This window comes from Psilocybe cubensis, chromosome 12 (genome assembly GCF_017499595.1).
Source record: "Psilocybe cubensis strain MGC-MH-2018 chromosome 12, whole genome shotgun sequence".
Lineage (NCBI taxonomy): Eukaryota > Fungi > Basidiomycota > Agaricomycetes > Agaricales > Agrocybaceae > Psilocybe > Psilocybe cubensis.
The window spans coordinates 2,330,293-2,561,213 of NC_063010.1; the positions used below are offsets into that span (position 1 = coordinate 2,330,293).

The window sequence follows — 230,921 nt, forward strand, 5'->3', positions numbered from 1 at the left end:
AAAACCATCACTGTTCCTTATTTTAGACCCTTTGCATAGCCTTGACGGAATCCCGGGTGTATGATTGCCACGTCATTTGTCAGATTTTCTCTCATGCTTTCTTTTCCATTGGCCAACTGTACTCTAAATTTTATCTATTATCTATGTTCGAACTAGGGCAAAGTTGATTCTCTGGCCCTTAGAGCATGCACATACTCAAACAGTCAAATGTGGTGTTACATTTTAACTTATCGCAAACCTCTAAGCGCGTGTTCCCAAATCTAGATCATTTTTAAATTGCTCAATCGAGAACCTGACTCAGTTGTATCGTCGAGTTCTACAATCCGGTGTTACCCAGCACAAAACGGAAAATGGGGGGAGATGTGTGTCCCTTGCCTGAAAACAAAGCTCTGGCGCTACTATGCAGATAGCACTCCGCCGTTATTCCAGAATTGGCCAGGTTTCAGCTCAAGAGCGCTTCTCAACGATTAACATCGGAGTATGTTTCTGCGGATCGCAAATGCAGATTCCATACATAAGCAGTGGTCCTTATTGAATCAGCTATAAAATAGAGGTTTTTCTGTCTCTGCCGTATTCATTCTCCTTCGTTTTTTATCTTCCCTATCCAGCAAACGCGCTCTCTTTTAATTATGTATTCGAATAACCCATACGCTCAAGCTGGATGGCATAACCCTCAAAATCCTCACTCCATCAATGGAGGTCCGTGGCGACCCAAGACATCCCTTCCGCCTACCTTTGGAGCATTACCGCCCTTGGACCACAAGCCAAGCTCTGTCGTAGAATTCTACTTCACTTCGTTCAGTCCCGATATTTTCAATTGCGTGGTCTGGGGGCCAAATCAACGCAAATTTTTTGAAATAAGGACACCGTCGAATATAACCGTGATATCCAAACCGGATGAGCAATTTGCTCTTATCAAATGGTCACAACATCCCTCCGTTGAAGCAAAAGGCTGCCTGTCACTTCAGCGCACAGGTGATTTTCTGAAGTTGTCCCCGGACTCGTCGTGAGTGGTTACTTATATTTGAATCCGTTGGACAATTTGTGCTTACTGTCCACGTAGTTATCGAACTATGAAAATTGCAAGCAAAACGTACATTTGGGTTCCCAGAGATAATGGAATATACGTTCGTAAAAGTTTTCTGCCTTGTTTCATACGTGTACTCATTATATTTTCCACTTCAGTTGTATAGTGGTGGACCGAATCCTCCGGAACAATTTGCTCGGATCAGACTATCAAGCGATACCACCAAGGTAGTCCTGGAAATCACGAGCGAAGCATTCCAAGCTGGCCTATTCGAGCCTTGCATTATCTCGACATTACTTCTCTTCAGCTCAAGAAACATAGATTAACCTGGATTTTTCCTTCTAATTTGGCGGTTTATTAAGCAGTAGGGGTGATTGCTCGGAGGCTCCGAGCAATCACCCCACGCGCGTCAACTCACCATTAGACGTCATGTCAATTTTCTGTATCAACTAGTGGTTACGTCGTTATGTATTTATATCGATTCGTTTATAGTCCTGTATCAGTAGATATTTATCAATGATTTAGTTCCCAATCAAATGCTTGTCGGGTGGATCGGCCTCACCACACAACATCACAAAGAAAGGAGGTTGAGATATGGCCCTCTGCCTCTAAAAACAGTATTGAATCAACTTGCCACCATGAAGAGCTTTCACAGCTTTTTGGTTTGTGGAAGTATCTTTAGCATAACACCTGTCAGCTTGCTTCCATGTTTACCATCTACAGATGGTACTAGGGTTAACCTGAAACTATCATGAGTGGTAACATTGATTGTTTTCGGGAGTTTGAGGATGGGGAATAATATAGCATTATTCGTAGTAACAATTCAAAATTTTGAGGCACTCCGGACTGTGAGATTGTATAGTGCCAAGTCAAGTTGGGTACTTGGCGATTGGATGTACTTGACAGATGGATAGTATTGGTATGCTACGGGTATGAGGCGCTCAAAAAATCTGCCACAGACAATATTGTGGTTCATCTGAACGTAGTATACTCTTTCCACATAAAAAGACATACATATTTATCACCGCTTGTGCATTAAGGGGGAATCGAACCCCCGGCGGGTCGAGTTCAAGCGCCTCGAATGGCAACGACCCAGGTTACCACTACCCCATTAATGCTGTGCATGGTTTTCTTTCATCATATTATGTAGTAAATTGCAGAGTTAAGAGAAGATTGGGTTCGTTGCCATCTCTATGAGCGCCTGTTCGAAATCTTGGCACTGCGCTAAAAATAGTCAGGACAACACCCGTCATATATTTAGCCCCCACGTGGAACTTACAAACAACGGCCAACAACGGGCCTTGATAATGTGCCTTACCTTGCCAACCGCACGGCATGTTGAAACAGATAAATCATGGCCAAGAGCTGAGCCGTCGTGTGTAGATCGTTTTTACAAGTATGTTACTTTAGTCAAATATCATCTAATTTCTAAAGTCTTGAGTCAAGTTACTGTTTAATGTCATCTACGAGCATTCATCTAAGCCTGCACTCTAGGCGATGCATTACACCTTTTCTATCGCTGTTTGGTTGATGTCTATTTGATTTGTGTCCGAGATATCTGGACCTGTTGGGACGAATGCCCATACACTAACCATCACCACCATCATGGAGACGACACTAGACACGATAAGCAGTCATGCGGTGGCAATGCAGAAAATGGAGCAGACATACAGCGGTTGCACCGATTTTATACCAAACGATGATGACAATAGGCCAGTAATAAGGGGGAAAGCCGCCGAGCCAGTGATTCCAATGCCTGTAACAATACCCACAGTTTCAATAACCAGAGTCGATGGAAGAATATGAGCTATGTGTGTAAGCAGAAGTGGAAACATTGGACCGAGGACGAGGCCAATTATGGACGCCTAAAAATACGTTCAGGAATATTTCAGGTCTGGTAGCATAAGACCAAATACGTACAGCTATTCCATTCTCAATGATCGACGGAATAAACCAGACTGTGAGCTCCAGTCTGACAATTGGCTTAATCCCGGGCATCAGAATTCAAAACGTCACTCACCCTATAGCAATGATGGAATACAGATAGATGACGCGATGTTCTCCAACCATTGCGTTAAGCCACATTAAGCATACCCTCCCTAACGTTAACCCTAAGAAAATATTAAATTTCAACCGGGCCATGCCTCAACCTTGTATGTACCTCCAAAAAACGCGGACGATATGTATCCAGAATTACCACCTCCCTTTCTCTCTTGAAGAATAAATGAGACAATCCACCCTAAGCACAGAGCCAGTGAGAATGTACGATGATAAATAAAGAAGAGTCAACTACCTCCTATGGTCACTTCAACGCCGATGTATATCAAAGCAAAAGACGCGAAGAGAAGAACACTCCTATGGGCCAGAATCTGACGATACTTGCTTGGGCATACAGAAATCAGCGTGGCTGCTCGCGTGCGTGCGTTTTTGCGTGTGCTTGCGTGACACGCATTTTTGCGCAAGAACTATGTTCTGCACGCATATTGATGTGTGCTGCACGCATTGTCACAGCTGTGTCACACGTAGGATTTTAATGTAAAAGTGCTCGTTAGCGTTTATTTATAATTATTTGGTGCGTAATAATTGTACTATGCCGGCCACCACCATGGGTATCAAGCAGTTAGGATGTAGGTTATTACATTGTTTATGCTGTATTTGAACTAATTAGCATAATATATGCCTTTAAAAGTCTATAATACATTGTACGTGTAGGTGTTTGAGGCTCGGAACCGGTAGAACTTCAATTTGTTGTTACAGGGCCATACAAACAATGAACTCAAGTGACAAGGGATGGTTTGGTATGCCGTGTCCCTCGGCGTGGCCTCGCAACAATCTCCGACTCCGCAACCAAGAGTGGGCAATAAGATCGGCAAAGGTTTATGATCGGTAATATCCGATCAAACGTTGAACTTGGAGAAACACGACAATTTTGTCTATTTGACATGCAACTTATGTTGTTGAACGACCACCAGCGTGACACCACAGCACGCTAGGTGCACTCAAAGGCACGCATTTGCCACGCAAGCAGCACGCGACCCACTTTCCCACGTTAACGCGATGGCACGCGACGGCACGCGATAGCACGCGACCCAATTAAGTGCGTGTAATTGGCACGCAAACAGTTGTGATCTGCACGCGATGGCCCCGCGAGCACTTTAAGCTTGCACGCTAGTACGAGATAATGCGTTTTGTATTATTCTACTGCAAAATATGTTTGGATGTACCATTAGATATATTGAATTTTGACCTTGGCATTGATATTGAATGTTTCAAAGATTCAAATAAATTAAAAAGTGAAACTCAAAGTATCCAATGAAGACTGCATGGAGATTGATGACGCTAAGTCCGACACTGGAGAGTCAGAGCGTCCTGACACGCCTATAGTAGAGGACCATCTTGATAAAGAGGAAGATCCACCGAGTTTGCTGGATGGTGCTAAATGTGAGGTTGAAGGGGAAGAACCACCGAATTTGCTGGATGGTAAACAAATGGAAGAATAGGTCCCACCTAATGGTTCAGATTCTGGCAGAGAATCCTCGCTCCCCCATTCTCAAGTTTCATCTATGCCAGATCCACTCTTCTCCACTAATTGTCGCTGTGGTGCCACCGGCAACGGAAAAATACTATATCGTGATGATCTTGAAGGTGCAGTCATACAGTGCAACTCCTGCCAAGAGTTGTCGCATAGAGCTTGTCAGCGTCATGGCAGAGCGTGTAGGCTTCACATAAAGGATACATTCACATGCCATCATTGCAATCTCAATGTTTTGGAGAAGTTTGATTGCAGACAAGTCTCTGAGTGCAGGTATTAACTCCACTCTAAGTTTGTTTTACACTATTAAATGTCAATTCTTTTTGTTTCAGGGAGATGGAAGATCGCACTCTCTCAAAGAAGCCCTTACACGAACGACTTCGACGAGGAAGAGGAGTTTTGGCAAAGCACGGATCATTCTGGTATCCCGCTCGTTTAATTCATCTGAAGAACAACGAAGGTTTATTTGGCGTACGCTGGTGGCGAGGTTGCCAATTTCAGGATCCTGGAGTAAAACCTGATACTGTGAGCTTTGTGGGTCAATTAGATATCGTTGACTCTTTGTGGGGTGATAGATACGGACATCGTCAGATCCAGGTCAGTTCATCTATGTGGCTGAAACAATCCTACATATACTCATAGATATTTTGCTCGGAAAATGGGAACAAGCATGTCAGATGAGTCCCCACGGACGATGATATACTGTCCGATCCATAATCAACTCCTTATTCATGTGAAGTAGACGAGGCTCTCACACCGGCAAAGAAGATACTGTAGGACCTTCTTTGCGAAAAGGTTGATTCAAACCTTGTTCCTGCAAAAGCTTGGCTGGAAAGCAAGAATAAGGACGTCTTCAAAACCATCATTCCCTGGATGACAATTAGTTGTTTAGTACAACTGAATGCGTAGCATACTACATTCCTTGCAGAAAATAGTGTAATATACATTGATTTTCATGCGAATATTATACAGAACTTTGCACGCAAATAGCACGGTACTTCAACAACGCTGCACGCGTTTCAACATCATGTACACGCAAGACATAGCATTTCGCACGCAAAGTCATGTGAAAGACACGCAAATTTGCTGATTCGCATTTATGCGTGGCACGCAAAAATAGGTCGCACGCGGGCTAACCACGCTGATTTCCTGGTGCCCTACTTGCTTTCGTGTTGCGCTGGAAACGACCCTGAGCTAGATTTGATGGTTGTACTTTCAACACCAGAGTCGCGGAGCACCTCTTTCAAGTATAGATAAGATTAAGATTAACCCTCTAGCTTCTAAGAATGTGAAAACCTTACCGTCCTGGTGTTTGAATCGGAAAATGTATATCAAAAAAATGACGTTGAGGAAACAAAATGATGCAGAAAGTATGAAGTGGTACGACCACCGATGACCTGACAACTTGGCAAAATGTGTCGAAGATAACGGAGAACTGAACGCTCCAAGTCCTACGGTTATGTTTAGATCTTTTAGTTAGAGAATGAGATTTGAAGAAGGTCACCATATGATCCTTGTATAATCCCTAGTTTGAGTTTCATATTTCCACGCAAGGTCGCGACAAATCCATTTGCCTGTGCGTTCTATACAAATACAAATATGAGTTCGATTTGTTGGGTAATTATATAATGAGCTGACCTGTAGTGATATCCCAAAACCAAGGACTACATACGCACAGACCATAACAGGAAAGGGTGGTGTTGGGATGATAATAATATATCCGCATAATTGACAGAATGCGCCTAAGACAAGAACCTGGTTTCAGGGTTATTTTGAGTTATTCGTGTCAATATGCATTGGTAAATGTTGCACCTTGCCAAATCCTAGCCGATCAGACAACCAAATATTCAGAACTGCACCCCCTATAAATCCCTACCATGTAGTCAGTGAGATATATCTGGGAGTTTTCAATACCTCTGGAAACTAATCACCACACAGCTCCCAACGAAAATTGTAGATACAACCGAGTATCCAATCTAATTTGAGTAGAAATGTTGAATTATGTATCATATAGATGGGAGAAAGCCAAGTGCACCTTGTAATGCTCTTGAAGCCTAGGTAGCAATGGACCCGCAGTTCCATCATTCCAACCCCCCATCCAAACACACCAGCAAAGCGAGATAAATTGTATAGTAGCTATTCGATTCCATGACTGTGTTTCTTTTGTCGTATTCGGGACTTGGAGGCTTTCATTCGTATTTGAGTTGCAGCCATCTGAATATTCTGGGAGCCCCTCTTGGACTTCATCGATGGTAACATTCGCCGAATAAGCTTTGATGGCTATTACTGGGGTTTCAGGGGAAATTGAATGAGACGAAGGTGATGGAGGAGTTAGCTGCTCGCTGTTTACTCTCAAGGGACAAACGTCCAAAGTTCCTGGTGTTTCATGGACTTTGTGAGGGGTGTTGTGATCCATTATGCGCCCGTGTGCTGGAAGTCTAATACGACTGCCGTCTGAGTTCTGATGACCTGAATATTTCAGAAAAGGAAGCCTATGAGATGGAGATCGAGTGACATTTGGGTTCTTATTTGTAGTTTTTTCTTATCTATGATATGTTGACCGTGATCCCACGAGATCCATAATCTCAAATAAACTTAAAGTGCCACTGAAGAACATTAAGCCGTGGAGTTTACGTAGGAATTGCGGACTAGGAATCATGATGAGATCCCTTCAACTCGTTGTATAATTTGCATGTGTGATTCTCCCGTGAGATCGACATGGCATTTTTTTGTATTTTCATGCCCTACACGATAGTTTCTTGCCTTAAAAGAGCCTTCTATCCTATGATATTTCCCTCCGAGCGACATGTATTTAACAGTATGTCCTACTCCGCTGACTGGAAGTTAAATCCAAAACATCGTCGAGGGTTTGTATGGACAAAATCAATTTTCTTACTACTAGTACTCAGACACTCCGTGGTACCTTTGCTCTTAACGTAAGCGCTTTGAGAGGATTCTTGGAAATAATTTTGTTCACAAACATATCAAGCGGAACATGGTGAGGTCACGGCGCGACCGAAAAGCCCTTGTCGTTCCTTTCAACCATATCTGCGTGTATTTTTACAAGTTTTCTTCACAGAGTACATCTCTGCATACATCTCTGCAGAAAGGTACATAATTACTAATATGAATAGACTTAAATGGCCGATGTATGAATCGCCCATCCAGATTTTCTAATTTTTCGGGGTACAAGAAGCCAACCTCGACTTCCTGTCAAAAATGACTGATTTTCCGAAGGATAACCATCAATGATTTCCTGCGGATGTAACAGATAGTGGGACGCTTAAACCAAAAATAACAACAAGTAGTGAAAATTTCTGAAGATTCCGTATCCTTTTAACCGAATTGACGCACTGCTAATTACTATGCAGTCAGAATGTAATTCATTAGTGATATTAGTTTCCCTTTCTTTATGAATTTTGCTTGAGTCAGTAGTGTTGCATGCATAGCATAGTACGGAGTCGCACGAGCTGAAGCTCGGATTAATTATCATATCGGATATGTCGACACAATACGCCGTACCAATAACGCATTCACACATGATACGCGCCCGCAGTACGCGCCCACGCACCCACAGTGTGTGCTCTCGCTACAAGGTGTGGGTAAATTATGGATGTTTAGGACGCCGACTCGGCCGAACAAATGGTAGTGTTCGAGGTGAGCGCTCTATGTTTAGGCTTCTTACATGTTGTATAATAGGATATTGTAAGCACGACCACTAACTCTTACACTCTTTACCTTTATATTATGCTCCCTCGTTCCTCCTTCTCTTTTGTTTTTATCTCACCCTGTCAGTTTCTCTCCCAGAGGCAGAATCAAGTAATTTTCTCTCCTCTGTCATAGTAACGGTGCTTTCGCTGCATCCATAGCAGGTTTCAGGAGATAATTGATCTTGAAATCATTCCGCACAGAAGAAACTGTGCCCATAGGCCCATTGGTGACACTCCAATTATCTTTATAAAAGATGTTCAAGTTATCTGGAGCCTGCGCTACTCTAAACTTCTCGTATCATTTTACAGGTTATCCCAGGCAATGGCAGACTGTCTCAATTTCAAGCTGTTACGTTGGTGCGCCATTGGTCAAGCTGGATAGGAAATAAATTGCACACCAACTGTGCAACATAATGGAAATATGATGGTGACACTTTTCAAGTATATGAACAATCTGAAGCCGTACCGAATGGTGCATCGACCTGTGAGCAACCTATAAGTCGAAGATTATTCCAAGCTTCAAGCTTCAAGCTTCAGGACTTCGTGTTGCATCTGAGTCTTTCCAGGTCACGAGGACATGGTCCGTGCGCAAATCAAACCGCCAAACGATATCAAATGCACAACAAAGTTGCCAGGTACTTGAGTCTTGTATTCAGTATCAATGTTCATCAATCCACAGCGATAGTATTACTGTATAAGCAAAGGTCATGTCACGGGTATCATGACCAACTCAACGTATAGGTTTTGCGTCTGCACAACGTGCAGGTGTCATCGCTTGATACTATGGGATGAGTAGATGATTAGCACGATCATTAGCTGATTGGTGTCTGTGCATATGCTCCAAATTGTCTAGTTCGTGATGACCGAGCTTGCTTCATTACCAGGATACAAGGGTGTGCCCGAATGGCATGCCCGCTTGAGACGGGCAGATAGACGTCAGTTAGCAAAGGCGGGACAATCTTCTTGCTGCGCCGAGGCCGGCATGTCAAACGAGCACCTCAGTGACTCCTCTTCGGCGTAACTTTACTGACTTTTATGTGGATAATAAAAAAGTATTAAGAGCTGCACTGCTATTTAACCATTAACCTAAGACTTTTATACATATGTGCGTCCGAATATCAAAAACGAACTTCAACAAAGCTACATACACACTGACACAGACCAAAGCAACGCCCTCGACTGAAGATCACAGTTTAATTATAAACCCAACTTACGTTACTTACGTAGCTGCAGGCTCACTTTATCCCTAGAACCGGGTAAGGATCAAGTAAGAGATATTTTTAAACCACCCACTAAATGCAGACTGTTTTGTATAAAGACAGTCTCGGCGTATTTGAATGTAAAACCACCCTCCAGCTCCTACATTCGTCTGCTGAAGCTTTGGTCTTTTGATAGAGACCTTAAATTCACCTAATCTCCCAAGCCTGAAGCTTGCGATGCGGGACTCGGAAGCGGTCTTTAAAGAGCCGAAATACGCACTGTCAAATGCGTCTACAGTGGGAGATATACCGCAAGGGGAGATCCCCTTACCACAGGGTCTACCAATACCCGAGGGTGGTTTCAAGATTCTGCAACAACCAAAGTTTGCGTTATCGAACGCATCAACGGTGGGGAGTCCGTTCCCGGGAAGTGGTTTCAAAGTTGAGGTTGAACCTGCGGTACCTCTGCCACCTAAACCTGTCACCGAACTCCCCTTTCCTGAGGGAGGGCTTGCTGGTTGGGCGACAGCTCTTGGGGCGTAAGTGCGATTTATTCGAAGCAAAACTTCATAATGTCTCATCATCAACATCATTAGATTTCTTATTCAGTTCTGTGGCTTTGGGTATGTGTTTTCTTTCCGAGCCTTCCCCGAAATGTATTGGTTATTTATGGACTCGCAGATACTCGACTTCTTACGGCGTGTTTCAAGGTCTAGCAATTGTCACAATATGATTATTAAGTACTGATCAACGTGAACTCGAACAGATTTCTACGTCCGTGAATATCTTACAAAGGAAAGCTCATCTGCTATTGCGTAAGTGCTCGGAAAAATACAGGATATCGATTCCTCTCATTCCTCGTGTGTAGATGGATTGGAAGCATCAATGCATTCCTCGTTATCTCTGGTGGACTGCTGGCCGGTCGAATTTACGACAGAGGGCACTTGTAAGCTTACACTGCCGATACTCGATGTATATTTTCTAAATATCGTGATCGACAGTTATGCGCTCCTGTGGGGAGGATCTACATTGATCTCGTTTTCCTTGTTCATGCTGTCTCTTACCAAAGAGAACCACTACTATCAGATTTTGTTATCCCAAGGATTCGGAGTTGGTATTGGAATCGGAATGATATACGTTCCCTCCGTGGCCATACTCTCGCATTACTTTCGACGGAGACGGAATTTGGTAATGACTGTTGTTGCCGCTGGATCATCACTTGGAGCTGTTGTGCATCCTATTATGCTTAATAACACAATCCCCAAAATTGGATTCGCCAAAGCGACCCGCGCAAATGCTGGCTTAGTCTCTGGACTACTTTTCGTGGCGTGCTTGATCATGAGGACAAGGCTTCCTCCTCCGTCAAGCACCCCAGATCTACGAAAATCTCTCATCAAATTTTCGAAGGACAAAGCATATATATGCTGTACTTTAGGGTACGTCCGTATGCTTGGCAAATGTGCGAACAACTTACCTATCCTACCACAGGTTCTTTTTCTTCATAATTGGATTCTATTACCCAATATTCTATCTGCAGTTGGATTCAATAACGCATCATTTAAGCCCCAACTTCGCGTTCTATTCAGTGAGAAATATCCTCACACTCTCCAATGCGAGACTTAATCGGTTTTTAGCTTGTGGTAATGAATGGATCGTCCTTTATGGGCAGAATTTTTGCCGGCTTTACTGGCGGTGCAATCGGCATCGGAAATCTTGTTGTTATATCCACAGCAATCTGCAGTATTTTGATCTTCTGTATGATCTTCATCTCCAGTGTGGCGAGTGTCGTTATCATCGCCATTATCTACGGCTTTTCGTCGGGTGCATGTAAGATGATTTTATGATTCATTAAAAGATCTCATTATCAGTCCGTTGACCGTGCAACTCAGATGTCGCTCTGATGGCACCTATGGTGGCCAATCTTGCGGATGACTTTTCCGAAATTGGACTGCGCATGGGAATAGGTTTTACACTGGCTGGTTCGTCTTCTCAAAGTATCACAGTGGATATCGGTACATGAGAGCTTTTTCCAGGTTTTGGAGGCCTAGTCGGCACACCTATTGAAGGAGCTTTGCTTACCTCACGCTACATCTGGTGGAGACCAACCGTATTTAGCGGAGTAGGTTTTTTTATGACACACTGGTAACCTTTACTCAAGCTTTTATCTGCAGGTAATGGCAACAACTGGATGTATAATGTACATTGGGATGGTCCTGTTTCTGAAGCAAAAGAAGAAACGACAGGCGGCGGCGAAAGATATTGTCCTTGGGAGTATCAAGGCAGCAGCGTAGTCGTGAAGGGATCGTGAACGCGGAGGCTTTGATTGGACAATGGACATGTTTGAACATACATTTCTCTAGAGTGCAATATTTGTATCTGTTAAGCTTGTACATTAGTAAAGCAGGTCCGGCACCGCAATCGTAATATTGTAAATTATGTGCTATTTGGGTGATACTGGATGTGACGATATCATGCCATGACTCCAAAAGGAGAAAAAGACAACGTATCGGCCCATGTTTACTTTTCCAAAATCGGCACGCCACTCAAATGTGTGCATGGACCACCATGAGCGCTTATTGTGTTTATTCGATCACAAGTGCAACCAGGTCCATGCGTAACATCTTTCGCCACTCCATACCATGCGGTATAAAATAACCAAGAATCTGAAGCAATGTCTCGCCACTACTCCTAGATACGAACATGTCTGTCATTCCAAACTCGCCGTATGCTCTCCGTCGTGCGGAATACCGTTATACGACTCCGCCTCGCACACAGCGCTCAGAATTGATCTGTCCCCCAGCTCCGCGTAAGCCCCGAAAGCGCCCAGTGCTCACCCCAGACATGGTTCGTGATATTCCCGAATTTCATTTCACACCTGTCAAGAGATTCCAGACGCCGCCGCCACCGACCGGTACCAATTTCATATGCCCCCCTGCTCCCAGAAAGAAGGTTAGAGACGAGCGCTTTTCGACAGCACTTCATGGTCATGAAAGTCCCATCGCAGCTTTGCAAGCGACGTCCTATTACTGGCTCAGATCAAGAAAGGTTCCAAACACCAGAGGTATAGGAACAGCTTTACCAGCTCGACGCTCTAACAGAAGTGAAAGAATGTATATGGAAACTATGCGCACCCGTAAATTCCGCCAACCTAGCCGTACCAACAAGCCCTCTCCTGTCTGCTAGTCAGTGAAACTGGGGCGAAATTTCAATATATATACCGTTTTAGTACACAAACAATTTCGATACAATGCCAACATTTTCTGCGCCCACCTGTAGTGACTACTATTATGTATCATACCCTGGCAGTTTCCCAAGTGCCATGATATATCCTGGTGGGGAGTGTCCCAACTGCCCAAGATGATGTATCAGAGGGCCTGTGGGCTACAGAATGGGTGCCGGGCATAGTGATGGGTGCCGGGCCATCAAAAAGCCAAACAACGCAGCAAATGGCCCCGCAGGGAGAATTTTTCAGTTTTACACTCTCTCATGGGTGTTTTGGCCACGAAAAACTGATAATTTTATCTATAAATAAAGCTACTATCTAATGCCACCGTTTGCGCACAAATATGTGGGGAGGACGGGGTGGATGGCTCTGGGGTCGCTCGGATGACGAGTTTTAAAATAGATGGGTGCCAACATGATGTCATTCTGATACCATCAATTATGATCGCATCTGTCGATGTCCTATAAATAATTAACGACTATTATTGGATGACTAAAGTGAAATTACATGGGTAAAACTACAGGGGCTCTTCTGTCTCGTTCTCAAATTCATCTTCCTCGTCTTCATCTAGAGGTACATCCTCTACCTCCTCTACCTCGTCCTCATCTTCGTCGACATCCTCCTCAACATTCTCACTGAAAGGTGCCGCCCATAGCTTTCGAAAGTGGTTCGCGAGGGATGTTTGGATCTCAGCCTGGGATATTGCAAATGCAGATATTCCTTCCACCAAATCCTTTGGAGCACCTGGAAGTGCCGACTGTCGCTCTACCCACCAGTCTGATTTGTACTTCAGAAACGCTAATGTTCTCCGCATTTCCTCTTTTAAAAGCAACACCTCCTCCTTGGCACGCATAACCCGAGCACGACTCTTCGCCCACTCCACTCGCAGAATGTCGTCGTGGTCCTCCTCCGTTCGAACGCCCATTGTGACTGTCCATATCCATGATAGGGTTCTTCTGGTCTGTCCTGTTCCATCTCTCCTATTTCTCAGCTGATTCACAAGGTTTATACCGTCATCTTCATCAACCTCAACATTCAAAGATGGCTCATGCCCGTCTTCGTATATGCCTTGACGTCCTACACGAGGTCGTAATCGGTCTGGATCCTGATAACCCCTCACATCCTTATCCTCCAACACCCGGTACGTGTTTTCCCAATCACCATCTCCTGCTAACGCCAAATGTGCAGCTCGTGCAGACCGATACTTTGAGGCCGCAAAACGTGCTCGCTCGTGGACGCGATCGATTACTGTAGTCGATCGTGTACCGTCTCGCTGTCCTCGAATGTTTTTATTTTTGAAATCAATCATTCTCGATTTGATGATGAGAATTTGCCGAATCGACGCCAGCGAGTCTGACATCTGGGCAAACCGCAGCTCCTTCTCAATATTGGCAAGTCCGGGGGTACAGATTCGTGATCGACAGGGTTCTGGAATTGATGAGGGCAGATAGAGAACGGCGTCTTCAGCGTAGCTAGTCTTGGTCGTAATCGGATGGTCTTTTTGATACTGGACAATTCCTGGTATGTAGACCGGCAAGAGCTGCTCCCATGCCCGAATACGAGTTGAGAGAATGTTTCGTTGTTCGGTCAAAGACCCTGCCTGCCGGATTGTTGAATGAGGTCCTACCCCCTTTGCCAGACGTCTGACACGTCGTCTATCCAATATTGTAAGTCTATGCTATTAGGAGTCTGTATAAAAACTTACTGGGCTTCTTCAAGCTCCAATCCAAGGGATATAAACATCGAAGATGTTGTGGCATGCTGGAATGAGCCACCCTGTGCCAGAAATTTGGCTTCCTTCTCTGCAAGGTCTTTCTTCACCTGAGCTTCGCTTAACGCTGAGCCAGTCATGATTACTGTGAAGTCATTGAGCTTTGAAAATGTGGAGAACTCACTTATACTTGGCATATAGTAAGGGTTTTTCTTCTTGTCCTTCGGAAACTTGTCCAATTCCCACTCAATGCACATTTTCTCCCAAACATCGATCAGCTGCGGATTTTCCTTTTTGACAGATTCGGTCAGACCACGATGTCCTTCAACCTGAGCATTTCGATCCGCGACTGCCTGTCGATATCTCTTAAGTAGAGTGATACCCATAGACGTGTACTTTAACCAATTCCAGAAGCCAAAATGGTCGTCGAGAGTGTCTTGTCTGGCACCAGGGCCCATGGTTTTTGTGGCATTTCCAACAGGGTTGTGCGGGCCCCACACACGTTCAGGGCATTCTCCATCAGATTGACCAGCCCCAGGAATGAGGTTCAACGAGTAGACATCGTGGTTAGCATGAGACTGTTTGTGCATAGAAGCATGAAGTTTCGGGATTGCGGGAGTAAACCTCATGTCCGACGATGGTTTGATTTCAGGCGGCCAGTCTTCCTGCATTCTCCTAAGAAGGTTGAGGAACCATTGGCAGGCAATGTCATAACTGGCAAGAACGGAGACGACAGCGAGGGCCTTTAAAATCGTCCCAAAAATATAGTCCATGTTGGCATAGCTATCATTATAGATAAGTCAGGTAATCTGTAGTCGTTAAAGGTTTTAACTCACCGTTCACCCTTATGAAGATTTCCAACTCCTAAAATCATTTCTGATCTGCCGCACACACCCATTCCCACTCCGGTATATCTCAGGCCCTTCGAAAACTTGCTGTTTGCCTTAGCAAGTGCCTGAAAACCTACGCAGGTGCTTATCTACCTCCACCTATCAGTTTTGACTTGAAAAGGGGTAACAAACAAATTTCACATACATCGTTTTCGTTTGCTTTACTTTTGACGTACGCCTCATACTTTGTTCGGTGGATCATGTACGCCAGACCCAAGCCCAGCCCTGGATCCTGGGAGTAATTTGAAACCATTTGATTTTTTAATCTGAAGTTTGCATCTAGGCAAATCATGACCGCATACAAAAACCTATCTGAAGTCAGTAATAGCATTGATTATAGACTAGTCCGCTTACTTCATATTATCAGGAGCATCCCGCCAGTTATCTGGCAGATTGATGCCAGGGTGCGGACAAGATGGACATTTGACCATTAATTCTCCAGGTAAAGTACCTGCCGCTCCCCGTTCATCGTGTCCTCGGCCTGCCCACTTCAGCATCTGTAAATGCCGCCACTGGAGAACCATCCTCATGAGAGCCCGGTATCGTGACTTTGGTACATCAATACCAAGGTTTGTAGTCGACTTTTCAAGACATCGATAGAAGTCGTAGGTAGAGGCCTTTGTTGTGAGGGCAAGTCGATGTAAATGTCGAAGGAGTTCAAATGTTGCACAACTCTTCATAGCTAGCTGGGTTGCTGGGTATATACGCCGACGAAGAAGCTGGAGGTGTGGAGGAATAGCCCTTGAGCAGCCGCAGTACTGAATGTTGCACGAATGGATGCCGTTCGTATGCAGAATCAACATTTTTGAATGACACGGAATTGGGTTATCGCAGTAAGCACCAGCATGGTTCAACTGGATGATCAGACCTAGCTCCTTCAGCGTAACGTCTACAAAACTTGAGCCGTTCCATTGCTAAAACAATTTAAGTCAAAATCAGAAATTGGGCCGTTAAACCTGAGTACATACCTCAATACGATGAAACGGGTGAAGTCTATGTCTTTTAACACAACAACTGTTACACGTCAGGTCTGGAGAGAAGCATTCCCTACACCTATACTCTGCTCGGCCTAAAGTTTCCACCCCTCGAGCAACGCAATCGGGACAAGATTGAAGATGTCGAAAATCGCCCCGGCCAGACCACCGAATAAGTTCCTCTAGGTATGTCTGTCGATACAATGAGCACCAGACAACATTCGGGCGTTTCTAAAGTAGCGTGAAACGGTAAGTAATAATCCAAAAAAATTATAATGTATTGTTCGACTCACTGATACCAAACTTCGTTTTGCCTTGACACCGGGCACAGCGGGTGTTATTGGTATGGACTGGATTTCGTCTTGTTGTTGTTCGCCCTCTGCATTAGGCACCACAATGTCATCGTCCTCTCCATCCATAAAGTCGCCTTCTACAGCAAGGTCGAAACCAGTACTATCCGGCATCAAGGAATACATATTGTCGTCTTGAGGTATCCAAGATGTAGCCTCGTCCCACGCTCCAGCGGAAAGAATAGTAGAATAATTGACTCTACCCTCCGCCGTGCCTTCACTGGAACGGATTGTTGCAAAACTGTCGGGCAAAGGAATAGCATCCCTATATGTCTCTGTTGAGCTTGAGGCCCCAATTCGGCGTCTTTTCAGTGCATTTGTCATGTATAAGTATTAATGAGAGTTGTCGAGAAGCTGGGCGATTTGCGTGATTTTGTCAACGAGACGATTAAAAGCACCTTTAAGCTTTTTGACTTCGAAGTAATTAAGCAAATCAAATGGGCCAAGCAGGACATTCGCAGAAAGACGAATAAGTCACGTGGTTGAACGCGTAAACGCGTGCCCCAAATCAACAATTTGAATATGGACCCTAAATCAATGGCACTTCAACTTACCTGTCAACCAAACACAAGCTATAAAACTCAACTAAGTACGCACTCCGCTTCCTAACCCCCACCATCCTATCACTATTCAATATTCACCACTCGGTGGCTTAGGAATATTCGAGCCCGGACATACACTGAGCCACCAGTGGTAACTCGCCATCCCATCTATTGCCCGTTTGCCTGCCCATTGCTAATATCATTGCTTTGTCTTCAAAAAGAACGACTTTCTTTCTCGAAATGCCGCCCACGTTGCGCACCGATTTCTCCATCGACGTAGCTTTGGAAGAATGGACTGATCTGTGTGGTCAGACTGATGGTCTGTTCAGTTTATCACCGCTCACATCCCCAGAGCCATCTCCTCCTGCATCTCCTGTCATTTCAGCCAAGATCTCACTCCCAGAACACGGTACCCCCTCGCTCAAGTGTCAGGATCCGTCTCCTACTCACGATCATGCACACGACATGCTGCTTCCACCTCCAATTTTTCCCCTGCATATCTCGACATCGTATTCATCAAGCCCGCCGTTTTCGCAGTGCACCATTCCTTCTGAAGAGATGGTGTTGGCCCCATCTCTCCACATGGTCACCACAACGGCGGACCCGAAGCTGAAGCCCCGCAAAAAAGCAAAGCCGCCTTATCGAGCTGCCCGACAACATGCCTCCGCAAATGCAGCACGAGCTCATCGACGTGAGCAAACTAAAGGCTCAGTCGTTGACTCAGTGCCTCGCGAATCTTCCCATCGGAAGTATGTCAAAAGTGCGCAACGAATCAGCAGCACATTTGTTACGGAGAAAGGACGTGCTGCTCGTACCGGGTTTATTGGCATTAACGACCGTTCCAAGTCGTCGAGGATGTATACTCTGGAGGAGCTTACGGGTCCTACTTCAGAGCATAAGTTCAAACTTGTGAAGTGGGATGGAAAGTATGTACATGTACAATCTCACTTTTTCATGCACTAAACTCGCGTTTCGTATCATAGGAAGCCAATGTTTGTCTCCGACTCATCTGGCCGCGCCATTCTTATTCTTGCAGGACACCCAGACGACGGACAATGGCATAATCTGATGGGTCTTGCTGTAGATGCCCTTGAAATAGCACGAACGCGCTTTATCCCGCCGAAGAAACCAAATCGTCGTGGATCTTTCGATTCCCTTCACTGCGGTGTTTCTTTTGGCGGTGGACAAACCTCGCCATCAAATCTTCGCAACAACAAGGTGAACCAGGTGTTGCTGGACTGGCTCAATGGCTTGGAGCCGTTCAAAAGGTTGGCCGGCTTTGCCTCAGGTGCGTATCCGTCCTCTACAGTAAAAACACTGCTAACCAATTATCATGATTCCACAGGTGCTATGCACACCTGGGCTAAAGATTTATTTGACGCCTACGCATCCAACTTGAAGGAACTTCACAAAGACCCCGGCTTGAAACATGTCTTCCCTTCCAGCATTTTTTCAGCCGCCACCTACAACCTGGGACCTTGTACAGTCTGCCATAGACACAAGGACTTCTCTAATCTTCCCTACGGATACTGTGCTGTCACCGCGCTTGGCAATTTCGATCCAACACAAGGGGGGCATCTCATTCTCTGGGAATTAGGACTAGTCATCGAGTTCCCCCCCGGCTCTACCATTCTGCTTCCCTCCGTCCTCATTTCCCACTCCAACGTCCCCATTTCTTCCAACGAGAGACGATATTCGTTTACTCAATACACTGCGGGCGGGATTTTTCGTTGGGTTGCCCACAAATGCCAGACAAAGGCAAAATACCTCGCAACCCTCAGTCCTGACGGCTTAGCTGCGTATGCTCAAGAAGAGTCTTTAAGGTGGATTAAAGGTGTGAACTTGATACCAGTTGTTCTCCGGGAGTAGTCGATACAATGTCTTGGTAGTTATTTGATATGCTGTTTAAAATATGTACAATATTCATGTTCTTGATTTCAATTGCAGTGATTCTCGCCAATCATGCCATGATGCAAAGCTAATAGGACACTGAAAATTGTGTTTTTCTATACAATAACTTGACAAATAGATAGAGCTGGTCATCTACTATATGTATATCACAAAAATTTTGTATCGATGCCCGTATTTTGCGAGTGTTACATGAAAAGGTCTGATATTGTGCGGTGATTCTCGGAAAAGCCCGTGCCACTCATGCAACAAAGATTAGTCGATAGAAAGACCAATTTGAAACCTGTCGGCATAATAAAGACATATATTTGAAGGTATAATTAGCCTGAATGATATATTGTCAAACTTTTTGGACTGCTCATATGTGTTAAGTTGATGTACTCAAATGTCGCCATAAACTGACCCATCAATATGCATCAATACTGTGTTGGTCTTCCGCCCAAAAACGTGCAACAATCCCACTTTTAACCAGAGACCTCTGGTACTAATTTCAATGACATTTCAGCTCTATAGACCTTCTAGGTCATGTATCTACATTTATATATAGATGGTACCCTCTGTTGCACTATATATTGCAACCTCAAAATTCGAAAACTCGAGTCCCAATGCCTATTTCCATTCTTGTCTTCCCGTCTATATTTAGAAACCAATAATATTCCGCATTTTCTACCTTGGCAAATTTTCAATCAGCCTTTGTCGATCATTACTGGTTCTATCCTTCACCTCATCATGGCACCCCGAAAACATCTTTACTTCAAATCCAATCCTGACCGTGACTATCAGTTAAATAGACGCAAAAATCTTTATTATCTGTATGTATTCACCTCACTTGACCGCTACTAAACTTCACCGTTCTCGACAACAGAAACCACGAAGAAGAAAAGAGAAAAGGGCGTGAAAGGAAGAGACGACAGAGGTAAGCGTCTAAAAATATATGTTAAAAGTCAATCTAATCAATGATTCAAGAGATCGGATGTCTAAAGAAGAACTTTCCGTGGCTAGAGAGAAACACCGTGAAGCTCAGAAGCGTTATCGTGAAAAACATCGAAACAGAATCAATAATAGGGCTCGATTCCTCCGGTAGGCAATACTTTGTGGATACCTTGAGATTATGCTTAACCTCCGACTTTATAGCTTCTTTCGCAAGAATAAATTAGAGAAAGATAAAAAATTAGAGGAAAGAATAAAGGTATTTGAACGACACTTATTCAAGTTGTTCTCTACCAACTGAACTTCCACGATGGTATCTAGAAGCTCAACATGTAGCTTGTTTAATATAGTAGTTGCAACATTTTTCAATTTTATTACACCTTTTAAACTAACTGCACATAATCTTATAATGAGCAAAAGAGAGAAGTTAAATTTTAAGAAACTGTACTACCACATTGTAGCTAAATACGTAGATATTTAATGCCGATGGGCCTTCTTCCCCTTGCAATTAGGGCACGATGAAACCAACCTTAGATTTTCAAGGCGTTGGGATCTTCGGGTGTCTGAGGTAGCTGACGTAGATGCTGTCGTAGATGCTGTCGTAGACGCTTTGAGACGTGCAGAAGCTCGGCGAGGCTGAACACTGATTGATTCACGCAGATCTGAGGAATCACTGCTAGTGTTGCCAATGTCGTTGTCGTTGTCGGAGTTGAGAGCAGCGTTGGCGTGTTGTCCATGGGTAGATGAGCGGACAATGGCAACACCGTCAGCGTCAATGCTCCCTGCAGCTTGTTGCCGTGGATTTCGTCCTACACGAATTCTTGTTGATGCAGCTGAAAGCCTCCCAAAATAAGGCCATCGGACGTAAACGGTGTCGGGAAGGCGTCGAAGGCGGGTTGAAGGCGCAGATTCATAGTCTGCAGACCAAGACTGTGCGGGCACAAGCTGCAGTGCACCTGTCTTTCGATGTTCATCAAGAAAATTGTTGAGAACATCCTTTGGCACACTGAGGACGTGTTCAACCATGAAATCACTAAGAAAGCAAGCATAAGAAAAAGATACAGGGCATGAAAATGTCTGAGACTCACGTAGACCTCCTCAACATATTATCAATTGGGCCTCGAACAACCACTAGAACAGGAGTAATGCGCCTTGGAGGCCCAGGAAGATCAGGATGAGGGGGGTGAATGAAATGCACATCCCCCGAATCTTGGCGGGATAGCAAGAACTCTTCAAGGTCTCTTTCCGCAAGAGGTAGAAGGCTGTCAACGCCAATGGAACTGTATTCCAACAGAAAATTTAGCTACATACAACAATAACAAACAATAAAACTTACCGATATTCGTTGATAATGACATGCAGCGGAGCTCTTACAATGAAAATAAAGACATTTGGCAGGTCATTGAGAAACTGAAGATATCCAGGATTGTGAGACTGCCTGTGAAAGGCCAGTTCTGGATTCATTCTAGAAGCGAAGGTGGATGAACAAGGAAAGGACACAATGACTGTCCAGAACACGTTGACTTCCGGAGTCGGGGGTTAAAAAAGGATGGACATCGGAAGAGTTCTTGTCGCTGATAGGCTGGTAATAGCGGGTATTGTGCTTCATACTTTTGCCGCTGCAAAGGCCAAGATAATAATGAACATACATTTGAGATTGAAATTATAAGGTTACACCGGCGTAACACTATCATACTTTCTGACGATTCGACAGCAGGTAAGAGACTTAAAAATTCATTCAACCTGCATAAAGAACTCACCAGATTACCATTGTAGACTTCAATGCCCAATCCTGGTGGTTTTCAAGGCCTTCGAAAGGCTTTTCTACTAGAACAAAAGCCGCTATATGCAAGGGCTGTCGAACAACAGCTAGTTTCCGAAACACTAGCTGATATAAGTCGACGATTTTTGAAGAGATTTCCTCTGGATAAGCCAGAGAGCTGGGAACCTACTGAAGATGAGTTAGCTGCTGTTAAAGACGATGAAGCAGAGGAAGAAATTCCGGAATGCGATCCTGAAACCCTTTCACCGGAAGAACAGGTGATCTTAGGCAAGCAGAAGAAAGAGAGACAACATCGTCTCCAGACCTTTCGTGGCGTGAGTGCCTGGCCATTTTGGGATTGACAGGCTGACGTCACAACACGTCTTTTCATTTACAGAAAATTAAGCGTTGGTTTAAATATCAATATAAACATGATCACAAGACTCCCAAAGCGTCATCGGCAAACAACGATGCCCAAAATCTCTTCACACTTCTCCTCCAACAACTAGTGGGAAAAGAACCTAATCGCCCACGGTTGAAGACCCCGGTGAACACGTGGAGAAAGGAAAAGGCCAATCGCGATGCCATTGAGGCAGAAATTGAATCGATGGACCCACCTGTTCCAGTGAAGTTGCTAGCCAAGACCCGGGACGAGATTGCAAGGCGACTTTTCCAGGAGTTGACTTCCGAAGAGAAGAGAAAATGGACAAAGATAGCATCAGATGAGCATAGTGATGCAATGGCAAAATACAACGCCGACATAGATATTAGTGGGGAATCATTGACTCCGGAACAACGTCAACGGTGCGGCTATTTTGTTTTTCTTTTTTGAATTCCTATGGTTTCTAACGGTATACTAATTCTTAATTAGTGCTATTGAAGGAATTGGACCTTTTATGACCACTATCCTTGATTCGCTCTGCCATATTACAGGGTGGAAGTGCACATTTGTGGCCGGTGGGCCTGAACCTGCAAATGGGGGGATGTTGGGCACTATCAGGTTCGTGATTTTTGTTATACTAGTCCGTGTTCTTATTTCTTCCATTCAACGTGAATAGCGTTCATTCAGGAGTTACTTGTGGAGATATTCAGATGAATTTTGGTCGTGCAGAGCGATTCAGGTACAAGACCATTATTATTCCGATCTTCGGTGATTTTCTTCGCAAATGCTACTGTAAGTTATATGTTGTATTTTATTTTCAACACTGCTGAAGTATTTTAAAGCAAAAACTCAATGTAAAGAGTGGGCATTGCCACAAGATCAAGAGCACCTTCCGATGGCTAGATCCGAAGCCTTCAGAAATGAAGACGAATCAATTCAGGCCATTCCAATTATTGGATCTGAAAACATGCCTGTGTCTGAATCAGTAGCTCGCACCCAAAAAAAGAAATCTAGAAAACGAAGGAATGCGGTTCCTACTTTACGTCAGGTTTCTCCAGCCCAACTGTCTCCTACAGCTGAAAATGAAGATTTGGTTGACGTGGACTCACAAAGCCATTTGAAGGGGCATAATCCCTTTCCGGAAGACTGGCCGTATACGTTGGAAGCCGACGACGACAATGTTTCCGGAAATGAAGGCAGTAATGGAGAAAACTCACCACAACCTTCACCACCACCGTCTCCAGCTGCTCCTCCCTCAGTGCCACCATCTCCGTCCATTCCTCGTTCTGTGCCACCATCTCCTTCTGCTTGTGTTTCCGCAACACAGTCTCCTAAAGCAAATCTGGAACACAGGACTAACCGCCCTATGGTTGAAAAAGTGGTATCCCCATTGGAGAATACCTCTACCCCGACATCGATAAGTCCACCTGTTGGTTTGCCGCCTCGTACCAACCACCCATCTGTCGCAGTAACAAACCCAACAAACGCCGCCTCTACACCTACGTTGGTAACAAACACGCCAAATACAATTTCGAGAAACACAATGGGAGTAACCACAGCGATTGAGGCTGTCTCGAAAACGTCTTCAAAGCGTAAAAGGGATTCAAAATCAAAGATTTCCTCCAAAAAGCGAAAGGCCAATACTAGGTGAGTACACATTATTAAAAACCAACTTGAATTTCTAACTGACCATATTACTGCTACGGTTGTACTCAATCAAGTTCAACTACTGATAGAAGTACGACTCAAACATCTGCACCTCCACCGACATCTGCACCTCAACCAACATCTGCACCACCACCGACATCTGCACCTCCTCAAACCCAACGACTGACACGAAGCACCGCTCCTACTGCTGCTCCTGCGCAAGCAAAGTAAGTCTTTACATTGAAATTTTTAGACTTTTGCTTATATTTGTTTATCACCTTTCGAAAAAGATTGCCGCCGATGCCAACAACTTCGGTTGTCCTCACCCGAAACGGTAAACCTGTCAAGAGTTCGAAGTTCTGGGTATATGCGGAAGATGATAGCTAAAATGCTGCGCAGCCAAAATCATATAGCGGCCGGGTAGTATACTTCTATTAGCTGCTCTATTTTACAAATGTCATCTTTATAATACAATCATACAAATTCTATTTAAGGTTCTTTGAATTTACATGAAGGACAGTATCATAAGAATTTACAATACGGACTCCGAAACATCAAGTTAGCGTCGAAACTAAACCCACGCGGCAGAAAAATATGAACGTTGGGGAGTCGATCTCTCACCTTGCCAACTTCATACAACGATACATGACACGATACCCACTCGACTAAACGACTGTACAATATGTGATTCTTGCGAGTACCCAAGAGGTTTTCAGGATCCAGTATTAATCAGTTAAAAATTGAACGTCCCGGCGCTGTCTCGAACGCGGGGTGTACGCTGATACAGAAATTAATCAGGCAAAAAACGACCGTCCCGGCGCTGTCTCGAACGCGGGGTGTACGCTTATACAGAAGTAGACACATTCCAACCACACTATACTGGACTGGATACACAGATCATAAGGAGGGTACAGGTCAATCTTATACCTTCATTCACCGAGCCGGCGCCATCAATGCATCGCCTAATCTCGTTATGATGTCAGTGAGCCTATTTTTAAATCGTCATCCAACCAGCCTCAAATGCATCCACCCCGCCACCCCCACATTGATGTGCGCAAACGGCGGTTTTAGATGTAGACATATTAATAGATTATTTCGGCGTCCTTTTCTCGCCAAAACGCCTACAGAACAGTGCAAAATCCCCAAAATTTCCCCGGCGGGGCCGCCTGGTGCATTGTTTGGTTGGGATCAACCGGCAAGGCTTCGGCAGTGATTATACCGCCCACAGACCCTCTGATACATCACCTTGGGCAGTTGGGACTCTCCCCACCAGGATGTATCATGGCACTTGGGGAACTGCCGGGGTATGATACATAAATATAGCTTACATGGCTGCTGCGCCTACGAATTTGAAAGAAATTTTAAGTATATTTCGGTCCAAAACATTTTCTATGTACCCGTTGGAAGGGTCTGGTTAATGTTTTGAGGTAAAGAGTATGAACAATGCAGAGTGATTTTTCAAAGCTGGGACTTTTTGCCCTGAAAATGTAAACCTGTTCATTAGAGATCACAATATAAGAGATTCCTTTTACTCGTTTTGAGAGCTTTCGGACGCAAAGTTCTGTACAACAAACCGAACACCATCATGGAAGTGGCCTGGTCATAGGTGTCTACTGTGCGCTTGAGAACGCAGTTCTTGTAACTGTAAGTGGGCACAGCCAGCGTATGGCAAATACGTGCCCCATGGCTGCCTGTTTCAAGTTATTTTCATTTGATTGGTTTGGCTTATATCTACGCACTTCGCACTTCGACGTCCCAGTTTATAACTTGACATTGGAAGTCTTGTATCGGAACGGAATTGCGCTTCCATGAGGCTAAATATTTGTTGATGTCTGGGCCTCGCCCTATTGGTAGGCTTGGACCCAGCCGTTTCTGACTCATCACTTTTTCGAAGTCCGAATAAGGTTTCGTTGGAAAAGTCACTCAGTCATTTGGAGGTCCGGTTAGAATCCGCGTGATGTTTGCCGTCCAAATACGACCACCAAAACTGCATCAGTAGGACTAAGAGAGTGGCTTAGACACACCGTCACAGAGGGCCTAGCGAGTCCATGGCTTTCCCCAAGCGAGCATTAAATTCGGAGCTTGAATTCATGACTGCCAACTGGGCTGCGCAGCATACATCAACAAACATAAATTGAACAAAGCGGAGGCGCTTAGGAACCACTCGTGATGGTGGTGGTAATCAATTTAGCTTATAAACCATTTAAAAACCCCTATTACTAGAAATCATCGAGACCGGATATCATGCAAACAGGTCTACACTTCCTCGCAATATTTGGCTACGCCAGGTCCTGTTTATCATTATCTCCGTTTTCACCACTAGAGTCACGATTACTGAATGTCAGGTAAAGCTCGGAGTTGAAGTTCCGCTCCCCCATTGTAGAACCGTTAGATTTGTGGAACTCTAGTTGTGACAACTTGGGCAATATGGATCGGGAATGCTCTTCCTGAGATGATGCCTCAGCCACACGGGCTGCCATAACTGTGGGAGCTATACCCTTGGTATGATTTAGGATAAAAATGTCACGAATGGAAAATGTAGGAAATAACTAACCGCAGCCGGGGCCAATAAGGCAGACGAATAATTTGCCAATGCAAATACCGCAGTAGTTGGCCAGCTGTCTCCGTCAGGAATGGCACCGGAAACTGCAGCCACCAGGAGAACTGCTGAGTATACCGCTGCTGACTGAATTATGATTTCGAGGATGTGCAAGAATCGCTTTCGAGTACCATTGATATTTCGCGAGGATGCGTATATTTGGTATGCGATGAGACCTGTCGTTGATACACTCGTCGCAAATGACATAAAAAACGTAGCGGACTGAATATCGTTTGAGATGTTAATTTTGTTTTGAGTTGCATCCGAGTCGACGACCAAAAAGTAAACTATTGAAGCAGTAACCAAACCTAATAATAACACCGAGTTATACTGAGAAAAGATCACTTTGCTGCACTCCTTACCAATTTCAAGACTCAGTAATAATAATGGCAATGCAATGACCCGCCAGCGTCCACCATATACATGAAAGCATCTCCATATCTAGCCGACTTATGAGCTCGAAATGGAACATTGATTTTTGACAGTCACTTACCAGCAACCCGTCTGCCACTATATACATTGCATACGACGTTACATTAAGGGCGACGTGGGTCCATATGGGGATTTGAAACAGCTCAACATACGCGGTGCGAAGATTGCTGTTAGTTTGAGGAAGGCTGACATTGCCAATGTACAACTGAACAACGAACTGAACAGCCGCTATTAAAAAAAGGACGGTGATTGCTCCCAGAACAATTAACCGCTGTGGAGCCTGTTTCCGTATTACTGGATAAGACAGAGAATTGACAAATGATTTTTGCTAAAGGCTGAATGTATGACTTACAATAAAGGTGAAACGTATGTATGTATACAACAGCATAGCTTCCTATATATTAGTTAAGCAACGTGTTTTTTTAGTTTTAGGGAAGTATAACTTTACATACCCATCAAAAAGGTGAATATTATGGAAGAGTTGGTAGAGGAGCGTATCTCAGACAATTGAACGGAGGCGGAGGGGAGCGACATACCGGATGTCGACTTTACGCGATGGAAAGCACGTTTGCACAGATGTCGAGGAAAGAAACTTATATAATGAAAGAGCTCTGGATGGTGAGAAGTACAAGATTAAATTAGATGGTTCATCTTTGCGCGCAAAATACAAGTTTGACACTGACTTGACTTAAGGCATGCGTGTGAGATAGATAGATAGGATACGCACTTGGGGAAACAAGGGATTCACACCGTGTGTATTACTCTATCCTAATGTTTTGTTGGGCAGGATTTATGAGGTACGAGATAGGTACTTCTTTCGTCATGTCAGTTGAAAGCGGAACTTTGTAAACAATCAATCTATGTGCATGAACGGCGTTCCAAAGAAATGACTTTCTTACACTGGAAATATTAGTTACATTTCAACTTTGTACTTATCCGATTTAGAACCCGGTATCAGTTGTTATTTTGAGTGAACAGGGCGTCAACCTCTCAGTCGTAGGTATAACCGATTGACCAAGCCCTTGCCGGGCATTCCTCCAATGCGTACTCACCAACGTAGCCAGGGCAAAGACACACTGCCTTTAGGTTGCCCACACAGAAATTAACATATGATGAAACCTGTAGAAGAGGCTCTTTACAGCCATGACAGTGATATTATCAGTGCATCTTCCATTCCGTCTAGACAGATTTCCTGACACTGAGCGCGTGAGTTTTCATCAATGTTTTGTCGCCATTCTAGCCCTTCGTTCTGATATTAGGTATTGATATGCACATAGATCTAATACGTAGGCCACTGACACCGGTACATGCTGATTCTGAAGAGATCCATATCATTGTTGATTCAATACCGCCAGCAACCGCAAAGTGATTACTTGGCTGTTGGTCATTATCAGGCGGAGTTTATATTTCAATCACTTGCGTGTAGGCGGCGTCCTACGGCATGGTTAGCCGAATGATACCGTGATGGACTTCCGGTGATCGCCGAGCATCATTTGACGCGTGCCAAGAACTCCACTTAAAAAATAAATTGAGTTTTATCAACGTTTCAATCAAACCATTGGTACTGATAACAATTCTTGCAGAATCATCGTAGGGGACATCTAAGTAGTCTGAAAGACTCATAAAGATAAGTTAAAAAAAAATTTAGTTGTAATTAATTGTTTAGAAGGGATATTGATTTGATAACGACTTTCGACATAAAACTAGCACTATGGACTTATGATACTGAGAATACCCCATTAACCCTTGAAAGTAAATAATTGTCGAGGAACGAATAAATTGCTACATAGTGGGTTTGAACCATCTGATGCGTTGGATGCATTGAACATATTAATGCGGCTAGCTTGCAGGATCTAAAACACACTTACGCATCGCCGTTGTTATTAAAATCTGTAAGATTTCAATTAACGTTGATTACTAGAGAAATACAATAGGATAGGTCACCTCGTGTGTCATCGTCTTCGATACAGGCACATCTATCCAATTTGGGGCACTCGTAGGCCCACCCTTGATGCTGATACCTGCCAAAAGTAAATTTGACAATATGCTCGGAGCTTGAGAGGCCATACCCTAGATCGTCAAATTGAACTATTTGATCTTTCCTTAGGGACATTGCCAGCCCGTACGAGTGTACAGGAGAGTCGCCCCATCTCTCATAAAAAAATCCTAGCACAAGAAGGTCACATGAAATTCATTAAATCAGATAGCCCGCGTACCTCCAGCCTTCTCTAGATGATCGAAGAACTTCGTATATAGGCTACTCTCCCATACACTGCGATGCGATATTTCAAAGTTGTTCTACAAAATAGTCAGAAGAGTAAAGTGTTGGTCAGTTTTACAACCTACTCACATACATGCAGGCCCCGGTCCAGTCGTCGTTCCCTGCAGTGCCGGCCATAGCTTTGGCTACTCCGGCATCACCCTTCCATACAAAATGCTGATTCGCATCCGCAGGAATCAGATGTCTATTGTTGCTCAAGAACTGCGATACGTTCGAGGCAAGACTCGGCTGGACCCATGAAACATCATAATTAACTTGCACAAACCCTGAAAATATTGTCAAGTTGAGCCAAGCATAGATCTGGGGTGCTACACAGACCATATAACGCTTTCTTGGATATTAGAACTTCTATGGGGTCATAGGGCTGTTGATTATGAGAGGTCTAGCACTTCCCACATTGTGCATGAGAAGACACGAACCACATCACAATGGAACTGTATATCTGTATCAAGGCGCCATAACCACTCGTAAGAGACGAGCGCTGGATTCTTCCAAAAGAATCCTTCACATGCTTTATTAGCCTCGACCATGAGGTACTCGGTGGAACGCTTACCTGAGTAGTATCGGCACATTGCCCGATAACCAGTAGAGAACCTGTAAACGCCTCAGACCATAATTCTTAAGTATGCATGTGAACGCACCCTATGGTTTCCAAAGAACTATTGACACGCTTCTCATCCATCCATGCCGGTATATCCCAGGATTCCTTCGTCGCTGTGGCTATCTAACTGTTAGTCAATCATTGGACAGGCTGCAGCAAGATGACCCACCGAAAGATGCACGCCCATTTGTTATATGGCTGGCTTTCGCTTTGATGTCTTCAGTTATAAAGTGTGCCTCGTCCTCTGCCGTGAAGAGGATAATGGGATACTTGAGTCGTCTGTTGAATCTGTCCTCGACGTTTTGTAGGGCAACTAGGGCTTGTGTGATGCGGTTGGGCGCCAATAAGATGAAAATTGCAGCGTTTGGTTTTGAGGATTTTAAAATCGGAAGATATGAGCTTCCTGAACTTTCTGAAAGCTTCCAAAACGACAACAGTACAACTAAGAGAGCACCACCGAGCAGGAGACGAGCGCGGGGAGACGACAGAAAGGAAGGCATGGAATCTGTGTGGTGGTTGACAACACAAACTGACGGTAACCAATTCAGGCTTTGTTCATTGCTCTTTGAAAGTAGCACGGCCTTGTCAAAGGCACCTTGAATGATAATCGAAGAAAGAGGGGGGTTAAAGATGGCAGGGGTAATTTGGCTGCTTCGATCAACGGGTTACGGGCCAAGATTGGCTAAGCCTCCGGTTCTAAAAGTAGCACTGTCGAAATGACAAATGGTTGCTGGGAGCGATTCACACAGCTCGGGGTTAGTTCGTTTGGCAAATTAAACATGATTTGCTCAGATGAGAGAAGTTTACATGATTAAATGAAGATATATATCACCCAACCCACCACGACGGAGCTCGATCCCACGCTTCTTCTCTCCGAGTTCGATTGTAGCTCTAGGCATTGCTCTCGGTGCGACTCAGAAAATGGCAGTGTCTATACAGGTTGTTGCGGTTATTACGTTTTATATGGTGGCAGCGTTGGTGGTGCGTTGCATTATACCTATCCTTTACAACGCCATGAGTGACTGACTAGAGACGGGGATTGTTAGATGGTATTCGTGAACAAGGTCGTGCTCAGAACCGCACCGAATCTACCCACCATTTTGTGTGCTTTTCAGTCTATCGCCACCGTCCTTCTTCTGAGCATTACTTCGCTCTTTACATCGCAAGTGCAGCTTCCGACATTGGATTACACTACCGCCCGAAGGCTGGCCCCCCTCATGTTGATAGATGCTTCTGGATTTCTTTTCAATACTCTATGCTTGCGCGATGTCGAAGCTGCCTATTACAACATCGCACGGGGCCTCGTTCTCCCTCTCACAATCCTCGTAGTTTCCATGCACAGTTTCACTAGGCCGTCATTATCGGTAGTTGGATGTGCCTGTATTGTCACCGGAGGATTCCTCGTTGGTGTATCATTCGAAAAGGGTCTCCCATCTCAAGCCGTCCCCGGACCATTGGCCCTGTTCTACGGGTTTCTATCATCGCTATCTATCGCTATGCACGCCGTACTGATCAAGTCATCTCTCCCCCACGTGAACGGAAGCGCTACAAAATTGTCCTATTGGTCTAATCTAGGCACAGCAGTACTTCTCAGTTTCACCGCCCTGATCAACGGAGAAGTCCTGTCTTTCTTGCAGATGACACAGGACAGTAACTGGGACTGGACTACGTTTGCATGGGGAAACATAGTTACCGGAGTCTTTGGTTTTCTCATCAGTATTGCAGGCATACTGAGCGTCAAAATTACGAGTCCCATCACACACATGTTTTCAAGTGTAAGCTATATTTTTTACGTATCGTATAAAACCTTACACACTATTAAACTGACAACTGGAACATACAGGCTTCTCGAACAGTTCTGCAAATGGCTTTGGGTGTCAAAATATTCGGAGATATCCTGACGACGTTAGTCAAGCGTTTGGATCTGGGATCAATACGTCTTATTCAAACTGACTTTTTTTGACGTCCAGGCGGCGCATCATGTCTGCGTCAATGATACTACTCGGAACATTACTCTATACCTATGTCAAGGCAAATGAGCCGAAACCACAAGTGGGTGAGGTAATGGCAATACCGAAAGTAAAAGATGTAGAGTCACAAGCGGCGCCTCGAGAAAAAATATGAATGATTGAGTTTGTAAGACAAAGGACTTCAATATTTACATAAGTTATAATATCTGGACTATTCTATAGCTTACAATACATTGCATGTGATATCTTTCATTCACTAAACAATTAACAACATACTCGGGATCGACTTCTTGCCGTGTCTTCTCACTGTTCCTCGTTTTCTCTATTTATACTATCACTCAGTGAGGCACCGGCTGATGATAAATAGCTTCAATCGGACCTTCAAGAGCAATGCTTACCCACACTAGTTTGAAGTAAGTATAAAATGACAAGTATTCATAGAGGCCCTTGGGGATCACAAGGGATAGACGAACCGAATGGAAGGCGGAATATCCGGGCGAAGGATTTAGATCATTAAAGCCATGTTCCATGATGGTTTTCAGGCTCTGTGTTAATCAACTTGGTACATAAAGACGTCCTGGACCAGAAACTACCATTACTCGTTAAACACTTAAGTTACGTATGAAAATACAAAAGTCCCATTAAAAAGTCCAGTAGAAAGGCATCGCGAGTATATCTGAACGCCAATCAGAAACCAGAAGGCGAACCAGCTCCAGTCAATAAAAACCACATAATTAGTAACATCATGGCCACACCCAGCCACCTCCACCAAGCTGATTCTTTGTACCAATACCGTGTCTTCTCACTGAGCTGTGTCGCACCAACATCGGAGGACCATGAGGAATAGTGGTGAAGAGTTGGTCTGGTGATCTGCTGTGCTTGGCCTTGCACCAGGGAACGAAGGATCCTTTTATCCACTTTTCCGTTAGATGTCAAAGGAAAGTCTTCAAGTGCATAGTAATGTTTTGGCACCGCATATGAAGGCTGACTTCGTGCAACTGCCGCTCGAAGAAGATCAAGGTCAACAGTGGCAGGCGTAACGAACCCCCAGAGCTCTGATTCGATAAGAAGCGTAACCGCACTTTTGACAGTGGGGAGCGTCTATGCGACCATCAATATGGATTAATTTCAATGTAAAATATTGACACGTACACGCATTGACGCAGAGACGCCATCAAGTTCGACTCGAAAGCCCTTAACTTTCACCTGGTCATCTTGACGTCCCATATGGTCCAATTGACCGTCCCGCCTCCAGCGTCCCAGGTCACCCGTGTTGAACATCATCCCTGTTCCACCTCCCACAAATGGATCTATACGCCAGCGCTCAGCGGTTTTATCGGGAAGATTGAGATAGCCTTTAGAGACGCCGATTCCCCCAACCCACATGCATCCAACATCTCCGATTGGAACAGGGGTCGTGCTAGTCGGATCCCGTGAGAGGATGTATACATTGGTGTTTGGAATGGGGGTTCCAATGGAAAGTGGGTATCCTGGAGTATGACGCTGTACTGTGTTACAGATCGAAATTTCCGTTGGGCCGCAGCAGTTGTTAAAATTGGTGTATTGAGCCCATTTATCAGCCAGCGCTAAACAAATGTAATATTTCTTAATTGAACAAGATTCTGTGCTATATAAAAGGCGTACCTTGAGGACATGGCTCTCCGCCAACAATAACGTGACGGATAGTAGGGTAATTCTCTGGCTCGTGAGGAGCAAGCATGCTTGGAGTAGCAATTACGACATGAACAGTTTTCAAAAGAGCCGCCCATTCTTTCGATGTATTTCCTCGTAAACATAGGGTGCATCCATTGTAAAGTGAGCCAAGAATTTCCCAGGCACCCATATCGAATGCGATATTGAGCAGCTGAGCAACTCGCATCCCGGGCTCCATGCCTACGTTTCCCGGGGGTCCACTAATGACTGGGACAATGTTAGTTTATACAAATAGACGAGATGATATTCAACGCACCATTCGTTACCCCTCTATGCCTCACATCAACACCTTTTGGACGTCCTGACAGCGAAGCTCGTTAGTGAAATCAAATAGATGTTTTCGAAGCAGCGTCTACCTGTTGTTCCTGAGGTGTATATTATATACGCTCCATCGTCTGGTGAGGATAAATCTTCGACCGGGTCCACTTCTTCGTACAACAAACGGTAAGGTCGAAAAATGGATTCCAGGATGATTGATGATGTGCCATGGACGCGGTGAGAATAGTCTGCCATAACCAGCACAATGCTGGGCTTGGAGTCCTCAAGAACGAATCTCAAGGTTTCGTCCGTAATGGTTTGTGCATCGAGCGGAACGTACTGTGCGCCGCTTTTCAAAATTCCAACAATCCCAACGATCAGCTCTAAAGACCTTCTTGCTAATATACATACGCGTCTCCCTGGCCCTACTCCCTGAGAGCGCAAGGCATGTGCTAGTCGATTAGAGTGTGCCTCCAATTCTCGGAATGTGAGGGTCTCTTTGCAAGAAAGGTGTTCGACAGCGATGGCATCCGGTTGCTGACGAGCATGCTTCTCAATTGCATGGTGAATTATAGGTATGATAGTGGAGCGGGGACGACCAACACCGTACGAATAGAAAAGTGACTGGTCAACCGGCGACAGTCTTGACAAGGGAGAGAGGGAGGCCATCAAGCAAGGCGTCCGAGCCGCAAATCATATTTATGTGGGTAAATGGATCTAGGGTGATCTTATGTGATGTTCGAATAGGTAACAGAAGGTGCTTTCCATCAGGTACAACATTGTGCAGAGATATTAATAAACCAGATCAGGAGCGTGAGGAGGAAAAATATTCCCACGATATTAACGAGAGTCAAACCCAAATTTGGTTGCACTCGGTTAGATTCCGGATGGGATCTATTCAAAACGCGCACTTGTGACAAGGAATGGACGAAATTTCTGTACTAATTCGATGTCTTGAATTTTAGTAGGTTGAAAATCATTTATTCACCTTTACTAAGGTTCTAATATACGGCCAGAATAGTCAGTTACTAAATAAGTAATTTATTGACGTCAAAGAACATCATACCGCAATCCAATGAAGATGGAGAAAGTCCAAAATTTCTGTATCTAAACAGTGCAGTACATTGTCAAGACCATGAGCACATTGACGACGATCTGTCTGTATAACACTGCACTTGATGAGAATCAGTAACTGCGTCACAACCGACTTCGGCCTCAACGTAAGCATAATAAATCAGATATGTCTTCCGCCCTCTAAGCATCATGTCAACTCATATGTATTTATGTACGTCCGTCAGCAAGGCTCCACAACTTATTATAGATCTCCTTATCGACATTGCAATAATATACGCCAGATTTGAGTGCGCTTCGCTTCGCATTTGTTCAATAGTTGGACTTCATATATTATCCTGTCACTATAATTATAATGAATTCACTCGCACTTCTAAGATCTATTCAATGTAGCCATCAGATGATGCCGACCCCAGAATTGTCCAAACATTGAAATCGGAAACCTCAAGGGTGCATCACGAGAAGGCATGTCATTCCACAATGCCGCTGATCCGGAAAAGATAGGAGTGCGAAATCAAACGCATTGTCGCCGACGGAGCTTCGGCACGTTAAATCGTGGAAAAGTTCCCTGACTTAAATCGGCCACGGGGTATCGGAATCCAATCATTCGAAATTTGTTCAAAACCCCATCGAGTTTTCATTTCGTCGTTACTACCAAGTACCAACTCTTACAGCTGATGACGATGAACTCTCATACTATCTCTCCTCATTGGGTTGCAGTCGGGACAGGCTACGAGCGTCCTTTCGGGGACAGTGAGGCTGCCTTCTATCCTGCATCCAAAGCAGGACTCGGAGACATGTGAGTGCACTTTATACTAAATTTACAACGAGGAGGACAGTCCAGCAAATAAATTCACAGGTTCCTGCACCTCTCATTCCGCGCCCCGGTGAATATTTTACTTGAAGAACGAGTCTCTATCGCATGGGCAGTAATTCGCAGAAGACATCCACTGCTTATGTGTGAAGTGAAATACAATGAAGCTATCGGAACTCCATTTTTTTCGTGGGTTATTTGTATCACAGGTATTAGATACGCATAATCGAAGTGTTTGTCTAGGTTTACGCCACCATTATCGGTTGCCGAGTCGCTCGAGGCTTCAAAGACTACTATATCATTCAATCACCGAAGTAAATCTGGTAAATTGGTTTCCCCTCAAATTGAGGGATTTATTTATCACGCTTCATTAAACAGATCTTATCCATGACTACATGAACGGCCCTCGGGTCCTTTCCGATGAACATCTATGCCATCTTGTCCTATCTACGGCAATACCTACGGCAGCGGCGCCTCCTGGACATGCCGAGTATGACTTATTCATGTGTGCTCCACATTTTCTCGGTGACGGTACATCTCTCCATCTGGCCACCCATGATTTACTCGAGATTCTGGCATCAACGAGCACTGATGACCAGCTGAAGTATGAATTAAACCTGGATGTCAATTGGGTACGTTGCCTCTAAGAAAACTTAATAGTATTTAATTTGGTTTAAGATAATGGCACTTCCCCCGGCTTATGAAGCTCGGATAGATGTCCCAAAGGCTGCGTTGGCAAGGGCAGTATCTAAAGTTGATTTTGCCAAAAGCCTTGACAGGGAAATTGTAAGTCACATCTTTCATTTCACCTTTCAAAGCGATAAATGTCGTTATCGACTAATTTATGGTTACAATCGGAAAAGGGGGGACATACTTTACCTCGACAGCAGCACGGACCACAGAAAACAGTTGTCCAAGAAACAGCCTTTTCTGAGGCAGAGACATCGGAAATTCTTCGCAAATGCAAGGCCAATAATGTAACTGTCAATCATGTCATTGTAGCTTTGTGCAACATCGCCTGGGCGAGGAACGTCAGCGATGCAAGTCTTATGCGGAACCCGTTGTGAGTGCATTATGTACTTATCTGATACACTCTTAATACTAATCCGGTTTGCTATCCATCAGAATGATGTATACAGCTGTGACTCTACGACCGTACCTATCTGTCATAAGCGCAACCAGTACCTATTGGTTTGTGGCTTTGACTTACTTCAACATCGTTCTTCCCGCATTCCTGCCGGAGAATGAGAAGGTGTTCTGGCACCGGGCGCGTATGGTGAAGTCTCAAATTCGTCAAATGGTTCAGTCACCGTTTTTGAGATCCAGAGCTCTGGAAATGGGAAAAATCCGTGTGGCACGCTCCCGGGGACAGACAACTCATTTACCCTCTTTCTCTGATATTGTGAAAGGCACAGAGGTAACGACACAATCACTCCCACCTGCCCCGAGCGCTGCGCTCCTTGGCCTATCTCTTATTGGAAATCTTGACGCTACTTATATCCGCTCATCATATCCCTCCTTCCATCTCCATACCGTGACAACCGCAAGCAGACAAAAAGCCGGTGGTATACTTCTTTTAGAGCATACATTTGCAAACAAACTCTGGCTTCATCTCTGTTGGGACGAGAATGGATTTCAGCCAGGGCTTATTCAAAGGTTTTGGAGCACGCTTCATGACGTTGTACGCGAGTTCCTGCTGCAGTGAATCTATTTATATCCGAGCCTCAATTATGGACGTATGCCGTTGGATCGTCGCTTAATTAGCAGGTTTCAGGGTATTTCAAGTGATCTGCAACTATGCTCCTATATATTCTACACAATACTACAGAAATAACTGGACTGAAACTTTCAACGACTGGGAGGATGGCCTAGAAGATTAATATCTCAACATCAACCCCGAATTACAAGCCTTTGAACTTTGCTTATAATCGATCTCTGTATTCGTTGTAACTTCAGTGTTTGTAGAGTCGTTGGAAGTAAGCGTTGGCGAAATAACCGGTAAAGTAATTCAGTCGTTACCTTATTGTAGAATTGCTCTACAAAGCCTGATGGATATTGGAGTGTGGACACGCCGCTGACCAGAGTAGATAAATATATTTCTCTACGAAATTTCAGTATATTTAGAAGCGACTCCCTCCATCAATTCCCTGCAAGTTCTGCACAGCCCACCAGCAGCATCATAAGTTTTCATAATCCATCTCATCGCACAAATCTTTAGGAAGCACGACGTTTAGACATCTTTGATACTTCCATGATTTTGGGCTATCAACTAGTAGACCAAGGTTTGGTCGTTGCGAAATCGATCGACTAATACGTATAATTTTATCGTGAGACTACTCACGGCTCAGGACATGTGTATATTAAGTCAACCAGAAGAGCTGTCACTACCACCATTCGTGAAGTGAAGAAAAGATAATAAACGAATGATTGTTGTCTGACATCATGGATTTTTTCTTCTGCAAGGGGATTAATCTTGCTGCGCATGAGCATTTCTCGTGCAAGTCATACGAGAAGACATGTTAGTTTAAACGTCAAGCGGTTACAGGTTTTCGTATAAAACTACTATCCTTTGAGACTCATGCCCATTTACTACCGATACATACTTTGAAAATTAGTCATGCATTTTCGATTTCCCATCCTGATTGCTAGTTGTGCTTTTGCCTTTACCACTGGTGAGCATTCTCGTATCATACCTTTGAACATATGGCTTATCAAATAATCTAAAGGGCGAGTGTGCAACAACAAGCAAATTATTGATACTAAACCTTTTACCCTGGGGTCCGGGGATGTAATCCAAATACAAAGATTCAACTGTTCTTCGGATGGGCTTTCGCCCCCGGTTCACTCAAAGAATGTGGCCAAGCGAGATACATTCGATTTGAACATTCGTGCAGCATCTGAATGTACTCAGCCTAATTGCTTCTGTGGTGTACCTTGTCAGTCACCTCACATTGTCCCACCAAGCCAAAGGTTGACGAAGTCTACTTAGGCTTCTTCCAAGCATGCCGAGCAGTGACCCAGCCTATACAAAGCGCTCATTGTACCCAATTGGCTGCACAACTCTCGAATACACGTGAGTCATTCCTTCATCCAAGGATCAATCAGGCAAACTGCATTTTTTAGAGGGAACAATTGCTATCCCAGCCAACGAAGGAGTTGGATTTATCCTTCAAAGCTGTGAATACACGGCTTTTGGCTCCGAGACTGAAAATACACAGTATTGCTTTGATGATATGGTAAGTTGCGAAAAAGCTGCTCGGAAATTTTCATTTTACACCACAATTGACAGGGCGTGGCGGCGACCGAGCTTTTTGCGGTGTGTGGTACCCAGCAGGCTGATTGCAAAGCAACTTCTGGTGGCCAGAACCTTTTCGTGGAGTGCGTTCTGAACCATTATAATCAAGTGATATGTACTCACGATGCGTTAGCCAAATCTCACTCTGATTTCGGGTGCAAGTCATGTAGTACCTTGCCTTTACACCAATGATCATCACCTCCTCAATATATATACAAAAAGCTCTTATTTGGCAAGATCTAAACAGTTCACCAATAGGCCGACCGCATGGTGCTCAAACAGGCACCATTTCCATCAACCGATATCAATCAAAAATAATGTTTTCATGCATCTCCGAGTTTCTTGCTGTATTCAGCCTTGGGGAAAAGAACCCAAACCCAAAGCACGCAGCGGCATATCTATTCATTGATGACTATTACTAAGCTGTGAGCAAGAACATCAGTCCAATTATTTCCCGACTAGAAATGTGCATGAATGCGTAAACCCATAGAAGAACGTAATAAGCTTATATTGTGTATAGTTGTCTCGTCTTTAAAGTCAAATAACCTCTCACATGTTGTTATTTTTAACGATTTGCAGACATGACCTATTCCCATGGTGAGATGCATACCATAAAACGGGTCGTATGACCAGAATATATAGTAGTCCTATACAAATTATGTCTGTTAACATTTCCAATTTCGAACGTTACATGCAGATGTTAGCAAGCGACGGCGGTTATGGACACCATGTTTCGTAATTGATTTTTTTAAATATAAAGGTGTGAAAAGTTCCTCTATTTACATTGTAACTCATCCACCAATTTCTTCGGTTAATAATGCGTTTTCCAGCAGCCTTAATGTTACTCTTGTCCTCAGCAAGCTTTGCTTCAGGTATTTTCTTCGTAGACGTATCTTTACCGATTCGACAATCATTTTGCATCTTTGTCAGAGAAACCATCTACATGTTGGGGATCCTCCCTTGGTGTCAATGCAAGTTGGGGCCACCTAACTGATCTGTGAGTCTGATCAACGTTTAATTATATATTAAACTTAATATTAATCTCGTACACTGGCTAGGCAATTCGATGCAATCGACCTCTGTAGCAAGGTCACAACTCCCCCTTTGGCACTCGTACCGGCAGGGTCTATTGTCTTCGGGTTTCAATCAGCATTATGGATTGGTAACTTTAGCAGCCTCATATCTTGTGAAAATACCTTCAACCAAATCCTAAATGATTGCTATGGCTCTGCGAATCCCAACATTCCAGTTACCCTTGGAGGAAATAACACAGATGTCGGAGGCGCTGTTCTGGCAATTTCATTCGGTACCGCTGGACAATTGTAGAAATTTTGTAACATAGTGGATACGGTGTTATATACGTATTTGAAATCTCTAAATAACGCTATGTAACAAGCTATAGTTTCCAAATGACGCACCCATCCTTCTATTGATTCAAGGCTCATGATGTAATATTGTTAGTTAAATTTGGAACATATCCAAAATTGGACTGTGGTGTGTGAATCGCCTCGCTTTATAAAACCAGAGTCAAAGACATCACTTCACCTTCACTCACATGTCTTTCATTCCAGATACCGTGTACAATCTCGTTCATGGAAACGAAACAGTCACAGCCGCCTTGGCCAAAGACCCCACAAGTTCTGTCGACACCATCGCCTGGAAACTGTTCGCGAAGCACCCAAAGAGAGCTGCAAACATCAAGGTGGGGCAACACCACCCTACACCGAAGGACCTCGATCGCGTGGCAGAGTGTGGAACCTTTATTAGTAGACCAAGTGACCTTTTTCTCCAGGTAAGCATCGTCCTAAAAGTTGCCGATATACTTTAACTTTCATGTGAACAAGATATACGGCGAGGTATTGCGAACATACGAGTACGATCCGTTGGCCAATTTGGTCTCTCCGTCCCTTAGCGCCTCCACTGGGGTGATGCCTCTATCCATAATAAGCGTGTAAGGTTTTTTTATCAGCATGTCCTTATCCTTTGTAATATGCCTCCAGTATACCAGACATTATGCGCCATTACGCAGACTGCATCGTCCGGGCAGAAAAGGAGGTTTTTTTCGCAACAAGTATGTATTACATTTTACTACGGACAATGCAAATTACTGAAAATTACCAGATTAGTGAGAATTTCTGTGTCCTCTTAATGGCCTGCATCTTTAGTTGATATTCCAGTTGGGAGGCCTCAACAGCAGCAACTGTCGTCACAGATGCACTGCGGGAACTATCTCACCGTGCAGGTGCTCGAGGGAATCGAGTTGGTGCGTGTCTAAATATTTAAGCTCAGCAGTATATTAATTGATTTTTCAGTTGTAAAAATCATGTATGATAGGGGTAACGTGAAACAGGTACGATAAAAATTTATACACCAGAAAATGGGCCTTTCATTGGAATTGCGGAATGATAGATCTATAACCCTCATCAAATTGTACCTGTAGCAGAATACACTGGTGAGTTCTTTTTGCCTTTCTAACTGCCATCAAAAATTCTGATTCCTCTTGCACTTTTTTTTAACAACTTCAGGCGACGCTGTGAAGCTCCCCCATCCCGATGAGATTCCTCACATAGATTTAGAAGTATGTAATTACCATCAACCTCTTCTCGGTGAGTATTTTGTGTTCCTCCAGGTCGCTGAGTAATATATTCATACAGCCTTTGGACTCAAGGCACATTTCACGCTAAATATATGGTGGTATGTCTCTGGATTCTCGCTGATAGAAACTACCCACAGCTATTGACACAGGTCGATCGGAAAATAGCAATAATAAACAGTAATAACACACAGGACAGGTATGCTGCTTTGCATCGCGTTAAATCTACATACTGATCCAGAGAAGGGTCAACATGGAGATGATGTCACATATTGAGGTAAGCTATACGTTGCCATGAAGGCACTAGACGTCGATCAAAGTTCAACTCAGGGGCCCATTGTCGAAGCATTCTATGACATGGCCTTAATGTCCTGGAGCACCGTTATGAAACCGCCATTGCCGCTCCTTACTATCCCCCCTGTGAAACCCAATGTGTACAAATTCCGGAACGATCATCCTCATGTCGCAGCCAAGGACACCGAAGTGGCAAAGCTGAATGCCCGAGATACGCTCAGAACGCATGAGTTTCCCGACTCCATGAAGCATATCAGTCAACAGGACTTGTATGATGCTGACGACGCCGCCGAGAAGCAGCATAACGAAGAAGGGTTACATGAAGGGGCGTGGCGTACGAGGTTGTCTAAAATAACGAAACATTTGAGTGGGTGTCATTTGACAACTTTTTCCGACAAAGAAATCAGGGCATTGACTTATTGTCAGATACAACCCTCCAGCCTGACACCCAGGCTACCTTACCTGAAGGAGTTGACTTGGAAGATTTCACGCCTCATATCATCCATGCTCCACACGACCCCTTTCCAATTGCTATGGTCAACCGAAGGCCTCGGGGTGCAATCGAATACACTGACGTGAATAACCCCCAGGATATAGCCTGGTTGGCAGGATTCCATTATGCTAAACAAAAGGTTTTTATGTGAGTTTTTGAACGTTATTGGTAGGCGAACAAGCATCACGCTGATGTTGCCTCCGAATTCCAAGTCAAACGCCTACATTCAATGCCGCAGCAGTAGTAGAGGCTACTCTCGCTGCCGTCCGAAGAGGTATCGAAGTCATTTTGTATATCAACCTGGGATATAACGACGGTGTGAGTATTATATTGGCAAGGGCAGCTAACACTTACCGGTTTCGGAACCACCAGGGCGAATCCTTACCATTTCAAGGTGGAACTAACGAGGTCGTCGTAGCGAAGATGTACACGGAATTGGAAGAGAAAGAAAAAGACTTACTGAAAGTGTACTGGTACACAGGTCGGTTCTAGCCTTAATGAATAGTAGACTATAACCTCTTACAGTACAATTTATACTAGCGAAAGACATGTGTCGACCCGTCAACGCTAGGAAAAAGCAGAGAAACTGCCATATAAAGCTTATGATTGTGGACGACCATGTCGGGATCATGGGAAACGGGAACCAGGGTGCGTTGTCGCTATATTTTTTGAAAATTAATTGCTGAGAACGTCTTGAAGATTCTCAGTCTTGGTACCACTCACAAGAAGCAAATATCCTTATTGATTCCGCTGATGTGTGCAAAGAGTGGGCAGATGGCATCAGAGGTAGATTTGAATTCACTTATTGACAAAAGAAATTATACTGACGTGCTTATGCAGCTAACCAGAACACGCACATATACGGTCGTGTTGATAAAGATGGTATATGGAGAGATCCTAAAGATGGTAGCGTTCTTGAAGACATGGGAACTACGAAGGGTGGATCGATAGGCGCTGTAGCTAAAGGTCTGGTAGACGCCGTTAAACGAGTCCAGTAAGCCGTTTGGTAGCCACATTCATCGGATGATTATACACTAATTACACTTTGTAGGGGAAAAGGAGGCTTTTAAGCGGTGCTTACGAGCTGAGGCAAACGTTTATGAGGGTGTTAGAGTGTTTAAGAGCTTGTAATTTGTCAAATGAGGTTTGCTATTGCATTAGGAGATTGAAGAATTAGTCCAACATCAATGTAATCAACGAATTTCGGCTTCTGACCTTGTTCTCGGATCCATGGACTGTGGTATTTGATATGTTGACCATGACGTGGTTGGACATGAGCAGACAGCTGTATTTAATTAACAACAGCTCTATCACGTCAGATGTTTATCAAACCGTCGGACACACTTCCTGACTGCTTGCGAGGAATTTCAAAGGAAACCCAAAGTAATAGAAAACAATGAGAATAGGAAAATTTCATATTAAATACCTCCCGAGGGTCGAAGTTCATTTTGTTTAAAAATTCTTTGGGAATTTCTTGCCAGCATAACGATACACTCTTCCATGAATTGCCAAGGAGCTTCAACGTCAAAGAGCCTCTCATAGCATGACAAATGTGTTAACTTTTATCATTATCACTCTATATGTGTGACTGTACCGAGGCACATTGCCCATCTGACACGAGCCCGATGCTAAACTCGCGGTAGGACACCTGAACCCCAGATATCTCTACGGGAACATTCCAGGGACAATACATTGGTATTGTACAGGAAAACCGGGTTTACGGTGGTTCTCGAGCCTTGAGGATTATAAAAAGTGCGGTTCTGTTTGGTTCCTCTTTCTATTCCTCTGTATCGACAGCTCAGAATTAGTGTTCATTCTAGACGAACTTTTTATTCAACACTATGCTTTCTGCTGTCTCGCTGATCTTAACCATCCCTATTCTTGCTGCCGCCAGTGGGATACCCCGCCAGGCAAATCAATGTAACACCGGCATTCCGCTTTGTTGTAATCAAGTTGTAGACGTTAGTTGTGCCAGCATCCATCTTCCTGATATGTTTGATCCCGAGAAATGATACAACAGGCAAACAGTAGCATCGGTGCCTCAATCCTGACGATCTTTCACATTGTTCCAGGCTCCGTCACTGGATCAATCGGATGTGAGTGAGCTATCATTCTCCCGCTTGACCAGATAGTCTGACCCGCCTGCAAACGAAGTGACATGTACACCAATATCAAACCCTGGGGTCGGTGGTAACAGTTGTTCTGCCCAACCCGTATGCTGCACGGATAATTCGCATGTTAGTCAAATGAGAATGAATAAATGTTCGTTAATACTGACATATCAACGTCTACCAGAACGGTGTTATAGCATTGGGATGCACACCCATCAATCTTAATCTCTAATTGTAGAAACACAATACAGTCAATGATGGTCAGCTGTAGGCGATTGTAGCGAGAACAGGCTTGTTATGGGGTGATTCACAGTCCAGTCATGCAAATAATATAAGAGTCTATTCATCCGCGAGCTCACCGTTTCAATTAAGCGGAAGTTAGAATTGAAAAGATTGGAGGCCATAGAAGTTCATAGGCTCTTATTCCATAGACACCACGATGTCACAACAACTTGATGCACACTGTCCATACCTTGTCGATGAGGGCCCTTTACGTCCTAAGTCCATCTAGAAAACCCTCCAAGATCGCACAGACACCCCATGCGCCAGGATCTGGAGGCAATTCCACAGCACCAGCTGAGGTAGATGTTGAAGAACTTGCAGAAGCAACGTATGCTGCTCGTCCCAAATGAGCAGCCATCCCCCTAGTCTTCTCAGCTCCTATACGCGCCTGCTTTGTTGCTTCCACTAGCATAGCTATCAAGCTTTTCCATGTGTTGTCCTTGCTGTTAGTATCTTCCACGGTCGCACTGGAGTCATTTGCTCCAGCAACGATGGTATGTGCCATGGTCGCACAGAACGGGCCCAAAGCATCGACGATTGTGCGATCTCCTACCTCAGCTGGTGTGTATCGTGATAAAGTGTCCTTGGCGTATTGCAACGCGTACCCCCATCGAACCTCCGAGTTTGGATGTTCTACACGGTCTTGCGTCACTGACACAGCAAGAGCCTGGAGAAAAATAGCAAGCACTGCGATGTTACGCCAGAGGACAGGTAAACGTGCATACTTATTTGTTCCCGAGGTGAATGAGAAAAACTCACAAGCACCAATGGTCCCTCCCATCACATCTTCTATAATTTCAGCAATTCCATAGATGACCGAATCCATATATTTCTGGATCTTGAGTGAACCATTGTCGAGAGCGTTCATGATAGCTTGATTGGTGATAACATAAACATATGAGCAGGCCGACTTTCAAAGGTAGGGGTACTCGGAGAAATATATGATACCGTACTCACCGAGTGCACCAGCCTTGAACGTGTCCCCACAGTCACCATCACCGACAACGGTATCGAATTCCGTCAGCTGTTCGTGGATCTCTATGACCCTCAAACAAGCGCCCCGTATCGCATTCTGAATCCTATCATTTCTTCCAGCAGGACTCTCCTCGATATCGACGACATCTGTAGGGCGAATGGGTATACTAGAGTCATTAGTGCTCGATAAATTTGTCGTAGATCCCAAATGATCAGAATGGGAGGTCCCCAAACCGTCAGTCCCATGCGCTGGCCAACTGTTACGAGCCCCCACCCACGCGTATGCATCGGTTGGCATGTCAAGTAGTTCTTCGACGGTAATTTCGCTCTCCTCTGACGAAATCCGACCGCCAAGATTCGATCGAAAGGCGTTTGAAGTACCGGGAAGGTTGAGGATGGAGATAGAAAACCCGGGAGCGTTAAGCGAAGTCATATACGACGAACAGTACAGTCTTTTCGGTCGAATTGAATATAGTGCTATAAAGTTCAGTACAAGGTAACTAGAGAAAGGGGCTGACGTGCTCACCAAGTCTTTGGAGGACATCATCCACCACAGCACCCATCTCTAACTGCGACATCCCACCAAGGTTGTTGATGAAAAGCACAGTTCCTTCTTTACACTCTGCCTGTAACTTCATTTCGTCAGTTCCTTTCATGATTCCACCCTCCTTTCCCCGTGCTCCCGACCGGAACAGCATCTCGAACATCTCCCCTATCAATTCTGCCGGTGACCCTATCTCCCTCCTACGTACTCCGGGTTCATTGTGTAGCCCTAATCCGACTTCGCATTCCCCCTTTCCCAGGGCGCGATTTTTCTCGGTTAAATGTCCTGGGACATGACAATGCTCCAGTCCGACTCCGATACTGTATAAATTTCCAACCACTGCATCCCCCATGGCTTTCACAACATCAAGAGACGCACCACGCTCAGCTAAAGCACCGAGAATCTTGCAGACGAGGATATTAGCACCGAGTCCGCGAGGCCCGACAAGCTTGTTCGTTGTGCCAGAACCACTATCCTGAAGGGCGTGTTGACGGTTTTGAGGGAGAAGGGAGACGTCATCTGCCACAACGACGCTTTCAATTCTCGTTCCCGGCATGGTGCCGCGGGCCTTTTCGATTGCCAGTCCGAAATTGAGAATATCTCCAGTATAATTGTTGATGATTGCGAGGACGTCCAGCTGAGGTTTCAAGCTCCCTTCAGGGGCGGAACTATCTGATAGATCTTTGGCGGGAGGCTTTTGGGATTGGGGGAAAGAGTTTGGAGAAGACGCGAGTCCAATTCCTTTCAAAATCTGCTTTGCACTGGGACTGGCAAAGATGTCGCCTGCGATGCATGCAGCCAGCATGCCCTTGCCGGTGTAGCCAGCATGTGCAGGCTCATGACCGGATCCACCACCTGATATAACTGCAACTTGCTTGTGAGGAGAATGGATAGGGGTATACACTGTTTTCGAAGGTTCGTGACTGGATTAAATGAGTATTAAATCACATTCTGGTTATTGCGTCGGGGAACGGCACACACACACAGGCACGGTATCGTTATGTACTTACAGGATTACGTTTGGGTTCAGAGCTACAGCACCGCGCAGAGACTTGAGGACGAGGCCTTCAGCGGAATTGTATAGATGTTTCGTGTTCATGGTTGGAAGTGGATGAAGTTTGGCGTTTGCAGAGGCCTTTATGGCTTTCCTCGTGGGTATGAGAGTGAAGAAAGAGCTCCTGAGATGGAGGAAGAAAGGTATGTAGTCATAGGACGCAAGGATGGGAGAATAGACCTTACCCCATGACCAATCCTATGTTTTATATATGTCGTCCTAATTTTAGGACTAGCCAAGATGACGATGCATTTCTGAATAGGCCAGTATCTGCTAATGATCGTCTGGACAGAGGATCAATGAATTTGTTGAGCGAGGTTGGCCAAACGTGTAGGCTACTACTTATAGGAGAAGATGTACTTTATCCAGGACGATTGGGTACTGGAGAGGTTTGGTCAAGTCGGATAGGTAGCGAGTTATAAATAAGAGAATAGTGGACTGACAATTTCATGGATGATAAGTGTGGCTCGCCGGTCGAAATCATACACGCTCTCCCTTCGTCCCTGGTTTAGCTTTCCGCAGGGTACGGTAAATGGCAGGGAGAAAGGCGTGCCTGACATATTTGTCGACCACTGTTGTAAGACTTGTTTGAGTGACGTCGTACCAAGGTCAACGCAGAAATAATTGACGACACGTGCAGAGGTCGAGAGGACAATGTATATCTTAGATGGCTTCATTATGATCAAATCGATGTCTACAAGTTACAGGATCGACTGTGCTTGAAGAAATGGTAAGCACTACTAGCAGTCATTCATAGCCACTCACCTATACCGTACAAAATCTCTACAACCACCCTACGTTGTCCCATGAGGGTAGATCGACACGTATATGAATACCTTTCGACTCAGCACGAGCCTCTCCTTTCATGTTCGTTATCCCGACGCGTTCCCGGGTCTCTGAGATGCAGATGAGCCTCAGGACGGATACACAGCGTCGCTGCTATGCATTATTATTATGGAATTGTACTCACCTAGTATGATCTGTCAACACACTAATCCGACTCGAGTCGAGCAACGTTAATCAGGTTTCTCCAGACTGCTCCCAGAATAACATATCTCTCGCAAAGTGCACTCCAGGACGATAGGATAATTCAAGTTTGTTGGCGAAAAAAAGTAGCACCGACATTTCCCGGCCTCTTTCGACCACGTGATATGTGCAAAATTCAGGTTAGGTTAAGGTTAGGTTTAAGTTTGCTTATCCCAAACGTAGAGTCCTTGCTATTCCTCAACCGTTTGCGCTATGGATTCAAAATTTGTGTTTTGAGGAGTGTATACACTGTACTAACAATGTAGAAGATTTGAAGACAGTCGAGTGAGTGTGCATATTGGAATTTATGAGTTTTACACATATTTGAATCTCCATGATCGTGATAGTCTAAGTATTAGTACTCACTGGAGAATTAGCATTGCACTGCGGTTGAACGCACATACAATTTACCTTGCCGTGTGGACGAGGGAAGCGAATGATGTGAGTGGATGTGCGGGATGTGGTCGTCACGATTGGTCGCTTTACTCAAAGTTACATATTATAAATTTACAATCCCCATCAGAAAATAACGTTCTAAAGTCCAAGAAAATTGATGAAGTTCGTTATTTCCGCGCTCCATCACACCGACTTACTAGGTCGGTGGTTCGAGCCGTGGTAGTACCTTGCGCGTCCTCCAGCATTCGCGTATGTCTCCTTAGCCTCCGTTAAGAGGTGAGATGTCTTTGCCGTACGTGTGTACCAGATGAGTAGCATGTGCACTTGCTCCGACTCGTCATAAAGAAGGGGGGATCAATCAGGTGAAACCCAAAATAGTCTACCGAGGTCGATAAATCATAAAGTTTCCTCCTCGTCATGATGGTTCTCGCTGAGATAATAGGAAAATATGATCGAACCATATTTCCATCTCCAATGCGGCCTTTGAGCGAAAGTGGTCCTATCAAGGCATATTTTCATATATACGTTGTACGGCTTGGGGAAGGCTCATATACTAGCCATTAAACGAGATTTGCTACTTCTGCACACCTTGTTCGCTCAGGTACACACGCTGAAAGTACATACGGTTAATAGAGAGACGACATTTTAATGAGTTTAAGAATACGTGAATCTATTTTAAGATACTATCCCAGGAAACTTCAATGATAACGCACCGCCTCAAAACCTGATTTCTGATGAGCATATCAAAAGTGCCGGTGCATTAGCTCATATAAGATAGCTCTTAACAAGTTAGACTATTCCTATATCTTAAGGAACGCCTCTGAATATTTGCTCGACCAACTTTAGTATTATCTGCCACCATGTCTATTATCACATCGATCTTGACACACACCGTCGGCGCTTACACCGTTGGGACTTTTGTTTCTGCAATGTAAGTGCTATGTTTGTGCAGGTCACCCTTGTCTGATTTAATTTCTATAGACTCCTTGGAGTTACTTGCTCCCAGGTACAGCTCATATTCATTTTCTCCTGAAAGCATTGAATAATTACCTGATGACTTCGGGGAAAGGCATGGTACTACTTTAACACATACACCGACCCCCCGATTGTTCGATACACTGTAAGCATGTTGAATATGTTTGTTTTCTATCTAACCAATTACGCGAATGCATACCGTTAGGTTGGAGCCCTCGTGTTAGTATCACAATTTTCATCAATTAAGCGTCCTGTTTACCCGTTTTATATGCCTAGAGTATGTGAGATGCTGCATGTCGCTGTCAGCATTCATGCTCTGTACTTTTACTTGGTAATAAACTACCTGAATCCGGTGGCCCTGCTTAAGAGTGTCTGGTGAGTCATTCTCTCTTGAATATTCAAGGCCTGAGATCACTAAAACTGTTGTGGATTTATTAGGTCGATTAATGTAAGATTTGGACAGCTGAACGGAACCTACAGCTTGATAACAAGTTTCTTTGATTAGGTTATCTTTGGTATTATTGTATGTCGCATTTGAAAGCAACTTCTTGTGGCTGACATAAATATTTCTAGGGTGTAAGCGTCTTGCTCGTACATCTGAATTATGCGATGAGAATATACCATGGTAGTATTGCCTGTTATAAAAAAGCTATATTAGACGAAGCTAATGCATATTGACGCCCAAATTAGTGAGCGGGAGGAAGAAACTAATCCCTTTTGCTATCGTGAGTCTAGAATGTGATGATATGATCTACGGTAATATTCATACACTCTTCCTCTTAGGTTGTGGTGTCCTCTGCTCACTGCGGTAGGTATTTAAAGTATATATACATGTGAAAAATTCTTAAACCTTTCATAGTCCTTGGGTGGTGTACGTCGTTGTGTTTATACTGGGACACGCTGTTTACTTAAATTCAACACTCAAGTCCTCGTTGCCGTCCTGTACTGATCTTTTTAAACCAGTTGAGATATATTTGATAACCTTGTTTTAGATTCCGACAGCCACTTGTATCTCAGCTACCAGGGCTGCCAGAGGTGAAAGTTAATTTATTATGTTGATGCATACTTACTTTCTTGAACATTTTTATTGGTAGTCCATTGCGAAGGCAGTTCTATCTTCAGCCGTTGCTATTGACCTGGTGATAGCTTTCACTCTGAGCTACTACCTCAACGCTGGTCGATCTGGATTGGTCCAGTAGGAATATTTTTTCCATGACGTATCTCTCTGGTTCTCATTGCATTAGGACTGACAAATTGATAAACCGCTTAATGGTTATTACAATTAACAATGGAATGCTAACAAGGTGTGCCTATCGCTTTCCATATGCAGAAGGAAATTCTCGCTAAACTTAACTCAGTCTTCTTGATATCGTCACATTGATATTGGTGCGTTCTTAACTATTTCAGTATCAAATATAAATCAAATACACTGAATGTCTTATTTGCTACCCCTAGGTGTTTACACACCCAAATGACCTTCTTTTCTTTGCCGTATCTCAAGTTCTAGCAACAGGTGTGTTTGATGCTGTAATTATTTCTCAAACGTGCTGCATCTGATGGTCTGAATCATGGCCAGTTTACAGCAATTCTCTTCTAGCCACATTAAATTCTCGTAAGAGAGCGAGTTCTGCACTTCGGCAGCCAACAGAAGTCCGGTCCCCTAATGTGGCGTCTTTTAATTTCGCACCAACCTTTCCCAGTACCATATCTCGAAATGACAGTGAAGCTTAGTAATTTAAATCTGTAGCTCTTATCAGCAGCGAGGACCCAAACTGAAGTTTAGTAATTTAAATCTGTAGATCTTATCAGCAGCAAGCCAAAGTCACAGAGATTCAAATATTTCGTCACACCCATTTCAAGCTCAAACGGCACACGTACGATCAGAACTAACACGTCGGGGATTTCCGAATATAAGACGCACTTTTATGTAGAAACCCAATGTTAGTCGTGAATATTGAATACCGTACAAAGATGGATGAATTTCTTTTCCTTAAACTGTGAATAAATGTGTATGAATATTTCTTATGCCACATACGGGATCAAACTGTAAGAAAATATGCAAGAAATGCTTGACCAACATGTAAGATTAACTTTTATCTATTTGTCTATGTCGAGTGGCAGAATCGCTGCAAAATAATTTTTCATTTGGGCAAAAAGTTTATCATACATGGATATTTACAGGTAAAATAAAAAAAAAAGTTGAAGAAATTCCTACAGATTAACTAGAAATCAACATGGAGGAAAATCTTACGATCAATGTTTGACGACATAAATAAAGACAACATTTGTACAAACATATCACTCGGTACCTGCCTTATCTAGAAAAGAGACGAGATACACTAGACTCGCTAGCCAGTCGGTCTGAGCTACTGATGCCTTTGTTTGCGCATTGTTGTGGTTGTGTTTGGTCGGCAAATATCACGCGGACTTTAATCGGACCTCCAAATGCAGTGTGGAAAAAGTGATTAGTCAGAAATGGCGAGTAGCATTTTCGCCACCCCACAAAAGCTGGAGTAACAATTTTTGGAAGACACATTGAGGTAAAACTCAACCTCGAGGCAAAATGGAAACATTGAATCTGACAGTTATAGAACAAGGCAAACGAACAACGTGTGGATGGAAGCCGTATAGCTCCTGCGCTAGCCTCCAGTTCACTTCTACTCGGAAAGTGTGGTGTATGAATTTGTATTCGATCTCTATCATTCTCAGGGTCAAAAATTGGAACGGACCAAACGACAAACAACTTTGAGGAGATATTCATTTGCGCTTAAAACTTCCACCAAGACCGAAATCTATAAAGGACAGACTTATAACAACTTTTCAAATAACTCCAGGCATTCATAGCGTCCCTCATAGCTTGTATATTCTCTGACATTGCATTCTTATACACTCCAGGTATTATTTCGCATCATAGAGTTGCCATTAGACCTTGCTAAGCAGCCTCTCATACGTCAGAAATGTATCCAAGACGGTTCCGCTTCACTTCCAACAATCTTGGTCGAGACGTCACTCTTGCACTTATGTTCGATTCTCCAGCAGGAGGTTCCTTGGACCAAAAGTTCTTCCCTGTTTGCTGGAGTACGTATGGCTACACTATCAGGTTGCGCAGTCAGTTACTCACATTTTTATTAGAGGTTCTTACATTTGCGGCCCATGGTATTTCCTCTGCAGCCTTTGAATACGAGGGTCGCACTGGCTTTTTTGAGGCAGAGGTGTGCTCAACCGCACTCCAACGTGATCAATCACTTCAACCCTATCCTCTAGATATCTGACAGACACGTCATTCCTCAGAGAGCAGCCTCATGCGAGGTACACCATTTTTATATCATTATATTCTTTCATATTTAATGTGCATCGATAGCCTGGACAACGCGTCATCATAACCAATGAACATGACATAGTTGTCGGCAGCGGCGTCCCAGGAGTCATTCAGTGCGTTAACCAAACAGATGCTCCCATCCACATAGGCGTTGTAAATATTGGTTTAGTATGCACTCTAGTAGAGCGCTGACTGGAGCTATGCAGGGATTGTTTTCGGACGGGGGGAGTCGTCATGTTCAGCCTATATACCTTTGGAGGGATATACAGTGGGTTATATCACAGTATTCCTTTCCCGAACATATTACTGACCTTGACAAGAGTCCGCACAACCGTTTCTGTCGAGTTTACCCCTATACTCAGTATATATGCAACCAGAGACTACGGAGGTAAGACTTGATTTTGAGCGTCCTTGATTCTCAGTAGCTGACACCAAGCTTTCGCAGAAAGGGAGATGATCAAGCTTCCCATCGAATTGCCAGTTATTTACAAGCAAAACATATTGGACTTGGACTCCAGGGAAATTGAGTACACTGTATCTTTCAACCATGCCACTGGTCTGGTAGAAATATCGAGAGAGAATTAGATTAGATAGGTGATAGCGCTTGGCAATTTTGATGACCTAACACCACAAACCAATCAAGAGATCGCAATCGATGTCATTAACCCTTCAAAGTCGAGCGCGCTGATAATGATAGCATGTCCATTTCACTGAATAGCGCCGAATTCCGAGATTTTACACACGACGGGCCAGTAGATGAATACTGCAAGTAGACATATGAGTCCACAACGGCAAGTAAAATCCATTTGGCGGCGCTTATTTTTGAGTTGCGCGACTACAAGGGTCAGGTATGCCCGTTATTTCGCACGACGGGCAGGTAGATCAATGCTGCAAGTAAACATACGAGGCCACAACGGCAAGTAAGTCCTTCTTTGGTGACATATTAGAAGAAAGTCTCTTCAAACTTGGATAGTGGCCACTCTCAATAGAATCAAATCGCTGTCGGCGTCCGACCAAGGCCTGCCGCACCAATCATGGTCAGCATTGGCTTAACCGACAAGAGCATGCTTACGACGCTCTAGTCAGACGTACGTAAAACAACGAGCAGAATTTGAATAAACCTGTTCACATGGCATACTATCGCATCTGTCCTTCTCACGCACGGCTGCATTGCACCGGCCACCTGCGCATGCCGTAGCCAGGTGGTGGTAACGACGGTGTCGTCTTGGAGCCCTGAGCCTTTGAAAATATGCACATAGGCATCTAGTGGCGGCGGGATACCAAAATTGAGCTAATACGCAGCGCTCTCCGGAGTTGATTCCCCTTCTTATGGTTATTTTAGTGTCCACACCCTACTCCGGATGTAGGATTTTAGACTGGCGGCCATGCTGAAGTTTGATCTGTGATGAAAATAGACATTCTTCTGGCACTGAACTTGCTCCATGACATTACCTCAAATGCGACGATTCATCCATCTCACAACGACTGTCGTATGTCGTATGTCACGACGGTCCAATAATATCACTTGTAAGTCATAGATACACTTGAAGGACTGAATAGAATCGAGGTATGTTGGAGACAGATATGCGAATGAGAGTGTCGACATGGCGAACTTCCTACCATCCAATCCCAGAACATACCAATACACGCCTTTTGTACGCATTCATCTCTTCCCTTCATCCCATCACGCGACTTGGACATGGATGAAGGTAAACGTGAGCTAGACCCATTGACAAGGACAATAGTGCGATGCTTGTGACAGGAGATACGCCGCCGGATCCAATCCCAACCATGTTCCCACGAAGCATGATGATTTCCCAGAGCGAATGAATCGATGTAAGATCAGACTTGAAGCACTCTGAAAACGTTGCACAGGGCTCGTTCACTGATCCCTCGAGGACAGCCTTATGATTTGAGTAGCGGTCGTGAACTGACCGCAACTTTATTGGCATCTCGCATTTAAAGCATCGTTGCGCAAATTATACCTCGGGTGGATTGACATGACAGGCCCGCAGTCGCTCATGAAATCACCATCAAACGTTGACCAACTACGAAGGGATCGAAGTAAGCGTGCGTTCAACGGCAACCTTTGCCACACGCCTTGTTACTCACTCAACTGGATAATAATATCAGACAACTTTTCATATTCTTACACAGAACCGTGGGACCGTTCTCATAGCCTGGATATTCATATCTCCAAATCGATCATCCACGTTATCAGTGATTAGGCGAGGAGGAGTGCAGTGGGTACAGAAGACCCGGTTATGGTCTGTCGCGAGGATAATTTTACATTGATGGATAAGTTTGGATACGTCTTCCCTTCTTTGTCAAGACTCTCTAATGAAAAGCGCCATCAAAATGTTGCTTTTTGCTTACCAGCGGGGTTTTTGTGGACGGGAATGAATGGATGTCAACTGGATCTCGATTCTCACATCGCACCTTGACGACACCAACAAAATTTGGGTCAAATAGCGCGTGTGGTTCGATCGTCGTTCACCCACCTCCTTGGAATTTCTCTCCAGTCACCCCAGCGACCTTGGCAGACTTGTCTTGTCCACAAAAACAAAGATACTAACGAAACCTAGCTTACAATAATCATGTTATTCACGGCCAGCTTCTTGTCTCTCGCTGCTGCCGCTGTCGCACAGACGGTGGTGAACGTAACTGTTGGCTTCACTGCGTCGGACCCTGGAGGGATTTTCCAGTTCAAGCCCAACAACTTCAACGCCACCAACGGCACCGTCATCAACTTCCAGTTTACTGGCGCGTGAGTGGTTGTGCTGTCTTCAATATTCATTCCTCATCGTGGATATAGTCCTGGAAACCACTCTGTGACCCAGGCGGCCTTTAATGATCCATGCAACCCTCTCAAGGGCGGCTTTGACTCTGGTTGGGTTTTCGTCCCCAGCGCACCCTCCCCCGTGCCCCAGTGGAACCTGACTATCACCGATGCCTCGAAGCGTGAGTATATCTCTGGCACATTGCGTGCGTGTGTTGATTGTCCGACCCGATAGCCATCTGGTTCTTCTGCAAGCAGCTGCTTCCTAGCCCCCACTGTGGTGCCGGTGAGTTGTCCACTCGTTTAAACTTGTCAAATTACTTATGTGTACAGGTATGGTTGGAGCGATTAACGCACCAACTACTGGGAACACCTTTGCTGCGTTCCAGAAAGCTGCACAGAGTGCTGGCCAAAATGCTGCTTCTGTTGGTGTACGTATATTTTAATTGCCTATCCATTATATGTAGCTCATTGTGTATTGTGTATACAGCAAGGCATAAATGGCCTCGTTGGAGTCGGTGCATCTGCCTCTGCCGATGTTGGCCCCGTGGCGAGTGGTGTGACCGTCATCGCTCTCTCGACCACAATTGCCGGATCTGCCCCCGCCGGCACTCAGACTGCGCCTGCCCCATCTGGGAGTGCCGGTGGAAAGAGTGGAGCAACTAACGTTGCAGCAAACTCGCTCCTTGCTCTCGGTGCTGCTGCTCTCGGCTTTGTCCTCGTTTAGATTGTAGGAGTGGATTAAATTGGACTTGGACTTTTTCATTCGAATGCAGTCGTTACCCAGTCGTTACTACTAGGGCCTAATACCTTGCGCACTTCTTCTACAAAAGTCTATAGCCATTAATTCATTTATATTTTTGGGTGATCGTTACTACTAACGTGATTTGCCAAACAATTTTATCAAACTGTTAGATGCCTGTATACAAAGTCTCATCCCGTAAAATTAGTTTTCTGGGCTTCCAGATGCCAAACAATGAAGATAATGATTCCTAATGAGTTTAAACACCGTCTCAAACGCGAAGCGTCCCTCTAGCGTTTACTGGCGTTGAACGTTGAACACTTATAAGTAATCATTGCCCGACATTAAATTATAAGTCATTGGTATTAAGCCTTTGCATTGGAATGCGAAGCTCTCACGAATGCCTCTTCCTATGGACTCAGGAGTCCTTATTATTATCTGTGTTGCGAAGTGACTCGGAGATCGGGAGCGTCTGTGTACCTGACATTCTTTCCAAAGGTGCGGTATCAAAAAATTGATGCTCAGAATGGGTTGATTCTTGTTTTTTGTACCAACACTATATAAAATATATTCCCTAATATTCCGTAAAATTATCTGCGATTGACATGGCTTATAATTTGTTAAATTATGGGAATAAAGTAGATTCCAAATGTTAAAAAGTGTCAAGAAGAGTCCAGTGGGCCTATATTATCGTGACACGTTTCAAAGTCCGCATGTTATATAATCATTTTCTTCGGTTTGGGGGCTACAAGAACAGGACCATTATGAACAGTATCACTATGCGTAAAAATCTTGGAACCTTTAGATACTTTACTTTTACCCATTATTTCTAGTATTCAATACTAGAAAGTAGATAAGCGCTGCATTCGGGAAAATATGACGATACAAAACCGACCGGGGGCTTCGTTCGGCCTCGTTGCCTCGAGTCGGATCATTCTGGGTACGCGCCGTCAAAATTGAATTTTAAGATTTAAAACGCGGAGATGAATCGGAGTTTAATCTCATCATTCACGTGAGCGGAATGTTTCGCGTCTTGCTCGTCGTTGGCATCGTTCTCCTCGCTTTTGCACGCTGTTCTGCAACATGGTTGCACGTTCTATTCTCCTTCGGCACCTTAGAACCAATAATTTACCCACTACTGCAACCTTAAGGTACCTAAGCACCTCCAAACCCAGTCTAAAAGCGCTTCCGACAACTCCGATACCTGAAAATGAAGTCGCCAACAAGAGCTGGTTGACACGAAAAGTTGAAACGTCGCCAGCGGCGAGGAACATGTTCATGACAATATCAAAGATATTGGGTTATGGAAGTCCGACACAGGTAGCTGGGAGGCGGGCAATGTTCATGTATAGGGATGTATGCGCGGTCAGACCGGACGAGGATAGGGAATTCTGGCAAAACGGCGAGTATTGCGGTTTTGGTCTCTTTTCTACCGCTGAAACGCGTGGTATATAGAGTGCTACCTGCCCCCGACGTTCCAGTCATGGTTCACCATCACAAACCTTCACATTTGGATGCTTACCGTTCGCTTCCGTGCACTACCACCCGAGTTTGGAAAAGCCTACCAGCAAGCGCTCGTAGATCACTTCTTCCTCGATACTGAAGATCGCATCCGAACCGTGCTTCAGCCACCACCCGAGCCAACCAAGCCATACACATTCGCCACATCATTCTACACCAACCCAAATGCGCCCGATCCGAACGCCGTAGGCAAAGATGGCAAGAAAAAGCCGCGAACTCGCGCCCCAGATCGCATATTGAAAACTCAGATGAAGATTTTCAAGGAACAGTGGACGGGAATGGGTCTGTCGCTTGATCTTGGGCTTGTGCGGTCTGACATGGAGCTCGCGGGGGCGGTGTGGCGGAATATCCTTGGTGGGCGCGGTGCCCAGGGGATCGCTTACGAGCAACCTTCCACTTCCAAGCCCACGTTTAGGCGTGCGGTGAACCTTGTAGGTGGGGAGGTCGTGAACGTTGCGAAAATTGACTTGGAGAAAGAGGAGACAAAAGACGATGGATCGGGCGTACATGATTTCACACCGGCCGAGATGGATAAGTACCTTACCTACCCGCAGGTCATGCTCGATGTTGTGGGCTATATCCGGCGGGAACTTTCCAGGCTTGACGCAGTAACCGATGAAGATATTATCAAGGGAGACTGGACAAAGCTGACATTTGGAAGGGTGAAAGAGGTGAAGGAGTGATTCGGATTTTGAAAAGTATTCGCCTGTTTTACTGTATGTTTTTTTTATCAACCGTGCATTCCCTAATACTGTTTTTCTGTCGTTATGGTTATTGCAACTCTTCCAGCTCTACGCACGCTGCATACACCCTCATGCTCATAAATTACTGTGCTGCTAACTCTGATTAGACATTCATCTGCATGCATGACAATGCTGTTGGTTTGTTTCACCCTCTTTCAATGCTCCTTCGGATTTGCTGATTGCCATAGTTCACACACAATTTGGACTCCCTGGTGCGTACCCTCAGCTCTTCATTTTGTTCGACACTGGATAACCACTTTTACCGCGGACGAAAACATTTTGATCACAGTCGCTCTAAATTCCCGGTTTACCTGTCACGATCGTCTTGAAGGGACTTACAGTGCCCTTTCGATAGGCGCCTGTCCTTTCGCCCATGTGCCTAGCAAATTTGCTCTCAGCTATGTGTTTATGGCTGTGATCCATCGGGATGTGTGCATAACGCATATGAGGCGGGGTTTCATACTATGACTCGCTCCCGGTTCCAGCCGGCCCCTTAGCTGGTGTGGTGCTGGGTGACTTTCTCCTTCCCTGCGCCATGATCTAGTCCTGCCTTTGCATCAACATTCTAGTGTAATAGAATATTACGGCGAGTATCACCTTACCTTGGAACAAAGAAGGGTTAAAGATATCTTCGACTGCAAATCACGAATGATCGACGGATGGCCATTCTTAGGCCGGCCATTTAGACGTGATTAGGACTTTGACTTCTGTGACCCCAAGGCTACTTGTGTTTTCTCTGGGTCTGTACTGCACTAAACTATCGAGCTGAACAACATATTTTTGTGAGGGAGAACTGCGTTGGAATCCACGCTCCCTCGCATCACTGAGTAACCTGACTGTTTACATTACTTGCTGGGCAAAATTCTCATCATAGTATAAATTATACCCTCTCTACACATCAACATCTTGGATCTGACTTCCAATACGCTCAACATCGTCTTTCAGATGATGATCAATGTCTGCCGCCATGGAGCTGTTCAACTGGTTCAAGTTTGTGGCGACTAAACCTGCAATATCCATATCGTGGGTTTTCCGACTAGAATTGAAATGCAAGTTGGAGATGCCCATCATTTGGCCCTCGGATAGCATGGGTTTTTCAGTGTTTGTCCACGCTAGTCGCGCAACAAGTACAGTAGGTGCCAACCCCTGCTAAATATGTTCTGTCAATTAGGTGTCAACTTTTCCTCTTGAGATTACCGCAGTGACGTTCAATACTTGCTCCAGGTAAAAACCAGCCTCGATAAGGGGAGATGCCAATATGGTTTGTGATGGTAGAATGTCGAGAATAGCATAAAAAAGCAGGACAATTGAATATGGTGCAGCAGACTCGATTATCATTATAGAAACACGGTTGAATAACCTTTTACGAGGCGATTGGCTTAGTTGAAACGAAATGTGGATTTTGTAGGCAATAAGTGATGTCGAGATGAGTGTAGACCCCAGAGAAAGAAAAATCACAGTACTTGTAATGTTATTTGCTAATGCAGCCTGAGAAGCGGATGCTATTGGGCCAAATAGACCGTTGATTGTCACCGATGCTATTCCAAACCCTATAATGCATGTCAATTAATGCTGACGAATAAGTATCTGAATAGGTGGCATTCACCAAATTCCCCGGCCCAAAGAATAAATGGAATTATGATCATCCTCCGCGACCTCCCCCAAACGTGATAGCACCTCCAGATCTGAAGTGGGGTTAGCACGAAGTTTCACCTTTAGAAAAAAAGATATTTACCAGTAATCCGTCAGATATAACCAGCAAAGAGTTGGTGAACAAATCTTCCACCACGACAATCCATGTCGGAACGTTTTCCAAGGTGTTCACGAAAATGGATTCCCTTGTCTGTCCGTGTAGAACAAATGCCCAGTCCGTGAAGTACCAAGTCACCATAAAATTGGAAAGCGAGAGAAGATATAGCGCTGAAACAGCTAAAAGAACAACACAATTGGTCTCCTACGCACTGTGAACAGAGTAAATATTATACAGCATCACCAATGACAAAGTGCGGACAATAAAGATGCAAAGTGACTCCATAAGTCAATGAATAAACCCCTGGAACAATATGTTAGATATTTCCAGCAATTTAACAGTATTTATTTACCCATTAGGAAGTTGAGAAGTAATGAACTGTTGAGGTTTCCGCGGATGACATGCTCTTCGATGCTTGTTGGAAATGCGGCGCTAGAATCTGACATTCTTAGACGCTATGGTGAGTCACAATTAGTGGTCCCTTATATACACCAGAGAATAGGCGAGGATAATACACTGTACATACAGAGATGAAAATATACATCATTTAACGTTTTGATGAACTCTCATAGCAGAAGCTTTCGACCCTTGTCAAACTATCATACTCAACACGACAGGTGATTGAGCAATATTAGAGAGCCTGATCGTAGAAAATCACACGAGTTTGCACGGTGGGATTCCGATATGTGGCTCATATACAGCACAAACTCCAGTCAAACATCATAATCGGGAGAATTGTGTCAGTGACCTGTCATTGAAGCACCTTAGTTCTCCTTAGTTTCTGGCATCTATCAAATCGAAACACGTTTTTCGGGTACCTTTCTTTAAGATACCGTTGGAGTTGAAACCTTATGAGGCGTTCAACTTATATGAAAAGTTGTAATCTATAGCCAGTCACAGAGTCGTACGAAGAAATGATACGAATGTCTACTATTCTATGCTAATTTACTCATGTATTTCAGGAGATAAGTTGAGTCATGATGCTTGTACCTAGCTTGCATTTATTTATTATGAAATGAGAGTTCCCTTCCACCACAATTTCTGTCGTTAGGGTTGGCAAAGTTCTGCCAGGGTTTGGCCAAGATAGTGTTCATTGCCCGTTACCAATGCAAAACTAGTCATCATGATTACTAATATGAATTTATAGGTACCGTGTGCCGATATTGACTCCGATCATCCCCGCCAATTTTGCATCCAAGGGATAGTACTTATAAGATTCAACAGCCTTATACATACGGATAGGATACCAATGGCCGACGATAGCATCAAATCCTTTCCACCCCTGGTTCTTGATGTCTTTGGACAGGTACCTGGCTTGAGCAATCTGTACACACAGCTCGCTTTTATATTCTCATTAGACACCCAAATCCAACATGATCAGATCATAGGCAACCTGAGCAGAGGCCTCCAGTATCTGTCAATCGCTTTCCCATGGCTCGCAGGAGAGGTTGTGAAGGACTCCAGTACAGGTGTTTATTCCATTGTTCCACGATATCCAAATCCAGAACTTGTAGTTGCTGACCTACAAGGAAACCCCAATATGGATATTGATGCCCTTCGAACAGCCAGATTCCCATTTTCTCTCCTTCACGAATCCGCCATATGCCCTCGAACGACGCTCCATTTATCGACATCCTCCCCTGAGTCTTCCCCAGTGCTAGTACTACAGGCCACTTTTGTCAAGGGTGGGATGCTGTTGACCTTTGTGGCGCAACATAATGTCATGGATATGACTTCCCAGGCTCATTTCATCAGGATATTTGACAAAGTATGCAGAGGCAAAGACATCGACGATGGAGATATCAAAGGTGGAAGCGTAGACCGAACATGTGCAATTCCTCTATTGGATGAACAGGTACCAGGGCCTATTCCATTCAACCCCTCTCCCGAGGCGTTTACGCCAACGTGTACTTGGGAATACTTTTCTTTCTCTGGTGAATCACTTTCCTCCCTGAAAAAGCTTGCACAATCAACTTTACCTGCGACTCGCGGATTTGTGTCGACAGACGATGTGCTTACTGCTTTCGTCTGGCAGCGCATTACTCATGCTCGACTTTCTCGCCTCTCCCGCACCACATCCGTCAGTACTATCGGCAGGGCAATAGATCCCCGTCGCTTCATTGGCTTATCCGAGACTTACCCAGGCGTTGTCCAGAATATGTCCTACCATTCATTTTCCGCAAGCGAGCTTGTGGATTTACCATTAGGAGTCGTGGCCTCAGACCTCCGCGGAGGGCTAACGAAGACTGTCAGCCCATTTTCTTCCGAACTCGACATATCACACTCGACGAAAGCATTTGCGACTCGGATAGCATTTGCGCAAGACAAGAGCACAGTTCCGTCCGTGACGTCTTCCCTCGACCTGGCCGGATACGATCTAATGCTAAGTTCATGGGCTAATCAGGGATCATTACATGATCTCACCTTTGGACTCCCGCAGGGCACTCGGTTGGAGGCTATTCGAAGACCCTCGTTTACGCCTGTCGAGTCTCTTCTATATTTTATGCCACGTGAGACAGATGGAGAAGTGCTTGTTGGTGCATGTCTGCGTGTGGAGGATATGGAAAGACTGAGGGGCGATTCTGTGTTTACTAAATTCGGTGAATGGATCGGGTAGTTAAAGTATTCTACAGCGTAGGGATACGATTGCACCTTCACTACCACTTGTTCACCTTTTCGACCTTTATGGCATGGCTGTTATGGTCCACAGAGACCTTAAACTCTGATTGCGGAGGAAGATGGAAAATATTTTGCTCGATCAATGCGTCATTTTGGAGGTCAGACGTTACCACCCGCGTACCTGTGAATTCAATTCAGAAGCTGCCCTATCTAATGTTGCATCTGCACATACTTTTGTAGTCACTCAATGCATATATCTTGAGAGTTGGATCGACCTTAATGGATAGATTATTCCCTTTACTGACACCATGATATTAGCAATATTAATGTCGAGAGTTCTACTCAATTCGACATACGCGACATCTTTCCATGTGCAGAATGGGTCGAGCTTCGTTCCCTCCGTGTTAAAGATACCCTGTGCACATGAATCAGCGATGATTAGATTGGTAATGAGTGTACATACAAATGCAACCGATGCAGGGTATTCAGTGTCCACTTTACACTGTATCACATCCTTCGTTCCTTTTCCAGCAGCTTCAAGGTAGTTATCGCCGTGTTCGTCAGTCTTTAGCTCGCAGCGCTCTCCTGTCTATTCACCAATTTGTTACATTATGACACTAATGTAAGTTTTCTCATACCTGACACCGACGGGCGATTCCAGAAGATATCACGCTCCCACTATCGACCTACCCAGGTTGAGATTGTAATATTTACAAGGCTGATTTCGCTAAGCATTCTCATACTACTCACCTGTGGTACCAATAGTCCAGTATCTGCAGTGTACACAACTTTTGCGTTCTGGTTTTCCCCGGCTGTTATCCCAGCTTTTAATTTCAACACTTCTATGACGGATAGTGAGCAAAAAAAAAAAGCTGAGGGTGGATTACGGGCCTTACTCCAACAGTTAGGTAACATATCTTTTGACAACTCTCCTTCTGCTATTGGAGTGAACATCAAACACAAGGAAACATCTTTCGGCAAGTCCTTTGCAGCAAAGTTCATTGTCCTGGAATCTCCATGTTTGACACGATTTTCAGACATGACAATAAAAGTGACTTCCGCTAAGCTCGCTCTGAATCAATGGGGGAGGTTTCAACGAAACGAACACATTTGGTTCTTGTGCTTTAACATTATATAAGCGATTCCGTTATTGTGTGGCGGTGACACGGAGATTTTTTAACGCCTGCATTGAGACGTTTGACGTATGTCGTTGTACCACCGCATCAATTCTCACGCCGTGGCTACTATGCAAAGGTCCCCTAAAATTTCCTATTTGTACACAGTATGTGCACACAGTGGCATGATACCCAAGCATATTAGAAATGGAACTTGTCCAACATCATCAACTTTGACAGCCACTAGCTAGCATGTACCTAGCCGTCTGAGCCTATATAAACTTGAATGTCAGGAGGAAATCAGCTGGGTTCAAATAAAGATGTTGCGAACAAATTCAGGTACCGAAACCCGAAGGACTGGCATCGGGATATAGGAGTGCCGGTGCGGAAATCTAAGTACGTTAGACGCTCAAATCACATTGCTTGTACACAATACATCAACATGTTTCAGGGGAAACGAGATGGAAGGAACATCACGGATTTGGAAGGTTTGGATGTAACCAAAGTTTAACATAGAGTGACTATTCGATGATGCGAAGAAGCCGCTGATTAGTCTTAGAGACAAAGTCAAAATATATAACCAGTGTCCAATTATCCACCGACCTATTAGCTTGCTCAAGCCTCAAGGCAAATTCAAAAATTACACACCAGAGAGTAGCGTAAAGTAAACAGATGGAATTGGCAACCAACTATGCACACACTATTTAGATAGACAATCATATTTGCACAAGGTAATCTTTGGTTAAAGGTTTAACGACGTTTATAACCCGCGTCGAAGAAGTTTGTGAATTAGTTAGATGCCTCAATCTTGATTTCACCAGTTCCTTCATCAATGAATACTTTCCATGTGGTACTGGCAGGAAGAGCGATAAGGTTCCTCTCAAAGAGCAGAGGAGATTCGATGTCTCCCCTAATCAATTCGGTCGCTGAGTCATGCGTCGTCAGCTTAGTACATCTTGCTGAAGTTTTGAGTAAGACTGTCAGTACCTTTATAATCTCTGACAGCATATATTTTTAGCCTGGGGGTAAGCTGGATAGAAAGAATCGAATTGTTCCTAATCACGTAAAGCGTAAATGTGAATAAAATAGAGCGAAAATACGATATCCACAGACGCACGCAACGTTGTCCCACAAGAGTGCAGGTTCCATTTTCGTACCTGTAGTGTTGAAAAATCCCTAATAAAGCGGATAAGACTGGGATCTCTGAATTGTACACCATAGTTGCTACACACCATCCCAATACTGGCCGGGCGACCAGTTGTGTTAAGACATTGCATGGATCCACCGACGCCTGGGACAGGGGCAGTAATAGAGTTTCCATTACCGTTATCATTGATTCTGAGAGTGCACCGCTGCCCAGTCTTGATTTTGATTGTGTGCTGAGAATTCATACAAGCCCAAAATATTAAGAGTATTAATTACCTCACAAGGTTGCGAGTTTGAAGCGAAAACACGATTTCCTGATTCGACCTAAATTTTTCCGGTTCAATATATATACCGACATCGATTGTTAGAGACAACCTGCGGAACAAAGAATCCACTTGCAGCAGTGTACTCGACACTTGCTGTGCTTAAGCCACCAGCGCTCAAAGAGAGGACCTCTGGTAACCTGTTAGCATTCCATAAAATTGAATATTGATCCCAAAAGACTCACTCCAGCATACAGGGAAAAGGTCTACGTATAAACGTCCAGCAGCCGGAGGCTCAAACATAAGGAGAAGGTCAATATCTTGGCCAAGATCTCTGGAGAAGAAGGAGAGGGCTCTGTTATTCCCAGCCACAGCACCGTCAACGAATTTATTGACGGAAATGCTGGCCGTAACAAACAATGGTCAGTATCTTTGTACCACCAGCTAATCGTGAAATTATGTGCTAACCTTGCAGCGTCAGAATGCTCATGGGGTGTAGCAGTAGCAGCCATGCTGAGGGCCTTGAATATCTTCCAATGAGGATAAATAATCTACGCACAAAAGGCCTGCTTTTATAGTGTTCTACCCTAGTGTTGCTTTCAAGCAATCATATTTTTGAGATTTTATCTTGGGATTAATGTGTACTGTTTGTTACCCACTGAATGCTTTGCGGCTCTACAAATAGACTTCCATCATAAGAAAGACAAATGTAGATGTATGCGGGTCTTTATTTTACGCTTCCTCAACATACGAGAAGGTGCACTCCCCAGGTTGCGGATGTAAACCCGGGTTTTTCTATTGAAGTTATAAGTAGAATCGGCGTCAATTGCAGTTGTGTATTCCTGCCTTCCTAAAATGTATATTCATGGCTACTTAATATACAAATGTCTTCCAACCACTTTTTTACTTGTTCTTTTTTCGGTGCGTCAGCCATACCACATCACTAAAAACGTTCAATCACCACCGTGTATCACGGTCCTACCTCAGGACCTGCAGACGTCCAATTTTCCAACTGAGGGTCAGCTGATTAGATTGTGTTGAGAACAAATAATATCCTTCAGGTCTGAATGTACGTTCGTTCCTTCAACAAATCACATTGATATATTGTTTATCTCTACACGTCCAAGTCATACTTTCTCCAGGGTGACCTTCCTATTCTCCGGATTTGTTGATACATTCCATGTCGTACATTGTCGCAATTCCGAAATATTCCCTTCCCATACAATCTCAGCTTCCACTGCGGTTCTGATTAACTGTTTCTCTGTGGATTATTCATCAAACAATAGGCTGTACTTCGAGTAACAGTCACATACGTCGATATCGGCGCTGGGCATAAATCTTTAGCACCGGATTGAATATAGTTGTTATTATACTGCCATGACTTCACGGCCATACGGTCATCAAAAGCAAGATTGAGTCAATGGAAAAATAAGTACTCAATGTCTTTCCAGCAGAACAAGGGATCTGCGCTAGATCCATCATCACTACACAGTCCCTATAGCAACATAATGAACGATCTTAAGGTTGTAGCAGCAATGTTAGACTCCTACCAGTGCAACTTGACCCATGTCTCCGGTATCGTTAAGGCATTGGATAACCCCCTTTTTACCGAGAATAGGCTCAGAAATGTAGTACTCAAAATTTGGGTTCACTTTGAGCGAACAACGCTGACCGATCTAAACGAAAAACGTCGTACCGTTTCACTCATCGTTGGGAAACAAACATACATCACATTGTTGGAATCGATGACCTTCAACTAGATCGTTATCGTCTACCTGTAGTTACGATTCACGTCCTTCAGTACGGATTCTGGAATAAGAGGTGGATTGAGCAAACCTGGGGAGCAATCCAAGCCGTTTTTCCAGAGTATTCAATGGTCGCATTACATATCCCAGTTCCGAAAAATGTAATTATTTCTGTGCAAAAAATTGTCAATGGGGATCAAGGAAAATGTATTTTGGCACAAATACTCCAGTATATAGGAAATAAATCAACATAAGCCTCCCCTGGCTTCTTGGGAAGCTCGAATACCAATAAAAGATCAATATCGACTCCGAGGTCCTTGCTTAAGAATTCTAGAGTCCTGGAGTCTCCAATAGCGGATTTTGGATCTACAAAAACATTTATGGGTCTAAATCACTCAAGGTCAGCATGTTGCTCAATGATTAAGAGTTGTACCCGTTTACGTCGGCGACCTCATCTGCGGCGTTACAGATAGTATCCTAAATATAGCCCCAGCGAGGGAAGGTGGATAGGGGGGACCCAGCGGTCAACCTAAGTCCTTTATATAGGGATTCAATTCAGGCATATTACACTACCGGCACATGTTCACATAGTGGCCAATCATAGTCCGCTATGGATTATGTATAGGTTCAACATTGACAACTTAATGACAGCCAAAATGCTTGGGTTGCGGGGTGGTAATGTGCGCACGGGCCAAGCGCATAATCCGTCAGGTGCATGAAGTTTCCATTCAGGAGTTTTGGTTATTCATTGTTCTATAACAGAATCGAATTGATAAAATTACGGCTGCAGATATTCAGCTAAGAATACCCAATACGCTTCTGAACAATGGATTTAATGTGTTCAATTCCAGGTAATGTCTTTGCTATAGGTATTTAACGATGTTTACAGCTTGCATCGGGTTTGTGGGTACTCTCTAGGCTTCCTCAATGACGACTTTTCCAGTCCCTTCATCAATCGACACCTTCCATTCTGTCGAATTGGGAAGGGAAATAAGATTCTTTTCGAAAAGAAGTGGCGACTCGATGTCACCCCTGATTAGTTGGGTTTCTATGTGGATATGGAGAATAAATCAATTGTCGAGGACCGCGTCGATATATTACAATTATCACCTTTGTAATCACTGACGGCATATATCTTCAGCTTTGGTGTAAGCTCCGTGGAGAGAGTGCTGTCCTTTCTGTATCGATATCAGAGAGCAGTAGATAAGGGATGATGATGGGAAGAAAATACGCAATATTGTTCCAAACAAGCGCTGGTTCCATTTTTGTTCCTGCTTCATTCATGAATCCCTAAGCAACGACATGAATTAAAACGCTTTTTTGATGTGAAGTTTAAGCAACGCACAATCCCGATACTTGCGGGACGCTCCGTTTCATTGACGCATTGTAAGGCTTTAGGAGCTTTACTGGGGACAGCTTTGGTGATGTAACTCCCATTCTTGTTCGCATTTGTGCGAAGAGCGCATTTCTCTCCAGACTATTGTCACATTGTAAGAGAGCGCCAGTTATTGCATGAGATCCGTTAACTGACCTGGCAACGCTGAGCATTTGATGCCGAGACACGGTTTCCCGACCTGTTCTACAATCCCATAGCTTGAAATCACGTAACGAATAGAAAGTTGCTGAACATACTTGCGGAACGAAGAACCCAGTGTCCGCTGTGTACTGCACACTTGCTGAGCCGAGTCCGGTAGCGCCAAACGAGATGACCTCTGATAATTAATGTCAAATCTTACTTAGGAATAATCTTGGTGCTACTTACTCCAACAAACTGGGAACAGGTCAACATATAATTTTCCCACCTGCGGAGGCTCAAACATGAGGAGCAGGTCTAACTCCTTGCCGAGGTCATTTGATAAAAATTCGAGTTCTCTAGTGTTTCCGCCAGTGGTAACAAATGAATTAAGGGTGCTGGATGCACTCTTGTAAGCAAATTTTTCAACGATATCTCTAGTGATTTCTGTCAGAGATACACTTCTGCATACAGTATGTGTAGAATCATGCACTGACGTTGGGGAGTTAGAAGCAGAAATATTTCCGGAATCTTTGTCCGCCATGTTGAAGTAGAAAAGTCAGTGGAAGTGATGTTCTTGTGTACGAATGATGAGAGTGGGTAACTCAGTCCACTTTTTATACTCGAGATTTGTTGTTTTATTATTTGCGGAAGCAAATAGAAAATCCTCAGTATGATGTCAGAGCACCGCGGGAGCGGTAGTCTTTTGCCTTTAGAACCTGTAAAAACTAATTGGTTTCGGTCTAAAAGACAAGATAGCGTACTCAAGAGCACGATAGTGTGATTTGGGACGCTAGCATCACTCCAACGTAATCTATTGTAGAGAAGTGGAGCTTAAATGATATCAATGTCTTCTCTCGTAGTATATGTTCAAGGTATATTGTTGCTATCGCATTATCTGGTACCTCAGCAAGGTGATGTGGAGTGAACCTAAGCCATCTACCTATGGAAGCAGTTACAAATTCTCACGAAAAGGTATAACAACGAGTGAACTTCTTGATTCTATGTCATTTAAACTAATTTAGCAGACAAGCTCGAGCACAGGTCCCACTTTTTCCATGGGTCCTGCTGGCGTAAGTGTATATAGTGCTGTCAGACTTTCTTCGATTTCGCTATTGTACAACAATTACCATGATCAGTTCTCCTAGAACAGAAAATTTATACGAAAGCGATTTGGACATTGCACATACAGCAGGTAAACAATAGTAGGAACATTGAATGACTCGTTGAAAAGCGAGAGGTGTTTGTTTCCTTTACAAATATACTACACCCAGAACATGTTCAAAGTTGGTGTACACCGATTTATGCATACACGGAGGCACAGCGCATCAGCCAAAATGTCAAAGGTTAGTATGCGGGGAGAAATGAGTGCATATCCGAACACTATAATCAATAGCGGTGTGTGCATCATTTTCGGCAGTTTGAGTCGTTGAAACCAATTGCAAGAGGTGAAAACGATGGCCAACAAAATTTGGGAAGACACATGGCCTTAGACGAAACCTATAGACCGGGAACAGGCTCAAAGCGGATAGGAAACAAAACATACCATGCACCTGTCCAACGCGGATGCAAAATAATACCACCATGTGCGAAATATGTGGAAGTTAGCGGGAAATATTGAAGAGGGACGCGCAGGCAGAGCGTTTAACCCCATAAATGGCGGTTATTGAGAGGTCAAGATACTGACGCACGGGTACTATGAGTGATAGTGTCTTGTTTCCGACGTCGGCTATGCCCAAATACATTGAGCCTGATGAGGAGTGCATACGCTTGAAGCTGTTTAACGGTCAGACAGGACCATATATATAGTAGAACTCACACTCAATTTCGTATCTTCATTTACGTAGCATTCAGCGCTCAGCTTCCGGACTTCCCTTTCCAACTTCAAGCTTCACAGTCCAAGCCAGATACACATGCGTTGAAGATCGATGGCAAAGCAATATTAGGGGGTGAAAGACAGGGTATTTAATGAGTGTAGTTATTGATAACCAGCTAGAATATCAGGGTGTGTCGATGGTAGGAAACAAGAGGATGGAAAGGTTTTGTGGCCTTGCTGTGAAACAGTAAGGTTCCCCACTGTCGAAATTCACCGTTTTAGGAAGGAGCCAAATAAAAGCACATACAGTTCTGCTGTAATGAAACTCTCGAAAGTTGAGTCTTTTGACATATTTGCTATCACTGCTTCGGCCAAATAGATGCATATACCGTTCTGCTAAAATTGAACCTCTCGAAAGTCTTTTGAGAGGTTCGACTTTCGATGAAAGTTATGTCTTTTGACATGCTTACCTTTATAATGCTTCAACTAAATATAGGTACATGCAGATCTGATGTAAGAATCCGTTCCCATATTATCTTATCTTCACAGCTCTACTCTAATTTAATATATTCACTTCTTCCATTTCTTTCTCTATTATTTCGAGTGGCATTAGCCCAGTCTATGATGCTTGATTCGCAATATAATTATTTTGGGTGCATCAACAAGTTTTGTTCCACTTATCCTAAGTTCAAGAAGGTCACCATTCTAAAACCGCCCCCACTAAAGACTCCCAATCCTTTCAAATGATCGCCTAAGACACACATTCTTGTAAACTAGGTAACACCATCCTTTCATCCCTGGAGTTTACCCTCCAGAGCAATCTGATTTGGTATGTGAGTACTCATTCACAATTTATTTTGACAGTACAATGTTCAGATTACAATACTTGCCAGAAACCGTTAATGAGGAGATTGCTACTTCAGTAAACCGAGGGGCAATAACTCAAGATGAACTTTTGTCATTTTGTCATCAATATTAATATGCTCACACCGCTACTAACTTAAATTTCCAGAGACCAATCTGATATTATAAAAGGCAGCCCGACTAAGAGCGCAAGAAGACATTAAATACAGTAGTTGAGATTAGTTATGTTATTGGTTGGGGAAATCAAATGAACCCTTTGGCTGTTAAATCATTTTCAGTAACGAAAAGTTGGCATTGCGTGATGATAAACTTTTCCACAGCAAGGCCCTATCGCCAGCGGCGATGCTTGATCTACTAAGCGTTGACAAAACGTTAGAAAATGGATGCGGGCTGTTGGAGATGCCAAAAATAGCAACTAAATCTCCGATTAAAATAATTGATCCGGAATCTCACGACCGTAAAACATCTCGACTAACACGAGTTAAGATTTAATATTAACAACCATGCCGGTTCAAGGGTTGAACGTAAAACCTTGAACAATAATATATCGTTGTGTAGGATAAGGTGACATATATTGGTTGGTTTCCCAACTAACATCCCTCATTGACATGACACGTACGATAAATCATCACGCATCACTGGCAGGGTCATTCTTGTGTAGGGATCCACGCTTCAGTTACATGAGTGTTAGAACAAATCGAACATGAAGATCATGTGTCACGAGGGACGGAAGGAATCTCTACGGCCTTGTTCCATCGAAGCAAATAAAAATCAGAAGCTCTAGGACCCTGGAAGAGGACACGGAATTTTACCAATGTCCGACAACACCACTTGTGATCTTTTCCCATAATATTGAAGGCCAGGACTGGGCCATATTCCAGGATCCTGGAGGGACAGCTCCAAAGTCGCTTCAAACCTGATTAATATGATTATCCTGACCGGCAGAATGAGTAGGAATACTTCTACCCCAGGAAAGCATTGCCACAGAAGCTCTCAGTGCTGCAACCAGTAATCATGATGCAATCGATCCGAAGATTTTCTTCCTTTTGATAGCAAGTATTTTGGGTATAACCCCACAAAGCATGTAAAGATGTTAACCGTGTTACAAAGAAGCTTTGTAGCACTCGCAAAGGATCGGAGGGTGATTACGCCCGCGCTGTATATTTGGAAACATCAAGCTGCAATGTAATGATTTGTTGATAACTGTGGAAATCAAACTTTTATGTTTTTGTAGTCACGCTCGTGGTACAGTGGCATTGCTTGATAGTAGGTCAATCTTATATAATGAGTTACTATAAAGCTATCTGCTACGACTACGTGTGAGTAAATGGGACAGGTATTGCGGTACAAACGAAAGTCTTCTAGGTTAATCCCAGTTCAAATGAATACGTCAAGGGTGTAGTAGGACCCTGGGTATCGATAACGGGTCTATTTCAAGGGTTTGTGGTCATAATTCTGCCTTGTTCGGTTCGGGAAATTTTATTTTCAACTTTACTGCAAGTAATATGAACATCTAAAACGAACAAGTGAATAATTTCACACATTTTTATAGCTGAACGAACGTATAAAATCCAAACGTCGTTTCTGTATACATACCAGCCCAACATTTGTACTTCAAAATCCTAGTAAGCCTCCACCATCGCATTGGAAGATTTCCCGAGATTCATCTTCAAATTTATATCTTACCACAGCACGCAAATTCGATGTTGAACTTTGTCAGTCTCGCTTCGCTCGCTTTGGCAGCATTGTACTTGGTATCCCCAGTTATAGGCCACGGTCATGTAACCGTCCCCCCCAGTCGCCAAGAACGTTGCCGCGCTGGAGAAGTACCGAACTGCGGTGGCGCCCAATGGGAACCACAGAGTGTCGAAGGTTTAGCGGGGTCATTTGCCTGTAACGGGGATGGAGCACGTTTTCAAGAACTCAACGACAATTCCTTATTCCAGAACGCCTATTTCACTGTCCCAGAAGGCACCGAAGAACTCGCCTTTACTTGGGTATTAACCGCACCGCACAGGACCCTGGTTTGGGAATACTTCGTACTCACCCAGGACAACACCCTTTTGCTTTCGGAGCCAGGATTTAACGTCACCCCTCCGGCAATCGTGACCCACCCGGTTCCATTGAATGGAATTAAAGGGAGGCAGACAGTCCTTGCGCGATGGACCATTGGCGATACCCAGAACGCTTTCTATTCCTGTGTCGATCTCTTGATCGGAGCTGCTGAGACAGCCACTGCCGTTGCTGGAGCAGTCGCTACACCAATGCCCGTTGCGATGCCCTACGGATTCCATGATTCACTCGGCCATGAGAATTCCGCCAACCGCTCGGACTCTTCCAGTGCTGAATCGAGTCGCGCGGGTGCACACAAGGCCATCCAAAACTTCCTGTACATTCAGGGACCACAGTCCTGAAGCATCGACTCCTTCCCTTCCCCCGCGGAGCAACGGAGAGTGTTTCCATAATCATTTTCATCGACTGATTATACATAGTTGGTCGTTAAATTTCCATAGTTTGAGTTAGTCATTAAAAATGCACTAAAAAGAAATTTTTGTACTTTCCAAATAGCCAAATGTAAAATTGAATTCGGAATCATCAAATCGACACAAGTGAGTTGGATCTATTGATGAGCAATTATTAATTAAGTATTGCTCCTTACATTCAAGGCCCATCATTATCACCGTTTTTTAACAAGCAAGCAGGTACACGGCCCAACCATCGTTGGACCATACGCTTATACAATCAAATTCAATTCCGTTCAATCTGCTCCATGTTCGACATACCGGGCACCCCGTATACCACAGACTGGAAGATGATTGGTGAATCAGTACGTTCGGAGTGATTATGTTGAGACGGAGATCAAATGTTGTCTGGGAAACTCGGTGGCAATGCAAATGGAGCTGACGTAATCCTGAGACAAGTGCCAAACGTTCGAATGAATCCATAAAAGTCGTACATCGTATAAGTGAGTATGCAATGATTCAGGGCAAGGAAAGATCGGTATCAAACAGCAATATACCGACTATGTATACCAGTTCTTTGGATCCTAGCAACGACCAACCTGCTAGTCATCGGCCAGAAAGAAATTGACAGTCTACATTCCGTTGGTCGCAATATGAGGTTTTGGTATGAGATGCAATGTCTGAATCAGGAGTACAGGGAATGAGCCCTCGGGAAAAGTCGTCACTGTAAATTGGTCGGTTTTGCTACCTAGCTGTGAGTGATCATTTCCCCTCTTCATGCCGGAACTCCTTCATTGAGAATTGGTGTCTTCCCAGACATTCCCCGTTGTGCTTACCACTCACATGTACAATCAAATCTATGTTCAACATGGCTCGCTCTCGTAAAATGGAGAAAGAACAGCGAGTTGAATATAGATTCGAATGTACTTGTGAGAGGAACAGGGGTTAACGTATAAAGGAAGACTCGAGGATTGAGGAATGTATGGATTTGGACAAAGCAGAGGGCACGTTTCCTTTAGTAATGAAGGAATATGGTACGTTATATTCAATCCATGAGCCAGATTTGATGTTTAAGCGGACACTAGAGAACGTGAGTCTAAAAGATCAAGGAAAGGAACTTATACTGCTTCCACTAGTGCTGAGGTCAAAGAGATGGGGTGTACTATGGGGAAAGCCTGATAAACTATCCGGATATTTATGCCTTTCATGTAATCATTCCAGCTTATTGTGTGCTCAACTTGCATATTTCCAGAAACGACTTGAAAGTTTATGGGCCCATCTTTCATACAAAGTTATAGCCTGGGCCACTCGGACTGCATTTCTGACGCCTTGGCCTCATGTCCCAAACAGCGATATCAATTGAGGAAGTCGTCGGTGTCTGTGGGCCACTGCGCTGCCTGTAACATCACAAAGACACCCATTGGCACATTCACTCCTGAGTCATCAGAGACGTACAATCCTGAGCGGTGATAAGCCGTGTCGCGCTACGAGCGCGTTCCCACGACTGCGCGTTCCCACGATATGCCGCGCGCGGCATCAATCATCGGCCTTTACCCACGAACTTCGACATCCACGACATCCTCCTCCCCTCGTCAACCAGATCGCCCTCCACCGACATTATTACTGTTAGGCGCCTTCAGCTTTACCCCCTATTGCGCGCGACACGCCCCCGATCAAGCCTCGTGGAGTAGTCAACATGTTTCCCACGTTTCGGCGCGTTCCCACGCTTAGGCCGTCGCGATCGACTTAGTGAAAATGCGCAAATTAGAGCGCTTCCTCCCGCCTCATGTCTCGAAAACAACTCCTATTCCACTTATTCTCGCACATTCGATAGCTTTCTATTCCCCCTATTCTACATTATGTGCAGAAGAATCTTGGTTCACAGATACTAGACAAATAGAGTAACTTTTGGCCCCTTAGAATACCATTCTCCCCAAGTATCTCTCATTTTTGCGAAATACCATCAATTTTCTGTGTTTCTCTGCGTCGTCTCGAGTTGCGTTTAAGTATACATCGTACTGCGTCTACCAGCGTCGTTTCCCATTGTCACCTTGCATTTTTGCGCATTGGACGCTGCCACTCGGTTTCCTGCTTGAAATTAATCAGTTATGTGGGTCAGTAGTGTACAAATGGTGTATCTAAACTATGGCTGACTTGAGGTGCAAAAAATCCCGAATTGGCCGTGAAGTCAACTGTGGCTGAACTCATCCCAACAGCACTAAAAGACAGAAGCTCTTACAATTAGTGAAGGGCACAGGAAATTTACCTTGCAGGAGAAGCGAGGGAAGTGCAAGGGAAGTGCAGTGCAGGAAGTGCGGGCAGTGCGACGTGCGCTAGTGGCTTAGGGACGTGGACGATTGGCTGAGGGACGTGCGGAAGTGGCTGATGGACGTGCATGTGCGTGCGTGGGTTCGAACCGTGTTGAAGCAGGTCGGGGTGATGGAGCGTGGTATAAATTGACTTCAAACAAACTTGTGTCGTCTTTCTTGGTCGTCACTGTTCCTCTGCATTGAATGAGGCTTGTACCACTAAATAAAGTCATATTATGATAGATAGTAGTGTACCAACTGAATAGAAGTGAATTTATAAGTTATTTAATCAATGAACGTGTGTTGAGCTAAGAATTGAGGCCCGGGCTAGTTTGCAATTGGTGAGCGACTATCCTTGTATGAATGAAATATTAAACCACATACCTCGAGTTCGATGTCATCCCATTCTCAACCACCAAAGTTGAAGTATTCTGGTGCGTCGCCGTGGGTAAAAATTTGCGATGATTATGGTATTATTGTTGACAAACTCCGCACAAGCTCGCCACTACGGCATTTATACCAAACACTTTGTGAGATTTCGCTTCCGAATCCTTCAGCCGTGCCATCATAATAAGGCATCAGGCAAAATCAGGGATATGATGTACTTTGGATGTACTCTGAAATTCATCAAATATAGGAAGTAAAACCATCCGTCGACTCAGCATTTGGACGTCATTAGGTCAATGATTTGGGGACCTTTATATTACTTTAATGAATGTGGTATTCCATAATATAGGGGAAACACGCTTATCTGATTTTCCATGCCCGCCTGATATTTTATTTGACATTGCCTGCTTTCTTGGTAGTTAAATGCATACACCCAGATTTGTTTCCTTATCAATAGTATTTTTAACACTATTTTAAGTACTTAACTGTGTTCTAAACATATCAATTGCTTTTGTATTTATTTTGCTTTGCTAGCAGCTCTTAAAAAATATATCTATAGAATGAAAGCCAATCTCAATTTTAAATAAGGTCCTGATGAATCTCGTTTCCAGTGACGTGGCTGGCTCTTTCAACATGATCTCGTCTGGGTCGCTGGTAAAGAGATATAAAATCCGTCTTCAGGGATTTCCAGACCGGCTTTCCGGCTTGCATCTGTTTCCTTGTATAGTATATCCCAAGGACTCCTATAACCAATCCCAAGACTCCCAAAGGGATTGAAGAAGCTAAACTAGCGATATCGCCATTGGATAGACCATTGGATTGCTCTCCAGTGGATGGTGCTGTTGCTGTGGGTGTCGCCGGTACATTTGTTATGGATGTGCTTGCAAAGAAGGGAGCTGCTGTTGTCGATGTTGCAGTGTTGGTATCATAAATGGTAGTACTGCTCTGCGATATGATGTGACCAGCGTTTGAAGTAGATAAAAATGTGGTCGAAGATCCAGTGCTCTTACTTGATGTCCCCTGGATGGTAGCTACAGGACGGAGGAAAAATATATCCCACCCATCGCTGTCCAAGATTATCTGCCCAATATTAGCGTAAATAAATATTTGACGAACACAATTACACACCGACTCAGGTAAGCCAGAGGATGGATTAATTCCAACTACCCACCAAGGTCCTGCATCATTGCTATTTGCAGAGAACCTGGAATAAGATAGTTTGTTAGCATCATGGTCAACCGCATGTAAGACTTCTTGGGACACAACTTGTACCATCCTAGTCCAAATGTCGATGGGGACAGATACCACAGAATGGGTGTTGGCTCTGTCAATGTATTATTTATGTCCACCGCTGAGCGGCCTATGCACATTCCTGAGCTGACACTGCATACAGATCTCAGGCTCGAGCTTTGGTCTCCAGATACATTCCATTGCTGGCTGGTCGCTCCTGGAAGAAAAACCGAGATTGTGGGCTGGAACTGTGAAGTAGGATTAAGGGTTATATAGTACTCTACATTCTGTGGTTGATAAAAGAGATTGAATACTCCAACTGGTATAGCCATGGATCCCATTTAGGTCATAAATAATGGGTTAATGACTATTAGTCGAAGTAAAACTGAGTGAACTCAGTGACAGATGAATGAGAACAAAGAAAAGCACACCACTCTTCGTGTCCCAATTGAGTGGGCTGCGGGATCATCCTGTTTGTGATGACTTTTCAATTGACCTATAAAAACCGTCTCTGCCACCTTGCCTCCACTCATCCAATGAAATGCTATGTTGCTATTAATAGTCGTGTTTAGATTCTTTACCTTTGCTCAACAGTCATTGGTTGATAAATGTCTTTGAGAGAACTATTGGGTTTGAATACATACAGCACTATTGTTCACATAGATACATCAATACCTCCCAACGCTACTATTTTATTTAGAAGTACTTGGATTTGCGGGAATACTGTTAAACGCTTGAACGGAAAGGAGCAGGGTATTGTTCTGGGTAAAAACAAAGTATTCCCAAGACTGGGTGCGGTGCGCTGTTGTAAGAACGCACGAGCCTTTTATGAGTCTGAAGCGTTATTTATGTAACGTAAACAAGTAATTAATTGCTGTCCTTGTGGATATCTGCAGATCCGAACCTGGGATTGGCAGACGCCGAAGGCTACTTCGAACCATCGGAGTTTATATATTTGATCATCAGCCGGGGTTTGAATGACGGGGCGTAACAGGCAAAACCTAGCCGATTGATGGCGGATCAGAATCGGCATTACTATTACTTCGAGGCCTATCAACGTGTAAGAAACGAGCCCTCTTGACTTGCTCTTAACTATTCCTTTGATCTCAATATGATACCAACAACTAGTTCAAATGTATTGACTACTTATATATAAATCTACGCTACATCATAATTTCAGTTGTTAGACCATTGACAGTACTCGATAATTAGTCGCAGAGCGCCCTGATTTCGCTCATGCCAGATAAGGTGCGTAAACATGTCGCCAAAATACTCTTTAATGTATCTGTCCTTAATTTTAGTCCAAGGTTTCTCGGTATATAATGACATATTCAGGAAAGGGAGTTACATCAAGCCAAATGAACTTGTTATGGCCAACACAACATTCATCTAAACGGGACAAGCATTGCTTCAATTCATTGAATTTACGGTAAACGCTACAGCTACGAGACATCCTAGAAAGTTGCCTTCAATAGAATTTCAATCACCATACTCCATCAATACATGAACGCGCAGTCTAAACAAAGATATAGTGAGGGCACCAGGAAATCAGCGTGGTTAGCCCGCGTGCGACATATTTTTGCGTGCCACGCGTAAATGTCAATCAATAAATTTGCGTGTCCTTCATATGACTTTGCGTGCAAAATGCTAGATGTCGCGTGTGCATGATATGTAAATGCGTGCAGCATCGTTGAGGTACCGTGCTATTTGCGTGCAACTTTCTGTATAAAATTCACATGAAGAGCAGTGTACATTACGCTGTTTTCTGCAAGGAATGCAGTATGCTAGCCATCCAGTTGTACCTAAATGATTCATTCTCAACCAGATAAAACTACTTAATTGAGGGTCTAATAATGGTTTAGCGAGCCTTGATCCATTGTTTTGGAATAAGGGCTCAGCCTACTAAGCCGAGGCTAGATATTTCTGCCTTTAATATCTATGGATTAGGGGCCACATGTGTTATTGGATGAACTATCAATGGGGATACGGGGTTGGGAGAACGTTTTGATATTTACATCTATGCAGGAAGTTAGAGGGAAAGGGTAGTTGGAATGTTACTTTAATATATCCGAATTGTGTTTCAAAATACCCATTCCCATTACGATGTCTAATGTTGTCACCAAGCGCCTCTTAGAGGAACAGGATTATAATCCCTTTTATCCTCCATTATTCACTGACTTCTTGCATTAGTAACCGACGGGGTTAGTCACAACAAACTGGAGTGAAAACACGGGACCGTCGGGGGAGAGACGCCGTTCGTTGTATAAATCGAGGAGATTCAAACCAGAAATTCCGATAAAACGACGCACTCACACGGCGTTCATCTTGCTCGGACGACTAAGAAGACCCGGTACTACGAGTGCTCCGCCGCGCGCACTTCGGTTTGCATCGTGCATGGCTTGGATACGGAATCCTTGTCACAGTAGCTTGGTTTACTGTCGGACTTGGGAAAGATTTTATTTGTTGCCTTAACAAGCAATCTTCCCAGACGGTGAGGTATTTGCATGGCATAATTTGTAATTGCTTCTTTGAAACAGTGCAATCTTTAGTTTCACTTTTTGCTTTCTTTAAGAGCTTTGAAACATATATTTAATGGCACATCCAGATATATTTTGCAGAGGAATATTCCAAAACGCAATATTTCATACTCGCGTGCACGGTAAAACTGTTTGCGGGGTCGTCGCGTGCAGATCACAACTGTCTGCGTGTCGATTGCACGCATTTAGTTGGGTCGCGTGCCGTCGCGGGCCATCGCGTTTCATCGCGTGTACGTGGGAAAATGGGTTGCGTGCTGCTTGCGTGGCAAGTGCGTGAAAACGAGTGCACCTAGCGTGCTGTGGTGTCACGCTGGTGGTTGTTCAACGATATAAATGCATGTCAAAAAAGCAAAATTGTGGTTTTTCTTTCAAGTTGACGAGGTGATCGGATGTTACCGATCATAAACGGCTGCCGTTTGCAATGCCGACGCTTGGTTGCTGCGTCGGAGATTGATGCGAGGCACATGCCGAGGGCCACGGCATACGAAAGTCGTGCCTCGAGTTCGTGTATACTAGATGGGTTTTGTAAGAATGATTCTCCGTTGAAGTTCTACTGGAGCCAGAACCTCAAACACACAAAATTTTCATGTATTATAGACCTGTAAAGGCATTATATAAATAAAATACAACATCAACCATGCAACCATCTGCATCCTGTTAGCACTGTTTGATACCCGTGTGGTGGCTACGCATGAACTGGTATAGCACAAGAGGATACTGTCATTGGCACATACCAATATACATAAATGAACGCTGACGAGAACCATTATATTACAGCCTTACGTGTGACACAACTGTGACATTGCGTGCAGAACACATCAATATGCGTGCAGAACATAGTTGTTGCGCAAAAATGCGTGTCACGCAGGCACACGCAAAAACGCACGCACGCGAGCAGCCACGCTGATTTCTGTATGCCCATATAGTGAGCTTGTAAATCTAATCAGATGTGTAAAACATACGTTTCAATGGAAGTACGTGAGCAAAGATGCCTTCATCAACCCACCCAGATCCCACTGCGAGCATAGCATCCCTCTCCCTCTCAAAGATCGTGTACCAGTGGTCGCCAACGCTTGGCTTGGAAAGCTCGTACAATGGAACAGTTCCACACTCCTTCCTCTCCTTGGCATACATATATGCCCTAATACCGTTGTTCGCAAGTCCACTCGGCGCGGGGACAGAGCCGTCTGCCGAGAGGACGTACTGATAGTCGGTCGTAGATGGGTTAAAAAAAAAGATAAACCGGGACAGTGGAGTTTTGTGGGGTCGCCCACGCGCAGAAATTGTCTCCCTGGAAGGTCCACTCTGCAGCACTGGCTGGTACATCGTTGTTGACAAAGAGCCAGCGCTGGTCGACATTGTGGGTGGTGCGACCTGCATCCCACATGGTCACGTATCGCGCAGTGAGCTTGGGGTCTGCACATTTATCTTTGTTTGAAGACTTTAGAAGGAATTAATGGAGACGTTTTTCAACATCACAATAAAATGACGAACTGGTGATTTTTCTGGGGTGGTGGAGGCAGCCTCAGCACCCAGGCTGAAGAAGCACAGGATGACTGAGAGTCCGCTTGTCAAGACAGTTTTTAATAACATTGCAGGTAAGTTGTTTCTTGCGTATGTGCACTGAGGATTGGTGTATTGGGTGAATTGGATGGATGTGCGTCGTTAAATAACAATCTTTGTAATGAGCTAAATTTATTGTGTGAGCTATTTGAGGTTTAGAAGCCTTCTCAACTTGGCTACTCTGTCCTAATACGCGTCCTAGTGTCATGTATTCAATTCTTCAACTTCCCTAGTGGAACAAATATGACGACCATCCAACATCCAGCATTAGCCCGTGAATTAATGACCGGGGATTGTAGTTTGCCTGTTCTAATTGATTATTGCATTCACGTTATGCAGCTTCAAGTCTGAAGTAGACGAAATAGAATGAACTAGTCAATACCTGCACACAATATCATAGCATCCTTCAATTTACAGCTCATACTAAACAGTTCTAGAAACAGTTACGTACTTTTCCCAATATCAAAAATACCTCAAAATGCTACTGTGTTACTCTGAGGCTCTAAGATTCCAAATCAATAACATTGTTTTTAGCTTAATCATCTAAACTTATTCTACGATCAAAATAGAATTTAACTTTAAAACATGGAAGACCAAAGTCAAGGCTAAATGGGTTCATGGATTACCATACCAGCGAAACTTTGGAGAAAGACAAGGTGGCGTAAATCTAGGGGGTCCTGGGATCGACGGAGGCGTGTTTCTAGGGGGATCTAGGGTCGAAGTGGAGGTTGAAGTTGAAGTTGAGGTGAAAGTTGAAGTTGAAGTTGAAGTTGAAGTTGAAATAGAAGTCGGTTTCCCTTCAACAAACAGATCTATACAAGCGTAAAACGCATTCTCGGTATCCCCAATGCTCCAACGTGCAAGGATGGTGTGTTTTCCCTTGATGCCTTTCAAAGGAACGAGTTGGGTGGTAGGGTTGGCGGGAATAGTATTAAACGCCTGAACGGAAAGGAGTAAGGTATTGTTCTGGGTGAGAACAAAGTATTCCCAAGACTGGGTGCGGTGCGCTGTTGTGAGAACCCAGGTCATGTTGAGAGAGTCGACGCCGGGGGGAACGACGAGGAAATGATCTGCCCATAATGCCTCATCGGCAAGCTCGTGAAATCGGTCTCCACCGCCGTCGCAGCGGAAGGATCCTTTCTTGGCCTCCACGCTCTGAGGCTCCCATTGAATGTTTCCGCATCCAGGAACCTCACGCTTCTGGCAGCGCTCCTGTCGACTGGGCGGTATGGTAACATGACCGTGGCCCATTGCGGGAACCACCGCATTCATCGCCGCAACGACAAGGAACGCAACACTAATGACTTTGAACATGAGGTTCTTCCAGATCGTGGTTAGTATGAGCTGTTTGCAAAGCTATACGAGAGACTGCACACCTGTGGATATCGGCAGAGGGAAATATGAAAGTAGAAAATGCTGCCCAGACCTCCAGTTTATGTATTTTCTACAACCAGAAAAGAGGAACAACGTCGTTGTATCCGACACATTCATATGTTTTAGTAAAGTCTCTGAGGCAGGGCGACTTGTAGACGCTGAAACTCTGTGCCCTATCTGTTAGCCAGTGTGGTAGAAATGTGAATTGACATCGCTTTTACGACAAGCGTGGACGGAAGATATCGTAGTGATGTATCTGGTTTCTTATTCAAATCAATGGGAGTGAATTAAGCCCCACAGACTATTAAACCTTTGGACGTTTGCCTTACCGTCACACGGTGAAACATTCATATGAATGCAACACATTAGTGCAATAAAATCTGATGAAGGCAGTTTGACTACCACCTCCTCACGCATGAAAACCACTTCCCAGCTCACGCCCTCATGCAACTACTATCAATGCCGCTTCGTTTTTGGTCGAGGCATAACTTGCTTACCCATGGACGGAACATGCTGTATGTCTACGCCTGCTGCCCCTTGATGGATATCACCGTCTCCCTGAGGCAGGGTGATCTCGATTGATGTCTGGTTGTGGGATGATGATCAATGTTTGACTTGGGTGCATGCTTAATTGTTCAACACAATCTCTTATATCCGAACGCTACGTAAGTGTAGGTCCCGACGATTGATGCAACACCGGAACGAATAAGTACCGGAGACAAAGCTGGGAAACATAACACATAATGGGCGTTAATGGTGTTTGGATTGATTTCACTTGCATAGGTTTCGAATAACAGTACTAAGTCTGTAGTTGCTGAAAGGTCTTGAAACCCATTTTCGACAACAAGGATAGGCGTTTGTACACACAATACCCTCATGTAATATTTTATCCTTTGACTCGATTTCCGTACACTGCGGGACCGGAATGTGAACCCTCCGTACATTTCAGGTACTCAGGCAACGCTCCTGTAATTAACTCTCGTAGTTCAGTTTTTCTATATGAATTCAGAAAAGATTCTAAAAAAAAACATGATACTGCAATACAATCATGTCACTGACGTACAAGTAGGCCAGTCTAGACAGGGCCAATCTTGTCCTATGTACTCCCAGGCCTCTAGATATCCATCCCCATGCAATATTTACTTGCGTTTCATCAGACTAAATTTCCGTTCTGTCAATTATTTCTCTTAGTCATGGCAACACCAAAGGCCTATAAAATGTGCACGACATTTTTTATCTCCTCCTTACCTTCACTACCAAGCTCCAACACTCTAGTGTCCTTCTTGTAATTGCAACAATATGACCGCCGACTCCAGCACCGACCAAGAAAGGAGGATTTCATTCTATTACGATGAACTGGACAAAGAAGTCGAGTTGGTATTAGCGTTCGGCTCCGCTCAAGATTCCTACGGAGACACGGAATCTCTCTGCTGGAGCAAGTGATGCGCATCTTGGAATATTCAACAAATGCTGACTTCATTTACACAGGGGTAGTAAAATGGAGAGCCCATTGCGGCCCCGGTGTAGCGACTTTCACGTACACTGGAAAAACAGGCTTTGCTATCCCAAGTGTCAGTTTTAACCTGGCGATCATACAGCTTTGAAAGTAGCTTATGTATAGCGTGTCTGTAGGCTGATACCGGACGCGTTGTAGATGGATCGCCCACGGTTCTTTGCCAGGTATAATTAAACATCATTTGGCGCATTTGCGATACCAATTGATATTTTTATCTAGGCTGGCCAGCGATGCACAATGGCGACGAATGATGAAGGCAAAAACTATTTCACGCCTGCAGTTGATGATGATAATCTCCGAGCTATTTCATGCCACATTAAAACTGCGTCCCCGGCTGATATCGCTTTTGTATGTCAATTGTTTACATTCCTCACTTGGTATACCGTGTTGCTTAAACCTTTGATTTGTAGGGAACAACGAATGGGCTTAACGACAAAGAAATACTACCCATAATGAGGTACAGAAACCTTGGGTACGTTAGAGCGGTCTAATCATTCTGTTCCCACATTGATTCCCTAACTGCGCTACCTAGGCCGGATTGTACCCTTTCCGTGAAATTAACTCCTATCTTGCGCGTCTATGCCGTTAAGGGGTACCATGGTGAGCCAGTCCTCTGTGAACTGCGTTTATACGTGACTCTGAACATATCCTGTTGATTAATAAATAGGTCAAGATGTTATCACTCCAGACTTAGACTCGAACGTAGTACTTAGTGTGGACCTTACCTCACTTCCTCAATTTACGCAATGGGGTGTTTCCTTTGACAAGGATAGCGACCGCGTCATAATTACGCGTCAAACTGATTAATAATTTCCATTTCATAATGTCTACGTACTTTGACGCTAGTACCAACTTCGTCGTTAAACATTTTCATATAGCATACAATTTTTGTGTCGCGCGTTGAGAAATTGGATGCATGTTGACGCCTATGCCTGATCACCGGTGTGTCCATAGAAATCTAAATATATTCAAGTCGATTTGTGGGAAACGGCGTCTAGGGAAAGTGTGAGCGTTGAACATCAACAGATTGGCATTTGATAGGTCAAAGGAATAGCTACCCCTCCTGTTTTATCTTTCACAATGATATTCCTGCACCCATCTTTCCACGCCCCTATCCCGTACGTAAGAGATACTGTGAATGCTTGAATATGGGTCCTCGGGGATCGGGCCAGCACACCATGATCGATATATGCGGATCTCCCTTGTGAATTACAAGCATCAAGGGGCTGGTTTGGCTGACGCGACCAGATGACGATGTATGCGTGTACTTGGTGGTTTGTATTGATGAGAAGATCGGCTATCAGAGAGGCCAGGTGCATCCCAGGCAGATGTATCGAATGCGCGGGCTGTTGTCTGATGAGAACGAGGAGGAACTGTAGTCGAGAACGTGGGAGGAACCATACTCGATCGCGGATTGAGATACGGAAGCGGAGGCTCGTATGAGTGAGGAGGGGGGGAGCTCATGATACTCATCCACACTCGCCACTTTGAGGACAAAGCAGGGTGGTAAATGAGCGAAGAAGGGAAAGGGGGTGTTATGTATAGAGAAAATGGGATGATGAACGGACATACTGCTTAGGAAACGGATTACCCTCTCAATACCGAGTGGCCAAAGGCCAATAGCATCTCTACACAGGTTCTGCTCACACAGCGCGGTTTGACCGGTCGGGGTGCAGTTCGAACCTTTTCGCAATGGACCACGGGGGAGTGTGAAGGGAGGTGCTGAGTTTGGTTGACACGCGTGGTGTTTTTCCGCGCCTTGGGTAATTAGTGAGACAAGTATACGTCTGTGTAGGCACTCTACCACTTCAAACTCCAAGAAAGCGATAATAAGAGTATGAAAAACGATGACGGACTTGTCAAGATGAAGTCTGAATGCACATCTTAGCTGAAAGACGTCACTAATCGACATAAGACATGACATCAGGGAGTAGGGTTATGAGATAGTCGTACACGATACTCAAGCAGTGAGTGCCTTGAATTGTTATATCGTCCAAGCGTTTCCTGGGATCCATGTTGAATTTGCATTTTCGCCACTAAGTTTCCCACAGTTTATTCTCCACTTGAATGTCTGGACTCAGATTGATCAAGACAGGCGGACTCCGACTTCTGCAACCATACAAAGTCAACAATGTGCTTTTAGGACACTTATAATTGACTACAGGATCATAGCGGCTATAAATTTGCAGTAAGTGGCGAGTAGATAAGCAAATAGTATGGGATTTATTGAATAAAATATTTAACGACGGGGCATAGACCAGCGTCAGGTACACAAACTACGCGCGGACAATCTTGATCTCCTTGCTGACTGGGTCACGGATGACATTCCAGTTAGTCTCGTGAGGAAGCGTCATCAGATCTACCTCAAACTTGACTTCAGAATGCACATCGCCTTTGATGATTTCACTCGCTGTGGATTGAAATTCAGTAACTGAGACGGCTTGGGTCAAGCGAATATTTACCTTGGTAGTCGCTAACAGCGTATATCTTAAGGATGGGTGTAAGCCTGACAGCCAATGTGCTTCCTATTCTGAAAACGAAGATCGGATATGAGCCCAATCTGCCCTGGAAGGTAAAGCGATACATACCCCAGGCCAGTCCACTTGAATACAGGGTTGACAGTAGTTTTGTCTGCATTAAACAGACCCTGAGAGGATATTTCAGAGTCCAGTATTTTGAAGAACGATTACTCGACGTACAAATGCAACCTCGGCCGGTGTGGATGTTTGAACTTTACATTGAACAACGCCCTTGGATCCGACTGCCGCCTTTGTAAGGTAATTGTTTCCCTTGTCGTTGGTCATTAATGCACATAGTTCCCCAGTCTGTGGAAGATGAGTGTCAAAAACAGAATATGACCTGCAGCAATAAACATGTACCTCGCAACTCTCTACATTATATGCAGAGACAATGTTGTCAGTATCTTTCTGTGAGGATGATTTAGATTTCATTCGGCAATGTGACCGATATTAATTGACTTACTTGAGGAGCCACGAATGCAGTGCTGGCGCTGTAGTGAACCGTGGCTGCACTGACACCGGATGAGTGAAACTGTAGGACCTCTGTGTTATATGTTAGCTGCGAAGTTGAAATTTACAATGAAACAACTTACTCCAGCAAACGGGGTACAAGTCTGAGTACAGCTTTCCCTCAGCTGGCGGGGTGAACATAAGCATCAAGTCGATCTCCTTTCCGAGGTTGTTTGCCCTGAAGGTGAGCTGTCTGGCATTTCCAGTGATAGGCATTGCGAATGAGGGAGAATTGACGAAAAGAGTCGTTGCAATTTGAGATGGAAATGTCTCCTGGAGCGACTTTCCAATTTATACCATTCAGGCGCTCATGTACGCTTGGTGTAAGATTCCAGATCTGTGTTTGTTCGAGCATCTTTAGTGTAACACAAGACTCTCGGCGATAGAGGAGTGCCGGACCAACGTCTTTTTAAACGATGTCGATACAATTTGACTTGCCATACGCTCCCCTGGTTTGATATAAAGTAAGCCGATTGATAAACGCCTGCACCTACATGATAGGTGTTCCTTGATCTCGAGGGCTACTTACCGCATGTCGATCAATTTCCCCATAATGATGAAGGAGCACAAACATTACCGGAACCGCGTAGCCACTTAGGCACCAATGTAATGGTACAGGAACAAACACCAAGTTTATTTTACACTTTCAAAAACTTAAGACCCTTGCACGTAAACATGTCCCATCATTTTGGTATTACTTAACACAATTGTCACCACCTCGTGTGTAGTACAGGAGTACCGGACCATCAAATCTCCGAGTCTTTACGAGAAATCCGGATTCCATATTGGTGACAGAGAGTGGGAAAGTCAGTCATGCCCTGACCTGATCGCTCTAATATCCCAGAATGGATACCCCCGTATGGATGTGGGCGTTAAATTCTGCGGGAGAGCAGGTGTGTGTCCTGGGTTCGAGGCATACTGCGGTCAATGAATAACATCGGAATACATGTGTCTTCAGACAATGTTTCGACGTCCACTACACCATATTTTTATTAATTTTGCTGCTGTCGTCGTTTATTTTGTGCCTTAATGCTCTTTAGTTCACGTTGCTGTACCAAAATGTCTGCATTATGTGCCTCTTACCCTGGTATCTTCCATGCTCACTTCAGTATGAATGGTTTTCGGTTTTGTAATTACGTGCTCACAGATAAACACTGACGCTGCGACGATGAATCGGAGACCCCTAATGTTTACATCATATCCGCATTAAAAAATAGCATTTCCAATGTTGAGCATGTACCATAAGAATTATGGGAAACGGAGAAGGCATTGGTTTTCGCAATCAGTTCAAATTGCACATTTTGGAAAACTGGAAAGACTTATGTCTCCATTAAAATTGATGAAAAGCGCTATGAATAGGGTACTAGGAAACTATTTAACGACGAGACATAGGTCAACGTCCGCCTAATATACGTGACTACTTGGCGCGCACAATCTTCAACTGCAAGCTGCTAGGATCACGGACAACATTCCAGGTAGTTTCGTGAGGGAGTTGAGTAAGGTCTTGCCTAAACAACTCGTCCGTGTTGACATTTGCTGTCAAGATTTCGCTAGCTGTATCATCCACATATTGTCAGCCAAATCTTGTACGGTGATAGATATGAATTAATGCTGTACTTACAATGATAGTCGCTGACCCCATAGATTCTCAATACGGGGGTGAGTTTTACAGCCAGAGTGGAATCGACACTGAAAAACGGGCACTGTGAATGAAGACGTTCTGGGGGGTAAAGCCTCAAGTAGTAGCTTACCCAAGTCCGGTCCATTTAAAGATGGGTGCAACCGACTGATCCTTGCCCATGATACCCTAATAAAATGTTCAAAACTCATTCTTCAAGTAGTGACATACTCAAGACTTACGAATGCAAGATCCGCTGGCTTTGCAGATTGGATTTTGCACTGAATGATTCCAGGAGTACCTACTCCTGGATGGGTAAGGTAATTATTTCCCTTGTTGTTGGTCATCAACGAGCAGACTTGGCCACCCTTTATAATAACATTTAGAGTGTTGTTAGAAAAGCAATATTCCTTCATACCTGGCATCTCTCAACGTTCAGGGCAGAGACTATGTTGGAATCATCGTCTTTCTGATATAGATGTTAGATTACGTTGAGTAAATAGGATTAAATTTTCCACTTGCCTGCGGAACGATAAACGCGGTGTCTGCAGTATATACCACGACTGCGGTGCTGATGTTAGAAGCACTGAATTGAAGGACCTCTGCCGAGATCAGGTTAGCATTAAAGCTAGTAAGTAGTGCGGGAACGCTTACTCCAGCAAACGGGGTACAAATCTGTAAAAAGTGTACCCTCTTTTGGGGGGTCGAACATAAGCATCAAGTCGATATCCTTTCCCAAGTTTTTGGAGACAAAAGTGAGCTTTCTGGCATTTCCTGTGATAGACATTTTGAAAGAGGAATTATATGGATAGTGGAGGTGTTTAGGATGATGTTTGTGGAAATATTCTCCTCAATTTATAGGCGTTCGTGTCGTGCCGCCTTTCTGCAGCGTGAGAGTCAGTGTCAGCAACTCAGGAGGGCCATCCGAAGGAGTAAACGCCCACACCCATACGGAGATATGTAACATGGCATCACGAATGATCGAATCAGGGGATCATTCATATTGCGTCGCGGAGTTGAAATGAAACTGCCCTGATCATTTAAGGAGAACATCGGTGATATGAAACGCCGAGTGTACGCCTGTAGGTGCGTTTGCGCTGTACTTGAGTAGTGGTAAATTGATTGCAGAGTACTAGCCTTGACTCCTGCGTTCGTCGATGGTACATCAGTGTCAATCTAGATCATCTGTCTTGAATGATAACTTTGAAAATTCTCCGACGAGGACCACTCAGATTAGTCATGTAACTTATCAACTATGTCAAGTCAACAACTTCAACCTTATGCGACATATGCGCTTCCGCAAATCCTGGACAATGTTGTGATGCCATTTTGGTGATATTTATTGTTGTAAATGGTGTTGGAAGAACAGATTCGCTTAGTCTCTGAACGGTGGCAATTTGTGCTTATCATAGCATGGTACAAGTGGGAGGGTCCTCGGAATCCAAATTTGCAGGTACATATTGTTCCTGGAGGAACCTCGGGCGATATACAATCTCCGAGGCATCGTCTGCTTACTATTAGAATCCACATGGAGTGTGTTAAAGGTAAAGTATAAAAGAGGAGAACATGACTGTGAAATCAATACCCCAACTCTCCAGAGTCATAAATCGCATTTATAAACATGTCTGGAAACAATCGAAGACTCGAATTCGAATACTCAGACCTCCCAAAGTCATACCAGCTGATGCTTATGTTTGAGCCTATGGCAGAAGGCAAAGTATACACCGAGATGTTCCCTACATGTTGGAGTAAGATATCTCTATATTGATATTGAAAATATTGCTGATGATACTTACAGAGGTTCTCAGGCTGATCAAAGAAGTTTCTGGGGTAGCCAAAGCAATTTATACATCGGATACTGGGTTCATGGTACCACAGGTAGCCCTATAGATATATTATGGTAAGAATAACGCCTTTCTGACATTTTTGTATAGACCGATTGCGGAAATATCATTTGCGCTGGTACTGCGCGCCCATGTGAGGTCCGTCTTTCATCAGATTTCTATAACCACCTGAACTAATTGAACTACCCAAGATGGGCCAATTATGTACTGTGATGACCGACAATGATGGAGACAACTACCTCGAGCAAGCTACAACCGGCGCAAAGGGAATCATCCAGTGCAAAGTCGACAGCTCACTCCCTGCCACCGTTGCATTTGTGTGTCACCGTCACTTTTGAAACAGCATTTTATTGTGACTAACACATAATATAGGGAATCTTTAACACAGAAAAGACGGCCTTCGAGCCGTTGTTTACCTGGAGAGACATACCGTAAGCCAGTCTACACATCAACTTTTATTGATCAATTGCTGACATACTGCAACATGTAGGAAGGGAGACAAACTTTCGATCAAGGTTACCCCAGTTCTCAAGATCTACGCAGTCAGCAATTACCAAGGTTGGATAATGTATACTCTCGTAAATTAAACACAATTCTGACAACATCCCGCATAGAGACCGAGGTGGTCAGATCCGATGTTGTCAGCAACCTATTGTTTAGAGAGGACATACTCAATCTTCCCGCTGTATCAAGGTGGACCGTCTCAGTGGACAGTAATACCAAGTCCATTCAGATCGCTCGGGCCTTACAATGATTGTTTGACATTCCTATTACGTTGGATTATTACTTGTGGTTAAATAATCCCGAACAAATTACTTTTTATACACTATTTTACTCGAGTCATTTAATCTGCATGACTCTGCGAATTGATGTCTGAAAAGAAAGCTCGGTTCTTTTGTAGACTAATCTGCACCACGGTGGCATTCACAGATTGTCATTAAATTGACATTCCATATTACACTGACTTCGACATCAATTCAATGATGAAAACTATCGGGACCGATGGATCTAGAGAAATCACCTCCGTCCTATACAATGGAACGTCAACTTGATGCATCGGCACAGAGAACGTTCTGGTGAAAAGCTATCTGTCATAATCAATAGCTTCCACGTTTCAAAGGCCATCAGAGATGGCACCATTACCCGAAACTTTCGAACTCAGCAGTGTCGCGTTGACGTTGACGTTGAAGTCATCCCGACAGCGGAAGCACGTGTATCTTAGGCATTAGTGTATCTCCGTGCATACAAAAATTTGATCTGTAAAGGTTCTCCAATGTCAAGATCCCAATCTCGTATGACGGCAGTACAAGTATGCTATAAAACAAGCACATTCATGAAAGTGTTTTAACATTTTTCAGAACAACACCAATGCCTCTGCGCTCTCATACAAAAACCTGCATATTTTTTTTGAACAATGTCTGCACCTGGCACAGTACGAAACACGAAAAAGCTCAACTTCATGAGCAACCAGCTGTCTCGAGACGTGACTTTGGTGTTCATGTTCGCACCCATGTCAAATTTGGGCACGATGTTCTCAGACCTTTTCCCAATCTGCTGGAGTAAGCGATGTTATTTTTTCATTGGTTCAAGTAATAACTTTGGTGGCGACTGTACTTAGAGGTCATGAAGTTCAGGAAGGGGTCGATTGATAAAGGTCTTGCGGTGTACACGGCAGACACAGGTATTGTGTATTTTTCCTTGAATTGTACTCGATGGCGTGCTGATCGATATCGACGAACGGTTTACACCAGGTTGAAAACGGAAATATTGTGCTTCCCAGCGGTGTTCGTCGCTGTCATGTAATTGCCATCTTCTTTGTATCGAGTAATATTACACTGAAAATGGACGTGTAGAACGGCCAGCGCTGCGAACTTCTAACTAATGAGGGAGAAAACTACCTCGAGGGGCCTGCAAAAGCTCCTAATCCACACAATATGATAGAATGTAATGTCAAGACCGCTTTTCCTTCTACACTTGGATTTGTGCGTAAGCTGTGACTGCATTCTGAGTGCGTCTTAGAGTTGACGTGTATGTGGATTGTAGGGCTTGTTTGACGAGTCTGGGACAAAGATGGAACCGATTTTACATGGAAGGATCTTCCGTACGTCATCCTCTATTGTGATCAGCCGTGATGCGCTAACTGGTGCGATATTTTATCAGAAAAAGGCAAATTCTTTCGCTGGCGCTTACACCTCTTATCAGAGTATATGCTGTTACCGACATGACAGGTTTGTTCTTCAATATAAATCCCACTTGTACACGTATTCAGATCTTCGTAGTAAACGAAGTGGTCAAAGCTGAAATGGAAAGCCCGGCGCTCCTCGACGCATATCTCGTGGCGCTTCCTACGACGTCAGGGTGGCTGGTGTATATTGAGGAAAACACGAACGCCGTAAAGATCAAAAGGATTGAAAGCTCTTAGCTAGTAGTCGTTACCTCCAGTTGTTGACGTGGCACCATGTCCGTCGTTTAAGCGTAATATATATCAGTTTCAACCTCCGCAATTCCTGGTTGGAGTTTGAGTGAATGACGTGCACGGAATTGGCAGGATGAAGTGGAGTGCCTTTTCTTGTCTGCTGTGATGAGTCGATATGGAAATGTCTTTTTATCTCGTGCCGGGAAGTGGTTAATTTCACACTGGCAGTCCAGTCGGTGTGACAATAATGCGTTTTCTGGACCGATATATTTTTGTTTACACAGATCTGGGGTACATTGAATTTATGAAAGAATGGAGCCATAATGAGGTATACACGGGGGCCAAAGTCCAGCACGGTAGAATTTCAACCGTGCCCGTCGCGGTTGAGATTCGAGTGAACAAAGGCGGGCCAGATTTCCGTCGGAGATTTAAATATTTAATCAGCGTAAGACTTGTTATTCTCGACATGACTTCACCTCATATTTTGCTGTTCAAAAGAGTCATGGTGAATATTATGCAAAACTCCAAAGCTTAACAGATAAATATGGAGCTAATACATATACTTAAGTTTGTCTCATGCTTCCTATTAGTATGTAGATAGCTTAATTTGGAGGCCTATTACGCAATAACTACCTTAATTACACATACTGCTCTGCGACAACTATCTGTGAGCCGAAAGCTTGATCATATCCTGTGAAACTATATGATATTAGTTAGGCAGCTTGTGTCATAGTTTAAATGTATTTTGGAACTTTATTATGCTTTGAAATGGCACCGACAATTATACTGAAAAATATGATAAAATAAAATCAATTGAGGATCAATTGCTCTAGCAGTATTTTTGCCAGTAAAATAATTATATAGAGTGTGTTTAGAATATTATCAAGGTGTACTACAGTTGGAATTGAGGTTACTGAGATACATCCACTCCTAATTACTTTTAAATGCAGAAGCAATAATATGCCACTGCTAATTGGAACACTATCACCAATCCATTGGCACTGTGGGCTTTAAAACTCAAATCAAACTCTTAGAGCATATTTATACTAAAATTTACATGAAGAAAATTAAGGTGTACATTGTTGCTACATCTAGAAAATATAATACACACAATTTTGTTGGCAAAGTGTGCTTGTGGAATGACATCAACTTGATTACGTGGTCCCAAAATCTCAACCGTGACGGGCATGGTTGAATTTTGACCGTGCTGGACTTTGCCTCCTGTGATATGGGAACAAATTGAAAAGCTTCTGATGGCATCGGACAAACCTGCAAATGGTTGGGAGTCATAAGCATCATCCCTCTACATCCAAAAGTATAACAATGTGGGGGCAAGTGATGCAGAAACCTGATAACATGAAAGATAAAAGGAGAATTTAAACACCCTGACGACGTAAGGCTAGATTGAAACCTAACAAGAGCTCCCATTGCAGGTAATACTTAAAGTATGTGACAGTATATACTTGTTTGTATAGTGGACTCAGTGCAGGGTGTCGGAAGTCATTCATCCATAGCAAGATTGTTTTCTACACAGCCGTCCGGTTGTCGAGGTCTGAACTAAGTCACGGGGACTGCAGTCAAACCGGAGGCAAACTAGGGACAAACCCAGGAATGCTACCCATTGGAAATTCCAAGTCTGGGTGACTTGGTGTTGACCCATGTGGTCATGGGTTTATTGCATGTCCTATGTGGCAGACTTCGGTTTTAAACACGGAATTTTTGGAGTCTGCAAAGACTTGGAAACACCGCTGGCGCTCATACATATTTTTAAAGAAAATAAGACCCAATAATTATGTTTTCTACATTTTTTTGATGTATTTTATTGGAATATAGACTTCGGGCTTCCCTAATTGGGTAACCCCAAACTCTATATACGAGAAAAATACGTCAAAAACCAACAGGAAACATAATTACCAATACATATTTTTCTATCAAATATGTATCAGCGCCAGCAGTGAAATACCGTATTGTTTTGCATGTGGTGTGTTGCCTAGCAATCACTCGGCATACCTGCCGGACGATGTCTGCATAACGCCTCGTGATGTCACATTGGTTCGTGCGTGGGAATAATAAACGGTCTAGCCCTCTCCAGGCCTCAAGAAATCACACGATGGGCACCTAACTGTCATGTGGCTATCTAACATGTTAGCTAGGTTGTTGCCATAATATTGTGCTATGTTAATTGTCATGTAATTGTCATGTTAACTGTTGGTTAACTGTCATGTTTTTTGAGTCACACTCTGTCTTGTCACTCAAGACCATGGGGTCCAGTAGATACATATCCGGTTGACTTGGGGGAAAAATGAAAGGACATGTAGAGTGTATATATTAACACTGCACCACCTGGCCAATATTAAACACTAGGGGCATTGGCTTAAGAAAACAGTAATTTGTCTGAATTTTTTTGATTGATCAAGTTGCAATTAAATTTCAAGATTTATTGACAATAAAATTCATGTGGTGCACATCATGGCGGTATTTGAATCCATCAATACCCATGCCAAACGGCCGTTCTCAAAGGTATTAATCATGCTCGCTAGAATCCCCCTATTCATATCAATTTCTTCCAATATGGCGCGTACTCGCGCGTTAGAGAGACAGCATGCACCTACTAGATATCAGCAAAATAAGGACAAGAATCTCACTTCCTGGGAAAAAATGGCAATTTTCCTCATTAACGATGCAAAAACGGTCGACGAGCAAATAGTCGCAACCATGTTCTCACATCTCGCAAACTAAGATTGGAAATCACGTCGATTACAGGCTGAGAGGCTTTCTATAGATGGGTGTGATCGTTGACAGAATGCGCACCTTGCCATGCATTGGAAAACATAGCTGAAAACGCGCGCAAAGAGGAGACGCGCCGCGAAATAAAGACGCGTTTCGACGCGTCAAAGCTCCTTGACTACGCCGTTGCTGCGGTCGGCATGTTGGCCGCTTTTAAGCTCATTCAAACTCAGAAAAGCACACCAACAGTATATACCACATGAATTTTACTACCAAGAACGTCAGCTAAACTGTTCCACATGGTTTTAAAAATTAAACAACATCGTAAAAAAGAGAATTGAGTAGCACTATTGTCCCCAAGTTGACCGGTTATGTAACTGCCAGTTTGGGACTTGAAGACTATTCACGGTTCACAGAGACTTACTGGGTCTTGAGTGACAAGGTAGAGTGTGACCCAAAAAACATGACAGTTAACATGACAATTACATGACAATTAACATAGTACAATATTATGGCAACAACCTAGCTAACATGTTAGATAGCCACATGACAGTTAGGTGCCCATCGTGTCAGTCATGAATGCATGACTTGCCCTGCGAGCGCCGACCGCTGTAAGTTAAACATAGAGCAGAAAACTTACATGTCTTATGTAAGTTTCGCTGTAAGTTCGACATACAGCAGACGTGTATGAAAAACAAACACTCAGCAAAGACATATTGTGTTTGGTGGCTGTATGCCGACCAAACACAATTGCTGTAAGTAGACTGTAAATAGAATAAACACCTAAATTACACAAACTGTGTTTGTCCGGTGTTAGTAAAACATACACATTTTCTGTAAATGACACAAACAGCACTTTCTGTAAGTAAAATTTACACACAAAAATTTACACACAAAGAACACTATTTGTGTATGTCAGACTTACACCATTAAATGAATTGAAAAACTTGTGTAAGTATAACATACACAAATTGTTTTCTTTCTGTGTAATTTTTACTTATAGTAAGTGCTGTTTGTATTACTTACAGAAAATGTGTATGTTTTACTAACACCGGACAAACACAATTTGTGTAATTTAGGTGTTTATTCTATTTACAGGCTACTTACAGTAATTGTGTTTGGTCGGCATACAGCCACCAAACACAATATGTCTTTGTTAAATTTTTGTTTTCCCGACACATATGCTGTAAGTTGAACATACACCTAAACTTACATAAGACATGTAAGTTTACTGCTGTATGTTTAACTTACAGCAGTCGGCGCCCGCAGTGCTGGTACTTACACATACAGGAGTAATTTTAGTCTATTTTCCAATGTTCCAATGTGACCTCGTGCATTGATTACGCATACATTTGATGCCAATTGAGCAACATCCACTGTAATTTGAATCTCGTGTGATGGTAATCAATATAATATTTCTGACAGGTGCAAATAGAAGGCAATTTTTAATATAATTACATGGCTACAGTGTACGTATGTAGGTCCTAGTGTCTGATAAACACCGGAACCTAAAAGTACCGGAGGTTTAACCCATCACCTCACTTGGGGCTCGGAATATGAGCTTTCCGAGATATACATTCCAGGTACTCAGGCAACATCATGTAGTTTGTTAGTTTCAGCTAGGTACAGATATTATTAGCTCTTGTGGTTTACTCCATCTAGACTCGTAAGGAGCTAAAAAATAGTCCATTGAATTGAATACATAAATTAACAGTGTCATGATGTTGCTTCATGTCAGACAAGACGGATGCATCTTGCACTTTGCACTCATAGGCCTCGGGTACGCATAGCTGTACATTGTTAACGTACACTTTACACGAGAGTTTATTTGAATGGTAAACCCACAAGAACTATGACTACAAAGCGTATAAAATGGACGAGGATTCTGTTGCTCTTCCTCACCTTCTCCTGCCATAACCACAATGTCCACCAACGCTAGATCTGAAGAAGAAAGACAACTTTCTTTTGTTTTCAATGATCTGAAAAGGGATATCAACTTAGTACTCATACTCTCTTCACCTGGAAATTTTAAGGACATAGACCCTCTCTGTTGGAGTTCGTGATTGCTTGTTTACGGTTTTGAATGAGTGCTCACCATACAAATCTCTATAGAAGTTGTGAACCTCCCTGCTGGAATGATAGGCCTAGCAAAAGTTACGTACAGCGGCGTAACCGCTTTTTCTATTCCCAATGCAAGTTTAAAGTCACAACTTGACAGCATGAACATGTGCTTACATATACTCTTTACCGCCAATTCCATTGACAGGACGATACAGGACTTGTTGATGCTGAATCCCCCACGGTTTCTTGCCAGGTGTGCACGGGATAGTTCTTAATATATGAGCGGTTCTCATTACCATTTTTATCCAGGTTGGCCAGCGGTGCACCATCAAGACGGATGACCAACGAAAAAACTATCTTGTGCCTGCTGTTTACGGTCAACCTAAAGTCATCACATGCCACTTCGACACAAGTTCCCCAGCTGACGTCGTATTTGTATGTCTCTCTCCTTTCCATTTATGTCATGTATTCAGCTTGGGGTAACCATGTTTCATTACAGGGGCTAATTGACAGTGGCGGACAGTCGCCTTTGAGCCCGATTTCAAAGTAGAAATCTATCATGTGTGTACTAATGTCCAATAGACATTTTTGAAGAACAACCAATATTCTGACCTTCCATTCGTAGGCCAGGAAATGATCTGTCTCTGAGATTCACTCCAATCTTAAGTATTTATGCCGTTGATGGTTATAATGGTGAGCCAATTTTGTACAATACCATACACACATGACTCAAAGAGGAGCCACTGGTGTCGACAACCAACAGCTGGAGATGTAATCACCTCAAATGTAAGGGACTCGGAATTGTTACTCCATCAAGATCTTGGATATCTTCCTCCAAAGACAAAATGGGAGGTCCTTTTTGACGAGAACAGCGGCGCTATCAAAATTGAACGTCAAAGGAACTAATAGCGCCCGTGCGCTGTCTATGCAGACCGACATTATGGCATTTACCCTCGTCGTTAAACATTTTATAAATCCGGTTTTCTTTTGTGTCTCAATTAAATAATGATAGCAACCTATCCTGAATCACACAACAACTGTAAGATCTCCTCACTCCAGGCAAATGTGTGAAAAGTAAAACATATATGTTGTAATATTGAGACAAAATACACGAGGTACAGGTTTAACGACGAGGTGTAGAACAACTGCGTCCTTTGAACAACTCCGTTTATGAACGGTTAATCTTGATTGCGTTGCTCGCTGGGTCAATAGACACAATCCATTCGGTAAAGTTTGGAAGAGCGATGAGATTCTCTTCGAAGAGAAGAGGTGAGCGGATTTCTCCTCGCACAAGCTCGGTTTCTGTAATGCAAACACTGTTTAAGAATATGACAAAAATAATTGAAGAGACCAACCTTGATAATCTGTCATGCCGTAGATCCTCAATTTAGGGGTGAGCTGTACGGCAAGGGTGCTTCCCACACTGAAGTGTAATGTCAATAGAAGACACCAATTTTGGTCGGATAGAGTGCATACCCGACTCCATCCCATTTCATGACGGGTTCAATTTTGTTCCCTGCCTTGTTAAAGAGTCCCTACTCAAGACGGCTTAGAATTGACAGTAGCATTAGCAGTACAGTATAGCGGGTGACGTACAAAGGCAACCTCAGACGGGCGATGAGTCTTAAATTCGCAAAGTATAACACCGGGATCTCCAGCAACAGCGGGATTGAGGAAGTTATCGCCTTCGTCGTTGGTCTCCATGACACACATTTGGCCAGTCTGATATTAGACTCGTAAGAAGGGTGTGTTGAAGGAGTGGTGTAGACCATACCTGGCATCGTTGTGCGTTGGAGGCGGCAACAAGGTTCCCGGTGTCCCTCTTTGTGATTATTCAAAATGAAGCGCTTCAAGCAAGGAAATGAGGCATATATCAACACACCTGGGGAACCAAGAGCCCGCTGTCCGCGGTGTACTCAACTCTAGCTGCACTGATTCCACTAGGGGTGAATTTGAGAACCTCTGTAAAGGTGATGAGGTTCTGATACACCTATATGTGAGCGACCGCGACGTACTCCAGCAGACAGGGAACAAGTCCTTGTATAAAGTGCCATTCTTTGGTGGTTCGAACATGAGCAGCAGGTTGACGTCCCTGCCCAAGTCACTGGAGGTGAAGTTGAGGCTTCTTGAATTTCCAGACATGTTGATGTTAACGATGTTGAATATGTGAGAGAGAAGTACTGGGGTTGTATTTACTCGCTGATCCTGGTCTTGTTTTATAGGTGAATTGAGGGTCAGGTGCGTTCAACATTTCGCTTCGATCCCCATGCTCAGGGCTACATTACACAGCGTTTTCGAAGATGGTCCATGCTTCAATAGGTCTGTTCAAGACCGTGGAAAGGCCCAGTGTAGGTATCTTGTTGGTTACGGAAGACCAGTATGTCAATGATCGAATAGAATCAAATAGAACCATTATACAAGCTGTTCTATCCGATGCCAGTTGTCACTTATCCCCACTTACATAACATACCCTTACAATGGCTGCACCCCGCACTACACCATCCAAATTGATTCTGTTATTGTACCTACCAAAAAGAAAACGTCACCGGTGACCATCCAATGTTCATTACTGGCTATGCACTCTTGATGCAGGGTTTTGAGCCACGCCGCAGTGACTCATGTCTAACATCTTTTCATTTCTACGTAGTTCTATTTCTTGCATTGAGATTGTATACACGATGGGATTTTATCAATGATTGAACTTGAAACTGTTGAACTCTTTGATACTGATGATCCTGATGTGGTCCGTGCGCGCAGAGCTCACTATCCTCACCTGAAATAACTGCCTGTGCACATTTCAGTAACTTAGGCATTTTCTGACTACACTGTGGTAACGCACCCTGTTCTTGATTGTAAGCGAATGTGTCCATTCATTCGAATGCCTGACAAGAATCTTACCCAGAAGCACGGAATAGAGAAATGGAAGGAGTGCGACCGAATAACAGCGAATAACAAAGGCATAGAGAACAATTCATCCTGACTTCTTTACGTGAATTTTTGTAACCTCGTTTTTCAAGATAGCAAATGTGGGACAATACATAAACATGATCTGGCTCTATGAAGAGCCTAATTCGCTTCACTGCTTCGGAGGCTTCGGAGGAGAAAATTCGTCTTTTGTTGCAAAATATACTGTTTTCAACCCCCGATAGAGAACTTCGTTGATTAGCCGTTTGTATTTCCACGTTCCTTGATTACTGAGATGTAATATTAATGAAATCGGTTCCACAACTGGTAACATGCGGAACTCGGGGACAAAGATCCCTCTGACCCGTTGATAAGACAGTAGATCACGATTCCAAGCGCAGAACAATGCCGTCACATGGCATTGTATGTGGGGTTCGAAGAATAGCCTACAGGGAATCGACGCCTACCCCCCGAATAGTGAGCGAATATCATAGGTACACGTGTCGAGAGCTTTCATGGAGGCGTTCTTAAGCTGAGGTTGCACCAGTATTCAGCAATCGCGACACATGAAGAAATCAAAATTTAAATCATAAGTTGATAAAGAAACCTTGTTAAGAGGAAAGGAGGCCAGCAATGTCCACCGACTCGAAACACATTCCCTGAGACTTCTAAATATAAGCGCTCGGCTTTATGACACCGCCGAGATTTAGATTTACTTTATAATGTATTTCTGCGAATTCATATACGTTATAAGCCACCGAATACAAAAGATAAGGAGCCTTGTCCCATCATCCCTTGGCTATCTACCATGACAGAAATCACCTTTGCTAGCATCGATATTGCCAGCGACTTCAGAGCGCTCAATTTTATATCCAGTGATCTTGGAGAACACGTCTATCTTCTGCTCGTTTTTGATGCACCAAACGGTGGAACCCTATATAAAGATTTATTCCCTGTTTGTTGGAGTAAGACGTCGCCCTCTAACTCACTCTGAACGATGGCACTGATGTAGTACATTAGAGGTACTGTCCTTTAGCCAATCTGGTATAAACGCAGCCACTGTAGAGTATACAGCCGATACCGGATTTCTTGTGCCACAAGTTGCGTCATTGTTGTGTTGTGCAGCCTGTTTCTCACCCACTTTCCCTCTAGACGAGCACAGGAAACCTGGTCTCCGCCTCAAACGCACAAAGATGCCAGGTAGTGTACAACCAATCTTTCGTCATCGGGATGGTGTTCACATCATCTATAAATGTTTAGATCGGACAAATATGCACGCTTAAGACCAATGATTCCAATGGTCAAAACTACCTTACCTCACCAGAGGAGGGTGATCCAGACGTCATACAGTGCCGCATGATGACCGCTACCGCAGCAGATCTCGGTGTGGTAGGTAGAAGCCATTGATTATCCTGATATCCATTAAATCACTAACCATCCGGAGTAGGGGCTTATTACGAAGGCTGGCACGAAGATTGAACCCCTTTTTCTGTGGAATGATATAGGGTACGGTTTTTTAAAAATCTGAAAGCTTCTCTAACTTAATGCTCCACACAATAGGAGGACCAGCACCCTTGCCATCAAGCTGAAACCGATGCTCAAGATATATGCTGTATCCGACGCCACAGGTATAGCAGTTGCCTTCAATTTTTGTTGTCTTTCTCTGATGTTAAGCGTTATGCAGATTTCGTTGGAGGAAAACTGATTAAAAGCGCCTTCCGCACAGCCCCGGTACTCGAAATAAATTTAATCTCCCTCACGACTTTCACAGAGTGGCAGGTCTATATTAATCCCAGTACAAAAGCGATAGAGATAAAGCAGATCGACTAGTCCGCATCGAACGCCCCGTTTGTACGGATCCTACCCAACACAATAGTAGGATTACATGTGCACAGGCACAATACTTTACTAAAAATGAGGTGGACCTTAGCACAAAGTATATACAATGGTTTTCGAAACCGAGATTGTGAAATCAAAACCAGCCGTTTACAAGTGAAGTCCATAAAACTGTTAGTTTTGACCCTGTGGAATATTGAGAGTCATGGACGAGGTTCAAGACGCGTGAATAATATATGATAATCGAAGATGTAGAGGGAGAATACTTTGTATAGGAGGGTAGTTCTATGACAGGAGAATGACCACAAAACCTGTAATTGAAAGATGCGCCCGAGAAGTTTGGGAGCGATGGAGATTAAATGTTGCATTGTATCCGCGGTCGGCCAAGGCCGCCGTGGTGAGATAGAGGGTCACATGCAAAAAAATGCCTCAGATGGCGATAGTGAAAGAACAGTGTAAACATGTGTAACGTCCATGTGTCCACTGGGGATAGAGCAATGCACACGAGAGATACAGCAGCTGAAGGAGGCATGGAGTCCCAGAAAACCAGTTGCACAGCATATTCATGATCTGCATGGAGTGCTGCGCGTTCATAACATATTCCAAAAGTCCATAATAGCCCTTTGTAGTCCATATATGAGATGGGGAACGAGCACGGTATGTCTCAATGGATGGAGATGGTCGAAATGGGCGGCAGAAATTCCATCTCCAGTATTGACAAGGTGTAAAAGATGTTCAAAGACAGAAACTCGGAGGGATACCTATGCCCTAGATCACGATGCGAGGAAATATGTTGCTTCAATCTGTAGGGTTGCATTTGAGGCTTTCTAAGAAGAACACCGCGAATTGTCGACTCGCGTTGATAGAGGCTCCTAACTTCTTCAAATTCGTGACGAGAATGGCGAATGCCATAGCTAGGGCTTTGTCGTCGTCATAATCATCGTAGAAGGGGCCCTCGTTGTGAGTCTGACAGAACACGGATGGGTGAATGACACCGTTTGGTCGTGTAAAATGGTGACGCAGACTGCGCTCGGTGAATTTTGCATGTCTAGGGGTTAGATGCGTACTGAACGATACATTGACTCTCTCACTGCAGGGAAAAAGTCTTCCTTTTTATCCATTAATTTCCCCTCATAGTTTCTCGTAGTATGTGCGTGAAGAGGCAGAAGAAGAAGAAGAAGAAGTGGTGGTGGTGGTTATCAAGTTATCAACGAAAATGTTCGGACCTGACCGGGAGCGCAGTCAATTAGGTAATCAATCGGCAATTAAAAGTTTGACACTCCGAAGGTCTCTGCCGACCGCCAATCTGGCTCTCACCTCCAATGGAAATGTTCTGACGGGTGACTACTTCTAAGTTAATTCCATTTTTTCCAAGATTCTAAAAGATTTTATTTGGTATTACAAAGCACTGTTGTGAGTGTTAAGCTTGACAAGCGGTTACCTCTCAAGTTCTATTATTCGGACGCGGAGAAAGGTTTAGATAATCCAACGGTCGCATTCGATTGCTGCATCGCAGCGTGCGGTTAGTAATCCTAATCGACAGCGAGTTAGCTTGTTTTCATCAAGTAGACATTCATTTTCGATGCGAGCACCGCCCCCCAACGCGTGTGAGAGCTGATTAACACCTATCATTAAAAATAGACTCTTTGTCTCCGGAGTTTTCAAGTTGCGGTGGGGGTGGTGCTACAAAATTACCACATTCAGTGATGACACCAGAATTAACGCTTAGATGTTTTTCTGTCTGAAATCTAGTGTCCCAAGCATCCCCTGTGCTGGATATCGCCCATAAAGCGCATCTATGATGCATATTATGGTTTTGTGCTGATTCGGTGACTGCACAACATGCACAAGCCGTTACCATGGTTTGAAATCACTCTTAAGTCTTACCTGTACCACATTTTACATACATAACCATTTAACGGAACTTGAATAGACCCTATGGACGCTGTGGGGTAAACATCGGAGACGGGAAAATGACACCACCGAGAAGAAATCATTATCCAAAGCGTGCCTATTCATTCCTAAATCAGTATGCCGAGGACATGCCGTTGCCAATTAAGCCACCCCTCAGGATCTTCCCAAAGTCGAATCTAAAAGTAACCTCCGCATCTCATAAAACGCCGTGTACAAATAATGCGTAAATCTGAATATACTGAATGCCACAATGTCTAGTTTTCAATGTGGTGGGAAACGTGCACAATCAGCGCGTGGGTAACAGTAGACATGACTTTGGTATTGCAATGAATCCGATGCATGTACCAATAGAAACTGAACAGTTGCTTATCTACCACAAGATCCACAACTACAGCTTGTAGAAGTATATAAAGGCTATCTAGCAGCCACATATACCAGACTCGCAACAACTGCTTGATTCTCCAGTTACCCAAAGCTCAGTTTTATCGCACTTCCTACAATGTCAGCACCTACTAGCCTTGTTCCCGGAAACTACGTCATCTTTGCAGAGGACCCCAGCAACACCGTTAAAACAGGAACACTCGTCAATGGGCGATCCAACTTTGCAGTTACATGCCCCTTGTCCAGCGGAGGAAACTGCACCATCACCACCCTCGCTACAACATCTAGCGCCTCCCCCACTCAGATCGTCAGTCTACCCACTGTCCATCTCTAAGTAGAATGTGCTACAGTATGATCTCACACTTCTCACACTATCACAGTGGCTCGTCACCGGAGATGGTATGATCCTCTCCAAATCCTCATCCACCGGCCAACTTGCGCAAAGCCCGACATTCTACATGAGCTACAGCAACAATTCACCCAACATCGTCACTACAAGTGCACCAGCATCACCAGCACCCACCACAAAATTCGTGGCTCAAGTCTCTCAGTGTGTATCGTCTTCTCAGCCTGTTGCTCATGCAGAATTGTGCGGCGAGGTCTAACATATGTTTCCCCTTTTCTCCTCTGTTACATAGGATGGCTGCATCAAATAAAGGGGATACGACCACCTACCTCGCAACTCTTATGACAACCGATCTCACTGACCAGTTCTGGACTGTTGATGACTTGGTAAGGCTTTTCTCCATCATAAATTTCAAGGATACAAAAGCTCATACCACATCTTTCCGAATTTCAGCAAAACAATGACATCGTGCGTCTTTTCTATGCCATTTCACCCATGCAGGGAGCATATCAGGCTAACACGCCACATTCCAGGTCAAAGCCAACACCGCACGCAGCGCCAAGAACTGGGTATTCGTACCTGTCTAAACTGGCGCAAATTTCACATAGGATGATTCCTCTGCGTTTTGTTTGGAGATTTTGAAAAAATTAAAGAAACATATCTCGCGTACTTCGAATATATTACCAAATAAAAGTCAAAGTTGGGAATACATTTATTATTGCTTGACATTGGCAAAATACGGTCATGTAAACATGCGGTAGGTGTGCAGGGACATCAATTACACACGCCGCGATCCTACTCTTAATTAAGAGCAACAAGGAGGTGCGTATCGGCGCTCCTTGAAAATTCACTAGTGATTTCTTACCAATTAGAAGACGACGCCACTGTGCATCAAGGTGCGTTGGTATCAGATTTTGCGTCGTTATCAACTGTATCCAAAACATGTCAATTCAATAAACTCAAAAATGTCCTTCGGAAATGTGTGGCTGAGTAGGAAATGGTACAATCAAACAGATTCAAATCATTTTCTAAACTATACTGGGTCCGAGTGAGCATGGAAAACAATGAGCAAGTTTGATGTCAGAAATTGAGCGTGTGTAAATTTCGACATTGACGAGATACATGGTACAGGTTTAACGAGGAGGTCAATTTCAAACTCCCTCGAGCAATATACGTCTATCCGCGAGCAATTTCAACAGCCTTGCTCGCGGGGTTGATAGACACAATCCACTCTGAGAAATTGGGAAGGGCGATGAGGTTCTCCTCGAACAGAAGTGGTGAACGGATTTCTCCACGGACAAGTTCGGTTTCTATGGCACATAAAAATACACCGTTAACGGACGAATGATATCATCAAATCATAGAAAACAAACCTTGATAGTCTGATATAGCGTATATCTTCAACTTCGGGGTTAGCTGGACGGCGAGGGTGCTCCCAACACTGTAAGTAAGCAACAATGCAAAATCTGTTAGTGCACGTTGGGCGGTCTGAAGAAATGTATTCGCACCCAACACCGTCCCATTTCAATACAGGCTCAATCTTATTTCCGGTCTTGTTAAAGAATCCCTGTAGGATCGTGTGGATAAGAATCTGACATTATATCTGTACAGCACGCTTTATGAACTTACAAAGGCGACATCTGCTGGGCGATTAGTCTGGAAATCGCAGAGAATAACACCAGGGTCTCCATTTACGGCGGGGTTGAGGTAGTTATCTCCTGCATCGTTAGTATTCATAACGCATAGTTGGCCAGTCTGATAATCCATTGATGAGCTGCACAACCCTCTGTAAAATTGTAACTGGCGTACTTGGCAACGTTGGGCATTGGAAGCGGCAACAAGGTTTCCTGTGTCCCTCTTGATATAATCATTAACACTGTGACTATATAATACACAGAATCTAAACGTACCTGGGGAACCAGAAGACCGGTGTCGGCAGTGTATTCCACTCTGGCTGCGCTGATTCCGGAGGGGGTGAACTTAAGAACCTCTGTACAAATAATGAGCCATGACGTATTCATTGACAAGAAAGGACGTACTCCAGCAGACAGGGAACAAGTCCTTGTACAATGTACCATTGCTGGGAGGCTCGAACATGAGCATAAGATTAACGTCTTTGCCCAGATCACTGGATGTGAAGTTGAGGCTTCTGGAGTTTCCGGACATTGGTGTTTTCGAATTTGTGGATGGTGAGTTTGGATGATGTTTCTAGTCATTGAATTTGATCTGTCTTTATAGACGGTTGAACGTGACACGCGTTGAATCTGTAGCAATGGTTCTTGAAGTCCTTTACCCGCGGTTACATAACAGAACAAAACGTTTGCTGCGCCTCACAATCCACGTTCATGCTCATCCTACCGGTTTATCTCTGCTACCGAACAAGAAAGAACAGTATATCCACACAGTACGTCCACCTATTCAAATATCCGCAATGCATTTCCGATGAATGGTTTTCAATTGTACGAAACGAAACAAGTAACAATGGTTGTACCTATCCATAGACACTTCTTTTTCGGGACGCAAATTTAGACAAGGTCACCTTGATACGGTCCGCGCCCAGTTCCCCGCTTGGAAACTGAGAGCGGCCACGCAGTGCGCGCTCACCCATTCTGTCAATCTTCTGGAACACATGTGACTAATATCTGATCCAGAAGCATAAGATTACAATAGAACGACTCCAGGGGCCGAATAATATCGAACAAAAAAGATGTGCAGGTGTAGACATCGACCACTGCATAATTACTTACGTCGGTTCCGGGGGCATCTACAGTAGATATTGTGAGAATAATATTGCTTAAAGACCTTCATCTCACTCAATCATGGGGAATATATGCTCTAGAGTTTAACTATATCTTTATCTATACCTTTTTTTCTCCACACGGGGTATTACAGAAATATTTCGTAAACACGTTCGAATTAATTAAATGAACACTCATGTTTCGTAAATGAGGCATGTTCTGGGGTGAGAAGCCTCTATAATGATTCCCTGACTACTGTCATCTTTGAACTAAAATGGACTTCACATTCTTGCTCAGGGACACTGGATGATTGACATAATAAGACTGTGCCCTGACCAATGTGTATAGGATCCTGCAAAAATCTGATCAATTCAAAAGAGCGGTGAAGTATGTCAACCGACATGAGAATTATGCACTGAACCGACTAAGCACAGCTCCTCGTCATATACATTGGTCAACGCGGCTGAAAAAGCGCATTTTTCCATTCATCACTACGATGTTTGGTCTGCACTCAGGCTCGCTGTTTAGATCCCACCTTGAATACTACCAGACCGTTTTCAACCTTTCGAATATGATCGGAGTCATTGGAGCGCTTTCAAACCTTCAAGCGCCTCGTACAGACTGATGAGAGCTATATTGATGCTTTGGGGATCATAGAGACGACTTACAACGTAAAATGAATGATTAGCATTTATCCAGCGCATCCCTTTGGAATGAGGTCCGCAACTCCGAAATTATGAAGCTACAAGAAATGACTATGAGAACTTCAATTTGAACGTTATCCTAGTTATAGGATAGATACCTTTCGAATTCTCAGAACATAGATGATAGTTGAATCATCATCACAAGGTTTTGAGCGGTGTGTCCTATCAAGTGCTTCCTGGCCCGAGCGCGACCTGTTCGTAAGCGGTCGGCTGACAAATCAATAAAACGTGACCGATCAGTTACCTGGCAACGTTCTGGACTCATCCATCTCTTCCCGCATGGCATATTCAACTTCACAAATTGAAATTTTCACTAATTAAAAGTGCTCCCTGTACTCCACATCCATTGACGCATGCCTGAGGTCATCACCGCCAGAATTATCACGCTGGATTCTTGGAGGTTCATCGAACACACTTGAATGTATACATTGTACCACCACAAACCACATCCATATCTGCGTTACACCAACCCAAATATTCTCCTGTCATCTCCGGTATGCGCGCGCATTCTGCTAACAATGATGCTCACTGCACCAGGTGATGCGATCACACAACGGACTTTTAACTGACTAGTCGGCCCGGATTTCAAGCTGCCCTCGGTAACTTCCTGGTTATTCTCAATTAGCCTGCTTGTTTCACTTTTCTGTCTAGCTGCATACCTTTGGCCATAAGTGAGTCCCCTCAGTAGTTGAATCACGCGGTGCAACTATCGGCTTGCACAAGAGAAGATACGGTGAGAATAGCGGTTTTGTGATTTTCATTGTTAAACAGTAGTGTTTTGATTCTTCTGTCAAGCGGATATGAAGAGAAGCTGGCTGGTCCAAAACAATGCTCAAGGATGCAGTATTTATACCCCCAAAACCGCCATTTTTTGAGAGTTTGGACATAACCGGACTTTTTATTCTGAGACAGACTCTATGGATAATTATCAGTGCTAAGTCTGTCGAGACTTCCATTTTCAGTCACTCATTGGCTTTATAAATTCCACTGTAGTAATTTGGATAGATGAACAATCATACTTAAACTGAACATCAATCAAACCCTTTTATTCTTGCAACCAAACATGAAGCAAACCGACCTCAGAAAGAGGGGAAGAGTCTCGGACATTATGGTAATGAATTGTCTGTGAAAGAACATTTACTAGTCGTTTATAGGATGGTAAAATGGCGACGGAGAGGTATTCTGTAGGTAAAGACGGTAGCTGGCCGATGCCGCGTGGCGAACCGTGGGAAGCGTGGCTTGTCGCCTGCACGAGCTCATAGCGCAAAAGCGCTTATAGAGCGACAATGATCATGAAGCCTGTTGTCAAACCGGTGTGTTACATACATTGTGTGTAAATCCATCGTAGAAGGTTTGGTCCCGCAGCCATTTCATTTAGATCATGAGCTTTTACATTCAGTTGTTATTGATACTCTGCTTAGAAGACTCTTTACTGGTCCTTTCTGATCGAATGTTGACTTACAGTTCGAAAGCTTGGTGCATTGAGGCTTTTAGAACAGGCAAACCACAATCCCCGGTGATTAATGCCTGTATTATAGAAAATATCTTTGATTTCCGTCAGGCTTGTGCCACTAGGGGAGTCGAAGAATAGAGTAAAGAGTGCTAGTCCACACATTAGGACAGTGTGGTCAAGTACAGAACGCTTCTAAGTTTCAGTAGCTTATACGATAAATTTAGTTCATCAAAGTGTTCACCTATATAATAGGGATACATCCAATCATTTCATCCATTCCAGCATTCATCTGTTTTAGTACCGTGCTGAACATTCACAAGCAACAACATACCGGCCATGTTATTGAACACTATCTTGAAGAGTGGACTCACACTCGTATTGTGCTTCTTGAGCTTCGGCGCCGAAGCTGCATCCACCGCTCCCGGGACATCTCCGGTTTGTTATTCCTCTTGGGATAGATACAGTGTTACTAATTCAATTTTTCAGTCTGCACCGAAATCCAAATGTGCAGACCCCAAGCTAACTGCTAGATATGTGACCTTCTGGGATGCCGGTCGCACCACGCACGTAGTCGACCAACGCTGGCAATTCGTCAACAACGTTGTACCGGCCAATGCTGGGGAATGGACTTTCCAAGGGGACAATTTTTGCGCCTGGCCATCGGCGGAGGACTCCACAGTCCCAGTGTATTTATTTATCAACCCTTCTACATTGGACTATCAGTATGTTCTCTCCACGGACGGCTCTGTCCCCGCGCCAAGTGGACTTGCGAACAATGGTATTAGGGCATACATGTACGCAAAGGAGAAAAAGGACTGTGGAACTGTCCCACTGTACGAACTTTCAAATCCTAACGTCGGTGATCACTGGTACACTATTTTTGAGCGGGAGAGGGATTCCCTCCTTGCTTTGGGATCTGGGTGGGTTGATGAAGGCATCTTTGCTCATGTGCTTCCTTTGAAGCGTAGGTGATCTACACATACATTTATTTACATACTAACCAAATATCTGTCCAGACTGCAACTCCAGGTATTAACACAGTATGGTAAATATGGTAGTGTTGAAAGGGAGAATATCAGGCCGTCTCATGTTCTGAATTTGTTTGTGTTGCACTCAATGAAGTTGATGTGCGAAATATAGACCCTTTTCTTCCATTTCAAGTGGATATTATTATCTAAAACTTGAATTAAATTTCAAGGTTCTGTAAGAAGTAAGGCTTAAATGTCTTAGAAAGTCTTCATATGTCGCCTCATTGCCTGAAGAGTCTCGGTTTCCGTACGCTGGCCCGAGCGCGCGAATGACCTTCCAAATCCGTTCACAGCAATTCTCGGCTGATTAAGTAAGCCTCAAGGCTCAAACCACGTTTCTGATTCTTGACTCGTTCATCAGGCCCCGGGAAGCTCCCCTACAGGCGTATCCCCGCCGGACCCAAAATATTTGTCTGAAATCCGCGAGATTTTGGGTCTCCAATCCGCGAAACCGGACGGTCATTTTGCCAAGACCTTCCTATTTAGGTAATTCCTCTCACCCTCGGACGGAGTCAAAGGAGCAAAAAAAAAGGCGCAAAAAATTCTACAGCTTTTTTCAAGCAGTCTTTTTCACTGTTCTTCTGTTTTTGGCAGTCAGAAAGCGTTTATGTCCTCACAAGGAAACTAATTTTTGTCCATATTTGGCAGCGCGCCCTATTTGCCGGCCAGACCAGCCGCCCATGCAGATTCTTCTCCTCAAATCCGCAGTGCCCCGGTCAAAGGTAGGCCTCCGGACCTCTCAAATCCGCGAAAAACGGACAGTAAAATGCTATTTTCTCAGGTCTCAAATCCGCGAAAAGTCGATACGCCCCTAGGGGAGCTTCCCGGGGCCTCGTTCATCTCTCAGTCTCGCTTTTAGCTTTCATCTCTACTAGTTGTCCAAGGTGTCTCAAACCGACATTCCCTGCTGACGGATGTCTTTTGTTTGTATGCCTCCATGCTATTAAGAGAAATTTCTGCTCTACATCCCCTTTCCTCAACGGTGGCCTCAACGTTGTGCTACGACCTGCCTACGTTCTTCGCAAGTCACCAACCATAAGCACATCAAAATCTCTGCAATATAATACTCTCACGCCCATTCTCTGAGTCGACATCCAAACCTGCAATTTACTGCGTGACGTGTCACGTTGACGGAACTTACATCAACGGAATGTACACCGGTGTATGGGCTTGATGGGGACTGGGTATGAAGGATCATTGTTTATCTTAAGAAATTGGATCATTTCAACAAAACGTTTGATTGACTGTGAGCAAGTGCGTGAGTGGTTGTGATCTGGCCGTCGCTCGCTCGCTTGCCATTGTACTCGCTATCTCTATGGATCCTTCAGCCCCAGGATCCCTCAGTCAGAACCCAGTCATTTGTATTCGTGGTTAGTGAGACTCATGGACACAGAGCATCCCATGGTTAGACTCCATAACAGATTGAGATGGTTACAACAGACACTGTTATTTCATTACAAGAAAGAGGGTTTTGGTAATATGCAGACCCGTACCAACATCGACGACAAGGTCAAAGCTACTCATTGACAAATTTCTCTCCCATGATATACGTCTATGCACGCTCAATAGTGACTTCTCCGGTCCCACTGTCAATGGACACAACCCACTGAGAGGAGCTAGGGAGATCGTCGAGGTCCTGTTCAAGGATAACAGTCGATCCTATTTTTCCTCGAATTATTTGTTTCTCTATACATGCGTTCATGAAAGGTGTGAATTAGATGTTCCATAGCAGCATATTGTAATATACTGACCGTGATAATCGTGCTCTGCGAATACCTTCAACTTGGGCGTAAATTTAAGGGAAACTGTATTGCTAACGCTATAATTCAGGTTCGAAACAAGGACCGTCAGTGGTTTAATAAACTATGGGTTTGTAGTAATCATACCCGACTTTATTCCAAAACATGAGTGGTTCAACCGTGCTTCGGGTTCCACTGAGAGTGCCCTTGCGTAAACATGCTAAGCCTACATATCATGAGTCTGTAGCAATCTTGAAACGTACAAAGCCGACGCTCGACGGCTGACTGGTATTAATCTCGCATTGCATCGAATTTGGATTTCCCTCAACCGCTGGGTTGAGAAAGTTCATGCCTTCATCGTCAGTCTCCATAACGCACTTTCCCCCAATCTAAAAAAGACCATAAGTGTTACAGATAACCAAAGAGTTTAATTTTTAAAATTTGCACATCAATGCGTTTGTAGTCGATAGAAAAAACATTATCCCCGCCAGCTGTCTTTTATGCCTATGTCAATACTACAGATAAAAGATTGCAACAGATTTTAACACACCTGAGGGACAAAAAATGCGCCTTCTGCGGTATAACGGACAGAGGCTTGGCTAGCTCCAGCTGCACTGAAAGTGAGAACCTCTGCAGGACAGAGATATGAATAGTTATCTGGATCGATATAAGATAAACGAACGTACTCCAGGCCACTGGAAATAAGGACTGGTACAGGGAACCATCGTTGTGTGGTTCGAAAACGAGTACCAAGGTGACATCTCTGCCTAATTCGTTGGAGGAGAAGTCGAGAGTTTTGGACATGTTGGCTGATGTTAAGAAGAGTTCTACGCCTGATTTTACTCGTTCAACTTGGCATTGTTTTATAGGCAATTGGAAGTCACAGCCTCGGGAACTTTCAACGCTCCATTATCTAGATAATCTGATGTTTAGGAATAACAAGAGACTTATTCGGTTCCTGCATCCTGTTTCCTCATGAAAGCGTACTAAATGTTAATTAATGCTAATCACACTATTGTCTCTGGGACAATGAGGCGCACCTGTGGAAAGATATTTTCTATATGTAGAACAGAAGCCACCAGTAACATTCGAGATTCGCCGAAGCATTGCTTGGGAAGCAAAAAGGCTCTAATGGAAGCCTATCATTTGAGAGGTTTGGAAAACCGGAGTTTGACCAGTATCGATGGATATTTATAATTATTCTCGCATGATATCTCAAGAAAAAGTCGAATGGATCCTATTTGATAGTTTCCGTGCTATTTTAATGTATGTGGCACTGACCCAGTGGAGCTTGCTTTCATGCATAAGAAGCAGTTACGAGGGACTAGAAGTACAATGTCGGGTTCTTAATGATGCAAATTGATATCGTAAAAGTTGGTACAGACTATCTGAGAGTGGACTGATTGTTTGTCCTGGCCGATAATCTAGACATGTGCAATTATGTGTATAAAGCTTTCATCCGTATACTGCAACAGCATCATTGATAATCTGAATGATAAGAAAGAAAGCTGTATCGATAGCTAGCCTTATTAACTTACAGACAGAATGGACAAGGTTCTCAACTCTCACACCATTTCCAATCATTGCTTCGGGAAAAACTATCACACAAATGGGGGTTTCTGCTTCCATTTAAATATGACTCTCTGCCACTCGAGAAGGTTGAGTGTTGATAAGGAGGCGTATATCACTGATGTCTCACGATAAACACCGGAGGTGTATGCACGAAGAAAAAGCCGAGCTCATATAGCTCTTGAAACAGAAAAAAGGTGACGGTTTTGTCAAAATACATATCCATATTACTGGGATTCTTACAGAGCATCTCTGCTTGTCACGAATTCCTCAATTTCTTAGTAGTATTGGGTGCCAGGGTATTGCGATTCTGCGATAGCCGCTAGCGCAACTAAAGCATGCCAAGAGTAATACGTAAGCGGTCTGGATGCGGAGCTTAAATCTTGTCATTCCTGGCATCCCGATCTATCCCGATACTTGTGATTCCTACGTCTTCCTCCTGCATCAACTAATTCTTATTCCTAAATGGACCCATATGATGCCCTATATCTTTTCTCTACTTCCTCACTCTCCATATAAGGAGACAGTCATATGAATACCCCAGAGCGGGAAGCGAGTCAGGGAGTTTTGAACAGGAGAGAGGAGGAAGTGCCGACGCAGTCAGGTCAAAGGTGAGTCCTGTATTCCATATACGACCGCTTTCATTGGACAACATCTCGAAATATAATATCTACTCTCGTCGTATAGAACATGGCAGTAACCGTCCAGTGTCGAGCCTGGCTTTATGATTCACCATACCCCAGACGATTCTCAAATACCCAATGCCTTTCAAATTGCTCAGATATATCACCGAAAAACATTAACTCAAGCATGTAAGACAAAACACGGCATTTATTACACCCGCTGAGTATTGGCTGGCTCAATATCGAGACGATAAACATTGAGGAAACGCTTGCGAGCAATGAGAGAGTGCGTGGAAACGGTCAGATCAAGGTAAGCATTTTACGTATCCGCATCGCACTCACAGCGTTTCTTCAGGCTGTCCAATTCCACGTCGTACCACGCTATCAGTATTGCATATAATCAGGCTCAGAGCTACGCATTCGAGCGGGATGGAGTGCTTCAGGAGACTTGCACAGTCTAGGGTCCCGTGCTTTCCGTCCTTCTCTGTTATCAAGTGAGCCATACTGCGAGTATCCACATTCTTGAGCTATCATATGCAGGATGTCTGCGGCATATATGACTTGAAGGTACCGCTACTCGCGATTGATTGATAACTCGACCCCTATGCCGTTCCGCCTCCTGCACCTCTTATGCCTATGAGATTGCTCATTCTCGTTTCGCTTGCTTTCATCTATATCAGAGACTCTCGAGCGGCCGTGATATGCTGCTTCAACTCGCCCTCAGGATGTCTAGTCGACATGGAACTCAGAACGCTCCTGTGTTTATGTGTGCTGTCTGGCCATATACTGTTGCCTTTGGTTTCCTACTATCACCGCCCCCCTTCCTTCGCCTCTATTCAAACTCGTTTTAAAGCTCGATTGTGAATTGCTGGTCAGAGTGGCTTGCTCGATGTCATCCCGTATGATTGCCCATTTGTCCATTCAACGTGGGCCTGAGAATTCTTCCGTCTATTTGTGAGTTAGGATTTCAATTGGCGTGCGTTGGTATTCAAGCCGAAGTCTCCGTTCAAATACATGCCTGTTCCCTTTTCTTTGTTTCTATTGGTCATGATTCGTTTTTCACTGTCGTTGATCGTTGAGGCTCATATCCTAATCTGTTTTCCCTCGATTTCGTGCTCGATTCCGATCAAATCCTCGATTCCCGGTCTGCTCACATCAATATGTGCGGCCATATTCAACATTCAATCATAAACGCGTACAAACTTGTATCCTTTCAAACAACGAAACGGATATGTTTCTTGAAATAGGCACACCATTACATCCCAGTACCAACACTAATGTCCACTGCTGTTGAGAATTATGGAGTAATATTTTCAGTTTCTAGACAGATTCTGGCAAGGGCCGGCGATGGACATACCTTATGTTATTCCATATCATGATTGGATCAACATCTTCCCCATCCCCTTTGTATAACCCCTTGATAACAGAGTCAGAACCCGGCATAATCTTCAAACAAAAACCGTCAAGAAACACTTACGAACGCAACGTCTGCCTCTTCCGAAACGTCAAACTTGCAGCTGATTATATCAGCATTTGCACCCACGCTGGGTGCGCTGAGGACGTTCCCGCCACTTTCGCTAGTGGTCATAACACACGTTTGACCAGTCTAACAAATCTACTGTGAGCTGTAAAGGGGGGATATACAAGACTGGCAAGTTTGTACCTTGATGCGCTGTGCGTTGACAGAAGAAATCAGGTTCTTGTCGCTTTTCTGTAATGATTGTATCAACGACAATCCCCTTTCAAACATGCTGGCTAATGGAGACAAACCTTCGGGATGATGAGCACGCCGATGTTGCTGAATTGTACTGTATGGTGAACTTTTCCAGTTGGTTCAAACTTGAGAACCTCTGCAAAGAATTTATAGGTCTTATGCGCGTCAAAATAAGGTAGATGACATACTCCAGCAGATAGGGGTTGGGGGATTGTGCAGTGTGTCGTAGTCAGCTAGGTCTACCATGAGCAATAATGTGATATCTTTCCCAAGATCATTGCTGCAGATGGAGAAAGACTCCATTACGGCGGGCAACAAGAAATGTCAGTGCATGTCAGTGCATGTAAGTGCAAGTCGGCAGTGACATGCACTGACAATATAATGTATATGCACTGACATGCACTGACATCACTTAGGATTTGTGAAAAAAATGAAGTCTGTACTTATATAAAATGAAACTGTGTTCAGTGCAGGATTACTTAGACGGATTTTGAATGTATTATAAGTGTCTAGAAATCTACTATCCTCCTAGAATTATCTTTACACTGACTACCAAGAGTTGATGCACTGACACATGCACTGACCGCCAAGCAATTGCACTGACTTTGCACTGACATGCACTGACGGTGCACTTACATGCACTGACGGTGCACTCACATGCACTGACATACACTGACCTTCATTAATGGTGCACTGACGATGCACTGACATTGTTTTTACCTTATAATCATGTTATCTTTTATTTCAAACGAAGAACACAATGGTAGGTAAGTAGACTGACTTAACTCCCACAACAATAGAGATGATTGCTTAGATATACAAACATCGATAACTAATATTTAGTAGTCGCGTATGGCGGATAAGATAAATCACTCACATGTGATTGATTAATTATCTCGGATCATGCACTGATCATGCTCGGACTAATCCATGCTGTCCTCGAATCCGATGCTACTGGAATACCCTCGAGATGGTGTTGATACGCTCAATCTACTGCCCAAGACTTGTTCTGCATTGAAATGCTCTTATTTAATTGCCAATGATGTAATTTCTGTAATTTTTGGTAGATTACTACTTTCCAACTCTTAATTCAAGTTCTTCCAGACAACTTTCTTTGCAAATATCATTATATTACTGTTGATGTCGAGCTCTAAGATACTTTATTATTTCTGAACAAGTCCTCACCTTTCCCACGATTGATCGGAGATAAGACTCCGAGAAAGGTTTGGAAAAAGTGAATACTTGTCCTCATCGTCGTCCCAAGCACCCTCGGCCCCCACGTCCCCTCGATCCACAGGCTATTTCTTCAGTCTGCGGACCCTACCTTTACCACATCCCTTCTGAGTATTTCGAGTTTGTTGAATGGCCTGTGTACCTGGCCCATGGCTGAGATTGTTTAAAGGTCAGTCTGGTTTGTTTCTAATTTGTCAAGCATAAAATCAAATCTCACTTTTCGAATACTCGTTCCCTCGTCGTTCCGGACGACGATGCGCCGGAACTCGACGCCCCTTCCCCCCCTCCAACAATGCCGTCCACCGGCGGCCGCCCTCCATTACCACAGCCTGTGGTTTGACATCCCCACTCCGCAGGCTGTTTGGCACCCTCGTCATGGAATATGCTGGATTCACAGCACTCTTATAACGTGGGTAGTCGGTTGCGCGGCTCCCCCTGCTCGTCGGTACACGCCCGCCAGCGTACTCCTGCATGGCTAGCTCTGAGGGCGTGTCCTGTCCTGCGCCCGCATCGCCTCTGGGTTCTTCGTCCGATCCACTTCTGCATTTTTTTCAGTAAATCATGGTCTAACACAAATCTTCGGAACTGCTTACCTTGAATCCGATGCTTCACTTACCCTGATATATCTCAAGTCAGAAATCGTTTAGTAACAAATATTCCATAATGTGACATACCTCTGCACCTCTGCGGCGTCTCCGAGGCGCATGCGGCACTCCCATCTGGTTCAAATATTTTTGACATTAGTTCTCTTCAATCGAGAGGCGGCACTACAACATACCCTCCATTGATAGTCTGGTCACGGCCGTACATTGCCTCGACGGGGCCCGTAAGGGACCCGGAGGCAAGGTTGCGATCCGGTTCAATGGATCTGTTAGTGTGTTTATGTTCCGCCTCTCTGTATGAGGAAAACATGTTGCACGACTGCGAGGAGCCTTCGCCCGTCTCGACATAGCGAGGTACAGCCAGCGGTCGAAATGGCTCCGTAATGGAACTATGACATCAATATCAGTTTTTGTGCTGTATCATATCTATAGCCTCATGAACATATTACCTATGGCTTTGGTTTCCTGAGGAACCTTCAGAGAACAAGGCCTCCGTATAAGGGCAAAAGAGTTCTGGTGCAGGCACCATTGTATTCCTGTAACGAGCGAAATAAGCATCACGGAATAGTGTGTAAAAATGGAAAACACGTACTTTTCGTTTACGGATGCCCAATCCGACTGGTACAGGTTGACCTGAGCACTATCCGCCGCTTTTGTTGCAACTAAGTTGAATGGGCTGTGGTGACTACTGTATATTGGCTCAGGTAACCGGTCCCACTCGTCAACGCTTTGTTGAAACAAGTCGCCGGCCGCATACTCATCCACTGGCGGTGCGGCGAGATCGCTGAGTGGATCGAAATACGGATTGGGGGCAGGCTCCGTCGCAAGATGGATGTTGTCGGGTGTGGTAGAATGGGGTAGATAATGAGGGATGGGTACATCTAATGTGCTCGTGGAGCCCTCCCATTCCCCAGCAGGCGTCCCGCAGGGCTGTTGTACGTCTCTAGACATAGCAATCAGCCATCTTGTGGTGTCCTGTATTTGCCGCGTCGACATGTATGCTGATCGCAGAGGTGGTTGATATTGGTCATACTCATAATTTGCTGTTGTATTGTAGCACTCACGAATCATATCGTGTAGACATTGTAGCATTTCCGACATTTCAAGGCCTTGGCTTGAGGGTACGGACGATTGAACATTATTGGAGTTCATGGATGCAGGACGTTAGAGTGTCTAATCGGTAATAGATGGGATGAAAGGAAGGAGACGTGAGTGTACACACATAGCAAGGATTATATCCAATCAATGCTCTCACTCAAGGCTTTTGCCGTAATCGGAGCGAGTGGCGCGACTGACTCGAGGTTGCTGGTCTGTCAGAAGATGCGACTTATCAATCAAATCTCAGGCATGTTTCTCCCACAGCGATCAGGGTGCTTCTACCTCGCGTTCTACTGCAGGCAGCTTGTGCTGCTATGCTATAGCGTATCAGAGTGTGGTACCATATAACAGTACAGTCCGCCTAGGATATGTTTTTTCAATCCGTAGAATTAGTACGGTTGGGGGAAAGAGGACCCTGTATCGTTGACTTCGAATTTACACGCCTCAAACTGCTTCCGATTGTTCCTCCAGCCGTGTTCGAGAACACGCAGACTCGGCTCTGTATTAGTTGACGTCTACATTTCTTCCGTTCCTCCAGTGTGAAGATCTAACCTGCTTTATCCACAAACTGATCCTATCGTAGAGCTTCCAGTGGCTCAAAAATCTCCATTAGGACTCCTGGCTCAACATTCCGCAAATTCTGTCCCGGTGATCCTAGATTTTCCCTCGATTGTGTGTGTGTGTACGTCGGAGATTAAAATTATTGTGTGTATGTGTACGTCGGAGTTGAAATGATTGTGTGTATGTGTGGACCCGAGGTTCAACTTCGTGGCAAGCTCGTGGTCATGATCCAGTATGCTCCACGGGATATATAGCCTGTTGAATTTGACTGCTGCAGTATTCAAGTTTCGATTCACTGCGAAGGCTTATCATCACTGTATTAAATCGAAATCCGATTGTCGTTTGAAAGGTCACCAGCTCAGTCTGAAGATACATTCCCACGGTCAGCATCCGAATATGATCTTCGTCGTCAATTCGTCCGTCGTACATATGAAGGTGAAGATGTTTCCTACTTTATCCAGGAAGTTATGAACTTGTATGGTTTAGTTGTCCGCGCGTTCAATTCCGAGTGATATTTAATTTACCTTGGCGCGCTATGCAATCGTCGGGATCCGTCAGGTAATCAATGAAGTTCTCAAATCTCCCATATAAAATTTAACGACGCAGCATTTCACATATCTTAACCTTTAGGAAATACATACATTTGTCGAGGAGTATTACATATATATCAATCGATAGAACAAATTGTTTAAAGATCAATTTTTGATAAATGGCGCTGAGAACAGACTTGGACATACGGTTAGTCGTGTCATGATGTCATGATGTCAAATGTGGGATTCTGTGACTTTTCTCGACGTTTAATTCCGTGTAGGGGTGAATATTAGAGTTCAATAGTCCCCTGACCCGTATACCATCGCTCCCTTCCGTGCAACACTGTTATCGTCGCCTATGACGAGCGAATCAGCCTCGCGTAGGTTAAGGATAATGCGACTACACAATGAGCATTGAATGGCAACTGAGAATCCAATGGGGGTTTCGATGAGGCCGTTCTATATACCATTGTTGATGTTGTTGCCGTTGTGGATGTTCGAGTGGTTATGTAAAGTTTTCGGTGTTTTATCTGATCAGTGATATGCAGAATTAGGGAGTAAGCGGGCAACAAGAAATGTCAGTGCATGTCAGTGCATGTAAGTGCACGTCTGCACTGACATACACTGGCAATATAATGTCCATGCACTGACATGCACTGACATGCACTGATGTGCACTGACATCACTTAGGACTCATGAAACTGTGTTTGAGCAGGATATTACATTACGGTGCCATTTTAACCTCATAGATTTTAATTTTTCTTTCTATTTAGATGCTTATATAGTAGGTTGTTGTACTAAGAGAACCACGGAGTTGTAATTGCTATGTGTTTGATACAAACAAAATTTGACGAAGTGTCACACCATGTGCCTTTACATTTTAGGTGGTTGTGTCCTCAGTAAAATGTACACACCAGTTGGGGCATCTACCTTTAGGATGGATGCTACATACAATTCAAATGATATTATAAATGTGCACAAAATGATATAGTTTGCTCATGCCACAGGGGCCAGGCTATTATTTGTAGAGAAATTTGTCATTGAGTAATATATTCCGTGTAATATTGAAGTCTGTACTTATATACAATAAAAGGATGTTGAGTGCCCAACTGCTTAGACAGATTTTGATTGTATTACAAGTGTCTAGAAAGCAATTTAGTCGCATAAATTATCTTTACACTAACTGCCAAGAGTTGATGCACTGACACATGCACTGACCGCCAAGCAATTGCACTGACAACGCACTGACATGCACTGACGACGCACTGACATGCACTGACAACGCACTGACATACACTGACATACACTGACATACACTGACCTTCAGTGATAATGCACTGACAATGCACTGACATTGATTTTACCTCTTAATCATGTTATCTTTGATTTTAAATGAGGAATACAATAGTAGGTAGGTAGACTGTATCAATTCCCTCCAGTCTATCAGCTGTTCCCAAGACCCGCTTAAATAGGGTGCTCCAATGGGACTTTTTAACTCCCTTGCCCTTTCAGCTGTGACATGATAACATTGAATCCCTACCAGCAAACCACACCCCAATACAAGGCCAATACCAAAGCATTGTTGCACCTTCAGCAAAAGATGATCCCAAAGCATTGTCAAATGAGCATGTTTGATTAGTTATACAAAGGGATACTCTGAAGCGCCTATCTAATAATTCCTACACAATTCATTCATTTTCCCAACATCTATGCTTGATTTAGTACACCGGATTGTTACTTGAAAATGTAGAGAATATATGTCTACTTCTATATCTTGGTATTTAGCCATTCCTGACCCATAAATTCCGAGACTGTATGCTTTAATCCTCCCCAAGTTAACTTTCTCACGGCCCACAACTTTCAATTAACAAGTACAAATTTTGCCACCACACGATGAGCTAACCAATGCACTAACATACTTGTTTTAGTGGGCCACCGCGGAGCGTGGCATGACGAGTCTTTACGATTCAGCGTCACGCTTTGTAATAATATAATATATATATAATATAATATAAATATGTCCAACTTTGACGTGGATATCGGTGCAATGGACGAAGTGATATTCAGACTCCAAGGCATAGTTAGCGACAAGATGCTACCACCAATGGCAAAGCCTGCTTCGTACGTCCACTCCATTGAGGTGAATTAATTACAAATGAGGACTGTTACAGCCACGACAGAACGGTCAAGCAACAACCATATTTACGTACCGCCATTGCTATCACGGGACTCGGAGACATTGTGTTCAATAAGGTGATGGAAAAGCTAGAAGAAGTTTTCCTCCGTTTTGCAAACAATTTTCCCGCGGACAGCGTCAGCGGCTATGACCCAGTTCTTCACAAAGACACGGGTTTCAATGTTTTCTATGCGCATAGCCAATATTTCACGAAGGTATCCGCATATCAAGACAAATCTGACAACATAGGTTTTCATCCCCTGGTCAACCCTGATAACGTGTTGGCGTCCATGGTAGGGGACAGTTTCATCCACGCAATCGATAACAAGGTACAGTTTCTTCGTCAGGAGATACTTCCTGACGGAACAGCCAGGTATGTTTAGAAAATACCAACAACACATCACAACCAAACTAATATCATGTTGCAACAGATATTATTCTTATAATCCTGCCTCCATACGAATTGGAGACATTGTCGAGATCAGTGTTGCCTTTGTCGCATTTCCTGCCCAAGGAAACAAGTACAAATTTGTTGTCGCTCTTTGCGGAATACTTGTCTTGGACCAGGAGGCAAGAGAGGTAAGCAATGTTACATTGAACAGTCTCATAGCCATTCATAACTTCCAACAGAAAGCTGATATTCTCAGAATGCGGTCGCGCTATACTCCAGCGAAAAGACAGGTTGCTGTTTTGTGTAGGACAAAGAGGCAGCTGTACAAAGGTCAGATTGACATTGAAGACACGCAACAGAGGATGGCACGTATGCGTTTAAATGAGGATACAGTCCACAATAGCAATACTATGTCCCAAGATTAATACATATGTACATAGAAAGACAAGGATATCATAAATGTGCTGAACGAACAATCAATCCATTTGCGTGAACATTGTAAATAACAAGGAATAATTTGTCAAGTCATTTTCATGACAGAAATTATCTGAAGGTGTTAGTTGGCACCCCATGGGAGAATCCTGCGTACACTGTACGCAGAATATTCCCACACTCGGCTGAATATTGGCGAGGAAGTCCGTGGGAGAATTCTGCGTACACTGTACGCAGAATATTCCCACACTCGGCTGAATATCGGGAGAGGTTGACCGTGGGAATATTCTGCGTACACTGTACGCAGGATATTCCCACGCTCATCCACAAGTCAAACTTACAAATTAAGACAAAAAAAATGAGGACGAGAACACAAGTTTATTTCGAACAAAAATTTGACTAAGGATGGAAGAAATTACAAATATCCATTCCACAAGAGGCTTTGTGGTTGAGGGCGATGCAACCAAAAAATATCTGCCTTTCTGGATAGCAAATACAAAACAGTTGCATGTACACGGTCATCTTTTTGCCTACATTACAGGAATTAAATCGACAAATACTAAAACTAAAGAGCACACACCTTATACCCCTTTCCCAGGATTTGATAGCTTTTTTGACACGCTTGTGTAATTGGTAAACATCTGCCGCTGTATAGTGAAAATCTAATGCAATACCACTGATGCGACGGACACCAAAATGCAAACAATCAAATTCATTGAGCAACAATGCCCACGAATTGGCTTCAACAAAGGAAGTCTGATTTGCTTTGGGTAAAAGAGGCAAAGAATAAACCCAACAATGCCTGTCGCCAACCCGTCTAATCCCAGGAGAGAACAACTCTGAATAAGGATCGTAATCCAGCACAATGAGAACATGACCACGAGATGAACTATACCCAACATTTACGTTGTCCCTGATAGACTATATCCTGTTTTGGATATGGCGGTCCATTTTCAAAGTTTGCGATGGAATGGAAAGAACAAATTTCAAGCCACGGGAATGATATTTTGCAAGAAATTTTTGCGCGCGCTTGAGGTCGGCAGAAGGTTGCAACAGAGAGACTTGATGTCCAAAGGTAGCATTTGGATACAAGCTGTACACCTTCTCAAAGGTAACAAAATTCATGACGCCGGCTGCAGTAGAACAAAATTGAAGTTAACATTGTTTTGACACATGACATTGGGGACATACTGCTATGATACCCCAAAATGCACTCTACCACCGATTGACAAGTTGTAATCAGTTGGACAAAAGAACCTTGGCACCATAGGTTAACGACCACTCCAGTGGTATTGTAATGTCGATGAAGAGGATGTTTCTGAAGGACGATTTTTTCCATTTTCAAAATTTTTTCTGCTGTGGTGTTGTCCGGATATTTGGGATGCGGCATGATAGTAAATCCAATGGACATCATCCAGGAAAGAACGGGAAGAGCATATCTGTGCTCGACATACATGTCCATGTCACCTGGAATCCATATATTAGCACGATTGATTACGAAACTTTATGTAAGTAAAGCGAGTTCTTTTATCCCCACAACCCACTGTACAAAAATATGTCCTTGCCAATTGTCCCCATCAGTAAATCATTGATGCCATCAAAATTGCGTGATTAATACCGGTTTTTTACTTAACCGGTATGCTTGACTTAATAATCGGTTACTATCATAGAATTTCTGTTAGTTTTTGTTCCTACCAAGGGGATATGGAAATTAAAATACTAGATATTAGCTAGGTAGATAGGTTAGCTGCCATATGGTAGAAAACAAAATTAGATACCATTACATTATGACTTTTTAATTGCAAGTTAAACATTTTGACACAGATAATCATCGCTCATAACCAAAAATTTTATAATAATGACCTCATTCAATTGATTTAAGGCCATTAATTAGTCACAATCAATTACATACCAACTGTTTTGCATGCTTTATACACCTCTAATGGCAAGTAGAGGTAAATAGAATGCTTTATTGTTATCAAAAAAAATTTAGCATGAATGACTAGCAGACTGTGGTGGCATAGAATAAAGAATAATAAACATTATGTATCTAGCTATTATCTTTAATGCCACTTCAAATAACTTGTCATATTAAACTTGTTGTGCTGTTCATACTGGCCATGAATTAATAAGCAGACTGTGGGAATAACTTGCATATAGTGTATGCAAGTTATTCTCACGGTTGCTGCACTTTGCATTGAGCAACTTGAACTTCTCTGGTAATTCCTAAAATATTACTGAGATGCATTGCATATACTTTAGGTAAAATACAAGTATTTTTGGCAATAATAATTATTTTCAGTCCTAGTTTAGATGATCTTATTATATTTTACTTGCTGTGGTGTTTGTACTGGCCGTGAATTAATAAGCAGGTCGTGGGAATATCCTGCGCACACTGTACGCAGGATATTCCCACGGTCACTACACTCAATTTGCATTGAGCACTGGCCACTTTGGTCAAGAGATGATCAATTTGAATAATGTTTTCCATGCATTGAATGTATTTTGGGGAAGAAATAATGTACTAATACTTGCAAATTATGCTTGAAATATGTTTCCACACAGCCAATTGTGTTCACAGCAACATCAAACTATGCCAAAAAGAAATATGCGCACCAAACAAATGTTTTTGCACACAATATTGTTTCACTCTTGATGCACTTTTCAAAAATAAGAAAATTATATTTATGGGAAATATGTTCCCACTTGGGCAGCCATACACATGAGCATTCTTCCATCAGTTTTCCATACGGGATTCTCCCAGCAGATCTGGAATTCTTCAATATTTAGCAGGTATGAAAATTATAATAGACAAGTTCTTCCTTACAATTAGGCCTTATAACCTGTGCAGCTATTTTTTGTGTCTGACACAACTAAGCTTGTAGTAGACCTAAGTCATAGTAATTAATCATAACCTTGCCCAGTATCTGGCTGTGCATTCAGAACATATTAATATATATTAACTATGTTATATAAATCTAGATTAAAAAATATTTTATACAATTGTGAGATGTAAAGTCTTGTCATGCCACGCTTTGCGTTGGACCACTAAAACAAGTAAAATGCAAAACGGTGGAACCTGAAATAACCAGGCCAGTCTTGAACTGGAGAAGACAAAACAGCAAATGTTCATTGGGTTTGAAGATAGGAGCAAATAAATTTTTGGGACGGAAGGCGCGGCGCATATAGCCCAAAACGCGATCGTTTAGCTCCTTGCAAGTCCAAGAGAAATGGTAGAGGGTTTTCAGATCCATCTGATCCATGTACACATCGTCCATGGGAGGCGGAAAGACTCTAAAAAATAAGTAATAACCAAATGAGATAAAACAGTGAACATACTGTTGGAAACGGGGGGATAACGCGGAAGCCATGGGTAAAACAGTGCGGAGAAAAGTGCATTGTCTATACTACGTCAATAAATATATTAACCGTAAGCCGATAGACGCCCGACGTAGGGGAAGAACAAATTGGTATGTGTGAGAAACGATCATGAATCAGAAAATCAAATTCAAATAGTACAGAACGCCCAGAACCCAAGAACGCGTAATTATTTCTATTTGAACTCTGATTGATGAAGCTACCGATATCAAGGAACGTGTGTGCCTGCACAGTTCTATTTCCAACCTTTCAGACCCATAGTTCAAAGAGTGCATTTGTTCCATCTCTAAGTATTAGTACAATATATAAGCATGTTGGCTAGACGGTTCCACATGGTTTTAAAAATTAAACAACAACGCAAAAAAGTGAATTGAGTAGGACTATTGTTGTTGGGTATAATTAATTTTATGGAAACGCACATTCACATTGCGATCAAAACAAATCAAAAACAACCTTTAAAGTAACCAATGGTAAAAAGAAGTCGTAGAATGAATTGGAAAGGGGTTGCTTAGGGGGTCCGGTGACCGCTTAAGGAAAATACCGATAGCGGTAACAACATTGATCACATCAATAATATTTTGATGGGGACAATTGGCGAGGACATTTTTGCTCGCTGGGTTGTGGGGATAAAAGAACTCATCTTTACTTACGTAAAGACTCGTAAACCCTGAACGCACTGACACACCCTGACCAATTTATAGATCATTGGAAACATGCACTGACATTGCACTGACATCACTGCAGTTTGCACTGACATTACTGCGGTATGTACTGACATGCACTGACCGCACTGACGTTGCACTGACATTTTCCAGTGCCCCCATTACGGCGGCTATGTTGATATTTGTGAGTACGTTTGGCGTTGTAAAAAGAGTTATGGTGTTGTTGCTCAGTAAATTCGTTCTTGTTATATAGACAATTATGCCTTACATAAATTGACATAAATGTATCTACGCTCAAGCTCATCGGCTTCCATCACCATCAGATAATCAAAGCACATTGCCTGCTAAGACTCATTGCAAGAAGTCAGAAGTCAGATATCATATTGCCCATGCGTTTTTTATCTCTGCAGGAAGACTAAAAGCGCGCCAGAAGGTTATTTGTGCTTTACTCTCGGATATGCGATTGGTTTACAAGCAAACCGGAACTTAATAACATTATGTTCAATATGGTCTTACATACCCACACCGTACCGAATAGTCGCTTCCATATTTGATTATCTTTCTTTTCACCGGCTTCCTTGAGAATGGTAAGACCTCGAGCGCGGCCGAATAGCAACTAGAAATGTACAATCCATGCGCAGCCGAATAGCAGCTAGACAATCATACTTTATCAGTGGCGAAGTATTACCCTTTATGGCAATTATAGTCTTGTATCACACGCAGGGGCTACAGTCTCACTCCCATGTCGTGGCAGCTGTGTGACGTGTAGAGATGTCAGCCGTGCAGGAGTCCTGGGCCGTGAGCCTTGTCACATTGGGATGGAATCCACATCTGGAAAGTTGAAAGCTATTTGAGGGTACGTTAGAGAGGCAGGAATTCAACCAGTCTCACCAGCAAAGAGAGAAACGTAGTGTCAATAACTATCTAAAGCATAGTCGGCAGCACGACCTTTACCTATACTGAATCATTTTGAAGATATCTTCTCACACCTCCCTTTACCCAAACCACAGCTCTAATGCGTATGGATATCATGCATGACAAGCGGCTCTATATATCCTTACCCTACTCCTTTTTATCCCTCCCATTTTTCATATTTGTTGTCCTGTTCTCCCCTTGTGTCATTATTTGTGGTATACTGCCTTCAATATCATCAAGAGACAAGCCACAAGAGTTTAGTAAGCCCCGGTGTCTGTAATCCAAAATGATTGAGTTGAAGTGCACATTTGAATTGAAAGGCGATAAAAACAATCAATTTATATTTTTTAATCTTTTATGTAAACAAGACGATACGAAACAAAAGTGATATTTATGAAATTAGTTGAATGCATTTTTAACGACGCCACCTTAAGCGTCGGAACTGAACGAGTTTAATTAGCAGGATCGATCCTGACTTCTCCGGTGGCAACGTCAATGCTGACAATCCAGTCGGAATTGGGCTGAAGACCGATGAGATTTTCATCGAACAAGACGGGGGATTCAATGTCAGCCCTTATTACATCAGTGGCTATGATTGCAAAATTAGCATGAACTTGATCAATCTATACAGTAAAGTAGGCCAACTTTTGTAGCCGGAAACCGCATATATCTTCAATTTGGGGGTAAGCTGAACTGAAAGTGTATAGTTATTTCTGTGCGATCCGTTAGATGGAGGAGCAATATACAGGTAAATTGACGTACGCAACGTTGTCCCACAAAAGAGCAGGCTCTATCTTGAACCCGGTGTCATTAAAAAAACCCTTGAGGAAGTAAATTAGCATTCATTAGTTAAACATAAATAAGTCATACAATTCCCAAGCTTGCAGGCCGCTCGGTGAGATTTGTGCATTGCAAAACACCTTTAACTCCAGGAACCGGGGAAGTAATGTATCTGTGAGTGTCTTCAACCTTGAGGGTACATTTTTCTCCAGTCTGCATGCATGGAGCTAGTCGGATATTTGGGGATACTTTGAAATTGTACATTACATACCTGACAGTGCTGAGCGTTAGAGGCAGATACACGATTCCCCCCTTGGAACTAGTATTTACGGCTTTAGACGGTTAGTCAAATTCCCAATTCAAAGGGTACTAACCGAAGGTACAAAGAATCCGGTGTCTGCACTGTATGTGACTGAGGCGTTGCATGTCCCCGTTCCAGAGAATGATATAACCTCTGTAACTTGATCAGTATTGTAATTTATATTCCATTCTGCAGCAGGGGCTCACTCCAAGCGAGAGGAAACAAGTCGACATAGACACGGCGGGCAAAAGTGCTGACTAGTCAGCCTGGGAGTTGGTCTGACCAGTCACCTGACCAGCGTGCTGACTAGTCACCTGACTAGTCATGTAGCTGTCACGCATTTATTGTCACGCTGGTAAGTTTCTGTAATTCCGCTCATTGATTGTAGAACAGAAGATCTCTTTTCTATGCCCCAGACTTACATTATTTGCTTCTTTCATGAATCTTGTTAAAGATATCTAGCATGCATCGACACAATTTTGGTACAGCATCTATTAATTGTCCATTTGTTTGAATAATGACCGAATTTCAACCAAACACAAGAAATGTCCAATTCATTCATTGCTTTTCTTCAGTGAGATTGCTTCAGAAGACAATGGTTTATTCCCATTTAATCTTATGTTACTGAACTCATTTACCAATACTAACCAGCGTGACAACATTTGTGTGACCTCTCCTGACTGGTCAGTTGATTCGTCACGGAACGCGTCACGATATGGTCAGGTGACTGGTCAGACCAACTCCCAGGCTGACTAGTCAGCACTTTTGCCCGCCGTGAGAGCTTGCCGACCTTAGGAGGTTCAAACATGAGGAGGAGGTCGATTTGCGTGCCAAGATCTTTGGCATAGAATTCAAGTGTCCTTGTGTTGCCACAGGTGGCTTCGCGGTCAACGAATTGGTTAAGAGTCCTAGAGCACTTTAACAACACCGCCTTTCTTTGGGAATGAATGTCACTTACGGGGTGGATGCCGATTCTACGTAAACCTCTGCCATATTATTGAACTGGGTAAGGATTTGCTTCAAGTTGGAGATATAAGAGAGCAAGGTCAAGTTTCTGATGAACAGCACTTGTCATTTACACAAGCTTTATATACGATTTCCTGCGTGATTATTTGGAGTAGTGCGGTTACTTTTAGAGCAGGTTTCGAACGCATCATTATCAACACAACACTGGTACAATAGGGGAGGTCAGAGTGGACAATTCGGAGGCGATTCGCGAACGATTCAGGTCAGGATTCAAGACCGATTCTGACGCAGAAATTTGCTTCCGAAGCGCGATTCACTCTGACCCCCCCATTTCAAAACTTCGATTCACCTTCGATTCAGTAGGCGATTCACGGATGGTCTTTGTGCCAACTGATAATAAAAGTTGTTTAAAAGCAGTTTGAGAGAAATTTTTGTACGCACTCAATTGAGCATTTGGATAGATCCTCTCCTTCTGCCTCGTTCTCTATCTCAGAACAATCCGATTCTCCATCCGATGACTCTACAAGCATCTCAGCCTCCTTCTGTTTGGCCCGCCGTGTAGATTTTGCTTTTTTGGCCTGTGTTTTGGTAGGTTTCTTGGGTAACGTGGTCTTGCTGAGCGATTTTGACGATGCTGAACGAGTTGTACGGCTCGAATTTTTGGCGGCCATAGTGAGAGCCTCACAGAAAGAGTCTGTGTATCACACCAGCCCTCACGATGATGTATATAATTAGGTAAATTGAAAATAATTAATAAATTAAATACTGCTCGATTCTGCTGAGTAGAATCAAGCTGTTGAATCGTCTCTGAATTGTTGAAGCGGCTCCAGAGCCGCTTCAACGATTCAGAGACGATTCAGCGATTCGGCGATTCACGTTCTGAGGCGATTCAGCGTCTTCCCACGCTTTTGATGACCAGAATCGTCTCTGAATCGTGTCGCTGAATCGCCTCCGAATCGTCCACTCTGACCTCCCCTAATACCGAATGTCAGTTTATAAAAATGCTATCCCAAAGTGTACCAGAATAATCTTCAACAATGCGTTTTCATTATAATTGCCATTGTATTCTCGCTAGAAGTTAGTCAAGTGGGTGTTGCTATGTATTTATTTAGTAAAACATTCTGTGGCCTTACACATTGCCTACAGTTTATTTCAAGTAAAACTAGAACAGCACACGAGGAAAAGCAAACCATGGGTCGGTATTTCCATCTTTGCACATTTTGTTCCTTGGACGTACACTGTGTCTCACCTGCTAGCGAAGAAGAAATTTAATATCACCAAAATTTCCTCAGTAATTCCACGGACACATTATATCACCGATGGCGAATGTGGTTAAACGATTTTGGCTATAGAATGTTTTACAATCAATTTTCTACAGTTAAATTCAACACCTTTGCCCTAATCTGTCAAGCATGCTGGGTACAAGTGTTCAAAGCAAGTCCTGGAATTACTTTATATCTCATTAAGCCAATGCAATAAAGGACTATCCTCTATATCTTAGCGTTATTGTCACCGGTATCCATACTAGAAGGAAAATATAATGATATGCACAAATTAACAAAGAATAGTAAAGAAATTCAGGGTTACATGTATTGCTTTTGTCAGATAACACGGATAGCGTACCGGGCCTATTTGAATGCTGGGAGTTCCTTGTCATGATCTTTATTGCATGAACTTACAAGGCAATCTGTTTCCTCTTGTCAAGGACAACAATACACAGTCCAAACACTATTGCGCCGATTGATCTCAGAGGTTTGAGGAAAGGTATTGAACCTTCCCCATGTGATTGCCGACGTTAGCAACGAGCGGAAGGGGCATATTAAAAAGGATTTATGTTCGCATGAAACGATTAATTGTATGCCTACTTACTTCTAATCTTGCAATCTTCATTACACAGTCACTAAATTCGCAGGTTTAACGCCGTGAGTAATCATCGGTCTGTTCGTGTGATGGGTTTGCTCCGGGCACTGGAAAATGTCAGTGCAACGTCAGTGCGGTCAGTGCATGTCAGTACATACCGCAGTAATGTCAGTGCAAACTGCAGTGATGTCAGTGCAATGTCAGTGCATGTTTCCAATGATCTATAAATTGGTCAGGGTGTGTCAGTGCGTTCAGGGTTATGTTAGTGCATTGGTTAGCTCATCGTGTGGTGGCAAAATTTGTACTTGTTAATTGAAAGTTGTGGGCCGTGAGAAAGTTAACTTGGGGAGGATTAAAGCATACAGTCTCGGAATTTATGGGTCAGGAATGGCTAAATACCAAGATATAGAAGTAGACATATATTCTCTACATTTTCAAGTAACAATCCGGTGTACTAAATCAAGCATAGATGTTGGGAAAATGAATGAATTGTGTAGGAATTATTAGATAGGCGCTTCAGAGTATCCCTTTGTATAACTAATCAAACATGCTCATTTGACAATGCTTTGGGATCATCTTTTGCTGAAGGTGCAACAATGCTTTGGTATTGGCCTTGTATTGGGGTGTGGTTTGCTGGTAGGGATTCAATGTTATCATGTCACAGCTGAAAGGGCAAGGGAGTTAAAAAGTCCCATTGGAGCACCCTATTTAAGCGGGTCTTGGGAACAGCTGATAGACTGGAGGGAATTGATACAGTCTACCTACCTACTATTGTATTCCTCATTTAAAATCAAAGATAACATGATTAAGAGGTAAAATCAATGTCAGTGCATTGTCAGTGCATTATCACTGAAGGTCAGTGTATGTCAGTGTATGTCAGTGTATGTCAGTGCGTTGTCAGTGCATGTCAGTGCGTCGTCAGTGCATGTCAGTGCGTTGTCAGTGCAATTGCTTGGCGGTCAGTGCATGTGTCAGTGCATCAACTCTTGGCAGTTAGTGTAAAGATAATTTATGCGACTAAATTGCTTTCTAGACACTTGTAATACAATCAAAATCTGTCTAAGCAGTTGGGCACTCAACATCCTTTTATTGTATATAAGTACAGACTTCAATATTACACGGAATATATTACTCAATGACAAATTTCTCTACAAATAATAGCCTGGCCCCTGTGGCATGAGCAAACTATATCATTTTGTGCACATTTATAATATCATTTGAATTGTATGTAGCATCCATCCTAAAGGTAGATGCCCCAACTGGTGTGTACATTTTACTGAGGACACAACCACCTAAAATGTAAAGGCACATGGTGTGACACTTCGTCAAATTTTGTTTGTATCAAACACATAGCAATTACAACTCCGTGGTTCTCTTAGTACAACAACCTACTATATAAGCATCTAAATAGAAAGAAAAATTAAAATCTATGAGGTTAAAATGGCACCGTAATGTAATATCCTGCTCAAACACAGTTTCATGAGTCCTAAGTGATGTCAGTGCACATCAGTGCATGTCAGTGCATGTCAGTGCATGGACATTATATTGCCAGTGTATGTCAGTGCAGACGTGCACTTACATGCACTGACATGCACTGACATTTCTTGTTGCCCGTTTGCTCCTCCATTCACTTTACTAAAAAAATATTGATTGCTTGACGGTGAACATTGGTAGAAGCACAATGAAGAAAACCCTGAATATGAGGCCCTATCGGGCGGTGTCCCTTCAGAGCAAAAATATTTGACGTTTCATCCCACCATTCAGTCCGCTCACACCAGAATTAAGTTTTATCGTTACAGCAAAGACTGCAAAATAGTGATTTTCTAAGGGAGAACCGTGACCCCGAGGCTTTATCGCAAATATAAAGTTCAATAAAACGGTGTTCTTGGGCGCAAGCGAATAAGCAGGTCTGGGATATCTTGGTATGGATGTTGGATAACACAAGGCTTCCCGCGCTTCTGTTCGGAAGCTGTGCTTATGGACTATGTTATGCTCTATCTAACGTTCATGAAATGCAAAGTGCTGCGAGAAAGTTGTAAAGTTGTATTTTTACGCTGCAGATATGGTTTGTAGGTTTAGTCGTAAATTTATCGGCTGAAAAAACAAAGTCTTCGTTATCTGAGTAGATTGGTCACATATCGTCAGATTTTAGCACTAAGAATAGAAAAATAGATCAACACTGGGTCAAGAGGTGCGGTGATGAAGGTCAGCGTGGTAGTTTTAGAGCACAAAAAACTAACAATTACATTGTTTGCCTAACTAAACCCGGTTCGACATGAATTATGCGCTACCATTCTACGCCCGTCCATCAGCGGGTATGAAAGATAACATATCCTCGCTTTGTACGTCCCTCTCTGACTGGCAGTAGTTTTGTGATGAATTTAACACCAGGAGACTATTATAGCATATATCTAATCAATGACAGTGCAGACCACCGAAGAGATTGAAGGAGACAGTATCCCACCAGCAAAACATTCAATATCATCCCTTAGCTATGATATCTGATGCAAATGTGTAGTGTATATTGTGGCCTTTGAAATGGAGAAAAAAAGCATTAAGTGCACACGAAGGACAAGCTTGAATTTAAAAGAAGGATTCCTGATCAAAGAGAAGATGACCCGAAAGCCTATATATCAAGATCAAATCCACAAATATTGATTCAAAGATACACCAGCAAAAGCTACTATGAATCTATGCTCACAGAGTTGCATGTTCAATCTGTGCACTCGCCGTCGCAAGCGGTGGCCCAAAGTCTAGACCGCATTTGTTTTCCCATCACCCCGGAAGGAAGCAAATCCAAACAAATCACGCCACGTGTATGTTTGGTTCCTCGCCCATTTTTTGGCCCGATACTGATAGGAGTGATGCGAAAAATAAAAAAGGAAAAAGAAAAAGAAAAGAAAAAGGGAGAGGAGAAAGGAAGGGATTATTGCTTAGCTTTGCGACAGTTTAGATAACACTGTACCTGTGATGTCCAATAATGATTAGTAGGCTCGCATGGCTAGTTCGGGGGACCCTTTTTTATACCTTTATGAGCTGGATTGTCGCTTAACTGGTTTGGTTCTCTCTCAAATTAGCATGGCATTGGTTCAGACCCTTTTTCTTGTATTTTCGGCACAGATACTCGCGTAGATTATATTCGCAGACTAAGCTAAAGTTGGAAAGCACGATTAGATTGCAGGTTACGGTAGTATGTAAGTATGCTAGTAGTCCATTAATTCCATCCCTCATAACACTTCTTCGTGGGTCTCTTTGTATTTCTGCCTTTGCAGCTATTGTATTGGCCGCAATCTTGACAGCGGTTGCGACACAGGTTAACGTTGCTGCTTCCGGAGCAGTCTCTTTGGCCACATTTGCGGCACGTCCGCCGTTTTCGTGGCTTTTTGATTGGCTTTGTTTTCTGGAGTGATTCAACCACTCGTTGACGCGCAAGCTTCTCCATAATGATTTTGTTCTGTAATTGATGGCTTCTAGGCGAGGTAGGGCACATTTGCTGATGTTCGAGTTGTTGAGGAGCTGAAATAACATCTGTTTCGCGCCAAAATTCAATGTCCCGGCTTGCCATGTCATCGCGAGAAAGCTGTTGACTTGGTAAATCCGAGTCAACATGCATGGCATTTGTTGTAATGGGCAACGGTGCCAACATGCGATTTCCATTATCATTGGTTTCTAGCAAGCCTTCGCAAGCAGTGAGAGGTTGTGGGCACGGTTTGAAAGGTACAACAGGTGCTTTTCGTGAACGTGATGGGTCGTGAATGATGATTGAGAGTGGTCCACGGATATCTGCAGTAAGAGACAGAGTTTCGTGGATGTGTGAAAGTGTTTTCCATTTATTATAATATGCGCTCAATTGCTCAACAAGCTAAAAAAAATGAATATTTGGACTAAGATGTTACTCACAAACAAAAAGACCAAAACAACATACCTTGTAAGAGACATCATTTGTTATGTCAGCCTTTGCATTCCATACTGGAACTGCATCTCGCCATTGTGGCTCTCCAGACACCGGACTAAAGGCAGCGTGACTTTTGATCAGATCATGGAAGAGCTTCTTTTCCGTTGCTGTATGAACAGGTAGCACAGGCTTTCGAGTGCCCTGAATATTGGCAAGATACTGATGCATTTGTGGCTGATTAGGAATAACAGTATTTGAATTATATGGAAGCATGCCTGTGGCCGTTCGAATGCTTTCTGGAATAGGCAGAATCCCAAGAACTTCAGTCGTTGGCGAATAGAGGTTGCCATTGACCCAGCCATCAATTTGGACTGGGTTGATGAGTATATTGTCGAGTGAAATTGTAAGTTCCTGGAGTTTGTTTATGATCCATATCGAGAAATGACTTCGATATGGTTGGCCAGTAGAGTTGTATGTACCCGTCTAAAGTCATGTTTAGTTAGTAATTGTTGAAATTTGATTGAAATAGTAAATTTACTTACCTGGAGATTGTGCCGAAGAACAAAGTCCTTAAGACAAGCCTGCATATGTCGGAAAGACGTGCCAAACTTTGGCAAGCGGGACCGTATATGGGTATGAACACCGCCTTCAGTTGTATTTGTACCACGGGCACATCTGTATATGGGAAGGCCTGTTGATTTGTCGGTCCCAATTCGTGTATACAAAGGAATTCCAGGAGGATCAGATAAATATCCTCCTATAGCAAGTTCAAGAATACATTTGGCAGTTTTCCAGCCTTCCACTGAAAACAGGGGCTTTTTGGTTTTGGGATCCCTCAAGGGACCATATGTGCGAAAGACTTTGGCAAGATATTCATAGACAATATGTGGTGATGGAATATGGTGCTTGCATCGTTGACGTACCCATTCTGAGCGTGAATTTCGTAGCTGCTCATATGTTTGAGGTGGAGACCACGTTGCACCAATTGCGTCAATACGATCCTTGTCATCTTTATCAGGAATAAAGATTGCATCGCGCAGATCACGAGTAAACTGCTTTCGGAGCCCATGAGTGGCGGGAATGTAGAACATGTGGAAAACATGCCACACGTCCTTGATGACACGACTGTGCAGTGTATAATCCCACTGATCTGGATCTTTTCCCAAGTACTCCTTGCAGAATAACACACTTTCAGGATCAACCTCAAAGCCTTGCACAGAATCAGTAGAACATCCTTCAGAGAGGTCATCAGATAAGAGATCCCCAACCGAGCAAGAAGGCTCTGAATCATTGGGTGCAGCAAAGTCACATTCGGAATCAGCATCCTGAAAAATGCTTGCAGATTCATAGGGGGTTTCGGTTTCAGGCTCGGAGCTGGCAGATTCACAAAATTTGATTGTCCTTGTTGATGAGGCGGCAGGATCATAAAGTCGAAGATGGCTCTGTAAGCAGACTATCGAAAACGGTGTTTGGCCAAACGATTTCAGAGTTTGCCGACGATGCTGTGGAATAATCGCACCCGGAACAAGAACTTTGAGAACATCAATAACTGTTCTCCGTGCAGAAACTTTGATTCCATCATATGTTTGGCTTCGGGCGTGACGTGATATTTGACCTTCTGCAATGATTGTAGTGTTATCGTTGCTGAAGAGAATGACCGGCATGCAAGGTTCCACCAATGATGGGAGTAGAGATGGCACTTTGATGTTTTGCATTTCTTTGTAGAGGCAGAGCGAAGCGTATGCATCTTTTGCAGCATAGCTTAACTGCTCGGGGGACAAAACAATATTCTCCCACAAGTTACTGATTCGTTCTGGTACATTTTTGTCGAGACGTTTATGCAAAATCCGTGCACACAGATCTGCCAGACTTGTTTTTGAAATATTTGATATTAAAAGGCGATCTTTGGCAAGTTTTCCAAGATCAACTCCCCCGACAAAGTCATACGACGAGTTAGAGGCTTTTTGGAGATAAGAGAGGTCAGATTTGATCATCCGACCCACTTTCAAAATTCGTGGATGAGCGAGTAACAGCTTTAGTTGATGTGGCAGGTCCCCCTTTGCAAGCATTTCACTAATCTAATTTGTAAAAGCAGGTCAGGTCACTATACTATAATATTCATCAACAAAAACCCACCTGAAGCACATATATGCAATCCTGATAAGCAATTTGTATAATCGCTGTCTTGCCACGATGGGTCACGTGACCACGAGACGAAAGCTCTACATTCCATTCAGAATCAAAACCAACAGCAATATATCCCTGATCCTGGGGAACATCATCGAGAATAGATCGTGCAGCATCATTGATTGAGTGTGGTGAATCCTTGGGAAGAAGCTTGACCTGCGGAGGAAGTTCAAAGGGCTCCAAATCTGCATACTTTTCAACTGGCACTACACCGGCTCGAAGAGAAGGGAAGCACCGCTCCAAGAATGCCTTATCGGTGATATTATCGGTGAAGAAAAGTTGAGGCTGGGAGTGACCGTAAAGATCAAGAGACTTTGCCATGGCTTTCAAAGGCAATTCAGATTGTGATTGCGCTTTGGTTGCAACAAGATTGCACGTCCTTATTTCGCCTTTTTCATTGGTTACCGTAAGAAGGCCAGTGAAAACCTGTTCACCTTCGACACGGGCTAAGTGTTTTGTAATCTATATTGCTTCCAATTAGCAATTAATCAGAGAATTGAAGAAAATATACTGACTTTGTGGCTATGGTCAATAGCACATATCTCACCCGTCAACATCGCCGTGTGCTGGTTGAAATCGTGGCCGTGCTTTTCAATAAACGAGTCATACATATCTCGAATCCATTGGGCACTAGGAATATATCCATGACGTCCTCTTGGGCTTGTGTCATTGAAGGGCAGAAAGGATTCAAATTTTCTGTTATTCCAGGTGCCATCCAATGTGTTTCTTCGTTCGCAAAGGTGTGTCAGATACTGCAGATTGAGCAGGTCATGTCGAAGCAGATGCTGTGTACGCAAACCGTCGGAAAATTGCTTTGTTCCCATACCATTCTGAATACAGGTTCTCAACCAATTAAACGCTGTCTTGGATATGGCACTACGATAACTTATTCTTGCTGGAAACTCAGCAGCCAGTGATGAAGGAAGCATTTTAAGGATCTCGGGATCCCAACTTCGAAATGTGACTGTACGTGTTCCAGGTTTTGAATAAATACATGTGGGGCAACGGTAACGATATCCGATAATATAGAATGTTGAGTCCATATCAACACATCGACGAGGACGTGGAATTTCAGAATGCCGTTGCAAGCGTCTTCCGCACTTGGGGCAAGAGATACCGTCGTTGCAAAGAGGAAGGGGATCCCAGAGCATAAATCGAGAGTCATAGCAATCGGGAGGTGATGGGTGCGACGAGTTTCGAAGAATGAAATAAACCGATTTTGTCGGAAACCAAAATGTGTGTTGATTGGCATATAATGGAGGCAGACCATTTGCGTCGCGTTGCCGCGACTCTTTGAGATGTTGTCGAAATTGCTCCATCAGCCACTCGGGTAACGGCTTTACCATGGGAGCTCCAGAAGACAAAGGTGAAGGGCAATCTTCATCGTCATCCAAATCATCTTCGACACCAACACCATCTCCAGATGCATCGTCATCATCCAGCGGCACAATTTCGCGCTGTGGATCTTCACTACCAATAATTGTATCATGTGGAGGCGTTGTGTGGGTAGATGGTGGCGGACGTGTGGTGCAGGGATTGGATGCAACCAACTGGCCGCTGTGCAGTTGAGGCGGTACACTGGGTCTGGGACTATGATTTGAACTGCGGGATGGTGGAACAAAGGAATAAGGTGGGGCAAGCAAAGCTGGAGGTGTTATCCTGCTAGTACCAGGATTTGTCTAGAAAATAATGAGAAGAAAGATATCACAAAACAAAAAACCACGCACCGATGTCCTGAATTCGATCGACACTGCAGGAGATGCCAACTTCTGTTTTTTTGGCCTTCCTCGTGGACGTTTTGCAGGCGGCGCTACTCCCTCTAACGCTAGTGCAGCCGCTCGCTTTTGTTTGTACCCGGATCCAGGAGGTCGACCGCGTCGTGGACGTGGGGAATCGACGGCAACGGTGTGCGCACACGTTGCAAGAGGGGCCGTCACCGACGACGAAGGTGTCCCAAGAGCTGCATTTGGGGCATCGGCAAGATTATCTGTGTGGGAAGTGACAACCGTGAGTGTGAGTACCCTAGAAAGCAGATTCTGATGAACTAGTTCGCATACCATTGATAGTGATGTTGTGCAAGTTTCTCGTATAGGTAGGCCTCCCAGCCAAGTTCCTAGCACTGCCAGTGCACTTTAGTCACGGTTCAAACAAGCAAACAAGGCCTTCTGGCTCACCTTGCGTCAGCATTGCCTCCGAGCCTCAAAGGTGCCCCAAACTGGCTCTGCATTCCATTCTGTGCAGCCGGAATGTGATCTTGTTCGCGTTCGTTGTTCACAGGAAATAATTCCGTGTTCATAAATAAACGAAGCCGGTTATCGAAGGCAGTACAAAGAGATTTATAGCTGGAGTTGTCGTTCTCGTTGGGTTCTCGAGAACGGATGCACGGGGATGACTTCATAATTACATAATATTTTCCGTGATTTTTTTCAAACTCAGAATCCGTATCCGTATCCGTCACCGCTATCAGTATCGAGCCCATTTTTTTGTCCTTTGATTCAGGTTTTTCACTTCGTCCATCCTGTACGCATATACTCACCACCCATCGACTTTTCTAGCGAGCATATACACACTCTCAAAGGATCTTATACCACCTCTTGAATCAAAAATACCTTTAATTTAACGCGATGTCACAGAAATGAGTACGGAGGAAAGCGCAAAGCGGATGAGGATGGTATTGGAGACGGCCGAGCTCGCGGGGTGGACGTGCTGCACACATAACAGTTGAACTGGAAAGTGTATGCGCTGCGCGACTGCGTCTCAGACTCAGGGGACCCGGAGGATCTTCCATTGTTAAAGGTGTGTATTGATCACCCATAACACCCATCTTGCCTTCGTGACAACAGCTTCATTTTTCAGCGAGTCCAAGGTCTGTCTCTCGCTTAGAATTTCACATTTTCTGCCTGCAACCCGTATTTGCCATTCCCTCGAGAGAAGTGGCGATGCCGGCGTTGGGTTATAGACTCTTTCGAACGCTTTCTATGTCGATTATATTGTGACCATTCGGGTTTGGATCGCATTAGAGTGGCATTGGAGGTTGCAATTAGAAGGGGAGGACATGGTAGGTGATGGTGTTCAACAACGTTGACAGCACGTCCGCTCGTGGGCGTCAGTACGCAAGGTTTTGATGTTGATGAGTCCGTCGGCGGGAATAGTGACACTTAGGTGCGTCCAGTTACTGCTTCCAACTGTTTCAATACCCGATGCAGCACCCGCATTTACATTTCCGACACCCTCGCGTGTTTCTGTGCTTGTGGTTCATATGCTCCCCGCACGATGAAATAGCTTTTCGAGCCCCTAACATAACCCCAATCCTGATAACCCATCGCGCCGTCGTATCTTAGCCAACGCTCGCGAGAAGGCAAAATTGTACACTGTATGGGGTAATTGATGTCACCGGCTCGATATCAAGTGTCCCAGGCGTTCGATTTCGTTCTGTGCTTCGAACTGCTACAATGTGCACAATGCATCGCCAACCATATCGAGTGGCTGGCTTGGGTCATTGCTTTGCGCACCTTCCTTTAAGTGAGACGACGCGTCTACTATGCGTGGATCTCATATTTTACCACCTTATACCGCCTCTCCGCTCTGTATACCTCGCCAGCTTCTTGATAATCCTCCCGTTACTCCCCTCACTCAATCAATCTCCGCCTGTTATCATGCTTGTCCCAGGGTTCCAATACGTTTGTTCCAAAATACCTTTCATCCTGCATCTCCCTGTTGATTACGTCGCGTGTCTCGCTTAGTCGAATTTGGGTTTGACTGCTAGACCGCATATACGCCCCAGCCTTTGTGCGTCGTGCGTTGTGTACTACACGGATCAGGCATTCCCAGGTATAGTGGATAATCATATGGTTTATATCTGCGGTTATACTCGACTCTCACTACATGTCCCTTCCTTCATGCCTCTTCGGCTCCGATGTATGCTAATATGACATCCCCTTGAACACATTGGCGGGGCCATGGGCAGCTGCACCAGTTCCCCATCCCGCATATCCATTTCCCTCTTTGCCGTTTTTCTGTACCTTCCCGGATGATCTAGGTGGTAATGGCAATAGCGGCTCATTGTCAGAGATACCCCTTCATTCCCCCCATTCACAGTCAATGCGCTTGAAGATCTCGATCAACAATTTACTTTGCCATGAGTGGTACATCAACTCGATCCTATAGGGATTCAGCGGAAGTTAATATTCAAGAGAGCAAATCGGCTCATGTAAATCGTGATGCTATTGGGTATCATCAATGAGATGTTCATTAATGCAATTGAAACTTAAACCAATATCGTTAAATTGCGTTCTAGTTATTTACGGATACATAGAATAAAGAAAACATGTTATATTATCGTCTTGTTTACCTGCGAATTAAAGGGTATCCTATAATGAGTGATGATTACAGGTGATGTTAAGTTTGCTTAGCATTGAAATCGTGGAAGGAAATGTCAGATATTTGTCCACATATCGGCGTGCTCGTTTAGCGATTTCGGGTTGCTCACGGCTGACAATGAGTTCCAGTTCCTTGAATTTGGCATTGAGAGAGATCCCTTCCTCGTGTTTCCCCAGAGCGCAGTTGAATGTGCTCTCCAGATAGAGTGCACGTGCAAGCGACGGGAATGAGCTGCGTCTCTTTGCCGTCCTTGCCTCATAGTATACCCGCACCTTTTGGATTGCTTCCAACGCGTCTGAAACAAGGCCCTTGGAAGCTTTGTGCATAGCATGGACTTCCAAGGCATTGATATACCTTGGTTGATGATATGCCTCTTCTGAGTCTTCGAGAGATTGAATCGACTTTAATAGTCTTTCTGAAGTTTGAGCCGCCTCGATATCATTACCCACGTCGCCGAGAACATGAGATAGAAAGAGATAAATATCGCCTCTTTCAGAATTTCCGCATCCGTCTCCACATGAGAGTGATAATTGCAGGGCTTCTGATATATAACCTAGTGCAGCATCGTAGTCACCCGTGTTTCTGGATGCCAAAGCACAATGCTGAAGACAGGATATGTACTCGTGATGGTGCTCTTCAAAGTGCATGCGAGCAAAAGTCTCGTATTTCTTGCTCGCTATGGAGGCTTCCGCGTATCGACCGAGATCACCGAGGATAACAACTCGTTGGTTCATGGCCATTATGAGCTCTTCATATATGTCATCGTTTGTTGGATGACAGCTTCCGATTTCAATGGCCTTGTCAAGAGCGTCCAATGGCGTCGGGATATCTTTACGTCCTGGAGCACTCATCACATGGAGCACATTGGAATACGAAGTGAGGGTTTTGATGTAACATACAACCTCATCTGGGGCCTCAGCTGGATGACGATTGAACCAAGAAAGACCATGCTGAATGGATGTTAATGCATCCTCTAAGCGATCCAACGACATAAGGACCTTTGTATGATGGTTGATGCTGTCGATGTACACCATAGAGTATTTGTCTGGGTACTGCTCCGCCAACCTCTGAGCGTGTTCCAGACAGGTCTGGGTCCGTTCTAGGCGAATGCTTTGTTCCAGATCAACGACCACTGTCAGTTTGAAGTTCAATGTCAAGCAATCGACGTAGTGAGAAGCCTGAGTTGGCTTGGATTTCATAGTTACTGAAAAGAACCTGAGCGCTTCTCCCCCGTATTGGAATGCTTTGGCGTATTCCTTGTTATGGAATTGGATGTGAACAAGTCGGTTGAGAACCACTCCGACAGTGATTGGGGTGTGATATACATTCTCGTCCGTGGTGGAAACCAACATACGGAGTTGCAGGAGGCACTCTTGAAGCTCTCTACTTGCCTCGGGGTACATTCCAGCTTGGAAATAATTCATTCCATTGTCGAAATACTGCTCTGCCACCAGGCCAGAAGGTCCTCTCGACGTGTCTCGGAGGAGTGATGCTAGCTGAGTCCCATATGTTGCAGCTTCTTCATATCTTGCGAGGCTGCTCAACGTCGTGACCAGTGAGAAAAGTGCCTCCGAGCGAAACACATGATCCTCAAAGGTATCTGCATAAGCTAGAGTAGATATCTCTTTCCAGTCGGATATGGCGGCGTCGTATTGTTTGAGATTTTTCAAGAATTGCGCCTCTATCTTGAGGGCAGTACACAGTTCGCCCCGAAAATCCCTGTCTTCGCTTTGCTTATGAAATACCCTGAGTTCTTTCACACAGTTCTGTGCATACTCTAGATATTTATACTCGTCCAGGAGATTGAGAGACATGACTTCGTCGCTGCAAAGTTGAGAGAGAAAGACGGAGATTTGATGTGTGCCGTTGCATTGATCGCATAGCGTATGCTGGCTTCCCTGGAGTAGCATGTCCAGGGCCTTGACAGCAGTCTTGAATACCCGCTCGAATTGGTGGGTGCTCCAGAAAAACATACTTGAATGGATCATAGCATGGACGTAGCGACATAAAGCACCGTCTTCACGAGAACGCAGGCTGAGCGCCGTTGTTTCCGTAATTGGGGAGGAAACGTTACCTTCGGACACATCCTGGTCCTTGGTAACGATGTTCTCGTAGACAGTAATGGTATCGTTGGCAAAGTTCGATGATGCCTCGAGTTTATCCTTTGCAAGCATGATGCAGGACAGTTGTAGAAGCAATGTCCCAAGCAATGCATTCACTTCCGCGTCGTTAGATGGGTCACCAGTCAGTAACTTCCTACCGATGAATATGGCGTCATTGATGGTATCTTCTGCGTTGCTGAGATTATCACTCCCAGAATAGAGGTAAATCTCGGATAGAAGTCGTAAACTCGCTGGAAGGTAGCGGTGGTATATGGTTGAATCTGTTTCCGCCCACGCTCTACACAAATTGACTGCCCAGACTGCAATAGTGATGGCCTGTGAGTAAAGTCCGAGTCGACATAACCCATAGCAGAGATTGGCGATATTCTGAGAGCTAGACTGGAATGATGCAGGTTTACGATGTCCAGACAAGCTTGCCTGCACATCAAGTGCTAATGCAATAACTTGTCTCTCGATAAGTTTCCTGTCAAACATGTTGCAAAACACCGTGTTAGAGGTTGGTGGTAGATGTAATAGCTGTGATGGCGGGAATGCATCGAGTGAAAATGACAATCCTTGGCCAGAGAACATTTGGTTCAAATATGTATTGATGTTGTTGAGTTGATCGAGAAGGAAAACATAGGAGATATCATCTGGGCTGAGCGTATGAGACTGTGTAGATATCTGAGTTGACACTGTTATCTCCGAGCCTATGTTGTCGGCCGTGGTAGTCAGCTCAGTGCTAACTACTGAGGTATCGACAACGTCGCTGATGTTTAATTTGCGAGCTACTGCCTCAACCATTCTCTCGGTTCTCGCAAGAGAAGAAGTCTGTTTGTATCAAAAGTCGTAAGGGGCATCAGCACAAACAGCTCTCTCAAACTGAATACGAAAATACCTGAAAGACGTCATGATAGCTTTCCATCTCATGTCGAATCTGGTTCAGTCGTCGGTTCAACTCTTTGCCACGCATCCAAGTCCGAATCCTGTTCCGAATCCTCTCAAACCTATTCGACGAATCTTCAGAGGGTACCAGCTCAAGACAGTTGATACGCGAAGCATCTAGGTTTCTTAGAGTTTTTGCGTCAGTGAGACTGCCGAATCTGGAAGTAACCATTGCATTACTCTATCAAATGAAACAGTGTAGCACCTTGGGCTACTTCTTCGCTGGGCAGAACCGCTTTCATTTCATTTACTGAGTCTTCAATTAATTTCGCGAGCCTCTCTAAGTCTTCACGATTTCCCCTAGCCTGTGCGTTAATATAACAATAAGAAATGAGCTGTGAAGTGATAATGTGCAGATGATAGAAGACACACAGCAACGTATGATTGATGTAGAGCCATAATCTCCTTGAAGGAAGTTGACAGCACACCGTAGCCGATGCTGACTGGGTCCATTTCTTTCAGTAAAATAATGGTGGCACGCAGTTGTAGAAGGTAGGGTTAAACGAGACAGTAGTATCCATGATGCTCAGACTCAAGCCTTTTTATAAGACCAGCATGGATATCATGGCGTTGTTGTGCGACGGACTCGACCCGATTCTGCGCAGCAACGATTATGAGGTATGACAGGTTCTGAGACAACTATATTGTGTGTAGTCAAGAATAGTTTGTGAAGGTGTTGTAAATTGGGCGCCCTCTAGGGGCTTCCTGGTAACGTTACGTTGAACCCTGTGTTCTTATGTGGTCCGTGTCCATTTCATACATTTCAGAGATAGAAAGGCCTATGTCAATGACCTAAAATACACAGGTTAGCAAAACAACACTGAAGACGCTGAGTACTCCCCTGGGCCAACCAAAATATGGTGAGTATAACTTCAAGTTCAACAGATAATAGCAAACCTCGCAACACGAGATACTACGAGGAGGCTCCGATGATGGTCAATCTTCGATACTACGAGTGTGACTTGTTGTTAGAGTTGACTGTTGGGACGTGTGATATTCCAAAGATGTCTGCCGTCATGCCTTGTTTATTATATTCGATATACTATACCAACCTGTGACACCGCGTATCCTTTACTGAACCTTTTCGGAACAAGGTTCTCGTCTTCGCTTGTTTTGGACTGAGTTTGAAATATTCAACATTTTGTGATTCCATCAGTTCTGCAGGTCTGCCGTAAAATTATGTAACACATCTTTTGAAAACCACTTTAAAATATCAGCTTATTCATTAAGCACATTTGAAGTCAGAGATCTGAGAAAGAGGATATCAAGGCCAAAAAGCGCTCACAAAGTGCACACTACAAGCCAAGGCGAATAAGAAATTTATTCAATGCACTGTATACTGTTTTCAATCGCAATCTAGGCAAGTTTAATTCATATGAAAATGGCTTACCACGTTCGAATATCTTTACTTGAGGCAATATTGGTTGAAGAAGTCTCTCACGGTCGAATGATAACTGTATCCACTCATTTGTTCCTACCGGGTATGGGATAAAAGTGTATAGCGTGCAATCCGTGTACCCGGGTACGTACCCGGCACATCACTGAATCAAAGAATACTATTGACGTAATGTTAGGGAAATGTTTAACGACGAGACTCGCGTCAACGTCCACCGGATATTTGTGACTACTGGGCGTGCACGATCTTCAGCTCGAAGCTGCTGGGGTATCTTGTCTAAACAGCTCGTCGGAGTTCACTTCTCCCGTGAGGATCTCGCTGGCTGTGTAATCCCCATGAATTCAGTCAGAACGTGTGCAATCATATAAATGTATTGATTGTCGTGCTTACATTGATAGTCACTGACTGCATAAATTCTCAATACGGGGGTGAGTTGGAGAGCCAAGGTCTTCCCAACCCTACAAAAGAGACATGCATCAGCGAAGGTCACCAGAGTGTACGAAATGATGAGTAATGGCTCACGGAACCGCTTTAGCATCCCGATTGGGATGACAGAAGCCACGGAGGTTCACAACCTGCAAGGTACGAGATTGTATAGAAAATGCTCTTTTGACATAAAAGGACAATGGAGACACAAGGCACAACTGTTGGCAGGCCATTAATTTGTTACCGGCGTTGTTGTACTCCGAACGTGTGTCAAGCTACTTGAGGTAGGCGATAAATATAAATATGTAACTGTGATCTGAACATCTTGACATTGTAATTTGTAAGTTTATTGCTTCTCAACAACAGGCCAATATCGGGACCGACGGAGAAATCAGCTCTGATCTGCGGAATGAAACTCAACATCGGTACGTATCACATTAACGGCATATTTGACAAGACTGGGACGCAGATTGAGCCTATCTTTACATGGAAGGAGATCCCGTATGTCGTCCCCGTCCATAGCTCAGATAAGACGCAGTGTATTGACGCGCCATATCTATTAGGAAAGGGGACACTCTCGCGCTAGCCCTTACCCCTGTGCTCAAGATATATGCTGTCGCCGACATTAAAGGTATGCTCCTAAGTATGCTCAGCGTTCTGAACCGCCACACCAAATCTTTTGTAGTCTCCGAAGTGGTCAAGGGAGAGGTCCAATCCGGTGATATTTTCGCGGAAAAACTCATTCCACTCCCTCCAACGTCCAACTGGGAGGTCTACGTACATTGATGATAACAGTAAAGCCAATAAGATCAGAAGGCTGTAGAGTTCCCAGTTGGTACTTCTTACTTTTCATTGTTGACGTTGGCACCAAGCTTAAATGAAATATTTAACTCTTGATCTATGATACCTGTGTGCCCTAATACATAGCTACGCGCTTCGAATAATGCACAATAACTGCATTTCAGGGTGACCGCGCATGAATTCTCTCTCAGGGATGTGCGAACAATGATGCGTCGAATCGATCCGCAACGATTTAAGTAGCTGGCGTGCAGCCAGCCCTCGCTCGGTATAGCTGAGCAAAGCAAACAGCGTGTGAGAGTTGTGATGAGGATGCATCCGATATGTACCACGGACGCACCGGTCTAACACCCAGTGCGCCATGCGTATGCTCGCAGGCGGGTATTGCAGAACCTCCTTCCGCGTGTTATCGTGTGATCCCGCTCGCGACGACACCTCTAAGCCAGCCACAAGCCACAAGCCTGCATGCCCGCGACTGACGTATAAACGATGTCGCTGACTGGTCACACCGCACTCCCAAGCCAGCTACGTGGCCTCCACCGTCCATTGCAGAGTTGAATGTAAGTAACGTCGGCGCGAATGATGGTGTGTTGAATCAACTCGGGACAGCGTAAGGGCAGTTCGATATTGCAGATATCGGTGCGAATAGAGCAGCGACAGGCGATAAGTGAACACGAAGGTGTACATGTGAGGTATGATGACGAGACTGTACGTCGTGTGCATCCGCGCGCGGGAGTTAATCAGCACCGCGGACGCACCTATCTCGCGCCCAGCGCCCCATTGACACTGCGCGTACGCTCAAACGCGAGTTTTGACGTCTCAGTTTAGAATATCCGTCCGCATGTTTATGGTATGATACGATTAGCAGCCACCAGCACTCGCACTCGCACTCGCACTCGCACTCGCACTCGCCCGCCAGGGACGCGTAATGGACGTCGATGATTGGTCCCAACGCACTCCCAACATACAGTCCCACCACGTCTGCCGTCGTCCATTGCAGGAATCTGGCAGGAGGTGGAATCGAAAGCGAATGCAGTATGGTAGAGATGGTGATGTGGCGACGACGCTGGACTCTATTACTTTGACGAGGGCGATGATGTGTGGGTAGATGTTATATTGTAAGGGCTGACAGCCCATGTGTATATGCCAACCAGGAAATCTTTGTACGTTGAAATGACAGTGAGACGGTGGATGAACTGAGGGCGTGGATGAACTGAGGGCGTGGATGAACTGAGGGGGTGGATGAACTGAGGGGGTAGACGAATTGAGCGGGGATGAATTGAGGGGGTGGATGAATTGAGGAGGTGTGGGATATGTGAACAATTAAAAAAGCAAATTTAAGCACTTACGATGGATGTGATTCACATGCATTGATACCACCCGCCCCAACTGAGCTTCTCGATTCCTCTGCACCTCATTGTAGCCAACCCGCATACAGTCTGTCTTTAAGTATATGCACAGTCCCATTTCCATGAGCGCTCACCGAACCCAATTCCAATGCTTTTCCTTTCCCTTCCAATGCAGATGTTGTGCCAAACCGAACGTGAGATTAAGAGATAACTCTGAACTTGGATTTGAGCCGAAACAACGCGAAGCGAGGTAGGAATGCGCACTTACTCTGAAGCATGTCCGCAGAAGCGCTCTCGCTTACCCACGGGGTCCCATTCCTATTCCATCACTCCAACCCACTTCAGTAGTGGGACCACGTATGGTTCAAAATGGGCAATCCCGATCAACGGTTGGATGAAGCGGGAGATACGGTGTGGGTGAGTCATGTGTATGGGCAATTGTTGCCTGTATCCCGCATAGGATACCTCCCAGAGCTATCACAGTGGAGAAGATGTTATAATTGGGAACGCACATACTGAAAACGGGGAGGCTAACTGAAGGGGCCTTGAGGTCGAATCGGGAACCGTGGATCGAATGGGTTGTGATGACGTATGCGGAATATATGCAGGCTGGAGCAAATTGGGCGCGTTGAACACAGTAGCTGCATAGAAAATTATCTGCTCATGGGAAACGTAAACGATTTAGCGAATTGTGCTTTCTGGACTCGGTGGCAACTTCGAACAGAGTCGGGACTCGGGAAGCAGGACACGTGCTAACACTGGGGGGTTTGGCATATATAGTCGGGCCCGTCTTCGTCGATTTCATGTCCGATTCCATATGTAAAGTATTTAGTTATTTAATCACATGCGTATATCTAGCTTTCCCTTTGAAAAATATGCTGCTGTTGTGATTGTACAGTATTTTGTGCTTATTAATTGAGAAGAATTCGAAGCCGAAAGAACAATTATATTTCATCATTCTTCACCGGCAGGTCGCAGACCACATGTCATGTACGTCTCATAAATAATAATTAATATGACTAATCACGCTTTCAGATGTTCTCAAGCACGGTCACCCGATGTTGTGTAGATGGTGCACGACGCCCGCCCTGTGATCAGCAGCGGCGTCTGCAAAAAGAAAAGAAATGTATTTGCGCAGTTTGTACTCTAAAAAATGTGTAACGACTGCGGGAGGTAATCTACTCCGGAAAAAGTCGTTCGGGGTGACCGGCGCACATTCACTGGTCGGCGGCCTGATCACTCGCTTCCTCCGCGTGGCTGCTGAGACCCATTGAATCAAACTCCAGCATTAGCTTTGAAACATCGCTCAGTAGAGACAAACAGTGAAGCGGTAATAACAGCTTACCCTGTCCAATGGTAGTACGTGAAATAAACCTCTAAAGGGATCAGTGACAAGATTTGTCAATGCACAGTGTGATATAACTTGTGAGAGTTTAATCACTCGGGTCTGCGCCGTTTCCCTACAAAGATATCCTCCAAAGGTAAAGCTTTTGTAAGGGTCAAATATGGTTGTATCAATCGGAACAAGTTCTCGCAGAATGAGAAAGTGGCCGTCGGCATATTGGTTCTCGGATATGGGATACCGATAGTGAAAAATGTGAGTCGTTATTCCGGCATACGAAGCAGCGTCCTGAGGATCGTCAGATCGGAATGTGATAGAACTATTTTTGAAGGTTGTTGCTCCTGAAACACCGTAGCAAACTCCTTTGCGAGATATTTCTTTCACAAATGTTACGTCCCTTGGCATTGTATGAGTAGCTCTACCCAAAAGTTCGCAGAGCTGAGTATGATACGCTTGCCCTAATGGAGCGACATCAGACTTGCTTCGCTGGGTATATGTTGGCGAGTCAGGATCAAGGATTGTTGCCAAACGAAATCCTTGAATGTCCTCTTGGTCGATATTGTCCATGACATTTACAAGTTCAATGACTGATTTCCGCAAAGAAGTATTGTCAGAAAGCGCAGCCCGAATGTTTGCACTCCGGGCAGATGTGTAAAGTAGAGTAGATTCTAATTCGCCTAGAAAAGTGTTGATCAGCTTTGATGGTAGAATATGTGTAGAGGCCCTACGTACCAACTTTCATATTGGTATTTACACGATGGAAGAAATTAATATATCGCTCATAATGAGGGCCGCTATGAGAGTGGTTTGGACCAAATAGTCCCAACATATCGCCTATATGAAGAGCGGCATGATGTGTTGGTTTCAATGCTTGGTCGGGATAAAGGGACCTCAGCCTGGACACATAGCGAGTCATATAACGGTTGTATTCCTGGATTTGAAGTTCAGATGTAACACGCATATTTGCAATTCGAACGGCAGAGACGAGATCCATGAAATGTGAAAGCATTCTCCGTTTACGCTCAGTTCCATTCGCCCAGAGCCGAATAAGCGTAATAGGCAAGTGAATTGAGCAAATTACTCGCCAGTTGTCAGCGCTAAGTTTCCCCCGTCTGAATGTACCCCAGTCGGGAGGTGCGGGGGTAATCCATGTTGGAAGTTGAGTACGTGTCATCTCAGACCAAATTTCTTCCATGACATCGATTCCGAGTACAGGACGTGCAGAATCGTCTACAGTGGGGATATACATTTGCAGCTCTTGAGACGCCCCCGTATTTCGCTCTATCTGCATAGCAAGAGCGTGTTAATTTTACAGGTTAAACGAAACTGCATCAAATATATGCTTACTTCTCCAATTATCTTGTCAAATAAACGCCGCTTTGCGGTTTTCCTTCTTGTATCGACATCACTGGTGGATATGTGCACAAGATTACAGATGTACAGAAATGCAGCAACCGACCCTTGGCCATATGCCCAAGAATGAGATGCCTCAACATCTTCGCTAGCAAAGAGATGTCGTAAGATTCGAATGATAAGCGCACGATCAAGGCCACTATCCAAAGGAAGAATAGGAGTTTGTGATATAGCCAATTCATCGTTGGATGGGTCATCATCCAGAGAAACTAGGGAAGTGCTGACATCTACATAATTTGGACTGTTCCTCTGTATAAAAATATAACCGTAATGAGAATCCACATTGTCCAAAATACAATAGTTATGAGTACTCACCCAAGCCAATATGTTATTAACAAGTATCCATTTTGTCCCGATGATGCGCCGGTGACCTTCTCCAATGATGTCATTTTCAACGCAGATCTGATACAGAACAGGGCGCGGATGCAAAAGAAGCTTTGTTATTAGGTCATCGTCGTTAGACCGGATGAGCTCCCGGCACTGTCGCAAATGCTGAAGGTGATCTTTGGATGTAAAATGTCGCTCATGAGGAAGTGAGGGTCCAATACCATCCCCACCCTGAGCGCCTGTGTTAATTTGAAAGACTGAGCGACAATGATTTTGGAATAAATTGAGGTCAAGCGCGTGCATAGGATCAATGACAGTAAAACAGATAACATCCCAATATGGAAGCGTATGAAGAGGCGACCACCATATGCCATATGATTCGAAAATAGTTTGCTGCTCCTTTTCACTGGCCGCATTCTTCCAAAGGTTAGCAACATGCTGAATATGTTGCAAATCCTTGGACGGCCATTCTGCTCGATCTGTAATGTCTATATCGTCAAGATCAATTTCGCAAAAGGTGCAGAAATAATGAGATGTTGTAGCGCCCAGGCCAGCCATCTGGCGTGCAGCCAGCATGTCACAAATCAGAGAAATGAGCATAGCTTTGTAAAGTTGGCTGAATAGGCTACTCTCAGTCCGCGAAAATCGAACACCCTGGTACCAAAAATCCAAAAGATCTTCCATAACCAGTTCAACGTACGGATATATGTCTTCCTTCGATGGTTTATCTGGGCCGGGGATAACACCTGCAACATACATGTTTTCGTGGAGATATCAAAGATGTGCCGGGAGGTTGAGTAAAACCATCCAAATACCAGTCGATGATATACTTTGTTTGGCGGTTTTATTGTGGAATGGGTTGAAGCTATCGACTGATAGGCTAAATAATAGCCTCCCCTCGCCATTATTACCGGGAATGAACTTGTTTCCAGAACCATCTTCTAGATTTTTAACAATACTTGCTGACCAAATGTCATTAACGGGTGAGGTGGGGGAGGTGCTGCTGAGATCCACATTCTGTTTGTCGATAAGTTCTTCCATCCCCTTTCTAGAGAGTAGACGTCCGACCCAATGCTTCAAATCCTGATGGACGTACTTCCGAATTGGGACTAGGTACGAGGTCCCACGGCTTGTAGTTTTTTCTTTCCAAAGAGGCATGTTACACTCATTGGACTCGGGGGTGCGGCGCTGCATACAAATTGAAATGAATGGATTACTGTCGTTGAGAGGACTATCACCGGGTTTGAATGGGTATAGTTTGTGGCAGGTTGGGCAAACAACAAATTGGCGTGTTTCAGGGTTCAAGCGTGCTCTATGTGCTCCTGACTGCGGATCCGCCGGTATCTCTTCCACAACAGTCTCGGATGCATTGTTAGAGCGTAATAGAGATCGAGCGCCTGCCAATAAAGTTTGTAATGCTCGCCGCGGTACAAAAAACATATTTTCCATGACGAGGGAAATATAGACAGCAACCCTCTGTCTTGGATTCAATGAAGGCAGAGGTGTGAAATATATATCTGCAATATAAGCCAGTATTATAATCAGCACAATATAATTCTTTTTGAACAAGGGATTTCATACCTGTATTGACGTATGGACCATTTACGCGGCTATTTCCTCGCTGCTGAGACCACTGAACTTCTTTCATCCATACAAGTTCTCCCATTTTCTCCATAATACAATCCAATAAAGGTGTAATGTCATCAGAGTGCTGGATGAATGGATTTGTTGCCCAGTTGTAGATTTCTCGAAGACGATGCGCAGCAAGTAAGTATGTTCTGTTGACAAGGCTGTTTTTCAACGAGTATAGCCCATGATTTGGAAGTAGAATTTCGTCGTCATTGGGCCAAACAAATTGGCCATTGTCTTCTGGTTTGTTTACAAAGTCAAACGGACGCAGAGCATCAGACAGTGACTGGGACATTATGATATCTATTTCATCAAAGACCTCTTGAAACGGTGAGCCATCTGTGCTGCCGTCAGGAACATGTACTGGCTGTGGTGCGTGATTAGAAAGTGCTATCAGGAGTCTATCGTCTTTCATGTGATTGTCGCGTGTAGGACGTGTCTGAAGTATACCATCTCCCTCATAGAGTCCAGTAGCGGCATTGAACGTTGTGCAGTGCGATTTGCATCTGCAGTTTACTATTACAGGCCGTGACCGGCCGCCACGTCCACGCCTTATCATGGTGAGAGGAAAAGGAATATGAAATAAAAGAAGTGACATTGAAGCGACAGTACAAAAGTAATGTATCAAGCATGTTCCTACTGCTATTGTTCCCGCTACTACGAGTTTGGAGTAATCTGTGTATTAGTCAGTCACTTGATCTTCTGGCAACACTAGATGGAGATGCAGAAGGCGCAGGAGTCAGCGATGCACGGCCTATATCTAATCGTTTCTTCTTATCCGCTTCTGCCAAATATTTCTTCTGATTAGAACTCCATGTCTCCTCCTTTATCCAACGTGGTCGTCCCTCCTTCCCAGGATAGACACTTAGGCAACGACTCGGGACCCTAGGGTGTGGGATTGGTTGTCCCGCAAATGATCCGTAGTTAGATGAAATGTTTACCCAAACTCCTTGCTCATTAGGAGAAACACCGTCGACGTACATCCACACTTGTGCTTGCCTGAGTGACTGTGCGGCATGTGGGAACTAATTGAAGAGAAGGTCGCCAGATTGAGGCGGTTCTTCTAATGCTGCTACGGGTGGATTATCAAGAGGCCCTGTCGAGCATGATATGGTATAGGTAAAGTCGATTGGGCCGTCTATACCTTCCATCTCTGTGTGAAACACCTTGGCAGATAGCGCGGTAAAATATGCCGAAGTATTATTAGTGGATGTTGCAGTTGAGAGTGAGGTAGTAGCAGATGATAAGGAAGCACTTGAATTGGGTGCCAAAGAATGTGGAGGACTGACTTGACTCTGTGGAGTGGCATGACGGGCAACAGACTGGCGTGGTGTTCCCTCAGAAAAGGATGATGCTGCCAAGGATACAGACGCCGGAGAAACAGGCGGGAGCGGCAAGTTAGATGCGTGGGAAAGCATCCGGTCCAACGAAGAATGGGGAGGTGTAGACTGTTGATTTTGTGAAGTGGGGGAAAGAATTGGCGCGGTACGCAATCCTGAAGTGGCTGAAGATTCTCTGATATTCTGAGACACAGGACGTGCAGGCAAACTTCCCACTCCAACATCGATCCGTGACTGGATGGGAGGACTAGGAGTTGATCGAGAAGTAGGCGGATTTAGTGGATACACGGCAATTGGGGCAGCAAGCGCAGCAGGTTCTCTAACTGATGTAGGACTGCGCTGTTGTGCTCTCGGGGTATTCGGTGCAGAAATAGATCCCGGGTCATTGTCAATAATAAATCTATGACTGGTGTTGTGAGCACTGACAGGGGTGTACAAAAGAGAGTTTCTATACAATAGATTTACATGATCAATTGATTTTTTTGATATACATGAAATGAGAAAACTTACGGAGGATTCGTGTCTCTCTCTTCTCCAAATACAATGTAATGTAGACGGTTATAGACCTCGCCAATGTCTTCATACCTGGTAGGTGGACCAAGGATATTGAGCTGGGAGAGCAACGCTCCATAGTCGTCTGTACTGCCAGTTATAATACTGACTACTTGATGAACGTTCTGGGGGGAAACGGCAGACGAGTGAAAGTAGTAAGCAATCACCCGTCGAACTTCAGATGTCTTCTCCTCAATGCCGGCTCGATATGGCGCTGGCGTGAAGGGGAGTGACATTTCGCGGCGGCCACGATTGAAAGGCTCCTGGGGACCACTTTCCCGCCGTTCAACTGGATTAGCAACAGATCCAGAGTGATTGTGACCGGTGCGCTGCCCCGAATGTCCACTAGAGCCTGAGATGCGTCTGAGCTCACAAGTAATTTCTTCAGTCCAATCCTGTTGTGACCGTTGCGCAATAACATGGAAAGACACCTGGATTCCTTCACGGTCCGGACTGCGTTGACGCTCTGGTATATTGGATTCAGAGTGGTAGTGACTGTGCGCTGCAGAGACAGAGAACTCCCTCTGCTCATGAGAGTTATAGGGGGGCCTTGTATGCGCATACTTATAGTGAATAAAAGATCATATTTTAATCAATAACAACTGACCTTGTCATGTTTAGCTCCCCAAAATCGTGAGTAAGAAGCTATGATCAAGAGTGAGATAGCGTATTTGTGTTGATGAATATGGTATACGTACATCAATGTCCGGAAAATGTTCAATCTGAACGAATAGTGGCTTATCATAGTTGGGAAGCCTTTGAGTGTTGAGCGGCGGGCTGGAGTCACTGTTTGGATCAAGGTCCTGGATTATGGATTGCATGTCTAGGTGAACCAAGGTACAGAGAGGCAAAAAAATGTGTTGCTAATAACTGTATCGCAATGCGACAATTGATATCTTTGCTTCGAATGCCAAGATTCAGAAGAGTAACGAGTTAGCTCGGTGATATGGCCCGCATTGTCAGATATGATTTATAAGAATTCGGTGGAAGTATTTGAGTAAAACCACTTGATAAGTTACATCTCATGACCTACAGTGCTGTTTTCCAACGCATAGAAGCACTGAACATTGGCCAATTGGGTGACATGTTGGCAATATGGTTACACCTTTGTATTCTACTGCTTCAAAATTGCTACAACTGCTGACTCTCTTTGCTACTTATTACTTTGTCAATGTCTGGTAACCTGGCTTGTGGCTTAATGCACTTCTAACCCTCTCTGTTACACTCTACCTGGACTATAATGTTAATGCGGTCAACTATGGCCCGTGCGTACGTGTTACTCTTAGGTAATGCGTTCTAGACCAACCTAGAGTCTAGACCACTTGTGCCATTCTTGAATCATGTGACTGACAGAAGCATGAATCAACAAAAAATGGTTGAGTGCGCATGTGCATTACCGTTGCCGCTGAAGAGGCTTCCTATGCTAGTGGTAGCGCAGAAACAATACGCCTGCGTGTTTTGATCCCCTCATACGTTGGTGGCAGATTAACTATTTTGAGGTGTCAACATATATTGTGATCAGCATATGTGATTGGTGTCCAATTGTCTAAGTGGTATGTTTTGGGACTTCCAACACTTATTATTGTGCCAAAATTCAATTCAAGAAGTATTGAAATCAAAGATATAGAATTGTAGAATCATTGTTGTCAAGTATATATACATTATCAAAACTTTTTCCCTCTTTTGGACCATTTTGAATGGCAGGGAACATACAAAAAAAAGATTTCGTATCAAGAATGTTGGGGCACTCCTACCCTCTTTCGGAACCTGTGCTAACACGGTAGGGAGGACGAGCCCTGATTAATTTGAGGATGGTGGCTACAACATTAGACTTGGAAATATCTATTGAAAAATGTAGTTAGTGCCACAGTATAATGAAGAAATATGTTTGACTCACGCAAAGAGTCGGTTGTCGTGATTGAAGTTGTAGTTCTCATCGGTCGGGCGAACATCAAACATATAAAATGGCCTAGCGGCAAGCCAGTTTGGGTTGTATGCCATGATGGGTAAGTCAGTGACAAAGCCCTTGCTGTCGCTGTCTTCTCCAGATGCAACGCGGAGGCGAGGAAATGAGCCGCGATGCTTACCATTGGATCTCCTAAAAAGAACCTGGAGCGAATCAATTGTCTGCAGCCAGTAGGAGAGGGCAGAGGCACGCCAGGCAGGGGGATGCACTTTGTATCTTGGAGCACCCCCTGTGGCAGTGCTTGCCGGGCCATCCTCAAAATCGCTCTTGTCTGAGCTCATCCCTGCAATACCGAGACGTTGTAGAATGGGTACATGCTCTTGTAGGAGGGGGTGCTCCTGGGCAATCCCAAGACGCTTGTGGAAGAGCTAAAACATTGAATAAGTAAATGTAATAATGGAATATACATTAAATTTAATACATACATTTTGTTTTCTTTGCCAGCGGCGCTTAGCAGTGGTTTCGGCCTGTCGAGCAGCATTGTCCGCATTCTTCCTCCGAAAAGCTGCCTGAAGAGACTTCATCCTCTGGTAAAAATAATTCTGGACCAGAGGGAAATAGCTGTGACTATATGCCGATGTGGTAATGAAGTGCTTGGCAAAAACTTGTGAAGCTGATTGGTTCCAATCACTTCGGGGAGAACCAATGAGGTCGACCTTAAAATTGTCAATGTCACAGCAAGATGGACGTGGCTCAGCTGTAGAAGACTTCCAGATAGATCCAAAAACATTGAGCTCGTCACAAGTCAAGACATTCTCGAAGCTCAGAAAATCATCACCGAGCAGTCGGCTGAGCTCTGCTCTGACTTGGCGCTATAGACAGAACAGTGAGACCGAGTATTCCGGATATTATACTAAAATACTTCTCACCATGAGAGCAGTTCGGTCTGCTGGGCGCCTATTTGGACCAAGTGGTCGAGTTGAGATAACTCCAAGACGAGAGGTTGGGGTAGTAGTAGGCCCCTGAGCCGACGCTGCTGCTGCTGCTGCTGCTGTGAGTGACTGGATTGCTGCTAAGACGGCAGTGATGTTAGCTTCTAAACGTGTGAGTCGAACATTGGTCGAGTCCGTTACAATCTACAATAAAAACATTAATATGACAAAAAAATTTCAACCATTCACTTACCATTTGAGCCTCGTCATCCAAGGCAATATAATCTTCATCTTCCATCTCCTCTGCAGAGTCAGAACTGAGTTCATCATGCATCTAAGAATACAACCAAATTTCGTTTGCTAATCAGAGTATGTATAGTGTCAACAAGTAACAGACTTACCTCTTCATCTTGGGGACTGTTGTCAGACGTTTCATCACAAGCCTAACAAAGGTTGTTAGAAAAACTTAACAAATTTTGTGCATAAGACAGTTTGGCTTACGACCATCATAGAACCTTTTACGTCGTTGTTGTGTGGAGCAGAAACAGGAGAAAAATTCTCCAGGGAACCAGTGTGAGTTCCAAAGGATGATTCGCTCCCCGTGTCAGTGCGATTCAAATCAAAACCGCGAATGAAAGACTCGGCGAACTGAGGAGAGAATGCGCTCTGCTGGGCCGTTTGGAAACTCTCGCTACTACAAACAGATGCAGTAACAGAGGCAGAGAGCGATGTTGGTGGACTGCTGTCAGAAAATCCTTTAACATAAGGTCAGTTATTTGATTCCAATGTGCTTTACACAGAACTACGCACCTTTGTAGCTTGCAGTTGCAGACATTGGGTGACTGCGACTGGTGGAGTAGAAGCTTCTGAATGACATCGCTCTTTGAGTTGGGAAGAGGAGCTGAGGAGTATTAGGCTGGAAAATGGACGCCTTTTATGTCTTTGGGATGCTTTGCTTACTTTGTAGAATATAATCAGCGTTCTTCCAACTCTGCCTCATGTTTTCCTATTTCTCAAAGTCATGGCCCAAGATGGAGATATAACATGAGGTTTTGACGAGTCAAGCAACACATTATAATTACCACGTTCAGATAACTTATGGGATATGTAGAATTAATGTGCCCTATATTTGCCGCCCACTAGTACTGCACTCCACCAAGTACACATCACGGTTTTCAAAATATCAATGCCTCTGTTAAACATAGAAAGTATTCACAAATTTTACTTTCCTTAAATCTTTCACTAGAGCCCTATCTAGTGTCGCAGTGGTGCATCATTGTCACCACAAACCGTGTTCATCTGAACTAACAAAGTACCACGGTCATGTAAGTTTTCCCACAAGGGTTTGTGTGCGTGTTCAGGCCCAGAACAGTCATTAGGCTTCTAAACAGCCGAAGCAAGACCTTTTAGGGCTTATTATCTACGCAGTTCATGCGCGTTTTGATTTTTTGGACTTTGAGCGCAGACAGAAGGGCCGCAGCAATGCAAATCAGGACCACACGCATTGTATTACCGTCATCCCAGCTTCTCACCTATGGACCAATATGCACACGAGGATTTAATGCCCGAGTTGATGCTTATTCATGCCCGGGATATCCTTAGCCATTCTCATACAATTGTATCTACCCAAGAGTACCAAGCAGGTCTGAGATAGGCTTGTAAAGCTTCTTAAACCTGGTTCAAATCCATGGCCGGTCTTAAGAGTACAATGTGAATATGTATCCTAGAGCATGTGCTAATGTACGGTCCGAGTCCGGCTCTAATTGCAATGACTGATAAGATAGGTGAGCCAACGTGCTGCAATATTCTCCTTATGATCAAATGCTAATTCAATTCCCAACTTCCCACTGAGATTTTAACCATAATGTTATCATCTACATGATTGAAGGCGTCATATCTAACTCCTATAGGCCCCTTCTGTCCAATTATCAATGGTGATTGGATTGAAACTTCCAATCATCTGACGGCCCGGGTCCGACTCAATGAATCTGACGCTCAAAGGTTAGGACACATGTTGAGCAATTATACCGGAGTTCTAGCACTCACCTGGCTGGTCCCCGAATATACATTGGTTCAGCCGTCACTAAAGCTTCTTCTTCAGCGCTCTGAGGAGAAGGACAATTCTAGCGCAGTATGGCATTAGACCCCATGACGAGAGAATAAAGAAATACTTATCATGCAGAAATTTTCTAGACACTCTGCCATTGTACTAGCGAAAGAGGCATGCCTGTGCAAGTTTCGGTTGAGGTTTACCAAGTTATACTTTGAATTTGCCCTCTCGTCCTAACAAAGTCAATGAGATTTGGGTGAAAAAATGTGGATGGAACTCACAAATCTCTTTACCCATTTTTCAATTATTCTAGAATTTACTCCTGGGCGATGGGGAATGCGAATATACTCATAATTATTGGAGAATATAAGCTCCTTCAAATTCGCAGTCCTGATGTTCTCAGGTGCATACAGACGTCTTGCCTTTGGAACTTGACCCTTCCACTGAGAAAGATTATTGTAGTAGTGGGGATGCTTGTGCTCCATCTCGCCGACAATCAGAAATGAAAGGCCTTGTGGATACTCCTGTAAGTCGATGTCATAAAGCTTTGTATAGATGTCATTATGTATCCAGTTAGACAAAAAGATTTGGACATACTTTCTGGTAAGCAATATTATGACGATTTAATTCGGGATAGTGGACCTCAAATCCCCGTTCAGAATACTTCACAAAGCGAACTTCATAGGAAGGTGATCTTCGTGATATATCTATCAAGTTTGACTGACAGATCAACGCCGCAAGCGCCCGAGGATTTACGTAGACACTTTGACCTAATAGCACAGTTAATAAAATAAATGTACCAATTTGTGTCAAGAAATTCGTACCATCAAACAAGCAACATGAGCAGTCGATGTCAAACCCAGCAAGAATCTCAGACGGTGACATATACAGTCGCATTATAATTTGGATTGGCCTTACAGGCCATGTTGCTAAGAAAAATATGGTGAGCATCTTTAAAAACACATCGGAAAAATTAGTAGTTGTCGCACTATAGATTGTAATGGTATTTGCCCTGCGCACGCAAATTGTATGAAAAGGGATTGTTTCTTGAATTGAATTGTATATATTCTCCATCTTCTGAAGGGCCTACGAGATAATGAGATGTCAGTAAGTGTATGCCGGAGGATGGTAAAGCGTAGTTGACCTCTTGGTGAGACAGTCCAAAAATGAATAAGTCAATATCGGAGTCCCAGTATGCAGGCAACTGGTACAAGTCGTTGAGCTCCATGTTTGAGCTAGACGCATTAACAGGAGGTGATAGACAACCCAACACAGATCCTCCAGCAACAACAATATTTTCCCAGCTTGGGAGCCTTGACAGAGCGCCATGAGAGAAGATATGAAAATTGTTCAGAAAGGCCTCAATACTAGGAACAATGGCACGGTTACCCCGGGGCCTGACAAGTCCAGACTGAAGAGGTAGGAGATGGGATGCTGGAAATTCTTCGTAGCTATTGTCTGGAAAAGTCAAAATGTGCATATTCTCTGTGTCTGAGCGAGGGCGGGAACGTAAAACTGCGTCGGGAACCTGGAATATATTAATCAAGCCCAGATAGGGATCTTCGGTAAGAAAGGGGTGATTCCTGTGCTGAGCAAACCAACGACGAATTTGCTGCTCATAATGAAGGCAGTTGGTGAGTGCAATATTGACTTCCTCCCTGCTAGCATCAAGAGGGAGTAGCAAGACTCGAGATAAAAATTCCTCAATGATTTCAGGAAATGTTGCCATAGGAAAACGTGTTAAAGCTGCCTTCCTGCGACAATTACTTATAACCAAATATATTCCCATAGAGAAAAAAAAACAATTTAACACATTGCATATGGACTCGGATGTTTATTATGTACAAGTCAATGAGTAATCTATGTATGGAGAAATACCATCACGCGCTATTACTCCCTACAGTAGGTAATGCAATTGAAGCAGACCCAGTGACCATCCCGGTTAATGTGAATGCATAGAAGGGATGCGCAGGAGAGGTTGGTGATCCCTCCAAGAAAAGGGGCTGGGAAGATGGATTCACCAAAGTTTCTGATGCGGAATTGGTGGGATGTTCAGTTACTGCGGCGACCTGTAGATGTGGCGGAGGCAAGTGGGACTCCGTGCTGAGCAAATATTTCCCATACAATGTTGAAGAAATTGTAACAAGCAACAACATTGCTACTTGCATAGTGGTGAAGTGGAAAGTATTAGCACTATACATAGTGAGCGGACGTGTCCTAGTTGAAGGGTATTGATCATCCTGTATCACCGTGGTTAAAATTAATTGAACATTAGAACAAACTGATTATGCATACCAATGTGCTATCAATTTCTCCAATACCGGATTCGTCGTTGTTTTGTATGAGTCCAACGTGGATAGTATTGGCAATGGCACCGTGTGTGCGCATCCATGGACTAAATGCGGGTATAACGGCAAAGATGTGAGGCTGGTGATTGACAAGACCAAATGTTATGGCTTGTACTGGAGCTGGGTAACATAATTAGAATGTAATGCTCTCTTTGAAAACTCTTTGACATACCTCGGTAATTGTCGTCATCGAGCGCAAAGGTCCCGCATATCTCGCTAACGCCAAATGTCGCAAAAGCAACATAGCCATCAGAATGGCCAACGGCAACAGTATCTTCGTCAACAAAGATTATATTGACTATCAGATTTTTTGGGGGAGTTCGGCTAGATAAGACATAGCGCGTAGTCGACAAAAGACATCGATGGGTGGTTGAATAGAAGTCTATACCGTCACACATGTTCATAACGGCAACTTGTTCTCCGGACGGTGAGATTGCAGCGGAGCCCAGACTGTAGACCATAGTTGTTATAACAAACAAGTTACAAAGGAATTGCAATATCACTTACAAGGTGTTATCTCGTAGTTGAATGGACCACTTGCTGGAATAGTCATTAAGGCTGTATGCTCTATAATTGACGAATTAGCGTTGTCCAGAAATAATAGATGAAGAAGTATGACACACGTTATTCCTCCTGTACCAAGGAAAGGGATGATTACTATCCGGCTTGAGGCAAAAAATATTCCGCATGAGAATTTATATTCGGAAAGACTCTGAACGTTGGGAGACAATGACACGTTCAGTCTAGCCATTTTCCCCAGCTCATTTGGCTCTATTACGCCTATCAGACCATGACATCAGTAATGAGATGTGCTTGTAATGACTCACCCATGAACGGGTCTTTTACGATGGAAACAGATCGCCCATGACCAATTGCAAGCCTTGATCCGTCTGGACTCAGCTGCAGCGAGTGTATATAGCCTGGTATAATAGCGCTAGATGTAACATAGCTCTGAAAGGGGTGCATTAGAGTCAGTGAGGCGAAAAGTGCACACAAAGAAGTAAAACTAACCCCATCCAATTGCATAGTGATCCTATGTAAAGACCCATTGGCAGATCCACAAAAAATAGTCAAGTCCTCCGATGGGTGCCATGCAAGGGCGCGAATAGATGTACCGCTTTTGTAAATGCCGAATCTTCTCCAAACTGAGTCATGGAGCATGTAAATCTAGGAGTTATTAAGCACACTAAACACCTAGAATAAATTAATGACCTTTCACATACTTCAAGGAGGCCCTCATCGTTACCGACTGCAAGAAATCGACCACTGTGCGAGAGCTTCAGAGTGTGAGCAGCTTCTTTGCCATGCAGAGTGATAATTGCCTGTCGATGTACGTGGGAATTCCTGTAAAATATCCGGGAAGGCGTCATTTCTGGCTCGAGAAAGTTGAGTAAAAGTGACGACTAGAGGATGGGGCCTACACTCAACACTTGTCTTTGGCGTCGATCATTATAAAGATAGAATCCCGAGCCTCAAATTTGGTCAAAAATTATTCTTTCAAAGCATTCCTACAGAGTACGGCCTGCATCGTGTACAAAAAACGGAACTCACATCGTCTGATCTGGTGCCAAGATCACTTGGCTCTTTGTGCGACAGCTATTTTTGAAATATTTGCCACATTTCTAGCCGGCCAAAACAGCCGGCTATTTTTCAAAGATTATTTGTCAAGGAAGCATCAGAGGTAAGGAGCTGAACAGTAGAATATATTTCAAAAGTCGATATCGATACTTTTCAAAGATAATCCCCTGTTTAGGCTGACCAGAAGAAGCTCGATGGACACATTCGAATCCAACTTTGAAATGGCGCAGTAGGATGATGAGGTACTTAAAGTTGCGCGAACTTGAAAGCCAAGTTCCTCAGTCACCCCTACTCATCAGCATCCCCAAAATCAATATGGTGAGCATCATGTTATGCTTTGATTACTACAAGAATTCTGACCACAAGTTCTATCTAGCTTACGCGCCACGAGACCAAGATTGTCGAGTTACCAACTCATAGCACAGAACAAGTTGTGCATGTAATCAGGAGCCAAAGATTACGAGACAAGGTATGTTTTCCACTTTATAGCCAGTGAAGACCTAGAACTAAAGTACGATCCTGCAACAGAAGTACAGGAAAGGGCTGCTTTATTCTTTAACAACGGCAAATCCAATGCTGCTCCAATGTTGACTCGCAGCCACGGACTCTGGCAGTTTCACCGAAACTCCTCAGATTGACATAGCCGGAGTGCTTGTAAATCCTAATTGCATCCCCACGGCATCCACCATTGTCACGGTCGATCGTCATCGTTTCCTTATAATGGGTTACTATGACAGCACCCTTCCTCAAAATCTCAATTTACATGAGATTTGTCCTCATGCGCCCTGGCACGGAGAGCTCATAATATTCTCTCTGGGACGTCGAACTCGCATCCTTTCACGTCCTGTTGGCCGGTTATTTACCCAAAAGGCCATTTCTATGTAAGTTATTTACTTTTAAATTGTGCACAGATACAAGTTTACCTACCATGTATATTTCAGATACGTACGAGCTACCTTGGAGGCGCGATCCGCTGGAGTAGAGTGTCCTTCCCAAATTTCATTCATCACACAATCCGTTTTCACTGCTTAGTTTACTTTCACGATGGTGTCACAGTGTTTGTACAATACATGGGTCAAATAGAACCACAGTCAGAGAGATTATGTCATATTCGATATCCCTCGCGGTTATGCCAGGTGCAGAAAATAAATAAGATATGGAAACGTGCTAATCTGATATGTCTGAATTAAGCCATGGCAGAATTTCAAAATCCGTCCGAGATGTAAACTATGCCTACTGTTGAATAGGTAGTCGAGGTTTGACGGGGTGACATAAACAGCAAAATATCTTTGAAAAATCTTTCCTATTTCTGATCTAATCCAGAACAATAATTATATTTAAAATTTAGTCGCAATATAAGAGACGATTTTATTATCGACTATATATGCCAATCCCCGCAGTGTAAGTTCGGCAAATACCCCTCCAATCGGATATAATCGGCTTGTCGGCCAATCTCGTTGACAATCATTGCCATCGCTCGACAGTAGTCGACAGTACCCTCAGCAGTATCCCCCGAATCTCTCCTCCTCTACTTGGGTTTAATATCGGTGCGACTGGGCCATTAGTGGATAGACTTTACTTCCCATTAATAATGATTAACTCAAAAGCGAGCGCCTGGGGGTCACCGATGCCAACGATTACTGGCATCGATATTTGGGATCCAGTCGACCCCTGATTGTTTCTTTACAGCTCGAACGTATGCGAAGGTTCCTATAAAGCGCCTTCACCTACATTAAAAGCACTGAGAGGAAACAAACAGGATCAGATGGTATGATATTCGATGGATATTCCTGAAAACATGCCACTGCAAGCTCACCGCCACAGTTCTTTCCTTGTCTTTCCATTTCATACTGTGTTTTCCCGCTTCTCCCGATGGGTCCATTTTCTGACATCATGCTATCTGGAGTCTCCCTTATTTGAACGCTTTTACTGGATTTTTTTTTTTGCACCTGTGGCCTCTATCAAAATATCTGGGTATCAGCCTTGCCACCAGCCTATTACGCACCCACGCTCATGCTGGCTTCCTGATCTTATGTCCATGCATTGTACCCACTCGTGTTATGTCTAGGAAAACCAATATCATGGTTGTGGAGTGTGTGTATCAACCGATGTGGTCGGTGTTCCATTTGTAATGGCCATCACGATGTCCATCAAGTCCACGTCCACACAACGGAGCTGCGGACATCCATGAGGTCGAAATACACACAGGACGAACCTATATAAGAACACCACATATTCTCAAAGTTTCTTCACGCCTCTTACTACCTACCTTCATTACCACCACACGGAAGACGATATAACATTATGCCATTCTTCCTCAGAAGAGGGCCGGGGACGTTTCCCCAATCCTTGGTATACGCTTCGCCTTCGATATATGTGCCACCACGGAGTTACACCACTCTTCCTCCACATATCTGTCTATCGCTACACACGACTGCGTGTCAGTTGTGACCTTGGGCAAGCGACTTGGAGAGGGAGATATGATGGCGGCACACCTCCTTGCCCACTCTCGACCACGCATTTGATATACTGGAACGCCTGCTGTCACCACAAACATCCTGTTTGCACCGCAATGCAGTAAATGGCGTGTACTAAAGCGCCTGGAGGAATACAATACCCTCACTCACATCCACACAAAGATGAATGGCGCCCGTAGTGCTCGTATTGCAGCAGTGATGATGGCTTGGAAGAAGATATTTCATTGACAATTGTCGTGAAAATCATGGTGTGATGGGTTTGGGACATAAATTAGACTCTTGAGGTTACATATATACAGATATCAAGAGATGTTATTAATCCACGCTATTTACACAGCTTTCTCACTGAGATTCTGGATGCAAGGATATAGTTTTAGTTGATTACTACAGGGGTCCGTGCATGGGAAATATGTGTGCTCTGGGCCAGTCTGGGCCCAACTGAAATTGCACTCATAGGCTATGTCGGCTGAGCTGCACACAAACAAGCTCGTGTTGTGCAAGTGCAATGTGTACAAATACCTGATGTTCATCAAGCAAGATCGCGCGACACCAATGTCTGTATGATCTGAATTGTGTTGTGACAGATATCCGGCGGTTCTGCATGAAATGACATGCTTATTATACGTCAGAACATTACTGAAGTGTAACATAGGTAGGCTCCGACGGTTGATGCACACCCACACCGTAACGCAGAAGTACTGGAAAGCATCAGTCAACCACACCATATATGGTACAACGCAAGCGCCAACGGAATGGCAGAACACATATCGAAGCCAATTCTTTTCAACTTTGAAACTGAGGTCAAGTGACAGCAAACAGGAATAACAGGAGCACTATTATAATGTTTTTGTGGCTAATATACCAAATGCGGGTGAGTATTCTATGAATCAGTTACCGCCCACTTCGGAGGGGTGACCGGGATTTCGAGCTTCCGACATGTACATTCAAGATACTCAGGCAACACACATGTCATTTCAGAGTCTTGGGTAAGGTACATGTTTAATTATATCGTATGTTTCTTTTTGTATTTACTCAAGAAGAAACTAGAATAATCTTCCCGTCATATTACCATACAAAATGTCTAGTGTCAAGATGAGACATGATTAAACCCTTTGATATATACTCACAGGCCTCGGATATCCAACTCCATACGGTGCAAGAGAGAAAGAAGCCTTTAAAACAGACGATGAATTTATTATCTTCCTTACAAGTTACCCTTCCCCACCACAGTCACAATGTCCACCAACGCCAATTTTCCCAAACAAAGGAAACTTAAATTCTTCTACGATGGTTTGGATAGGGATGTCGAGTTGGTACTCTTACTCGCCCGCCCCATGGACAAGTACGCATTCTGCTGGAGTATGTGGTTCCATTCACTTGATGGCAATAAAGTGCTAATGCCCAATTGCTAAAGAGGTCATAAAATGCCAAGCTGGTGTAAAACATTCTGAACTTGTCACCTACGTTGACAAAACCGCACTTGCTGTTCCCGATGCAAGTCTACACTCCAATATATATAGTGCGACACTTTGCTTACATGTACCGCATGGCTGCAGGAGGATACTGGACGTGTCATCCCTGGATCGCCCGTTGTTCCTTGTCAGGTATGAGGTGACATCCCTTTCCATGAGTACAATACTCATTGCCATTTTGACTAGGCTGGCCAGAAATGCACAATGAAAATGGATGAAGAGGGCAACAATTATCTTACCCCTACCGTGGACTATGAGGCACCTACATCTATTACATGCTACTTTGATACAACCGACCGGGCGGATATCATATTTGTATGTCCATCACTGCAAATTCTGTCGATCATTGACATGTCAGTATATTCCGGGCTCAATGAACGAACTTTCACGTGCACAGGGGCTCCTGGAAGGAAGCGATAAGACAACAATGTGTCCAGTTACAAAGTTTCGAGATATTAAGTATGTAAAGAATTCTACAGTCATTCTGCAATACAAGCTCATGCTCTGATTTTCGTTTCTCAGACCCGGAACGACCCTTATGCTGGAATTCACCCCAATGCTAAGTGTCTATGCTGTCGACGGATACCATGGTGAGTAACGCCTTCATGAAACCCTTTTCTAGATGACTCACATTATCCATCATGTCAATCAATAGCTCAAGATATCTTCAAGTCGGCATCGGAGTCCCAACCATTACTTTGCCAAAATCTCAATGATCTCCGGCGTTATACGAAGTGGGAGGTTCTTACAGATAAGGATAGTGGTTGTGTCAAAATCGTGCTTCAAGATGACTAGCAACGTATATATCATACATTCATATTATAACGCGAGCAATGGCTTCGTCGTTGAATACTTTCATGTTATATTGGCATTCTACGTATGCGATTATTGGAGTGTACACCTGATATCTCTATCGAGCTTCTTCTCCACAGGTTGCTTTAAATAGTCCCTACGAGTTCAAGCATTAGCTCAATTTTCATTCCACGTGTCAATGGGATAGGGGTAGCCCTTACACGGGACCTTCTTCATGCCCCAGCTCCGTTGGGGGTCATACCATGCTTCTCATAAAATATACTGCCAGCTACATCAAACGCGCATCACGCAGTATCACCATCGTCGAGACATCATACCCAACACTTTGTGGTTTCCGCTGGTTTCCGAGGTGGTCAAGGACGAGGTCCAAACCAAGGACATTTCCAGGACTTCCTCCAACGTCCGACTGGGTGGTGTCGATACCACGCCATTCGTTTCCAGTTACCCCTCCCGCCAGGAGATGTCGTGGTCCAGAAATCTGATTGAGTAGAAACCGTGGGATCTCCAAATAAGTCGGTAGACGGACTCGATCGCTACTGCTGTCAAAGCGTCCCTCGTCATCCAGTACCTCCTACTAAACCTACCAATGGCTACTGTGGAGAACACGCACATACACGGCTTGTTGAGGGCTGGTAAGGCCAGACGATGAAATGTTGTAGACGCGCGGGTGGGTGTATGGTCATGATGGTGCGCGCGGCGTGCGGTGCGTTGATTTGGGTTGATGTATTTGCAACCAGATACTGAGTGCTGGTGAGAATAGAGCGCGGAGCAGCGTGAATGAATCTGAAGGCGAGTATGTGAGACTGTGCACGCACCTACCTGTATAGCACCCACTGCGTCGCGCGGCGCTGAAAACGAATATGGTGTCCTTTACATGCGGTCTTGAGCTCCTTCCGCACACGGCACCGACCCAACTGGTATATGGCATATTCGAATCGGATAGGATTTCTGGAAAGAGATGGCTAATGGCGCTGTGCGAGAATCAGTGATGCTGCACACCGACGGCGCCAGCTTCGCCTGTCTATTGCATGGGCTGAAAGCGAGTGCGCGCTTTTTCACGAGCGCACCGATATGATGGATGGTGTAAGGGAAGGGTGGAGGCTCACCATCAAGATAGTTACAGCAGACCCTGTTCTGGGTGTGGAAATGGCCTCGACCGTTAAAGTTGCCTGCTTTGGATACGACAAATATGAAGTGTACCTCAAGGCACTCATTTTGACTGGTATCGTTCCGCCCAAGAAGAACATTCTCTTCTCCATCGGAAGTTATAAGGAGAAGTTAGAGATCTTGCCTTTGGTGCAGAAGCTCAGCGCTGCTGGATACAACATCTTCGCTACTTCGGGTACCTCAAATTTCTTGACAGAGCACGGTGTGCATCCGAGGGCAGTTGGGATGGTATCGTTGATGAGATGGAGAACGTTGAGATTGGAAATGGAAGCGGGATTGATGGTAGCTCTTTTGACAATGAAAGCCAACCCAAGTTTTCAAAATATCAGCATATTCATTAAGCACATTTGAAGTCAGAGATCATAAAGTAAGGTAAAGAAGGAGATCTCGGCTCCATGTAAATCTGCCCAGGAGGATATCAAGGCCAAAATCATCCGCCAAACGTGGCTAAAGTTGCCGCTTGTTATTCCTGATGGGTGGGATTTGTCTCGGTAAAATCTTGAGATCTTCACTTTATTATACAAGCAAAGGCTATCGTAACCGCTATATCTACGACAAGAATGAAAATACAGGCTGGATTTGTGCTACTGAGCATAGTCTTCAAAGACTTATGGTGTCGGGAGATTGCGAGCATAACAGCGGAATGCGACAAGGGTGTTGGGAAATGACCACTGGCTACGGGAAGGCAATACATAGCGGCGGCGCACATAGGGGTGACGTTGTGGACACACTGAAACATTCCAAGCAGAGTTGTTGGTCGGAGAAGAGGATTCGTAATAATTTACACACAGTGTTAGCACTTTGTTTGACCTATTCAACGCTCCTCAAGGGATGTGGGAGATACTTGGAAACAAGAATTAGCACATAGATCTACAGGGATTGTGGTCGTTCAAGAAAGCTCCCACTTCCCCGAGCCTGTGCATGTGCATTCGTCCATAGATGAGATTCCCATGCCTTGCCATGTCCTGCCATTAGTCCACATCGTGTGCTGCAAATATTTCCCACGTACAATCGTGAAGCCTCGATAGTGGATGATATTAGAATATTCTTTGGCTTCCCCTACAACGTCCATCTTTCAGACATAGAGAAAAACTAAACACTAAACACTGCCCAAGTAATATGGCCACAGCTACGCCGCCAGGGCTTCCCATAGAGGTTATCAACACTATCATGGAGATTGCAGTCGCTACACTTGATCCCCAATCTATTTCATCGATAACACTCCTCTCACACCATTTCCGTAACATAGCCAACAAACAGCGCTTCTCTAAACTCAAGTTTGACACTGTAACCATTTGGACCCTTTTCCAAAGACTGGCAATTCTCGTTGAGGAAGCGGCTGGATACCCAATGCGTGGTATACAAACATTTATCACCTCTATCTACATACACATTCCCGATGACTACGATCCAGACAAAATGCAACCCCACATTACAGTTTTCAACCATCTATTCAGAGATGATGTCATACTATTCTCACCTATTCGAAAGCTGTCGCTTTATATGACCGACGTTGCAGGGTCGTTTAATATGGACCCTGCACTGGATGCATCATTAAGGTCGTTGCTAAAGGAATCACACATCAACTTCCTGGAGCTGTATCATTCAGAGGAAATTCCTTGCGATCTTCTTCATGGATCAAGAATTGAACACCTCTCACTGTGGGATGCGGGTTTATTATCCAAACGTTATAGCGTCCCCATGGAATTGGATCCTGTTGACATCCACCGATCTACCACGATGACGTCAGACCACCTTTATTATTTTCCCCCACATTCCTAAACAACCACCTTTATATTCGTCCACGTAGAATAACCCTTTGTACTATGGGGAGGTATATAGTACCGACCCACATCGATGCAGAACCTCAGTCTCTATCATATAGAACTGAGGTATGCATGTTTTCACTTTCACACTTTATCCAATATCTAATGTACCGTATAGTCTATTTCTCTACTCTAGGTACATTGTCATGTAATTCAGTCTCTATCATATAGAACTGAGTCTATTTCTCTACTCTAGGGTCTAGATTTTCTACAGGTTATGGGCCTTTCTTGTCACAACTAAAGTGGCACGAATCTTGACCCTATTACGATCTAATCTTATCAGCGCGTCCTTATCAGCGCACCTTTTGATCCCTTTCATTGGAATACTCCCCGCATATTGCTGGCTGCGGACTTCTATTCCTCTTCATAAGGCCACTTTAACTATCTTATACACTTTCTACTACCATGGGCGACGGCACAATTCCCACTGTTGATCCTAACGACGCTACCAGGCCTTCTGTGTCTGAAAAACACATCACGGCCACATACAAAGGTGACCCGCTCGACAAAAACGTTGGGAACTGGAAAACGTGGAGCCGCACCATAAAGGACGACTTGACAATACACGGTTTCGGTGCTCACATCAATCCCAAGCTCTGCAAATCTCCCGATCCCTCTGTGTACCCCATCGCCCATCGTAACTGGACGTACAATGACCAAGTCGCCAAGAGCTATATTTGCCGCTACTGTGTCGACTTCGAACGCGAGAAAATCGATCACCTGGAGACCGCGCTTGAGTGCTGGGAGACCCTGGAGAAGTATCACCTCGACGAGGGCCCTATCAAACAAGTATCCTTGATCCAGAAAGCGCTCACCTCTCGAATTCCACGCGATAGCACTATGGTGGAGAAAGCGCGTGAGATCCGCGAGCAGATCAAACGCGCGTTCCAAATTCCTGGAGGTGTTACCGAGGATGTACTCACGGTTATTGCGATACTCCATGCTCTCGATGACGGCCATGACCACACACGTCTTCTCATACAGACCCAGATGCAGTCCGCCACAAAGGAACGCCCTTACAAATATGAAGATATTGTTCTGGTCCTCGAGCGCGAAGTACAATTGATACTCGGCGCAGAACAACGCAATACCCTGGCGGATAGCCCCCTCGCACTTGCTGCCCAGACGAAAGGAAAAGGGAAGTCCTCTATTATTTGCTCGAACTGTGCGCGTTCGGGGCATACTATCGAGTGGTGTATCAAGGGCCCGAATGGCGGGATGAAAGGCAAGACCATTGCTGAGGTTCGCGCTGCACGCGCCGAGAAAAATGGTCAGAACTCGTCCCGAACGAACACTTCATCGAAACCGCCTACATATTCGTTCAAGGACGCATCGGGGAAAGCTCTTTTTACCATCCAAGTCGATCCCTCTCCACCTGATGCAACGCCCAGTAAAAATGAATTTGCAGGACTTGCATCCATCACTCCTGAACAATTCGCTCAACTCGAGCAACGTGCGACGGATCGCCTGGCTGAGGAGGAGTCTATTGAGTACGAGGGGTGGATGGCGAAGGTCGAGGAGATCACGGAAATGGACACCCCAACGACAAGCCTCGACTGGAATGCTCACTCACGCGTCTTCGACACTGCGAAAATCGCCACTTCCCCACTTAATACACCAGATTCCACTCCTATTAAGAATATCGAGGAACTCCCCTTCTACCTCGACTCGGGTGCCAGTACCCACATATCACCAGAAGTCACTGACTTCAAAACCCTACGTCCCATTTCTTTGAGATCCGTCAAAGGCGTTGGCGGCTCCTCAATTAATGCCCACGGCGTAGGCGACATCTCGTTACGACTCCCTAATGATATATCCATTCAATTGAAGGATGTACTATACATCCCGCAGTCAGCCGCTCGTCTCATATCCGTGAGCAAGCTGGCCCGCCATTCAAAAACCCGCTCCACCTTCGACGATGAAGGATGTATAATCCAATCAAAGTCTACAGGCGCCACCATAGCCAACGGAACACTCCTTAATTCCAACCTATATTCCCTCAACCTCTACAAACCCGAAGCCGATCATATATTCGTTGCATCGCATGAACCTGATTTGGAAACGTGGCATCGCCGTCTTGGCCATCCCAATTACCAAACTCTGGTTGACATGGCACGAAAGGGTCTGGTAGAAGGTATGTCCCTACCCGACGCACTTCCTAAGAAATGCGACTCATGCATACTTGGAAAACAGACGAAAACACCTGTTCCAAAGAAGCGTGAGGAAGGGGAAGGACATAGAGCTACGGAAATATTGGAAAAGGTTCTGGCAGACTTAAGTGGTAAACACGATGTAACATCTAAGAGCGGTAATGAATATGTAATGGACATTATGGATGATTGTGCGAGTTTTACATGGGGTATTCCCCTACCCGATAAGGGGGCTGCAGATGATAACCTGATCGCATGGGAGATAGCCCGAGAACGCGAATTTGGGAAACGTGTCGGGACCTACTACATTGACAATGGCGAGCTGAAGACCAAGAAATTCCTAGCGTGGACACGATCGCGTGGAACTCGAGTTGTGTTCACCGCCCCATATACTTCTGCTCACAACGGACGTGTAGAACGACTTCATCGCACCATTATGAACAAAGCGCGCACGATGCGCATCTATGCGGGCTGTCCACCGTCACTCTGGGACGAATTCTATCTTACAGGGATACACCTACAGAACAGGACAATTACCCGATCCATTGACTCTGTTACGCCATATCAAATACTCTATAAACGGGCGCCAGACTACTCCTACATGCGGGAAATCGGATGTCGGGCCTTTGTCCTAATCCAACCAGTAAAGTCCAACCCAAAAATCTATGCTCGCTCAATCGAATGTATACTGATTGGATACGAGCCTAATGCGAAAGCATATCGGTGCTATCATCCCACAACCAAGAGGGTTATATCCTCTTACCACGTTCGTTTCCTCGAAAGTCACGAGGGCCACTCGCGATCCATCAATGATAACCCTTCATCAACCTCACCCACTACCCTCCCCGAAATTCTTGCCTCGTCAACACCGGATTCTAATAACCTGAATGAAGACATAGAGGAATTCCTCACAGGCACTCCACCGGACGACGATGTATTGACCCCGCCAAGACAACAATCTGACATCCCACCTGTCCCTGACGCACCAGCGCCTATCTATCGCAACCCTGACCCCAAACCAGCGGATCAGAGACGTACGTCATCCCGGATTGCTAATGCGAATAGCGACGATGCCGAAAAACGATCAAGACTGGAGAGAGCGCTAGAAGAGGTTCGAGATTCTGCAGAAAGGAGGAGGGAATACCTGGACGAGTTGAAGAGGAAGAGAGAGGAAAAGAAGAGAACGTTAGTGGATGTTGTTGAGGAGGAGAAGCGAAACAGCCCCCAGGTGATTGAGAGAGAGGCGGTGGCGGAAATTAAGGAGACATTGGCCCAGGCATCAAACGATATTGCTGCGGTCGGCATCACAGGCCATCTCGTTGAACGGGTTCTATCCGCAATCGCGGAAACAAGCACCATCGACCCACAAACCCTTGGAGATGAAGACGAACCCAAGAACTACGCTGAAGCAAAACACTCTCCAGACGCCGACAAATGGGAAGCCGCATTTCGCGACGAAGTCAAATCACTGAAAGAAATGAAAGTCTTTCGCTTGATTCCACGATCTCAAGTCCCGATAGGATCCAGAATCCGGAAGGGACGTCCAATATTCACTCGAAAGCGGAATGAACATGGGGTTACAGTCCGCTTCAAAGTGCGTATCGTATTCAAGGGATATGAACAGATCTACGGACAAGACTACACTAAAACAACATCACCAACTGCTAGAACCTCTACCTGGCGACTTCTCTTTCATATCGCTGCCGTCAAGGGGTGGGATGCACAACAAATTGATATCAAAACCGCTTTCCTTCACGGCGTGCTGCCTGAAGACGAGGTGCAGTACATGGAGCAACCGGAGGGATGTGTGGAGGAAGGCAAGGAGGATCATGTCTGGATAATTGAGCGGGGGCTGTATGGTATGAAGCAGGCAGGGCGGATATGGAACAAAACACTAAACGAGGCGATGAAATCTTGGGGTTTTACACAACTGAAAAGTGAGTCGTGTATATATTTTCGACACGATCAACACGGTACAGTCATCACTGGTGTACATGTCGATGACTTCCTCTCAATTGCGGACCCTCCCAGCGCAAACAATCACTTCAAAACACAGATGAGGACGAAGTGGACCATCTCAGATTTAGGTGAACCAAAACATTGCATTGGAATTGCAGTTTCTCGAAATCGAGCCGAACATACCATCTCTCTCTCCCAAACCGCCCTCATCGACCGTATCATCCAACAATTCGGACAAAGCGACTCATATCCCCTAAGCATACCATTTGATCCCGGCCTGAAACTTAGACGTCCTAACCCCAAAGACTTCACTGAGGAGGAGAAGACACAGATTATGAAACTACCTTATCGCTCACTAGTCGGCTGCCTACTTTATCTCGCAGTAGGAACGCGTCCCGACATTTCGTATGCGGTCCAACAGCTATCCCAATACTTAGATTCATATTCCTACGCTCACTGGAACGCCGCTATTCGTGTCGTACGCTACCTCAAAGGCACCAGAGACCTCAAACTCATACTGGGTGGAAAATACGATATCAAACTCATGGGCTTTACCGATTCCGACTGGGCTAACTGCTTGGACACGAGGAGGAGTGTCGGCGGCTACGCGTTCTCACTCGGATCAGGTCTCATTTCGTGGAGTTCGAAGAAACAGAAGACATTGGCTACATCATCCACAGAGGCCGAATATACAGCAGCGTTTGAGGCTTCGAAGGAAGCAGTCTGGCTTCGAACATTACTCACAGAAATCTCACTATCACCACAAGACGAAACCATCATCATGTGCGACAACAATGGCGCCATCAGCCTATCTGAGGACCCCTCAAATCATTCAAAGGCAAAACATATCGACATACACTACCACTATCTCCGCGAGAAGGTCGAAGAAAAAGCAGTCGCCCTGGCTTATGTGCACACGTCAAACAACATAGCCGACTTATTCACAAAAGGCCTCGACAGGACAAAGTTCACTCGTTTCAGAACCCTTATAGGTGTAGCATAAACTTTTCATTTCTATATCTTCTTCATTACACATTTATATTTCTTTCCTTCATAACATCGCGCTACCTCGTTGAGGAGGAGTGTTGACATCCACCGATCTACCACGATGACGTCAGACCACCTTTATTATTTTCCCCCACATTCCTAAACAACCACCTTTATATTCGTCCACGTAGAATAACCCTTTGTACTATGGGGAGGTATATAGTACCGACCCACATCGATGCAGAACCTCAGTCTCTATCATATAGAACTGAGGTATGCATGTTTTCACTTTCACACTTTATCCAATATCTAATGTACCGTATAGTCTATTTCTCTACTCTAGGTACATTGTCATGTAATTCAGTCTCTATCATATAGAACTGAGTCTATTTCTCTACTCTAGGGTCTAGATTTTCTACAGATCCCATCAATCTCAAGTCGCTCTCTATGTCCTTGTATCCCTCCACTTCTTTTCAAATAGGTGATCTGTTAGTTTTACTTGGTGCGCGCAGATCCAGTCCTTTTCACCACCTGACTTCGTTGTCTATATCAACCTCATTGATAACATTTACAATCGAATTGCTTCAATTGACAAAATGTCTGGAGACACTGACTCTGGACTTTGCAGAGGAAACGTACAGATGTAAGTCTTTGGTTCCATCGAAATTTCCAAGTTGAAATGTATTTGCTTTTTTCAGTGATAGCTCACAGGCTTGATTCCGGGCAGCATTTCCTAGATTCTCAGCTGTTTTACCATCTGAAGTGTATCGAGATCAAGTACTCATTACACGCTAGGCAGCATGACCCGGACGGATCCTTGAAAGCCGCCTTGGTCGGACAGTCTCTCCCCCCTCACCTCGAAATGCTTTGCATAACAATGAGGATACATGATACAGCACACAGCACCCCGGACGGAGACCACGTAGATAGACTTCCGTACATTGTGTAGCGCAGACTCAACAAGCTTCCACCACCATCCCTCTGTGCGCTGTCCGATCCGACGCCTCCATATGGTGACAACAGAGTGATTCGACACGACCTTGCCGTATCAGACCAGCCGCACTATCCGTGTACTGCCTTCAGCCTTCCGTCTTCAGTTTCAGTTTTCAGCATTCAGTTTTCAGTCTACAGTTTTCGGCATTCAGTTTCAGTAAACGGGTTAGAGGGTTACAGGTTACTGAGCTGCAGGAATATATGGTTCTGGAATGCTACAGTCTGTCCCTTCATCTTCGTATCCTTACCATCACAAGATCCTGGTCCTAGGACCCCTCAAAAATTTTTCACCCATGGGGCCCGCGTCTCTGACTGGTATATCGGGCCCTTTGGTTTCGCCCACCCTCACTTCCACACTTCCGCCACCTTTCCTACCTGAGACCGCCACCCCTCAGTTGCCATCTGCCAACAAAAAGCCAAAAAATAGGTGGGCCAGGGAGGCATGCCCTACCACTCACCCCACGTTCATTGGATCCTCCTTTCTTATTACGGGCGGTCAATTCTATCCACATTCACCCCTCCGAATCACTCCCAATCCGTTCAGCTCCATTCACCGCCGATTCCAACGTTGCCAAAGTCCATCACCAATTTCCGAGCACTTCTCATCTAGTTTGGTGTCAGCCACCCGCATTCCCTGTTCTCAGCCACCAAGCAGACCCACCTCGACTACAGTTTCATCTACCGCACAAATTCGAGTTCCCGAATCGCGTTCCGACAAACCTTTGTTGCACTCGCAAAGCTGCAAGCAGGTTCACCCTTTCCGTCTTCTGTCTTTTGGAAAATCGGCCACACAATTTCGAAGCTTCATACGCCGAATCAAGGCTCGCTTGAAGAAGATTTCTAGTTAGTATATTTTTATTTTTTATTTTGGGTTTGTGTTTTGTTGCAACGCGGACGTTGCTTTTGTGGGACGGGGGAACATGTACCAGGGGATTCGGTTGTTAGTCACGTGACCACGTAGATAGACTTCCGTACATTGTGTAGCGCAGACTCAACAAGCTTCCACCACCATCCCTCTGTGCGCTGTCCGATCCGACGCCTCCAACACTACCTACATAATCTACACTAAGAACTACGAGGAGCGAAGCACAAATAGCCAGGGTTCGTATAAGGCGGAAGATGTATGAATGGACAGTGAGAAATGCGTAAGAGACGATCGACACTGCCAGAATGCGGATTCAAATTTCTGTCGCCAATGGTCCTTCCAGATGCAGGAGAATGAGTCTTCCTTTTTGAAGGTACAACGTATAGAAAGATCTATTTGCACCGCAGGCTTTTTCGTGCGCCTGGACACGGCGGAAGACAGGTTATCATCCCAAGAGACTGCCTCTTTAAGTAGCACATTGTCGTCCAAAAGACCATAGTCTGGGGCTGTTAGGGTACTGCGTATTGTATCGTCAAGTGATCCTTTTATGTAAAGTTTTTCGAGCTGAGGAGGGAGTGAGTTTCCCACGACGCAAACTGCCAGCGGCCCAGATGGACTAGGAGACTGAGCATGCAATTTGTAATGGAGATCGAGAGACTTCAAATGGATGAACTGCCGGGAACTAAGTAAACTCCCCCCCGGATTCAGTCTGTCAGCCATGACTGGGAAAAAAATTGCATGTAAATTTGGATACTTATATAGCGCTATGAACTTACCTTTGTATGCTTCTTCACAGCAGTTCAACGACAGTGTCTCCAAACGTTTTGTTTGTTCAATCAATTCGATTGGGAATGCTTGACACACGGTTAATAGAGTCAACTTTGTCAGGTACTGCAAAGGACTGAATTTGGGCCCCCCAAGTAAAATCAGCAGATCGAGTACTTCAAACGAACCTATGGGTTGCGTTACAATGTTGAGCGACTTGAGATAGACGGGGACCAATCTATCCGAGACAATATCAGGCACGGACCATCCACCGACCCACGACAGGGAGAGGTGTTCGATCTTTGACTCCCATAGAAGGTCGAAAGGTAGGCCGGTTGTGGAGTGAAGCTCCAGGGCGTTAATGTGTGATTCCTTGATTAATGACCTGAGCGAAGGTTCCATTGCGGGATGTCGATCCTGCAATTTTGCAAAGTACGTTGTACGAATTTCCAGCTTTCGAACAGGCGTGTGCAATATAGCATCATCCCTGAATATTTGGTTCCAAATTGCAATATAGACCTGCATTTGTCGTGCACGGCAGTCTTCTTGAATGATAATGTCGACATGGGCAATGAAAGTGTGTATACCACGCATTGCGTAACCAGCTGCTTCCTCGATGAGAGTTGCCAGTATGTCGTAGTCGGTCGAACTCGTCTTGGTTTTACTATCACCCCCGATATAAAAGAAGCGTTTTTTGTTGGCTATGATACGGCAATGGTGTGAGAGGAGTGTTATCGATGAAACTGATTTGGGATCAAGTGTATCAACTGCAATCTCCATGATAGTGTCGATAACTTCCAAGGGAAGCACTGGTAGGGTATCTGTGGCCATAGCACTTGAGGAGCGTTTAATTCTTAGTTTTGTTTTATCTCTGAAAGATGAACGCTGTAGATGAAGACAAGGAATACTCCATTCTCATCCACCTTCACGCGTCATGATTGTATGTGAGAATTATTTTCAGCTCACGTGCTAAGGAGTGGCTGTGCTGTCGATGCGGCAGAGCCTGGCAAATCACAACTAAAGTACAATCGTACATAACTGCATTTGTGTCCATGCAGACCTATGTGAAGATACTGTAAGATGACCAAGAATGCACTTCCTGTAGTCAATATCAGTGATATCTTTGAGCAGCGAGTAAACAGAGTTACTCTCTTGACCTCAAGGGGAGGGTTAATTTCACAGAAAATCCGGTTATTTCCCCCTGCTCCTGACTACTCTGGACCTGATGTTGCCATGTTCCTACCCATTCAAAATATAGGTGCACCCAGGAGCGGAGCATATCGTGGTTTCTAGTTGAGATTACTATACAGAAAATCGACGCCAGCGTTTGTATTAATGAGTACACGCATCAATGGATTTGGATTGCCAATGTGTTAAGGTTCCAGAAAACGACACTTCATTTTCGTCTCTGGCATCTTTACGGTTTAAGGGTTCCCACCTGGGAATGCTAATGAACGCAGCTTTGGATGCGTATACAGCAAATATTAGCGCCTAATACGTGGCAAGGATATCTTTTAACACCCGATGCACCCGATGTAGTCCGTCGCATGAAAATAACTATTGTTTACTACTGGTTTCCTACATCTGTACCATAATACAATGTAAAAGCAACCTATCGCTTCAAAATACCGAGGAGACTGTACATCTCCCTCAAGCATCCGTCACCGGCTGATCCACTTGATTCTCGTTCGCAAGCGATACTTCATAGTACCCATTATCCTCTATCCAATCACTGAAAACCCGAGTATAGAGATTTCCAGTTGTCTCCGTGACACAAAACCGTTTGTTTGCCTCTATGAGAGTAGGCCAATCATCTTCATTACACCATGGCGTTGCCAGGATATTTTCGAGGAGGGTTTTGTAGAACACATAAAATTTGGGTTCCAAGTTGTTCAGAAGTGCAGTGATCTCTTTTTTAAATGTCTTCGCTGCATTTTGCAGGTATGCTAGCACTTGCTTTCCGATTTCGGTCTTGTCTCCGGGTATAACGCCGTCTGAAAGTGTTTTGTGTAAAATGAGTTGCCTTTCCAAAGTGCATAAGGGACGTTTGCGTTGCGTACCTTTCTCTTTCCCAGCACGGAAGAATAGAGTTTTGACCGCATGCACATCCTTTTTGAGGTCCATCAGGTTTGACCTGGCATTCACCAGCAGCATCCCGTAGGTGGCATGTTCTATCCCAGGATTGAATGTTGGGAATGTCACTATTGTTTCTGCAATGGTGTACAGCCAAACCACGGTGAAATACTGATATTTGGGTAAACGTTAGCCATTTTGGTACTATGACGTCTGCACTTGCCTGTAATTCGAATACATGGTCTTGCTGACAGAAATTAGTGAATTAGTGCTGTATTCATGTTGGAAATTGGGTATAGGATGGAGTATACCTCAACACCGGGTGGCTTGGGGTTGTTTTTGTCCTCTCTCTCTTTGATCACTTTCGCTGCGTCGTCCCTCGCGACTAAAGAAACAATGTATCTCAGTTCTCGTATGAAATCAAAGTACCTAGCCAAACAGCATTACCAGCTTTAAAAAAACTCGAGACGCTCTAAACTTCCCAATGAGCTATGTAAATTATGCAGAGGGAAGGAGCCTACTCACATTCCAGTCAACTTGAGGCAAATGTGCTTTAACTTTGGCCTTATTCGCATCCTTTAGCTTCTCTTCGAGTTTTGAGGGGAAGCGGATGGCAGAAACGACAGGATTCTCTGATTCCATGATCGCTACTTTGAAAGAAATTTCTTTTTCCTTGATCCGCGATGAGGCGAGGTATACTTGGTATATATACCACTCATGCATACCTATCAAAAGGGTTAAATTCGTAGGAATACGAGCGATGGGTTTATCGCTTGATCTCGAAGAAATGATAGGTACATTCCGCGTGTTAAACGTCGGTGCTTGCAAGCTCCGGAACCACAGGAGTAGAGTGAAAGGTGACCTAAGCAAGGCGTTGTACCTGTATCACTCATAGAAATTTGTATGCGACGTCTACAGGAGTACTTGAGAACATATCCGGAGTTCCATCCCTCCGAAGTTTGGGTGACGAAATGGATCGGTCAGAATGTGTTCAAGTCTGTTCCTCAACCCCGGCGTAGTAATTGTTGCTAGATCGCATCCTGTATTACACTCATAAACGATATATCCCCTCCTGTTTGTCGAAAGGATGGGAAGTCGTAATTTTACCCTGCTTATCTGGGATCTGGAGCTGTTTCGGTAGCCATTTTTAGACGCTAGATGTCACACTATTCTCTGAAAAGCATAGCATCGCAGTATCGGGAGCTACTGTATGCACAAAAATGTGGGACCATTTTTACTGGTATAACAACTTTTAAACGAAAGTCAAATTCAGGTGTGTAAATGAAGTTTTCAAACATAAAACTGCTACACTGGTACTACAGTAAAACATTTCGGCAATAACTAACAATCACTCCTGACGCACACCATCCCTAACAAGCACCCACAATCAGCGCATCAATCCTCCGGGTCCTTCTTCCCATTCAACCTCCCAGCGCGGAAAAACAAGTTATCATCAACCCACGCATTCGGTACATAATGATCCAGCGTAAGATTAACCGAAAACGGACTCGTCTTCTCCTTCACAAAAAAAGGATCCCACGCGCCTGTGCACCACGGCGTCAGAAGAATGTTCTGCAGAAGCGCCAGCTTGAACTCGCGGTGCGGGTCAGTGGGGTCATTGACGACTGCAACAATGTACTTGTTTGTCCTTTCAAAGAGACTTTGTGCGTGGGTTTGGAGGTATGTCTTTAGTAGTGCTTTTTGCAGCTCGTATATCGGATCGTTTGGATCTAGAAAGAATGAGATCGTTAATCCATACTCCAGAAAGGGTGAAGCAGGCGCAAAGCTCGCCTTTGGGACTGGATCCAGCGCGGAAAAAGCCGGATTTGAATTTATGGTCCGCAAGCGTCATGTACTCTAGATTCTCAGCAGAGTTCGCAATCTCCGCTGCGAATGTGATGTGATCGATCCCTGGCCAGAAGGTACCGTCCTGCGCCGCCAGCTGCCCCATTGTATAAAGAAGCGCCACGGCAAAGTACTAACACGCACGGACTGGCAGTCAGTATAGTGTTTAAGGTAGATTAGGAGGGGGATGAACGTGCCTGCAGTTCGAATACGTGGTCTTTCTGATGGTGGGTTTTCTGGGTTAGGAGATGGGTTAATGGTGTGGATTGAAGGAGGAGCTCACTTGTTCCTGTTTAGAACGGCTTTCATAATCCTCATTTGTGTTTTTCATAGTCCTCGCCGCGTTGTCTCTGGCCACTTACGAATCAATGATCATTAGATATTTGAGCTTTTACCTGAGATACACCGATAAATCCATTACCTGCTTTGAAATAACGACCGATGTGCTGCAAAAGAACACTTATCGATGAGTTGTGGATAAGATCAAGCGAAGAGAAAGACGTACACCCCATTCGATGTGTGGAAGCCCGTTAGCCTGCCTTATTTTGTCTACAGTCTTTAGATGCTCTTTGAGAGTTTTAGCGTCGCATATGGCGCTTATGAGACTCATGATTCTCGGCGACAAAAAAGGACTGTATCTGTTGTCATTGTCTTTATAGTTTCAAAACCTCGTTATGTAAACTACGACGTTTGTGAGTTTTGAGTTGCAACTCCTGATGTTGGTTTGAGCGGTCGGGACTTTGGTTCGCCGAATCAGATTGAGCCTTATCGTGTCTAAGAGCAAATTGGTGGGGAGACATCGTGCATGTAACTGTAACGGCAGAGCGCCCTGAATCTTTGGGGAACCGTTCCTGAAAGGTAATCATCGGGCACTGATGGACCATCGATCATTCAGTTAAGTGTTTCGTCCTCTCTGGCGTCTGTCAGTGCTTTTCGCAGTTTTATAATCCTGACCATTGTGATGACCCGAAATGATTTCCCCTTGAACTGGGACCTGGCGCAAATCTGACAACCTTCCGACGTTAACATCGCACTCGCACTCGCACATCTTGAATTCACATTCGTCGCTTTGTTCGCACTCGCAAACGGTAGATATATAGATGGATAGACACTGTATTTTAACTTATAAGTGCTTGCGCATAATTCAAACATAAAATAATCGAAAGATTTTATCTTATCTCTTTCAAGTTTGTGTTTGAATTGACAAACTCTCTGACCAGACGAACTGAGCATGGTAAAAGGAAAGCGACAAGGAAGCTTGCTTGTGTATATAGAGCTACACTCTTTGCGCTACCAGTGGTACTGCGATTGTATTTTCATACCCAGGATACAAAAGATGGCGTTAATCGATCATCGGCATGAAGCGCGATGCGCGTGGTCCGTGCGGTGCATGATGCGGTCACATGACTAAGCGGTGAACATTCCAGAGGGTTCTGTCCCCATCGGGACGCCCGTTTCAGCCCGAGCGCATTACGTATACATACGTGTCACGCTTTCGAAAAAAAGTTGTTTCTTCACCTTTCTTCCTCCCATCTACCCCTTGCCCCCCCAAAAAGCACACAACGATGCACAGACTCTCAGCACCGACTTCTCGTTCTCTGCGCCGCGCCGCGTCGAAGGCTTCTTCGTCCAAGTTGACTAGCGCTGGTGCTACACAAACACGAAACGCGCACAAGGACATCAAGTTCTCCAATGACGGGCGTGCTGCTATTTTGAAGGGAGTGGATGTGCTTGCGAACGCGGTGCAGGTGACGCTTGGACCAAAGGGTCGCAATGTAATCATTGAGCAGGCGTACGGTGGACCAAAAATCACCAAGGGTGCGTTGTTTCGTGGTTCTGGGAGAGTGTTTGCTGACGAGGGTTTGGTTTTCGACAGACGGTGTAACGGTCGCAAAGTCTATAACTCTCAAAGACAAGTTTGAGAACCTGGGCGCTCGGTACGTCTTCCCATTTTCAATGTTTTCGTGCAGAGCGCTAAGTCGATTTGTGCAGCCTGATTCAAGACGTTGCCTCGAAAACAAACGAGATTGCCGGCGACGGCACAACAACCGCCACTGTTCTTGCGCGAGCCATCTACTCAGAAGGTGTCAAGAACGTTGCAGCTGGATGCAACCCCATGGACCTGCGCCGTGGGTCCCAGGCTGCCGTCGACCGCGTCGTCTCTTTCCTCTCCGCACACGCCAAAACAATCACGACAACCGCCGAAATCGCACAGGTCGCCACTATTTCCGCAAACGGCGACGCCCACGTTGGAGGATTGATTGCTCAGGCGATGGAGAAGGTCGGAAAGGAGGGTGTGATCACTGTGAAGGAGGGAAAGACGATTGAGGACGAGATTGAGATCACCGAGGGTATGCGCTTCGACCGTGGTTACATTTCACCCTACTTCATCACCAACACCAAGTCCCAACGCGTCGAGTTCGAGAAGCCCTTCATCCTGCTTTCAGAGAAGAAGATTTCGGCTCTTCAGGATATCCTCCCTGCCCTCGAGGCCGCGGCGCAGGCCAGACGCCCACTGATCATCATTGCGGAGGACGTCGACGGCGAGGCTCTCGCTGCCTGCATCCTCAACAAGCTCCGTGGTCAGCTGCAGGTGTGCGCTGTCAAGGCTCCTGGGTTCGGAGACAACCGCAAGAGCATCCTCGGCGACCTTGCCATTCTCACTGGCGGAACTGTGTTCACGGACGAGCTCGATGTCAAGCTCGAGCGTGCGTCAGCGGAGATGCTCGGTTCAACTGGAAGCGTCACTGTCACCAAGGACGACACGATCATTCTCAACGGTGAAGGCGCGAAGGATCAGATCGCTGCGCGGTGCGAGCAGATCCGTGCCTTGATTGCGGACCCCACAACGGGCGACTTTGACCGCAGCAAGCTTCAAGAACGTCTTGCAAAGCTGAGCGGGGGTGTAGCTGTCATCAAGGTGGGCGGAGCATCCGAGGTCGAGGTTGGCGAGAAGAAGGACAGGTACGACGACGCGCTCAACGCGACGCGCGCCGCTGTCGAGGAGGGTATCCTCCCCGGAGGCGGTGTTGCGCTCCTCAAGGCGTCGTTGCAGCTCGCGACGGCGAGTGCGCAGGCTGCGAGCACGAGCAGCCCTGTGAGTGGTGACGCGCAGCCTATTCGTACGGCCAACTTTGATCAGGAACTGGGTGTGGGTATTATCAGGCGTGCGCTTACGCAGCCTACGCGTGCCATCCTGAACAACGCGGGTGAGGAGAGTGCTGTTATCGTCGGTGCGCTGTTGAACCAGGGTGAGTGGTCTTGTTCACAATGTACATCTTGCACCATCTAACATTCCTTACAGGACCAACTGGCTACGGCAGCGCAGACAAGTTCTCCTGGGGCTACAACGCCGCCAAGGGCGAGTACGTCGACATGGTGCGCGAGGGTATCGTGGACCCATTGAAAGTCGTGCGCACGGCGTTGGTCGATGCAAGTGGCGTAGCGAGCTTGCTGTTCACGAGCGAGGCGTGCGTCGTTGACTCTCCCGAGGAGGAGAAGGCGGGTGCTGGTGGTATGGGTGGTATGGGCGGCATGGGCGGTATGGGTGGCATGGGTGGATTTTAGAGGGTGAGATGGGTTATGGTTTTTGTTTTATTAATCACTTCCTCCTCCGACCCTTGTTATCCTTCGTCCCTCGCCGCATCTATCCCGCTTCTCTCGTTGCTTTTTTCTGCATATGTTTTCAGCATTCAGCATTTTTGCATTTTTCCTGTTTCGCATCGATCCATTATCCACTACTCCCCGCTCAGTCATATCTTCTTTTTTTATAAAGTATTTGTTACCATCGAAAAGTTGTTTACTCACTACTCGTGCTATTTTCCTTGCTAATGATTTTGTTTTTCTTTGGTGTGTGTGTTGTGGAACTTTGTGAGTTGAGTGTGGTGTTGCAGCCTTGATTAGACAAGTAATAACGTAGTTCAATATGATATGATATGTTGTATGGTTTTATTCCATGCTTACTATTACTAGCACCCGCAAGCGAAAGTGCGTTGACAAAACGCGCAAATGCAAGTGCATGGGTGGTCAGTCTCATAGTGATTCTGTCTATGTGTATGCACTGGCTAGATATGACATGTAAGATAATTAAACAATGTAGTACCTAGTAAATTGATTCGCTGTTTCTTTTCTACTATTCTGCCATTAGTGACTGACTGGCTTGGCCAGTGTCATGGAACCCTTTAATGAAAAGTGAGAAAAATGTCTGGAGGGAACACTCGTGAATGGGACATAAACGTGTATAATTTAAATTAAATGATGTCAATGCCATTCAATGGGTTGTTTTTCGAAGATACAAATAGTATAAAATGACCTTCTTTACACTCTACCAGTACTAGTATCTATTGGTTGCTGTTTTCATATCGTTTAAATATCTACCCGTCTTGTTTTGAAGCCACTGGGATTCTATGACAAAATTTTCTTCGAATTATTTGGAATACACACTAGCATAAAGGTCTTCAACTCACCAGTGCCTTTCATTATCGTCGATACAAACAACAATTTAGTGGAAGGACATTGTTAAACACGTGAAGAAAAATCTACAAAAAAGAAGCTACTGATCTGGTGAGGGACACTGTCAGTGAAGCTAAAATTCCGTTCTTGTCCAAACGGGCGCCATTGTTTCCCAAAAGTCTGATACCGTCATCATTCTGAGGGAACCGAAATCCCGTGTGATATATGGCATAACTGAGATGGATGAGTATGCAAAGGTGTGGTTTGAGGAACGATAAACGTGATTGCTGCATCGTGAAAAGAGCACTAGTGCGCATTGTAATCGTTCGCATGAATTGCCCTGAGGCTGGACTATCCCTAGGAAGAACATGCCGAGGGGGAGGGAGGGGGGAGCCTGTTGCGCTGATAGTGCAGATATAGGTTCCCTATTGGAAATTTAATCACAGCTCCAAAGTGAAAACACAAAAGCGCTCACTTTAACAATGTAGCATGACCGAAACAACTTATGTCGATGACCAGAACTGGACAAGCTAAACCTGCTACGTCAGCGTCAGCAAATGGAATTTGGAGATTTGAAAGTCTTTAGAGTCGCGCGTCAATCAAAATCCAACAAAGAGACGCTCGAGCCGTTTCTGACTAATACATTTTTCGCAGTCCGAGCCGTTTCTCAATTCCAATTTTCAATATCCGTGTTGCACTTAAACTACACAGTAGTAGCAGCCATTTCATTCGAGGAATAGTGGCTCAATCAGCGATCCCTCAGATATTCAACTGGCTCCTAGCCAGTTAATTTATTAGGCATCATAAAAAATAAATAAACCAAGATTAGCACGCAGGGTTCGGAGCCGGATGGCGTATGTTCCCAGCCTCCTTTCGCACGCTCAGTACAGAAAAAAAGGGCACGATATTCTTTAGCTCAGTTACCAACAATCTCTATCTTCAGAGAAATTAACACTCAACACTGCCAACGTACTATGTCCACAACTACCCACCCAGAGCTACCGATAGAAATTATCAACTCCATCATGGAGATCGCAGTTGTCATTCTTGATGCCCAATCAGTATCATCGATAACGCTCCTCTCACACCACTTCCGTATCTTAGCCAACATACAACGTCTATCACATCTTGATTTTGACAGCGGAACCATTCGGAAGCTGCACCAGCTCCATGGACTGGCAACTCTCATCGAAGAGGCAGCTGGGTACTCGATGCGTGGTATACACACTTTCATTGCCTCAATCTACATCCACATCCAAGAAGAGTGCGATGCATACCAAATGCAGGCCAATGTTACGATTTTGAACCACTTATTCAGGGATGATGCTTTATTGGCCACGCCCATTCGAAAGCTGTCACTTTATTTAACCAATATTACAGGATTGTTTGCCGTGGAACCCGCAATGGAGGCGTCGTTCAGGTCATTGCTCAAAGAATCGCACATCAACTTCTTAGAGCTATATTACTCAGACGACATACCATTCGACCTTCTACAGGAGTCAAAAATCGAACATCTATCACTACTTTGTGTGGGTGGATTGTACAAGCCTTATAACCGGCCCAAGGCATTGATACCTATCTATCTCAAATCGTTCTCCATTTCCTTGTATCCCACCACTGCTCTTGAAATACACGATCTTTTGGTTTTACTTGGGTTGTCCAGATCCAACCCTTTTCCACACCTGACTTCGCTGTCTATATCTACAGCACTGATAACTTTCGGAACCGAATTGCTTAAATTGACAAAGTGTCTGGAGACACTGACATTGGACTGTGCAGAGGAAACATTCAGATGTAAGTCTCTGGCGCTGTATGAGTATCCACATTCATATACATGTTTTTTTTTCAGTCATGGCTGAAAGTCTGAATCCTGGGAAGAATTTATTTGATTCCCAGCTGTTCCGCCATTTGAAGTTTCTCAACATCAATTACAGATTGCACGCTAGGCATCTTGGTCCAGATGGGCCGTTGGCAGGTTCCTTGGTCGGGCAGTCACTCCCTCCTCAGCTCGAAAAGCTTTGCATAACATTACGACTTGAAGATATGATACTGGATACTCTAACCGGCCCAGACTATGGCCATTTGGATGAAGGTGTGCTACTTAAAGAGGCAGTCTCCTGGGATGAGAACTTGTCCTCCCCGGTGTACAGGAGCAGGAAAGATTTTGTGGTGCAAATGAATGTTCGCATACATTGTTACTTCGCAGCGACAAAATACTCCTCCCCCATTTGGCAGGACCATTGGCGCCAGAAATTTAATTCTGCATTCTGGCGGTGTCAATCGTCTCTTACACACTTCTTTCTGTCCATCTACACAACTTCCACCGCATATGATTGAGGCTAGGATTGTATGATACAAAGGTTCTCCTAAGACATTTCTGTTCGCGCCATTGCAGCTATGGATGCTGAAGTCATTGATGGTAGGCATGGGGGTATAAAATACCATACCTCAACTCATAGTCATTCTATCGTCCACATTTTTTAATATAAAATCAAGTTTAACGCAAAGATACTCCAGGATTGGTCGATACAGAAATTGATACCGTAATCTTTTACAACTCCTTCACAGGGTAGGACAGAACAGAAAAAAGATCACATTTGGGTCATGGTAGGAACATGGTGACATCAGTGCATATAGCGGTGACTGGATTCGAACACGGTGAGAACGACCCATCTGACCCATGGGGTAATCCCGACGCACCTGTTGAACAATGGGCATCGCCTTCATGATGATATATAATCCAGCCTGCGCCCCATGCCCCACGTGGAGCATGAATTCTCCCAGGATGGTGGTTATTCTTGATACCCTTTCGCACGTTGATTGCTCAAAACAGTGAATGATATTGTTTAATCTTCGATATATCACTGCTCCTGACTTCTGCGGTCAGAAGAATCTAAGACCAAACACTACAGACGTACCCTGGCCACCACGTCCATGACAGACCTTCCTATAGAAATTATCAACACCATCATGGAGATCGCAGTCACCACTCTTGATCCCCAATCAGTGTCATCGATAACGCTCCTCTCACAACACTTCCGTACCATAGCCAACGAAAAACGCTACTCTCAGATTGGGTTCGACAATGAAAGCTTTTGGAACGACCTCCCCCAATTGGCAACTCTGATTGAGGAAGCAGGTGGATACCAAATACGTGGAATACACACATTTATCACCTCGCTCCATATCTGGATACCGGATAAATGCTATGCAGAAGCATTACTACCCTACGTTACAATCTTCAATCACCTATTCAAAGATGATGCCATGCTGTGTACGCCTATTCGAAAGCTGTCCATTTCCGTGACCAACTTTGCAGCAGCGTTGTGCATATCTTCCCCCCTAGATGTTTCGCTCAGGTTGCTGTTCAGGAACTCTCACATCAACCTCTTGGAAATGTTTTCCGCAACAAATATACCTTATGACCTTCTACACGGGTCAAATATTGAACATCTGGTCCTTTCGTTCGTGGGTGGGTTGGCAGAATACACCATTGTTAAAAAATTGGATCCAGTTTATCTCAAGTTAATCTCAATTACAAACTCACAACTTGAAGTAGCCGATCTCCTGGTATTACTTGGGATTCAGGAATCCATTGGTTTTACTTCTCTGATTTCTCTCACCATATCAACCCAATTTGTCTCATTCGCAACACAGCTACTGCATCTATCACATTGTCTGGAGACATTGACACTCAATTTCTCAGAGGAAGTGGCCTCAAGTAAGTCGTCTCTCTCCTTTCCATGTCCATCCATTTGAAACCGGTCTGCTAGGCGCACATAAAACTCCTAAAAAACCTGTTTTCAACTATGATTTGCTGCCTCATTTTAAGTGCCTTAACATACATCACCAATTGGGCGCATTCCGTTATAATCAACCAGCACCGCCTACAATCCACCTGCTAGGATACTTGCTACCATTGCAACTCAAAAAGCTTTGCATAGAGATTAGATTTGAGGACATAGTGAATAAAGCAGACCATGGCCATCTGCAGTTATCTGTTCTCCTTAATGATGCAGTCGCCTGGGATGAACATTTGTTGACACTGGTGTGCGGAACCATGCAACACCTCGTCGTACAGATCAATGCTCAGCTACACCGTCATTTCGAGTCGATAACATATGAATCACCGAACTGGAGAGATTACATACGGGAGAAATTTGTATCTGCCTTCCCGAGGTGTCGAGCTTCACTTGCGCATTTCTATGTGTCCATTGATATAACGTCGTCTGTGTTTATTTATGATTAGGGATATAGGGACAAAATAGAATAAAACCTACAAGTCATCTTTTGATGGGAGCTTTTAGCATTCGGAGTGTGATTTATAACTCCGTATTCAACTCACGAGTGACCTTAGGAGCCTGTATTATCTTTGGAAATTATGATAACCCTGCGCTGCGCACCGAGCCAGCTTTAGGAGTGCCGGGAGCTGCCACCGTACGCTTACGCACGCACACGGCCAGCTCCATAGACGACTATGAAGGCAAATATCACTAGCTTAGATGATATATATATCATAAATACTATACAATTCATGATAGTGTAACCACTGGCTCGTCGATTCAGATGGTATTGAGATTGAAGGCTGCCCACCGTACACAAACTTGAATCACAAACACAACCTCATTGATGGAGCGAGGTGAGTTTATTATCCAGTGCTTCAGGTTCCCAGAGATCATTGTATCCTTAATCTTCTCATTCTAGATACTTATTTTGAACAACATGAATGAATTAAAGAGGAACGATGAGAAAACATGAACAAGATTATTTCTTGCTCCGGAAAAGTCCTATCGAGTGTTGGCCGCCGCATGATATGGCTGCAGCAAACCATGAGCCACCGTCTTTGCGCACTACAAGTTGTGGTGTTTCTGCTTCTTTCTTATCTCCTAGACCTAGTTCTCCTTGAATCCCCTGTCCCCACGAGTACAGTGCTCCTCCTCTTGTCACAGCCGAGTTGTTATGAACACCACATGATATCTGAACGACTGGATCGCCAGGATCTGGGAAAGAAACCAGCACAGGTTCCGAAACAAAGTCAGGATGTGTCCTATCGTTGAAAGTCGGGTGGTCAGCAGGAAGTACAAGTTGACCACTGTCTGAACGACCACATGAATAGACCTTCCCTGATTTCAGTAGGAATAGAGTATGGTGGTAACCTCCGGCAATTTGAATCACAGAGTCATTACCAAGCATTTGTTTGCTCAGCCTCTGAATCTTCTTGGGCAGTTGCACGACAGAGTCCTCTGACGAAGCATAGCCTGTTCCCGTTTGGCCCATGCTGTTCAGTCCCCATCCCCAGACGTCGCCTGTCTCGTCAACAGCAAAAGAATGAAAGTTTCCAGCGCCGACAAGAGTAGCCTTGCGAGTTTGTGTTCCAAGAATGACTTTCTCTGGTACTGTGCCATGAATCTTATGACGCTCCAAGACCCTTCTTCCTAGTTCATAGTCCTCTCCAGCTCCCCAAGAGTAGATGTGTCTGTGCGTTGTTAGCACAAGCAGGTGGTTATCTCCTGCAGCGATTGAGGAGACCCTCTCAAAATCTCCAGGTCTACGGCTAAGTTCTAGAATGGGCACAGGCTTAAATTGATGTCGAAGTCCGCTGGAGAAACCGAGAGATCCTTCATTGGCCTAAATTGGTTATAAAATGAGCTTATATGATAAGAAACTTCCTCTCATTGAATTGATGGCGAAGTCTGCTGGAGAAACCAAGAGATCCTTCATTGGCCTAAATTAGTTATAAAATGAGTCATAAGAAACCTCTCACATTGAAGACCTACTCGGAATGAGCCCCACACTCGTAATTCACCTTTGTCGCTGACTGCGGCGCAAATATTATCACCAGAAGCAGCCTTAACAGCACGGAAACCCTCGTCAACCAGTGACTGCAAGGGATGAGGCACGGCGCTTAGATCGTCAACGCTCAAGAAGGAACCGGGATTTTCACGGTCCGGAATGCCTTGGGTGATTCAACCAAGGGCAGCGTCATCGTTCACGCCGCAAGTCCAAATCTAGATATGATGAGCAGTGTAAGAAACTAACAATGTGATGTGCAGAAAATAGTCATACTGTTCCCCTCTCATCAATGAAGATGGTATGCATACCACCGGCCACGACAGATTCAATCCCACCATTGTCATCACCGAACACATCATTTTCCATCTGTTTGATTGCCCAAGCATTTTTCTTGGGTTTGGAAAAATCACCGAGAGCATCAGCACCCATTCCTAGCTGACCAAAGTTTCCTGCACCCCATGCAAAGGGAACTAGCCCCGGTCGATGATGTTGAGGAGGGGAAGGCAGCTGATTAAGATAGGGCACGACTTGTACATGCTGCGTTGCCTGCATTTTGCCGACCGGTAAAAATTTGGGATTTGAAGCAATTTAATGGTGCTGGATTTTTACTGCATATTGTGGTCATGATATAGAGAAGTGGGGGATGTGCTACAATGGATGGAGGTTGGGGCATCAACTTAAATAATATTTCTTTGCCGGACATCAGAACCGATGGGAAACCAACAGCCAAGAATAGTACGTGACTCACGGATTCTGGTTGCACCGCCCTTAAGCTTCATAGGCTTTCTCTTTCTATCGCCTGCTCCCCCTTCATTCATTGTGTGAGGAGATATTTACATTTCTGGAGACATGCCCTCACTTCTGGTACTAATTTGCATTGCAAGGGTACAAGAAGGGCACTGGAAAATGTCAGTGCAATGTCAGTGCGGTCAGTGCATGTCAGTGTATACCACAGTAATGTCAGTGCAATGTCAGTGCAGACTGCAGTGATGTCAGTGAAATGTCAGTGCATGTTTCCAATAATCTATAAGTTGGTCATGGTGTGTCAGTACATGCCTGTGCGTGCAGGGTTATGTTAGTGCATTGGTTAGTTCATCGTGATGGTGTGGTGGCAAAATTTACCAGAGGAAACTCATACAGTCTACTTACCTAAAATTGTGTTCTTCATTTGAAATAAAAGATAACATGATTATAAGGTAAAAACTATGTCAGTGCATCGTCAGTGCACCATTAATGAAGGTCAGTGTATGTCAGTGCATGTGAGTGCACCGTCAGTGCATGTCAGTGCAAAGTCAGTGCAATTGCTTGGCGGTCAGTGCATGTGTCAGTGCATCAACTCTTGGTATTCAGTATAGAGATAATTCTAGGAGGATAGTAGATTTCTAGACACTTATAATACATTCAAAATCCGTCTAAGTAATCCTGCACTGAACACAGTTTCATTTTATATAAGTACAGACTTCAACTTTTTCACAAATCCTAAGTGATGTCAGTGCATGTCAGTGCATAGACATTATATTGTCAGCGCATGTCAGTGCCGACGTGCACTTACATGCACTGACATGCACTGACATTTCTTGTTGCCCGTACAAGAATAATGCAGTTTGATCATACTGTTGCTGTTTTGTGATGATTCTTATGTCGTCAAAGATCCTGAAGGGTATTCTGAACAAAGATGCAACCGACCTTTGTAAGTCCTCCGCGGACCCTAAGACCATCCCAAATTATGTCCTCAATTCGGAATTTGATCCAGCGCCGGTAAAAATGCTATATATGCAGCAAACAGTCTTGAAAGGTGTCATCCGCTATCTGCAACTGTACCACCATATTGCAATTTTCAGTTAAGACTCAACATGTTGTAATCAGTGCAAATCTTAATTCATCGATGCTTCATAATTTATTGCTGGGTGACTATCCTTCAAACTCGCCAGGAAAACTTTGTCTTATTTAATTTGTCTAGGAATCTATACATCTCTGTATGCTACCACAGTATATGTTTATTGTTTGTGATCCGCCATATAGAACAGCGAGAGATGCATATATTGATAGAAGGTTCAATTATTTACAGGGAACAGAAGTCGGATTGTCTTGGGAACAATATCCGCGCTCTATTTATTTAATTTTATAAACTTTGTTGACCAGTGGTATTCTGTCAATTGGACCTTTATTGTCGACACAGATACAGAGAATTCGGTCTTTTTGTCATTTTTGGAATCACCGCAATGGGTCAGTGTAGTGACGAGTCTGACACAGTGCATGCTATTTGTTGTTTCTGATGGGCTTCTGGTCTGTACCATATAGCTGAGGTATGCGAAGGGCGAGAAAGTACTGAACTTTCCACTACAGATTTGGAGGTGCTACCATTTATGGGGACAATCCATAAGAATTATTTCAATTCCTTCCATGTTGCTATTGGCAGAACTCGGTACGTGTTTTCCTGGTTCTTTTCTTAGGAATCAACGACTCTTATAAATGTCCTCTATAAGGGATTGCTATACCTACCCTAATCTACCCCTCCACTGTCTTTCAACCCACCAGCTTAAATTTCACCACAGGAAATAAATTAGCATGTACGCTATCTCTCGTGTCCCTTTCCACCACCGCAACTGTGACGTTTCTGATTGGATACAAGATACACATTGCTTCTAGAGGCCTAATAGGTTGAGCGAGGATGCAATATCAACATATTATCGTGATCCTCGTTGAATCATCTGCCTTTTATTCATTGGTAATGCTTACTGAAGCTGTAATCAATATTTTCCCTGTGTTTGGATTCCTGAATCCTTCTTGGTGTGAAGGAAGCTATTATAACACCACTGCTATAGTCATTGCTGCGGTACGAGTTTTATTGATTTTGTATGCCATAATACCTCTTGACAAATTTCAAGGGGCTCACGCCAACTATTATGGTTCTGCAAATTGCTGTTCCCCACCAGAGCAATGACCTCTTGTATGATACAGCACAAACAGATCTGTAACAATTGGTCATATGTATGCTGTTAATCAAGGAAATAGAGTGATATATCATTCAATTTATCATCAAAGTGGTGATGCCATCTTTGATGTGTCTTTTGTTGTTACCACTATGGATTGTTGATCCGTACCATGGACACCACTCAAACCACACCCTCATAAAATATACCTTTGGAAAGAAAATTTACTGCTCAGAACATAATTGACTAGATAAGCATCTATATCCTTCACCTGTGCAGAAATAATTATCTATGGTATATTTAAATACCTTATGATGCGTCACGGGCCATGCCCGTTCAAAAAAAAACAAAATCCCTTCCGCGGCCCCAGTCCCATACTACTGCTCATCAACATCAACCACAAGTGCAACGGCCATAATGACGAGCAGTACAAGGGCCCAGGTGGGCACAGAGATGGTGTAGGAGGGCAGAGGATGATAAAACTCACTGGACTTTGTTTAAACATCGGTCTATGACATAAAAGGGCTGTTTAATCCCACGTGGGGTTTAAACCATGTTCATTCAAGTCTCTCTAGTCTATTTTGAACCATGTACTAGTTAGCTCTGAAATCATATACGGTTGGTGTACAAAAAAGTAGTCTATTAAAACAAAAATGACATAGAGACAAAGTAAAGTTAGAAGCATTCATCGCTGTTTAAACACAATCGACAATTAAACAGTCCAAAAAATTAAGCAATGTTTAAATGAACTGGTAAAATTAAACAGCTACAAAGGAATAAACAATGTTGAAGACGACAGAGAAGATTAAACAGCAACCACAATTAAACGCTTTTTAAACCTGCGATGGATTCAACAATGTTTAAAACTAAGATACAAATAAACGATGTTAATTGGGGCGAGGTGGATTCAAGATGGCTTTTCCGGAGACGAAACTGGCTCCATATACCAAGTGTCCCTAAGCTTGCGCTTTTTGGGTGGTGGAAGAGAAGGATCTGTGACAAGCGCAGGTCCCAATGCAGCTTGCGTGCGCGGGCGGCCCGTACGTCGTACAGCTACAGGTGGTCCCTCCGTCCTAACTCTCTTTTTGGGCTTCTTCTTCGGTTTGATAGTGGCAGTGCTTGCAGCTGTGGTGGTAATATCATCACCGGCACCCTGTTTTGCAGAGTGGCCCTCCTTGGAGGCCGGAGAGCCTGCCGCCGATGGTCCAATGACAGTTTGAGGAACATTAGAGGACACATCTGTGTGTTGCATTGGAGGAGAGCATGACGGAAGAGGAGTCATGGGCGATAGTGAAGAAAGCAATGCACGAGGTAGTGTTTTCGGAGGTGGTGTTGAAAAACTAGCAGCCTGGTCAGAGGTAGGTGGCAAAAGTGAAGGGCGAGATTGAGTCTTCGCAGGTGGTGTCAAAAAATGGGCAACGTTAGTCAATCTTGATGGTGAAGGTAAAGTCCCCGAAGGTGATGCATCATCGTAAGAGGGCGAGTGAGAACTTGGAGAAGGCTGCAATTTCTGTAACTCTGCTTGGCGCTGATGCTGCGCTATGCGGTCTTTCGAATAAAATTTGAACGGCGTGGCATCAGGTAGCAAACGCAGATATTTGGTTAGAGCCAGAATTTTGTCGGGTTCTAGCACTTGCGGGGACTTTAAGGCGCCTATTGGTAAATTGAATGTCTCTGTGTCGTAGTACATATCAGGGTTGGAATAAATCGCATCCCAGGGGATGGTCGCATCGCCATCTTGAGTATAGTCTATCGCAAAGTAAGTCAGTAAGGTGTTTACAAATGCTCCAAGATTGACCTACGCCAGAGAGACAGAAAATAATCTTCGAGAATTAGAGCTGCAGACGATAGCGGTTGACCTTTCAAGTCAATAAATGGCAAGAGAGGGCAGCCGTTGGTGTCTCGCAGCAACCTAGTGCTGAGTTGGAGTTCTTGCCCTACAAAGGTTTGTCAGTATATCACAAGTAAATGACGACTAAAAGAATACCACTCACGAGGAAGAACTGACTTGGCATGATTGTTCCAGCGTTCCAGTGAAGCTGTATCATACTCAAATTTGCCATCGTCTATCAAAGCTCCTTCGTTGCTGTCGAATGCCGCGCTGACTTTGCCTCCAAAAATGTTGCCGCCTTTGCGAAATGCATATGATAGGGATAATACACATGAGCCGAGCTGTCCGCCGGTGAGCAGTCCTTCGAGGGCTTCCTGAGCCACACTGTCAAACTCTGCTCGATTGCTACGAAGCATTGTCAGAACGTATCCTAAACAAGCAACATTGACTTACGCATCAATATCATCCCTCATATGTCTAACCTTTTCCTCCCAAGCCTTGTGATCTTCTTTCGACCACAGTTGTTGAATTGCAATTTGACGAGCAGCTCCTCCAGGTATTCCCCGTTCCTGACTGATTTGGCGGTATAACGCCACAATTCTATCGTTGTTTTCGACAACAAAGTGGTCTCAAGGGGTGGCATTTGAAGAGAGTTGGAGAAAAGGAGTCTTGGCCATGGATATAGTAGGAGTTTTTTGTAAACCCTTTTTCCCTTGCTTGACCTTTATGTCGTAGTTGAAGTGATTTGTCCACACACGTACTATGGCCTGACACGAATTGTAAGTAAGTCATAAAGAGAATTCATTCTACATACCGATGACCACTGTTTGAGAGTCTCGGTCTCGGATAACTTGCCCGCAAAAATCTCCTCGGCGAGTAGAGAGTTGACAGTTTTGGCTTTCCAGTCTGATAGCTGCTTGCAGTGACCGCGCCATTCAGGATCAAGCTCCGCAACCTTGGCTCCGAATGCAGGTATGTATTCCTTGATGCGCGCCATCTGGGCATCCGAGAAAACGAATCTGGTGGCTTTGGCAGGCGAGTGGTACCTACCATCTTTTTGATAAAACAATAGCAAGTGTTAGCACACTCTTTTTATAACTGTTGATGGTTTTATCACAAAGCAAAATAATGAGAAGACTGGTCTATTTCTCATAAGTTTACTTCGCTTTTTCAAAGCCTTTTTCATTAGATAATACCCTTCTTTCTCATTATCTTTAGGGCGCTTTTTCATTACCTTTTGATTAGATACTAGCCTGGTTATTTGATAAGATTGTTCTACATCAATATATCTTATCTTTGCTTGGTCATTTCTGATGCCATGCCATCAAATCAGGAACACTGTGGGTACTTCTAGGCCATGTCTATCAATCCATCAAAGCTATTATTAAATAAACTTTTCTCTCCTCGGCCCCTTGGTCTATAAATAGTGCTCATCCTATGCTACTTTTGTGCATTGCTGGCAATGGATTGGGCGCTTTTGGGGGCATTTCTGGACCGTTTCCCTTGGTGTTTTTTGGTAGACCTATAGTTTTAAAGTGTCCCAATCTGAATATGAAATTAGAATTGCAATATCTTTACTCATTATTGTGCAATTAAGCGTACGATGTTTTGATCAAAAAGCGCACCTTGAATAGCACCATCCAGGGGCTGGTATGCACCATTTTGACTATGCAATTATTTTTCATTTATAATAGACGGAGTACATGCCAAGTTTCAGATCAATTGGAGCAGTGGAACCTATTGAACTAGGATGTGCACCCTACCCCTCCTCCTACTCCTTGTACAAATGCCTTCCTGATCAGATAAATTTATGCCCAACCAGGGCTGGGTAGGCGTCCATTATACCAATTTTTAGAGCCCAAAATCTTGGTGCAATTCTAAGATTTAAGGGTACTACCCCCCATCCTCTCCAGAATTTGTATATTTTATTATGGGGTAGAATGGCCATTCCCAGCACATATAGGTATGTAAATCTGCTCTATATAGTACCACAGACGCAATACATATCTTTGAAGCATTCAGAGTGAAGGGGAACACCTTGGTTATGAGGCTAATAAAAAGGTATTGGATGTACAACATAATATGACCATATCACCACTTATACTTCACCAAAATGCACATATCTTACATTCACAGATAGCTACTAAGGTCTTCTACATATTATATTCATACTGCCAAATGACCAGAACGCTTAACAAGATGGTACAAGAAGAAGAAGCATTGTTGTTCAAAAATGGAGGAAAAGCGAAATATGATGTAAAAGATAACACTTATAAAATACATAAACTATACGGCTGTGTAGCCCTAAATGACACCTATCTGTGGTATATAGACTCATGGAAATCCGATGAGTATGAGCTGAGATATGTCAAAATGTATCTCGGAGAAAGGCCAAAGAGGTGACCACAAACAAAGCATAAATAAAGGCCAATATCCATCCGGGTCTCTGATGGGTTCTTCAACACCTTTCTTTCCATATCTCAGCAACCACTGGTCCGATGCACAACATCCTTAATGTTCTGGAAAGCTGCATTTTGAGGCTATACTATCCTGCTTTTATATTTCCTGATCATAATCATTTATATATGGTAAATGCGAAAATACTATGCATTTTGATGAAGAATGGTATTCCCTCTGCAGCATCTCAGCTAATGGACGGATCTTTTTGCAGCCTAAGAAAGATATTTAGGGGGCAACTATAGGTATCTGTAGACGTCAAGAATATGATTTATGACAATGTATTTGTAGAGATATGGCCTGATCAATAACCTACCATACCTATCCTCATACCCCCCCTTAAATCAGTATGTTCCCTTGTTGAAGAGGGCTTTTAAGGGTAAATTTTGGACTCTATGTACTGTTTGTAGTGGATCTACATGTCTTTCAATGGTCTGAGAGCCCATCCTATCCCATAATAAAATACACAAGTTCTGGAGGGAGTAAGGGGTAGTACCCTTAAATCTTAGAATTGCACCAAGATTTTGGGCTCTAAAAATTGGTATAATGGACGCCTACCCAGCCCTGGTTGGGCATAAATTTATCTGATCAGGAAGGCATTTGTACAAGGAGTAGGAGGAGGGGTAGGGTGCACATCCTAGTTCAATAGGTTCCACTGCTCCAATTGATCTGAAACTTGGCATGTACTCCGTCTATTATAAATGAAAAATAATTGCATAGTCAAAATGGTGCATACCAGCCCCTGGATGGTGCTATTCAAGGTGCGCTTTTTGATCAAAACATCGTACGCTTAATTGCACAATAATGAGTAAAGATATTGCAATTCTAATTTCATATTCAGATTGGGACACTTTAAAACTATAGGTCTACCAAAAAACACCAAGGGAAACGGTCCAGAAATGCCCCCAAAAGCGCCCAATCCATTGCCAGCAATGCACAAAAGTAGCATAGGATGAGCACTATTTATAGACCAAGGGGCCGAGGAGAGAAAAGTTTATTTAATAATAGCTTTGATGGATTGATAGACATGGCCTAGAAGTACCCACAGTGTTCCTGATTTGATGGCATGGCATCAGAAATGACCAAGCAAAGATAAGATATATTGATGTAGAACAATCTTATCAAATAACCAGGCTAGTATCTAATCAAAAGGTAATGAAAAAGCGCCCTAAAGATAATGAGAAAGAAGGGTATTATCTAATGAAAAAGGCTTTGAAAAAGCGAAGTAAACTTATGAGAAATAGACCAGTCTTCTCATTATTTTGCTTTGTGATAAAACCATCAACAGTTATAAAAAGAGTGTGCTAACACTTGCTATTGTTTTATCATAAAAAGTGGTAGGGACTAGTGGGCAGGCATGAAGTCAGTCTAGTAAGTATACGTTGTAAGAAGGATCAGAGGTAGGGTAGGGGTCTGTACATACATATATAATGAAAAGTTATGACACCCTGCGCTTTGCCAGTGGCCTGATTAATCTCGAAATGACCAGTTGTGGCCCATAATTCAGTAATGAGAAACGTTCTGAAAAGAATAGTATTCATCAGTGAATGGCACAGGTGGCCCAAATAGCCACTCGTACCAGTGCCTTAGAAAGTACACAACGGATCTAAAGGGCCACCAAAGGAAGCACCTGACGCCAAGTCGAGGTTGCGAGACCAACACAGAGTAAGGGCGGTATTGAGAGCGATGGTGATGAGAAAGATGGGGGTGCTGAAGCAACCTACGCAGAGTCGAGGTTGCGAGACCGACACAGAGTTGAGGTCGAGCGATGGTGATGATAAAGATGGGGGGTGCTGAAGCAACCGATGCATAGTCGAGGTTGCAAGACCGACACAGAGTCGAGGCCTCATGAGCATGAGTAGGTATGGGCGGTATTGAGAGCGATGGTGATGAGAAAGATGGGGGGTGCTGAAGCAACCGACGCATAGTCAAGGTTGCGAGACCGACGCCAAGTCGAGGCCTCATGAACATGGTGGTTGAGTGGTGAGTGGCGGGATGAAGGGTCGCATTACCAAATCGGACTCAATCATGTGACCTGCACCCCCCAAGTCCAACTCAGAGTTGAACTTCGAGTCCGCCGTCTTTGCCCACTTTATTCCCCCTCTGCTTTTGCTCCTCATCGCCCGCCCTTCTTTTGCCCCCTTTACTATTAACTGTACAACCAGGTAAGTATTTAGATTTTTAATTTTCTGTGGACTCGACTTAAGGTCGTCCATGTGAACTCGACTATGCGTCGTTCACTTATTTTTTCCATTTACTTTTTATGGACTCGACTTTATGTTGTCCATGTGAACTCGACTATGCGTCGTTCACTTATTACTTCCGTTTACTTTTTATGGACTCGACTTAATGTCGTCCATATGAACTCGACTATGCGTCGTTCATACATTTTCCCCCGTCAATCCAATGGATAACCGACACCGGATCCAGCAGAAAAATGTCTCGCTGTATCACCCCTGAAGACCTGCTTAAAGATCCATCGATCCTTCTTCGAAAGAAAGGCCATGATTCCTCCGAGGGTGAGTTTCTGTTCTACAATTTCCAGTCTTTTTATCTATACTTTACCAGGTCTTTGCAGTTTTGAAGGCCAAGTTGGAGCCGTAGTGTGGGAAGGAAGTCATTTCGTTACAAGCCCGAACATGGATCATATCTGGGAGCCCCCCAGAGTATCCCGGATTACTTACATGGAGGATATGCGGTACGGAGAACACGATCCCCTTCAATGGCCCCAACCCTTCATTGGGAGTTTTTGCTATCTTGCCGCCATTCGTCGAAGGCCCGACGATCTTCGTGCAATCAATCGATTTTTTATAGTGTTTTATCGCTTAGAAGATTCTGACTTACTTGCGCAAGAAGGGGTTCTTAGCGGACTGTATACCTTGACTCCCCAATTGGTCTCCCTAGCAAAGAACTTTGTACAAAACAGAGTTATTGCAAAATCGAAAGAATATGAAAGCCAGGATGACGCACCCAAAAACGACATCTTGTTGAAGCTCCAACCGTCGATCCTTCGAACAGTCAATCATCTCGAAAACCTCCCAATGACATGACGAAAAATAAAATTCTTATTTGCCGAACTACAAAGATATTTTCTGGAATTTACAGCCGCCTTTGAATACCTGACAATCTATCTCCCCAGGATCAAAGGTACTATGCCAGCTGCCACGGCGGCTAATAAAAAACTCATTGGTGCTTTTGTTCAAACTGCGGCGGATGCGGACGACCTTTTCCGAGCGGGTATTCCAGTGTGGGTGATTCGTGAGGCCAAATGGGCAGGGAATGACCGTGTAGATTCGTTGTGCGAGGTACAGAAACCACAGGATTATCTTTGTCTGGACAGTGCTTTTTTGCATTTTTGAGTGGATTATCGTAACTCGTTGACCAGCCCGAACAAGTATATCACTTTCGGTCGATTCGCACGAGGCTTTCTTTCATACGGGGATGCATATAACCTGCGAGCGTACGAAGCTCCCATTCCGCAATCGACCGGTTCAGAGCAGACCTCGTCAACCTTTAAAATAGGTCCTAGAGTGGCCACGAGCCGCGAGATCAGAAAATCAAAACAGCCGTGTAAGTCGCAATTCGTTTGAACATGAAGAAATTGTACCTCATTTATTACGATTATAGATCCTATACCACAGAGGCAGGATTTCTCAGAGCCGGTTAGTGTCTACTTACCACCATCTCAAGAAGCATGGGCCTTGGGGCTTTGCAAAATCAACACTGATGCCAAGAGGTCGCTCCTGGTCTCTCGTTCTATGGCTCAAGGTGGATACATTCTGCCTAACCCTGAAGCCTTTATCGGAGTAACGACATGCAACAAGCGCGAGTTATACATCACAAACTGGCTGAAGTACCGCTCGGCCCTCATGTATCGCCTTACAGAAAGCCAGGGACGGTGTCCACTGAGTAGTCAACTGTGGCGAGATCTACTCAGACTCCCTGTGGATGCTCTCCCGTCTACTATAACTTAACCAGCCGCCACGGCATCGTCGTCGACAAGCACCCGAACATCTAGTAAAAGTTCTCAAAGGGGTGAGATTCTACAAAGAATTTTCGAAAACTTTGACTTTCATGCATCCGGAGTTGCAGTCAATGGTCACAAACACCAGGTCGCGTGGCGAGGTCAAGCTCTGATAAAGGGCCAAGAACTGGATATAAACCTAGTACGAGAGGTGCTCTGGGAGTTATCAGAGCTCAACTTTTGGTTTGATCTCATTGCGTTGGACCATCATCTTTATTGTAGGACCCTCAAGGTTGAAAGAGAAGGCCAAATTCTCCAGTCTCGTGAAGACGATATTCTCCTTTGTTTCGCAGGTGGGCCCTTGGGCACATCTCCATTTCTCGCACACATCGCCAATGCGGATATCGGCATTGCCGCTGGTGATTGGATGGTTCGTCGCGCATACATCATATACCTGCAGAATGCCATGCGAGACTGGGAGGGTTTTGACTCCGCGGCCAAGCAGTGCCATGAAGTAGATCTGTTCACCAGATCTTCGGATATTTTATCTTTTGCGGAACACCAATATTTGCTCTTTGAGGTTGTACTGGTCCGACTTTTTATTCAGCTTTTCTATGATGCATTTGGTCGTGCGCCCGTCATACCACGTCGATTACATTGAACTTGTACTGTTATTGTAGCTAATTTTCTTGAATTTTTTGGACCTTACAAGTTTTTCAATATATGTATTACCTTTTTTACCTCTATAAACATCAAGCTGTTGATTTTGGACTCAAATCCCAATCAATAATGTCTAAATAAGGCCGATCGAATATTTGTTAGAATGTTGATTGAATTTCGTCCATGACCAAAATCGGAACAAAAGCGGAGTTTCAATTTTGAAATCCCTCGTTGCCATGTCTTTCCACTTTTCGTTCTCATCATTTTCCACATTGACCTCGACTGTGTGTCGGTCGTGTAGGCTTGACTGTGCGTCGCCTACTGTCTGCTCTTCTCGTCATACTTGCTCTTTTCGCCATACTCGGGCGCTCCTCATCCTGGGTCCTGTCCTTCCGCCTTTCTCTCTGGTACCCCTGGCCATTGGTTTTCAAACATCCCCTTGACCTCGACTTTGTGTCGGTCGTATAGGCTCAACTTTGCGTCGCCTAACATCCCCTTGACCTCGACTGTGCGTCGGTCGTGTAGGCTTGACTGAGCGTCGCCTACTGTCTGCTCTTCTCGCCATACTCGGGCGCTCCTCATCCTGTGTCCTGTCCTTCCGCCTTTCTCTCTGGTACCCCTGGCCATTGGTCTTCAAACATCCCCTTGACCTCGACTATGTGTCGGTCGTATAGGCTTGACTTTGCGTCGCCTGCTACCTACCTTTCTCAAATAGGAACTCGGCGCCTTTCTCCGCAAACTTCTCCAAATGGCCAGGCCACGCTTTGTTGGTGGCCGCGACTCTTCAAACTTGGCGCAAACTTGGCGCAAACTTCTCTAGTTGGTTAGGCCACAATTCGTCGGTGGCCACTATTCTTCAATATTATGCAGTGGCATGATGGGAGGGGTATACGGACACGCAGGTGCGTGTTTAAATTCAAAGACACACTGGCCATCCCACTAATTCTTTATGCCTCCAGCTCCTCCTCCTGCATCGTTTGGACCTCTCTCTGGTGCGCATCCTGAGTACCGGGGGATCTACAAAACCGCTGCTTTGGAGAAAGTGAAACAAAACATCAAACTCTTTCTGTTACAACACACCAAAAACCCAGGACCGCAGAAACCTCACAAGCCTGACCATCCTGAATCTAGACCCCAACTTTGTCTCGGGGGTGGATCCCATCGCGCTAATGCTGGACGGTGGCTTCAAGTTTGCCAGAAGCAATCGTGCTATATGCATCAACGACCGCGGTTTGTTACCGAACCTTTATCACCAGAGGTTTTGTCTGGACTTGATGCCCTGTTTGCCATTCAAGATGAAATTCATGCGTATATGCCACGTACCATGACATCAGCTAACAACCCAGTTGCTTGACCATGTGTTGCTTCACCATCATCTTCCTTGCCCCCTTCGTCTGCACCCAGCGCGTCCCCTGCCTTGTCCCCTTCGCCTGCGCTTAGCTCGTCTCCTTGTAGGCGCAATAGGGCCGTACCGGCTGTTTTCTCCACACCCACATCACAACCCTCTTCCTCCAAGCGTCGTCTGTCGCCACCGCCTTTCGCATCAACTTCGCAAGCTTCATCCTCCAAGCGTCCTCTTTCGCCATTGCCTGAGCCTGACCGTGTTTCCCCTTTCAAACGACGTAAAATTCTTGATGTATTGGATGAGCTACCACCACCTAACGTGCCTCAAGGTATAGACGAGGCGGAAATACGGCGCCGAATCAATATCTTGCTTGATGCCCTTGAACCTGCGGCTGCGCCAACTAGCCCCCCAGTAGCACCTCCTGCACGGTCTCCCCCCACGCCTGAAGCAGTAGACGAGGCAGAGATATTTGACCTTACTCAACCGGTTCTTGTTTTATTTATGTTGCAGGTTGGGTTATTGCTTTATTGTTTTATAATTCAATGCTAATTCATTGGAATAGGATCATAGTCAATTTGAAGAAACCCTTTACCCGTGCCATGATGGTCGCCTCTGTCTGAACGACTACAAGCTTCTTCTAGGACGCCAGGGGTTTGAACAAGGTTTATACATTGAGTATTTTTGCTTCAACACAGATGAATGGACCCCTTGTCTGTGGGCCACCCGGCACCTGATCTCAGGCCACGATCAAATTTTGCGATTCTGTTATGCATAGTGGCCAGAACTTAGAATATAATGAATATATCTGCTTTTACAAATTCCCTTGGTGACACGATTAATTCTGCCGATTCCTTATTATAGGCGTATGCTTGGCCACCAATGCCCAAGCAAAATGTATTGACTGAGTGGTGGCATGACCACAAAATTGCCGATTGTGGCACTTTGGGATGTAGGATGGCATACATCAACTGAAAGTACAATAAACCTTTCCTCTTTGCCAATATTTTGCCCCCACCCGTCATGAAGCTAACCGCCAAAACACTTTTGAAGCGCCGCGCGCAACAAGAAGCCGAAAACGAGAGCCCTAAACGCCTCCGACCCACTGCACCTCATCTCACGGAATATACCTGTCGAAATTCAACTTCTATTACCCATACAACTATTCTTGCCGACAACGGACATATACCTTCTCTGCAGTCCAAGGAAAAGGTTGAGGCCAAATTACCTCCCAGTGTCTCGGAACCTCCGGCTAAGCCTTTGGAGGTTGGTTGTTTTCACTTTGGAATTTTCCTGGTGCAACGTTGCTAATTAATATTGTGCACAGCTTACTGAGGAGCTTCAAGCATTCCAGGATAACAAAGACGAACTTTTAGACTATCTTTTTGAGCGAGAACACCATCCTCTCATTGGAACACCCTGCCAATGTGGTCAGGAAACACGTTTAGTCTGCTGCACGGAATGTCTGGGACACAATGCCACTTGTCGTCTCTGCTTTATCGCCGCTCATCTCTCAATGCCATGCCACTGGGCTTTGGTTTGGAAAGAAGGGGAACACGGTGGATTCTTTGTGAAGCGAGACATATCGCAACTTATTCCAGGTGGCAATTTTGCCATCCCTCTTGGTCATGGAGGTCTTCGGTGTCCGGGCCCAGAAACCGAAGAAGAAAACATGTTCTTCCAGATAATTGACCACAATGGTGTTCACGATACTCGCATGCACTTCTGTACATGCCTTGGCCGGCCAAATCGTGTACGGCAACTCATCCAGTTCGGTTTTTTCCCTGCGACACTCAAACAGCCAAAAATGGCATTCACACTCACAGTCCTCAAGCAATTCCACCTGCACCATCTTGAATCAAAGGAATCAGCTTACGATTTTATTGGGGCTCTTCGGCGGCTGACCGATAACATGTTTGCAGCCAGTACCACCAATCCTTATCCCCAATTTCTACGGGTAATGCGCTTTTGGCGTGTTTTGATTGCTACAAAACGTCTGGGTCAAGCCCACGGTATTGACCAGTTGCTTCCTCATCGGCCACCAGGCAATCTGCTTGTGTTTTGTCCGGCTTGCCCCGAGGCCGGGCTTAATATGGAGAAGAATTGGGACCAGACACCTAAGGAATTCAGTCATTTAAACCAGATGCAACTTACCCTCGACGGAAATTTTCACGCCAACAGATACAACAAAAATAGTTCTGATGACAATTATTCATTATATGAAGGACGTGCCTACTATCCCACTGATTCCGATTTTAAATCTTATCTGCGTTCTTTACCTGCTCAAGACATTGCCGACAAGATTGATTGCCCTATCAAAGCTGTGAAGAATCGCAATCTTGTTATGGAGAATCTTTCGGAGACGGGTATAATCAATGTTCAGTGCCCACATGTCATAGTTGTGTCAACTGTGGATCTTCAACGTGGTGAAAGATTTGCTAACACAGATTATGCTGTGGCCCTGGCGCTCCGCCGGATTAGAGACACAGGAAAGAACAACAGTGACCAGTATCTTACCTGGCTGGCAGCGTGGATATCGTATGACATGGTGTGCTCTTACTGGGTGAACATTGTGTCACGTTTCAAAGTCTACTTCCCTGATCTGGTCGAAATTGTCAAACGTCTTTCGTTTTTAATTCCCCTTGTTCATGTTCATAATCACAAAGAGAATTGTGAATACCTTTATTCATCTGCGTATCAATCAGGCGCGGGACATTTCCATGGCGAAACAGCAGAACACGAATGGGTTGAACTTAATCAATTGGCACCCCAAGTCCGTCAAATGAACAATGGCCATCGTCAAGACACCCTGATTGACCACCACGGGGATTGGAATTTCAAGAAAATGGCGAATATGGCCTCGTCGCTAGAGACAGACATTGTCCATTCCCGGAAGATTTTTCACAAAAAACGCGATGACTTTATTGGAAAGACAGCACTGTATTCGGATCGTGCCCCGTTATGGAATTGCCTTGATCGTGAACTGAGAACGGTTAGCGCAGACAAAGAGATTCAGTGCGTATTCCGACACAAGACAGGAAAAGGTGAGCGATAATCAGCTCGATATTTAACATATCTCATTCTTGCAGTTCCTTCTCAGGCCAAAATATACGAAGGATTGGTTGACAGATTGAAGAAATTGGCCGACAAATCAGACAACACATTTTTGAACATGGAAAGTTCTGTACGTCTAATCAATGAGGGCATTATCATTGAACGAAAACAGTATGTGGTTTATATGTCCATTTATAAGCATCTCATGAGTAAGATAGACAGGAGTTGGCGTCAAAATTAGCATCTGAGGAATATCCCATGGCTCCGAAGGAAATGCTCAGTCATCGTACCAAGCTAGCCAAACTTATCAAAGGATGGAAGACTCTGCAGCAGGATGTCATGGGCACTGCTCTGTGTAGTGTGGAAACTTCGTCAATTGATAAACCAGAATGCGCAAAACTCTATCTTCCATCTTCATTCTTGGCTACTGATCGTGCAAAATATGATCTGGAAGGTCTTGCGGCAGACGAGCTTCTCTTACGGAAAGGAAATATCTTTGATACCATTTGCAACATTCAAGATACATCAAAAACACTATCCTTGATGCGTACTGAGAGGCAACAAAACGACCGTGGACAGACTGCTCGGACACGGTCAAAGTCGAAATTAGAAGATGTAGAACGCCTTCTAAGCCTGCAAATCCACATATATAATCTCTGTCGGCAAGCTCTTGTGTCCCTAGGCGGTGATGAATACTCCAGCATGTTCCCAGAAATGACTGTAGCCGACACGTACTGGGTACCTACCCATCTTCGACGTGAAATTGGTACGTCAAGAAAGTCAGATGGTCGGATATTCAACCCGGGTATTACTGGCGGGGCGCAAGGGAGAGCTCCGGGTGTGTCTAATTATCTTGAGTCCACCATGGATGTGATACAAACACAAGGGTCCAAACCCAAACCTAGGAACGACAAAAAGTTGGGCAAAGACAAGAAAGGCACTAATTGTGGTTCTGGCATATCTCCCCCCAAAAACAATGAAAAGGTCAAGAAAGATGGATGGATTTGGTCGCTTGCGGAGCTAGTGAACTTGACGCCTGAAGATATCGAGGCCTGGTCCGATGAAAGTGATCGGGTCAAATGGTTTCATGCAGAAGCTGAAATGCGACGTTGGCAAGAAGAGAACAAAATCAACCAAGCACAATTTTTACGATGCATCCGTTCATTCCACGTAATGTCCAAGCACTGGACACAACTGGCGAAGATGAATGCTACTGACCCCGGCCGTGTGGCATATGCAAAAAAAATGTCGGCTCGGTTTTCTCGGTTGGAAAGTGATGCGAAAGAGCGCCTTGTGCGAGCAGGATATCGAGGTTTTTTAGGGTTTAGGGGGGGAGCGAGCACCGAGCGAAGCGAGGTGCGAGCGACTTGTTTAAACTGTGAGTTAAATGGAAAGAAGGCCAGAGGGCTGTTGGGGGGTACCAACAACCAGCCCTTTCGTCTTTATAGACTCTTCAGTGGCTATTCTTAGAAGGAATGTTCTAGACATCCGATGACAGCGCGTGAAGTGATGCTGTGCAGTTGTCATGTATCTTACCGACTATCACAAATCTGTCAATGTTTATTGTCAAGTTAGACAGGTCTCTGATGAACAGAGTGTCACGGGTCAATGTGGCACATGGTAACCTGTCAAAAGTGGATCCAACACTTTTGTTCTTTGACATCGTGGGTTATTGACTGTGATGTGAATCACATGGATATAGATTACTCTGGTTACGTGGCTCCGAGTAACCGCGACATGGGAATATTCACATGTCAAGAGTATAAATAGCTTACCTGGGTCCTTACCTAACAATCAATTGATTGATTGTTGTGAATCTTAATTGGACAGTTCATGATCCGGTCCATCAAAAATGTTTCCACGGTACTAAGGAACTTTTCCCGAAGTACTAAGTAACTTTTCCCATGTACTAAATTAGATCCGGCCCTTCACAATCACATGCCGTTCGGAAGTTCACACGCCTACCTTACTTCCTACTAAGGTTAGACTTAGTTAGCTTAGGGTTGGGGTTAGGTTAGGGCTTAGGGTTTAGGGTTTAGGGTTTAGGGTTTAGGGGGGGAGCGAGCACCGAGCGAAGCGAGGTGCGAGCGACTTGTTTAAACTGTGAGTTAAATGGAAAGAAGGCCAGAGGGCTGTTGATTGTTATCAGCAGCCAGCCCTTTCGTCTTTATAGACTCTTCAGTGGCTATTCTTAGAAGGAATGTTCTGGAACATCCGATGACAGTGCGTGAAGTGATGCTGCGCAGCTGTCATGTATTTTACCGACTATCACAAATCTGTCAATGTTTATTGTCAAGTTAGACAGATCTCTGATGAACAGAGTGTCACGGGTCGATGTGGCACATGGTAACCTGTCAAAAGTGGATCCAACACTTTTGTTCTTTGACATCGTGGGTTATTGACTGTGATGTGAATCACATGGATATAAAATACTCTGGTTACGTGGCTCCGAGTAACCGTGACATGGGAATATTCTCATGTCAAGAGTATAAATAGCTTACCTGGGTCCTTACCTAACAATCAATTGATTGATTGTTGTGAATCTTAATTGGACAGTTCATGATCCGGTCCATCAAAAATGTTTCCACGGTACTAAGGAACTTTTCCCGAGGTACTAAGTAACTTTTCCCATGTACTAAATTAGATCCGGCCCTTCACAATCACATGCCTTTCGGAAGTTCACACGCCTACCTTACTTCCTACTAAGGTTAGACTTAGTTAGCTTAGGGTTGGGGTTAGGTTAGGGCTTAGGGTTTAGGGTTTAGGGTTTAGGTTTAGGTTTAGCTATTTAATCCAATGTGTTGCTTGTAAGTAGATGTTTGTTACTTTGTAGCAAGGAATACTTACGGTTAGGGTTTTTTTCTAATGCTTTACGCCTTACGCGCTAGTATTCTTTTCATCGGTTGTAAGATTTGGATATTCTGCCGAATTCTGGATGTTCCCTCTCTTGTGAGATTGAACGTCTATGAAGTATTATCTCGTTATCACTTTCGATACTTATCTGTTCAGCAGCTTCAACTAAAGCAGAATGATAAGTTTCATTAACGTTTTGAGTTTCGGGAACAACACCACCTTTTTCAGCGATGTCTTCATCCAGTTTACGAAAGACTGTTTTCTTCCACACATTTGCAAGGTCGAAAAGATTAGTATTGCGCTTTCGCGATACTATCCAACGACTTCCGAGTAGTCCTATCTTCCTCAAATCCGGTACGAACTCAGTTTCTCCGTCCACGAGGATCTGTGTGAACAGCTCCGGGCGAACATCATCGAGGTCGTGAACGTAATTTGGATCTGGTTTGATAAGGGGTCTGGACGAGTCTACACTATACAGACCTTTCTCGGCATGTTCATACCATGCCGACCAGTACTCGGTAACAGTTTTTCCAAGTTCAGCAGCTGAAAACCAATTCCATACCTGATCAAACCTGGTTTTAAGTACAAGAATGGATTCGTCGTGCTCTGCGATTCGTAAAGCGAATCGCTTTTCCCAACGTTCTTGTATATTCTTCTTACACCAAGACATGACTAGGTTTTCGGGATAACCGCGCATCAAATAGAGAGCGTTAAGGTCTCTAATTGCTCCAATGTAGATTTCCTTGGTACTACATAGCACGGCTAACCTGGATAACTCTCCAATGTAAACGCCACGTTTGACGTCTAAAGGATGATGTGATACCCATGGAACTCGTTCTCGGTTGTTTCCTGTCTTGACAAAAGGCTTCCAATGAAGTTTTCCAGACTCCTTGAATATGAAAGCATCGAGAAATTGACATCCCGACGAGGAAACAGCCCATTCGATAACACAACCATCGAACTTTATTGTTTCTTTAATTAAATTAAGTGCAAGTGCTTCGGACTCGGCGTAAACAATTGCAAAACAATCGTCGATGTACCTTCCATAGAAGGCCACATTAGGGTGGTCTAAGATTTTTGACTTTATTTCAAAATGGGCTCCAAAGAGGTTAGCAAGGTCCGGAGAATCCGCGACGCCCATTGCGAGGCCATTTTTTTGTCTAAAATATCTAGACCCATGTTGTGTTATCAATTGCGTATTGCCAATCTCGATAGCACGTTTAAAGATGCCCAATTTAACCAAGTTATTCTCTAACGAATTTGGATTAATATGGGCTAATGCAGTGTTTTCTTCCGAAGCATTGAGTAACCATTCCTCGTACATACTACAAACGATTTCGATGCACAAGTCCAACGGAATATTGGGATAGAAAGCAACTACATCCCCGGTGACAAAATACCATTGTCGTTTGGGGTCTATACGCAATTGGCTTAATCTCGTAAAGAGATCCTTCGTTCCGTGAATGATTGAAGGAGTCGATTTAATAATCGGCTTAAGCTCTTTTGATACAAACTTGGCTGCAGGATTAAATACTACAGAGTGACACGGAATTATGGGCCTAAATCCAGTAGGTTTCTTGTGGATTTTAGGTATACCATGAAATTGAGGATACTTGAACGATGATCCGTCTTCCGGTACATTCGATAGAAAGAATCGAGACAACCCAAGTTCAAATAGAAACAGATGTTCATCTTCGACGGTACGTGCAAGAGTTTGCATCTGGATCATTTTGCTCTTCATTACTTCTTGCGCAACTTCGAATTCTAACTCTTCATAGTTACGTTCATCTTCAAGAAGATTGAGCTCATTCCTTAATATCCAGTCGCGTTCAGACACCGCGAGGCCAAGATTCTTATCTGTCATCGTAATAACATAGTTGTTATCGATAAGAAACTTACGGATCTTGTCCCTTTTAGGAGAGAACGCGTGCTTTCGCATCTCCGTAAGGGCTTCTTCCGGGATACTTGCGATCGTGCGTTGCACGTACCGACGTCCCATCGAAAGGCCAAGTTCCATGTATTGCGGTAATACTGGAGGTTTCTCTTTCTTTTTTGAGCTTACTCCGTAATCTGGATCAAAAGGTTTGTTCATGCCTTCCTTAAACAAAAAATAGATACGCCATCTTATTCTTCGTTGAAAATCATTCCATGCTTGCATGATCAGACTTTGAGAAGGCAGAGTAAAGAACATATAATTGAGTCCGAGTGACAAATCATTTGCTATATCTACAGGGACCACCACACCAGGACTACAGTGTACACTACTACGATACTGGCCAGCCAACAAGAATGAGATCGGCGTATGTAAGTGTACAAAAGAAACTGCGTCTGTTTTAGTCATGGTGAGTATATCGTCAGGAATAGAGTTGGGGAAGGCGGGTCTTACCGACGTAAAAGGTACTACATTAGACCGCGCGTCTAGGCTCTTGCCTTTCCCTTTCCCTTTGGATCGTTCTTGACGGGAGCTCTCCCCTTCCCTTTCTTCTTGTTGTCGACCTTGTTGGAAGCCTTGGTTTGGGGCTTCTTCTGCGAAGGCGTCGACGAGGGTTTGAATTTCGAAGGGCCAGCTTTCTTGGCCTGAGGTTGAGGAGCCTTGGACGAATTCTGGCCAGACAAAGTCTGGGTAATTAGAATAGTAATTAGTATCCAGAATTATGGGTGAAGGGTTACGAGAACTTGCCTTCTTGCCCACAGATCCAAGGTTGAGCTTCTTGAGACGTGCATTCAAGCCCTTATCAATAAGGGATTGAATCGATGGACCTGGTTTGGTCGCATCGGCCATCTCGACATCGGCTGTTGCCGCAGTCGACCGCTTTTTCTCAATCTTGATTGCCAAAGCGCGGTGGCGCAAGTTGACAATCTGTTTGATATGAGAGAAGATGGCTGGCAAAATGGTTTGCAATGCGCTGCATTCAGCCTTCTTCTGCGGTGACACTACCCAATCTGTTATTCGACGAACTCCCTTGTTGTCTGTAGAGAAAACGGGGAGGGTTTAGGGTTTAGGGTTTAGGGTTTAGGGTTTAGGGTTTAGGGTTTAGGGTTTTTAGGGTTTAGGGTTAGGGTTTAGGGTTTAGGGGGGGAGCGAGCACCGAGCGAAGCGAGGTGCGAGCGACTAGTTTAAACTGTGAGTTTGAAATAGAAAGAAGGCCAGAGGGCTGTTGGGGGATCCCAACAACCAGCCCTTTCGTCTTTATAGACTCTTCAGTGGCTATTCTTAGAAGGAATGTTCTAGACATCCGATGACAGCGCGTGAAGTGATGCTGCGCAGCTGTCATGTATCTTACCGACTATCACAAATCTGTCAATGTTTATTGTCAAGTTAGACAGGTCTCTGATGAACAGAGTGTCACGGGTCGATGTGGCACATGGTAACCTGTCAAAAGTGGATCCAACACTTTTGTTCTTTGACATCGTGGGTTATTGACTGTGATGTGAATCACATGGATATAGATTACTCTGGTTACGTGGCTCCGAGTAACCGCGACATGGGAATATTCACATGTCTAGAGTATAAATAGCTTACCTGGGTCCTTACCTAACAATCAAACAATAGAATGATTGATTGTTGTGAATCTTAATTGGACAGTTCATGATCCGGTCCATCAAAAATGTTTCCACGGTACTAAGGAACTTTTCCCGAAGTACTAAGTAACTTTTCCCATGTACTAAATTAGATCCGGCCCTTCACAATCACATGCCGTTCGGAAGTTCACACGCCTACCTTACTTCCTACTAAGGTTAGACTTAGTTAGCTTAGGGTTGGGGTTAGGTTAGGGTTTAGGGTTTAGGGTTTAGGGTTTAGGTTTAGCTATTTAATCCAAAGTGTTGCTTGTAAGTAGATGTTTGTTACTTTATAGCAAGGAATACTTACGGTTAGGGTTTTTTTCTAATGCTTTACGCCTTACGCGCTAGTATTCTTTTCATCGGTTGTAAGATTTGGATATTCTGCCGAATTCTGGATGTTCCCTCTCTTGTGAGATTGAACGTCTATGAAGTATTATCTCGTTATCACTTTCGATACTTATCTGTTCAGCAGCTTCAACTAGAGCAGAATGATAAGTTTCATTAACGTTTTGAGTTTCGGGAACAACACCACCTTTTTCAGCGATGTTTTCATCCAGTTTACGAAAGACTGTTTTCTTCCACACATTTGCAAGGTCGAAAAGATTAGTATTGCGCTTTCGCGATACTATCCAACGACTTCCGAGTAGTCCTATCTTCCTCAAATCCGGTACGAACTCAGTTTCTCCGTCCACGAGGATCTGTGTGAACAGCTCCGGGCGAACATCATCGAGGTCGTGAACGTAATTTGGATCTGGTTTGATAAGGGGTCTGGACGAGTCTGCACTATACAGACCTTTCTCGGCATGTTCATACCATGCCGACCAGTACTCGGTAACAGTCTTTCCAAGTTCAGCAGCTGAAAACCAATTCCATACCTGATCAAATCTGGTTTTAAGTACAAGAATGGATTCGTCGTGCTCTGCGACTCGTAAAGCGAATCGCTTTTCCCAACGTTCTTGTATATTCTTCTTACACCAAGACATGACTAGGTTTTCGGGATAACCGCGCATCAAATAGAGAGCGTTAAGGTCTCTAATTGCTCCGATGTAGATTTCCTTGGTACTACATAGCACGGCTAACCTGGATAACTCTCCAATGTAGACGCCACGTTTGACGTCCAAAGGATGATGTGATACCCATGGAACTCGTTCTCGGTTGTTTCCTGTCTTGACAAATGGCTTCCAATGAAGTTTTCCAGACTCCTTGAATATGAAAGCATCGAGAAATTGACATCCCGACGAGGAAACAGCCCATTCGATAACACAACCATCGAACTTTATTGTTTCTTTAATAAGATTAAGTGCAAGTGCTTCGGACTCGGCGTAAACAATTGCGAAACAATCGTCGATGTACCTTCCATAGAAGGCCACGTTTGGGTGGTCTAAGATTTTTGACTTTATTTCAAAATGGGCTCCAAAGAGGTTAGCAAGGTCCGGAGAATCCGCGACGCCCATTGCGAGGCCATTTTTTTGTCTAAAATATCTAGACCCATGTTGTGTTATCAATTGCGTATTGCCAATCTCGATAGCACGTTTAAAGATGCCCAATTTAACCAAGTTATTCTCTAACGAATTTGGATTAATATGGGCTAATGCAGTGTTTTCTTCCGAAGCGTTGAGTAACCATTCCTCGTACATATTACAAACGATTTCGATGCACAAGTCCAACGGAATATTGGGATAGAAAGCAACTACATCCCCGGTGACAAAATACCATTGTCGTTTGGGGTCTATACGCAATTGGCTTAATCTCGTAAAGAGATCCTTCGTTCCGTGAATGATTGAAGGAGTCGATTTAATAATCGGCTTAAGCTCTTTTGATACAAACTTGGCTGCAGGATTAAATACTACAGAGTGACACGGAATTATGGGCCTAAATCCAGTAGGTTTCTTGTGGATTTTAGGTATACCATGAAATTGAGGATACTTGAACGATGATCCGTCTTCCGGTACATTCGATAGAAAGAATCGAGACAACCCAAGTTCAAATAGAAACAGATGTTCATCTTCGACGGTACGTGCGAGAGTTTGCATCTGAATCATTTTGCTCTTCATAACTTCTTGCGCAACTTCGAATTCTAACTCTTCGTAGTTGCGTTCATCTTCAAGAAGATTGAGCTCATTCCTTAATATCCAGTCGCGTTCAGACACCGCGAGGCCAAGATTCTTATCTGTCATCGTAATAACATAGTTGTTATCGAAAAGAAACTTTTGGATCTTGTCCCTTTTAGGAGAGAACGCGTGCTTTCGCATCTCTTTAAGGGCTTCTTCCGGGATACTTGCGATCGTTTTAATAACGTACCGACGTCCCATTGAAAGGCCAAGTTCCATAAATTGCGGTAACATTGGAGGTTTCTCTTTCTTTTTAGAGCTTACTCCATAGTCTGGATCGAAAGGTTTATTCATGCCTTCTTTAAACAAAAAATAGATACGCCATCTTATTCTTCGTTGAAAATCATTCCATGCTTGCATGATCAGATTTTTAGAAGGCAGTGTAAAAAACATATAATTGAGTCCAAGAGATAAATCATTTGCTACATCAACAGGGACCGAAACACCAGGACTACAGTGTACACTAGATCTATACTGGCCAGCCAATAAGAATGAAATCGGGGTATTGAGGTGTACAAAAGAAACTGCGTCTGTTTTAGTCATGGTGAGTATATCGTCAGGAATAGAGTTGGGGAAGGCGGGTCTCACCGACGTAAATGATGCTACAGTAGACCGCGCGTCTAGGCTCTTGCCTTTCCCTTTCCCTTTGGATCGTTGTTCTTGACGGGAGCTCTCCCCTTCCCTTTCTTCTTGTTGTCGACCTTGTTGGAAGCCTTGGTTTGAGGCTTCCTCTGCGAAGGCGTCGACGACGACTTGGGTTTCGAAGGGCCAGCTTTCCTGGCCTGAGGTTGAGGAGCCTTGGACGAATTCTGGCCAGACAAAGTCTGGGTAATTAGAGTAATAATTAGTGTCCAGAATTATGGGTGAAGGGTTACGAAAACTTGCCTTCTTGCCCACAGATCCAAGGTTGAGCTTTTTGAGACGTGCATTCAAGCCCTTATCAATAAGGGATTGAATCGATGGACCTGGTTTGGTCGCATCGGCCATCTCGACATCGGCTGTTGCCGCAGTCGTCCGCTTTTTCTCAATCTTAATTGCCAAGGCGCGGTGGCGCATGTTGACAATCTGTTTGATATGAGAAAAGATCGCCGGCAGTATAGTTTGCAGCGCACTGCATTCGGCTTTCTTTTGCGGAGACACTACCCACTCTGCTATACGTCGAACTCCCTTGTTGTCTGTAGAGAAAACAGGGAGCTTGTAGCTGGATTTGCGATCATCGTAAGTTGCCTTAACGATGAGGGCAGCAGCTTCGTAGCAAGAGTTGAGCGCGCATTTATCATCCCAAAAAGCCAGCTCGTCCTTTTTCGCCTGAACGGCGCCGTCGTTAATTGCCTTTTGGAAGGCATCACGAGCGGAAGAGAACGTAGTGGAGACTCGAAGAGCCTCCGCTGACCCGGCATCCGCGAATTCCTTCGTAAGTTGGAACTCGGGTGCCTTCACCTTAAGGCGATTGGGCGTGTTGCCTGCGCTAACGGCAGATTCAAGGCGCTCGAGGCTAGCCTTGACTGTTTCCCTCTTGTCGCACCACGATGCGAGGTTGAGGAGAAACTCCCTGAGGGCAGCACGATAGTCAAAAAAGACGCAGTCTATGACTTGGTCAACGGAGCGGCACTCAGCTATTTTTTTGATGACCACAGTGGCCAGCTCGTCGATAAGAGCGTTATGGCGGCCTGCTTCATCGTTGACGCCGAAGACAGTGTTGTTGACGACGGCCTGGGTGAGTGCGTCCAGGGTAGGGGACATGGCACGAGAGAATGCAGCAGAGTATTGGGATGACATGGTAACTGATGGGTGATAGCAAAGTCGTTGGGTTTAGGGGGGGAGCGAGCACCGAGCGAAGCGAGGTGCGAGCGACTAGTTTAAACTGTGAGTTTGAAATAGAAAGAAGGCCAGAGGGCTGTTGGGGGATCCCAACAACCAGCCCTTTCGTCTTTATAGACTCTTCAGTGGCTATTCTTAGAAGGAATGTTCTAGACATCCGATGACAGCGCGTGAAGTGATGCTGCGCAGCTGTCATGTATCTTACCGACTATCACAAATCTGTCAATGTTTATTGTCAAGTTAGACAGGTCTCTGATGAACAGAGTGTCACGGGTCGATGTGGCACATGGTAACCTGTCAAAAGTGGATCCAACACTTTTGTTCTTTGACATCGTGGGTTATTGACTGTGATGTGAATCACATGGATATAGATTACTCTGGTTACGTGGCTCCGAGTAACCGCGACATGGGAATATTCACATGTCTAGAGTATAAATAGCTTACCTGGGTCCTTACCTAACAATCAAACAATAGAATGATTGATTGTTGTGAATCTTAATTGGACAGTTCATGATCCGGTCCATCAAAAATGTTTCCACGGTACTAAGGAACTTTTCCCGAAGTACTAAGTAACTTTTCCCATGTACTAAATTAGATCCGGCCCTTCACAATCACATGCCGTTCGGAAGTTCACACGCCTACCTTACTTCCTACTAAGGTTAGACTTAGTTAGCTTAGGGGGGGAGCGAGCACCGAGCGAAGCGAGGTGCGAGCGACTAGTTTAAACTGGGAGTTAAATGGAAAGTAGCCAGAGGGCTGTTGGGGGATCCCAACAACCAGCCCTTTCGTCTTTATAGACTCTTCAGTGGCTATTCTTAGAAGGAATGTTCTAGACATCCGATGACAGCGCGTGAAGTGATGCTGCGCAGCTGTCATGTATCTTACCGACTATCACAAATCTGTCAATGTTTATTGTCAAGTTAGACAGGTCTCTGATGAACAGAGTGTCACGGGTCGATGTGGCACATGGTAACCTGTCAAAAGTGGATCCAACACTTTTGTTCTTTGACATCGTGGGTTATTGACTGTGATGTGAATCACATGGATATAGATTACTCTGGTTACGTGGCTCCGAGTAACCGCGACATGGGAATATTCACATGTCTAGAGTATAAATAACTTACCTGGGTCCTTACCTAACAATCAAACAATAGAATGATTGATTGTTGTGAATCTTAATTGGACAGTTCATGATCCGGTCCATCAAAAATGTTTCCACGGTACTAAGGAACTTTTCCCGAAGTACTAAGTAACTTTTCCCATGTACTAAATTAGATCCGGCCCTTCACAATCACATGCCGTTCGGAAGTTCACACGCCTACCTTACTTCCTACTAAGGTTAGACTTAGTTAGCTTAGGGTTGGGGTTAGGTTAGGGTTTAGGGTTTAGGGTTTAGGGTTTAGGTTTAGGTTTAGCTATTCAATCCAATGTGTTGCTTGTAAGTAGATGTTTGTTACTTTATAGCAAGGAATACTTACGGTTAGGGTTTTTTTCTAATGCTTTACGCCTTAAGCGCTAGTATTCTTTTCATCGGTTGTAAGATTTGGATATTCTGCCAAATTCTGGATGTTCCCTCTCTTGTGAGATTGAACGTCTATGAAGTATTATCTCGTTATCACTTTCGATACTTATCTGCTCAGTAGCTTCAACTAAAGCAGAATGATAAGTTTCATTAACGTTTTGAGTTTCGGGAACAACACCACCTTTTTCAGCGATGTCTTCATCCAGTTTACGAAAGACTGTTTTCTTCCACACATTTGCAAGGTCGAAAAGATTAGTATTGCGTTTTCGCGATACTATCCAACGACTTCCGAGTAGTCCTATCTTCCTCAAATCCGGTACGAACTCAGTTTCTCCGTCCACGAGGATCTGTGTGAACAGCTCCGGGCGAACATCATCGAGGTCGTGAACGTAATTTGGATCTGGTTTGATAAGGGGTCTGGACGAGTCTGCACTATACAAACCTTTCTCGGCATGTTCATACCATGCCGGGTTAGGGTTTAGGGTTTAGGGTTTAGGGTTTAGGGTTTAGGGTTTAGGGTTTAGGGTTTAGGGGGGGAGCGAGCACCGAGCGAAGCGAGGTGCGAGCGACTAGTTTAAACTGTGAGTTTGAAATAGAAAGAAGGCCAGAGGGCTGTTGGGGGATCCCAACAACCAGCCCTTTCGTCTTTATAGACTCTTCAGTGGCTATTCTTAGAAGGAATGTTCTAGACATCCGATGACAGCGCGTGAAGTGATGCTGCGCAGCTGTCATGTATCTTACCGACTATCACAAATCTGTCAATGTTTATTGTCAAGTTAGACAGGTCTCTGATGAACAGAGTGTCACGGGTCGATGTGGCACATGGTAACCTGTCAAAAGTGGATCCAACACTTTTGTTCTTTGACATCGTGGGTTATTGACTGTGATGTGAATCACATGGATATAGATTACTCTGGTTACGTGGCTCCGAGTAACCGCGACATGGGAATATTCACATGTCTAGAGTATAAATAGCTTACCTGGGTCCTTACCTAACAATCAAACAATAGAATGATTGATTGTTGTGAATCTTAATTGGACAGTTCATGATCCGGTCCATCAAAAATGTTTCCACGGTACTAAGGAACTTTTCCCGAAGTACTAAGTAACTTTTCCCATGTACTAAATTAGATCCGGCCCTTCACAATCACATGCCGTTCGGAAGTTTAGGGTTTAGGGTTTAGGGTTTAGGGTTTAGGGTTTTAGGGTTTAGGGTTTAGGGTTTAGGGTTTAGGGTTTAGGGTTTAGGGGGGGAGCGAGCACCGAGCGAAGCGAGGTGCGAGCGACTAGTTTAAACTGTGAGTTTGAAATAGAAAGAAGGCCAGAGGGCTGTTGGGGGATCCCAACAACCAGCCCTTTCGTCTTTATAGACTCTTCAGTGGCTATTCTTAGAAGGAATGTTCTAGACATCCGATGACAGCGCGTGAAGTGATGCTGCGCAGCTGTCATGTATCTTACCGACTATCACAAATCTGTCAATGTTTATTGTCAAGTTAGACAGGTCTCTGATGAACAGAGTGTCACGGGTCGATGTGGCACATGGTAACCTGTCAAAAGTGGATCCAACACTTTTGTTCTTTGACATCGTGGGTTATTGACTGTGATGTGAATCACATGGATATAGATTACTCTGGTTACGTGGCTCCGAGTAACCGCGACATGGGAATATTCACATGTCTAGAGTATAAATAGCTTACCTGGGTCCTTACCTAACAATCAAACAATAGAATGATTGATTGTTGTGAATCTTAATTGGACAGTTCATGATCCGGTCCATCAAAAATGTTTCCACGGTACTAAGGAACTTTTCCCGAAGTACTAAGTAACTTTTCCCATGTACTAAATTAGATCCGGCCCTTCACAATCACATGCCGTTCGGAAGTTCACACGCCTACCTTACTTCCTACTAAGGTTAGACTTAGTTAGCTTAGGGTTGGGGTTAGGTTAGGGTTTAGGGTTTAGGGTTTAGGGTTTAGGTTTAGCTATTTAATCCAAAGTGTTGCTTGTAAGTAGATGTTTGTTACTTTATAGCAAGGAATACTTACGGTTAGGGTTTTTTTCTAATGCTTTACGCCTTACGCGCTAGTATTCTTTTCATCGGTTGTAAGATTTGGATATTCTGCCGAATTCTGGATGTTCCCTCTCTTGTGAGATTGAACGTCTATGAAGTATTATCTCGTTATCACTTTCGATACTTATCTGTTCAGCAGCTTCAACTAGAGCAGAATGATAAGTTTCATTAACGTTTTGAGTTTCGGGAACAACACCACCTTTTTCAGCGATGTTTTCATCCAGTTTACGAAAGACTGTTTTCTTCCACACATTTGCAAGGTCGAAAAGATTAGTATTGCGCTTTCGCGATACTATCCAACGACTTCCGAGTAGTCCTATCTTCCTCAAATCCGGTACGAACTCAGTTTCTCCGTCCACGAGGATCTGTGTGAACAGCTCCGGGCGAACATCATCGAGGTCGTGAACGTAATTTGGATCTGGTTTGATAAGGGGTCTGGACGAGTCTGCACTATACAGACCTTTCTCGGCATGTTCATACCATGCCGACCAGTACTCGGTAACAGTCTTTCCAAGTTCAGCAGCTGAAAACCAATTCCATACCTGATCAAATCTGGTTTTAAGTACAAGAATGGATTCGTCGTGCTCTGCGACTCGTAAAGCGAATCGCTTTTCCCAACGTTCTTGTATATTCTTCTTACACCAAGACATGACTAGGTTTTCGGGATAACCGCGCATCAAATAGAGAGCGTTAAGGTCTCTAATTGCTCCGATGTAGATTTCCTTGGTACTACATAGCACGGCTAACCTGGATAACTCTCCAATGTAGACGCCACGTTTGACGTCCAAAGGATGATGTGATACCCATGGAACTCGTTCTCGGTTGTTTCCTGTCTTGACAAATGGCTTCCAATGAAGTTTTCCAGACTCCTTGAATATGAAAGCATCGAGAAATTGACATCCCGACGAGGAAACAGCCCATTCGATAACACAACCATCGAACTTTATTGTTTCTTTAATAAGATTAAGTGCAAGTGCTTCGGACTCGGCGTAAACAATTGCGAAACAATCGTCGATGTACCTTCCATAGAAGGCCACGTTTGGGTGGTCTAAGATTTTTGACTTTATTTCAAAATGGGCTCCAAAGAGGTTAGCAAGGTCCGGAGAATCCGCGACGCCCATTGCGAGGCCATTTTTTTGTCTAAAATATCTAGACCCATGTTGTGTTATCAATTGCGTATTGCCAATCTCGATAGCACGTTTAAAGATGCCCAATTTAACCAAGTTATTCTCTAACGAATTTGGATTAATATGGGCTAATGCAGTGTTTTCTTCCGAAGCGTTGAGTAACCATTCCTCGTACATATTACAAACGATTTCGATGCACAAGTCCAACGGAATATTGGGATAGAAAGCAACTACATCCCCGGTGACAAAATACCATTGTCGTTTGGGGTCTATACGCAATTGGCTTAATCTCGTAAAGAGATCCTTCGTTCCGTGAATGATTGAAGGAGTCGATTTAATAATCGGCTTAAGCTCTTTTGATACAAACTTGGCTGCAGGATTAAATACTACAGAGTGACACGGAATTATGGGCCTAAATCCAGTAGGTTTCTTGTGGATTTTAGGTATACCATGAAATTGAGGATACTTGAACGATGATCCGTCTTCCGGTACATTCGATAGAAAGAATCGAGACAACCCAAGTTCAAATAGAAACAGATGTTCATCTTCGACGGTACGTGCGAGAGTTTGCATCTGAATCATTTTGCTCTTCATAACTTCTTGCGCAACTTCGAATTCTAACTCTTCGTAGTTGCGTTCATCTTCAAGAAGATTGAGCTCATTCCTTAATATCCAGTCGCGTTCAGACACCGCGAGGCCAAGATTCTTATCTGTCATCGTAATAACATAGTTGTTATCGAAAAGAAACTTTTGGATCTTGTCCCTTTTAGGAGAGAACGCGTGCTTTCGCATCTCTTTAAGGGCTTCTTCCGGGATACTTGCGATCGTTTTAATAACGTACCGACGTCCCATTGAAAGGCCAAGTTCCATAAATTGCGGTAACATTGGAGGTTTCTCTTTCTTTTTAGAGCTTACTCCATAGTCTGGATCGAAAGGTTTATTCATGCCTTCTTTAAACAAAAAATAGATACGCCATCTTATTCTTCGTTGAAAATCATTCCATGCTTGCATGATCAGACTTTTAGAAGGCAGTGTAAAAAACATATAATTGAGTCCAAGAGATAAATCATTTGCTACATCAACAGGGACCGAAACACCAGGACTACAGTGTACACTAGATCTATACTGGCCAGCCAATAAGAATGAAATCGGGGTATTGAGGTGTACAAAAGAAACTGCGTCTGTTTTAGTCATGGTGAGTATATCGTCAGGAATAGAGTTGGGGAAGGCGGGTCTCACCGACGTAAATGATGCTACAGTAGACCGCGCGTCTAGGCTCTTGCCTTTCCCTTTCCCTTTGGATCGTTGTTCTTGACGGGAGCTCTCCCCTTCCCTTTCTTCTTGTTGTCGACCTTGTTGGAAGCCTTGGTTTGAGGCTTCCTCTGCGAAGGCGTCGACGACGACTTGGGTTTCGAAGGGCCAGCTTTCCTGGCCTGAGGTTGAGGAGCCTTGGACGAATTCTGGCCAGACAAAGTCTGGGTAATTAGAGTAATAATTAGTGTCCAGAATTATGGGTGAAGGGTTACGAAAACTTGCCTTCTTGCCCACAGATCCAAGGTTGAGCTTTTTGAGACGTGCATTCAAGCCCTTATCAATAAGGGATTGAATCGATGGACCTGGTTTGGTCGCATCGGCCATCTCGACATCGGCTGTTGCCGCAGTCGTCCGCTTTTTCTCAATCTTAATTGCCAAGGCGCGGTGGCGCATGTTGACAATCTGTTTGATATGAGAAAAGATCGCCGGCAGTATAGTTTGCAGCGCACTGCATTCGGCTTTCTTTTGCGGAGACACTACCCACTCTGCTATACGTCGAACTCCCTTGTTGTCTGTAGAGAAAACAGGGAGCTTGTAGCTGGATTTGCGATCATCGTAAGTTGCCTTAACGATGAGGGCAGCAGCTTCGTAGCAAGAGTTGAGCGCGCATTTATCATCCCAAAAAGCCAGCTCGTCCTTTTTCGCCTGAACGGCGCCGTCGTTAATTGCCTTTTGGAAGGCATCACGAGCGGAAGAGAACGTAGTGGAGACTCGAAGAGCCTCCGCTGACCCGGCATCCGCGAATTCCTTCGTAAGTTGGAACTCGGGTGCCTTCACCTTAAGGCGATTGGGCGTGTTGCCTGCGCTAACGGCAGATTCAAGGCGCTCGAGGCTAGCCTTGACTGTTTCCCTCTTGTCGCACCACGATGCGAGGTTGAGGAGAAACTCCCTGAGGGCAGCACGATAGTCAAAAAAGACGCAGTCTATGACTTGGTCAACGGAGCGGCACTCAGCTATTTTTTTGATGACCACAGTGGCCAGCTCGTCGATAAGAGCGTTATGGCGGCCTGCTTCATCGTTGACGCCGAAGACAGTGTTGTTGACGACGGCCTGGGTGAGTGCGTCCAGGGTAGGGGACATGGCACGAGAGAATGCAGCAGAGTATTGGGATGACATGGTAACTGATGGGTGATAGCAAAGTCGTTGGGTTTAGGGGGGGAGCGAGCACCGAGCGAAGCGAGGTGCGAGCGACTAGTTTAAACTGTGAGTTTGAAATAGAAAGAAGGCCAGCGGCTCGTGATTTTTTACGGGCGTGGACCAGTGCAAGCAATGGGCGCTACCGTACAGGCAAACGATCACTACATACCGCTCATGACAAAAGAGCAGGCTATTGCCTATTAAGTCCTTTACCAAGGGACACTCTCATGCCATTGGACATGGCAGGCTAATACCCTTTAAGCCCTTTACCAAGGGGCGCCACATCAGCCATTACAGCCACAGGTTCATTTCCGGCGACGAACTATTTGTCCATCCTTGTGTTAACTCCCTTTACTAAGGGGAGGCCGGGTCACCCGCGTTTTAAGCGGTTCTGGACTTCGGGCCGTCCTCGTAAGCAGCGAGGCGCGGTTTAGATACCAGATGTGGGTTTCCCCACTCCCAAGACTATATCTTAAGATCCGAAGACCCCACTACCACCTAGTCGTTGAACGCTTCCGTCGGCGTGACCGTTACGGATTCGCTGCTGATTATCCATTCCAGCTTTCGCTGAATCTTGGGGATTGTTACCATACCCGGTCGCCACCGGTGCCTAGGCTGTTTCCAGCGGTCGGCGGTACCCACAAGCTTTAGGACGTCCCAGCAATTCGGTAGTGTCGCCGGCTGCAACCGACTTGCCAGGAGCGTATCCAGCAGAGCTGGTCCTGACAACCCCCAGTGTACTCTCACCTGATGTCCATACCCATTGAAGAACTGCGCGCCCTCGAATTACAAAGTCATCATAGCTGGATATCCCCGCAGCTAGACTAAAACGAGTTTGTATGACCTCCGTAACCCAACATAGAAGGCGTGAGCGAGTGAAAGAAAAAGGGCCCCGCTTGCCGTGAGGCAGCCAACATGTCGATGAAACGTCCCCGAGTCAAGGGCAAGATCAGTGACGAAAGGGCTCCCGGATGAGTTGGGAAGGCACAAGCGGCAGGAGTTTGGGAGAGGACGAGTACTTGAGGGCTGTTGGGGGATCCCAACAACCAGCCCTTTCGTCTTTATAGACTCTTCAGTGGCTATTCTTAGAAGGAATGTTCTAGACATCCGATGACAGCGCGTGAAGTGATGCTGCGCAGCTGTCATGTATCTTACCGACTATCACAAATCTGTCAATGTTTATTGTCAAGTTAGACAGGTCTCTGATGAACAGAGTGTCACG

General features: G+C 44.3%; 66 protein-coding genes and 1 non-coding gene across 67 annotated transcripts; 30 read left to right on the forward strand and 37 right to left on the reverse strand.

Moving 5' to 3' along the window:
- Positions 1-629: 629 nt before the first annotated feature.
- On the forward strand, positions 630-1,353 carry JR316_0012687 (uncharacterized protein; the record flags this gene model as incomplete). The annotated part of the gene is made up of 3 exons (XM_047898307.1): positions 630-1,006; positions 1,064-1,127; positions 1,186-1,353. 3 exons carry the CDS (start codon positions 630-632, stop codon positions 1,351-1,353), a joined length of 609 nt encoding a protein of 202 aa, XP_047743196.1.
- Positions 1,354-2,058: 705 nt separating this feature from the next.
- JR316_0012688 lies at positions 2,059-2,145 on the reverse strand. The gene has a single exon. It is a non-coding gene; the product is annotated as a tRNA-Gly (tRNA).
- A 7,560-nt stretch (positions 2,146-9,705) lies between these two features.
- On the forward strand, positions 9,706-11,759 carry JR316_0012689 (Aspyridones efflux protein apdF; the record flags this gene model as incomplete). The annotated part of the gene is made up of 11 exons (XM_047898308.1): positions 9,706-10,007; positions 10,065-10,091; positions 10,150-10,178; positions 10,235-10,283; positions 10,337-10,414; positions 10,470-10,904; positions 10,957-11,053; positions 11,103-11,295; positions 11,358-11,447; positions 11,502-11,587; positions 11,640-11,759. 11 exons carry the CDS (start codon positions 9,706-9,708, stop codon positions 11,757-11,759), a joined length of 1,506 nt encoding a protein of 501 aa, XP_047743197.1.
- Positions 11,760-12,168: 409 nt separating this feature from the next.
- JR316_0012690 (uncharacterized protein) lies at positions 12,169-12,651 on the forward strand (the record flags this gene model as incomplete). Its single annotated transcript, XM_047898309.1, has 1 exon — positions 12,169-12,651. The coding sequence occupies one exon, from the start codon at positions 12,169-12,171 to the stop codon at positions 12,649-12,651; it is 483 nt and encodes a 160-aa protein (XP_047743198.1).
- A 557-nt stretch (positions 12,652-13,208) lies between these two features.
- JR316_0012691 (uncharacterized protein) lies at positions 13,209-16,940 on the reverse strand (the record flags this gene model as incomplete). The annotated part of the gene is made up of 7 exons (XM_047898310.1): positions 13,209-14,346; positions 14,397-15,185; positions 15,239-15,381; positions 15,438-15,600; positions 15,647-16,206; positions 16,261-16,497; positions 16,560-16,940. 7 exons carry the CDS (start codon positions 16,938-16,940, stop codon positions 13,209-13,211), a joined length of 3,411 nt encoding a protein of 1,136 aa, XP_047743199.1.
- A 458-nt stretch (positions 16,941-17,398) lies between these two features.
- On the forward strand, positions 17,399-19,027 carry JR316_0012692 (uncharacterized protein; the record flags this gene model as incomplete). The annotated part of the gene is made up of 3 exons (XM_047898311.1): positions 17,399-18,084; positions 18,142-18,446; positions 18,504-19,027. The coding sequence occupies 3 exons, from the start codon at positions 17,399-17,401 to the stop codon at positions 19,025-19,027; spliced, it is 1,515 nt and encodes a 504-aa protein (XP_047743200.1).
- A 1,446-nt stretch (positions 19,028-20,473) lies between these two features.
- JR316_0012693 (uncharacterized protein) lies at positions 20,474-21,460 on the reverse strand (the record flags this gene model as incomplete). The annotated part of the gene is made up of 3 exons (XM_047898312.1): positions 20,474-21,029; positions 21,085-21,276; positions 21,333-21,460. 3 exons carry the CDS (start codon positions 21,458-21,460, stop codon positions 20,474-20,476), a joined length of 876 nt encoding a protein of 291 aa, XP_047743201.1.
- A 318-nt stretch (positions 21,461-21,778) lies between these two features.
- On the forward strand, positions 21,779-24,174 carry JR316_0012694 (uncharacterized protein; the record flags this gene model as incomplete). Its single annotated transcript, XM_047898313.1, has 7 exons — positions 21,779-22,093; positions 22,201-22,562; positions 22,630-22,758; positions 22,817-22,932; positions 22,983-23,787; positions 23,877-24,014; positions 24,078-24,174. 7 exons carry the CDS (start codon positions 21,779-21,781, stop codon positions 24,172-24,174), a joined length of 1,962 nt encoding a protein of 653 aa, XP_047743202.1.
- A 1,892-nt stretch (positions 24,175-26,066) lies between these two features.
- JR316_0012695 (uncharacterized protein) lies at positions 26,067-27,352 on the reverse strand (the record flags this gene model as incomplete). The annotated part of the gene is made up of 6 exons (XM_047898314.1): positions 26,067-26,285; positions 26,342-26,694; positions 26,749-26,827; positions 26,880-27,112; positions 27,171-27,212; positions 27,271-27,352. The coding sequence occupies 6 exons, from the start codon at positions 27,350-27,352 to the stop codon at positions 26,067-26,069; spliced, it is 1,008 nt and encodes a 335-aa protein (XP_047743203.1).
- Positions 27,353-28,600: 1,248 nt separating this feature from the next.
- JR316_0012696 (O-glycoside alpha-1,2-mannosyltransferase-like protein 3) lies at positions 28,601-30,200 on the reverse strand (the record flags this gene model as incomplete). Its single annotated transcript, XM_047898315.1, has 10 exons — positions 28,601-28,622; positions 28,687-28,708; positions 28,763-28,984; positions 29,035-29,116; positions 29,169-29,365; positions 29,418-29,463; positions 29,519-29,601; positions 29,653-29,693; positions 29,741-29,819; positions 29,870-30,200. 10 exons carry the CDS (start codon positions 30,198-30,200, stop codon positions 28,601-28,603), a joined length of 1,125 nt encoding a protein of 374 aa, XP_047743204.1.
- Positions 30,201-30,621: 421 nt separating this feature from the next.
- On the forward strand, positions 30,622-31,824 carry JR316_0012697 (GDP-fucose transporter 1; the record flags this gene model as incomplete). The annotated part of the gene is made up of 4 exons (XM_047898316.1): positions 30,622-30,681; positions 30,747-31,475; positions 31,544-31,605; positions 31,671-31,824. 4 exons carry the CDS (start codon positions 30,622-30,624, stop codon positions 31,822-31,824), a joined length of 1,005 nt encoding a protein of 334 aa, XP_047743205.1.
- A 533-nt stretch (positions 31,825-32,357) lies between these two features.
- Positions 32,358-34,310, reverse strand: JR316_0012698 (Adenylate-forming reductase 06235; the record flags this gene model as incomplete). The annotated part of the gene is made up of 5 exons (XM_047898317.1): positions 32,358-32,771; positions 32,823-33,256; positions 33,315-33,590; positions 33,640-33,684; positions 33,740-34,310. 5 exons carry the CDS (start codon positions 34,308-34,310, stop codon positions 32,358-32,360), a joined length of 1,740 nt encoding a protein of 579 aa, XP_047743206.1.
- A 1,358-nt stretch (positions 34,311-35,668) lies between these two features.
- On the forward strand, positions 35,669-37,406 carry JR316_0012699 (uncharacterized protein; the record flags this gene model as incomplete). The annotated part of the gene is made up of 7 exons (XM_047898318.1): positions 35,669-35,715; positions 35,770-35,849; positions 35,905-36,158; positions 36,205-36,312; positions 36,390-36,589; positions 36,652-37,227; positions 37,355-37,406. The coding sequence occupies 7 exons, from the start codon at positions 35,669-35,671 to the stop codon at positions 37,404-37,406; spliced, it is 1,317 nt and encodes a 438-aa protein (XP_047743207.1).
- A 2,970-nt stretch (positions 37,407-40,376) lies between these two features.
- Positions 40,377-43,271, forward strand: JR316_0012700 (uncharacterized protein; the record flags this gene model as incomplete). Its single annotated transcript, XM_047898319.1, has 18 exons — positions 40,377-40,613; positions 40,666-40,772; positions 40,822-40,896; positions 40,999-41,084; positions 41,134-41,171; positions 41,231-41,273; positions 41,347-41,427; positions 41,490-41,515; positions 41,567-41,613; positions 41,658-41,691; positions 41,745-42,081; positions 42,135-42,348; positions 42,414-42,519; positions 42,574-42,682; positions 42,742-42,849; positions 42,901-42,987; positions 43,042-43,195; positions 43,253-43,271. The coding sequence occupies 18 exons, from the start codon at positions 40,377-40,379 to the stop codon at positions 43,269-43,271; spliced, it is 1,908 nt and encodes a 635-aa protein (XP_047743208.1).
- Positions 43,272-44,802: 1,531 nt separating this feature from the next.
- JR316_0012701 (Dihydroxyacetone kinase 1) lies at positions 44,803-47,212 on the reverse strand (the record flags this gene model as incomplete). Its single annotated transcript, XM_047898320.1, has 5 exons — positions 44,803-45,281; positions 45,354-45,467; positions 45,552-46,046; positions 46,096-47,036; positions 47,124-47,212. 5 exons carry the CDS (start codon positions 47,210-47,212, stop codon positions 44,803-44,805), a joined length of 2,118 nt encoding a protein of 705 aa, XP_047743209.1.
- A 5,309-nt stretch (positions 47,213-52,521) lies between these two features.
- JR316_0012702 (uncharacterized protein) lies at positions 52,522-53,468 on the forward strand (the record flags this gene model as incomplete). Its single annotated transcript, XM_047898321.1, has 7 exons — positions 52,522-52,642; positions 52,697-52,776; positions 52,829-52,873; positions 52,926-53,036; positions 53,090-53,151; positions 53,204-53,271; positions 53,329-53,468. 7 exons carry the CDS (start codon positions 52,522-52,524, stop codon positions 53,466-53,468), a joined length of 627 nt encoding a protein of 208 aa, XP_047743210.1.
- Positions 53,469-55,480: 2,012 nt separating this feature from the next.
- On the forward strand, positions 55,481-56,389 carry JR316_0012703 (putative GPI-anchored cupredoxin; the record flags this gene model as incomplete). The annotated part of the gene is made up of 5 exons (XM_047898322.1): positions 55,481-55,650; positions 55,699-55,844; positions 55,898-55,948; positions 55,996-56,093; positions 56,153-56,389. 5 exons carry the CDS (start codon positions 55,481-55,483, stop codon positions 56,387-56,389), a joined length of 702 nt encoding a protein of 233 aa, XP_047743211.1.
- A 1,529-nt stretch (positions 56,390-57,918) lies between these two features.
- On the forward strand, positions 57,919-58,608 carry JR316_0012704 (uncharacterized protein; the record flags this gene model as incomplete). Its single annotated transcript, XM_047898323.1, has 1 exon — positions 57,919-58,608. The coding sequence occupies one exon, from the start codon at positions 57,919-57,921 to the stop codon at positions 58,606-58,608; it is 690 nt and encodes a 229-aa protein (XP_047743212.1).
- A 951-nt stretch (positions 58,609-59,559) lies between these two features.
- JR316_0012705 (uncharacterized protein) lies at positions 59,560-60,864 on the reverse strand (the record flags this gene model as incomplete). Its single annotated transcript, XM_047898324.1, has 5 exons — positions 59,560-59,814; positions 59,866-60,218; positions 60,275-60,353; positions 60,404-60,588; positions 60,771-60,864. The coding sequence occupies 5 exons, from the start codon at positions 60,862-60,864 to the stop codon at positions 59,560-59,562; spliced, it is 966 nt and encodes a 321-aa protein (XP_047743213.1).
- An 803-nt stretch (positions 60,865-61,667) lies between these two features.
- Positions 61,668-63,035, forward strand: JR316_0012706 (Trichothecene 3-O-acetyltransferase; the record flags this gene model as incomplete). Its single annotated transcript, XM_047898325.1, has 1 exon — positions 61,668-63,035. One exon carries the CDS (start codon positions 61,668-61,670, stop codon positions 63,033-63,035), a length of 1,368 nt encoding a protein of 455 aa, XP_047743214.1.
- Positions 63,036-63,075: 40 nt separating this feature from the next.
- JR316_0012707 (uncharacterized protein) lies at positions 63,076-64,078 on the reverse strand (the record flags this gene model as incomplete). The annotated part of the gene is made up of 7 exons (XM_047898326.1): positions 63,076-63,218; positions 63,270-63,337; positions 63,394-63,452; positions 63,501-63,626; positions 63,676-63,723; positions 63,788-63,879; positions 63,934-64,078. The coding sequence occupies 7 exons, from the start codon at positions 64,076-64,078 to the stop codon at positions 63,076-63,078; spliced, it is 681 nt and encodes a 226-aa protein (XP_047743215.1).
- Positions 64,079-64,941: 863 nt separating this feature from the next.
- Positions 64,942-66,073, reverse strand: JR316_0012708 (uncharacterized protein; the record flags this gene model as incomplete). Its single annotated transcript, XM_047898327.1, has 8 exons — positions 64,942-65,078; positions 65,140-65,207; positions 65,270-65,328; positions 65,385-65,513; positions 65,575-65,622; positions 65,674-65,753; positions 65,807-65,964; positions 66,030-66,073. 8 exons carry the CDS (start codon positions 66,071-66,073, stop codon positions 64,942-64,944), a joined length of 723 nt encoding a protein of 240 aa, XP_047743216.1.
- Positions 66,074-68,220: 2,147 nt separating this feature from the next.
- Positions 68,221-69,363, reverse strand: JR316_0012709 (uncharacterized protein; the record flags this gene model as incomplete). Its single annotated transcript, XM_047898328.1, has 8 exons — positions 68,221-68,354; positions 68,417-68,484; positions 68,538-68,596; positions 68,652-68,783; positions 68,838-68,885; positions 68,939-69,018; positions 69,069-69,256; positions 69,317-69,363. 8 exons carry the CDS (start codon positions 69,361-69,363, stop codon positions 68,221-68,223), a joined length of 756 nt encoding a protein of 251 aa, XP_047743217.1.
- A 3,420-nt stretch (positions 69,364-72,783) lies between these two features.
- JR316_0012710 (Lytic chitin monooxygenase) lies at positions 72,784-73,913 on the forward strand (the record flags this gene model as incomplete). The annotated part of the gene is made up of 2 exons (XM_047898329.1): positions 72,784-72,816; positions 73,191-73,913. The coding sequence occupies 2 exons, from the start codon at positions 72,784-72,786 to the stop codon at positions 73,911-73,913; spliced, it is 756 nt and encodes a 251-aa protein (XP_047743218.1).
- Positions 73,914-77,236: 3,323 nt separating this feature from the next.
- JR316_0012711 (uncharacterized protein) lies at positions 77,237-78,219 on the reverse strand (the record flags this gene model as incomplete). Its single annotated transcript, XM_047898330.1, has 3 exons — positions 77,237-77,737; positions 77,786-77,861; positions 77,930-78,219. The coding sequence occupies 3 exons, from the start codon at positions 78,217-78,219 to the stop codon at positions 77,237-77,239; spliced, it is 867 nt and encodes a 288-aa protein (XP_047743219.1).
- A 3,065-nt stretch (positions 78,220-81,284) lies between these two features.
- JR316_0012712 (uncharacterized protein) lies at positions 81,285-82,017 on the reverse strand (the record flags this gene model as incomplete). Its single annotated transcript, XM_047898331.1, has 4 exons — positions 81,285-81,334; positions 81,387-81,627; positions 81,668-81,865; positions 81,919-82,017. The coding sequence occupies 4 exons, from the start codon at positions 82,015-82,017 to the stop codon at positions 81,285-81,287; spliced, it is 588 nt and encodes a 195-aa protein (XP_047743220.1).
- Positions 82,018-82,318: 301 nt separating this feature from the next.
- On the reverse strand, positions 82,319-83,301 carry JR316_0012713 (Lytic chitin monooxygenase; the record flags this gene model as incomplete). Its single annotated transcript, XM_047898332.1, has 3 exons — positions 82,319-82,334; positions 82,378-82,410; positions 82,619-83,301. 3 exons carry the CDS (start codon positions 83,299-83,301, stop codon positions 82,319-82,321), a joined length of 732 nt encoding a protein of 243 aa, XP_047743221.1.
- Positions 83,302-85,114: 1,813 nt separating this feature from the next.
- JR316_0012714 (uncharacterized protein) lies at positions 85,115-85,684 on the forward strand (the record flags this gene model as incomplete). Its single annotated transcript, XM_047898333.1, has 4 exons — positions 85,115-85,225; positions 85,288-85,349; positions 85,410-85,477; positions 85,545-85,684. The coding sequence occupies 4 exons, from the start codon at positions 85,115-85,117 to the stop codon at positions 85,682-85,684; spliced, it is 381 nt and encodes a 126-aa protein (XP_047743222.1).
- A 1,469-nt stretch (positions 85,685-87,153) lies between these two features.
- Positions 87,154-88,122, reverse strand: JR316_0012715 (uncharacterized protein; the record flags this gene model as incomplete). The annotated part of the gene is made up of 7 exons (XM_047898334.1): positions 87,154-87,287; positions 87,340-87,407; positions 87,466-87,524; positions 87,577-87,702; positions 87,757-87,804; positions 87,860-87,939; positions 87,990-88,122. The coding sequence occupies 7 exons, from the start codon at positions 88,120-88,122 to the stop codon at positions 87,154-87,156; spliced, it is 648 nt and encodes a 215-aa protein (XP_047743223.1).
- A 1,201-nt stretch (positions 88,123-89,323) lies between these two features.
- Positions 89,324-90,311, reverse strand: JR316_0012716 (uncharacterized protein; the record flags this gene model as incomplete). The annotated part of the gene is made up of 7 exons (XM_047898335.1): positions 89,324-89,460; positions 89,528-89,595; positions 89,658-89,713; positions 89,767-89,892; positions 89,943-89,989; positions 90,043-90,126; positions 90,179-90,311. The coding sequence occupies 7 exons, from the start codon at positions 90,309-90,311 to the stop codon at positions 89,324-89,326; spliced, it is 651 nt and encodes a 216-aa protein (XP_047743224.1).
- An 834-nt stretch (positions 90,312-91,145) lies between these two features.
- JR316_0012717 (uncharacterized protein) lies at positions 91,146-92,122 on the forward strand (the record flags this gene model as incomplete). The annotated part of the gene is made up of 7 exons (XM_047898336.1): positions 91,146-91,272; positions 91,323-91,402; positions 91,459-91,506; positions 91,560-91,685; positions 91,741-91,799; positions 91,859-91,926; positions 91,983-92,122. The coding sequence occupies 7 exons, from the start codon at positions 91,146-91,148 to the stop codon at positions 92,120-92,122; spliced, it is 648 nt and encodes a 215-aa protein (XP_047743225.1).
- Positions 92,123-98,433: 6,311 nt separating this feature from the next.
- Positions 98,434-99,122, forward strand: JR316_0012718 (uncharacterized protein; the record flags this gene model as incomplete). Its single annotated transcript, XM_047898337.1, has 4 exons — positions 98,434-98,511; positions 98,778-98,825; positions 98,882-99,007; positions 99,072-99,122. 4 exons carry the CDS (start codon positions 98,434-98,436, stop codon positions 99,120-99,122), a joined length of 303 nt encoding a protein of 100 aa, XP_047743226.1.
- Positions 99,123-99,740: 618 nt separating this feature from the next.
- Positions 99,741-100,714, reverse strand: JR316_0012719 (uncharacterized protein; the record flags this gene model as incomplete). Its single annotated transcript, XM_047898338.1, has 7 exons — positions 99,741-99,874; positions 99,928-99,995; positions 100,049-100,107; positions 100,169-100,294; positions 100,347-100,394; positions 100,455-100,534; positions 100,588-100,714. 7 exons carry the CDS (start codon positions 100,712-100,714, stop codon positions 99,741-99,743), a joined length of 642 nt encoding a protein of 213 aa, XP_047743227.1.
- Positions 100,715-102,284: 1,570 nt separating this feature from the next.
- Positions 102,285-103,306, forward strand: JR316_0012720 (uncharacterized protein; the record flags this gene model as incomplete). The annotated part of the gene is made up of 6 exons (XM_047898339.1): positions 102,285-102,441; positions 102,602-102,681; positions 102,737-102,865; positions 102,924-102,982; positions 103,037-103,104; positions 103,161-103,306. 6 exons carry the CDS (start codon positions 102,285-102,287, stop codon positions 103,304-103,306), a joined length of 639 nt encoding a protein of 212 aa, XP_047743228.1.
- Positions 103,307-105,725: 2,419 nt separating this feature from the next.
- Positions 105,726-106,540, forward strand: JR316_0012721 (uncharacterized protein; the record flags this gene model as incomplete). Its single annotated transcript, XM_047898340.1, has 5 exons — positions 105,726-105,914; positions 105,988-106,157; positions 106,246-106,339; positions 106,407-106,421; positions 106,487-106,540. 5 exons carry the CDS (start codon positions 105,726-105,728, stop codon positions 106,538-106,540), a joined length of 522 nt encoding a protein of 173 aa, XP_047743229.1.
- A 589-nt stretch (positions 106,541-107,129) lies between these two features.
- Positions 107,130-108,119, reverse strand: JR316_0012722 (uncharacterized protein; the record flags this gene model as incomplete). Its single annotated transcript, XM_047898341.1, has 7 exons — positions 107,130-107,263; positions 107,327-107,394; positions 107,462-107,520; positions 107,583-107,708; positions 107,763-107,810; positions 107,864-107,943; positions 107,993-108,119. 7 exons carry the CDS (start codon positions 108,117-108,119, stop codon positions 107,130-107,132), a joined length of 642 nt encoding a protein of 213 aa, XP_047743230.1.
- A 3,065-nt stretch (positions 108,120-111,184) lies between these two features.
- Positions 111,185-112,366, forward strand: JR316_0012723 (uncharacterized protein; the record flags this gene model as incomplete). Its single annotated transcript, XM_047898342.1, has 4 exons — positions 111,185-111,283; positions 111,335-111,816; positions 111,865-111,877; positions 112,238-112,366. 4 exons carry the CDS (start codon positions 111,185-111,187, stop codon positions 112,364-112,366), a joined length of 723 nt encoding a protein of 240 aa, XP_047743231.1.
- A 1,062-nt stretch (positions 112,367-113,428) lies between these two features.
- On the reverse strand, positions 113,429-114,419 carry JR316_0012724 (uncharacterized protein; the record flags this gene model as incomplete). Its single annotated transcript, XM_047898343.1, has 7 exons — positions 113,429-113,562; positions 113,628-113,695; positions 113,763-113,821; positions 113,879-114,004; positions 114,063-114,110; positions 114,166-114,245; positions 114,302-114,419. 7 exons carry the CDS (start codon positions 114,417-114,419, stop codon positions 113,429-113,431), a joined length of 633 nt encoding a protein of 210 aa, XP_047743232.1.
- A 2,662-nt stretch (positions 114,420-117,081) lies between these two features.
- Positions 117,082-118,252, reverse strand: JR316_0012725 (uncharacterized protein; the record flags this gene model as incomplete). The annotated part of the gene is made up of 7 exons (XM_047898344.1): positions 117,082-117,094; positions 117,165-117,253; positions 117,285-117,413; positions 117,471-117,518; positions 117,578-117,657; positions 117,710-117,801; positions 118,242-118,252. 7 exons carry the CDS (start codon positions 118,250-118,252, stop codon positions 117,082-117,084), a joined length of 462 nt encoding a protein of 153 aa, XP_047743233.1.
- A 708-nt stretch (positions 118,253-118,960) lies between these two features.
- JR316_0012726 (uncharacterized protein) lies at positions 118,961-120,508 on the reverse strand (the record flags this gene model as incomplete). Its single annotated transcript, XM_047898345.1, has 6 exons — positions 118,961-119,294; positions 119,429-119,473; positions 119,533-119,745; positions 119,806-119,892; positions 119,949-120,357; positions 120,421-120,508. 6 exons carry the CDS (start codon positions 120,506-120,508, stop codon positions 118,961-118,963), a joined length of 1,176 nt encoding a protein of 391 aa, XP_047743234.1.
- Positions 120,509-123,562: 3,054 nt separating this feature from the next.
- On the forward strand, positions 123,563-124,537 carry JR316_0012727 (uncharacterized protein; the record flags this gene model as incomplete). Its single annotated transcript, XM_047898346.1, has 4 exons — positions 123,563-123,666; positions 123,717-124,094; positions 124,153-124,300; positions 124,352-124,537. 4 exons carry the CDS (start codon positions 123,563-123,565, stop codon positions 124,535-124,537), a joined length of 816 nt encoding a protein of 271 aa, XP_047743235.1.
- Positions 124,538-127,567: 3,030 nt separating this feature from the next.
- JR316_0012728 (uncharacterized protein) lies at positions 127,568-127,915 on the reverse strand (the record flags this gene model as incomplete). Its single annotated transcript, XM_047898347.1, has 2 exons — positions 127,568-127,838; positions 127,884-127,915. 2 exons carry the CDS (start codon positions 127,913-127,915, stop codon positions 127,568-127,570), a joined length of 303 nt encoding a protein of 100 aa, XP_047743236.1.
- A 2,036-nt stretch (positions 127,916-129,951) lies between these two features.
- JR316_0012729 (uncharacterized protein) lies at positions 129,952-132,217 on the reverse strand (the record flags this gene model as incomplete). The annotated part of the gene is made up of 10 exons (XM_047898348.1): positions 129,952-130,088; positions 130,145-130,212; positions 130,262-130,320; positions 130,370-130,492; positions 130,551-130,598; positions 130,654-130,733; positions 130,787-130,837; positions 131,322-131,488; positions 131,539-131,634; positions 131,988-132,217. The coding sequence occupies 10 exons, from the start codon at positions 132,215-132,217 to the stop codon at positions 129,952-129,954; spliced, it is 1,059 nt and encodes a 352-aa protein (XP_047743237.1).
- Positions 132,218-136,620: 4,403 nt separating this feature from the next.
- Positions 136,621-141,886, reverse strand: JR316_0012730 (Werner Syndrome-like exonuclease; the record flags this gene model as incomplete). The annotated part of the gene is made up of 7 exons (XM_047898349.1): positions 136,621-137,268; positions 137,332-137,784; positions 137,844-139,379; positions 139,438-139,950; positions 140,004-141,167; positions 141,216-141,510; positions 141,663-141,886. 7 exons carry the CDS (start codon positions 141,884-141,886, stop codon positions 136,621-136,623), a joined length of 4,833 nt encoding a protein of 1,610 aa, XP_047743238.1.
- Positions 141,887-143,858: 1,972 nt separating this feature from the next.
- Positions 143,859-147,368, reverse strand: JR316_0012731 (uncharacterized protein; the record flags this gene model as incomplete). The annotated part of the gene is made up of 4 exons (XM_047898350.1): positions 143,859-146,801; positions 146,869-147,040; positions 147,096-147,220; positions 147,288-147,368. The coding sequence occupies 4 exons, from the start codon at positions 147,366-147,368 to the stop codon at positions 143,859-143,861; spliced, it is 3,321 nt and encodes a 1,106-aa protein (XP_047743239.1).
- Positions 147,369-149,146: 1,778 nt separating this feature from the next.
- Positions 149,147-149,523, forward strand: JR316_0012732 (uncharacterized protein; the record flags this gene model as incomplete). Its single annotated transcript, XM_047898351.1, has 3 exons — positions 149,147-149,238; positions 149,301-149,368; positions 149,423-149,523. 3 exons carry the CDS (start codon positions 149,147-149,149, stop codon positions 149,521-149,523), a joined length of 261 nt encoding a protein of 86 aa, XP_047743240.1.
- Positions 149,524-156,620: 7,097 nt separating this feature from the next.
- JR316_0012733 (uncharacterized protein) lies at positions 156,621-158,308 on the reverse strand (the record flags this gene model as incomplete). The annotated part of the gene is made up of 4 exons (XM_047898352.1): positions 156,621-157,383; positions 157,446-158,036; positions 158,095-158,132; positions 158,186-158,308. The coding sequence occupies 4 exons, from the start codon at positions 158,306-158,308 to the stop codon at positions 156,621-156,623; spliced, it is 1,515 nt and encodes a 504-aa protein (XP_047743241.1).
- A 1,005-nt stretch (positions 158,309-159,313) lies between these two features.
- JR316_0012734 (uncharacterized protein) lies at positions 159,314-161,160 on the reverse strand (the record flags this gene model as incomplete). The annotated part of the gene is made up of 8 exons (XM_047898353.1): positions 159,314-159,329; positions 159,385-159,821; positions 159,879-160,265; positions 160,323-160,529; positions 160,579-160,659; positions 160,727-160,768; positions 160,827-161,080; positions 161,136-161,160. The coding sequence occupies 8 exons, from the start codon at positions 161,158-161,160 to the stop codon at positions 159,314-159,316; spliced, it is 1,449 nt and encodes a 482-aa protein (XP_047743242.1).
- Positions 161,161-164,255: 3,095 nt separating this feature from the next.
- On the reverse strand, positions 164,256-166,093 carry JR316_0012735 (uncharacterized protein; the record flags this gene model as incomplete). The annotated part of the gene is made up of 9 exons (XM_047898354.1): positions 164,256-164,615; positions 164,671-164,843; positions 164,896-165,047; positions 165,120-165,173; positions 165,231-165,290; positions 165,347-165,503; positions 165,551-165,674; positions 165,735-165,890; positions 165,947-166,093. 9 exons carry the CDS (start codon positions 166,091-166,093, stop codon positions 164,256-164,258), a joined length of 1,383 nt encoding a protein of 460 aa, XP_047743243.1.
- Positions 166,094-170,013: 3,920 nt separating this feature from the next.
- On the forward strand, positions 170,014-171,045 carry JR316_0012736 (uncharacterized protein; the record flags this gene model as incomplete). The annotated part of the gene is made up of 7 exons (XM_047898355.1): positions 170,014-170,137; positions 170,193-170,242; positions 170,299-170,382; positions 170,437-170,565; positions 170,648-170,709; positions 170,773-170,840; positions 170,906-171,045. The coding sequence occupies 7 exons, from the start codon at positions 170,014-170,016 to the stop codon at positions 171,043-171,045; spliced, it is 657 nt and encodes a 218-aa protein (XP_047743244.1).
- A 1,092-nt stretch (positions 171,046-172,137) lies between these two features.
- JR316_0012737 (Protein URA2) lies at positions 172,138-172,725 on the forward strand (the record flags this gene model as incomplete). Its single annotated transcript, XM_047898356.1, has 2 exons — positions 172,138-172,512; positions 172,609-172,725. 2 exons carry the CDS (start codon positions 172,138-172,140, stop codon positions 172,723-172,725), a joined length of 492 nt encoding a protein of 163 aa, XP_047743245.1.
- A 624-nt stretch (positions 172,726-173,349) lies between these two features.
- JR316_0012738 (uncharacterized protein) lies at positions 173,350-174,012 on the forward strand (the record flags this gene model as incomplete). Its single annotated transcript, XM_047898357.1, has 1 exon — positions 173,350-174,012. One exon carries the CDS (start codon positions 173,350-173,352, stop codon positions 174,010-174,012), a length of 663 nt encoding a protein of 220 aa, XP_047743246.1.
- A 7,205-nt stretch (positions 174,013-181,217) lies between these two features.
- On the reverse strand, positions 181,218-182,606 carry JR316_0012739 (uncharacterized protein; the record flags this gene model as incomplete). Its single annotated transcript, XM_047898358.1, has 2 exons — positions 181,218-181,732; positions 181,787-182,606. 2 exons carry the CDS (start codon positions 182,604-182,606, stop codon positions 181,218-181,220), a joined length of 1,335 nt encoding a protein of 444 aa, XP_047743247.1.
- An 819-nt stretch (positions 182,607-183,425) lies between these two features.
- Positions 183,426-184,571, reverse strand: JR316_0012740 (uncharacterized protein; the record flags this gene model as incomplete). The annotated part of the gene is made up of 5 exons (XM_047898359.1): positions 183,426-183,769; positions 183,836-184,019; positions 184,160-184,233; positions 184,278-184,320; positions 184,374-184,571. The coding sequence occupies 5 exons, from the start codon at positions 184,569-184,571 to the stop codon at positions 183,426-183,428; spliced, it is 843 nt and encodes a 280-aa protein (XP_047743248.1).
- Positions 184,572-185,243: 672 nt separating this feature from the next.
- JR316_0012741 (uncharacterized protein) lies at positions 185,244-185,799 on the reverse strand (the record flags this gene model as incomplete). The annotated part of the gene is made up of 2 exons (XM_047898360.1): positions 185,244-185,578; positions 185,649-185,799. 2 exons carry the CDS (start codon positions 185,797-185,799, stop codon positions 185,244-185,246), a joined length of 486 nt encoding a protein of 161 aa, XP_047743249.1.
- Positions 185,800-187,258: 1,459 nt separating this feature from the next.
- Positions 187,259-189,260, forward strand: JR316_0012742 (chaperonin; the record flags this gene model as incomplete). Its single annotated transcript, XM_047898361.1, has 4 exons — positions 187,259-187,511; positions 187,570-187,630; positions 187,686-188,944; positions 188,998-189,260. The coding sequence occupies 4 exons, from the start codon at positions 187,259-187,261 to the stop codon at positions 189,258-189,260; spliced, it is 1,836 nt and encodes a 611-aa protein (XP_047743250.1).
- Positions 189,261-191,170: 1,910 nt separating this feature from the next.
- Positions 191,171-192,498, forward strand: JR316_0012743 (uncharacterized protein; the record flags this gene model as incomplete). Its single annotated transcript, XM_047898362.1, has 3 exons — positions 191,171-191,939; positions 191,995-192,326; positions 192,352-192,498. 3 exons carry the CDS (start codon positions 191,171-191,173, stop codon positions 192,496-192,498), a joined length of 1,248 nt encoding a protein of 415 aa, XP_047743251.1.
- Positions 192,499-193,079: 581 nt separating this feature from the next.
- On the forward strand, positions 193,080-193,570 carry JR316_0012744 (uncharacterized protein; the record flags this gene model as incomplete). Its single annotated transcript, XM_047898363.1, has 2 exons — positions 193,080-193,471; positions 193,492-193,570. 2 exons carry the CDS (start codon positions 193,080-193,082, stop codon positions 193,568-193,570), a joined length of 471 nt encoding a protein of 156 aa, XP_047743252.1.
- A 1,339-nt stretch (positions 193,571-194,909) lies between these two features.
- JR316_0012745 (Protein pim1) lies at positions 194,910-196,490 on the reverse strand (the record flags this gene model as incomplete). The annotated part of the gene is made up of 3 exons (XM_047898364.1): positions 194,910-195,773; positions 195,923-196,101; positions 196,247-196,490. 3 exons carry the CDS (start codon positions 196,488-196,490, stop codon positions 194,910-194,912), a joined length of 1,287 nt encoding a protein of 428 aa, XP_047743253.1.
- Positions 196,491-199,778: 3,288 nt separating this feature from the next.
- Positions 199,779-201,699, reverse strand: JR316_0012746 (uncharacterized protein; the record flags this gene model as incomplete). The annotated part of the gene is made up of 5 exons (XM_047898365.1): positions 199,779-200,620; positions 200,866-201,107; positions 201,156-201,330; positions 201,460-201,469; positions 201,517-201,699. 5 exons carry the CDS (start codon positions 201,697-201,699, stop codon positions 199,779-199,781), a joined length of 1,452 nt encoding a protein of 483 aa, XP_047743254.1.
- A 4,612-nt stretch (positions 201,700-206,311) lies between these two features.
- Positions 206,312-207,784, forward strand: JR316_0012747 (uncharacterized protein; the record flags this gene model as incomplete). Its single annotated transcript, XM_047898366.1, has 4 exons — positions 206,312-206,457; positions 206,545-206,729; positions 206,787-206,927; positions 207,138-207,784. The coding sequence occupies 4 exons, from the start codon at positions 206,312-206,314 to the stop codon at positions 207,782-207,784; spliced, it is 1,119 nt and encodes a 372-aa protein (XP_047743255.1).
- A 948-nt stretch (positions 207,785-208,732) lies between these two features.
- On the forward strand, positions 208,733-209,862 carry JR316_0012748 (uncharacterized protein; the record flags this gene model as incomplete). The annotated part of the gene is made up of 3 exons (XM_047898367.1): positions 208,733-209,091; positions 209,239-209,614; positions 209,824-209,862. 3 exons carry the CDS (start codon positions 208,733-208,735, stop codon positions 209,860-209,862), a joined length of 774 nt encoding a protein of 257 aa, XP_047743256.1.
- Positions 209,863-210,148: 286 nt separating this feature from the next.
- Positions 210,149-213,561, forward strand: JR316_0012749 (uncharacterized protein; the record flags this gene model as incomplete). Its single annotated transcript, XM_047898368.1, has 5 exons — positions 210,149-210,391; positions 210,453-212,169; positions 212,215-212,350; positions 212,398-213,472; positions 213,508-213,561. The coding sequence occupies 5 exons, from the start codon at positions 210,149-210,151 to the stop codon at positions 213,559-213,561; spliced, it is 3,225 nt and encodes a 1,074-aa protein (XP_047743257.1).
- Positions 213,562-215,075: 1,514 nt separating this feature from the next.
- JR316_0012750 (uncharacterized protein) lies at positions 215,076-217,124 on the reverse strand (the record flags this gene model as incomplete). The annotated part of the gene is made up of 2 exons (XM_047898369.1): positions 215,076-216,889; positions 216,932-217,124. The coding sequence occupies 2 exons, from the start codon at positions 217,122-217,124 to the stop codon at positions 215,076-215,078; spliced, it is 2,007 nt and encodes a 668-aa protein (XP_047743258.1).
- Positions 217,125-217,450: 326 nt separating this feature from the next.
- Positions 217,451-218,443, reverse strand: JR316_0012751 (uncharacterized protein; the record flags this gene model as incomplete). Its single annotated transcript, XM_047898370.1, has 3 exons — positions 217,451-217,651; positions 217,725-218,002; positions 218,317-218,443. The coding sequence occupies 3 exons, from the start codon at positions 218,441-218,443 to the stop codon at positions 217,451-217,453; spliced, it is 606 nt and encodes a 201-aa protein (XP_047743259.1).
- A 2,884-nt stretch (positions 218,444-221,327) lies between these two features.
- On the reverse strand, positions 221,328-222,486 carry JR316_0012752 (uncharacterized protein; the record flags this gene model as incomplete). Its single annotated transcript, XM_047898371.1, has 2 exons — positions 221,328-221,531; positions 221,605-222,486. The coding sequence occupies 2 exons, from the start codon at positions 222,484-222,486 to the stop codon at positions 221,328-221,330; spliced, it is 1,086 nt and encodes a 361-aa protein (XP_047743260.1).
- A 6,033-nt stretch (positions 222,487-228,519) lies between these two features.
- On the reverse strand, positions 228,520-229,678 carry JR316_0012753 (uncharacterized protein; the record flags this gene model as incomplete). The annotated part of the gene is made up of 2 exons (XM_047898372.1): positions 228,520-228,723; positions 228,797-229,678. The coding sequence occupies 2 exons, from the start codon at positions 229,676-229,678 to the stop codon at positions 228,520-228,522; spliced, it is 1,086 nt and encodes a 361-aa protein (XP_047743261.1).
- Between the last annotated feature and the right edge of the window lie 1,243 nt (positions 229,679-230,921).